The 288358-nt window shown below is 41.9% G+C and overlaps 2 protein-coding genes across 3 annotated transcripts in view; one reads left to right on the forward strand and one right to left on the reverse strand.

Annotated features, from left to right (window-relative positions):
- Positions 1-1739, forward strand: part of SNX20 (sorting nexin 20) — a 12164-nt gene extending 10425 nt beyond the window's left edge. The window contains exon 4 of the mRNA XM_044987547.1: positions 666-1739. Within this exon, the coding sequence (XP_044843482.1) occupies positions 666-1334 (669 nt within the window). The 3' untranslated portion in view covers positions 1335-1739. The remainder of the gene's footprint in view (positions 1-665) is intronic.
- An 80516-nt stretch (positions 1740-82255) lies between these two features.
- Positions 82256-232980, reverse strand: NKD1 (NKD inhibitor of WNT signaling pathway 1). Of its 2 annotated transcripts, XM_044987743.1 has the most exons (10): positions 232658-232980; positions 232481-232513; positions 232114-232265; positions 139720-139777; positions 110651-110757; positions 107932-108027; positions 95860-96007; positions 94073-94157; positions 87567-87697; positions 82256-85817 (listed from the first exon to the last, which is right to left on the reverse strand). In XM_044987743.1, exons 1-10 carry the CDS (start codon positions 232680-232682, stop codon positions 85243-85245), a joined length of 1410 nt encoding a protein of 469 aa, XP_044843678.1. In that variant the 5' UTR covers positions 232683-232980; the 3' UTR covers positions 82256-85242. The 2 variants fall into 2 exon arrangements, with proteins under 2 accessions (XP_044843678.1, XP_044843679.1); XM_044987744.1 differs by lacking the exon at positions 107932-108027.
- Between the last annotated feature and the right edge of the window lie 55378 nt (positions 232981-288358).

The raw sequence follows: 288358 nt of genomic DNA on the forward strand, positions 1-288358 counted from the left end.
ATTAAATTCAATATTAGTTCTGGGAAATCCATTCAGTTTGCTATGGACGATTGTTTGTAGTAACCATATGTGTTATTAAGGAGTACAGTTACATGAATGAACCATAAATTATTTAAAGCACTCCTTCTAAACGTTTACAAGCAATTTGCTAATTTACCAAATTAAAGACCCCATGTGCTGAGTGCCTTCTTATCAAGCCCCTAAGGTGCCCTATATGCAAGCACTACATGCAAACACTAGGTATTAGTAACAACAGTCTGAAACAGTAGTGGTTAGAAATTACTGACTCAATTGACACCTATCTCAAAGACCTTGTTTATCTTGGGAATATGCTCTATTTCTTGCAACTGATGGCCAGTCACTGATGTAGCAGAACCAGTGCTGCACACAATCATCTAAATGCAGATCAGCACAATTAGATGTAAATTGGTGCAAATTGTTTTTTTGGGGGGAGGCTTTTTCAAGCTGGGACAAACTCCGTTGGTGCAAATTGTGGCTTTCCTTGTTTACATTTACACTTGCCCCGGTGTCAGTCCTATCAGGGCAAAATCCCAATGCAGACAAAACCAAAGTAAAGTTTAAAATATGTTTGTCAACATTTGGCAAGCCTACAGTTTTATGTAACAAGACTGAATATTTCTTGCTACTTTTTTTTCCCCTTCCAGTTGTATAAAATCATCATCATCCAGACAGGCAGTTTTGATGGCAACAAAACTGTAATTGAGCGTCGATATTCAGATTTTGAAAAACTGCACAAAAATCTTTTGAAGGACTTTGATGAAGAAATGGAAGATTTGACCTTTCCCAAAAAGTGCCTAACTGGAAATTTCACAGAGGAAATGATCAATGAGAGAAAATTAGCCTTCAGGGACTATCTGGGATTTCTGTATTCTATGAAATGTGTCCGGAGATCCAAAAAATTTATCGACTTCTTAATAAGACCAGAGATGGAGGAAGCTTATGGCTGTCTGAGGGGAGGCCAATATACCAAAGCTTTGGAAATACTTGTGCAAGTCGTCGCTCTGCAGGAAAAATTAACCAAACACAACCCCATTTTAATAGTCCCTACACTCTGTGCTTTAGTTGTGTGTCACAAAGACCTGGAGAACCCAGCAGGTGCCTATGAATATGGAGAAAAGGCTTTACTTCGCCTACAGATGCATGGTGGGCACAGGTATTATGTTCCATTGCTAGAGACAATGATCACTTTGGCATATGAACTTGGCAAAGACTTTCTATCCTTGCAAGAGAAACTGGAAGAGAGCAAGGCAAAAAGAGACCAAATGAAAGTATTTACCCTAAAAGAACTTGCAGTTCGAGAGTATATACAATGAGTGCAAGAAAAGATCACTGATCATATTTCACTGAATAGCAAAAACATGTGATCATGCTCCCATTGAAGAACATGGACTTCAAAATGTGTTTTTAAAGCAGTTCTGAATGGAGAATGCAGCTTACAAATACAGACAGCAAAAGTTAAGATTCTGATAGTTTTCAATCTAAAAAAGTAGGATAAAATATACAAGTGACACTATCCCATTTCTGTAAGATAATGCTGTACTTACCGCATAGTTACAAGTAACACCTATGCTTACTAAAATGGGAAGTAATTTGTCGGGGGGAAACCTCTTTTTTCAGTTTGTTTATTTTTTACAGTACTTTGTTTATAGCCAGTTTCATGGTTTCATCTGTATAGTCAGTTAAAATGGAACCACTCATATAAATAAAGTTATGCAAGTGTTCACATATTTACAGGATCATGGACTTTGTTACTGAAAAAAACCCTTATGAACAAAGAAGGAAGGAGAAAATGTTTTAAAAAGAAATTTTCAGGACTTATTTAAAGGACACACTATCAGAAATAAGTTTTTTTTTCTATAACTGTGATCGAAGCATTGTCAAAAACTGCTCAGAAATTCCCGGTAATTTTCTGACTTTTAATACCCTGGGGTATGCTCCCATTGAAGTCAATGGATAGTTTACAATTTACTTCAATGGGAGCAGCAGCTACCAGTGGTCATCATTTCACTGGGGATGGGGTTTACTTTTAATTTCCTTTTTAAAGCTGATATGATTTCATGACTTGCATTGAAACCACATTCCTGTTATTGGCAATTTTTAACAGAGCTCTTACTTGAGAGGAAAATTCATGCCCCATGCAACATACACCTAATGAAAAGGAACCACAAAAGAATGCTGTAGAGGTAACATCTGGCTAATACAATGGTAGCCTTTAATTCTGATCTAGCTGCAATACACATGGTTAGGATTTTGTTTAAAGTTATAATGCATTCATTTTAGAGCCTGGTATGACCTCGGGAAATGTCACGACTTAGCACTGACACGACAATGCTGGCATTGAAATGACATTGCTAATTCTTTCAGGAGCCCTACCCACAGGGGAAGATGTTGAGTTCGCCCTGGTCCTGGCATTTCTGTGAAAGCGTCTCAAATGGAAGTGGCACAGTGGTTGGGATAGATGGAAATGTAAAAAGCAGAGCATTCCCCCACCGCTCTACTCCTTTATTTATTTCCCCAGTACAAATGCTATTATTTAAATACGTAAACAATTGGTCTTCATGTTGTGACGAACAGGGTGAACCACCGCGCTGTACTGAACACACTCGGAACTGTTCAGCTGTGTCTCATAGCGCCTATACTGCTGACAGATTCTTTTGGGAGGGACAGGGGCTGTTCTACCTATAGGCAAATTAGGCAGCTGCCTAGGGAGGCAGATTCTGCCTAGGGGGGCAAGGGCACAATGCACTCACGAAAATTTGGCCTGGCCACCCCTCTGTCCTGACCACCAAACTATCAGAAGGCTCCCCATGCACTCCTCGATCCCCAGAAAGTCTGATATGCACCCCCATCTGAGCTGAGAACCTCTGTTCTAGCAAATAGGAGCAGGTGACACACTGTAGTCCTGCCTTAGGTAGCAGATTATCTTGAGCAGACTCTGGGGAGGGACCTGTGCTTTTGGAACCGAAGGAACTGAACTCTATCCTTGCTGTCTCCCTTAACCACATGGTGACCGTTCTGTGAATCATCATGGCATGCATGAAGTTCCTATGTGTTTGTGGATGTTTACAGCATGTTGATCAATATTGGGTGGGAGTGGTGTGGTCTGTTGCACTGAACACAGAATGGGGAATCAAGCAATAAAGAGTTCAAATCCCAGCAGTTCTGAATATTGAGTTCTAGACACTGAGTTTCAAATCCACAAAAGCACTTTGGTGCCTAAATTAAAAATTAAAAAACATAGGCACCGCTGAGATCCCCAAAATCCCATGCTCAGCTGCCACCTAACTTTGGAGGTGCCTACTATTTCACAATAAAAGTCCACCAGGTGCCTATGTTTCTGCCACTGGGCATGCACACAATGCCTCAGTGCCATCTCATGCTCAAGCTCCCGCACCAGCCTCAAGCCATTCCCTTGCTTATGTCTGCTGTGGTAGGTGTTATCAGAGCACATCTAACTCCACACAGAAGGGAGGTGGATTCTCCCCTTACAACCTGTATGGCAGTGATAAGGGAACTCACCCAGCACACTGGAAACACCCACTCAATTCTCTGCTCTACCTGATGGGGAGAAAGGATTTGAAGATGGGTTTCTTCACTCTCAGATGAGTGTCCTAACCACTAGACTACAGAATCACTCTCACTGGCTCTCTGGCCCAATACATAATTAGGTACATAGAATGGAACCGCTTCAACAGGAAAGACCGAGGAAGACCCATATTAGAATATTCCAGAGTCCAGTGGAATTCTACCCCCCTCCCACCTGACCTTCCCCAGAGATAACTTGGGGATGTGCCTGACTAGCATAATGGACCCTTCTGTCTCCAATCCCGCAATTGACTATATGTGGGAGTACATGTTGTATACTAATGAACATTGCAAAAAAAAAATGTCTTGAGGGAGAAAGGAAAGAACAGACCTCAATTAACGGCTATTCTGTCCACACCCCTGTTGTCATGCCATAGCTTCCATCTTCTGAAAGGGCAAAGTTGATCATACAGATAGAAGTCAGGTCTACTTTGCAAACTTTTACCAGCATAACAACGTCAGTCGGGGTGTGATCCCTGGCCAAGATAACTATGCTGGCAGAAGCCCCTGCACTTAGGGGATGAGGGGAGAAGGAGGGAATAAGCTATCCTGGCAAAGGGCATTCACACTAGGAATGCTTTGCTGATACGTGTAGTAGGAGCAAAGTGTTCCTGGTCTAGACCCAGCCCCATCCATCATCAAGTGTCTTACAAAAGAGACACCAGTTCCCCTGCCTTATGGAAAACCTGTGCGCTAATTACTGACTGAATTCAGGGCACAGGCAGAAGAAAGGGCAATCTGTTCCTTGTGTAGTTCTCCCGTTGCAAACTGCTCTACATGAAAGGCATTTTAATGTTGCCTATGTGCTAACTGATTGGCCGGGCCTTTTATCATTCCCTAGAGCAGAAGTCATTCATCTCAAGTGCTATTCAGAGAGAATGTATCAACTGTCTAATTTAAAGCGCTGATTTTATTTTCTGCTTCTTTGACATTTGCAGTCAAGGAGCTTCTCATATGAATCGGCAAAACCAACTGTGCACAAATGGCACAGGGTCAGTCATGAGCCCATAAAAGGTTCAGATCAGTTTATGATCTCACCTCCAGTAGCCACAAACAAACCAACCAAACACTCCCCACAAACTAAAGAAATACAACTAGCTTTCCTCTCCAGAAATGCTGAGACTATAGACCTCTGAGGACAGCCGACGCTGCTTATTAACAAGTTCAAGGTGGATGTTAAAAAAGAAATACTTGAAAAAGAAAGGACAGTATTGCGGCTTGGGCACTGGATGAGGGAAATCAAGGGACCTGGATTCTATTTTCAGTTCTATTACACACTTCATATGCAATTTTTCACAAGTTACTCAACCTCTCTGTGTCTCTGTGCCACCAGTTAAAAAAAATGGAAAAATAATATTTCATCGCATAGTTTTTTTTTAAATGAGGCTAAGTTGATTAATGGGTTGAGATATATTATGGCAATGAATGCTATACAAAAGCTTATAAAATATACAATAAAATAACTCCAACCTTTAATCTAGAAGTGAGCATTAAAGAGAAGATAGTTGAAACCTGTACAGGCCTTTTTCACTTTTTAGTATTTTCTTAAACAGGAAAAAAAGATATTCGCAGGCAGTAAGTCACCAGTCTAGAAGCCTAGTCTTGATTGTATGATTAATGTATTACTAGTACTGTCTTATTTTAGAACTGGACATTACTCTGTTTCTACACTTACAAAAGTTACAAACTATTTATTTATGGCATTGGACTGGGGTTAGTCCCTGATGCTGAATCAGGCCTATACAAAATAAGATCTTCCTAATTTCAATGCTATGTACTCCCAGGGTCATAGATACCAAGGCTAGATGGGACTATTATGATCATCTATTCTGACCCATTGTATTAACACACACCATTCTTTTTTAAAATCACATTTTGATTTTAAAATTGCCAGTGATGGCGAATCCACCATAATATTGGTAAATTATTGCAATGGTTAATTACTCTCACTGTTAAAAATGTAAATCTTATTTCCAGTCTGAATTAGTCTTGCTTCAACTTCCAGGCACTGGATCATGTTCTCTGGTAGTTTGAAGAGCCTGTTATCAAATATTTGTTCCCTCATGTAGATACCTACAGACTAATCAAGTCACCCTTTACCTTTCCTTTGTAAAGCTAAATAGATTGAGCTTCTCGAGTCTATTACTATAAGGCATGTTTTCAAATCCTTTAATCATTCTCATGACTCTTCTCTGAACTTCTCCAATTTATCAACATCCTTATTCAATTGTTGACACCAGAACTGGATACCATATTCCAGCACGGTCATACCAGTGCCAAATAGAGAGGTAAAATAACCTCTCTTCTTCTCTGCCTCCTCAAGATTCCCCTGTTCATGCAGCCAATGATCACATTAGCCCTTTTGGCCACAGTGTCACACTGGGAGCTCATGTTCAGCTGATTATTCACCCCCTCCCCCAAATCCTTTTCAGAGTCACGGCTTCCCAGAATAGAGTCCTCCAGCCTGTAAGTATTGCCTACATTCTTTGTCCCTAGATGTAGGCATTTACATTTAGCCATATTAAAACATTCATTGTTTCCTTGTGCCCAGTTTAACAATCTTTGTGTATTAGTGGCCTATCTTCTTCATTATTTACCATTCCCCCCAATTTTTCTGTCATCTGCAAACTTTATCTGTGATTATTTTATGTTTCTTCCAGTGTAGGACCAAGAACAGATCCCTGCAGGACCCCCCTAAGAAACACATCCACAATTACATTTTTAGATGTATCAGTTAGTCGTTTTTTAATTAATTTAATGTGTGCCATGTTAATTTTACATCATTCTTTTTTTTTTTAAAACATCATGCAGTAAGTACCAAGTCAAATACCTCTCAGAAGTCTAAGTGTATTACATCAACACTATTACCTTCATCAACCACACTTGTAATCTCAAACAAAGATATCAAGTTAATTTGACAGGATCTATTTTCCATAAACCCATGATGATTGGCATTAAATTATGTTTCCCTCCTTTAATTCTTGATTAGTTAAGTCCTGCATCAGCTGCTCCATCATTTTTCTCAGGATCAACGTCAGACTCACAGGCTTATAATTACCTAGGTCATCTTGTTTACCCTTTTGTGCCAATATTTTAAAAATTAACTACTTCCAGTCTTGTGGAATTTCCCCAGTGTTCCAAGTCTTATTGACAAATCAACATTAGTGGTCCAGCAATTTCCTCACCAGCTCTTTTAAAACTCTTGGATGAAAGTTATCCAGAATTGCTGATTTAAAAATGTCTAATAGCAGCTGTTTAACATCCTCCTAAGATGATAGTGGAATGGAAAGAGTGTTATTATATGATAACTACATCATGGTTTTTTTTTCCAAATTACAGAATAGAAATATTTACTGAACACTTTTGCTTGTTCTGCACTAGTATTGGCAATTCTATCATTTCCATCTGGTAATGGAGCAGTAACATTGTCAGGAAGTTTTTTTGTTCCCAGTATACCTAAAAAAACTTTATTTTCCTCTGTTCTACTGGCCACAGATTTTCTTGTGTCCATTTGCTTCCCTTGTCAATTTTCTGCAATTCCTAGCGTCTGATTCATATTCATTATTACAAGCTTCCCCTTTGTTCCATTTGTTATATATTATTTTTTAAATTTTAATAGCTGCCTTTACTTCTCCTCTAAATCAATCATGACTTTTGGGGCTTTTGATAACGTGTTCTTAAACAATTCCCAATTTTCATTCACATTTTTTCTTATTTAAATTCTTCCTCACAGTTGATTTGGTTCACAATTGTTTTCAGCTTTTTGAAAATATGTGGTTTGGACTTGATTCTGTTTGCGCATTTATAAACATTTACAAGTGCAACCAAGTTATAATCACTTGTACCTAAGCTACCATTAACTTTTAGCTCTGTGATCAGTTCTTTGTCTGTGTTACACCTTATCTTGACACAATTCCCGCATGTTGGATGCAACACTTTTTGAATTAGGAAATTATCTATAGTATTTAGAAATTCCAAGGATGTTTTAGTACCAAAGTATGAGACCTCCAGCAAAGGTCACTCAAATTAGAGTCCCCAAGGATTAGGCATCTTTTTTCCCTATGCGTTATAGATTGGTGCATAAGGAGTTGGTCATCCTTCTCCCTAGTGTGATTTGGAGGTCCGTAGCAGACACGAATAACACCCATCTTGTGTTTCACCGTAAGCATTCAAGATCATTTTCGTCTGAGTTATCAGTGACCCTGAAAAGGTAATGCCATTTCTGACAGAGTGCTACTCACTCTCCCTTTCGAGAATTGCCCACTCAGTCCTTTGTGGATAGGTTATAACCATGGATTTTAAAATTCCAATCATGAGAATGATCCATGTTGGTTTCAGTAAAACCAACTAGATTGAGTTTATGCTCATAAATTAGCAATCCTAGCTCTGTTTGTTTGTTACCCGGGCTCCTAGCGTTGGTGTGTAGACAATTAAGCAATTTCTTCTTTTCATCTCCTTTGGTTCCTAAATTGATTTTGTTCTCAACATCTTGATTTGGGGCCAAATGAGTGCTCACATCTTCCCTCTTTTTATCTTCCCTTCTTGTTATTGGCTTAACATCCTTCTGACTACTCTGGCCAGCCTGGCATGGGGAAAATTGGTTCTAACTATACAGCCCCCGCTCCCTTAGAAGGTGGACCAATGTTCCAAAACCCCCAAACCCTACAGAACTTACCTAGCCAGCGGTTCGCTTCCAGAATCTTCTCCCTTCTGTCTTCCTTCACTCATGGAACAGGAAGGATCTCGGAGAAGAGCACTTGGACATTCTTCTTTTTGACTACATTTCTGAGCTCCCTGAAGTCATCTATTATCTGCAAGCTATCCCATGATGCAATGTCATTAGCATTGTTCTGAATCATTACCAATGAATCCTTGCCCATCAACTTCAGAAACCTATCTGAGATCTATATAGCACTTTTCATCCATAGATCTCAAAAGCACTTAAAAAAGGCGATCAGTATCATTATCCTCATTTTGCAGGTGGGGATACTGAGGAACAGGGAGGTGAAGTGATGTGCCCAATATCAGCCACTAGGCCAGAGGAAGGCCCAAGAATAGAACATAAGAACATAAGAACGGCCATACAGGGTCAGACCAAAGTCCATCTAGCCCAGTATCTGTCTACCGACAGTGGCCAATGCCAGATGCCCCAGAGGGAGTGAACCTAACAGGCAATGATCAAGTGATCACTCTCCTGCCATCCATCTCCATCCTCTGACAAACAGAGGCTAGGGACACCATTCTTTACCCATCCTGGCTAATAGCCATTTATGGACTTAACCACCATGAATTTATCCAGTTCTCTTTTAAACGCTGTTATAGTCCTAGCCTTCACAACCTCCTCAGGTAAGGAGTTCCACAAGTTGACTGTGCGCTGCGTGAAGAAGAACTTCCTTTTATTTGTTTTAAACCTGCTGCCTACATAAGTTTCTTGAGTCACAATCAAGAGCTGTAACCACTGCGCAACACCGCCTCCCACACATACAAGCTATGTATTATTAGTATCACCACTCAACAAAAATATCTTTATGTTTAGGTATTTTTCAAGGTGTCCCAAATCAGTGTTTCCCAAATGGTGGGTGGCCTAAATTATTCCAGCTTGCAACTACACTTCTTTTGTGATCAATCACACTAACCAACACAGCTCAAATTTTGCTCGTATCAAATATTTGCAGCCAACTGCTTGTGAAAAATCTATAAAAGCGGGGGGGAAGGTGAGTAAGTTTAAATTAATTAATGTGAAGGAATGGAGGATTGTTATGACTATTCTCCAATTACAAATAGACTAGAGAGAAAGTCAAGTGTCAGAAACACATTTAGAAATACAGGTGGTCAAAAATTTTCAGAAAATCTAACATTTTCCTCATACACCAAAAAAATAGACAAAATATCTTTGCAAAAAACTCTAAACAACTCATGTTAGAGTGGTGGGGTTCCTTGCACCACTCCTGTAGGCATCAGTTCAACACTGAAGAGTGATGTGACTATTTGCATTAACAGGTGTCCAGCTTTTCTTAACATGTAATGCAGGTATGTGCTGCATAATGGATTTGACCCTTCCAGTATGATTTTACTCTTTTCACTGTTTTGGTGGCTCCTCTCTTTTCTTTGACATACCTATAAAAACTGTCAAGCCAAGTACAGAGCACAAACATGTTAAAAATTGTATATTAAAACAAAAAAGGTCATCCAACCACATCTGTCTGGCGTGTCTAGCAAACCACAGACTGCACAAATACACACAAACTAGAGAAAATGTTAAATAAAATCTGGGCAGACCATCCTCAGAAGTCCATGGAGAATTGCATACAATCTATTGAGCTTTGGCCCATTTCCATATCAATTATTAGATCATCTGAGGGCTTTAAGTAGATAATACTGTTTACGCATCTTACTAAAATAACTAGAGAAGCCCATGAGGATGCCTAGGTACTTATGAAACATATGCAGACAGGATGCCCCCCTCTGCAACGCAGCATCTTGTTTACAGGAAATCCTGTGATCTTCCTTATCACATATTTATTATTAACTCTTGCTATCTGCTGCATCACTAAAGGATAATATCTGCTTCCTTGTAGCTTAATAAGTATTAAACACTTTCACTGAATTTCAACAGATTTGCACAGGCAGCACAAAATTCAATTTCAGGACATAGGCTGGAATTTAGAAAGACCTTGGGCCCAGCAGCAGCTCAGCAAATCAAGTCAAGAATGTTTATTTTCTGATAAGATCAAAGACAGGGACAAGATGTGTTGAAAAATGATACATCAGTTGTAATGGTGTAAAATACTGAATCTCAGCTCCTGTTTGGATCAGGAGAGAACCCTAAAAGACAGACCTGTTTAATTAAGATCCTCTTACATATACTGCACACACACAGAGTACTGATTCAGATCTCATACCAGTATAAATTAGGAGTAACTCAAATGAAATTAATTAAATTACAGTGTGGGAGCAGAATCAGGCCTACTTTGTCTATAGATACATGCACAAGACACTTATTTTTAAACTGTATAGATAGAGTGGACAGATATGAGATGTAGGTATAAGATATCACAAAACTTAATAAATATTTGCTAAGCACCTTAAGATCCTCGGATGAAAAGAACTATAAGATGTGTCAAATTTTATAGATATAGATTTTTTTATTATATACATATACACACACATTTTTAAACGTACTAGTTTCATACATTACAAATAGACAAGTACCTATAAATCTATTGTTTAGACAATGAAAATACTAAAGGACCTACGTTGGGTTGTGTTTCATACACTGGTGTCTTTAAAAAAACAACAACCCCAAATGTTGCTATATCCTAAAACTGTGTATGAATTTTGACTGATAATAGCTCACACTGCGTTGATTATTTGAAGTAAATTCTGAAGGATTTCACTGAAAACATAGAAGGTTAAATCCTTATCCTTTTCTTAATAATTACTGTTTCAAAGGTTTGTCTTTCCCCTGACAACTAGCAACTATACCACTAGATGGAGCTGCAGCATTTGCAAGAACACATACCTAGAAATTTGCACCATATAAAATGAATGAAAAAAACTTTTTTTAAACAACAAAAGGATTAAAATGTTTGAAAAGAAGAATTTCTACTTAGAAAAGTCTAACATTTAAATTTTTAATGCAATTAAAATAAAAAAAAATAAATTGCATGAGTTTTAGAGCATAGTTCCTACCTTTCTAGTTGTCCTTAAGGACAATTTAACATCTCTTTATCAGGCAACTATATGAGCAGAGTAGAAAGCTGAAAGAGAAAATATTCTTGCAGGCTTTTAGACCTGGTGAGTTCAAAGACAGAGTCACTGCAGTGTCTCAGTTCCTACAGTACCTTTCCCTTCTGATCAAAAGGAACCGAGTAAAACTCGCAACTGTTAAAAGAACTATCAAATAATGGGGGGAGGGGAGTAAACCAAATGAACCCATAATGCATTCTGAATAGTGCTAAGGGAAGTGAAAAGACTTCATTTATTGGTTCCATTTTAGCTAGTCAACATCCTCAGTTTTGACCTTGTGTTCTGATCAAGTTCTGGTTTTAGTTACTATAGAATATATTTTTTTAATTCTATTGAATTATCTACACACACACACACACAATACACTCTCATTTATCCAAATGGCCTGGGGGATATCTGAAACTTTCAGATAAAGTGCTATTAACTATCGTAGGACGACATGGGGCACACACGGGGGATTCGGATAACAAGGATTTTCAGGTAAAGGGAATTTGGATTGCACTGTCTATCATTTCAGCTTTTCACCATTGTTACTTATGCTGAAAAGGAAGAGACCTCAAATCTGGGCAAGACTGATTAGATTCACCACCCACCTCTTTCTCCCTTGCTTTAAGTAACCAGACACTATAGATGTTCCTGGCACAGCCACTGAAAAATGTCAAATTGTGTAGGTTTAGGTGCAGTGGGCCTAGCTTTTCATGCATTGTGCTTGTGATTTCAGTGAGTTGCTGGAATGGCCTAGTTTTTGATGCTGCTTCCTTTCCCCCCTGCGTGTTGGCTGCAGACAAAGTTTGAAAGCATTCCCCTGCATCAAGATTCTTTTTTTTTTTTTCTTTCCAAAGAGAGGTTTCAGTTGAGGCTGTCAGCTTTCAAAAGTGCTTAGGAGTTAGCGTGAGGAGACGGGGCAGTCCAGTAGCAGGGGGAAAAAAGCATGAAGACGATGCCAGAGTCTTTGAAAGAAGTCCCTTGGGAGGTGAAATCTTTGAAGGGCGTCTCCTCCTCCTTCCTATGCAATTTCTTCCTGCAATCCTGAAAAGACAGATGTAATCTCAGAAAATGGGAGGCAGGTTTGACTATGATTGTCACCGTACCTCACCTCCAGGAACAGCAGCTCAGGAGGGACTTCTGTGAATTCATTAATAATATACAGCACTTTTTATAGGGCCTTACATGTTCAAAGCTCTTTACAAATCTCAGGCCAGATTAATCCAGGATTTACGTCTGCATGAACCATGGCAAAGGGCTCTGGTCCCCAGGAGATTAGAAGGCCTGTCATGAAACTTGGTTGTGATGACTTAAAAAGGACACACAAAGTGTCTGACTTAGAACAACGCTTCCTCAGCTCTCGTCCCCTAGCGCCCCTCCTCTACTTGCACTACATTGATGACATCTTCATCATATGGATTCACGGAAAGGAGGCCCTTGAAGAATTCCACCTGGATTTCAACGATTTCCCCACCCCACCATCAACCTCAGCCTGGACCAGTCCACACAAGAGATCCACTTCCTGGACACTACAATGCAAATAAGTGATGGTCACAAACACCATCCTATACCGGAAACCTACTGACCGCTATACTTACCTACATGCCTCCAGCTTCCATCCAGGACACATCACACGATCCATTTTCTACAGCCAATCCCTAAGATACAACCGAATTTGCTCCAATCCCTCAGAGACAAAGGTCTACAAGATCTTTATCAATCATTTTAAAAATTACAATACCCACCTGGGGAAGTGAGGAAACAGATTAACAGAGCAAGACGGGTACCCAGAAATCACCTACTACAGGACAGGCCCAATAAAAAAAAACAATAGAAAATAACAAAACACCACTGGCCATCACGTACAGCCCCCAGCTAAAACCTCTCCAGCACAATATCAATGATCTACAACCTATCCTGGAAAATGATCCCTCACTCTCACAGACCTTGGGAGGCAGGCCAGCCAGCCCTCGCTTACAGACAACCCCCCAACCTGAAGCAAATACTCACCAGCAACTACACACCAACCCAGGAACCAATCCCTGTAGCAAACCTCGCTGCCTACTCTGTCCCCATCAGAGGACCCAACCACATCAGCCACACCATCAAGGGCTCATTCACCAGCACATCTACTAATGTGATATATGCCATCACGTGCCAGCAATGCCCCTCTGCCATGTACATTGGCCAAACCGGAGAGTCCCAACATAAAAGAATAAATGGACACAAATTGGACGTCAGGAATGGTAACATACAAAAGCCAGTAGGTGAACACTTCAATCTCCCTGGACATTCTATAACATTTAAAAGTAACTATTCTTGAATAAAAAAACGTCAGAAACAGACTTCAAAGAGAAACTGCAGAACTAAAATTCATTTGCAAATTTACACCATTAATTTGGGCTTGAATAGGGACTGGGAGCGTCAGGCTCATTACAAAAGCAGCTTTGCCTCTCCTGGAATTGACACCTCCTCATCTGTTATTGGGAGTGGACTACATCCACCCTGATCGAATTGGCCTTGTCAACACTGGTTCTTCACTTGTGAGGTAACTCCCTTCTCTTCATGTGTCTTTATATAATGCCTTCATCTGTAACTTTCACTTCATGCATCTGAAGTAGTGAGGTTTTTTACCCACGAAAGCTTATGCCCAAATAAATCTGTTAGTCTTTAAGGTGCCACCGGACTCCTTGTGGTTTTTGTGGATACGGACTAACACGGCTACCCCCGATACTTGACACAGAAAGTGGACAGCCAAAGAATAAACCTTGGGGAAGGGAAGTGGAAACTCAAGGGAGGGGAAGTTCACAGTTCTAGAGAGCAAAGAACTCTGGGAAGAAGTGAACAAGCCACTTTGTGCAAGGAAACAGAAGGCTCAAGTGCCAAGCCAGCTCCTTACTTCCTTTTCCAGGACCCACGGTAGGAGCTTCTGGGAGAGGGTGGACACAAGCTCTTTTTCATTTCTTTACATTCAGATAAAGACCCTCAGAGAAGAGCCTATAACCCACAGAAAGATGAGAAGAAGAGAGTCTGATTGAAACCTTGTTTATTTAGACTTTCGTTACGCCAAGGGAGGAAGGAGGGCAATAGCTAAACGTAAAACAATGGTGTAATTTATATATTCCTGCACAACTGTGAACCTAACCGAATAACTTCAGCTCCAAGTTAACCACAGATTCATTTGATCCTGTGTTTCCATTTGACTGTTCCTCTCAGGAACCAAAACCAGCATATTGATTTGTATTGCGTCTTCACAGCTTATTTTAAATCATGATTGGTTCTTACTTCAAGGAAATTTAAATCAGAACTGATAGACTTTAAATGGCCAATTCAATCATATTGTACAAGAAGCAGGAGTGTCAACTCACATTTGGAGGACAGCGCACTCTCAAATTCACTCTGTCATCCGCTCAGCCCTTTAAACACTCATCACCTGCAGTCAGAGGCTGAGCAGGATCTGAGCTCCATCCTCCAAGGATAAAGTTACAAATAGAGCAGAGATTAGACGAGGGAGAAACGAATACCATATAGGCAGAAGATTGGGAACTGAGACATTAAGTGACTAGATCAAGGTCACCTAAAGTCTGCGGCAGAGGTAGGAATTGAACCCAGATCACCTGAGTCACCGTCCACAAGCCCATCCACCTTCTACACCCACTATTTTGTAAATGCCTCCCCCTTCTCTTTCCACCTTAGCAATTGAATTGAAGCTTTGGACAGTTCACACGCTGGATCTTAGGCTTTGTGGCTGGACACATCAATTAAGTGGATACACAGAGTGGCCCAAATTTGTGTGAACTGGTCCTGAAAATAGCTATGAAATCAATACATTTTCTGTAACCTAAATCAATAGTGTAGCTGTGCAGAAGTACAGGAGAGCCCATGTAAATGGTCACTCAAAAACCATTTAAAATAAATCTAGATTTCCAGGGTACCAAAAGTAGGGTGACCCCATTTCCTGAAGGGAAAACAGGACACCGAGCAGGCTGGCCCAAGGGCCCTCCCCACGGGTCTGGCCCCAGCTGCTCACCGCAGGCCCCCACACTGCAGAGCTGGCCCCAGCTGCTTACCCACAGCAGCCTCCCCACCTCCCCCGACTCACTGGTCACTCAAATCCTGCTGGCTCCCCACTTGAGGCTGTCACTGGTCCCTCAAACCCTGCCGGCCCCCTGCTCGAGGCTGTCGCTGGTCACTCAAACCCTGCCGGCCCCCTGCTTGAGGCTGTCGCTGGTCACTCAAACCCTGCCAGCCCCCTGCTTGAGGCTGTCGCTGGTCACTCAAACCCTGCCGGCCCCCTGCTCGAGGCTGTCGCTGGTCACTCGAACCCTGCCGGCCCCCTGCTCGAGGCTGTCGCTGGAATCCTGCCGGCCCCCTGCTCGAGGCTGTCGCTGGTCACTCAAACCCTGCCGGCCCCCTGCTCGAGGCTGTCGCTGGTCACTCAAACCCTGCCGGCCCCCTGCTCGAGGCTGTTGCTGGTCACTCGAACCCTGCCGGCCCCCTGCTCGAGGCTGTCGCTGGAATCCTGCCGGCCCCCTGCTCGAGGCTGTTGCTGGTCACTCGAACCCTGCCGGCCCCCTGCTCGAGGCTGTTGCTGGTCACTCGAACCCTGCCGGCCCCCTGCTCAAGGCTGTCACTGGTCGCTAGAATCCTGCCGGCTATCACTGGTCGCTGGAACTCTGCCACCTCGCACCCCCCCACACACTACCCTTCTTCCCCACCCCACGTTCAGCCCAGCTTCCTCCCTGCACTGGCCTGGCATCTCTGCTTGCCCCCCACATGTTCTTCTGCACCGCACCCCACTTTTTTGACAAAACTGGGCATTCGTCCCATTTGCTCTTGCCAACTTGATCAGTCAGCAAGAACAAACGGGACAGATGCCCACTTTTGCCAAAGAAGTCAGGACGGCTGGGACAGGGCTTACAAAAGGGACCATCCCAGCCAGAAATGGGACGTATGGTCACCCTAACCAATAGGTATAACACAATAGAACAAAGCCGTTCTCTTCAGTGTTACGTCTTCCTCTGAAAGGACACACCATTTCTGCTGCCAGTGCATCTCTATGTAACGCATGCCCACTCAGTGTGGGGCTCCATTCCCTTTTAGTGGTGCCTGGGCCAGGCCTATGAACCTGCCAGAACATTATCTAACAGAGCTGAGTCTTTTAGCTCAGGCAGTAGAGGCTCATGCTTTAGGATGCAGAGTACTGCTTCGATCCCCAATGCTCACAAGTCACCCCGGGCTGCAGGTTACCTTTCATTCCCAAAGGTGTACCAGAAACCTTTCCACTGGCTGCAGGAGGTACAGAGGATTTGGGACACCTAAATCCAAAGTGAATACCAGTGAACAGAGACAAGATCACAAGAGGTGGTGTGGGGCTGGAATGCTGCAGTCCCACAAATGCATCAGGATGGCACTCGAGGTGAATGATCAGGGCCAATACCGTTCCTGTGAGAGATGGTGCCCTTAGGCAGTTGTCTATTTAGATAATGCCTAATGCTGCCCCATCTGAAGATGCTCAATAACGTTGTGGTAAAAACAGCTGCAGCACCACAATGGAAAATAAATTTACTCTGAAAAGACGTTTCCATCTGGCTCCAGGCTTGGCCACAGCAGAAAATGTATTTGTGAGCACCAGCAATGATCACCTGAGTTAGGCTGGTTGCATTGTTCCACAACAGCAGCATCTTGACTAACGTCTTGACTTATATCTTACTGGATTTCTTACTGGGTTTCCAGCTCTGTTCAACGCCGATTTTCAGGATGTGTTGACCAGACTGTGGTCCAGGTAATTCTCCATTTCTTCAGGTTTTTGGTTTGGGCCCAGTCGTTTCAATAATAGTCACATTTCAAATGCTCAGCATCCACATTTAGATGTTAAAGGGAGAACTATCACCGTCATGCCAGCAAAAGCACACACATCTACTGTACAACTCAGAATAACTGCTGTACATTGATTCTTCTCTGCATTCACTCATTTGACAAATCAGCAAGAATGAATGCCCTGTAATTATGTCTAGCAGCATGGAACACTGCTTATCAGAGGCCAAATCCAAAGTCCACTGAAGTCAATAGGAGTCTTTCCACTGAACTCAAAAGGCTTTGGATCAGACCCTAGCAGAGTCTACCCAGAAGCTGATAGGTAACATAACACACATATATGGCCAGGTTGGGTTTTTTTGGTTGGTTGGTTGGGGGTTTTTTGCACTATAATAAACAATTCTGTCAGAGTTTATTTTTCCCACTGCTACAGCCAAGGTAATCTCTGTTCTGTTCTTGTTCTACTCACATTTTTCTTCATACAAAAGAACTTTAACAAGAATTCTGCTAAAACGTATTGACCAGACTTACATCTTCTAGACTTCGAGCATGTTCTGTCTAACATCACGATGTTTTTGGGAAAGCTGCTGCATTTGTATCTTTAATATTTGACAAAAACCTACAGCCTTAGAAAGGTCTTTTTGTGTTTTGTATAAACTTACAATGAATAAACATGCGGTTCAGGCTACACATAGTTGTTGCCCTGTCTGGAGTGGTTCACAAATGTGGATGCTAGCCTCAAGGCAGACAGTTACAAACCAGGGTACGAACGCCACACTGGTTGTGTGTTCTATAATTGGATTTTGCCAACCCAAGTATCCAGTGTGAACTCCTCAAGCATTATAACAGCCTTAACATGGAGTCACAGACAGCCTCCTTGGGCGCTCCAGCTATCTTGCCACCCAGACAAGCCTGCCTTTGTGATAGATGGTCCCTTACACCAAAAAACACAACATTCAGGTTACTCCCAGTCCCAAAGGACCAGTCACTTACTCCAGTCAATTGAACCTTAGCTCTTTCACCAAAGGTAACACTTGTAGCCAATCCTGTAATAAGCTAACTGAAGATTTATTAACTAGGAAAAAGAAATAGGTTATTTACAAGGTTAATGCAGGTATACACATACAAATCAGTTTAGTCTTAGGTTCCAAAAAGCAACAGAAGCTGCTGTAATGTGTACAAGCTCTATGTCCTTAAGAGCTAACCCCAGATAAGCAGCTTGGGGATCCCTTGCTGCTGTTTAGAAATATTGCCCTCTCCAGCAGTCAAACAGCATAGCGATACAGTTCCTTCTGGTCAGGGCTTTTTATTTCCTTCCCCCGAAGTTCAAACTATGCTGGGACAAGAGTTTGTGTACATCCTCTCTTCATAGGTGTAGGGGCAGCAATCAACAAAGTCTTGTCCCCTGATGTTCCACAATGGTTGGTTTGGTGTCAATAGGCCTTCTTTTGTTGAGCAGGAGATGACACCTCTTGTGGTAAACTAGCAGTTCCCACTTCCTGACTATATCCAGTTTCATAGCAAACACTTAGCTATTACCTTATAACCTGGGATGCAGATATTATAAGTGAGATTGATGCATGCGGCAACGCACAAGCAGATCAAAAAATCCAAACGCTAAGCACATTCTTATAAACCTAACATCTATTTTAACAATGAGAACACACAGGTGAGCCAGTCTGGTTTTCAGCTATGCATTTGTCAGTGATCATTGAGGCTTAGGGGCCTTGGCATGAATTGGCACCTGGCCTGTCAGAGTCACAATGATAACATACGATTCTGCCCTTCCCAATATGCTGAGATTGTAGCTCATCCACTGGGTCATTCTGGCATTGTGGAGGCCAGTTGAATACATGATCTACACATGAAAAGTGTGTCATCCAGTACATTCATACAAGACATTCTGTAGCTTAACCTCACCTTGCTCATTATTACATATCAGCAGTCTTAGATTAATACATAACAGCTCCTTGCCATTACAGTAGTTCAAGGTAATAGGTAATAATAAGGTAATAATTGGAGATATACCAATCTCCTAGAACTGGAAGGGACCTCAAAAGGTCATCGAGTCCAGCCCCCTGCCTTCACTAGCAGGACCAATTTTTGCCTCAGATCCCTAAGTGGCCTCCTCAAGGATTGAACTCACAACCCTGGGTTTAGCAGGCCAATGCTCAAACCACTGAGCTATCCCTCCCTGAAGCTTAAAGTCTGTTTGAGTAAGGGCCAACCGGCTCAGTCTCTCCTGTCGGTTACGCTAACGTAACAGAGCAGAACTTGGCCCTCTGCCTGTTGTAACTTCTAACTAGACACATGCATTAATAGCCCATATGTATCATTTTTTTTAAACGACTGCTTTAGGAATTTGTTTGTAGTTCAGTGCTAATTTTAGCTTGATCAGAAAGTGCTCTGAGGATACTTGCATAAAAGGTGTTATAGAAATGCACTTCATTGCACAGCAGCTGAATCAAATTCAGCACAGTTTAAAATTAGCTACAGTAGTAAAGAATACTGCAGGGATTAGGCTAGCAGGTGTCTGTGTTGTAAGAAAATACCTGCATAATTATGGCCTTTGTAGCTATGCAAACTGAGATAAAGGGAATGAAACCTCATGCTTCAGGGTGCAAGGTGATCCCTTGGCCAGGAAGGGATTTTTGTAAGCATTACACAAAGAGGTTACCACTCAAAAGCACAGGTGGGGTGCAAGACTAAAAATGGACAAGTGTGCAGCTATACTGAAGGTGACAGGATGCTCAGAAAGCTGTGGAGGAGGAGGTGTGTTCCCTTTATTCTCCTGCCTTTTGCAGGGGTCACGCCTGTATTGCACATTTTGGCAAGGTATATGACAAGATGCCAGCTCTGCAGGCAGCATGTCAGGTGAACCTGTGGTCTGATCCAGTGAGACAACACTTATCTTCCTAAACAGGGAAGAAGAAACGGCACTTTGAGGTCAGAATGGGCAGTTAATGGGACAGGGTGCCATACATGGAAAACTACAAGCTTTCAAATTTCTATCAACAATTGTCACTAACATCCAATAACTACCACCAACACCCCATGCCTCCCTAACAGATTCTTGAACATTCTCCCATGAGAGCCACTTTTCCCCCCAATCCATTGTGCCACTGCTACAACCTTATTTTTATTTTCAACAATTTTCACTGCCTCACAGAATTCCTCTCCAACACAGCTCACCTTTTAAAGATGTTTTCCAATTGATCTAATCCATCCTTTCTACCTAAGAGCTTCTTTGCCTGTTTTAAAAAAAAATATCTAAGGATGCATGTAGAATGTAGCATCATTAACAATTCTTTAATACATACAAGCAAATCTGGCAACTTTAAATCATGTTACTTCTTTGAAACATGCCACAGACTGCCTTTTCCACTTTCTACTTAGCAAATCTTCATAGGGTTTTTAATACTCTTTCTACTTTTGCCATGATCAAAGGAATTGCTCTCGGTTTGCTTGTTCCTCTGATAAGTGATAAAAGATGTCAGTGAGACTAATGAGAACTGCCTCCAGCTTCCTTCATAAAGCCCCGTAGAAAAGAAAATCACAATGCATCGTCAAACCTGGTAGTCTTTTAGGAAATAAAGTATGGAAAAATACTAGGCACAAAGGCAATGGTGGGGGGAGGAACTTTTACAAAAGAAACAAAAAACAGGATAATAGTCAGTAGAAAATACTTCTATCAAGAAACTGCATCTAGGTAAACTCCCAAATAGCAGTCTAGCGAGACTGTCTATGGAAGATGTTAAGAGTTTCATTGCTTTGTGCAATATTATTCACTGTCTGTTTCTCCACCCCCACCCCATGTTACAGATGCTGAAACATATTTAGCCAAGTATGTATGAAACAGCAGTGCTAAAACTTGAACCTAGATCCTGCATTAGACCTTTGCACTTCTCTGTTGCATAGCTGGACACCATATGTTACCTTTTCAGGATCAGCAAAAGGTAAACTATCATTGACTTTAGTGCGTATTTTGCATGAGGAAAAGCCACAGGATCAAGTCATTAATATAAATCTTTCTTAGTTTAAGAAGTAAGGCCCCCAAACCTGCAAGAACTGAATTGAAAGAATCAACACATCCCTGGATTGGGCCCTAAACAACAAGAACTGAAAGCAATCAACACATCTCTCGACTGGGCCCTAAATCACTGATGTGTCCTTGGTCACTCACTTGGGGATGAGGTGGGTGTGCCAGGGATAAATCCAATCAAGCCTAAATAGTCAATGATGTGAGTGTACTGAGATCAGCTGCTAAAGAGATGGCAAGGTTTTAATCTCAGGGCTGAGGGGGGCAACTGGCTTTCTGAAAGAATAACTTGTCTAGTTTGCTGTTTCTAGGTTGCTTTGCAACCATCTTCTCTGTGTTTTTGCTTGCCAGGTTGCTCCCTGCATTAAATCTGAGGTCTTGACACAGCTTGGAAGCATAGCGGAAGGCAAAGAAGAAAGGTTGCTAATCCTGGTTGCTCATCTGAAACGTTATCAACATTTCACCCCAAAGTCCTACTCGAAGGGAGTAGTTATGCACAAAGGGGAGGCTTTATAAGGGAGATTCTGCAGAATAACACCATCATCCGGTGGAAATATCTAGTTCTCACTCTCTCTCACCCCCTAACTGAAGCAATAGCTGAATGAAAATAAGGGAATGGTTTAGGGACATAATATGCTGAGCTGGGGGAGGCAGCATGGCAGATGCTAGTTAGAGACTATTCCCAGGGCTAGATGTTACCTTGGTTCATCTTGAAGTCTCACACAGTATATGTCCCCTACTTACATGATGTGTTCTCCCTTTGAAAATGATGAAACTGGTGTCCCATAAACAGATACTTTTAGTTGAACAAGACTAGCTCCAAACATTTTCTCCATAAGGACTGTGATAAATGAGGGGGGGAGGGATATATCCCTTTTATGGACACCCAGCCCGCCAGTTAGCTATAAAATCCCTCTTAGTAGCTGTTCTCTATTTGCTTTACCTGTAAAGGGTTAAAAAGTCTCACTGCTACACATAGCTAGAAGAAAGTGAGTAGGCACCAAAAGAGCCAATGGGAGGGCTAGAATTTTTTAAAATTGAGAAAAAACTTCCCCTTTGTCTGTCAGTTTGTTCTCCCGGGAAGAGGAGGACAGAGCAGCAATGCTGTAAGAAGCTTGGGACCAGGTATGAAAAATCATCAGTATCATACCGAGAAACTACTCATTTGAAACCCCAGATATGTAAGTAACTCGGGAAATGTCTAGCAAGACACAATTAGATTTATCCCTTTTATTTCTTTATAGCTTGTGGAGTCCTCTGTGCTAACCCCCAGTGCTTTTGTTTTGCTTGTAACTTTTAAGCTGGACCTCAAGAAAACTATTCTTGATGCTTAATCCTTGTAATTGCGCTTTTAAAATCTAGCAATAGCTGAGTTCCCAAATGTATTTTCTTTCCTTTTTTTTTTAAAATAAAATTTACCTTTTTTAAGAACAGAATTGGATTTTTGTGTCTTAAGAAGTTTGTGCACATGTTTAATTACCTGGTGGCAACAGCTGATTTCTTTTCAATGGGTTCAGTTCCTCCTAGACAGAACTTTTTGTTACCTCGCCTCATCTCCACCTTCCTGCTCCTCCCATCACTAATGGCCTTCATAGCAGTATGCACTTTGTTTTCCAGTTGAATTGATGTGTGAAAAGGTCGTAGCAACATCATGCTTTCTGTGGACAACCTGCGCTTCAGCCCCTGGCTCTTCCAGGCTGTGGGGTGGCCACTGCAGAAGGAGATATGACTCTGTGGTAATGTGGGACTCATCTTGAAGAAATGCCTTTTCTGCTGCTGTTCCTGACTCTCTTCATTAAGGGGAGAGTAACGCTGATGCCTGAACAAAAGAAGCTGATCTTTCTCCTGAGGCTATTTCTCCTTTATACTAATTATAAAGAGGAAGGTTCTACAGAATCTCAAATACTGGAAACTCATTTATTTTTCCCAGCAGGTTGAGAGAAGGTATTAAACTGGCCAAGTAGGCTAGAGGAGTGTAGATCTCCATGAACAGACAGACAGCGCAGGCAATTTCTATGGCCCTTAGCCTCCCTGGGCAAAAGCACCAATTAACACCATGGTTGAACTTAGCCCATGCCTCTGAGGCCACAACAGAATAAATTCTCAAGGTTATGTTCTCCTTGTAAAATGGTTACACTAATAGTAACTGTGAGACTTCATTAAAAGCATAAACAACAGATACACACAGGTTTTCCTTGGCGGGATCAGACAGCAACTCTTCCCCACCGAAGAACAGAAGCATGGCTTCTGCCAACCTTCCTCACCACATGCAGTAAGTTTGGCCAATCAGTGAACCAGAAGAAATACGGCTCAGCTAACCCACTGAATTTCAAAGATGCACCATGAGAGTTGTATTGACATCCTGAGATGGCGCAAGAAAATCCCATGCACAATTTCAACAAAACTTTCACTGGTACAAAAAACTTGCAAAAGAACACATCATTACAAGCTCAAAACTGGGCAGATATTTAGTGTTTTGAATTCTGGATTGACCATTTCATGCAATTCTAGTAAACAGTGGGGATGGACCCTGGAAACAAGACAACAGTGTGACAGAACCTTTGGGTCCAATTCTACAAATCTCAGTAAAGTCAACAGGGATTGAGGGCATTAGTAGCTAGCTGACAAGAGGTGCTCAGACCTCAGGATTGGGCTCTATCAGGGATAGGCAAGCCAGTTTGAACTGGAACCAAACCTTTGAGGTTAAAAAAAAACAAACCAAAACCACTCAGGTATCTTTTTAAGAACTATTCATCACTTTGAGTTTTGTGATCCTATGTATTTTTGGGTCCTATCCAGCATTTCAAAAACCGTAAACTACTAAGCAACTGACTGTTCTCATCTCTTTTCCATTCCACTTTTGCAGACAAAATAAGGGTCTTGTTTTGCACCTGTCTCTAATAGACAGAAGTTTAAACACCTAACTTAGTTTGAAATACAACTTAGCTTGATTCAACAAAATATTGCCGGGCATGTCAAGAGGACACTGACTCTGTTTCATGAAAAACATGTGCTTAATTTCCATACCTACTGAGCAAAACTGACCACAGTAGATCCAGAGAGAACAGGAGCTGAAAATTAACCAGGGGCAGAGCAATGGCAATAATATCATTCTCAGGAGAATGTGAGGAGGCTGACTACTGGATTGGCTTGCTAAGCATGTTAAGCCTTTCAAGCAATCAAATAGACAGCTATGTGTTTTTCGATGTTGACAGGCTGACCTCGTATTATTCCCCTGAATTCTTGCCTCTACACAATTCAGTGATTCTATTGTTTACAGATTGCAATGCTAAACAAAACTTGGAACTAGCTCACTTTGCAAAAAGAAAACAAAACCAACATTTAATGCCTGCTAATGGTGATGCTGAGATAGCTGCTTTGGAATTAGAATCTCAGAACTCTTGTGGATTAGTGGATTCAGATTTAAAAGTATACCCTGGCTTTTTTATATTCCCGATTCAATCCATCAGCATTTTCTGTCCTCAGCAGTTTTATCATGAAAATATCAAGGGCACAGCTGTTCTCCCAGTACAGCTGCATCCAGCGGAAAAGAAAAGAATATGGGAAGGTGGGGGGAGGAGACAAAGAAGGAAACTCAGGCAAAAAATAGATTAAAGGAGAAGTGATAGCAAGTCAGTTGGGGTATAGAGAAAAAACTAAGAGATAAAGAAGGCACTAAAAAGTGACCCTAAGATAGTTATAAAAGGTAAGAAATAATAGATTTGGAATTGCGCAGGAGGAAGCAAAGTACAAAAATTAAAAGAAAGAAGAGAATAATGAAACAAGGTCAAAGAATTAGAAGTTAATGAAATAGAGTGTAAAAGGGAAAAGTGCATTGGAAAAAATAGGGAATAAAGTCTAGAAAGAACCAAAACAAACAAGGAAAATTAGAAAAAGGCAGGAAGCAGCTAGAAAAATAAATAATAAAAGGTCTCAATTAATGTGAATTTCCACGTGGGACCCTGGAATGGTCGTCTTGATGCTTCTGTGCATTGTGTATGTTTCTATTCAGTATGTCTATATTGCAATAAAATACCCCGTGGCTGGCCTGAGTCAGGCTTGCAGGGCTCGAGTTGTAGGTCCCCAAACCAAAATGTCTACACTGCAATTTTATAGCCGTATAGCCCGAGCCCAAGTCAGCTGACACAGGCTAGCCATGGGTATTTTATTGCAGTGTAGACATCTCCTCAGTGAGTCAGTTATGTTTTACTTTAGTCAGCTTAGAGCTTGTCTACAAATGAAACGCTAGAGCGGCACAGCTGCACCACTGCAGCACTTTGGCACAGGAAGTGTCTACACTGACGGGAGGGATTCTCCTACTGGTGTCAGTAATCCACTTCCCCAAGAGGTAGTAGCTAGGTCAACAGAATAATTCTTCTGTCAACCTAGCATTGTCTACTCTGGGGGTTAGGGTGACTTAACCTTGGATTTTTCTGACCCTGAGTGACATAGTTAAGCCAACGTAATTTCCTAGTATAGACCAGGCCTTAGCTATGTAACTCCCTTTTTCATTTTCATTAGATAATTAGTATCTCTTTGTATTTACATAGCACTTTTCACTGAACTACCTTGGATGCTTTACAAGGGCAAATAAGTATTCTTTTTAGAAATGCCTGAATTTTTCCAAATTTGGAGTTTTAAAATTTTTTGTTGTTAAAAATGTGACTTTCAAATAGGAAAAAAAAGTTTGGTTTTTTTCCCTAGTTGCTTCTAATTATTATTCCCTTTTCATAGGTAGGGGATTTAAAACACAAAGCAGTTGAATGACCTTGGGCAAGGTCACACAGTAAGTCTGTGACAGAGCTGATAATACATCCCAGGTCTCCTGACTCCTAATCCAGTGCATTTGCATTTTTCTTCATTCAGGTAAAATACAGAACAGTACCTTCAGTAACATCTATGAAAAAAATTCTAAGACTATTCTAGAATTGACTTTAAATTGTGAGAAAAGAAATTGTTGAGAAACTGATGCAGTGGAAATGAAAAGTGAAAGGTGCTAGTGTTTTTCTAGGGGGTTGGGGTGGTTTTGTTATTGTTGTATTTTAAATCATTTCAAAGACACCCAGAATAGCTGGGACACACCTTTTTTGTTGTATAAAATTAAACAAATAAAATAATAAATAAGCATTTTCATGTAAAAAAATAGGAATGCTTGTAAGGGATTTCAAATGAAATATCAGTCTTTGTGATATTGTAAGTCAAATATTAGCCAGAAGGGTTTATAATAGCAGTGTCATTGAAGTCGTTATTCTTGTGAAAAGTTATATTTGCTGGCTATTAGTTGGGTTTCGAGATAATTTAGGGCTTGTCTATATGGGGACACTCAGGAAAATTAATCTGAATTAACTAAAAGAATAGATTTAAAGTGGATTAGTCAAACCACATTAACCTCCTGTGTGGAATGAGTGTCCATACAGGGGTTGAATACAGTTTAACTAATCCACTTTAAATCTATTCTTTTAGTTAATTCAGATTAATTTTCCTGAGTGTCCCAGTTTAGACAGCCTTTAGGATTTACCATGTCACATCACATTATAGCTTGGGTGGTGCTGTAGCCTCTTCAATGCATTTGTTTTAGGTACTTAACAATGCGTTACTGTAGCTTAACATTTAGAACACATAGAACACTTTACCCCTTTAATGTTTCATTTAGTTTAACTTTTGCTCAGTTTTAAACATTTCTAGCCAGACCTATATGCTACAGAAGCCCAATGTAATGTACACACACAGATGCTTTGTTTAATGTTGCATAGAAATAAAGGATGAAATTCACTTCCCCTACATAAAGCCCAAGAAGTTCAGGGAGAATGGGGAGATGGAATCCCCACACACATACACTCGATGCAAACCTCTCCTCACCACCTCCACCCAATGTCCATGCCTTTCTGCATCAGTTGTACAGAGTACTAGGACCACTGAATCCATATAAATGCATATAAATGCAGACTCATAACCCCTCCCTGTCCTGTCCCTGCACTGCCACCAAAGCGGCTTTCCATGCCATCCTATTGCAAACACAGCAGGGGATTCATAGAGATAAGACCAGAAAGATCATCGACTCTGACTTCCTGTACATCACAGGGCATTGCATTACATTTCACCCAGGTACCCCCGTACTGAGTCCAATCGCTTGTGGCTGACTGAAACATAACTTGTCATGGGCTTAAGCATAAACTTCCAAAAAGGCATTAGGTCTTGATTTAAAGAATCAGAAGATGGAGTTTGTTTCAATGACTAATCACCCTCACTATTAAAACATTGAGCCTTATTTCCAATTTGAATTTGTCTAGTTGCAGCTTCCAACAATTGTGCGTTTCTCAGTCAGATTAATGAGCCCATTAATACCCAGTATTTTCTCCTTGTGAAGGTACTTACCCACTGTAATCACATCACCTCTCAGGATGCTTCTTCACACACTAACCAGGTTGAGCTCTTTTAAGTCTCTCATTATAAGGCATTTTCTGCCCTCAAATAATTTTTGTGGCTCTTTTCTGCACCCTCCCCAATTTTTCAACTTCTTAAAAATGGGGACACCAGAACTATATGCAGTATTTCAGTAGCAGCCTTGCTAATGCCATAGAAAAAGGTAAAATCACCTCCCTGCTCCTACTCACTACTCCTGTTTATACATCCAAAGATCACATTAGCCCTTTTTCTGCCACAGAATCACACTGGCAGCTCATATTGAGGTGCTTGTCCACACTGACGCTTAAATCTTTGTCAGCATCATTGCTTTCCAGGATACAGTCCCCCATTATGTAGGGATGGCCTGCATTCCTTGTTCCTAGACAGACAACTTTCCATAAGGCATTTTGTTTGAATGGGCCCAGCTTACCAAGCAATCCAGATCGCTCTGTGTGACTGCCCGGTGCGCCTCATTATTTACCATTCTGCCAATCTGTACGTCATCTGCAAATGTTATGGTCAATAATTTTATATTTACTGCCAGATTGACAAAAACATTGAATAACATTGAGCCTACTCCTGATCCCTGCAGAACTCCACTAGAAACACCCCCATTCAGTGAGCATTCCCCACTGACAACTTCTTTTTGAGAACTGTCCGTTCTTATTCTATGTGATGGGCTTTATTTTTATGGTATTGTGCTAAATTTTTAATCAAAATGCCTTACAAAAGTCCAAGTATATTACAGCTATGCAGTAATCTTTATCAACTAATCTTGTGCTCTCTTTAAAGAATGAAATCAATTTTGTTTGACAGGAGCTATTTTCCATAAAACCATGTTGACTGACATTAATTATATTCGTACTACGAAAACCTTTCATGTCTTTGCTGTTTGAACTCTCACAGGGCCAGAGACACATTACTACATTTCTGTCATCTTTAGGAACTTTGGTAACTCATTTGTGTGTATCTGCTTGCTTGCTTTAACTTGTAATAACTCTTGTTTCTTTTACCTAGTTAATAACTCTTTAGTTAGTTTATTACAGGATTGGCTACAAGCATTGTCTTTGGTGTGTGATCCGAGTTACAAATTGAGGTGAGGTATGTGAATGATTCCTTGGGACTGGAAGTAACCTGAATATTTTGTGATATTTGGTATAGGTCAGCAGTTCTCAAACTGCATTTGAATGGGTTGCCAGGGTCAGCATTAGATTTGCTGGGACCCAGGGCTGTAGCTGAAGCCCGTGCTCCACCCCCACCCGGAGTGGCAAGGCTCAGGCTCTGGGCCTCCCTCCCCCAACCCGGGGTCATGTAGTAATTTTGTTAGCAGAAGGGGGTTGCAGTGCAGTGAAGTTTGAGAACCGCTGGTATAGGTGACCAATTATCACTAAGTGCAGCTTGCCTGGGTGACAAAATAGACTGAAGACCCTAAGGGGACTCTGTGACTCCCTATTAAGACTGTTATAGCAACCCAGGAGATCACATTTGTTACTGGGCTGGTGAAATCTAATTATAAAACATATCGCCAGTTTGGGGGAATCAACCCTGTTTTTGACAGCCTGCCCTGAGGTAAGCCCTGATGGTTGTGAGTTGCTCCAGACAGCATGACAATAGCCACCTAGAAACATTAAAAAATTGTTTATAGTAAAATGAGGAGATTTTATAACCATTATGAATTTTAGCCGGTCAGTGTACCAAGTCATCGTGATGGGTATTAGACAAATGAAGATTCAAAAACAATAGGGAGCTAATTACCACATCCTCCTCCCATTCATCTACCCAGCCCCTCACATCTGCCTTCAATTGTCTAGGAGCCCAAAATATGAAAAATCAAACAATATCAATATATTTTAATTAAGTTATTACAAAAATCATCTCCCAATTAAACCAAAAAAATCTTACCTTTCTTGAATTATATGGATCTTCAAAGGGAAAACAACTGGTAATGGGCCAGTTTTAGCCCTTGCTAGGCATAATTCCATTAACTTCAGTGGAGCTGCATCCACTTACAAATGGGTAGGATATAGCCTCATAGTATATTCTTTATTTCAAATTGTAAACATTAAATCTAAAAAGTCTTAAAAGTTAGTCATTTTAAAAAGAAAATCAGATCATTTTAAAGTTACATTGCAATAAAACAGAGCTCTGAGGCACAGAAAGATCAGAGCATCTTCAGGGTAACATTTCCCTCTCTTCTATACAGAGTAGATCTCCACGGTGCATAGTCTACACATGGAACTACTATAGACATCAGCTGAGGCTGTATGCACTGCATTAGTGCACAATTTGGTTAAGATCATTTTCTATCCGTGTAATATTTGGGTATACTTATTTTGCACTTGCAGGAGAATGGACAATATATTTTCCCTGCTATGCACTTCTGTAGTCCTATATGCAAAACAGATGCACCCTGCAATATTTGAAAAAAGACAACTTTGAAAAAAAGACAACTAAGGGTGAAATTCTGACCTCACTGAAATCACTGGCAAAATTCCCAAATGACTTCCATGAGGCTAGGATATCAGCCAGTGTTTTTCACAAGTGAACATAGCTGTGTCTAGAGGGGATGGATTGTCCAGTGCGTTAGCCTTTGTTGTGGGAGGCCAAGGTTTATTCTCTGTACTACCACAAACATCTTGTGTGAACATGAGCAAGTCACTTAGGGGAATTTAGGAACAGAGAGACTATCAGGAAAATGGGAGTAAGAACTTCCTATCCTCTCAGGAATGTTATGATGATAAAAAGATTGTGAGGCATTTAGATTTCTAGGGTGATGGGGGCCGATATGAGAAATTTTTCCAGGGGATTTGCTTATGCAGCAGGTAAGACTATTCTTCACCACTTTTAAAACATATTGAATACCAACACACTTACATTTCTTGAAGCTTTCTCTCTCTTGTGCTTAGTCAAAAATCCACACATCGGGTGTGTGCAGAGGCATGTTTCACACATATTTTTGGCTGAACTCTGTGCAGGCCGAAGAGATAATCTACTGTACAGAAGTTTTGCACAAGAATACAAGCACACAGAACTACAAAAAGAGCCCTATCAGTCAAATATTGCTTTTAAAGTGTATAATTTAAGTATAAATTCCCAAGTTAAAACTAGTACCCTGCATATGGTATAGCAGGGTGCCCAGAGCAATTTGAAGCAAAAAGGCTATTATGACTGTAAGCTCATTACATAAAATAAAACATATTTTTTAGATTTATAAATACATTTAACATGCTCAGAGAAGACAGCAAGTTATTAAATATTGGGAACAGATGGGGAAAACTTCAGACCATGGCTACTTGTATTTCCTGCATTTTACAGCTGTTTGGAAGTATGGAGCATGCAATGTTTTAAACCACTCAAGTCAAAAGCTCACAGTGGCCTTTGCTCAGTCTAAACTCCCACTAACGTTATTAATTCAACTGAGTGTTCGGTGGAGTAAAGGCCATAAGATTTGACTTGGTGTCTTTACCTTTGCTAAATGAAAGAATTTATTTAAATCTGTTCAAGGTCCCACAGCAAATCTGGGACAGAGTTGGAAATAGAACCCAAATCTCCTGAGTCCCACTCCAGTGCCTTAACCACTGGACAACACCACCTTGTGTCTGATACATGGGGGACAAGCTCTGTCCAAAGCATTCCTGTCCTCAGCCGCACCCATATGTCTTAGCTGAAGAGGAGCTGGTATTGACAGCAGCTAATCACCCTCTTTTCCCTTTGGCTTTAGGAGTATCATCACCTCTGCAACCTTTCTGAATTGCAGATGGGATGAAGTGGCTCTTTCTTTGGAAAAGAAAAGTGGCAGCTAATGCCAACTGCTACAAGTATTTTCTTCTTGCTGAGGCTGTTGTGTAGATGGTCTCTTTATGGCTCTGTGTAAAAAAACAAAAACAGAGCAAACTGCTGTTGTCGTTATATTTAAAACAAAACAAAACAAAAAAAAGAGTGGATGGATGCAGCCAGACACTATGAGCTTCCTTTTCAACCTGAAACACCGCCTGTGGGCCACATCATCCTAAGGACCCTTTGAAACAAGATAGGAACTAATCCCAGGGGCGGATCCAGAACTGCTCACAGGTACCTGCTGATTTGCCAACTCATTGGTTTTAAAAGTCTCCTAACCTGCTGCTGGCACCTCGTGTCAGTCACTGACAGGAAGAGCTTCTCTGTGAAGGGCGATTTGCACAGCAGGAGACCTGCAAAGCAGCTGCCGCAGGTAAAAAAAAAATATAAGAGGCAAATCACATAAAAATGAGCTGGGAAAAGAGAACAGGATTGGGAGGGGTGAGGAGGCTTTCACTCTTCAGAAAATGATTCAGGGAGAACAGGGGGCAGAAGAAAAGAAAGTAAAGATAAGAAAATGTCAAAAATCCTGCAGCAGAAGGAACAAGAGGTTAAAAAATGCCACACACTGAAGAGGTCATGGGAGGAGGAAATGGGAGTACTCAAAGAAGGCCAAGATGTTCCTACATGTATTTTTGGTAAGCAGGGGCTAGCTACCTGTGCGTGTCCCACACTATGCCCAATCTACAGATGGCATGAGCGTGTCACACTTCTCACCTTGAGAGTCTAGCTCGAACTGCAGAGACTTGGTCCTCTCACAAAAAACATATCCCAGCAAAGTCAATACACTTCTCTTTATAAGGGATTTAAAAGCTAGGAAGCGGCACCTTTGTCAAGCCAGTATAGAGGAGAAGAGCAGGAGTTGAAAGGAACAACTCCTGTAATAGGAAAGATACAGATGGGTACAGGGTATATACAGTAATCATGAAAAGTAAAAGAAGACGTGAATTAAGGCCTTTATATCAGTTCCATGTAGTGGATTGTAATGGGCTTCTCTTCCCCACAGTAGCCGGGCTGTAGGTTGGTGGGGATTTGAGGGAGGGGCTGAGGAATTGAAACAAAGTGGTCTCTTGGGGTTGGAGTTCCCTGTCACCAGCTCTAGGGGAAGCAGGTGCTTCTGTGCCAGGGCTCTGGCTGCAGTAAGGTTTGTTGGGTTTTTAGACAACATGGACTCCCGGTTTTACACTGGTATAAGACGTGGGATGAGGCACCACTCCTGTGAGGAGTCACAAGAAGAGTCGCCCCCAAATAAACTCAGTTTCCAAAAAGTGTTATAATTTATTACAATTAAGAAGTTGGCAGGGGGAATCTTTCAGCCTGGAACTCCTCAAGAAGGGCGGGAGAATATATAGTCTCACATATCTCCCAGCTCACAGCTACCTCTCCCTAACTAATTACACACCCCAAAAATTATTACCATAGTTACCATTTTGGCTTCCCCTGGAGGATCATCATAATAGGATATGAATCACTTCATACACCACACTTTACGTCATAAAACGTCACTGGAGACTCCTCCTACTTTGTTTTTAACAAAGTATGGGCTAAACTAAAACCCTAAATCCAAAAATGCTTGAATTTTTGATATGTTAGAGATCTAGACCCAGCTGTGAAACTGATAGCCCAAAATCTCAAATTCTGCAAGACGCCTGATTCCAGATCCCATCACTTTGGGAAGATTCAGATGAGAATTTTGCAGCTTCCACCACACTGTAATTAGAAGTAGATGTATAATTGCCAAGTATTAGAGGACAAATCAATGTGCATTAATTTTATATTTTGAGGAATTTAAACTGATGAGCTTAGGGATAATGTTGCTTTACTCTGGTATCCAAGCTGTCTCCAGCACAGTCCACAAACTGGAAGAAACAGTTTCAATTTGCGAATGTGTAATTTCATACACATGTAGCTGTGTGCTGGCTCTTTAAACAATCCACCTAAACAATTACAGTTAAATGCCTCTGATTTTCTAAATCAGCTGGGGAAGATATTACACAGGGATATGGAATCAGTATCAGCTAACTTGTTAAAATTAGTCACGACCATAATTAAGAGTATGCACAGGAGTGACCATAAGAAAACCAGATATTTAACAAGTATTTTGGGAGGTAAAGTTATACATTGATCCCCAGTGATAATGGGATAATGCTTCAAGTTTGCTGGCAGTACTACAAGGCTTTTGAACCATGAAAAACCAACAGACCAGAAGCTAAGCAAGAAACCTAATCAGTTCCAGGCAAAGCTGGAATTTTTCTAGGTGTACATGGGGGGAATCTTTACTGATATGAAATTAAATGAAAACACCAATTTAAAATGTTATTAAGCTATTTTGTTGTCATGATGCTGAGCAGAATTGTATTTTAGGAGGTTATGTCCCAATGTCACATCCTGTCTTTAAGGTCACAACCTTAATTTCTGTTGTCACACAAGAAAATGTTTCCTCTTAGTGTGAAAAATAAATGTAGCTTGAATGACAGCTGTGACCACAAGTGCAATGACAAGGCACGTCCAAGCTGTCAAAAACTCGTATCAGTATGAATCAGAAATACATGCATCTCTCTCCTATTAGCATTTGTTTTGCAGAAACTAAGTAGCTGCATTTGAAGCAAAGATTTTGGTGATAAAGAGCAATGCTAAATGATTATATCTGCTGCTGTTAGTGATGGGAGTGCTGGAATTAGGAAGCTTCTTTAAAATTAGGTTGATTCTCTGAAGTCAGTGAAATATCCCCACTTCTAGCATTCAGAGATGAGTAATTTTTTAAATAAAAAGTAGAAATAAAACAGAGGAATAATCACTGGTTGCAGACTGGGACTGGAGAAATTATGCAGTGCTGAAGAAGGAAAAAAGGTCACTACACAATGGTGTGAAGTCAACGAGCACAGGGAAAAAAGTGACTTTTCTAACGGAGGAATTTCAGTGCTGCCAGATCTAGGTGTTCATTAGAGCCAGAAGAGTATGGATGCATATATTCCAAACCTACTCAGATTGCGTGGGCTTAAAATGTGCTCTTGCACATGAACCCCTTGCATTCCACAAAGAGGCAGAACTCCTTCACATTATCAGCAATGCCAGAGGTTCAAGCCTACATGGTAAATCCATTTATTGTCATGGCTGCATGCTAGAAGGTATGCACACTACTTCCCGAGGCAGACATCACTGGTGCATCATGGCAGCATGGATGACCATTTCAGTAACAAAAACACAGTGGCAAGATGTCGGGGGAGGAAGAGGAAGAATGGCAAAGCCAGGACTGGCTGTGGAGTACCTATCAGCAGAACCAGTCTTAGAAAAGAAGAAGAGGGGTGGGGTTTGAAATGTGTGTTTTTGTTGCCTTTGTTTTGTTATTTTAAACCACCTAACCTGTTGACTGAGACAATATCTAGCAGGTGCAACAAGATGAGAGAGAGTCTTTGCCCATATGAGCAAAAACAGTCTTTGCATCAGAAGTCATTGTGGTCTTCCTCCTTGCCAATAAAATCTGCGTTCAAAAATGAAAAGAAACTCCCAGGGATAAATATACAAAGATGAGGAAAGGAAAAAAAAACAACCATGGACAGAATTACCATGTTTCAGGCCAGATTCTCAGCTGGTGTATATCTGCACAGCTTCACTGATTACACAGTCCGAGGATCCACCCTTCTGTAACCAATGAATAAGAGAAAAATATTAACTTGAGAAGTTTAAGCAGAGTCCTTTGTGCAATGATAGTTAGCCCACAAATCAATTATCATTTGGAAGGGTTTCTAGGAAAACCCATTCCTCAGGGAGAGGAAAAATGTATATACAAAAAACAAATGATTACTCTGGAAGGCAACAGACTAACTGGGTATTAAAACCTGAAAGAATACAAATCTTAGTTAACTCCTCATTAGAACCAGGCTCATCTCACTCGCCTCCCCCAAAGCATAAATATGATGTATTAGAAAACATCTGTGCTCATTTAGATCATACAAAATATATTTCTGCTCTTTCTATATCACACAAAGTTTGTCTGGGAACAGAAATGCCATGTCAGCTTCCAGCTCTGAAAAGTCTGCCTTCAGAGATATCAGTTTTCACCAACAAGTCTGTGTGACTGGGGCAACATTGTGGGAAAATATGAATCTATTCTTCCTCTTTTTGTGCTGTTTGCAGTGATTACCCTATCCTTTGCATAGATTAGAAGGTCACAGTTAACCTACAGCATGGCTAACAGCCTCAATAAAAATAATAATAATTTAGCCAAGAGATCTTTTTCAACAATTTACGTGCTAGTGAATTTCTTGGAACGTGTAAGACCCTCTGCAAAGCCCCTTATTCTCAAATTACAGCTCTTAGACATATTTTCACTGTAATATTATGTTGGCTTTAACCAGTATTATAGTGAAAGCAAAGGCAAGGCACACTTCAACTTTCCTTACCTTCCCAGTGACACCAGAACACATTCTCTTACTCATGGATGAAAGCAACTTTTACATTACAAATTGCTTTAGCATGCTATTACTGGTAGCCATTTTGCTGGAAAGGGACATTAGAGAAGTGAGCATTTAATCTGGCCACAATGCCACAGCTAAAACCAGGGCTGCCTCTCCTCTTCCTTCAGACCTTTGTATTTTGTCACTTTGGATTATGTGTGAAATCCTGGCTCCATTGACGTCAATGGTAAAACTCACATGGACTTCAGTGGGGACAAGATTTCACCCAATAAATGTCTAAGGGAGGGCCCTTGTCTTTATACCTGTCTACAACGTGCCTGGTACACATTGGTAAATTAATAATAAAAAGTAATAATGTATAACAATGGTGAATCCAGCTGGAATGATGTTCCTGTAGTTTTCTGCTTCATTAATTTTACTTAAAATCTCATTCGAAAACAAATTTTTCTTTTTTGTATATGGCTCTGTGACAGTCTGTACCTCTATGTTCACCCCTTTTACAAGACTATGATAAATTTTGTATGCCTTGCAAGGTATCTTTTGAAAACTCATAATCTTCTGATCATTATTGTCCTGGTAAAGTATGTGTGGCAAGTATGTATGTAAAGTTATAAGATCTTACTGTATGATGTTACCAAGACATATTCCAAATCTGGGGAAGCAGGCACAAACCAATTCCTCAGAGACAAAAGGCAAGCTGACAGCTCAGCCAGTTAATGAAGTCAAATGGACTATCATATGGTTAAGGGCCCATTCATTGGCAGGAAAAAACGTGTATGAGCAAGAAATTTACATCTTGGCAAAGAAACAGCTGGATGTTCCCATTCCCACAGACTGTCTCCTGAACCCCAACTGAAGAGGATTCTAAAAGAAGAGGAAAAAGTATAAAAATGGGGGACAGATGCCCCAAGTTTTTCCTCCCTTTTTCTCTATCCACAGCAGCCACAACACCTGAGGAACAGGTAACAGTTTAGGACTGAGGGAGGGATCCTGTCTGAAAGGGGTTCAGCCAGTAAGACTCCTAAAGCATGTGGTGAGATAGACTTTTGCTTTGAATTCACTTCGTGTGTTACGTTACAGTAAACACAACTAATACCTTATTTTCTTGTAACCAATTCTGGCTTCTATGCCTTGTTACTTATAATCACCTAAAATCTATCTTTCTGCAGTTAATAAACTTGCTTTATTGTTTTATCAGTGTGCTTGGATTGCAGTGTTTGGGAACCTCCATTTGAGATAACAAGATTCATACTTATTATTTTCTATGATATATAAGCTTGTATTGTCCTGGAGAAGGCTGGGCAGTACAAGATGTACATTTCTGGGGAAAAGTCTGGGATTGGGAACTTGCTGCAGTATAACTCAAGAGTGGCAGGCCATAGCACTCGTACAGTGTGGATGGGAGTAATTTACATGCTGGAGGCTGTGTGGTTGCTCTCACATCAAGGAAGTGTAAGAGGTACCCCAGGTTAGAGAATTGAGGGGGGACAGCTCTTCAACAGTCCAGATTGTACCTTGGGTATGTCACAGGCTCTTAAAAATTCTGCCCCTGTTACTATTTAATTTTCTCTTTATATTATATAACTTTGTAAGGTATTTAGGCTCCAATCCTGCAAACATACATGTACTTAACTTAAATCACATGAGGAGTTCCATTTCATAGGCAATGCAAATTCTTGCAAGCTTAAAGTGAAGCACGTGCATAAGTGTTTGCAGGATCAGGGCCTTAGTTTGTATGAAAAATGCTAAATTAAACTGTATTTGATTTCAATGTGTTGACTCAATGTGGATATTCGTTACCATGAATAAAACATCTCCAATTTTACAATCAAGCCAATGAGAAAATGAAAAGTGACCCTAAGTGCAGCTGTGAAAAGGCTAGTACTGGGGTGTATTAATAGGAGTGTTGCATGTAAGACATAGGTCATTGTCCTCCTCTACTTGGCACTGGTGAGGCCTCAGCTGGAGTACTGTGTCCATTTAGGAATGATGTGGACAAACTGGAGGGAGTCCAGAGGAAAGCAGCAGAAATTATAAAAGGTTCAGAAAAAGGTGTGCCTTGAATAGATATGTGGACAGAGTTGGTAATGGGCTTTGTTGCAAAGACAGGTTCCTGGGTTAGCGTTTTTGTTGTGTGGTTGCTGGGAGTATTTGCTTCAGGTTGAGGGGCTGTCTATAAGCGAGGACTGGCCCGTCTCCCAAGATCTGTGAGAGTTTGGGATCGCCACTAGTCGTCACCTTCAGTCCCCAACTAAAACCTCTCCAGCGCATCATCAAGGATCTACAACCTATCCTGAAGGAAAGCCCACCTTAATTGATTAGTCTTGTTATAACTGGTATGGCAACACCCATTTTTTCATGTTCTCTGTATATATATATATATACATATATATATATATATTGTGACAAAGTTCCTCCTCTACCTTGGTGGGTCCTGCGCTTATTGGCAGATTTGCTCACCTCAGTGATCTTCCCCACAGTCTGGGTCAACTCCTCCTGTGTCTGATCAGGAGTTGGGAGGTTTGGGGGGAACCCAGGCCCACCCTCTACTCCGGGTTCAAGCCCAGGGCCTGTGGATTGCAGCTGTCTATAGTGCCTCCTGTAACAGCTGTATGACACCTACAACTCCCTGGGCTACTTCCCCATGGCCTCCTCCAAACACCTTCTTTATCCTCACCACAGGACCTTCCTCCTGGTGCCTGATAACGCTTGTACTCCTCAGTCCTCCAGCAGCACAGCCTCTCCCTCTCACTCTCAGCTCCTTGCGCCTCTTGCTCCCAGCTCCTCACACGCACTTCCTCTCCTCTGGCTGCCCCCTCACCTGACTGGAGTGAGCTCCTTTTTAAACCCAGGTGTCCTGATTAGCCTGCCTTGATTGGCTGCAGGTGTTCTAATCAGCCTGTCTGCCTTAATTGGTTCTAGCAGGTTCCTGATTACTCTAATGCAGCCCCTGCTCTGGTCACTGCTCATCCAGTGACCAGTATATTTGCCCACTACCAGACTCCTGTACCCCACTGGTTTGGGTCTGTCACAATATATATATATCTTCCTATTGTATTTTCCACTGCATGCATCCGATGAAGTGGGTTTTAGCCCACAAAAGCTTATACCCAAATAAATTTGTTAGTCTCTAAAGGTGCCCAAGTACTCCTTAATCTTTGTGCTGATATAGACTACCACGGCTACCACTCTGAAATAGTAATGTAGAGCATAAACCTGGAGACGTACCTTATTCCTTGAGCAGTCCCACTGAAATCAATAGGGCTGCACGAGGAGTCAGGTACCACTGAGTGTGAGGAAGATTATCACATGATGCCCCATATGTTTTCAAAGAACTAGGAGGGTTTGTAGAATCTGGCCCTTAAGCCTCTCAACACTAACGGTGCTGGATCAAGCATGTGCTGAATGTGAGAGAACACTCACAAGCATAAGCACCTGTTTAAGTGCTTTGCTGAATCCAGGCCTCCGTGAGACGCTATTACTACTCCCTGACAGTCAGCAGCCCTTCTTCAATGGTGGGGAGGGAGAGCTGCGAGGTGAGCACTTGTTTCATATCCTGCATAGATCTTGCTGAAGTCCTCTCGCAAGAATAAGGAATTGCAGAAAATATATTCCTGATAGTAAAAACATTTTAAAAAGCAGATTTTTTTAAATTTTATTAAGTTTTTCATAAATGGAGATAAAGGCCACAAGCTAATTAAAAAAAATGGCTTTTGCTTTGCAGTTCTTTGAAGACAGACGGTGCTTTCAGTCAGAATTTTCTGACATTTCCTGCTCTTCTCGCCATCTCCATTATAATGCAGTAATGCATTTCCTTTCTTTTTTTAACCTTGAAACTGGAAATCCCAGTCTGTTAGTTAGAGAAGAGGATCAAGAGGCAAATTTACTGGATTCAATACCCATCTCTTCAGCTAACTTGCTCTGAAACCTACTTCAAATCATTTTGGCCTTATTTGAACTAATACTCATATATAATATTGATTAAGTGTGTTTGCATTTGCAAGATCAGCACTTAACCTTTCTCTCCCTTTGTTTACCAGTCTACAAAATAGGTCAAATAATGTTTACCAAGTTTACACAGAAGTTTGGGGAGGCTATTGTTTGAGAAATGCTTTGAGGACTGGAAAGGACAGGTATTAGGTAAGTATCAATATTTCTGAAAGCCAGAGTAGATCTGACTACTGGTAAAACATAGTATATATACACACACACAGAGAGTAATCTTATCCAGTTTTCAGCATCAAAGCATTAATTATGTGTAATAATAATTTTAACCTGGGCTTTTGTCTTGCAAAAAGAATATCTAACTTCACACACAGTAGCAAGCTTCATGTTAATAAATGGTGATATTCACCTCAATTAGAATTAGTGCCACGACAACCATTACATGTAATTAACATCTGACATTTCTTGTATCAGAACTGTTTTTAGTCAAACACCAATCATTACATTCAATAGGAGTTATGTCCTCTGAAGAATGTCATATGTGAAATTCCTCAAGTTTATCTGAAAAATTTTTGATAATAAGAAAATAGGTCAAATTTTTATTACAATAGGTCTTAGAATGTTGTCACATTAACATGAACATCGCTATCCATCTCAATAGGCATTATCATACACCACATCTTACATGGCAAATATCTTAAGAAGGGGTCTTGTATTGCTAAGAGACAGATTTCTGAAGCAGGTAAATGGGCAGATAACATTTCAAAGAAGAATTGTCTCTGATCTGCCTCACTGAATCAGGACTTGACCCTTTGGGCCAGATTCTCCTCAGACCCTAGTGTAAAACCAGGAGTAACTATGGAAGTCAATGGAATTACACTGGTGTAAAACAGTGTAAGTGGAGAGCGAAGTCATTCTGAAGTCACACGCAGAGTCATAGGGTATCTCACACCAGGTAATGGCATACGGAACTGAGATTATAATAGACCACCAAGCAGAGTCTAAGCAATAAAAATTATTAATAGTCACCAAGTAAATTTCCAGCATAGATGTTTCCATGAGGAGATGGAGGTACAAGTTTTTAAAAGGGACCCCTCCCGTGCATGAAAATTCCTTCTTGCTGGTTCAGCTCCATCATCTCCTGCCATTCACAATCCAGACCCCAATGGAAAATATTACTTTTTCCAGCCATGTCGCCATTAATATTGTGTAAATTATAACTAGTAATTCTAGTGCCTATGTAGCCTTAAGGTACAACCATTGCAGGGACAAGGGGTAGCCAGGTATTTAAAACATTTTACCTGGCTCAATATGCTTGTGTCACCCTTAACAGCACACATTTGCTGGAACCTTACCAGAGCAGGGCCTGAGCCAAACCTACAAAAAGACTACAGGTGTTTCATTAGCAATAAGATGCACAGCAGGCAGGTCGAGTTATAGGAAAGAGACGCATGCTCAGAGGCCACTGTTGCATAAAGAGGTCCTAATGGTTGAGTGCTAGAGCCTACCCCAGTTTGCTTTCCTGAGCGGTCCCGCCCGCCAGTGTCACACAAAAATAAACTCCCTGCTAAAACCTGCCCCTCTTTCTTCAGCTCCACTCATCGTACAACAGGGAACCACTCTTCCTTCCAAATAGATGGGTTCTCCTCTGGGTGGTAATTAAATCTCTCCGTTTCAGACTCAGACTGAGGATCCACTCAAAGCATTGCACACCAATGAAATCCTTAAAACCAAGGGAGGTAAGGCTTTTTGCAGGCTCTCTGCACTGTGCTAAATATCACCCTCTACGAATTTCAGTCTGTTTAATTCCCATTCGCAAGTCTCCCTGTGTTACAATCTATCATTATGTTGGATCTGCAATGCTGCAACATTCAATTACATTTGAAACAGTGAAATAATAAAATTCTAAATTGTTTATGTAAAATGTATATATATTTACTTGTGGATTTTAGACAGGCTGCAAAAGCTGGCTTTAAACAGAAATTTAGCTGAAATCTCAACTATGGAGTGGGTAGTCATTATTCCATAATATACATGCTGGGCCAGATCTATAGGGATGTAAATCTGCATAGTTTCAGTAAGTATTTCAGTAACTATTCCAATTTATATCCATTACTGATCTGATTCACCATATTTGAATCCCCACAGTATCCTGATATAAGTTTCTTTCTTAGGTATTCAGAAAAAATATATTCCTTTTACCATAGATGCTGTAAAATTAATTTGTTTAAAAATTAAACTTCCGTTGACATTGATGGAAATTATACGTACCTCTCAGGGATAGATAGATAGATATAGGAAATCCAGCTGACTATGCACAGTTTTTAGGATCTAGATTGCCACTGGGTAGCAGTACTTGTTTTAGAAGTCCTTTTTTTATTACTTTTGGTCTGTAAAATAGAAAAGTAATCAGTCCAGCTTTCCTTTCCTTATCCTGATCCTTCCTGATGTTCTAAAAGAATGTATCTATATTGATGCTAAAGAAAGATATCAATCAATCTGGAAAGTGTAACTTCATCCAAAAAAATTCAGAAGTGATTTTCTCAAAAAAGAATTTGATACAATCCTATTTAGAAGAAATTAGACCAGTTTAAATAAATAAGATAATGATGATTTTTTCCCTTTTATAGCCGTTTTCAGTCTCAAAATGTGTTACAAACATTAACTACTGCAGCTTCATGCAGCAATATCCTATGAAATACATTAGATAAATTATATTTAAGCTGTAGCATTTTCAGTATTGAGTATATATATATATTTATATATAAATACAAGTTTTTGGATTGTTGTTTGTTTTGGGTTTTGTTTGTTTTTGTGCCTTCTGGTTTCTGAGTCATTAAGGGTACATCTGGGTCACATTTTCAAGCTTTTCTACATAATCATGCCCGCATGAAAATAGAAACTTATTTGTTTAATGAAAGCTGAGATTCTCACCTTGTCACTTGAATCCAGGAACTGGAGCTTTAAAAAATACCAAATATTGTAAAAGCTTGCTTTAAGATCACAAGAGCTGGCAACACTGTACAGCCTCTGAACTGTTGCTGTCTGAGATTAAATGCCTCATCCATTCAATCAATGCACAGGAACATTATATATCCATTTAGGACAGGAAGTGAAGAAATAAAGTATTTGAAACTGCAAGGGGGTTTTAATAATATAACTATCAAAACTAAAATCTGGCCAAGAGACCCCTAACTTTACAAAAGCCCTATAAGCTTTTTAATGACAAATAGTCAGGGCCTTGATTTTTCTTCTCATCCAAGAGTACATCACCACGCCTCCAGGACTACAGTTTGCCCTCACAACACAGTGGGCCATTGGCTGAAGACCAGCATGCACTCAGAGGTAATGTGTTCCTTGGAAGCCTCCCATTCAAGTAACGACAGCGTCACCTTGCTGAAATAATGAGATTTTAGCTATAATGCTAGAACCATTCTTCAGGAGGTCTCACACTGAAATTTCTTCAGTGTTCTAAGAGAATAAAGCGGCCAGGGTAGCATTTAAGATCGCAACATCTCAGTTGATAAAAACAGGACTACTGCATTTCTGGTGAATGTGAGAATTTCTGGCCAGAGTTCATACAGCATTTTGATTTCTCTGCTTCCTCTTTCCACTGATCCCAGTACTGTTTGCCATCAGCCCAGATATTTGAACTAATCTATCCGTAACTGTTTCTTGCATTCTTCTGTTCCCAAGAGGAAAAAAAAAAGATTCTTGCCTTTAAACTGACAGTGACACTGTACAGACTAGTAGTGATACAGTTATGAATCCCAGCTGTCTTTGGTAAGGAAAAGCCATTAACATTTGCTTTTTCTTTCTCCTTTTCATTTATATCTATTGCTGGTTAGTTGAACTTTCTTTGTACCTCTTGAAACCCACTGTAGTAATTCATACTGATTGCAAGAGACATACTGGAAGACAGGATTGCAAAGCCTCTTATTTGTAGTTACCTCAGTTGTTGATCTCAGCCAATAAACTGCTGACTGATCACTGGAAATGTTTCTGCTTTAAGGAGATATGCAATGTGCTGATGTCTAATTTACTTTAGCTTCTATTGCTGCCAGTCTTTTAGCATGACAGATAAAACTGTGAGGAAGGCCGAGGCTCAGAGATAGCCACAGTGAAAGTGACATATCAAGTCTATGGGGAGGTGTGGTGCCTGCCACATTGTTCTGAAATATTCCCTGCTGGCCCATCTAATACATGTCATTGGCATCACCTCTGAAGTGTACCGTTATCCACTCTTCCAGCTGGTGCAGCTGCCAATGGTAAGCCACGCTTCTAAGTTTTGTCTGTCAGAGCCAGCGCACTTTTAAGGAGCTGGGTGGGAGGTGGAACATATTGTGTGTGCATGAATATGGTGTAGGAGAGAAAACAGTAGATATTTTAGGAATTGCTCAGATTTCTGCCTTTAGCTTTATTTGGGTTTGAGTGGTCATCAGATCTGGCCCTTCTCCTGCTTTGCCCTAATTTCCCCCATTATCACCTCCATCATGTGACTGGATGGCAATGTACTGTATCATATGCCCCAGGAATTCAGTTAATACTCTCCCTTGTGTCACCCATAGAAAAGAGCAGTTTGTGTCTTTTTTTTTTAACTCCACCCCCTGCAATATATCACACTGCTTTGGGCAACATTTCAACAGAGATAGCTGAGCAAGTGATGTGTGCATGAGCAACACACCAACTTGGCTTCTCTCTCTCCGATGGGTTTAATCCCTGGCACTGCTAACCACATACAACTTCATTACCTCATAAACCTGGATGGGAATGCTGATTTGGCCTCAGTCTTGAACCTGAAATCCTAATCCAATCTGCACATGAACACCTTCTCCTTGGCTATCTGTAATACAAATACATTTAATACATACACACACAATAGGCTGTGATTATGCAACACTTAAGTCCGACTTAAGACTCCAAATCAGGATGTAAGTAGAATTGAAGTGGTGCACAGGTGTGGTATGGTCAGTGGGGTGAATTTTGACTGGCTTGAGATTGTCTACTATAAACAGAGAAGACTAACTGTATTGCATGTTTAGCTTTGAAAATGCTGGCTCTTCTGGAAGTACCAATCTAAACGACTGGGCCTGATATACGCGTAGTGTGGTATATTTACATTTTTCCACCCATGTTCTAATTGTTTCTGTGAATGTACACTACATTTTCCTTCTCTAAAATACTTTTGGGCCACATCTCTCTCTTTCTGCATACTCATGTGTGGTGAGTGTGCATTCAAGGATAGAATTTACCCCTCTATAATTATGCTTAAATATATTGGCACATAATGTATTTAGAGCAGATTTGTAATTTATGTAGCACCATTGGATTGCATGGCACTTCATAGATATATAGCACTGTTGCCGTTATACTCATGGTGACACTTACAAAGTAGTAATGAATCCAAAGAATTTATAATCTAAGGGCTGAATCCTTACTACCACATGTAGTACTTACTGCTTGTTGGGCTACTGATGGTATAAGCATTGAATGTTGGATTACTCATGGTAGTAAGCACTGCACTTGGCAGGAAAGGCAAAATCCTGGTCCTGTTGAAGTCAATGGCAAAACTCCTACTAACTTCACCTTAAGTGTTCACAGAATCAGCTGTTAAGCATTTGCTACATAAATAAGGGTCTCTTAAAGTTGAAACATTCTGGAGCAGCAAATTTGGATATTTATTAATCCATAGGTGTAGTCAGAAACACGGAGTCTTCACTGGTGACTTCGGAATTAATAGGAGCCATTTATTAAAGAAAACAGCTACTAAGTACACAGACAAATGGGCTTGTGTTCCAGCTTTGCCTCCTTTGTTTACCAGGCACTAAACTCTATGTGGAACTGTAATGGTGTGGGACTCACCCCTGCGGCACCTCCTGCTGGTTGTCTCTGGGAATTAACTCATCCAGCCTCCGGAGTGCCCTCTGCAGGCCGATGTCCTGCTGCCACTGGCCCCCGGTCCCTCCCAGGACCCGGTGCCCCTTGTCTTTGGGCACTGCCTCTTGGCAATACCCCCGCAGTCTCAGGGTCTCCCCACCCAGGGGAACCCCCAACCCTCTATCCCCACCTTTCCTCAGTCATGGACTACCGCCAGTCACCAACTAGCACCCATTCCCTGGGGCAGACTGCAGTATAAGCCACTCATCACAGCAAGGAGGGTTTGGACCTGCTGCCTCTGCCAACCCATGGGCTGCCCTCTGCATCCCCCAGTATCCGCTGGCCTTCTGCTAGGCCACAGCCTGGGGCTTTCCAGGCTGGAGCCTCCCCAGCTCCTCTGCCTTTCCCCAGCCCTGCTCCACTCAGGTACTCTGCTCAGGTCTCTGCAGCCAGGCCCCTCTCCCTCTACCGTTAAAGAGAGACTGCTGAGCTTCTGGCTCCCAGCCTCCTATATAGGGCCAGCTGAGGCCTGATTGGTGCATGACCCAGCTGTGGCTGCTTCTCCAATCAGCCTATTAGCTGTTTTCCCTGCCACAGCCCTCTCCCAGGGCTCTTTTAAGCCCTTCAGGGCAGGAGCAGGGTAACCACCCCGCTACAGGAACTCCACTCAAAAAAAATCTAAGTCTGAATAATATAACTACAAATAAATGTATCATTCATTAGAAATAACACTGCTGCTATTGATCTACTACCATAGCTGAATAAAGTTTCTGGTTGGGGGGCGGGGTCTAAAATTTTGCTTACATATACATATATATATTTAAACAAGTAAGGCAATATTTTAACAGGTATCTGATTCTGATTAAACCAGGGAAACCCTTATGAAGCAAAATTAATGGTATGGGTATAATACTGTAGCCCAAAGGCTTGCTTTACTATATTCACTGCCTTGCCTGCCTTATATTTAGCTGCTTTCATTATATTCACGAAACCTACAGTATTCTGTAAGACATTAGCTGAAGCATAAATTAGCATAAGTATGGTTAAGTAGGCCATAACCCATGGCATAAATCCACATAGATCAATAGATCTAGCTTGCTCAATGGCAGGAGGTAGAATGTTCCAGAAAGTACTACCACGAGGAACGTGGAAGTAACCACAAATCCGCTTAAGCAAGGGGTGATGGTATGATCATGAGCTGAAATGGTAGTTACATGTATTTATATACTAACCTATAGAAGGAGGACCTCAACATTAGTAGACTGAAGAAATGCAAATAAGGAAAAGGGGGGAAACCACTACTAAATATGCATTAGATATAGTGGCATCAGCGTACTATATTATAAAAGTTGCATCTCAGCCTTTGGGGGTAGGAGAGAGAGATGTAGCCCTTGAAAGAGACCAGATTAACGACCACTGGTGATGAGGAGGAAGGTGATGATGATGAGGAAGATAATGGCTAACATTTCAGGTTTCCTGCAAGGAATGGTGAGAGTATATGGATGTGCAGATGTACATTCTATAGTCCAGGGGTCGGCAACCTTTCAGAAGTGCTGTGCCGAGTCTTCATTTATTCACTCTAATTTAAGGTTTCACGTGCCAGTAATATATTTTAACGGTTTTAGAAGGTCTCTTTCTATAAGTCTATAATATATAAGTAAACTATTGTTGTATGTAAAGTAAATAAGGTTTTTAAAATGTATAAGAAGCTTCATTTAAAATTAAATTAAAATGCAGAGCCCCCTGGACTGGTGGCCAGGACCCAGGCAGTGTGAGTGCCACTGAAAATCAGCTCGCGTGCCACCTCTGGCACACGTGCCATAGGTTGCCTACCCCTGCTATAGTCTAGCTACCTTACTGAGTTGGAGTGTTTGTGACTTTGCTAAGTGTATTAATAAACTACTCGAAAATATAGAGGAGTTTCTATACTGTGAGTGTTGCAACTGTGCACATCGGGGTTCCCAACTATATGGTAATGTTAATAATGCTGGGCCTGATCTTGGGACAAAAACCTGTCAACCCTCAGAGTGATAACTGGGAATTTTAGGTAATCAATATAATTAATAGACTATCTATAGATCAGACTACATTACTAAGTATTTCATGGAGAAATACTTATTTAGGGTAAGAAAATCTAAAATTTTTCATGTATGCCTATAAATTCCTATCCCAAACAAGGTTTTATCCATGAAATAGTTAAGTATCTTTTTTAGTATTATACCAACTCCTTAATTTTGATTCTTAAGTTCTTCTTTGGTTTAAATCAGAATTCATATGCCTATGGATTAACAAATTTGGGAGGACAGTCCAGCAGCAAGCCTCACCCAATGGAAAATGCCACTGTCATCCTTCATTCTTATAGCCCTTTCCATCTCTCCTGCTGCCTGACAAAAGCAGTGCTGTGTATGTATGCTAGGCATTAAGGGCTGTCATGCTTCATTAGGAAAGAAAAAAGGAGAGAAAGAAAATGCCAGTGACCTTTGAAGGGGACATTTTCCTTATTGATGGCCCAGTAACTTCCTGAGGAATGGTTGTTTCTCAATAAAGGCTCAAGCACACAATTTTATGAAAAAAAAAGAGACAAAGATTACATTTGTCTCAAAACTATGATTATGTTTGTCTCACCATTGGAAAATATTATACAGCTTTCAGTAGCTGACTATTTCTGCTCCAATTCTCATTTGGAAATCTGGTGCCATGCTGAAATGCTGCCTCCTATTTTCCCTCTCTGAGTTCAAATTCCACAATGCAATTAACAACTGTTCACTTGCATGATTAGCTGTAACTCCATGTACTCTATCTGAACAATTCCAAATCATCAAGGAAGAAAAATGAATGCATTGTAACAAAGAGGAACTTTTTCCAAAAGTCATGTGTGGCTGGTTACTATACAAAACACAGCAATGGTGGTTCTTCTTAAACAGGAAGCAGATTCCCATTTTACTCACTTTAAGCCTGTTGGAAATTCGTGTGATGTTTGAAAACTGCCATTGTTGAGTTTCCCCTTTATTCAGAGATCAGGCATGACACTGAACATGAGGTAGGGCAGAGATGAATGGGATGCCCATTGCAACATGTTAGGAGCTTCATTGTAACAGCAGTCAGTGATGGCAAGTCTTAAGGTATGTACACAATGCTATAACCACCCCGTAGGCCGAGGATCTGAAAACAGGTGGTGGGCTGCAGCTGCCGAACAGCCATCTTGATCTCATCAATAGCCAATAAGGAAACAGAGCAGAAACAAGTGCAGACAACAAATAACTTTAAAAAGGGTGGAGTTGGGAAGGACATTTAACTGTCAAGAGGACTGGTAGAGGACAAATTGGCTACAATATCACCAATTCTGTCCCTACCAAAAGAAATTAAATTGCTTGCATAATTATCTATCTATAAAAAGAACGCACACAGCAGCAAAGCATTCAAAAGGGAATCAATAGTTTCAAAAGAACTGAGAGAGTTCCCAGGTATAAGTGGTGTGGCTATTGTCTGTAAAGAAGCTTGACTTCAAAGGGAATGTGGCCAGGGAGATGAGGTAGAAAAAGAGGACAACCACCAACGAAGGCCCTCTAAGGCAGGCTCATCCAAAAAGGGGAAGTGGGGAAAATTGTGATTTTTTTTAATAAAGATATTTTCCCTGAATTCTAAATGATGAAGATTTTAAAATGTTGTAAAAAATTAAAATTTGAACAATATTGACCACTCTGGCAGTTGTCAAAAATTAGAGCTAGCAATTGCACAAACACACATGCCAATTTCTTTTTTTAACAAAGTTTCAAAATTACAAAAATGTCCCTAAACTCCTCTGACAGACACCGTAGTGGAGAGGTCTTGTGGTAGAGTGCCCATCGTCAGGATTGCAGAATATGTACACACAGCTCTACTGCTTGTAGTAATAATAATGCAAGAGAAAAAAAATGAGAAAAGTGAGATCCTGAGACTCCAATAGACTATATCAGTGTGATGGGGTCCACTCACCAGGCCAGTACTTTCTGCTGGCCATCTCAGGGATTAGCTTTCTCAGCCAGCACACCGTCTCCCACTGCTGTCTCCACCTGCAGACCCATCTGAGCCCAGGCACCACAGTGTCCTTTTCATGACTCGGCCCTCTAACCGTGTCACCATCTGTGTTTTCCCCCTTCCAGGAGGAAGGGGAAGTATCTCTCAATTATATAGTCCAACTTCTTCTCCAGTGGCAAGTGGGGGGGAGGGACCCAGTCCCCCCACCACTCCAGGTCCCAGTCCAGGGACCCTGTGGATCACAGCCACTGGCTGCACCTCTTTAATCTCTGTCATTGCTGCTTTAATTCCCTGTGCCACTTCCCCACAGCCCCAGCACCTTCTTTGCCCTCTTCTCAGGGCATTGAGCCAGCTAGTCCCAACAGCCAGCCAATCCCAGCAGCCAGCCAGGAGCTCCCTCTTGCTCCCTGGGTCCCTACTAGCAGCTTCTCTGCCCAAGGCACTGCCCATTCTCTCAGGAATACAGTCCTCACTCTCTGAGCACCCAGCAACCACTAACCCTGCTGTGCCGTGAAGCTCCCTTTTATGTGATGCTGCTGGGCCCTGACTGGCTGCTCCATGCCTCCCTCCAATTGGCTGCTTCCTGCACAGCCTCCCTGGGATGCTTGGAGGACTCACCTCCACTGCTCCTTTCTGGGATAGCATGTGGCAGGCCCATGAGGCCTCTATTAACCCCTTCCTCTCCGGTGTGGAGGTGAGCACCCCAAAACAGTCAGATAATCAGGTAAATGTTTTGGGCAATGATATGAGTAAAACCCTAAAGTTCAAGGTGAATGAAATTAGGGGTCAGACAGAAAAAGATAGAGGATCTACTTTAACATCAAACAACATATAGAGATAATAGCAGAAATTCAAGGTGCTGAGATACAAATACTGGATTAAAAACAAATCTGTATTTCTAGACACCATTGTATCTACAGCCATCAAAAGACATTGAGCTCTACATAACAAATCTTCAGGATTATCTGAAGTCCAAAGGAGGAGGTGTTAGAAATCTGTGCCCAGTGACACTGTCACAAAAGATCCAATCAGGCAAACTCCATGTTACTGAGATATTCCTTGCCTGTAATACAAGTCATTAAGCTTTTTTTTTAATATTAGCTTGACCGTTTCAGAAGAAGGGAAATAATGTTGGACCTGGATAATTATGTTGAGGGTATTGTTGAAACATCTCTGTGGTTAATGGGCATGAGGTAATGGAACAATGAAAATTCTTTAGGGACAGACTGTATACTTTGGACACAGGCCTGCACTGGGGGGTGGGATTGTGGCACAGAACTTACCCACTCAAGGGAAGCTGTGAAAAAGAAAAAGAGAGAGAGACTTAAGCAGCACAATCTCTCTCTGGTTTCCCAGTCAGAAAGGGGATATGTACATGCTGAGCTCTTGCTCAGTATGGTTCAGCATGCTCCTCTCTCTCTCAAAACTAGGTGACTGGGCAACAAAATGGCAGATGAAATTCAATGATGATAAATGCAAAGTAATGCACATTGGAAAACATAATCCCAACTATACATGTAAAATGATGGGGTTTAAATTAACTGTTACCACTCAAGAAAGAGATCTTGGAGTCATTGTGGATAGTTCTCTGAAAACATCCACTCAATGTGTAGCGGCAGTCAAAAAAGTGAACAGAATGTTTGGAATCATTAAGAAAGGGATAGATAATAAGACAGAAGATATCATATAGCCTCTATATAAATCCATGGTATGCCCACATCTAGAATACTACGTGCAGATGTGGTTTCCCCATCTCAAAGATATATTGGAATTGGAAAAGGTTCAGAAAAGGCCAACAGAAATTATTAAGGGTATGGAACACTTCTGTATGAGGAGAGATTAATAAGACTGTGACTTTTCAGCTTGGAAAAGAGACGACTAAGGGGGGACATGACTGAGGTCTATAAAATCATGACTGGTATGGAGAAAGTAAATAAGGAAGTGTTATTTCCTCCTTCTCATAACGCAAGAACTAGGGGTCACCAAATGAAATTAATAGGCAGCAAGTTTAAAACAAACAAAGGAAGTATTTCTTCACACAGTGCACTGTCAACCTGTGGAACTCTTTGTGAGAAGATGTTGTGAAGGCCAAGACAATAACAGGGTTCAAAAAAGAACTAGGTAAGTTCATGGAGGATAGGTCCATCAATGGCTATTAGCCAGGATGGGCAGGGATGGTGGCCCTAGCCTCTGTTTGCCATAGGCTGGGAATGAGCAACAGGGAATGGATCACTTGATGATTACCTGTTCTGTTCATTCCCTCTGGGTCACCTGGCATTGGCCACAGTCAGAAGACAGGATACTAGGCTAGATGGACCTTGGTCTGACCCAGTATGGCCGTTCTTATGTTCTCCTCTGTGTACTCCCAGCCCATGACACCAACCCCTCCTCCACACACCCCTAGATGCATTGGTTCCCCTGTGGTGCTGGAAAGGAGCAGTCCCTGGGACTTGCACATGAAGCACAAGAGAGTTAGCACCTTTCCTCACCATTCCCTTCCTGTGCACTGGACCTAGAACAATCTGGCCTTTAGTAAATCATGTCAGCCCCAAAGACTTCCTTCTACAATTGCCTTATGGAAGTAGAATATTTCTATAAACCCTCACATCCCAGTTGCTTACAAAAGAAATAGACTAGAGTGACTCTCAACCAGGGGTACACATACCCCATGGATGACGCAGAAGTCTTCCAGGGGGTACATCAACTCAGCTAGATATTTGCCTAGTTTTACAACAGGCTACATAAAAAGCACTAGCAAAGTCAATACAAATTACAATTTCATACAGACAATGACTTGTTTATACTGCTGCATATACTATACATTGAAATGTAAGTACAATATTTATATTCCAAATGATTTATTTTATGGTAAAAATTAGAAAGTCAGCAATTTTTTATTACTAGTGTGCTGCGACACTTGTGTTTTTATGTCTGATTGTGTAAGCAAGTATTTTTTGCGTGAGGGGAACCTAAGGGGTACGCAAGACAAATCAGACTCCTGAAAGGGGTACGGTAGTCTGGAAAGGTTGAAAACGACTGGACTACACTATCACAACTGTACCGCTTACAGTTGTCTCTTTACGGTGTTGTGAGCTACCACAGTTAAATGCACTCCAGAATATTTTTAAATATATGGCCTGAGTTTTCAGCATGGCCAGTGGTTACAACAACTTCTGTATGAAATAGATACTGGAGCTGTTAGTTCTAGTGGGGGGACATCTCTGCTTGCTATAGGCTTGGTCAAGAATAATATGTGGCGACCTGATTTAGCCACATACTTTATTGTAGCATTTGGACTAGAAAATTGCCTGAGTATTGAATGTTTGCACAATCAAGCTATTTTTGTTTTAAAACCAAGAAGGTATTTATTGTGTTTTAATGACTTTTAAAACATAACATGTCACGGAGGTTCATATAAATCGCACCTGTAAGCGACATCTTTGCAATATGCGTGTACATAGGATGCTTGAAGCTATTTCTCACCAGCAGCAGTGATCCATAGACTTAGATGTTGTTAAAAAGCTTACAGTATCAGCAGGGCAACTGCTGCCTCCATTAGAAACATGATACTAAGATGCTGATTAATACCAGGAGGGGGCTTTAATCAGCCAAAGCCATATGCTATTTAACTTAAGATGAAAGTGCAAATGATAATCATTATTTCAGAAAGAATGTATTTAAAAGAAGAGCGGAACAGCAAGTGGCATCTTTTTATCATTAGAGCTTCTTCATGCAGCCTCTTTTTTTGCCTAATGCTTTATAAGCTTTTATGAACATCTGGATCATTTCTTCATTATACAGGCTTCCAATATTATTATGTTTGATGTAGGGTTTTTAAGCAGAGCTATGCTAAACTTCTAAATATACAATTAATTCTTATTAATTATAGTTTTCAAACTGGAGAAATTATCCTTCATTAATTTAATCACTTCTATTTTATCTTTAAAATTATATTCACTCTTTTATAATCCCTACATCTAAAGCCATTTCTTTCCTAGGCTTTGTGTGATGTTTTGCATGCTGTTTGTATAAAGGTTTGCCAGCCATTTTCATTCCCTTGTAGAACTGAAACTGTCAGTGGTAGCCCATTTTAAAATAGAACCTAATTCAGCTTAGTTGTTTTACCAGGCAGTGCTTCAGAGGGGGGAACAAAGGTGAAATTGGATCTGTAAAGAGCAAAACTTGATTGTTCCTGATGAAAGTTCAGAGTGGTATCCCATCTGCCAATAGGAAAAAAGCCTTGATAATGAAGACAGCAAGCTAAGAGAGTTACTCACAAGCTTCCACTACATGTGGTAATAATTCACCATGAGTATAGCTAATTGATTTATAAACCTGCACCCTCACAACTGTGCTTGAAGAACTAGGAGCATCCTCAATATCAGGTTAGAGTATATTTAAACTAAGAAAGGAAGCCTCACAACATTTTTCTGAACCTCACAATCTGACGTTAGGTTTGTTCTGTGACCTCTATTGGAGCTTAAATTATTGCACAATCACCAGATATTGGTCTCCTTTGGCGCCCCACCCCGACACCTACAGCTTTTCCATCTTTTTTTTTAATACTGTTTGCATGAAGAAGACAACATACAGCTCAAAAGATAGTTAAAAGCAGCTACTTAGTCCTTGTCTGCACATGGATTTAGTCTATTTTCAGAAATGAGTGGTCAGCAACAACTGCAGCTGCATGGGTGTCCACCTCTGGTGTAAGCTGGCAAAGCTACTCTTGGCACTGGCAGAGTTTAACCAGGGTAAACTGCCCTGGTGCAATTTGGGTCTTATAGCAGTTTATCCCGGACTGCATTAGTTGTAATGTTGTTGGTAATGGCACAGCTGCTCAAGCGGCTGCCACCACTGTCTCAATCAAGGCAAATTCCCAGTATATACAAGGCCTAACGCATCCTCTGAGCACTCACTGTTCTGGTTTGAGTGTAGAAGCATTTCTGTTTAGTTCTGCTCATTTCTAGAGCTGATCAAAGGGTAGTAAGTACACGTCATGACATTTTTGGAATTTTTCCCATTTTTCATTTTAAAAAATGAAACCAAACCTGAACATATTTTAGTTTTTGTTCAGTTTCTATTACCCCCCCCCGCCTTTTTTTTTTACCCCTTTTCCCTTTTGATACTGAGAAAGTGAGTGGGAGGGGGAGAAAAAGTGGAGGGGATACTGAATGTTTCTGTTTTACAGGTTTGGGATTTTTTCATTCAAAAAAAATCAGAAACTTTTGAAAAAATATCCTCAGAAAAGACCATTTTTCTCTGGAGGAAAAAAGGTTGTGAACATAACATTCCAACCAGCAGTGCTCATTTCCTGTTTGTGAAATACCCAAGAGCAGATACTAAGTGAAGCCTTCCTGAGATGTTGTCCCAGCGTGATCTTTCTTCCTCAAGACGCTGATGGAAAAGCACATTTGGCCAAGCAATACATTGCAGAGTTTAATTCCCATTGTAACATGCCAGTCCGACAACCTAGTTTGCATTGTTCAATGCATTGTCCCCCTTCTCTGGGTGTCATGAGACACTGCAGCCCAGGTCTCCTCCCTAAACTTCGGAGGACACCAACGTAATAATTTGCCACTAGGTTAATGCTACTTGCAATTATTAGTAATAAGTATTTCCCACAGGGTCTAGTGCTGTATAAAGGAGAACAAAAAAGACTTTGGAAAATTCAGTAAATCTTCAAGAGCTGCGGTTGGACCTCCTCCTCCACCATGCACTGTGAAACCAGCAGCAGTGCACTGAGGGCAAGAGGCAGAGGGCGAGACCAGGACGCATGAGAAATGACAGCACTCCAGCCAGGTTCACAGAGGGATAGTTTCTCTGGGTATGTCTACACTGCAATAAAACACCTGCAGCTGGTCCTGTGTCAGCTGAATTCGGCTCACAGTGCTCAGGCTGCGGGACTATCGAACTGCAGTGTAGATGTCCAGGTTCAGGCTGGAGCCCAGGCTCTGGGATGCTACAAGGAGGTGAGTCTCTACTTGCTCAGCAGGAAATACAGTGGGCTCAATCTAGAGTCCTGCCCTGGCCACTTTAGTAGCACAACGTGGGCCAGAAAGGTGACGGTTCTTCCTGGTTGGGGACAGAATCCATCTGAGGCACAGAGCCAGCGTGACTGGCTCCTATACCCCCACAACTCTCGCAGGCCAATCCCCCCCTGAAGATCAACTGCTACCTTGACACACACCTACAAGTGTCAGGAATGACCAAGTAAGCTCCTTCAGCTGAGCCTGAAGACTAGCCAGCCCAGCCTCCAGGCAGATTTGTTCGCTCAGCTGGGTTGCAGTAGGACTGCCTGAGGAGCCAGCCTGTCTGATTGACTGAAGGATGCCAGCAAGCCCCCTTTTAAGGTCAGCAGCAGGCCACTGATTATCCAGTGCTTATGCCTGCAGCTGTGATCACTCCTGTGCCAGCCTTGTTTCTAGTCTGCTCCAGCACTGTTTGCTTCTGTTTTGCATTGACACCTGGTTCCTGACTAGAACAGACCCTTGATCCCTGGTGCCTGACTTCTGCTCCAGCTACTAGATCTGACCACCCATGCCCTGGTCATGACAACAACTAGATGTCCCATAATTGTGCAGGGTACTTGAGATAGTGAATATAGTTTTAGAAGAACAAACTGTGTTAGGAAACTGTAGTGAGCCGGTGTGGCTCCCCTCCGCCCCGGAGAGGGTCGAGCCCCAGCCAGCCCCTCTACAGAAACATAGTTTCATTATGATGTGGCCAATCATCTGCTTTACCTATTTGTTGTCTCCTTGACTCATGTCTTTTTTAGACTGTGAGCTGTTTGGGGCAGGGACTGTGCTTTCTTCTGTGCCTGTGAGGCGCTCAACACGCTGTGAGAGCCTTTAGAAATAACAGTAAAGAAGCTGGTCAGTCAGAATGGTCTGTCCTCCTTTTCCAACAGTTCAGTAAAGAGTAGCCACATTGTAATAGTGACTGACGCCAGGTCATCTGATGTGCATAAATGTCCCTGCATCCCTTTACACGTATGTAACACTTTGAAGGCTCCCCTTATTATATCTGTTACTATATGTTAAATGCTGTCAGTATTGTCTTTTTTTCAGTATGTAGTATGGGCACCCAGAGCTCTGAATAGGCGCATCTTGGCATGCAGTTGTTTTTAAGATCAAAACTGAAGCAATAAATACATAAACAAACACTAGCCCAAAGCAGTGCAGCATCAAGAGCATTTGGTACTGGGGTGTAGCTGGGAGAGGAGGCTGGTAGAAACAGTCTAAAGGCACAGGTCCTCCTGCAGAGAAAAGCCGCTGTGAACTCAGTTGTTTCCCTCCTGCTTCTTACAGAGAGGAGGGGAGGATAAAACAGCCAAGGGACTGGAGGGAATGGCCCCTGAACTCATGAGCTACCTGAAGACGGAGGAGAGAATCTGTTCTCTCTATTATGTTTGGATTTTAAGCTTCTGAGGGCAGGGACTATCTTTTCATTGCATGTTTGTACAGCACCTATGATGTTTGGGTTCTGACCCTTGGTGGGGTTTCTAGGCACTTCCACATTACACATAATAAATACTAGTCATAATCATTAGAGAGAGAGATGGGAATATCTTTGGCAAGTAAAGGGAGATTTTGGCAAATGCACCTCATTAAAAGGATGAAGAACCAATGGTGCCACCCCAGAATCTTAACTAAGAGAAGATCACAGCAAAACCAGGTGATTAACCCTCCAAGAACAAACAAAACTGCTCCTGCAGAAGTGCTGAAGGGTAAAACTTTCTTCCTTCCAAAGTCGTTTGAAAATCTTGAAATTCTTTTCTTCTGTATTGCATTTTGATGTTGCGCCCCATGAATATCCTTGTCAGACAATACTAACTCTCCACCTACTGCCTGTCAGTAGTTTTCACAGTTGACATTCAAAAGACTCAGAGCTTGAAAGCTGATCTCTCTCAATAGTTATATTTCCCAGCAACTATTTGGATACCTACCAAAAAATAAAGTATGTGGAGATCGCTTTGTAACAGATCGACCACAATGTTAAAGACATTTTGTTTAATTTGACTGAAAGAAAAATATTCATAACAAGTACTGATGACTTCAGGACTGAGATGGATTTGGTGGAAATTGAATAAGTTGAAAATTCAAATTAAAAATTCTTAAGAGCTAATCTGACATCACTGATGCCAAAAAGAGCTTTTTTCCCTCGACTTCAGTGGGCACTGGCTTAGGTCCTTAAACCCATTAGCAAACCTCACATCAAACTCATTGAAAATACTGTGGGAGTGCTGTAGTCAGTGCTGCATTTGTGTTATAGCCTTTAAGGTCAGAAGGGACCATTATGATCATGTAGTCTGACCTCCTGCACAACACAGGCCACAGAATCTCACCCACCCACTCCTGTAGCAAACCTGTGCCTGAGCCATTGAAATCCTCAAATCATAGTTTAAAGACTTCAAGGTGCAGAGAATCTTCCAGCAAGTGACCCGTGCCCCACGCTGCAGAGGAAGGCGAAAAACCCCCAGGGCCTCTGCCAAACTGCCCTGGAGGAAAATTTCTTCCCGACCCCAAATATGGTGATCAGCTAAACCCTGAGCATGTGGGCAAGACTCACCAGCCAGCACCACGAAAGAATTCTCTGTAGTAACTCAGATCCCACCCCATCTAACATCTCATCACAATCCATAGGATTTATTTACCGCTAATAGTCAAAGATCAATTAATTGCCAAAATTAGGCTATCCCATTATACCATCCCTTCCATAAACTTATCAAGCTTAGGGTACGTCCACACTATCCGCCGGATCGGCGGGTGCGATCGATCTATCGGGGATCGATATATCGTGTCTCGTCTAGACGTGATAAATCGATCCCCGAACGCGCTCCCCATCAACTCCGGAACTCCACTAGGGCAAGAGGCGGAAGTGGAGTCAACGGGGGAGCTGCGGCCGTCGATCCTGCGCCGTGAGGATGGGAGGTAAGTCGAAATAAGATACGTCGACTTCAGCTACGCTATTCTCATAGCGGAAGTTGCGTATCTTACATCGACCCCCTCCCAGTGTAGACCAGGCCTTAGTCTTGAAGCCAGATATGTCTTTTGCCCCCACTACTCCCCTTGTTCTAGTAGATTATTTTAAAATATTTTCATAGAGAGGTCCAAACAAATTGTTCTCCAAGTTGAGGCCCAAGCCTTGAATACAGAATTCTGCAGCAAGAAACCACAAACATTTTCCATTTAGGTTCCCAAGGTCTGATCAGAAGAACATAGGATTTGCCATACCAAATTAGCTCAGTGGTCTATAAAATGTGGTATTCCCCTCTTCAGGATCCATCTACTCCAATCTGTGACACTTCAAAAGAGGGCAAAAGACATAATACACCCAGTACAACACTATAAAACCTTTCCTGATCCCTGCAGCAATCAAATTAGACTTTGAAGTACAAGATTTGATGGCAGCATCCTAGCAGCAATTTGAGTGGGAAGAGTAAGGAATCCACCTTGCCCCACTGTAGCCCAACACAAGTGCAGTTCCTGTACTTCCCAGGGCACAAGGGTCTGCTCCCTTTTCTCTGCACCCCTAAGATGCATCATACCCCAGAAGGGGCAAAGAAGGAGGTGGGACTGCAGATGAGGAAAGTATGAGACATCTTTGCAGAGGTAGTGTAACTGGCATGCTCTGTCTGAATGCTAGGATCTCTACCAAGAAGCCTCCTAGAATTCTTCATGGGGTGGTTCAGCTCCACCCCACTATTTATTTATTTTTTACAGGTGAGTCTTAAAATCATGCCAGATTAATGTGGCTGTAAATTAGCATTTGTTTTTTTATCCACTTCAAAGGGGATGGTCCAGGTTTACGTACCTGCCTCAGCTCAGGGGACTGGTCTTGATGACTTCACTAGGTCCCTTCCAGCCCTACATTTCTGTGATTCTTTCCCCCGCCCAAGTGAATATTTGTAGAATGATCTTCATTCATTGGTGTCCCCTTGAACCACCACCTTAATTGGAAGTAACATCTCTGGGTGTTAATTTTTTATTTTCCAGTAACCTCTTCCATGTCTGTCCCTCTTCAACTCTACGTCTATCTGAATCTCACTGCAAGACCTGAATGAAAGGAAAGGTCATCTTTTATCCAGATTTTTTTGTCTCTTTATTTATTGTGTGAAAATGGGATAGACAGCGAGAGATAAAATACAAGATGTGCCACTCAAAATCATAAATAGTTTTCTGGACAGGATGGAGGCATCCACTCTAGTTTTATTTTTATCTTTTCATAGAATACAGCACTCATGTAAGAATAAAAAATGATAAGGAACCGATGTTCTTCTGCATGATAGCCCCACATTCTTCTATGGCTCAGCAGACCAAGTCTCCATAACAATTTCCTGAAAGTATTGAATTGTTATTATCTAGTATCTGTTTTATAAACTGAGCAAGCTACCCATAACTACACTTTCATCTTGACACTTTCCATCCTGAAAGCCCTTTACAAACAATAATTAATTATTTCCAATTTACAGAAGAGAAAACTGATGCAGAGAAATCAAGTGACTTGGCCAAAGCCATGGAAGGAATTAGTGATAAAACTAAGATTAGAACTCTGCTCAGACTGCTAGACCATGCAAATCCAACTGGCTATTTCATAACTGTCACTACAAGCCATGTGTTTTAACAAGGAATGAGTATTTTATATTTACTGATTTACAATTCAACAACTTCTAATGGGTAAAACTAAATTTAGCGGCATGTAATAAACCAAGTGAGATGGATGTCTTGGGCTAATTGATGGTAGGGCCTTTCCTTTATGAGATGCCTGGTCAAATCTACCCCAAAGAATAGTGCTGGCCTGTGGAATGAGTTGATGGTCTTAGCCCAGCTCCTAATGGACAGATATCCACATGAAAAATGTCTCCACATTTCACACTAATTAGTACCTTTGCTGGCTGTGTTGGGGCTCATCTATATGGTGAGGTAATGCACACTACAGCGGTGTCATTTCTGAAGTGCACAAACAAGTTGTGCGTTAATTGGTCCATGTAGACACGGCTGGTGCACAGATTCCCTAGTGTGCTCTGTTCTACCTAGCACTAGCGTTGCCCTTAGCAGAGAAGACAAGGACTGAATGGAAATGGAACCAACCCTGGAGGAGGTTCCTTTAGTAGACACTTTGAGTTAGCGCAATTTGGTGTATTTATCCTGCAGATAAGTAAGAATTGAATCTACAGAGCTCATAACTCTAGCATCTTTCATCAGCACTAATAATAATAATAATAAATATTAATTCGATACATGCCATAAAATAAAGCTCCCCTAATCCTTACTCAGGCAAAGCTCCCAGTGACATAAATGGGTGTCTTATGTTTGAAAGAAGTGGGAGGTTGAATCCCAGAGTGTCATCCCATTCATTCCAGAACTGCTCAGGGTCCGTTGGCAATTCTCTTTCAAGTATTTACTCAATTACAATCTGTTAACTGTAAGTACAAATTGTGTTTAATAGTTGGTGTTTTCTTCTGTTTAACTGGACATACCATGCCATTTAGTTTAAGGTTGTGTAATGAGACCCCAGACACCAGAAACATTTATTATTCATTTCCAAAATATATTATACCCAATATTGTACTTTCCTTGGTGTTGTTTTTCCCAGGACGTACCATTCATCATATCAAATTATAGGTTGTCATCACATTAACTACAGTGGAAAACACATTTATGATTGCTAAATAAAACCATTGAAAGGACGTTCATTTCCTTTAGAAAGAAGGGTTTTTGCAAAATTTCTTCCTTGGTTCCATGTGTAAATAACAAACGTACAAACAAAACAAAACAAAAAACAACACAAAAAACCGCACACAACACTTTTTCCTAATCTCTTAAACTTGGGCTAAGTAGAGTTTTAAGGTTTGCAGAGCTGTTCTCCAGCTGAGTGTTTCCTTTTAGATATGCACACCTCCTTGTTGGACATTCATTATCAAACCTTGTGTTCGCCTTTTATCTACAAGTCCTCTTCAGTGCTCAGCATAAACTACATGGACACCTTGCAGATTGACATTTCTTCATTCATGCTTTACCTTAAACAGCATGCGAAGACATCAAAGAAGAGGAGCCGGCTTTGATGTTACAAAATGAAAAACGCCTCATGATTTGCCAAGACCAGGGGAACTTCTAGTTTGCTCTTTTTCCCTTAAAGAAAAAATATTACTTTCCCCATGGACATGTTAAAATCTTTGCCTATTTCAAACCAAACTTATGTAAGCATTTTGTTGCCAACTTAAAAACAACCCACATCTTGTTTTGTGCCATGAGAGCACTTGCCTGAACTTTTCAACTATCGTACATATTCTGTGGGGGAATGTCTGGGAAAGCACAAATCATTTGAAAAACAGATATTTGCTTCATTCTTATGACTCTTATGTGCTCCAGGAAATGCAGAATCAATCCACGAACACTAATACTTAGCACTTATGTTGCATTTTTCATCTGTAGATCTCAAAATGTCTATCAGTATAAGTATGCGTTATTAGCTCCGTTTTACAGATGAAGAAAATGAGGTACAGAACATTTGATTGACTTGGCTACAGTCACACAGAGCCAGGATTAGAACACAGGCTTTCTGACTCTCAGCTGGGCACCAAAGCCATCAGACCATTAATTAAACATAGCACCCTAATTTTCTCAAATATGACTAGTGATTTTAAATGCCTTCATTTTTGTGTGTCCAATTTGTGGTATTTTTAAAAGGCCTGATTTTTCAGAAAGAGCTGATCACCTGCCCTTCGAAAATCAGGCACCTTTAAGATATCCCAAGTTGGGGACCAAAATATTGAGGGACCCAAAAATCTCTAGTCACTTTTGAACCTTTAAGCTTAGACTCTTCAAAACTTTTATTAAAATACAATATGAAGCAGGCATATTTTATAACCATATTTGGGGAGAAAATGACATTTCCCTGGCTAGAAAAGAATCCAGCATCTTTATAGGATACAAGGTACAATACTGAAAGATGCTGAGCATCCTCAAATCTGTGCATAGGCAATGCTGGTGAGGCTCAGCATCTCACTAGATATAAGATGCTGATCACCCCAGTTATCTAAGCATTGACAAGATGGGGTCAACAGTACCTATGGCCCATGGCAGGAAGATGTTGCAGGCTGGGGGAGGCAAAATTGATTCAGGTAATGATTTGTGACCCTCGTGTTTTGAATTTTTCCTCAGAATTATTATTTTTAAGGAGCTAAGAAATTAACTCTTCAGTGTTGTCCTTCTGAGGACATAATGAATCCAAGGCTAGGGAAGAGAGAGGTTCAACATTAACATTTATTATTGATTTCCCATACTACTGTGGAACTGAGAAGAATGTCACAAGAAGAGATGTGTAGATTCATTTTCCTTTGCTAGAACATTGTCTAGCTTTGTCACCACATACATATTATTAGTCTCTCTTGACGCCATGTAAATAGCACATTTCCTCTCTCTTGTATATATGTTAGAACTTGCAGATTAACTGAACAATTTCTTTACAGTGTCTTTTTTGTTTGCTGCTAGCAGGGTGGCTTTTGCTATTTTTCGAAAACTCTTCATCAGATATGGAGTGCCAGGAACACGCACAGATAGTAAATCAGAATAAAACTGATTTTCCTTGGTGTGTATTTATAATCTGTCTTCTTGCTCCAAGAGGAAGGGAATGAAAACTTTGGTTACAGTGTCTACCCTGCCAGCAGGGTCAGCCCTTCACCAAATGGCACCCCAGGCGAGGTGCGTTTTCGGTGCCCCCCCCTTCTATTTGTTAAACATTTGAATACCTTATTTTTATTGCTTTTGTAGCCCATTTCACAACTTTGATGCACAATTTGCATACATGACTTATCCCTGTCATATAGGATGATAAATTGGCACGCTAGGATCTGTAAATCTGTATTTATTCATGCCATATATAAACAAATATGGAATACCTGAAACATGTTACTTCAAACAGTCTATTTTCCCTTTTGTCGCCAACAGCAAAAACAGCCCCCCTGCGACCAGTGCCCCCCAAGCCTGGCACCCCAGGCAGTCACCTGGGTCGCATGCCCCTAAAGCTGGCCCTGCCTACCGGAACTACGTTTAAGCAACTGAATGCCAGTGGACCTTGAGTATACCATAGAGTTAGATTCTCTTTTTAAAAAAGAATAGCATCAATAAATGGTACTAACATAGCAACATATGTCAAACATTTATTATAAATGATTCATCAGGAATGTGTTTTGGCCAGACTTGCTGCAGTAGAGCACTCCTTTTATTTTGAATTTAAGGTTTGGAATTTTCCAAAGCAATGCTTCTAGCTAATTTACCTGATTTCTGGCTATACCACGCTTAAATAGCGGAACAGGCACTATCAGCCTTGATTACTTGGCAACAGCTGTTGCAGGTCTTGTACCTTGATCCCTAAGCAGTGTATTGCATAGCAAGAAATACTGAGAGTGAAAGGGTTACCTCCTTGACTGTTCACTTGAGGGGCTGAAAGAAGAGAGCCAGAAGGGTAATCAGATCCTTATGAGATCATAGGGAAAAGCAGCCATGCCTAGGTCGCAAAGCCTTCTGATGTTGCAGGGGTCTGTCAAACATTCAATCACTGGAGCTCCAATAAGTTGAGCTTTGTTGTGAATGCTGCAGAAAGCACTCGTCTGATATAACATTCTGCCTAGTAATGCTCGTATTGCTACATAAGCCAGAATGTGATCAAATATCCATGGTGATTTAGTCTAGTGTCGTCCTCCCTAATCAAAGGGATGCAAAATTTTCACTGCCACATAGCAATGAATTAATGTACCTATTCATTTCAGTTCAATAGAGGCCTGACCAGGTTCCCATTAACATCAGTGGAAATATTCACATTGACTTCTGTGGGAGTTGGATCAGACTTTACGAGGTGTTGAATGTCCTCAAATACTATTGACGTTCATTCACAATTCCCTATGACTGTACCCTAACAGTGTTCATCATGCCCTAATAGTGTTCTACATATTGTCTCATGAACACTACAGAAAATATCCCACATTAGAACACAGATGGCCCTAATCCTGTCAGACAAGCATGCATTGGCATAGTAAGACTTTTAGTATCCAAGATCCAGGTTTTATTTTATTTGAACCTGGAAGGTTCATGGTAGGGCTGGGAACGTGGGTTTGTGTAAAAGGTTTTGGTTTGTGTCCATTTGGTAATGAGTAAACCAAGATGCTTTTGGTTTTGGCTTTGAAAAACTTCATAGCTGAGGTTATTTGACAAAACTGACATGCAGAGTGGTTTAGATTAAGGCAGTCAGGGGCAGATATAACAGCCTGATTCAATTGGTGCACTATACTAAACTGCCGAGCGGGCATGGACCATCCACAACAGCATCCTCTGTGCCTGCATCATAACCCAAATCCTGGCCCAGCCTAGTGCAGAGGGGAGGCCCAACAGGCTAAGAGCAAGCCTGACCCAACACTAACCCCACAGTGATGGCTCTAACCTGAGTAACGCTGTGACCCCATGTGCCAGGTTGCAATGCCCAGAGTGGGGAACTGGGCCCAGTCCCATGATACAGGAGCCACCACTGCAGGGTGAATGTGGGGCTAGCACAATCTCAAGCCACCCTCCCACAGCCTCCCCTCTGCATTAGGCCAGGAGAAGTGCATGTGTGCCTGTTTTGCACCCTTGGGTTCATGATTTCTGTGGATACAATTGAACCCATGAACTCCAACTAAAGCTCCCCTGAAGGCTGTACCATCCCCCCTGGCCCACCAAAGTTTGCAGGGCAAAGATAGAAACGTCCGTTTTGGCCATTCTCTATGAAATAGTGATCAACTATTAGTCACCCAACCTGCAAACAAACAATCTTCACTCATTTTCATGTCTTGCTTTCAGGAAAATGCCTGACTAAATAGATGGGTATTGCAGCTCATCTTGAAGGTCACTACAGTTAGGCTCAAATGGACTGGGAAAATGAGACTGTACTAGTTATGTCAACTCAAATAACGCCTGCCATTGTCTCACAAGAGTTCAACCCTGGAGGTGGATAGTATGGCCTTATTTAACACTGTGGAAAATCAGGGCCTTTAATAAAGTGATAAAAACACCCAAGTCCTATCTACATTACAGCTTCCATCTTTGCTACCACCATCAGGCATCAATGGTGGACTATAAGTACTGCAGGTACCTATGCTAAAACATGGCTCCATACATTGTTATAACATGATTTTTCTACTCATGCAGGCAAGAAGAATTTGTTATTAAAAAATTACTTCAACCATGTTTCAAAATGATTATTTTTGTACTATAGACAGGGACATTGGAACAGTAGGTTGGTGGTATGGACGTCCTAGTCAAAGTGGGCATTATGACAATGATGGCATTTTCACTAAATGTGTAAGTCATTACTGCATTTTTTTCTCATTATACAACCACCTTGATAGGTAGTAGAATAAAACGGGGCAATATTTTTTTCGCCCAACCACTGATTACATTATTGCTGAATGACTCGTTCATTCTTGGACCTGCTCTAGCACATATGCTTATGAGGGAGACGACTATGCTATTATCAGGGCCATTAGGGCTGGCCAAAATAAATGGGTCAAAGGGCAATCGCACGCTTCTTAGATGGTTTCTTGAAATGAACAGTTTGAAGACTGAAGTCTCAAAGTCTTTCCCTTGGCTGACAGTCACTTGCTGAAGAATGGAACAGCTTTTTGGCAGATATTTCAAATGTCATGAAAAAACACATATGTTAATACGGATTTTGAGGGGACTGACACTGCCTGGAAATGCCATTATTAGTACAGGTATTTTTTCAACAGACATGGCAGGTTTTCGCAGCACCTTTTGACTGGCTGAAGTTGTGTGTGTGACTTAACCTTCTTATTTCTGCCTTTTGGAGCTCAGTTTTTCTGTCACCATGGCCCTCCGCATTTGACTTCTCTGTAGACTCAGTGCTGCTGACATTCATCATTATTCTGCTCTCTCCTTTCAACGCTACACTGAAGTGCCTTCAGTGACATTCCCTCCAAGTCAAATCACTAGCTTATTCTACCTTGTCGGACTGCATATTTGTTGTCCTCTTGAACACTGCATTTGAAAACTTTCTGGTTTTGCTACCGTCATTAGCAGGGCAAGAGGGCAGAGATTCAAAAATGTTTAACATGATCTATGCCAGGAATATAGAGGGCTTCTGTCTCAGAGCTGTTTATATTTCTATAGTATATACAACATCACTAGAGTAAGGCCATGTAAGCACCAAGATTTGCTTATAGAAGTCACACCCCTAACAGCCCCAATAACATAGCTTCCTATCCAGCAAATACTGCACTCAACTCAGAATCCTACAGCAGAAGCATTAATACTAGTATGTTAATGACATGATACTGAAGAGAGTTTTTTAAGCTGTGAGGGAAGGGTAAGCCAGGGAAAATCCTTCACCGTCCCTCCGTTCCCTGTATCCAAACATTGAATAACATGCTATCCTGAAGATGTATTTTTCCTTTCCTCATATGAACCAAAATAAAGGCCTGGTTTACACAGAGATCTTGTACCAGCATAACGATTTTGGTTAGGAGTGTGATTTTTTTGTATTGAAATAGCCATACTAGTACTACCTCCTAGTGTGGATGCAGTTATACCAGTATAAAGGTGCCTTATATCAATATAGGTTATTCCTCTTCTCATAGAGGAATAATCTATACTGGTATAACTATATCCACACCGGGGGGAGGAGGAGGGGTTGTTCCATTTAACTATGCCAGTACAGTTAAAATGGTACAATTTTTGTGTGTAGTCAAGACCACAGAGCAATTTCCTGCCCCCTTCCCTCCTCTCTCCCCACTCATCTACTATATTAATGGCATTGGTTTGTACCTTGTACTTGAGCATTTGGTAACTGTAGGGTCACTTTGCAATCTCATCCATCAAATCTAGGTTTATATTACCATAGTACCGAGCAGCCCTAGCCCTACACAAGGACCCCATTGTGCTAGGGGCTGTACAAACACATTATATTGTTTGTTTAATTTTAATTAAATAACAAATACTGATTTTTTTTTAAATGACTGTACACATTTGAAAGCGCAGTCCCTCTGTCCTTTCCTGCTGGCCAACCTTGGGGGGAGGTCTCCAATGGCTTGGTCCTCCAGCCATGTCATAGAATCCCAAATCAACCCCTTCTGGGCTATTAAAGAGTCAATAAATAAACAGTCTCTTTGCCCTCACAAGGATCATAAGCCCTTGGTCTTGGCCCTTTACATTCAGCTCCCAAGTAAGACCTGTCCACTTCTTGGGTTTACACCACTTTACCTGTGGCCAATCAGGGAAGGCAGGCGCACCCACTACTCCAATTTCCAACCCGGGGACATTCTACATATCAGCCACACACCGGTCCCTTCAATCCGTTGCTGCTATTTCCCTTGGCCTCATCCTACAGGGCCCTTTTATCTCCACCCTATCTCAGGGCCAGTGCCCTCAGGCTCTGCAATCCCAGCTATGTAAATTCAGGCAGCCATAATCTCTGTCTAATGGTCAGGCTCCTTTGGCCACGGAGAGGCATCCTTTTTCACACCTCTGGTCCCAGCCCGGAACTGACCAGCTCCTTTTATCTGAGCCTGCTGCACTCTGATTGGCTGTCACTGGCTGTCCCTAGGGCTTGGAGGATAAGGTCTCTGCAGTTTCCAAGATGGCTGCTATGGAGAAGCCTTTCTGGGCAGGCCTGGAGGACCCAGATTTTACTCCTCCAGTCCTCCCACATTGCTGCTTCCTGAGGCAGAGTGTAGAAGGACCACGGGGCCTCCTATAAGGAACTGCAAAGGCCAGGTATACCTTGTCACAGCACAGACCACAAACATTTCCATAAGGCTTGTATCTTTTACTGAAATATCCTGAGACTGATACAGCTACAACTACTCTGAAATTCTCAGTGTCACTTGTTAAATAGATTACAACACTTTACTGGTCATATACATGGATAACAAAAACATCCAGAGTTACACGAATAAGGATTACAATTAAATGAAATAAAATAAATTAAAAGCAAAATAAAACATAATTGTTATGTTCTGATGTGTCCCAGAACAGCAAGGAAATTGAAGCAAGACACAAAGGTTGATCAAAACATGTAATAGCCATGAACCAGTTAAGTCAGCAACAGTCTGAACAAAACATAACAACAGTTCAAATGGCAGGTATCAAGCAACAAACAGGAATCAACAAGCAGCCAGGCAACAGCATACATGTGTACACACACACACACACACACTCATCGTCACATCAACACAAAATGATGAGTTTTGGAAAGGATACAATCAGCGTTTATGATCCAATGTATAAGCCATTCTCTGACTAATGGGGGTTATGAAGAATCTTTCCCCAACAGCAACTTGTTCTACAGCTGCCTGATACAGGGCTTCTTACAGCTTCCTCAACTACAAACAGCTTCTTCAAAGGCATTTTGTGCTGACCACTGTCAAAAACAGGTCATGGGACTAGACTGACCCCTGCTACAATACACTTTGGTGATTCTTATTTATTACAGCTTTCAGATCTTTGTGTCTTCCTGTCCTCTGGGAATTTCATAAATTAATTACCAAGAAACCCCCAATCAGCTGATCTCCGGCTATTTAGAACTCCTAGCTAAGGAAAGTTTGGGTCACTGATCCCATAGTGATCCATACCAAACATTGTACACCAATGATTCAACCCCCCTCCCTCTAAAAAATTTCCAGAGTCTCTGAAATAAGAATCAGTTACTAGAAATGTGCAAGGCCCAGGGACATGTCAGGATGGTCATTTTCTCTTTTCTTGTTTTTTTTCCCCCAATAATATTTTTTGCATTGAAGTAGTTGGATGAAGAGAGAAAAGTTGAGCTCAGTAACACTCTTGCAAACAGAAACTAAAAATGTGAACTCCAGCCATAAACTGAAAGAAAGACAAGAGACTGCAAATGAAAACTGGCAGACTTACTGGTAATTGGTGTGTACTATATCAAACAAAATTATACTGACAAGATTAAACTGGGTCTAACTATCTATCAGAAGAGATTTGAGTCTCACTACAATCATGATAAAATGCATGAGTAATTTATGCTCTTACTGTAAAAAATAATACTTCCATTAACTTCAATTAATGGCCAGACAGCAGAGGACATGACAATCAACTCTGTAAGTCAGAAAAATGGATGCTGGCATATAGGTTGTCAAATCTCTCATGCACACAGATGCTGCTCTCTGGGTTTATAACTCTCTTGAGGGAAGTTTGGCAGTCATCACTGAGAATTGCAATGTTAAAACTAGGCCCATGATATTACAAGTGAAAAATGAGCATTTAGACTGGGTGCTTTGATAAGCAGATTTTTTTTTAAATACCAGTTAGACAAATAGTAGAGATTTAAAAATGTAATATCCATTTTACCAGTGTTATGGCATAACATTCCCTACCAGCCAGGTCACTTCCTACAGACTCCAGATTTAAAGTGGGACACTGTCAAGGTTTAAATAATCATTTTCCCCCTGCCCATTCCTTTGTTACTAACAATATTCTTTGAACCATCACACTGAAAATGGTTTCAACTGGTTTCAAATGATCAAATTGGTCTCAGCCTGTGGTGATTTTTTTCCGCGCAAGACTGTGAAAAGGAAGGGTGATTCTTGCTCACGTCCACCACAGGCTAGCATCGCCTTGCTTGTGAGACATGAACCTGTGCAGAAGCAATCTGGCACAAGAGTTTGACTTAGTAAGTGCCAATAATGTCAATACAAGTTAGACTGGGCCCTAAAACAAAGAAACAAATTTTAGAAAAACATTGAATAAAAAAAGACCAACCAAGGTTCATGTCAATAGTCAGGTAATGCAAATTTGTTTCTGCTTTTTGGTGGAATTTCTGACCATCAGATATTAGCGTTGGTTGAAAAATGCAGAAAAATGTGTGTGAAAACACTGTTTGGTTAAAATGTCAAATTTTTGAAAAATTTTGATCAGTCTATAAACCAGCAAAAAACAAACAAACCCTGAAACATTCACATTTTCAACCAGCTCTAGTTAATATAACTAAAACGGACATAGAATGTAATGATAGTGGGATTGACACATATCACTGATGCAAGGTGTGAAAGATCCTCTGGAACTATAGGGATAGACCAATCAGCTGGCTATTTTGATCAAAGTGATAGAAATGGAGTTGATCAAAAAGCAGAAAGCACTGTTCTGCTTGGTCTATAGGCTGCAACTTGGGAACCTAATTAGCACATATGCCTTAAATGTCTAGCTTTACTCTGATGACATGCAGCTGTTCCTTTCGATATCATTGCCTTGTGCCTTCTTCATGCTGTTGGGGCTTTACTTTAGTAAATGGATGAGGTTAAGCTTGCTTTAAATTAACCCTCTCATACCATCATAGTAGCCTCTTGTCATTGTATTGCAAGCCTCAGGAGTACCGCGGATTAAGACTGGTTGGGCAGTGATAAATTGGTTTTTAGGATGGCTGCTTCACTATTAGTCCAATGCAATAAGAGGTGTAGTGAACTTTAATCACATATTAGCCGTCATTAATTCTTTCTGTTTAGAAATACTTGCCTTACAGACAGCACTGCCATCTCTTAGATATATTTCTGTTTTTTATTCAGGCTGGCATAGCATCCTTGTTTTTCTTCAAAGAAAGTTTTGGGAGGACTGTATCTTGCCTAGTGAAGTGCTACTATCTTGTCCACAAAACCGAATTACACCATTTCATTGTGAACTCAGTCCACTTCCTAGTGTCATAAGTAGAAGAATCTTCTGCTTACGGTAAAGACCAGTTTTCCATGAGTCTTCCATGACTAAGGATCCCAGAGCACAGAATTAATAGACTCTTGGCTGCTTCTTCCAGTTACTCATTCAGATGTCTGTGAATTATCAAGGTTACAACACTGTAGAAAGAAAAACTCAATGATTTTGAGGTGATGTAATCTATTGTTTCTATGCCTCCCATTTTCCATCTTTCTTTGCTGCTTCAGAGAGACATTGTAGGTTAGATTCACAAAAGGCTTTAGGCACCTAAATCCCATAATTGCCACCCCCCACAGCACTGACAAAACCTCTGCTCAGCTGCCATCAAACCCAGTCAGTGCCTAAATTTGCTCAGCATCTAAGTTTTTGCAGTAAAAGTTCTCCAGGTGCCTGTATTTTTTGCTTAGAGCTTGTCTACCAAAATGGGTGGGGAAGAAGCAGCTTTGTAACTTTCAGCCTAGTGGTTAGGGTACTTATCTATGATATAGGAGACCCCCAACTCAAGTCCCACCCCGCTCTCTCGGAGGGGCAGAAGGGATTTGAACTGGGCTCTGCTACTGCTCAGATGAGTGTTCTGACCACTGGTCTAGAGTATATATTATGTTGGGAGTTGGGGGAGGGCTCTAAACCTCCCCTGTTGAAGTTGTTCCACTGTGGATTAATAATTTTAAAAAGCTCTGCAGCAGAGTGACTTGATCCTGGGTCTCCCACCTCCAGGGTGAGTGCTCAAATCACCTGGCTGAAGCATCATTTTCATACTTGCTCACTCACTCACTCTCTCTCTGACCCAATGATTCTTTAATTAGTCACAGTGGAACAGCTTCAACAGGAGAGATTGAGGGCATTCTGCATCAGAATATCTTAGAGTCCAGTGGTTACAGCACACACCTGAGAAGTAGCAGAACCCAGTTCAAATCTCTTCTCCCGGACATGTGGAGTGGGACCTGAATTGTGAATCTCCTTCATCCCAGGTGAGTCCCTCAACCATTGGGCTAAAAGCTATGAAGGAGATCCTCAGCCGCTGTTGCCACCCACTATAACCATGTCCAAGTTTCTTTGTGAATCTAGCCTTGAGTGTAGAGATGTGCCAAGTTAGACTGCTACAAAACCAGACTTGTGCAATTAAAACCTTGCTGCCCATGAAGTGGTTTGGTCAGTGTTGTTGTGGACATGCGGCTGAAGCCCAATATAACCACTTCTCCAGCCCAGACAACTGGTATGATGATTTTTTTCCCTCAAAGGGCAATTAATCAACACTCCCAGATTCCAATCCATTTCACATTGTTTCATTTTCATGGATGACAAATAAAACGAAAGAACCAGCTGGACGAATAAGTCATAACATGCTGCTATTTTACACATGCGCATGAAGTGGTATGTAGTATCAAAAGAAAATTCACATCCATGTTACTGCCCATCAGAGGTAAGGAAAATCTGGGCACTGAGACACTTTCCCCTTTTTATGGCAATTAGACACTGAGCCTTTGGCCTATAATAGAATTTTTTCTAAAAAAATTTCTATTGTTACATACTCATAGATTTTAAGGAGAAGGAACCACCATGATCAGTTATGGGCAACCTGTGGGCCGCACGTGACCCATCAGGGTAATACACTGGCAGGCTGCCAGTTTATTTACATTTGCACGGCCACCCACAGCTCCCAGTGGCTGCGGTTTCACCATTCCCGGCCAATGGGAGCTGCGGGAAGCGGCACAGGCCATAGGGATATGCTGGTCGCTGCTTCCCGCAGCTCCCATGGCCGGGAACGGCGAACCACGGCCACTGGGAGCTGCGAGCGGCCATGCAAATGTAAACAAACTGTCTCACGGGCTGCCAACGGATTACCCTGATGGGCCACAGGTTGCACACCACTGATCATGATCATTTAGTCTGATCTCCTGCACATTGCAGGCTGAAGAACCTCATCTACCCACTCCTGTAATAGAGCCCTACATTCTGGCTGAGTCACTGAAGGCCTCAAATCATAAACTAAAATGTAGCAATAAATGAAGCCAAGTCCGTCAGTCTAGTCCGATGGAGCGCCCCAAGCGGGGGGTTTCCACGTCCTTTTATTATAATGGTTACATAAATCATTCTATTATGCGCATGTGCAACCCCAATCCAACTCCTCGTCCCCTCCCCTGATTGGTGCTCTATGCACTGCGTGTTCCAGTGGTAAACACCTAGTCGGCGCTTAATCTGTGTGTCTCCTGATCGAGTGTGGGTGGGGGGGGAACCACTTCAGCCGCTCTAAATTCGGGGGCGGTTTTCCAACCCCCTTAGTGCTTGAGAAGTGTAAAGTTCCTACATCAAAAAGACTTCCAAGTTACAGATAATCCACCATTTGCACTAGTTTAAACCTGCAAGTGACCCATGCCTCATGCAGCAGAAGAAGGCAAAAAAAAAAACCAGGATGTAGCTCCACCCATGTTAGCAACAATGGGAGTGTCAATGTAGACAGGGCACTTAAACCACTGCTCAGGGCCACCTGTGTCCTGTGATCACTAGTTGTCACACTGAGAGAAACATAATGTTGGGAGATTCCCCCTCACTCTCCCGCAAAAAAAGGATATAATAGACAAAGCCTAATACACTGATTAAAATGCATTGCAGGTCAGTAGTGCCTGAAAGCAGTTATTCTGTGATGGCTGTTGGCCTGCAGGATGTGAGTGGGGCATTTTCCTCACAGGAGTTCTGCCCCACACAACAAAACCCCATGAACATCGATCCTATTGGCCCCACCTTTGGGAGCCTCTTCCAAAAGGCCATGAGACATAAAGAATGAACTAACCTCTCAACCGTCACTTAACGTCACTCTTAGGTTGGGATGGAACAGACTGCATTGCAGCTACCTGTGCTCTTTTGGACAAAAAAACCAACATTCTCCTGGACAATCAATCTAGTGCTTTCGCAATTCACTGGATTTGCTACGAATACTAAAAATAATTAAGAAAAACTAGAATGAAAAATGTTGTGATGCAAACATAGGAGAACAGTGGAATCTTGTAGCAATCAAACAGTCCTAGCACTTCTCCATAACGATTGCTGATTCCATCATCAGCTCCAAGGGGATCTTCTTACCGGCTGGATAAAACCACCTCCTGTGCAAAACACCTTGCTGAGTTCAGACCTTATCCCCAACTAGCAGTCATTGTTACACTCCAAGAACAGTGTCTGTAGTGTCAATCTTGGGCTATATCCCCTCATCCACTGCATCTGCAGCCAGTCTCCAGAAGAGACTAAAATTCATAGGAAAGACGTATATGGATCCCAAGCTCCGCAGAGTTGGCTGTAAGCAATGGAAGTTCTTTTATCCAAATAGACACTTTTGTTTAATTCATCCTTTGCTGCATTGGGAAGCTGACAGTAATAGTCCAATGGCAAGATAAGCCCCTTTTTTTACTTTGTATTTTCCTTTGATGAATACAGTAACAATAAGGCATTGAAGCATTACATCCAATTATGCCTTTTCCTCTTGGATGTGGACATCACCTTGGGAAACTCTGTTTTAACTCCTATACTCGTCTATTGCTCTACCTTGTGCTTAACTGTAAAAGTCATACAGCAGCCCCAGCTAATGTATGATGCAGCTGCCTGCCTTCTGAGTGAGGTGGTCCAGAGAGAGTATTGCTATCATGATTTCCTCTGCCCTGGCTTTTTACCCACGCCTGGGTGAAATTCAAGTTACTCTTCAATAACTATGATCCCTTAAATGAAGTAGGCACAAATGGCTTAAAAGACAGTCTCTTTGGACTTTATTCTCCCCTGCATCGTCTCGGTACCATCAGGAACCCAAACAGCGGTCCCTGATTTTGTGCCAGCTGGATCTGGCAAGAGTTAGAGCAGCCCCTAGGCTGCTCTGATTTAAGACAGTTGCGGCTCAGCAGAGCAGTGTCCTGCCACATACCTTCCCCATCCCTGACATATCACCTCCCCGCTCCTGCATACCCTTTCACTGGAAGTGAGTGGGGTGGGGGAAGGGAGAAAGGAAATCAGTGCAGGAGCGGGCTCTGCTGATTGTATGCCAACAGGGGGACTTATGACTAGAACCTGGCCATTTTCAGTGCCAAGTGGCTGAAGCACAACTGCAACCCACCATTCAGCCTATGTTCATCCAAAACACTTTGTTCCTAGGTGCTATTGCAAGGCACTCTTAGCAGGGGCCATGTCTCTGGATGTTACATGCAAATAATGGGTGAGACACCACAAGAATTTTTCGGAAAGCCCTCTGCTCATGTTATTTCTTTTAAAATTGAGCTTTCTTCTGGAGCATCATTTCCAGGAGCTGAATGCTGTTAACATTCCCAATTCGATCAATACCCCTAAGATGCATTGAGCACCTTATTCTTCCCAGCAGGTATGATTCCGCAGGGTAATACTCCCCCAGTATTTACCATAGCAATGTCCTCCAACCCCCACCTCCTCCATTAGTCTTTGTGCATCATAACTGATTTTTATCTATACCTAGAAAATTTAATCCCGGATCCCCTTCTTTGACAGTGACATTAACCTCGGGTACAGCATGTCATGTCGTACTCATGGTTTTTACAGTCCTACAACATGGCAGACTTTGATACAATTACAGCTTGGCAACATATCTTAATTTATGTTACAATATTGCTTCAGTGATATCAGAGACAAACGTTTAAGTCACAGAACCTCAGTTTCAAACTAGAGACCTTGCATGCAAATGGCAACCTTGAATGTTTTTCCATCAATTTCTTATTTCATAAAAATCAATTTTTGTCGAGTTTTTACACTGTACATAAAAGACTGTGGCATCAATTAGCCTTAATTCTTCCCCCCTCCTTTTTTTTTTCTTTTTTGGAAACCTCTTTGTAGGAAAATCTCATATTTCAGCAATTTGCATTATCCACACAATCTGCTTTGAAGTTCTACGTTATGGTAAGAAAAGGATCCACTTATCTGCACATAAAAAATGTTCAAAGCTTATAAATTCCCTGAAACAGATGTACATTATCATTGGATTTGCCTCTCTCTCTTTGCTGTTGCATGGCTAATAGAGTTTCATGTGCCCTCTCACATCCTCTCCATTTAGCATCTTTTCTCTACAGAAGCATGCACCCTACTGTGCCAATCCACACTTCAAAGATTTCTGTCTATCTATTAGAAACAAAGCACAAAGTGAGAACATATGGCCCCTTTTAAATTTCCCACATTTAAGTCAATATCGTTTCTTTTCTCCTTTGGCAAAGAAACATAATAAGGTTTATCTTCTTCCTTCCTAAATCTGCTGGCTCTCTCAAACTGCTTGTGCCAATTCAGCAGTTACTTTGCAGTATCAAACTTGGCAGCACATATAAAAACAAAATCTCTAATTTTTTTAATTGCTTTTATTTCTCTAGATCAAGAAGATGCATTTAAATGATGAAAAAAGGACAAAACGTAACTGCACACTTTCAGATAAGTGGATTTTAAACCCATGAAAGGGCACAGCAGAGAGTGAATACCAAAGCTGTCTTGTTCGAATTCCTTTCAGAGTGACGATATCTTTCTAAATGTTTCCTTTCACCAACTAAAGGGATGGAAGCACAGTTTGGGCTCTAATCCTTTACTGAGTGAGAGGAGTTTGTTTTGTTTCCATGTTGCAAACATTCACAAAAACACAGCACTCTGGCATTCAAAGAAGTAGTTGAGCTGACTGCCTCATTGAAAGAAAAAAACCGGTTACTTAGTTTACAGTATTTGTGGTTCCTCAATCTAATTTCTGCGGGGAGCCCAACCATCGTGCACACAGAGCAGATCTGCACTCTGAGCAGACTCTTGAGGCCAGCAGTGTCCAACGGCGTTGCTCTGCCCTATATGAGGGTGAGGGGGAAACAAGGATAGTCAAGTGCAGCCATAGTCCCAATGACGGCAGCTGATGGAAAGATTCCACTCTGGTATGCATGAGGTGCACCCACACTGTAAGTGAGATCTACATGGACAAAGACTAGAAGAAGGAAACAAAACAAAATACACATCCTGAAAACACACAAGCTTGTCCGTAATTATTAGTGGCATAGTATGCACTGAGTGCTTCCATGTGACCTTTCTGCGTATTATGGAGTGCTATGGCTTCAAGTTTTCACATCAGCAACACTGATGTATCTGAAAAGACTAATTAACATTTATGCCACTTTGAAAATTTGCTTCAGGCGCTAAGGTGACCAAAACTCTGAAAAGAAAGTCAAATGCTCCCAAGATAGTTCACTGCGTAGCCAGGATCAGTAGATGGGAAATCAAGGTGTTCCGTAAAGATGCTAGCAACAAAAATTGGCATTTTTTTAAATGAATGGCAGTTATGTTGCTTCATACAGATTTACAGATGAACAACTAGATACAATGAAATATTAATACCAACTTGGACTGTGCTGGCCAGGGTGAGCACTGATTCTGCACATCCCCTACTCACCACGCTCCTAGCCTAGCCACAAACGGAAAGGAAAACAGAATATTATTCAGTGCTCAGATAGCACAGAAATGGTATAAAAACCTACAGACAGACATGTAGCGAGGACAAGTCAATCCATAAACTGGAACATTGGAGCCTGATCACTCCTACTCCATTTTTTTTTTAAGACAGCTGAGCTGTCAAGCTTATAACTGATTCTTAGCATCATTTTGTTGGATCCAGAAGAGTCATTTGCTAGAGAAACCTTTCCCCTGATTAGCAGTGCTCTGTAAGCACTCCAGGGCCCAGGTTCTCAGCTGGTATAAACTGATATTAGCTCCATTTACACCTGCTGAGAATCTGGTCCAGCAGAGGCATAAGACTCCCATGAAGTCACATGTGCAGAGTCCTAGGAGGACTGGGCCCAGGGCTGGCACACTAAGAGGGAAAAAGTTGTGTCCCTTTGTTTAAGGTAATTACATTTCAAAACCACTTCCTGCCAAAGTTATAAAATAGCAGGAACATGGAGCACTCACTGCCACTTCTGCTTTCCTTTTGTGCTTCCCTTCATTTCTGTGCTTGGTGGAAGGTTGGGCCAGTTTTATGGAGCTTTCGCTCTGTTCCATGCCTAGTAGGGGGAGGGAATAAATTCCCTGGAGTCTGAAGTATTACGGTTTTCATAGCCCGGATTTCTAGTGAAACTTTCAGTATGTTGTAATGTTCTGTGTTTGAAAACTAACTGGCTGAGCTAATACAGCATTTTTGAGCCCCAGTGGAGTAAATAGCTCTAGGATACCATGGCAATGGGTGCATTATAAGTACCTATAGGAGGCAAATATAGAGCACAGTCCCATGACCATAACAATCAACACGGGCCAACATCTTACTTTAGAGCAGGGGTTCTCAAACTTGGGATCGTGACCCCTCAGGAGGTCACGAGATTATTACGTGGGGGTCAAGAGCTGTCAGCCTCCACCCCAAACCCTGCTTTGCCTCCAGCATTTATAATAGTGTTAAATATAAAAAAATGGGTTTTTTTTAAAGTTATAAGGGAGGTCGCACTCAGAGGCTTGCTGCTTGAAAGGGGTCACCAATACAAAAGTTTGAGAACCACTGCTTTAGAGCTAAGCACTAGAACATTTCACCATTTATCTTTCTTGAGCTTGCATTACAAGTCCTGTCGGTTAACAAGCTCAAGTGGCACTTGATGCGTCTATCAACAGTCCAACCCTGTGGACAAGCAAATGAGGAACTATAAACACTCACTCCAAAGTCACTTTGCTGAGATCAGTGGAAGGACCGTGGAAAATCCAGCCTTTCACATAACACTGACATGGGCAGAGAAAATAAAAGCTCCAACATGCGTTTGAATCTCCAAAGTTTTATTTGACTTTTTAAATTTGTGAACCAAAAAACAAGTTTGGCAAACGTTTAGCAGAAATTAGTACAAGAGAAAGTTACCAGTTGCATTGGCAAACTGCATTTTAAGAGTAAAAATCTGCCTTCTGATGCATGGAAGGATTCCTCTTGGCTCCATTGAAACTACATAGATGTAGCTGAGGATAAATTTGGGCTCAAATTGCCTGGTGAGTATTTGATTAGAAAATTGACCAAGGTTTAGTGTGTTGTATTTTTTATGAATAAAATAAATAAATAATGGGAGTGACATGCAACTGTAACCCCCTGTAGCCTCAGTTGTCAGGCAGATTTGAAACAAGGACTATAATCATCAAAGCACATCTAGTAGCTAGCACTACTAGTAGCTGTTTGCCTCTCTGTGGACTAGGCACTAGAGCAGTGATACAAAACACCCTTTACAAGCATGTTACACAATGCAGCAGTCAAAAGGCACCACATTAGCAGCATGTCTGACATTGTCATACTAATGCTTGTCCAAGTTAGTCAAACCACACGGCACTGTTGTTGTTTGTTTGAAACATCTGTTACTTCCTAACAGCAGAAACAGGGCACCAGAAAAGACAGGCTATGGGTCTGATCCAGACTGGTATTTCCTATGATAGGTTATAAATATGCTCTGAAATGGCCTGATTTCCAGAAGTGCTGAGCACACCACAGCTCCTAGCTGCAATGGGAGTGGCCAGTGCTCATCACTTTAATATATCAGGAGATAGGCATCTACATCCTGCTCCCCTTTGTGAGATGACCGTGCACATCTTTATAAGGAGTTTGCCAGGTATTGGGGCTGCTATTCAGACAGAAGTTTGCAAAAGACTTGTTGAAACACATCCTCTGCTAAAAATCCCATGTGGATTAGGCACTGGTTTGAGACTCAGAAGACGCGAGTTCAATTTCCAGCTCTGCCACTGGCTGGCTGCGTGACTTTGCACAAGTCACTGCCATGCTCTGTGCCTCTGTTTCCCCTTATATAAACTGGGGATAATGATACTGAGCACCTTCGTAAAGTGCTTTGAGATCAACTGATGAAAAATGCTATGCAAGACTTAGGTATTATTATAACTATGAGCCATTCACATTGTACAACGTTCAATAAGGTACTGTGGATTCAACAGTCTTCAGACAATACTTTCCTTTTCTTCCATCTTTTCCCCACCTCTGGTTAATTTCTACTCTTGTTCCCTCTAAGATCTCCCTATGCACTGCTTCCCAATCTCTCTTCCTAGCCCTGGACAATAATCCATCCATGTATCTCATAAATCCTTTTGATCTAAAACAAATAAATGAAAATAATCACCATTATTTAGTTCAGTAGAAATGAATTAGCTGGAAATATAAAAAGATTAGAACATGATTAACAATGTTATTTAATAACCATGATCCAAACCACACACGACATACAATTTAATACCTACTGCACAAATATCAATTTAGTTATTCCACATATCCAGTCTAAAGTTTAGCTCCAATTCCCTGACCACCTAAGCCAGGTATGCAAAGCAGAAAAACACAGATACCCTTTCCAAGTCAGATTAATTCATCGGCAGTCAAATTCTGCAGAGAAAAAGAAATCATCACATGATAAATCAAGCCTGGGTGTTGTAAATAGCAGCAATGGAGAAGCTGGGAAATCTTATCCTAGAAAGTAAATTCAATTTGTTTTTTCTCCATGTTGCTTTTATGTAAGGGATTTTCAAACCGGTTTGTGTTTGGGTGCACTCTAAGGACCCTCTCCTCCCCACAAGGAAAGTGGTCAGTTTTACTAGCAATAAGTGTATAAACTCAAAGGGCCCTATTCTACCCATCAGAAATCCCCAGCCATGTCTATACTGGAATATTGCATAATATTAGAATGTGCGTTAGCTAACTTGATGTTAAATATGACTTAGCATCCAGTGTAGACATGAAAACGTAACTTTTGGTCTTCATTAACTCTAGAGACTCCCTTTGGGTTAACCATGACCAACTAGCACATTTCTGACTATGTGTGTCTACACTATGCACTAAATCATTTTAATATCATGTTACTTAACATGTTTTCTAACAATGCATTTTCCCAGTGTAGACAAAGCCACGGTGATGTCACTTCCTCATTCATTTGGAACAGTGGATGAAATCTGGCTCTCAATAAACCAGTGAGGTGCATGTGGATCATATTAGACATTTACTGTGTGTGCATGGCAATAGACAAGTTCTTGAGTAAAAGGGTTACCTATGTCTTAACATTAAAATGTGTCAAAATTATCATCTTTGTCTCTGCATCTCCACTATGAGGCATACACTATTTAATTTCCAGCAATGGACATTTCTTAAAGTGACCAGAAAATCTTTTGGTTTTGTTCAGAATTTTTTTCTATTAACATCCTGCTGTACCCTTCACTAGCGATCATTAAAGTAGCAAGGCTGACACAGAGGTCAAAGATTATGTGGTTTCCTGTTCATTTTTTTCCCTAAAGGGTCCGCTCTGCCAGCATGCCAGCGAGAGCTGTACATCAGCATCTGAGGGAAGAATTTGGCCTTATGTTTGTTTGTGACTGTAAGATGTTTGGATGCACTTTGAGAACCTCTGATGAAATGCTCCAATGAAGTTCTTAGCGCTATTATTGTTCTTAATAAAATTATGGGCCTGGTTTTCCTATACATTTAATTTAAAATTATTAATCACTCCCAAAACCATCAAAAGAAGGAATCAGAAAAGTAGAAACTGAAAAGATTTGTCTGCATAGTGGAGATTCTAATCCCAATACTCTTGGCGTGAAATCTTGGTCACATTAAAATCAACAGGCGTTCAATGGACTAAGATGAGACTTGCTATCTTCTTAGATTCTTTTGCTTTTGTTTTCAGAATTTGCATGCCTGAAATTTGTAGGAAATTTGAACTTTGAGGCTAAATATTTTAAATATAAACCTAAGTATGCACACTCCATCCTCTATGGCCCAACCCTGTTCCCATTAACAGTAATGGGAGCCCTTCTATCAGTGCGATTCCCTGATCTGTAGGCACTGGCAGCAATCACAACGTGCCACTGAAATCCACAAAAAAAGACCCCCAGAAAGTTATTTTCTGAACTAGTAAAACTTTAATTAACAGGAGTTTCTCTTGGCACAGTTTTTGCTATTAAATAAATAAAGCATTTAGTCAAAACCATCTATATTTACTATACAAAATACTGAAAAGCAAACATTTTTAAAAGATACGGAAACTTAGGGTTCTGTGAAAAAAAACTGTGCTACATGAGCAGTTATTCACACTTAATGCACGTAACACAAATGCAACACAGTATTTAGCTACTGTATGTTTGTACATGGCTGGTGCAAATTTTTTAGCGTGGGGATGCCATGTTATTAAAATTCATTTGTACTTCACAGAATATAAGCAAGGTAGAATTTGTCTTTTGGATATCAAAAAATAAATCAAGTTCAAAGCTGTGGCTCATGGTCAATTGTGATTCGCTGTTTTAAGAGTCCACTTTCATTGATATTAACTTTGGACATGTTTAGATTAGATGGGAGTTTGTTACTACTGCTGTTATCTTTTCTGGCAGAATATCTTTGGGTTTTAGAGCAATTCTTGCCCATTCTACATTCCTTCCTCTCCCAAGCCCCTGCCCCCCCAGATGAAACATACTAAATATATTCTAGATTTCAAATATTTTGGCCAGCAATGATCTGTGTATTTTTAAAAAGATCAACCATTTCCTTTGTTAACATTGCAGAATGCTGGCAAATATTCTGCTGAAAAGAGAACAGCATCACTTACATCTCAGGAACAGATAACATGGCATCCCTTTTCAGATGGAATGTACACTTGTGTGTTTGCATGCGATATAACATAAGTCACTTGAATACATCAGACTTCGTTAACACTATAATATAAATAAGCTTATTCCTTCTACTAGACATGTAAATGCCTTTTTTTTGCAGTCCATAATTATATATACATTGAAAAAGAATGATACACAAGCAGCAAAATAGGCTTACACTAGAACAACTCAGTGGTAACTAACCAAATTTGTGGCCGTTTCATATTTTCAGTACAGAAAATTCTGCATATAAATATTTTTGGACTTAGGAATTTTAAAATAAACAGAACAGTATAGTTGTCACACAGATCAAACACACTTTAAAACATTTTGCTAGCTTTAACAGAACACAATGTCGACGTCTAAAAAAGAAATTAAAATAAACCAGATTTTTCAAAGGGACAATAATTCTAAACAACTGCTGATTTTGGGAGCCATGAGATGGAACTAATTACCCACAAGCAGTGATTCCTCTCCAATTCCACAAGAAGGCAAGGCTTTCCAAATTGTTTTCTTTAAATGTCGATGTCTCTGTGTCCTTCCCTAGGACAGTATCCTTCTAACAGGTTTAATGCTCAGCAGCAGGGAAATCTCCCATCTTGAACTGATCCAGACTGCAGTTGCAACAAAACGTGCCCTATTCATAAAGGGCCCTTAGAAATGTGGGATAGTAACATTTCACACTATACATTGTAGACAAAACACACAAATAATTAAAAGAAACCTAAAACCAAAAGCAAATACGTTTGATAGAACAGTTACATTTCTATGTGATCAGAACTCTACTTTTTAGTTCCAAAAGCAATAGAGCAGTGGCTATTTAGTCACTTTTGCCTGCACTGTACAAATGTACTACAAATCTGAGCCTCATAGAAAGCAAAACTCAGATTTACTGACTTTTTTTGTCACACTTTTTCCCATTTGCATTTGACCTTTAAATTTCTCAGCAGCCGATAATGGTCTCATAGGTCTTGCCTCATTTTACTTTGTGGAATGGAAGCCCTTTGATATGAAAAGAGTGGTAGAGGCCAGAATGACTGTGAGCAGCGTTCTTTACATGTTGAATTGTCTTTAAAAAAACAGGAGCAGAGCAAAGCTGTAGGTGCTGGGGAAACACAAATCGCAGGCACCCAAGAAAATGCCATGGGGTATGTGTTTTATACCATACCTAAAAAGTCACGGTTGTAAGAAAAAAATAATGTTAATATTCAAACCACAGATTTCTAAAACACAAGAAAATGTACCTGAGAGTGTGTGTGTATAGATATATATATATTTATCTATTTATATTTTATATATATATATATATATATGTATATTTGCCAACATTTAAAGCGAGAAGTATATTTTCCTCCAATTCTTTCTCAAAACAAAGAATTGTGGATGAAAAACAAAATAAAACAATGAATGTTAGTTATGGCCCAAGCATTAAGGTTTAGTGAGGGTTCACATCCATCTCTTTTCTTTCCCCTCAGATGGTTTCCCAATGCAGAATGGAGAGTAAATAAAAGAAAAAAGGAAGTATATTTAAATACTACTTGATATCTAACAGACTGGACTTGAGTCAGTAAAGAACCTTGAAGGCAAAAAGAAAGTATCAGTTGTAAAATGTAGCTCTGTTGACAAATATAGCTAATATTTCCTTGTAATTATTAAGATAGTGAAAGTACAACACAAACAGGCTACATGAATGCAGTATATTAAAATCCCCTTGTAGCACATTACAATCAATAAAAAGAAAATAAAATTTGAATAATACTAGAGGTAGCAGCTGTTTGTATTTTCTGTTATTCTGAGTATTTCTGGAGTCCAAACCTTCGAACATTGCTCCCCTGATAAAAGGCTTGTGTGCAATAAGCCGACATATGGCAGACTGGTAAGCTAGATGTCTGCAGTGTTGTTTGAAGTATCTTTTTCTAATACAATGAAGGAAGTACTAGTAAAGGAAGTGCGTTGATGACCTGCATTAAATCACAGCTCTGGCTGTTTGTTGTTTTACTAGCCACTTAAAAACCAATATCAACAAGTTGTTAAGTAAGCTATGCAGTTTCACAACATATAAATAGTGTAAGTTTCAATGGTTTCATATAATTTCTAAAATATACGCTAGCTGAATATTAATGGAGTAACAATAATATTAATCATAATAATGCCTTAGTCTGAAGTCACAGGAAGGCGTTTCCTTCATATGGGGGGATTCCTGGAGATGTTGGTGGGATCGGTTTTATGTCTGGTAGAAGTGATGATAGTGGTGGTGATGCTCATGGTGGTGATGGTGTTCATGTCTCTGGATCATTTGTCCAACTTGGCCTTCATATAAAATGACTGCGGGCAGGTCTCTTACTTGCTCTTTTTCCACAACTGTCCCCGGAGAATGGAAGGTTTTGCACATTTGATGATTCTCCTTTGCCCTCTGCTTATGTTTCTTGTGAGCCTGCTGGGACTGCATGGGGAGGTAAGGAAGATTCTGGCCCACCCGTGCAGTTGGGGAAGCCATTGGCATGGATGCACCTTGAAGAGGTTTATTCCTTACTGCCCTTCCAGGGTGAACAGAGGCTACGTTTTTGCTCTGGACCTTGGGAGACCTAACAAAGTGCTTGTTTGAGTCCTGATTGCGCAGCCTTTGTTGTATTTCTGCAATCTTGGCATATGAGGCATCAGCCAAATTGATGTGGCTGGGGTCCACCACTTGAGATTTCCTGTGATGGGCATGGAAGATTTCAGGTTCATGAGAGCGAGATCTAGTCTGATTCACAGCTCTATTTGGTGGGTCGTATTTCTGAGCTGCTGGAGGAGATCCTAGAAAAGAACAAACAGAGTTAGTTATCTAATATTTCAAATTTTAATTAGCAGCATGCACTTGGCAGGGTTAAGTTTATCAGCAGAGTGGAATTTTCCTCAGGAAGTGAACGTAATTATACCCGTAGCTGTTTAGGAAAAGTTTTAAAAGTCCTTGTGCCAGAGTGCTAGGCAAGAACGGTTGAGCCAGCACTCTGGTCACGGCAGCTCCAATCAAACAATGCAGAATGGAGCTGGTTAAATAGAGCTGGGCCTAATTTGTGGGGGGAACAGAACTGGCAGGCCAATTAAGCCATTAGGCAGAGGCTACAAATAGGCACAGGAAGGAAGTAGAAGGGGGAAAAGCGGGCAACAGGGGGAGGAGAGAGATTACCCTTTGCTGCTAGTTACAGGAGCTGGGGACTCCCTAGGACACTTGGAGCAGAGCTGTATATAGTATGAAGGTGGTGTAAATAAACTACACAGGATGTTTGACCAGCACAAGGGTCTCTGAGCAGTTTGTGAACCGAAGCGGAAGCAGGAGCCAGAGGACCCTGTCACGGTCCTATTATTAAATACTATCCAATGAAAAATTTTTTTTAAAAGAAGGCCTTACTGTCAGGCTCTGTGGGTGTTGAGACTCCAATCCTCCACCTGGCAATCTCACAGACAGCAGCTGGGACCACGGATCCAGGAACCTGAACTAAGGCACAAGCCCCATCTCTATGCTGATTGGGTGACTGCCATAGTTCCTGATTGGCTTAAATAAGGGCTGAAGCCCAGAGGAGAGAACAGGAAGATGGCTGTACAACTGGGCTTCCCGCTGCCATGGACTGCTGCTCCGGTGTTTACCTGTTCTGGTCTTCTGATCCTGACCTCCTTGTGTCCTGACTCATGCAGGGTGGTCACTCACATGTTCCCAGAATTCAAAACATTCCAGTACTTCTGGGAACGGCATGGGCCTGCCTCCGCTTGTGTGACCCCACCTCTGCGGGTGACCTTGCATGTGAGGTCATAGCACACGGGGAGGCATCATCTCTAAGTGCATGCCACTCTGCCCCTGCTGGCGTGACCTCACATGTGTGATGTGTTCAAGGTCACATTGTAGGGGGGAGAGTGGCATGCTCTTAAAAATGGCATCCCCTGACCAATTCCGGACAAAACCAGACAGGGGACACCCCAAAAGAAGACTGTCCAGTTCAAAACTGGACAAGTGGCCTCCCTAGATTCTTGATAACTGACTCTTGATCCCTGTCCTCTGATTTGTCTCTTGATTCTGATCTCCTAGCGTTCCAACTTGGCCTGATTCTTGGTAATTGGCTCCTTGACCCTGGACTCTTGGCTTGCACCCCAGTGCCATCCAGTGCTACCCAGGCCCCAGCCCTGGCACTTACTTTATTTTGACAAACTCTCCTTCTTGGACATCAGTCTAGAGTGTATCAAAATTATGTCATCTGATACAGTAAAATACAGAGGCAGGGCAAACCCCTTTGAATCTGGGGGGTTTGGTTCTGGATTGGATGCCAAAATCTGAAAGCAACTATTTTCTGGTTCCAGTTCAGATGTGGCCTGCATCATCGCAGCCTAGCCCTGATTTTGCCTCAGTCCTAATAAACTGAATCTGAACACTGCTCTCCAAGCCCATCTTCAGTACATAGCTATGGCTCAATCAGACAACATGCTCATTTCTAAAGTCAGTGGGCCCAATTCAGCCCATGTAGCTGAAGACAGAACTGGGACAAAAGTCTGAAAAATCAATTCCTATATTACCTGGCCCAAATTTCGACGTATAGTTTTCTATTCCTGCAAGATCCAAATAGTGGTTTCTCCTTTCAATGTTCTCATCCACACAATGGCGATAGCACCCGCTTTGCTCAGGAGTGTTGTCACTGGGGTGATATCTGTGGGCACGAAGCAAAATGAAAATTCAGCAAAACTTCTTCAAATTGTTACTGCCACCTCGAATCCAAAAGTTCTTGGACACTTTGAAATGATAGGAGTTATTTGCAAAAATACACAATGAACGTCTGACCACCTGGATTTCCAATGGGCTAAATGTACAGCCCTGCATCGACTCTCCTTTCCCTCCTATACATTGATTCCATGATGTTGCAAAAAAAGGGATACTTTCAAATCTGCTTCACGCAAAAGCAGATAAAAACACCATGAGGGTTTATTTCATACTGCGTAGAGTCTGTCGTTGGGCCAAACCATTCAATACATTCGCTAATCTGGGTATGCCAAGGAAAGTCTGCTGTTTGACATGGCTGCTCCCAGCTCTGCAGGGAGGCACTGGAATGAGTCTGGTGTTAGATAAATGCTCTAAATGTCCATGTGGTTCTGCTTCAGGGAAGTAGGCAGGTGTATTTACTAGAGAGAAACTGGGGGCGAAGGTGTCAGTGGAAAAAATCTGAGCAAATGCATTGCTTTTTGCCAAAATACGTTTAATAAAGTCAGATCAACCTCTGGCTTCATAATCCCGACTCCTTTTCCTTCTCAGCTTTGCAACTTTATTTATAGCCGAACTATTTCCTGAGAATGAATATCTGAAATACCATTTGTTTATGAGGGGGGAAAAAAATCAAGCAGAGGTTTACAATACTGTAGCCAACAATGCTGAACAGTTTAATTCACCACGTCCAGATGTGAACAATTTCTCTATTGCAACAAATGGGATGAGGAAAACACTTTTTTTGATTAAATCACGGATTATCATTCAGGGTGCCACTTCCATCTCTGAGACCGTGGGATGGAGTTTGCTTTCCTTTACACCGCCGTGAAACCCTACTTATATCAGTGGGAGGCCAGGATTTCAGGCTGGTTCCAAAATAAGGGCTCACTCCTGCATGGTGTTGAGTGCTCAGGCCCCAGTTCAGCACAGCATTTAAGCTTTATCTCTCAGCACCTTGCAGTCTGCAGGATTGTGCCCGGTGTGAGGTTGGTGTCTCAGTAGGGATCGCGTAGAGAGCCGCCTTGATAAAAATCCCCAATCTATCACAAGGTGTCAGAGTCATTTGGAGGATTAAGTTTACATTGCTTTAATATATGCAAATATTCTTGCATGGAACACTGCCTGCTTAGAAAGCCGTGAAACTTTAAAGGTTTGGAATATGGTGCTGAAGTCACCTCTACACCCTGGAAGTGACAGAAGCCACTGCAGTAGCGTGTCAGAAGGAACTGGAACGGGAAACTACCAGGCTTTTTCTGCTTTTGATAACTAATCAGCCCGGACACCATACAAACCTCATCTGGATCTTTGTGGAATTCTACAATTATGGCAGTTTAACTTGTAGAAACACAAATCAAAGAGCTTCAGCAGCTACGATTTGGCATACGAGTGCCATATATTGCTGCTGATCTTCCACAGCTCGTGGAGATCAATGGAAGTTGCATGCATGCACTGAAGACACTGTATGGTTCATACAGCATAGGAATAACTGTTTCTGGTCCAGCACAATTCAGCATCATTGTATAAAACTGCCCAAAATGGAACTACCTAGGAACCAGTTTTTTGGTACTGTAATGAATTCCATCCCTCACTGAGACAATGGAGAAAAATTATGCTAGTACCATCACAGCTCTGAATTCTAACAGCTTTCTTACATGTAAGATGACATTCAAAAATGCAAATATACACAGTGAAGCAATTACACCTTGATGAGAGATGTGCCCCGCCGCCAAAGAGAACTTCAAGTATTTCTGACCACTGGGGTTTCTGGCATCCATCGCCTGCCTGCTCCTTTGCACATACATGGAAGCATTCAGGCATCAAACACTTGATTCTAATCTTCTGCAGGATGTAAGAATGTGTGTATCTGAGAAAGAGACATTTGCTAATGTCTTTGAACAGTATGTGAAACCTTTTTCTGAAACTCTGAAGCATCATTATGAGGAGGAGTCCTGCCATTATAAAACAGAACGGGGGATACAGCAGCACGAATATGTAGGTCAGGAAACTGCAAAGGACATTTCCTGAAAGCTGCGGTCTGAGAGAACATGACATTTAAACAAGCCAGGGCTAAATTGCTTAAACAGGTCTGGGTGAATAGGAGGAGAAAAAGCCAATATGTACCAATGGAGACTGTGTATCTGTGGGAGAGGGGAAAGATATTTCAAAGCCTTGTTTTAGATAAGTATTTTCCCTGTTGCCCAAAAGCAAGTAGAAACAGCAACAGAAATGGGGTGGCATTAACACAGCCGAACCATGAAGTTGCCTGCTAATGGTGTTCTCGCTGTCCGGGCTATTATTATTATTATTATTATGAGAGAGATGCTGGGTAAACCAATCATAAATCTGGATACTTGATCTGAATACGTGCATTAGCACTACAGCTAGAAGCTCTAGCCCACAGCTTCCAACATATGAAATCCCACTCCCAGAATACTTTTCCCACCTTACAGGCAGGGACATCCCTATCAGCTCCATCTTGAATATTAACAGAATCTTGCCTGTAATTCCCAGGAGAGTGAAATCATGAAAATATATGCCCCTCATACATGATTTCATTGCAACTCTAAAGGAGAGCCCCCACATTCATCCCCTTGCCACTGATGAGCATGAGGAAGACTTTCACATGCTTAGCCATTTGGCCAACGTGCACAGAAACTTGGGCTTATTCCTGTAACAGACACAAAGGCCAGATTCTTTGCTGTGTCCGCATTTGGCAGGGTGTCGGGAAGAAAGGGGATTCTCGGGAATTCAGTGTTGGCGTCCTGATGCTCTGCTTAGCCCTGGTCACTGGTTAGAATTGCCTAGGAAGGCTCTAACATGAGCCTGCTGGCAATGGTACCCAAGGGACCATCTGCATCCTGTGGCAGAGGGGTAAAAAGGGAGCAGAGCCGAGAATCTGCCCCATAGAAAACACATTTGGTGCAAGTCTGACTGCTGGTTTCAAACGGGGTTAGTTGACATTCAGAATACAGCCCTGTCCTATTCCGAAGCAGCACCTTGTTCAATTCAGATGAAGAAACAGCTTTTGAACAGGTTATGGGCTCTACATCTTAAGTCAGCTAAGATGTCTCTTCATGCAAATACATTCAAAATACTAACCACATAATATGGACTTGTATTTGCAAGGGGGGGGGGGAAATTCCACCCTGAACTGCCTGCTCAAGTAATCAACCAAGTGCCCAGAGAGCCTTTGTGCTAAAAACCATCTGTATGGAGTCACAAGGAAAAAGGCAGAATTTGTTTTCTTGCCTGTAATTTTGATCTCTGAATCTGGATCCACGGCTCTGGAGTATGTCTGAGTATTTCTGTCGAATCCAGAGAAGGGAGGCCCAGTTGCTTTTTGCCCCCACCCTTCACCCCCCAAGGATCCTGAACACTCCCTCTGCTGGCCTATTTGCTGAACGAAGTACATCCCCCTGGGAAAAATACTCCTGAAGTCAAGGACGCACAGAACGAGAGCTTTTTTGTTTGTATTGCAGCCAAAGAAACAATCACTACTATTGTGTCGATGGCGCGTCAGCCCCAACTAACGTTCCCTTTTGCCCTAGCTTGAATGTTAAGACAACTTCATACTAACCCAAACATATACAGTGACCATAGAGAGGATTTGTCCAAAGCAGTGGATCTATATTAGGAGATATGAAAATTACAGGATTATAAGTTTTTTGTTTAATTAGCCATTTGAACAATGGAAATAACACTTCTACACTGAATTGCAAGAGGAGCATTTTTGTTCACTGTATAAATAAAATAAGTAAGATACGCTTTGAAATCTGCCCTTGACAGATCTGTCTCAACTGACTATCACATATTCTGATGTTCAGTGCAGCATTTGTCTATAAGGCAGGTGGAAGATGTGAAATGGGGCAAATACATGCTTCTCTTTGCTAACCTTGCCAATGACATGACTAGACATTTTCAGAGGAACAAGGCCTATTCTAGATTGGCATCCAAACTAATATTGTGCATTCCTTCAGGGAGAGACTTCAAATAGGTCTGTTTTATCTTATCTTCAGAAGGCTGCAACCGTACCTGCAGCTGTGCATAAAAGAAACTACTGTATCTGTTCTTCACTGGAAATGGATGCACCCTGAGTCACACAGGCAGGAATCCACAAAAAAAACCAATAGACAGATTTTTTTTTCCAAGTGGTGAAGGGCATCTTGAGACTTAAAAACAAAAAACAAATGCCCCTGCCCCCACGCTAATTTTCCTTGAAGATCTACAATGAAAGCATCAACCCTTGGGAATCTTGCTAATCTGTAGGTGAACGTTAATCAGTGACTGGCTAATTTCCTAAGGGGCTAGGGTTTCACAAGGGGACTGTGTGGCAAGGAGGAGGAATTATTTCTGGCTGCTGGGAGGCAGGATGGGTTGGGAGTCTCTTAGGGTAGGTCCATACTCACCCGCCGGGTCGACGCGGAGAGTTCGACTTCTCGGAGTTCGAACTCCGAACGCGCTCCCGTCGACTCCGGAACTCCACCACCGCGAACGGCGGTGGCGGAGTCGACGGGGGAGCCGCGGAGTTCGATCCCGCGGCGTTTGGACAGGTAGGAAATTCGAACTAAGGTAGTTCGACTTCAGCTACGCAATTCGCGTAGCTGAAGTCGCGTACCTTAGTTTGACCCCCCCCCCCCCGTAGTGTAGACCAGGCCTTAGAGGGTATAACTCTGCCTGCCCCCCTGCTAAGAACCCCTCCCCTCCCTTCCTTTTGCTGGGAGGCGTTCCCCTTCTCTACTGCCAGTTCCCATCTGCTTTTCTTAGACTGGAGGGTAGCAGAAGAGAGGCAGGCCGGGTTCGGAGCTCAGGCCAGGATATGGAACAAGGTGTTAACAAGGACTAGAACTGGTAGTGTTTGTTAACAAAGAGATAGGACTGGAAGCAGAGCAGAGATAGGTTGGAAGCTGTCTGCCCACTGGGGGGAAGCCATCTTCTGGTGCTTACAGGGAATGGAGTTGAGAGGAGGAAATTAAACTAAGACCCAAGCCCACTCAGCAGAAGAAGCTGAAGGGAGGCATGGGTCCTTCTGGGCCAACTGGAAAGGGAAGGAAAAGCTGTATTTCTCTTCAATACCTCTGTGTGAACTAATGAGGTCAGCCATCCTCAGTGCTCAAACACCTGAGCATGTGATATGCTGGTTAAGTGCATGGGATCATGGCTGGAGAGAGTGGGAGTTTTTCCTCACCTCAGACAGCTGGTTGATCTTTTGCTGTTATGGTGGTTCGGTTTTCTTGTTGTTCTTTGAAACCAGGCTATGTTTTTAGACTCTGCTTATGAGGCCAGTGCCCGGAAAAGGCACTTTTTTATCTATAGAAATAGAAATGAATGTGTCGGTCCAGTGGCTGGCCCACATAGTGCGTAAGAGTCTGCTACTTAGCTGCAGCTAAAAAACTGACTCCATTAACTCAGGTAGTAGGGGCGTGAGCTTTTGAGCCCAGAGCCCCAAGGTATTTAGGCACTTATCTCCTACTGAAAGCAATGGGAGTTAGACACATAAATATCTTTGAGGATCTGGGCCTGGGTGCTAATGTACCTGAAGGATCAATCCCTGCTGACAACCCTGGTGACCATGCCATGATCCATTAAAAGAGTACCTAGGATTGGTGGTGGGGTTTTAAAATATCACCACCCATCTTCCCTTGGTCTAATGGAATCACGTTTCTTAAGGTGGCCTAAGTAAACCTGAAGGGAGATAAGGCTCCAAAGCAAACACTATTCAATGTTAATTTCTCTATTTAAGGTTCTTTCTCATTGTGTATACAGCACCACTGGACTACATGGTGATAACAGAAGCCATGTAAGAGAACAGGGTCCCTGCCCAAGGATTCTGTGGAATAGCTGGATAGCACAAAGGAAAAAGAAAAACAGACCATCGTAGGAGAGGGGTGGAAACTGCAAACAACGGGGTGGTGGTGGGGAAGGGGTTAAGGTATGGTTTTGCCCAAACACAAGCAAAGACATCTTTCATTGAGATGCTCAACTGTTGCTTTTTTAAGTGAAACGTTCACCCAAACCTTCCAATGGGTTCTCAGAGGTAGGAGATGGCAAAGCAAAGCTTGTCTGGCAAGAAACTAGAGACATAAATAATACCTTTCACTAAAGCTAGCTTCCTAGGCTTTCCTGGATATGGACTCGCACTAGCAGCCGGGGGTGCCACAGGAAAGCCTACTTCAGTAGTAATCCCATGGAATTTGCTGTTTGTTTCAAGGTGAAAAGTCCCGTGATTCCTCTGACTAAAATAGCAGCAGCTGAGCCTTTTGAGGTTGGCCCATTGCCAGCTCAGCAATTCCTTCCTTTGAGTGGATGAAGAGTTCATTCCACTTACCTGAGAGAAGCCCGCTGCTTCTTTTCAGAGCTTCTCAGTTCTTCATTGGCTTTGCTCTCAGCTCTGTGCCTAGAGCTCTGCAAATCTGCACCCCCAAAAAGGAAAGTTATTTCATATTATTGATATTATTCTGTCTGGCAAATGTGCAGCAGTACATAGAGATTCATTATTGGCTTGCTGTTTGCACCAATCCATAATACCTCATTATGGGCAAAATCTTCAAATGTGACAAAATGACTTAGTAGCCTAAGTCCTATCCACTTTCAATGGTAGCTGGGTGCCCAAATCACTTAGGTTCCTTGGGGAACATTTTCAGACGTACCTACAGTCCCACTGAAAGTCAATGGGATTTAAGCTCCTCAGTCACTTAAGGTGCATTTGAAAATTTTACTTTATTAGTTCAAATCAAGATCATACTATGGGGCCTAGTGTACCCAAAGTTTTTGCACTGATATAACTGTTTTGGTGAAGAGTGTGGTTACATTGATACAGCACCTAGCATGGAGAAGTTATACTACTAGAAAGGTGTCTTATACTGATATAGCTTATTCCCCTACCTGTATGCGAATAGCTATACTGGTAGAAGAATTTTTAACCTGGTGTACCTGCCACTGCACTATGCTGGTATAGTTAAAGCAGTGCAACTTTTGTGTGGACAAGCCCTGGTAATGTGCAAGACTGTGAGGCCTGATCTACAATGGGGGGTGGGGGGGATCTATCTAAGATACACAACTTCAGCTACGAGAATAGCATAGCTGAAGTCGACGTATCTTAGATCGAATTAAAATTACTTATTTGTGTCCTCGTGGTGCTGAATCGACGGCCGCGGCTCCCCCGTCGATTTTGCTTCCGCCTCTTGCACTGCTGGAGTTCAGCAGTCGACGGGAGAGTGATCGGGGATCGATTTATCGCGTCTACACTACATGCGATAAATTGATCCCCGATAGATCGATTGCTACCTGCTGATCTGGTGGGTAGTGTAGACGTACCCTTAGAGTAACAGATTCTGCCTATAATGTATTGTCCACAGTGCCCTCAGAGGGCTAAGAGAGTCACCCTTGTGCATCTGATGACAGGATTTGTCCAATATTTGTACTTAAACTGATCAATTTACATCAGCCACGACTGTATCATTAGCAAGTATTTATTGATTAACTGGAAGGGCTAAACAGATATACATATTGTATAGCACGCATTAAAGGTGCAGTGATGTAGTTCTCTCTTTTCTCCAGTTGCCTGGAGTAAGGCCTGGACTAAACTTGAAAACTGTGCAGTTATAACTATTTTGGTTGAGGTGTGGTTTTTTTAAAACCAACATATTTATATCAGCCAAAGCATAGCGTGGATGCAGTTATACTGATATAAAGCTGCTTTATACTGGTATAGTTATTCCTCTTCCCATACAGGAATAGATATATTGGTATAAAGCACCTGTATACCGATAAAACTGTGTCCACACTACGAGGATTGTACCACTTTAACTATACCAATATAGTTAAAGTGGTACAACTTTCTAGTGTAGACAAAACCTTCGTGTAGCTTGTAGTCTGTAACTACTGTGAATCAGAAATAATCAAATGAAACAATGAATTTCAAACAAAGACTCCTAAGTTAGAGCATCCACAGCTGAGGCCTCCAATGGGCAGTTAGAAATTACAACACGCCCACAATCAGTTGTTCTGATTCAAGTGTCCCTATAACTGGTTTTTCTACTAGGAAATGTGAACTGAAATCTTTGAGGGGAAACGTTTTGGCAATATTTCACAGGGCATATGGCACGTGCTTACCAGCAGGGTTTAGTAAGATACTCTTTTTCTTCTGACTTCCATCAGGTGCCACAGTAAGCTTCACTCGCAGAGTTTTACTGGAACTAGGGGAGTGGTTTACTGATGCATCAACTACCTCATAGATGGTATGAAGCAAGCTTGTAATGTCCTACAATTGGGATTGAAACACAACCAGAAAAATAATATTGTAAAAACGGGTAAAGAACCATTTCTTTTGGTACTGACAAATTTAACCATTCTGGACCAATCAGGTGCCAACACACCCTCAAATCTCACTGAATTCAAAAGGGAGTTAAGGGTGCACAGCGCCTTGAAGAAGTACCGAGCTTCATTGAATCAAGTCTTCTGTTTCTCAAATGGACATATCCTTAGCCACGTTTCCCTGCTGGATTTACAGATAAATACATCCCATCTCAGGACATCAGGTGAAAGCTATAAAAGAAGTGTTTCAAGTATATGACCCTTTTCTTCCACATTCCTTACATTCAAATGGCATAAATGTTATGAAATGGGACAGAATAGACCAAAACACCCTTAGAAAAAACACATAGTTTATGCACGTTTTCCAAACACACACCACAAGCTGTTTAACTAGCAGTTTCCCCTACCAGTTTCTCTCTATTGTCATAAATACAGCTAAGGTATAAAATATTATTTATATAGCAATGGAAAACAGAGTTTGCATGACCAAACAAGTATTTCCTTATTTTTTTTAAATAAAGCAGACAAATATCCACAATTTCCACAGCACATGATAGATAACCAATCCTGGCCTCAGGACGATGTTTGCTTCCTGTGATTCTCTTTTGATATCTAGAGGGCAGAGATATCTAGAGATTCCATAGAACACATTATTGGTGAGTTTTAGAGATCAGATTGATCTAAATTTCTCAAAACAACGAGGGTGTTTTGGGTCAACTCACTACAGAGTAAGGTCTGCGTCACAACATTTAGAATTGGATCTGAACTTACCCAAAGTTCAGAATAACTGAGATCTGGTGTTCAGATTCAGGCCTATATGAATATATTCCTCTCTTTAGGTTACCATCACCATTACGCAGGTCTCATAATAGGTGGGATAAAAAACAATGTTTCATAATTCAATTAAGGCAGCTTTAGAAATTGCAAGGGTAGGGGCAATTCAGAATTCCTCTCCATAGCTCCAGTTTAGCCAAGCATTTATTTAAGTATGAGATTAAGTCCATCCGTATTCAGCAAAATACATATGTTTGTGCTTTACAGTAAGTGCCATTGACGTAAACGGGACTTAAGCACATGCTTAAGTGCTTTACTGAACAGAGGCCGATCAGAAGCAGCACTACCAAATTCAAATAATCCATTTGTCTCATACAGGAGGACTAGTGAATCCCCATTCTTCTTACTTGATGTACGGGTGGAACATAGCCCCTTTTGCGTTTGGTGTTGCAAGTCAGCTCATATTTATCCAAACCAGTCAGCCTTCGTTAACATTACACAAATGTCCTTACTCCATACTACCTAGCCATTGCCAAGATGAGTAAGAGATCTACTACTTTGCTCATTACTTGAGATGGAGACAATTCTGAGTGAACTAACTCACATTTATTACTTATTTATATCAGTACCAGCCAGTCCTGTCATGGACACCATTCTAGGATCAAAGTGTATCAAGCCCAGCAGGCTTTAAAGGTCCCACTGAACACACATCTAATAAATTATCTACCAGTCTCTCTGACCCTAGACCTATCCTAGAACTACGCCTTTTCCAGGCACCTTTGTTAAATATAACAAAACTGGTTCTGAAGAAGATGGAGACTTAGTTCTTGCATTCAATAAAATCTTAAATCCTATAGGATTCATTCAGGGTTCAAACCCTTAGAAATGTAGCCTCAAAGCACGCCCAGGTGAACGCTAGCAGACACATCAGTTTAACCTGATGTCATATATACGCCTCTTTATCTAGCCAGCATTAAAAGAGACAGTCAAATACTTACCTCCTGCACACTCTGAATATTTTGCAGTTAACAGACATATTCCTTTCAGTGTAACATGCAGGGAAACTTTGAAACTATGATTAAGGCAAATGATTTACAGTAGATGAAGCTCCACCTCTTCTAGCCTGAAAGGTCTAATGCACAAGATCCAAATTCTGCCCTGATTTACAACCTCGCAACTTTACATAAGTCAGTGGAATTACTCCAGATTTAGGGTCTGATCCTGCTCCCACTGACTTCAACGCTTAGGATCAAGCCCTTACACTGGTAGAAATAGAGGAATTTGGTAGCTTGTCCATTCCTTCCACAGAAATCTCTCTTGTATTTTCTCCCCAAAGGTATAAGGGTTGTCATAAGCTGTGTTGGTGTCCTGTTTCCATCCTTTTGACAAGAACCGAAGCCTGAAAATCTGCATCAGGGAATGACTGACTGACTGACAATATCTCACCCACCCTCTCCTCTTGCATTTTCATCATGTCTTGAAACTTACCCAAACCTACTAGAAAGTCTCTTAACAGAAAGAGCAGCATCTGACAGAAGGCTTCACAAGCTGAAGTTTTTATTGCTGCTGACAAAAAAAAACAAAAACAAGACAGAGCCACCACTGGAATACCCCCTTCCTAAACTAACTTTTGGAAGGCCTCATACTATGCACACAGATCCCGATTCACCAAGCCATCTCTATTTAACAAAGTTCTTAAGTACATCCTTAATTTTAATGGTATTTAAGCACGTATTTAAGTGTTTTGCTGAACAGAGACCTTATTGTTTCATTCCCCAACAAGTATTCTGCCACTACGTTCTCCCTTCCTTGGATACGGATAACCAACACAGGTAACTTTTCGTGTACTGCCAATTTTAATTTGTGATCGCTCACACATTTGTCCCCAACAACCTAATCCCGCTTTTTTGTTCCAATATCCTATACGCTTGTACCATTTGCTTGTTAACCCCTCTCATTTTACTCTGGAACATGCAAAGACAGAAGTTCTGTACTTCCATTGGCTTTTTAAGTGATTTTTTTTTCTGTTGCTGAGGGCTGCCTAACCCCCACACAACCCAAATGTGGTCCCTATTTTTCCTCTTCCACTGTCTTGGTCTTTCCCAGCAAACCACTTGCTCAACATTTTAGGAAGTAGTCCCAGGCCTTGTCAAGGCAGGCCAGCTGTAATACAGGCACAACATGTACTCTCTGAGCCAGCAATATATCTGCACCCATATCAGGTCAGAAAATTTTGCAACTCTCAACCAAGGGGTCTGAATTACCCCAAATAACTTTAGTCTATCCAGCCACCAGGCATTTTAACATACTGCACAACAGTCCCATTAAAATTTTGCTTTTCTATTGTGTTGCTGCCTTTAGCATTTTGTCAAGTTCCCCAACTTTCAATATCTAATTCCCTCCATGAGGATAAGAACTTCTTTGCAATCGGGAATTCAATGAAAACACCCTTCAGATGGGCATGAACCAGTCAATCAAGATTAGAAGTACCCTTATGTAACCTAATCCACTTCTTTGCACTCTTAACATCAGTCTCTTAGATATCACCACCAACATTTTAATTAAGGGATTCATTTACTCATGCTCCTTATTTGGGGTCTTGTAATTCTTGTACACTGACAACTCTCCTATGGGCAAACCGGCTCACTCAACCACCAACTTTATTGCCCTGGCAACTTTCTGGTTGAGCTGCCTCTGGCAAACAGACCTCTTGGCCTCCTGACTGCTTGATAGTACTCCTTCACAAAAAGGAGATCCCCAGAATCATCCAAATTCCTGAGGTGACCTTGTGGGACTGAAGACTCAAGATGAGTTGTCAGCAGGACATCAGCCTTGAACTATGACTGAAGCTGTTTCCCCACGGTCCTGTCTCTAGGGTAGCTACTGTGGGGCTCACTTCTCTCCCAAATTATTGGCACTAGGCCCATCACTATATATGCTACAAAGCCTGTACAGGTCTTCCAAACGTGCCTTACATTTTTCTCCAAGGAGAATTTTCATCTTCATGTAAATGACGTGATAACCGGGCAATTTATGCTCACTTGTGCAGCATGACTGTTATCTGACTTTAAATCCCTTGAATAGCTATCTACAGATGTCGACACAGCTCTACATTCCACGCACCAGCTATCGAGCACATCAGCGAAATTGTCCTCTCCTGAAGAAACTTGTCAAGAACCAAGGATAATAGGTACAACCAGTTAACTTCTTCTCTCTTCTGGCGCACAATCAAAAATGCTCAAGAAACATCACAGTCCCATAGAGCTCTGCAGGTCCAATTACCAAAAAAACTAAATTCCCTGCCATACAAACCACAATTTTAGAAACTGCCCGAGGCAGGGAAAATATCTCTTGAGCCGATCAAAGTGTTTTGCATGAAGAGTTTTTCTATCCAAAAATGGCATTTCCCCTTGCCCCCAATAAAACAAACTTTTTGTGAAAAATTGCCATTATAAACAAATTTCATTTTTGCAAAATTGTATGTTTTTTTTTTACCAAAATACTTACTGAAATGGTTTCCAAATATGAAAACAATTATATTAATTTACATTAAAAATATGGTGTAAAAATTCACAAAAAGCCCCAGTTCATTTTGACTGCTATGAAAAGGAAAAAACCATGAATTTTTTTCACAAAGTTGTTTCCTCATTTTTCAACCTGCTCTCATTATGCCAGCAAAGATAAAGAATTTGGAGGTGGGGCTGTGTCAATATAAATTACTTTCAGACGGCTTTCAGTTTACATGTTGAGATACCTACTGAAATTATGTACTGAGATTGCTACTATGATGTAAGAAAAATTAGGCTATAAAATTCCTTCTTCTAAGAGAAAAACAAATGCTTTTTGAAACTGTTTTAAGAGTTAGTATATGCCATACCTAGAATATACTTGTTTCCAAGGTGGGTTTCCAAGGTGAGAACGTATTAACTGCTGTGTATTTTTCACCTCATTATATTTTATGGACAAGGCAGCTTGATTACAAAAGTATGTTTACAAGAGTAATGGTTAACAGGATTTTCAGAAAGTGTTTGCTTTGGAATTATTACAAAGTGTATAGTTAATATAGCTCTATCAGAGATGGTGCCGAAAACATTTCTCACACACAATTAATGACTCGCTGATAAGATACTGGCTGGTAGTAGTTGAGAACATTAAGAAAGTCTAACATGTTTAGTAAACAAAAGCAACAGAAACTGACATTCAAATATTATGCATTCATTCCATTCAGAGCACATTTTGATTGAGGAAGTCCTCGCTCAGGGTACTAATCTTTTGCTTCGAAGGAATGCTAATTGGCACAATCTGAGAGGGACAGTACTTCCTGGTATTTCCAGGTCTTAGATCTGCTTGTCAGCGTTAGGTCTAGTTAGTAACCAGAGATTCTGGATACCAGACTAGGAGTATTTTCCCCTCCAAATTAATTAAATAGAGGGGTGCCCTGGGGAAGAGAAAGTAAAAGGTAAATAATCTGTTTGACCCTGAACCAGAACAGTCATCCAATTTCATAAGTGACTATTAAAACATAGCTGTGAAAGACATGGACGAGGGGACGTGTGTCTGGGTCCCCTGAAGGAGTTATCAAACATTAGGACCTTGTCTATGGTGAGCTTTTTCTTAAAATTTCCCATTGGTGCAAATCCAGCCATGGTAGCAATGGTGGGAGCTCTAGTGTAGACAAGGTGACAGCCACAGATTTTTATATAGATTTGCTCTAAACAGGCTGGTAAAAGCAACAATACCTTATCCACATTAGAACACATCTCCTCCTCCCTCTGCTGGAGTTGCTCCCACAGCTGGAGCAAATGGTGACAAATGGTAGCAAAATGGTGACAAATGTAGCAAAAACCCAGCAAGTTGCAAGATCAAGGTTAAGGACTAATTAAAAAACATAACCCCCAGCCCCAGAGGCCAGGTGCCTTCTTCTGTCATTTTTCCGGGTCAGATTTGAGCGCTACTAATGAGCACAAGTGTGGGGCTGAGTCTTGAATGCAGAAATACTTAACAACCCTTCACCCTCCTGACAAGAGGAATATGTGGAAAGATAGCCAAAAAAAAAAAAAGAAAAAAAAAGTAGGGAATGTGAGAGAAAATTGGGTATTTAAAGTAATAGTCAAGGAACACTTAAGTGTTAAAAATAGATGAAGAGAAACATTTGTATCGATTCTTTCCCCTTCCATCTAACAGAGAAAAGTACAAATGTCTTATTTAGAAGTTTGTTTGTAGTCTGGATTTGCCAGCATTACAGATAGTAGGTTCCTTTATTGCAACATCAATTTTTTATATTCATTTATCATTTTTGAAATGCTTATATTTGGGCTTTGAAAGAGCATCATTTGGTAACCACCCAGCATTCAGTCTAAAAAAACCCTGCTTTTAACTCCTGATAACTGACTTTCTTGAACGTTTAGAATTGTGTGACCATCCTCTGACAAAACCAACCTTCATGAGACAGAGCAGATAGCAGAAAAAAGGGGTTGGCATTTCAGAAGTACAATTATATTCAGAGAGCTCAACATAAAACCTCATGGATCACAACACATTAGTTCAATTATCAAGTTTCAAGTCCAATTACAAATATCCATGTGAAGATAATTATGGTGCAGCTGTCAGTTCTCAAAAGGCCTACAGTACATAATGAATTGGACTCTTAATGGCCTATGGAATGAAGGGAAACATTATTAGTGAAGTTTTATAATATTCACATTAGAGAGAAAGTTATCTCCCCACACACCAAAAGGACTATAAAATGCTCTTCTGCCAGAACATTAAGAACAATATTATAAGTACAGATACCGAATGCTAATTTTATAATTTGCCATCCCAATAATTATGCTCCAAAATACATGGTGATATCATATCAAACAAGCATGACTAGATCTGAACTTCTAATTGTAAAGACCAAGCAACAAACCATAACAGTCTCCAGAGGAAAATCAAAGCCACATTAAGTTCAGAAGATGTTAAGATCCAGAGGAAATCCTGCTAAGATGGAATTTGAACACTCTCATGAAGATCTGTCTTTGTGAAAAACCCTGGGGAAATTTTATCTAGTTCCCAAATCCCCATCCTGTTTAGAATTTTAAAAATGAATACAGTCATTTTAATGCAAAATTTTGTTAGCCTATTAACAAAAGTTGCACTCCATCTAAATGACTTTCACTGAATTCATTTTCACACTGTATATATCATTTAGAAACTTTCTGGACATAAGGGCCAAGATTTCCAAAAGCAATTACTGATTCCGCATGCCCATTTTGAGACATCTGAAAGAGATGTAAAGGTTGCTGAATCCCCACCCATTGAATATCAGGGGCCCTTTAAAAGTATCTCATTTGGGCACTGAAAAACTGTGGTTACCAAAATCACTAAATCTCTTTTCACAATCTTGTCCCCGGGCCTTCTGAATTGTGTTCAGATTAAGTATGCAACACTGTGATCGTACAAAGTTCATTTTACAAAACAACAACATGGATAGCTTGCCAACTAAACAGAGATGTTTCATAGATAGTCAGATACTCTAAGATGGAGGGCCCAAACACCTGGACACAATAGATTACATTCTGAATTTCTTTTCCAGAATGAAATAAAATGTTATCCTACCATTAAAAACCAACAACAAATCCAGGACCGCTCCAATTAAAACTTCACAGCAAATGGGGGTTGGGAGTGGTGATATTATTTTGATCACCGGTTCTGGACCACTGTTTGGAAAATTTTACTGGTCCGGAAAGCATTTGCACTGATCTGCCAAATGAGCATTGTTAGAAGGCAACAAGCTTCCTCACATTGGGCTTGATCCTGCAATGCTCTGACCATCCGGTCATCGATCCGGCAAAGCACTAAGCATATGCTTAAATTTTAAGCATGCGTCCTTTGTCTTTAATGGGTCTATTCACATGCTCAAAGTTAAGCATGTGCTAAATACGTTGCTGGATCAGGGGCAGGATACTCACCAGACCGAGGAATCAAGCCCATTATTGTGACAGCCATATCTCAAGACCCACTAGAATGAGAAGTTGTAGGCCATTTGAAAACTGGAATTCCTAGCTTTCTGGGGTCTCTATCTCAAGTTATTTATGTAAGAGTGACCATTAAAATCATACAACAAGTAAGATGGATAATCCAAATGACAATTTTAAGATTCAGAATCTTGCAACCTATTGGGACAAAAACAAGTGTTGTAAACAGCTGGAAAGCTTTCCATTGGTATACAGTCTTGGTTTCTAGCCATCGTCATATGTGAAGAACTGCAAAATTATCATCCTACTTGGTCCCTTGGGCTAAAAGACAAATATTTGGCACAGATTCAGGACTGAATATAGCAAACTCCAGACCTCAATCCCAGCACAGATTTGGTTTCAGTTAATATGCTGTCTGTTCTTGTAGGCAGAGTTAGAATTTGGCTGCAAAACATTCTCTAAGTACAGTCAAATTAAGCTCTCTGGTGTACCACAAAAATCACAGATAATTATTGTATGCATGTTCAGCACATGGAACTCCTGATGACATTAATGGGAATTCCAGCCATGGGCATAAGGGACATCCCTGAGTATTCTTCCATTTGTGGTTAAGGCACAGGCCTGGGACTCAGGTGATCTGGGTTCAATTCCCAGCTCTACCTCAGATTTCTTGCATGTTTTTGGGCAAGTCACTTAATTGTTCTGTACCTCTGCTCCCCATCTGTAAAATAGGAATAATACTTCCCCTTGCCCCATATCTATTTAGATATTAAGTTCTTTGGGGCAGGGACTGTGTTACTATGTGTTTTCACAGTGCCTAGCACACTGGAGTCCAGATTTCATTTGAGTACACTATGTACTGCCATAATATACAATAATAAATCTTAATAATGGTTCTCCTTTTAGATATTCTTCTCAAAAACCTGCACAATAACCTCATTTGGCAGACATTTTGACTGTGAACACAAAAAGAAATTCCACTTCAGTCTTGTGGACAACTCCTAATACCATTTCTCGTCTATTACCTCTAAGTTTTCAATATTTTTTCTAGTCCTGTTCACTCAAGTCTTGCTAATTTTTAAAGGTATTGACTTAAAAGCAAAAGGAGAATGAAGCCTGCAGCTGATAGTTTAAAGACACAGAAGCCAATGAACAAGACTTTGCAAATAACCAGTGATGGTACAATGCATTAAATCTAAGTAAAAAATCTAAGTTACTATTCTTCCGTAGCTACTATTCTTTGAGATGTGTGGCTCATGTCCATTCCATGCTAGGTGTGTAAGCATGTCATGCATCATTGTGGAACATTTTTCCCTTAGTGGTATCCATTGGGCTGGCTCAAGTGCGCTCTGGAGCCATGCACTTGTGTGTCAGTATGAGGGGCACCGCCAGCCCTGCACCCTCTCAGTTCCTTCTTGTTTGTAACTCCGACAGAGCAGTAGAAGGGTGGGTCACGGAACGGACATGAGCAACACATCTTGAAGAACAACAGTTATGGAAGGTTAGTAATTGTTTTTTCTTCGAGTGCATGCTGATGTCCATTCCATGCTAGACGACTCACAAGCAGTACCATAGGAGGTGGGCTCGGAGTTTGTGGATGTGCTGATGGCAACCCTGCTCTTCCAAAACTGACGTTGTCTCGGGCCTGTTGGGTAATGGCATAGTAGAACATGAAGGTATGCACCGAAGACCAGGTCGCGGCTCTGCAGGTGCTCTGGATTGGGACCTCCACAAGAAATGCTGCTGACGAAGCTTGGGCTCTTGTGGAATGAGCAGTTATGATGGCTGGAGGCAGGACATTCACCTGATCGTAGCAAGCTGGAATACAGGTGGTTATCCAGGATGGGATCCTTTGGGTTGACACAGGTAGCCCTCTCATCCTTTCTGCTATTGCTACAAGGAGTTGCATGGATTTGTGGAAGGGTTTAGTTCTCTCAAATTAAAACATCCAGTGAATGAAGCCATCATTCCTCAGAGTTCTTGTGAGATTTTGGGAAGAAGACAGGTAGGTCTGCCTGGTTGTTATGGAATTGTGACACCACTTTTGGCAGGAAGGCTGGATGGGGGCGCAGTTGGGCCTTGTCCTTGAAGATCACCATGTAAGGATCTGATGCATGTAAGGTTCTCAGAGACCCTTCTGGCCAAGGTGATCACCACCAAGAAGGCAACCTTCCAGGGGAGAAATAGCAGGGAGCACAATGCTAATGGCTCATGGTGGGGAGGGAAGAGGCACATGAGCTTCGACAGAATCAGGTTTAAGTCCCATGGGGGAGAAGGTCCGTTCGCGAAACAGAGGACAGAGTCTTTCCAACCCTTTGAGAAACTGGACAGTTATTTCGTGGGAGAACACTGATCTGCCATTCACTGGGGGCTGGAAGGCTGAGATTGCTGCCAAATAGATGAGAGGGCCAGGCCCCATTGTTTTAGGTGCAGCAAATAGTCCAAGATAGACCTAAGGGATGATCAAGATGGAGAGAGATCACATTCGGAAGCCCAACAAGTGAAATGTTTCCACTTGGCCAAGTACGTAGCCCTGGTGGAAGGCTTTCTACTACCTAGCAAGACCTGCTGAACCTGTTCTGAAAAGGCCTGTTCAGCCATGCAACATCCATGTAGTTAGGTGCAGGGAGTGAGGTTCGGCTGAAGTAACCAGCCGCAGTCTTGTGAAATCAGGTCCGGATTGAGTGGGAGCGAGAGTGGAGCTGCCACCGAGAGATTCAGGAGTGTGCCGAACCAATGCTGGCGTGGCCATGCTGGTGCTATCAGGATAACTCTTACCTTGTCCTGTTTGATTTTTTAGAAGAACCTTGTGAACCATGGGAGTTGGGGGAAAGGCAGTAGGTGGTCTGCCCATGAGATCAGGAAGGCAACAAGAGAGGGAGCTTGGGCTGTGCCCGCGCAGCTAAGAAAACTGATGACATTTTCTGTTCTGCCTGGTGGCAAACAAGTCCACCTGGGGAGGCCTCCACTTTTGGAAGATGAATCTGGTGACCTCCAGGTGACGGGACCACTCGTGGTGAGAGGAGAAGGATCTGCTGAGATGATATGCCAATACATTCTCTGAAGAGGATTCTTCTCTCGGTACCCAGGGTGGAGTAGTACCCGCTTCTTCCTCCATATGGTGGCAGGGTGCTGGGGACAAGTGGCGTGCCAGAGATAGGGACACTGGGATCAGGTAGGGCTTGCCCCACCTGGTGCCAGAAAGGAGCCTGACGCACCCTGTTCCCTCCTGCTTCCGGACGCCAGAGCTGATAGGTGCCCCATTGGGATTGGTGGGAATGGAAGAAAGTGGGCGGTAAGAAGGAACTGAGAAGGTATGGGGCCGGCAGTGACCCTTATACTGGCACATAAGCATGCAGCTCCAAAGGGCGCTAGAGCCGGCCCAACTGATACCGCTAAGGGAAAAATCTCCAGCAATAGTGCACACAGTGCTCACACTTGACATGAGCAAGTACTCAAAGAAGAAAACACTTTCCATGAAGTGGGATTCATTCTGGTTAGTATATTTTGAAAAAAATGGCTGCACTCTGTCCATATTCTTATACTGTGATGGGTTCCCTTATTTATTAGGAACACAAATGCATCCTGAAAATCTTAGTATGGATACATCTTCTACCGATAGCCACTGACTGCTGTGCTACAGTAAGTGTCACAAGGTTTATGAGAGAAAGTCTATAATTTGAAAGAGATGGCAGCACAGATCTCTGCCCAATGCTCACGAAAGGGACAGAATGGTACAGTCAGTACTATTGGGAACAAAATTCCAAAAGCAAACTTGCTATTTGGTTAGCTGAACTATGAAAAGTAGGGCAGGAGACTGAACAGTGTACATTTGCAGGGATTTGTTTTCACAATGTGTTTAGAGATTCAGTTGTTTCAGATTCCCCCCACCCCTCAAATGCCAGTACTATTTCTTTTAAAGGCTAGTCCCAGACACTAAACAGCAACCATCTTAAAAGGTGGTACAGTAATTCCAAAACTTTTGGTGGGGTTGTTTCTGAGAGGGAAGGGTCCATGGAAACTGCTGTTGAAGTTAGCAGGACATGTTTACTTCATAGGAGAAAAAAATGTTCCTGTTATAAAACACTTCTCTCCTTAGCAAATGCTGTACACAAAGGGGCAGCTTTACTTTGCTTACCTCACGTGTGACTCTTCCGTTGTTATCAAAGTCATACAGTGTGAAGGTCCATTCTTGCCTGTTATCTTCCTCTACAGACACATCACATTGCAATTCCTAAGAAACATGCAAAGAGCAACTGATTACCTAAAGCAAAAGGCATGCTTGCCTAAGAGGCTCAGTTTCTCTGTAAAAAAGAAGCAGTTCTCTTTATTCCTTCCTTTCTCCTGGGGAGAGGCATTTAGGATTTGTTCCTTGTAAGCTTCTGTCCACTGCACTGGAGTCTCATGACATGAAGGTTCCTTTCCTAAAACCCTTGGGCTTAACTTCTTGGAACGAAACAGACACTGTCTACTTTTACTTGTACAAAACACAGAAGTATGAGAAAGCTGCCTGCTGAAGTTCTTAGAACAGAATATAAGATTTCCCACTAAAAAAAAGTCAGAAAGAAAAACTCGACGTAACTCAGGGAGAAAATAAAGAGATGGCAGAAACAGACCCACAGTATGAGGTATCGTGCCACTGAATCAGAAATGGCCATTTATACAAAATGGACGCATGGTATTAATCCCTATTGGTAGACCTTGCTCTTGACACAGATACTTAATGTACATTATTAACTTTGGCAACCCTTGGTACCTCTTCATGCTACCGAAGTTACAGAAATTGAACTTGATGCGGAACGGAGAGGTAAGAATCCCTTACCACAGACTATGTGCTGTTGCCTGATTCTTACTTTAGTTGTGCTCCTGCTAGTGAGAGAGTGACTTGAAGAAAGCCGACAACAATCAATGTATATAAAGAAAACCAGCAACACCACACCAAGGAAAAAAGATGCACTTTGACCTACTCCAGTCACCTGGTTGCAAGCCGCTTTCTTTCTCTCGAGACCTGTGCAATCCGAGTCAACCAGAGTCACAAAAGGCAAGCAAAAAAGTTACAGCACAATTAAAATAAAAGCCACTGTATGTAAGTAAAATAAACAGCCCCAAATAGCTTCAGCATGATAGAGCTCAAAATACCTGGTTGATCTGCTGACTTGAAACCAATTCCCTACAGCAGTTAACAGTACCCCCATCCCCTGCTGAGTTCAAAGGCAGTCTTCTCTCTGTTGTAACAAGCCCGTCTGAAAGCTGCCAAGTGCCCCACACTCTACTGTGGAAACACAGTTTCATATTACACAAACATTCCCAACCCCTTTAAAAGCCAAATCACATTCACCTCAGATTTAGACCTCTCATCTCAACACTTGCATTTCTGATTCTTTTATATCTGGTCATAAAATGAAAGATTTACCATTCTCCTAGCCCGTAGCTTACAAGGTTAGAAAGCTTTGATTCGGAGAACAAGGGAGAACTATCAATACTTGGTTTCTTGCCACATATTAATAGTTCCCTGTCCCATACTGTCTACAATCTTTATGTGAGGATATGCCCTGCTTAGTTAATAGCATGGCAATCTTCCCTGCATTAGTCATGGAGCCTAGTACCAAGTGCTAACCTTTGTGGCATGCCAAGAACTACTTGGGAACAAACATAGTCTTTGCTGGTATGGTAGAGTTCCAGCTAAACTGGCACCAGGTGTCCACCAACATTCAAGCATCAGGGCACTGTTAACTGTAATTTGTCATGTCTTTCACATGTGTGAAATGTCCATTACTCCAGGTAGAGTATAAAATCTGTGGAGAGGAGAGGAGAGGAGAGGAGAGGAAAGAAAGAAAGAAAGAAAGAAAAAGAAAGAAAAAGAAAGAAAGAAAGAAAGCTAGCTATCTGTCAACATGACTAAGATCACAGGAATACTTGCATTTCTCATGGAAAAGCTGACCTTAAAACAGTAAAAAGTAATTTGCATAGGGCTACCAAACCTTCTCCAGAGAAGCAAATGAATGTTCCAGTAACATTACAAGATGGCTAGCTGGTCTTTCACATAATAATTGATGAATGCAAAGCTCATTAACATGATAGACTGACAGCTCTGAAAAGCAGAAGTTTGCCACGTCTCCTGGAGTACAGAGAGATGAAATGCATCGGTACCAGTGTGCCTCCCTGTTCGCCAAGAAAGACAGACAACTCTCTAGCTGGATGACAGCATGTTTCAGTGCTCATATTTATTAAATCTCTCTCTTTATAAGCAAAACCTGCCAACTATGCACAATGTCTGGCAGTTTTATGATGTTTATAAGTCTACAAGGAAACAGGCCATCAGACGAATTCCCCTCAGGATCTTTATTCCCCCTCCATCTAATCAGATGAATTGCCAATGTAGGTCCAGGTTATTTCCCTCTGGAGGCCCAGACATGAAAAACTGATGGCTAAGGCACCTTTCACAAACATATTTTACACTAGGCAGATTTAACTGAATATGATCATCTACAAAAGCCAATATAAGGATTTGATAACATAGTGGGTGGCACATGAAGTTATATTTGAAAAGCTCACAAGTACAGCGCAACGTCAAATTCTCCTTACCATACACTCCAGCTCCGGCGGAGAACTCAGCAGCATTAGGCTTTATTTGACTTTAGAACAAAACTTGCTAACCACCCCTTAGGGAACAATAGCCAGGCAAATAGGAAAATAGAGACTCAAGGCCAAATCCTGCTCTCTGATGTACATCAACCAGATGTACAATGCAATCAATGGGAATTGCATAGACAACTGATGGCCGTATTTGCCCCTTAGGCTATTTATCTAACTTATTTGTATCAGTATATTTCAATATTCGAAAACGAGGGACTTACTTCAAATTTTAGTTGTTTCCTGGAACTTGTATGTGTGTCACTTTCTTTCCCAGCTTTCTTTTCATCTCCACTGCAAACACCATCTGTCTTCTCTGGAGGCAAAGCCACTGCAAAAAAGTATATTTAAGGGAAAAAGTTCATGACGGAATGTCAAAGTAGTCTTATATCACAACAAACCGGATTCCTTGGTTTCAAAAGTCTCATAATATTTAGGGTCAAACCTGATTTCAGCAAACTTGAATGGAAGAGATGCTATTATACTTGATTTACTCTTGTATCTATATACACCTATGAGCATTTCAATGGACACTCGTGTTGCAGATCCTCTTCAACAAACTCTGTTCAAGCAGAGCACTATGAGAATACAAATCTGCTAGAAATATTAATATGAACTAGTTGCATACTTTTGCCTACTATTTTTTAAAACAGTGGAGGTGCAACTTGCAAAAACATAGAATTCACCACAGCAAACGATATAATTGAAGTTGAAATGAGCTTTCCATTCTATTCCAACCTCCCTCCTCAATCGCTCAAAAGTACTTTCTTAAATTCTTCTTGGGAAAACATTTTCCAAGCTTGGTTGAAGCCACAAGATTATTTTTTTCCAAGAAGTTTCAGCAGCTTTTTGAATTATGCATTAATAAAGCAACAAAGAGTCCTGTGGCATCTTATAGACTAACAGATGTATTGGAGCATAAGCTTTCACGGGTGAATACGCACTTCGTGACAAAGTGAAGTGGGTATTCACCCATGAAAACATATGCTCCAATACATCTGTTAGTCTATAAGGTGCCACAGGACTCTTTGGTGCTTTTTACAGATCCAGACTAACACGGCTACCCCTCTGATGCATAAAAAAAAATTACCCTTTTCTCGATTGTTCAGACTGAACTATTTGCACTTGTAAAAAGCTTTAATGCTGGCACATTTCTGAGTCCTCACCAAGGAAGAAAACACAATACAAAAGCTTCTCATTCAAGACTGAGGCTCCTACTGAGGGGCAATTGGCACCACACAGGGTGAAGCTCCAGATGAAAACAATCAGTTCAATATTTTTAAAGTTATGAAATTTACAGTCCAATATTTAGCACTAGCCTCAGGTGCAATTTTGGACATGCAAATAATCTTGCTGGAAATTTTGTGCCCACAATTCATTGCAAGTGCAAATATTAGATATCTATGTTCTTGTTGGCACTTGTGCAACAAAAGGCGGTTTGAGGCCTAGGTGAGACTACGCCTCTTACAGTTAGCATCCCTCCACTTGCACACTGGAAACTCTTTAACCAATACATTTACCCGTGGACCATTTAAGATCCCTTACTTAGGGATGCCGAAAGTTCTAACATCTCACTTATGTATTCTCTCAACACAAGACAAGTTTGACAGAGTAGGAATGACCTCCCTCAATTTAGAACCAGTCATTTAAAGGTGGACTGGCTAAAACAGTTCAGTAGCACTATGGTGGCTCTAAAGGTATTTAGTACTACTGAGATTCATCGCATTAACTACTTCAGGAGAACCAAGCTATTGTTTAAAGCATTATAACTGTGTTTTTCACTTTGTTCTTGGCATTTTCTTTTAAAAAAAACAGGAAAATTAATTGAAAAAATAGAATGACCCTTAACATAAAGTTAAAAGTTCAGATACTCCCAAAGCTAACGTTTCTACCACAACATGAACTCACCCGCATTGCACACATGTGGCAACTTCTCATCCTCGTTTCTTTGTTAAATTTGAATGCTATGTTTGGTTTTGAATACTGTGTTTTTTTAAACTTATGGCATAAGTTTAAATATACCTGATTTACAGTGAAGACAAGTTAACAATGAGGTAGAAACCTTAACTTTTAGAATTTCCTGACAAGTATTTCATTTTTTTGCTTTAATGTTGTATTAATGCCAGCCTACACAGAAATACACTCACTAAATTTATTATACACATACTCACACATGACACCTAGGTTATGCTGATGATTGGCGCTCTATAAATATCTGAGACAGACAGAGACAGATATGTGGTCATGATAACTAAGCAAGTTAAGTCCAATCTTAGTTGGAATCTTTGGGCACTACTGAAATGTAACAACTAATAATCATAAAGAGTTGTACAGTGTTCTACTAAGTAATGTACAAGAACCGAAGACTCATTCTTCCGTGTAGCTTCCTCCAAAAACACAGTACTGGAAAACATAGAAATGGAAACATGGAAAACTAAGGTGCCATGTCAGAAAAATGATAAACTATGGAAATACACAATTCAGATCACCAGAACAACTCTAACTCCGGCCCTGTAGCACCACGCTAAGAACAACCAGAAGTGGAGAGGTAACATGCACACTTGTTATCAGTGACTCTTAGTAATGACTAACCTTTTATGCTGACAGATTGCAAGCACCTCACTTACACTTATGAGTAGTTACTCACAAGAGTAGCTCTGGTTAAGTCAATGAGACTACCTGTGTGAGTAACTGTCCACCAATATGAATAACAGGCTCGTAATCTGGCCCCTAATGACTGTACACTGACATATTTAAACCGAACTGCCCCTATGTTATATCCTGTGACTTGGCTTCTTTAGAACCACAGACAGTCCACTGAAAAATAGACTTTGCCATTTCAGATATTTTTTAATGGGGTGTATTTGGAAAAAGACTTTTCCACTGGCCTTTTCCTCAAAAGTGAAGAGACAGCATCTCCCCAACATTCCTCTCAATGGACCAACGTGAACTCTCAAAAACACTTCCCTCCGATGGGTTTTTCTGCCAGAGGAACAAAGTGCCCTACTCTCATTCCAACACTATGCTCTTCCAAAGATGCGAATGGAAGGTCTGCTGCACATGTGCAAAGAGTATCAGAACTCCAATTCACTGTGTGGAGCTGAGAGGAGAACAGAGCCAAATAGGACAGAATGAATTTCTGGTTTCAAGAACTATTCTTCCAGTGGTATGTTTAATAACCTTTCCAGATGCACAGTGCGTATGTTCAGATAGGAAGATTTCACTTTAATGTATGACTTATGTAACAGGGAAAAATGTACTCTGATAAATTAGACTTCTCAAAAACAAGAGTTCACTGTATTGTGGGAGGGATGTGTGAAATTCACACGTTGGAAAATCTTTCCTTTGATCTTTGCTGACCATTGTCTCAGAATGATCACTGGTCTTGTGGCTCAAGAGAATTTTCCTTTGAATCAGATATTCATTTCTGAGCTCTGACACAATAGGGAAATAAGATAATCTTCTCCTGATGTCATATTTCATTTGACAAAGAAAAATGGGGTGCAAATGACACAGCACATGTCGAAAGCACGGCGAGGGGAAATATATGCATGTATCCAAGTAGTGTGTATGAGTGTGTGTGCGCGCATATACGTGCATATGCACGCACATATGAACTTTATGGTAACGTATTTGAATAATCATTCCTGTTGTGTTGTCTGAAATTAGAGCCCTACATTCACTAATTTGCCTCTTCTTTCTTTCTTACTCTGGACTATTGGCGTGCTTTGGTGTCTGCTGCTCAGTTTTGTGAAGGAGATACACACATGCTGAACTTATTTATAAATAAAATGGGAATGTCTGCCTGGGACCGTTCAAACTGGCAGCGCTGAAAAGAGAGATCCACTACTGAGCTGCATGCCAAGGTTCAGATATATTCACAATGTGAACTTCCACTCAGTCCTGCCAATGATATTAAACTAGACCAGACCAGATTGCTATCTCAAAGGAGGGGGGAGAATTAATAGCTTCATGTTTCCAATGTCTGTGCCATCAGAAATTTGTCCATTTACAGAGTATCATTTGTGCATAAATATTCACTTACCTCCCCACTCACATAACAAGCCATCACAGAGGACACACTATGTACACATGTACAGTATATGGAAACATGCCCTTTTTCTTGTGGGAATCCACAACTGGAAAAAAATATTTTTTATTACTTCTCACGGGGACCATATCCTCTAAAAAATTATGTTCTCTGTCAGAATACTGTGCGAGTTGAAATATTGTTATATTTCTTTAGAATATTCTCTTTTCTTGTTCATTATTAACAGGCATGTATTCACTTCTATGACCTTAAGACACCATAAAAAGTTTCTGGACAATATTTGAGATTGGAAACAGAATAAAGGAAAAATATATTAACTTGGAAAAATTGTGAAATTCCATTCTTTCATGAAAGACAAATTAGCTGACTTAAGTGTACTTGCAGATGTTTTCCTCCAAGGATTGTTAATTATTACCATCCAATTGCTCATAATTGTGAGACACACAGAGAGAAAGAGAGAGAGAAAGAGAGAGATTACCGTTTTAAAGGTATGAGACTCATTTCTGCAGTACTAGGTTCGGTGTTCAAAGTTTTACTCATTTTCAACAATAGAAATAGACAATACCAATTTTTCTTTAAAAATCACCTTATAAATTACAGAACTAGATAAAGATGATTGATTTGTTCTTCACGTCATAGGCGCCGACCCCGTGGGTGCTCTGGGGCTGGAGCATCCACAGGGAAAAAATGGTGGGTGCTGAGCACCCACCGGCAGTCCCTCTATCAGAACCTCCCCCCGCTCCCCGCATCTCCTGCCCGCCACGATCTGCTGTTTTGCGAGGCATGCAGGAGGCTCGGGGGGGAGGGAGGAGGAACAAGGATGTGGTGCACTCAGGGAAGGGGGTGGAACGGGGCGGGAATAGGCAGGGTGGGGTGGAGCAGGAGCCGGAAGAGGTGGGGTGGGGTGGGCCTTGGGGCAGGGGGAGAGTGGGGGCAGGGTCTTGGACAGAGCCGGAGGGCAAGCACCCCCCGGCATATTGTAAAGTTGGCACCTGTGCTTCATGTAACAGAAAGCATAGGACATTTCACTTCAAACAGGCTGGTTTTATTGTAATGGCCAAGGCCTCACTCACACACCTATGTCTTACAGTTTGGAACAGAAAGCTAATTAGAGCTGCATTCAGCTTGAGGAGTGGGCGCTAAAACTTTCACCTCAGCTCAAGTGGCTTGTCACTTTAGATTTCTCATATCCGAACCCTTACTATGTGTCAAATTTTCAGAGGTCCACACCTCCATTTGAAATTTTTTAGGGGTCTGCAAATTAAAAAAGGTTGAAACCATGCTGTGCTAAACTATCTGTTCAATCTTGTATTTAGTTGTCACTCTCTTAGTACCTTGCCCAGACCTGAAGAAAAGCTGTGTGTAGCTTGAAAGCTTGTCTCTCTCATCAACAGAAGTCAGTCCAATAAAAGATATTACCTTACCCACCTTGTTTCTCTAATATCTTGGGACACATGGCTAGAACAACACTGCATACATACCGTAAGAGACCATTCAAGATGAGTTAACACCTCTTCATACATAGGACACTTCATCTTGAATGGTCTTTTACAATATGTGTTAACTACTTATGCTAAACAATGTGCTCCATCTTGTATTTAGTTTTAGCACTCTGGATATGTCTACACTGCCATTAAAAACCCACCTGGAGCCGGAATATCTACACTGCAATTAAACAGACCCTTAACCTGAGCCCGAGTCAGATGACACTCAGTAATCCTGACTTTTGTCGTCGACCTCCTAACAAAGATGGCAGACTTCATCCCAAAGATGGCAGACTTCATCCCACGTTCCTACTGCACAGGAAACAGCTCCTTGAAAATATCTGTTGCTACCACAGATTACCAACAGACATTGTATCAGACCAGGGACCCCAGTTCATCTCCCAATTCTGGTGGGAATTTCTCAGACTCTTTGGAATTGAGTCCTTCGTCCTACAGACTCACCTGCTATGCTCTGCCTAATTTGCATATAACAATGCAATCCATGCCTTGACCCAACATAACCCAGTCTTTGCAAACTATGGTATTCACCCCTGCTTCTACCCAGACTTACCCATAAATTCTCCAGTATCAGCCATTGGCGACCCTCTCACCAACACTGGGAGCTCAAGGAACACTTGCAATCTGCCAAAGAGGCCTATAAACACCATATGGACCAAGACAATCAGGCCCCCAATCCAGGCCACAGGAAAACAACATGTGGCTCTCTGCCCAGAACCCTGAACCAAGCCACCCATCTGCCAAACTAGACTACCAATATCTGGGTTCCTCCAAGATTACAGAATGGGCAAACCCAGTGGCCTTCAGGATATAGTTGTTCACTTTTAAAGCCCTTCACTGAGAAACCAACCCCAAACTGCTGAAACCTGCCACCCATAACAGTTCACAGACAGGAGGAGCACTTGGTCCATTGAATCCTCAACTGTCAGTGAGTTAGGGAAGGCTCCAGTACCTGGTGGACTAGGAAGGCTATGGTCCAGATGAGTGGTCTTGGGAATTGGTAGGTAACATCCATGCCCCGGTCCTATTGCGAGAATTCCCTCAGAAGTACCCTGAGAAACCTGGCCCTGAGGCCATTAGGAGGCCTGAGTGAGTAGCAGAGTCTTGACAGTCTAACAAGCACAGCTGGCCTCTAGGTGGCTTGAAGAGTCAGCAGACCAGCTCTTAAATCCAGCAGCAGCAGTTTAGCAGCTGTTCAAAGCCTTTGTCCATGGTTGAAATAGATCCTGCCCTGGACCCAGCCTTGTGCCTGCCTTGCTTCACTTCAAGGTGACTCTGACCCTTGGCTCAGTATCTGGCCTCTGACTTCACCTCTGACCTTTAGCTCCGATTCCTGACTTCGGCTCTGACCCTGGGCTCCTATTCCTAACTCTTGCTCCAACCACTAGACATGACAGTCCACATCCTGGACTCCGACACCCTGCTTCCCCCTCACGTGGTATGTAGGGTTCAGTGTGGGGAAGCTCCTCCCATCCAGAGCTGCAGAGACTGACAGTGCCACCTTTGTGGGCCGGGCTCTGTGAAGTAACCCTGGGGCCTGCTCAGAGCACAAGCTGCAGCCTATCCTCTGTGCTCAGGTGAGCTCCCCAGGATCATATGGGAGCCTACCGAAATGGCACCCCCAGCTTCACCCACCTCTCCCCTTCTCAGTCCTTCAGATCCTGCTCCTCTCTCTTCTCCTTGGTCTGCCCCCAAGTCCTCTGCTTGACTCCTCCCAGTCCAGTTCTGCCCTCTCCTGTAGCTCTAGCTAACCCATCTCTCCCCATAGCCAGGGGGAGTGCTTCCAGAGAATGGGGAGAATAGATGTGAGAAGGCAGTGATAGGCACTGTGGGGGCAGGCTTGATGTGGGGGCAGGCAGACCCTTCCTGTAATCCACTGTTTGGGAAGTACTGCAGTAGCAAGTTGTAAGGAAAAGAGGAGATGGAGGCATGAGGGCTTAAGCAAAAGATGGAGATGAAGCAGCACTGCTAAGGAGTAATGTTAAAGTGGTAGCGCTAAGCACCAGAGTTGAAGTTCTGGACCATAATAAAGGACATGCTGGGTCATCTAGCCCAGTATCCTATCTTCCGACGGTGTCCGGGGCCAAATGCTTCAGAAGGAATGAACAGAACAAGGCCATTTTTGATTGATCCATCCCCTGTCATCCAGTACCAGCTTCCAGCAGCCAGAGTCTTAGGGACACCCAGAGCATGGGGTTGCATCCCTGACCATCTTGGCTAATAGCCATTGATGGACCTACCCTTTATGGATTTATCTAGTTCTTTTTTTAATCCCAGTTAAACTCTTGTCCTTCACAATTTCCCATGGCAATGAGTTCTATAGTTTGACTGTATGTTGTGCAAAGAAGTACTTCCTTTTGTTTGTTTTAAACCTGCTGCCTATTAATTTCATTAGGTGAAGACCGGTTCTTGTGTTATATGATGGGATAAATAACATTTCCTCATTCATTTTTTCCACACTATTCATGATTTTGTAGACTTCTATCATATTCCCCTGTAGTCATCTCTTTTCCAAGCTGAACAGTTCCAGACTTTTTAATCTCTCCTCATATAGAAGCTGTTTCACACCCCTAAGTATTTTTGTTGCCCTTCTCTCTACTTCTTCCAATTATTTTTCTTTTCAATTTTTTTTGAGATGGTGGAACCAGGACTCCATTGCAGTGTTCAAGGTGTGGGTGTACCATAGATTCATACAATGGCATTATGATACATTCTGTCTTATCTATCCTTTTCCTGTTTCCTAGTATTCTGTGAGCTTTTTTGACCACTGCTGCACATTGAACAGATGTTTTCAGAAAACTATCCACAATGACAAGATCTCTTTCTTGAGCAGCAACAGTTAATTCAGATCCCATCATTCTGTATGGAAAACATAATCCCAACTATACAATGTGCGTTATTTTGCATTTATCAGCATAGAATGGCAATGAAATTCTGTTACCCAGTCACCCAGTTTTGTGAGATCCTTTTGTAGCTCTTCGCAGTCAGCTTTGGACTTAAACTATCTTGAGTAGTTTTGCATCGTCTACTGCAAATTTGCCACTGCCCTATTTACCAGATCATGATGAATATGTTGAACAGCACAGATCCCAGTACAGATCCTTGGGGGACCCCACTATTTACCTCTCTCCATTGTTAACACTGACCATTTATTCTTAACCCTTGTTTCCTGTCTTTTAACCAATTACTGATCCATGAGAGGACCTTCCCTCTTATCTGCTTACTTTGCTTAAGAGCCTCTGGTGAAGGACCTTGTCAAAGGCTTTCTGAAAGTCCAAGTACGCTTTATTCACTGGATCACCATTGTCCATGTGTTTGTTGACCAGCTGAAATCAATAGCAAAACTCCCATTGACTTCAACAGGCTTAGGATTTCACCCCAGAGTTCCAGATACAGGAAAAGTGGGAGAAGAATCAGTCATACAGTCAGAATTTAAGCCAGAAGGGACCACCAGATCACCTAGTTTGACCTCCCGGGTATTACAGGCTACCAACACCACCCAGCACCCACACACTAAATCCCTCAACCCAACAGTCCTTCAGAGTCAAGGACTGTCAGGACCAAAGGGATAGACAAGAGAACCTAATATGCCTTTTCAAGTCTCTAATTTCTTTTGCATTTCATAGCAAGTTTGACAAATATGACTGACAATCCTAGACCACTGCATAATGTCAGTCATAACAACAGCCTAGTTTGAAACTGTTCCCAGGCTTCAGCAGGCTGTTTGTTGGGTTTGGTCCTGCTTTGAGCAGGGGGTTGGACTAGATGACCTCCTGAGGTCCCTTCCAACCCTGGGATTCTATGATTCTATGATTCTATGAAAGTTCAGATTAAGAACTCCTTTAATCAGGCAATTACCTTCACATTCAAATTTCAATTTTTACATTCTTCTTGAATTCATAAATGAAGAAACATCACCCCACGCCTCCACCAAGCACAGATTGTATATTTATACCACTGCACTGACTGAAATATATTTTTGAGATACTTAATCTTTGCTTCCCTTAAATTCTTCTCCCATACCTGTGGATAAACATCCACAGAGCAGAGCCAACATCCAAGCAACATTCCTGTTCCCCAGCCACGAGAGAAAGCACATGGGAAAACATGCTTGTGCTGGGTTGGTGCCAGAAATGTGTGTTCAGCTCTCTTGGGATGAAAACTGAAGCTGATGAATTAGACACACCCTTCAAAACAACAAAGATTAAGCTGCCACCTCTCATGCTTACTTCTGGGAAATTAATTGTCCCTCTCAAGTCTGGTAGGAAAAAGGCAGAATGCAATTTAGCAAGAGCTGCAACAGTGGCGCTGCACATTGGAGTGGGCTGAACAGTTCAGAAATTCAAGTTGTGTATATGGTGAGAAGCGATTTCATGCTATTTCATTGTCTAGTGGCTCTTGGACAAACATCAATGACAATGTTCAATTACACACCGGCAGGTTTAAAAAAGCCGCATGATGTTGTGAGACTAAGAGTCCATTTCCTATTCAGAGGGGCTCATTAAGCGTGAAACATCTGTATATGACCAAAGTGGGGTAGTGGCTGCGGATGATATAGTTCTGATAGTTGGGAAAAATAAATAAATAAATAAAAAGATGACAATCCAAATCCCTTATAATCCTTCAGCCACTCGGTACCTATTTCCACTGACACGTCATCACTAGGCATTTCTGAACTGGAGTTCCCTTGAATGTCATTGGGGTCAAAGTATTTCCATGGATAAATAATATCCAAATGTATGGTTTTGTGCAACAATTAGCTGAGAGTTTCTAGCCTGTTTTCATACCCCCCAACAGTTTGATACAGCTGCATCTGATCTGAGTATTTCCAATTCTGGATACAGAATATCAGCAAGTTTCTGATTTTTTATTTTAAATGCAGAAATTTTTCCAGTGTCTCTATTTAAATAAAAACTATTTGCATAAAAGATGTCTAAGCATGTGGCAATCCAATTGCTCGCTGCTGGCTGTCTCACTGCTCAAACATGCTGAGGCACCAAACCTGAATTCCTCACACTCTCTCCACTAAACAGTTTGCAGCATTTTACCTGATTCTGGTTTCTATTTCCCATTAGTTCCCCAACTCACTATATTTCAACAGCATCAGCCAGATTAACTGCTTTGCCTGACCATCTTCCCCAACCTACTTTGATGTTCAGTTCTCAAGCGCCAGAATACCTTTTGGATAAAGATCAGACAGCATTAAACAGAATTACTAATTAATTAAGCAAAGTTAAATTTTAAACACTGTTTGTTGTGTTAGCCAAAAACCTGAACAGCCTTTTTTTTTCCATTGGAGATCAAAAAGATAATTTTTCCCTCCTCCCCATCTAACAAAGAAAAAAAAGTCTTCATAAGCTTTGTCTAAGATGATTCAGGATGGTACCTGTAGGAGCAAGATTTGTGTTTGATCACCGAGCATATCAAAAATCACATTAGCAGGATGCAATTTGCTATCACAAGCTATATAATTTAATTTAGTAAAGAATTGCTTAAGTAAAAACTGACACTTCCATAGCGATCGCTTACCACTTGCTAGTAGTATTATCAGCTGACAGATGGGGATATCAAATAGCCATTTGAAACTAAAAAGAATACCCTTTCAAAGGCTGCTATATACTTGTTTTGGTCGGTAACACTGATACTGATAAAAATAACTTCTTATCACCTCAAAATAAGTTGTAGGTATGTAAGTGCACAGTATCTGCAGTCTTTACATTTCTTTATTCCTTTTTTTTTTTTTTTTGGTCCAGGTGTCATAAGGAGAAAAATTCAGAGCCTAAAAAATCTTTTATTTAAATGAAGAATTAGTAGGGGAAATGTTATTAATAATGGAGTTTTTTATATCAGCTGACTCCCATCTAACTTAGATTTTCAAGGGGAAAACTGGGTTTCTGCCACCTTTGCTATTATACCGGGGGCTCTGAAGATCCCCGAACTGTGGACTATTATCAGCCAATTCATCAAAAGCACTTCCCCTGGGGAAAACATCTTGACCCTCACCTATCTATTCTTTTAAAATAAGCAAAGATATATTTTGGTTGCTATGAACCAAGTGTATGTTTGGCGACCTTCCCTTAGTTAATAGTCTCTAGCTGATTTCGAATGCTACCAGCATTTAGTTTTAGACAACACTGAGTAAACTAAGCAGACAATTATTCCTACTGCTCTATAGTTCACACTTTAAAAATCTGTTTGTTCTTTTTATTACAGAGGCTTTTAGATACCAAATCCTCAGGCTCTGAATGTCTGTTCCTACCCTTTGCATATTTTATTATGCGGTAGAACCAAAGTAAAACAGAATCGAAGGGCGGTCTTATCGTTAAGTAGCTGGGCTTGGGCTCAATTACAAGCTCGGCCACAGATTTCCTGTACGACCTTGGGCAAGTCACTTGACTTCTTTGTGTCTAAATTCCTCATTTGTAAAATAGAGATAAAGATATTTCCCTCATCTGATTTGTCTAGTTAGTTTGTAAACTCTTCAGGGAAGAGACATAATCTATGTTTGTACAGGGACTACCACAATGGGATCCTTATTTCACTGGTGACCTCTACGTGCTACTGTAATATAAGTGAATTTATAATAAACAACTCAGGCTAAATTTCACTCTCCAAAAATAAAAATCTCAATAGTTCAGGAGCATCCATCTTCAGTGCTATAGCATGTAACCTACACGTCTGTGGGTACTTTTCATCTCCTAGGACTTTCAAATGCCAATACGTGGCGTGCAGAATTCCATGAACTTTAACTTACCATGCTCACTGTATTTTGGGTCAAAGGAATACTTACCAAGTATTCACTAAGGTACAGTGGCTGAAAACATTTACACACACACTCAGTTTTATGCGCATGAACTCCCATGTCATTCAAAGGGAATACTCAAGTGTAGAAAGTTAAGCATACACGTGAGTGTCTGCAGAACTGGCTTGAGTACACGACACAAACAGCACTGAGTTTAAACTGTTTCATTTGTTTCCAATCCAAATTGAAATACACACTTTATAATAAAATCAAAGATACATTTGGCATATATATGACAGGGCACCATCCTGGAAACGTCACTTGTGAGCAGTCCCAACAGACATGAGTAATCTCGCTGAAGTAATGAGTAATCACTGAAGGAGCAGACCCTTACATTTTAGCATATGTGAAATATTAAATTACCAGATTCCAAAGAATGTAATCCACAAAGAGGGAAAATGTTTTGCTATAGAGATTTTTTTCATCTTGCGTAACTGATTATGTACACGATACATTGATCTAGTGTAATATGGTATCAGTTGCCTTCCCGTATTGAAGGAGACACATTTGGAATCCACATGTAAGCAGCATGTCTTGCTAAAGCAAGAAATTTGCTTCAGTTCCAGCTAAGTGAACAAAGGTAAAGCGAGTTAGTAAATGCAATACAAGGACCATATTTTCCTTTAGGATGTGTGCACAGAGCACCCCTTGCCCTCAGTAGCCATTCTGTAAGCACAGCACAAGGCAGAATTTGGCCCTAAGTATTTTGTTAATGTCAGAGGATGGCTTTAAAGTCAATTAAAAAAAAAGAGCTGTTTTGATTGAAGCAAAGGCAATAGAAGTGGTTTTTATTTTAGTAACTCTGTAAACTTCACTCCATACCTACTAAATATCTAAAATACAGACAGAGGAGGATAGTGTTAGAAAAAAATGAGAGAGGTAGGCACACAAACCTTGAATGAAGGGTCTGCAATACTTCACTACTATTTTTAATTCTTATTTTGTGGCATCCAAGTAGATCTTTATTAACTTTGCCTGTGTGTTCACTTTTGCTATCTATTTTTAATCTGAAAATGGCTGGTGTTTTCCTTTGAAATAGAAAAGGCTGGCTCTGTTTTTATCTCGGAAAAACAGTGTATTATGTATAACTGGTTTTCCAGGAAGGATGGGAAAAATTCACGTTTGTGTTATTTGACCTAATACACAAATTGTTGTATAATTCAGATACTAATGTAAATCATGAGAGAAGGTAAGATATCAAGAGCCAGGTTCTGATCTAAGTGTGGCTCCAATCCTTTGACATCTGGAATTATGCTGGATTTACACAATAGTAACAGAACACAGAATCTGACATTTATTCTTGCAGTTTAACAAAATCTATTTGAATTAGAAGGTATATTTACAGCAACTAGCATCCTATAATTACCTGAAGAATTTAAATAATTGCAGGAGATATAAAATGGCAGCTGCCATGATGAGCTGAAGTCATTTTAGACTCTTTTGAAGTAGTCATATGAATACCTGAACATTGCATGATTCATGCACATATCAAATACTCATCCCATCCCCTTTCTGTTTTCAATTTTAAAAAGTGGCTGTAGAAAAGGGCCTGAAAATGGTGATAAAAAATGAACAGGAGGGTGTCTGTGGCAAAGCTGTCTATCACGGGCCAGCTGGCCCTATGAGGCAAGACAGGGCTCAGCTTGCCCATGACTTAGCAGCTATCCCTCAGCCTCACTGATGAGATGACAATATAGGGGCATGTAGTAATCACTGCTCAGTGTAATGGAGTTAGAGTGATTGACCCCAGCTGTGGAGGACTCCTTAAACAGTGCTGAGCTTAGCTGGGGGAGATACTACAGAGAAGGCAGGATTCTCCTGCAGGAAGGAGAACCCACTAGGAGCAGGGTAGGCTCCTGTGGGTGGAGAGCCCTGAGAGAGGGCTTGTACATGTTGGAAGACAAGTAGGAGAACCAACATGGAGCAGAGTAGGTTCTTGTGGGAGAAGACCAAGATAGGGACTACAAAGATCGGGGAAATCCCTAATGGAAGTTTCTAGAGCAGAGGTTCTCAAACTGTGGTCCACGGACTGAGCTCCATTCAGGTGGTCAGTGGATATTTCCCTCTAGGGTGCATGCCTGGGCGGCCGCACACAAGAGAATGAAGGTCACTCACCTTATTAGTGGAGCCACGCAGGCATGGCTCCACTAATTAGGTGCCTGGACCCTGGAGAAGACGCACATGTAAGGTGAGGTGTTGGCCTTGGGGGGAGTAGGGGGTAGGTGGGAGGGGGCAGTGGGGTTAGAAGAGGGGGTGTGGAGAATTTGGGATGTGCAGGGCTGCGGCAGCCAGAGAAAGAGGCGACTTTCCCCAGCTCCAGAGCTGCGGCTGCTAGGGAGAGACGGCCCCCCTTCCCAGCCCCTGCTCGGGGGCTGCTGTGGTGAGGGAGAGAGGGAAGGACCCCCCACTCCTTCCCAGCTCGGGAGCTGCTGCGGAGGGGGAGTGGAAAAGTAAGACTACTGATATTAAAATATGAGTTGCGCGCTTTTATTTGTAGAACAAAAAAAGGTTATTATTATTAAGGGTTTTTTATATAGCGCTTTTATCCAAAGTGTTTTACAATACTTAGCTACCAGTACAAACAACATTTGGAAAGACTGTTAAGTGGTCTGCCGAGACCCTCAGCAATTTTCAAGTGGTCCATGAAAAAAAAAATTGGAGAAACACTGCTCTAGAGTCTCTGGAGGGAGGCAGTAGGGGAATCCTGCTGCGGAAGAAGCTAGATAAGAGAAGCTCTGGAGGTGCTAGGAGAAGGGACCAAGAAGCACAGGACTTCAGTGGCACCTGAGAGGGGTAGAAGAGCTATTAGTCTGGGCATTTGATTTGGACTTTCAGTTGGACCCCTGGAAGGGGAACGAACTTTATGAGGAAGAGGAAGACCCAGCGAGAGGCAGGTGGCCAGTAGCAGATGCCAGGGACTAGTACCCTTTGTAGCACTGCACCCCAACCCAAGGGAATGCTACAGGTGGCGAGTACACGACCTTACACTCTCCTGACAAAAACACCAAATGTTTCTGCCAATTGAGCTGGTTGTAAAATGAAGATATGGATATAGGGCGTGACCCAATGAGCATCAGTTCATTGACTTAAAATTACATTGGATCAGACCCACATTGAGGAGATGTGGTTGTTTTGTGTCCCCAGTTAATTTATTAAAAATAAAGAAAAGATTTAGAAAACCCCAATAATTCTTGATGGATGTGAATAGGAATCCTTCCAGCTTCAGGAAAGTTCAGATCCAAACCTAAACTCTACAGAGTGGATGTCTGTCTGTCTATAATGTGCCCAGATTGGTCCCTCCACCAATACAGTTGACTGGAAAATAGAGGAAAAAATAATCAAAAATACTTTGCCATTTTTATAAATCAGAAAATGTTACAACCATCACTACTGCTAACACTTGCAAACTATCAAAAAGAGCTTTTGCTCAAACTTTCCCCCTAATTTTTCCCCTACTGTTACTCACACCTTGTCAACTGTTTGAAATGGGCCAATCTGATTATCACTACAAAATTTTTTTCTCCTGCTGGTAATAGCCCACCTTAATTGATTAGTCTCGCTACAGTTGGTATGGCAACCCCCATTTTTTCATGTTCTCTCTCCAGGGCCACCCTGGGGGGCAAGAGGGGCAATTTTCCCCAGGCCCTGGGCCCCACAGGGGCCCCCACAAGAGTTTTTTGGGGCTCCTGGAGTGGGGCCCAGGCCCCCGGAGCGGTCATAGTTGGCAATTCGGTGGCGGGAGGTCCTTCCGCTCCAGGACCTCCTGCCGAAGTGCCCCGAAGACCCACGGAGGGGGGTCCTTCCGGCACTTTGGCAGCGGGTCCCGGGGCAGGTCTTCGGCGGCAATTCAGTGGCGGGGGGTCCTTCTGCCCCAGGACTCGCCACCAAAGTGATGGGACTTGGTGGCAATTCGGCAGCGGGGGGCCCCCACCGCTGAAGACCCCAGGCCCCCTGAATCCTCTGGGCGGCCCTGTCTCTCTCTCCATATATCTTCTTACTGTATTTTCCACTGCATGCATCTGATTAAGTGGGTTTTAGCCCACGAAAACTTATGCCCAAATAAATTTGTTAGTCTCTAAGGTGCCACAAGTACTCCTCGTTCTTCAAGCCTGGAAAGTTTCAAACCCCAAATAGTGAAGATTTTTGGATTGCTAAAATTCAGTTAAAAATAAGGTCTTAAAATGGAAACACTCAGGCACTCAGTGGAGGGGGGGGTACTGCTATGGTGCAGAAGATGCTGATGGTCTAGGGACAGGGCACTAGGAGATGTGCTCAGGGTAAGTCCTGTCAGTGAGGCTCTTACAAAGCCCTAGCTAGGATTTAAGGCAGCCTTCCCCTGGCATAACCCCCTCGCCTTCTCCAAGAGTACGTCCTTTTTAATTCCCCACACTTGCACTCTCTAGAAAGACTCCTTTAAGAGCAAGAGGGAAGGGGGACCCCAAACCACCCGATTTTAGCTTCAGGCACACAAATCCTTATGAGAGAATATGACTTTCCTCCCCTATAAATCTTCTATACAAGTAGTTCCTGGCGGCACTGAATCACCTTGGCCATTCCCACAACAGGCTGTAGTGCTGATGGCAGCACACAATGCAGTGCACAGCAAAACTCTGAGGTTTCTCCAGAGCCCTGTGAAAATTCCTTCTGGATATTTTGGTTTACAAGAGCTGTTCCCCACAAAAAGAAGTTTTAAATCCTTCACAGTACAATGTTGGACACTTTGTTTTATATCCTTCATTGGTCAGAGGACTTGGATTGCTGGATTCTGATTTACAGAGCAAGAAAAATCTGATTGCTGGAAGTTTTTCTTTTCCTCCCTCCTCCCCCCTCTTTTATCCCCTCATGTTGGGAATTTCCATCTAACGAAAGCAGCTGGACTCCAGGCTTTTTTGAGAGCAGAAATATTGCTTCAGGTTCATTTCCACAACCCCATCGTGCTGCATTTATTATTTGGTTTTACTCGCAGACTAGTTGTGGTTACACACACAAACACACACACACACACACCCCTCCTCCTCCTCCTCCAAACAAATGACATTTTATCTTTTTCTCCACAGGAGACTAAGGTTGACTGCTACTTGTGCTTTGAGGTTTGGATATGATTGAGATGAAACATCTGTTAAGAAAAAAGGTGGAGAGGGAGAGAAAAAAAAAACTTTTTCCCCTCTAAAAATATCACGTCTTTTTTCTCCCCCCACAAAACTTAAAGCATGTGATGAAATTCAACTTTTAAAATATAACCCTGGAGCTACTTGAAACTATAAAAGTCTCCTCAGTATCTGAGGCAAGTCAGAATTTCCACTGTTCAAGCTGGGCTTTTATGAAGAGCAGACTTTAGAAAAAGCTGTAATCTGTCTAGGTAACAAAGGGCACTTGTTCTGCCTGTTGAGGTAAAACTTTGGGTTTCTGTAGCTTGTGCAGCAGAAGTGGAGTTGAAGCACACAAAAGCACCCTGACTGATATACACTTTGAATTTGGGACAGCAAGCTTGCAAAAGCAATATGCTTTTTACTGCAATTGCATCTGTGTCTGCATGTACATGCCTAGTGTATTTGTTAGGTTCAGCAAGCTGACGGGGTTGTTGTATCTAAAACAGCCAGCCCAAGGTCTCCTGGAATGTGACTCCCTTTACAAACTTTAAGGAGAGAAGGTTTCGAAATCTGACACCAGTTAGATGGGTTTCTACTTTTGAACCCCTGATGGAAAAGCAGCGACTGTTTAATCTTGCTGCAAACCACGTCCTTGCATGCCATAGAGTCAGTCATGAGAGATGTGATCATATGAAATCCCTGGCCGTGACAGGAGGGACTTCCAGCAGCACGCATATGGGGGGTGAAACAAAAGCCCAATGGAGGAGCACCCAGCGCTCTAAAACCTGGCTGAAGTGGCCACACCTCAAAAGATCAGCAAAAATGTGTTGCCTTGGCAAGGCAGATATTTTTGAGAAAGTCAAACACAACTGAACTGATTTTGAAGCTGTTGCTAGAAACAGGGTGTGAGGCCTATTGGAAGTGATCCCAACTGCAGGTTTCTAAGGCTACGTCTACACTACCCGCCGTATCGGCGGGTAGCGATCGATTTTTCAGGGATCGATATATCGCGTCTCATCTAGACGCGATATATCGATCCCCGAACGCGCTTATATCGATTCCGGAACTCCACCGCTGCGAACGGCGGTGGCGGCGTCGATATGGAGAGCCCCGGAGATCGATCCCGCGCCGTGAGGACGGGTAAGTTATCGATATAAGATACTTCGACTTCAGCTACGTTATTCACGTAGCTGAAGTTGCGTATCTTATATCGATTTTTCCCCTTAGTGTAGACCAGCCCTAAATGAATCCTGACAACTGCTCTGAAGGTGAGAACTTTGGAACCAACATCTCTCTTCTGAAAAATCAAGGGTCAGAGCATCTTTGCATTTACGGTGGCATAAATCTGGTGTCACTAGGGAGGGCAGCGGAGTGTGGCATTTTGACTCACTTTTCAGAAATATGTTTAATAAAAAACTCTAGAAACTGTGGTTAAGGTGATGAGAAAAATAACTGGCAATAATCGTTGCTGGGAAATTAAAGGTAGAAAAGGATCTTTGTTCTTCAAGCAGACTAAGTGAAGCCACTGATATTCATCATGTTTCCAAAAAGATTGGTTTCAAACTCTCAACTGATGTGTTCCCTTAATTTTATTCTTTGGTCATAATGACGGTTATCCTGGGGCAAAGTTGAACAGCATTTTTATCCTGCTGCACGCATACAGTAATAGCTATCTTGGTACTGTACACATTGGATCAACTGCTTCTCCCAGCTGCAACCTCATTGACTCCATGAGGTTGTACAGGTGAGAAAGACGACAGAATCCGCTTCAGTCTACTAATGGGCTGAACTGATTTTGTGACCATTTGGTAACTCAGAACCAGGGATGTTCAAAAGCTGTAGCTAGAGAAGATATGTTGCCAGCTGAGATCTTGCTCATTATTTAACAAGGGCTAAGGGGTCAGATAGTTTAATATTCCTGATGTTACTTGATCCTTTTTATGGCATCTTAGTATGTAGCTTGAAACATTGCCAACATTACGTGAAAGGAAGGAAGGTGGGAATATTCTAACGTATTTAAAATATTTTTAAAATTTCCACATTTTTGAAGTATATTCAAGGAATTTGACCTGTACTCTGCAAGTCCCTCACTCATTTTTTCACTTCCTCAGCTTCATCGTGAAATTAACAAAGAGTTAAGTTACTAATATGTTTTTAATTTTGTGTAACTATTTCCTTTATGTAAAAGTCACCAGCAAGAAAATAGGAACTTTTACTGGTTTGGGAAAAAGTTTTGTATTATACCTTTAAAGCATCTCACCAGCATACTCTGGTGGACAAAGAACGGGACTGGGAACCAGCAAGCCAGGTTTTTAGTCCCAGCTCTGCTACTGTGCCCTTGGGCAAGTTACTTAGTATCTTTGTTCTGTGTTTCTCAGTCTCTAAAATGGCGATAATGTTTTGTAAAATGAATTCAGACCCAGAGACGAAAAACATTAAATAATCTCTAGCCTGTATAATCTCTCCAGACCAATGTAACAGGTTAATAATCTAAGAGAAAAACATTCTGACACTTACACTATAGGGGAAAAGTGCAACTCAAAAGAATTGTAGTGAATGCTGGTGCTTATAGGTGGTGCTGGATTGTCAGCTCTGGAGACTGAAATCCTACAAACATAGAACATGTATAGCACAGTCAGACTATGGCATGCTATCCTCCCTGCTGAGGTATGTATCTCAGGGTACGTCTACACTACGGGACTATTCCGAATTTGCATAAACCGGTTTTGTAAAACAGATTTTATAAAATCGAGTGCGCGCGGCCACACTAAACACATTAAATCGGTGGTGTGCGTCCATGGTCCGAGGCTAGCGTCGATTTCTGGAGCGTTGCACTATGGGTAGCTATCCCGTAGCTATCCCATAGTTCCCGCAGCCTCCCCCGCCCCTTGGCATTTCCGGGTTGAGATCCCAGTGCCTGATGGGGCAAAAATCATTGTCGCGGGTGGTTCTGGGTACAGCCTCACCCCTCCCTCCCTGAGCAGCAGACAACCGTTTCGCGCCTTTTTTGCTTGGTGAACTGTGCAGACGCCATAGCACAGCAAGCATGGACCCTGCTCAGCTCAATACCGCAATCGTGAATGTTTTAAACACCTCGCGCACTCCCGTGCAGTCCATGCTGGGGCTCTTTTACGATTCTCAGGAGACTGCATTGTTAACTGTGCTGATGAGCTGTGCGTGGTCACCTGTGCTGATGAGATCTCCACGCTGGGGAAGCAGGAAATGAATTTCAAAACTTCGCGGGGCTTTTCCTGTCTACCTGGCCAGTGCATCCGAGTTCAGAATGCTGTCCAGAGCGGTCACTGGTGCACTGTGGGATACCGCCCGGAGGCCAATACCGTCGATCAGCGGCCACACTAACCCTAATCCGATATGGTAATACCGATACTAGCGTTACTCCTCTCGTTAGGGAGGAGTACAGAAACCGGTTTAAAGAGCCATTAAAATCGATATAAGGTGCCTCCTAGTGTGGACGGTTGTGGCGTTAAATCGGTTTTACACTCCTAAAACCGATTTAAACGCCTAGTGTAGACCAGGCTTCAATGCTGACAGGAAGGATCAATCACTTTTCGAGGTAACAGAGTAGCTCATTTTTCATGCCCATTCTATCAGTGGGTTCTCTGCTGCAATTGTCAGCAAAGTGGCAGTTGGTACCAATTGTCACGATCCTCTTGGAAATGGACGGAGCCCACTGACTGATTTCACAAAGGCTATGGACAGCAATTGGAAGGCAACAGCTTTTTATCACTACTTTTTTACATCACTGAAGTTGAAACTGTGACCCTCGTACAGTGGTTTTCAAACTTTTTAGGCTGCGAACTCCCTTCTAAATAATGCAGTCTACCACATACCTTATCCAAGATGGGTATGATACTATTCCCATGATTAGATTGCCAAATCTCACTAAATAAAGCATGTTGTCCACCATTACGGGATTTTTCTCGCATACCTCCTGACGAGAGCTCATGTACACCAGTTTGAAAACCACAGCCCTAGAAGTAAAAGGCTTGTGATCCAAATACCAAACTCCTTAGAAGGAATGGTTAATGTTAAGGAACACTTAAAAAAAGTAAGTGTCTTATACCATAAGATTTTCCTCCAACTCATGGCAAACAGCCTACCTGTTTCTTATAATTTCCTGGATCTTTGTCTGACCACAGGAAAACTTTGGCTAATCCTACCAGGCTCATGTTCTTTGGCAACTTTTCTTCTATCTGCCAAACTAAGCAGTTTTTGCTTGGCGCCTTCCTCTGCTCCTTTTTTCTAGCTTCATTGGTGCCCTTTCCAATTCACAGAAACCAGCTTATCAGCTTCCAGTTTGGGTGGAGACCAGCTGTTTTGGCAGACAAACCTAGCTACTGCGAATGGGTCAGCATGCAGCTGAAGATGCAGTTCACAGGTGGCAGCTTTAATAGGAGGAGTTAATAAAGGAACGTTGGGCAATCTTATGATATCTCAAATTTTTGCAGCCACTAAACAGATGATGACCAGAGGGGACCATAAACACAGGTTTTGCTGTAGGTGAGTAACATGCTAAGTGCAGAGGATTCTTAATAAACCATGAAAATGCAGAGTTCACTCACTACACACCAGAGTGCTGACAACAATAGAGCAGCCACTTTAATGTACAATTAAAGGGGTGTGGTTGTGATATTAGTGATGAATAGTTATTCAATTGTAAACTCCTGGGGAGGGAGCCTTTCCTTCCCTGTCTGTAAAGCACCATGTGCATTAATGGCACTAAGTAGGTAATAATAGCTCTAAGACTATTAGGTAACTGTGCCTGACTGCATAATTCGTCTTTTGTCAAGTGATCCTTTCCATAGCAAGGTGCAACCTATGTCTTTTCCATATATGCTAAAAGGGTTTCTATACGGGGGGAGGGATAGCTCATTGGTTTGAGCATTGGCCTGCTAAACCCAGGGTTGTGAGTTCAATCCTCGAGGAGGCCACTTAGGGATCTGGGGCAAAAATTGGTCCTGCTAGTGAAGGCAGGGGCTGGACTCAATGACCTTTCAAGGTCCCTTCCAGTTCTAGGAGATTGGTATATCTCCAATTATTACTTACTTTATGTAAACAATGCCTAGAAAATTATTTACATTTTCAATATGAAAAATTATAACATTCATAAAATGAAGACACTAAATTATGTAGAGTTACTTAGGTTTTAAAATCACCAGGGCAGGGACTGTGCTTTTTTTGTGTGTCCATTGTCTAGCACAAAGCTTCTAGGCACTATAAATAATAACTGATTAAGTAACCAACGTATGTTCAAAAATATTTTACCTACAGAGAATATTACTTGTATCCATACCAGACATTTCAAAAAACTTCCCCAAGACTACGATGTACTGTGAGTGCACTCCAAAAGTTTGTTCAGGGTTCAGAGATAATATCCATTCCAGTGAAATTCTCTATACATAAAATAGGGAATTACTGCTAAAAACAGACTGAGTGTTATAAAAGTGTGTCCACTGTATAGTGCATATTCTGTATTCCTAACTTCTGAATTATCAGGGACAGAGGGAGAAAAAGGAAAAAGAATCACAAAGTGTAGGTTACATAAGCGGCTCAGTTCATCTCCACTGACCTTGAGTTCATTTAAGGTGCCCATTGACCATATAAGAGAAAATCCAAAATTTGCAATGTACAGAGCGGTGAAATCAAAGGCAGGTGCTGAATATAATAGACAATACTGGTCAAACTGTTTCTTTCTGCATGGCACTCAGTAAACAGAGTAGCCACTATTGAGTTCTAACCTCTTGTCACGCAGCAACATTGAGTCAACAATCCGCACTCGTGGCTTAATGCTTTTGATGTTTACTTTGTTCTTTCTATAGTTCAAAAGAAAGCACTAATGCACCAGTCCTTTTACCAATCTTAATCCCAGAATCCCGAGCCTTTTGCTGTTGGCCAGTTAAGTCTGTTAAAACGAAAGGATTTGATCAAGCTTTACATAACAACACAGAAGTTAAATCCAGCTTTTTTTTGGACTGCTAAGACAGTTCTTTTTATCTTTGCTGCTCAGATGGCTTTAAAAAAAAAGGTAATGAACTTGGCTATGTAAAACAAATGAAGGAATTCAATTATTTCTCCCATTACCACATTGTCTTTTTAGTGTGACTCTTCTAAAGAACTCTGACTTACTCTCTAATCAAGTCTGTGTGTGAATGCTGCAAATCTCCCCCAATAGACTGTTGTGACCTGCTGTGCTTTTCTGCAAATCCATGAAATGCTGTTTTCTCCCTGTTTTCTTGATTAAATAAAAGCTAGATAACATATGAATTGTATGTCAAAGTACCATCAAGGGAGTTTGGCAGTCCACAAATATTGGGCCAGTTAAGGAAGACCAGGTGAAGGAGAAACAGCTCCAGGCAGATAAGGGCGTGTCTACATGGAGCAGCAACGTGCACTAAAGGGGTAGCGATTTCTAAAGTGAACTAATGTGCCACACACTAAGTGGCTCATGGGGGGAGGGATAGCTCAGTGGTTTGAGCATTGGCCTGCTAAACCCAGGGTTGTGAGTTCAATCCTTGAGGGGGCCACTTAGGGATCTGGGGCAAAAATTGGTCCTGCTAGTGAAGGCAGGGGGCTGGACTCAATGACCTTTCAAGGTCCTTTCCAGTTCTAGGAGATTGGTATATCTCCAATTATTACCTTTACCTTACCCTGCTGGTGTGCACTAAAAGATCCTTCGTATGCTTTAACGTAGTGGTATTCAAAACAGAACTTTTAGTGCACACCAGCAGGGTCTTATACAGACCAATTAATGCACAATGCATTAGCACTTTCTAAATCACACCCCCATAGTGCGCACTGCTGCTCTTTACAGACAAACCCTAACACTGTAGGGCACCAGAATCAAGTATAGGAAATCTTCACCTGTCCCAAAGTGCTTAAATTCCCAAGGTTCTGGCCCCGCTGGAATAAACCATTGATTTACTCACTTCTCCTCAACCCCTACAAACCCAGAGAGGAAATACAGTCCAGTGTTTAAGCTGGTTGTCTGATATTTGTGTGTTCAAATCCCTGCCCTACCACAGACTTCCTATTTGACCTTAGTATCTTTATGCCTCAGTTCCCCATCTGTACAGTAGTACTTCTCTACCTCATGGGGGATACAATGAAGATGGTGGGGTGCTTATAGTACACTAATGGGGGGCCATAAAATTATCTTATGTAGTTAGATCTATTTATCTAAAATACCCACTTCTACTTTACACAAGCAGTTTTTGTGTAGAAAATTGTTAGAACTAGTTGTTGTTTCCACAGCCACATTTGAACGTCACTAGAAAGGGGTAGCTTCACTGCCGTTCTAACAGTCCATTACCCCTGCAAGAGGAAGTATCCAACAGGACTCCAAGAAGGGTAGTGTGGATGCACCGAAAAGTCTGAAAGCATTTTGATTTGACACAATGAAGCCACATTAATGAAACTGTTCTGGAAAAGTGGATAGAATTGTTACTAATGGGGAAAGTAGGGCAAGTACGTACAGAAAGGGTCGGGGAAATTTGCTGTCTTTTTAGAACAAGACAACGCCTTCCCAGTGTGCATTTAAGCATGAAAATCCTGAGAGAAAACAGTTACCTTCCCTCCAGCTGCAGGAGTGCCAGGACAAAATTCTTCCCTGGCTCCAGGGAGTGAGAAAGGACCACCTACACTCATCTAACGCCTGCCCTCACTACTCAGCTTCTTCATACGAATTAGACACACTGGTAGTAATAATGTGAACTGCACTTCTTGGCACTGAGCAGCAATGACAAAATATAATAGCCTAAAAGTGCCAAGAGCAGTTTTACTCTCTAGTAAAGAATCCTGTTGCTGGCTAGTTTGAAAATGGTACATGCTGGGTGTAATGTCTGCCATATAGTGCAATGCCCCAACCATGATTTAGACGAAGACTTGTGTATTATACACCACAATATAATTAGATGAAAAAGACAAAATGAGACACATTGTGAACAGAATTATTCACTTTACTGGCTTTTCATATCCAGCATAAAGTTGGCTTTTACTATAATGCTGTCTATTAAAAATTCAACAACATTTGCCAACTATTACCACAGACATCACCTATTCTAAACGGAGGTAAAAATTGTAGCAATCTCAGATGTGCTAACTGTTACCAAATGTTGGTTTAACAATGACAAATGTTAATTATTATTTATATTACAGCAGCACTCAGAGGCCCCTGCTGAGATTGGGGTCATATTGAACAAATATATAGTAAGAAATAATCTCTTCCCCAAAGGACTTACAAGCTAACCAGATGATAGAAACAAAAGGTGAAGTATTATTTAACCCATTTTAGAGATGGGGAACTAAGGGCAGGTCTTCACTACCCGCTGCATCGCTGGGTAGAGATCTATTTATCGGGGATCAGTTTATCACGTCTCGTCTAGACACGGATAAATCGATCCCTGAACACGCTCCCCGTCGACTCCAGAACTCCAGCTCGCAAGAGGCAGAAGCGGCGTCGACGGGGGAGCGGCAGCGGTCAACTCGCCGCCATCCTCACAGCCAGGTAAGTCGACCTAAGATTCACCAACTTCAGCTACGCTATTTGCATCTTTGCGTAGCTGAAGTTGCGTATCTTAGGTCAACACCCCCCTGACCGCCCCCCCCCCCCCCCGTGTAGATCAGGGCTAAGATGCAGACACTGTTAGAGTGGATGATCTTTTGAGTCCCAGTTCAGTATCTTAACTGTAAGAAGATCCACTCGACAGCTCTCATATATACCTTCACCACAGAGTTTGTTTGTTCCTCTGGCATGAACTACGTATTTTTTAAAATAAAACCAGTAGCTGGCCATGCTAATATAGATAATGTTATCACCACTCACTGACACTCACTTTTTAATTCTATGTAAAAAGAGAGAAACTAAAATTCTATGTGAAAAAGTAGCTTTTAAATCAGCTGATGGTTTTAAACTAGTTTCTTTCAACAATTCCATGACGCTTCCTGAAAGCAGGGTCTTGCCAACTCCAACCCAAAGAAGTGGACAGGCGTTACCCTGCTAATGGTCATTTTACAAACTCTCTGTTTGATTTCAGCACATCATATCTACCGGTCATACTGTAAGAATAAGGCCTTCGTCTACAGCCAGGTTAAAAGAGCAGCAGCCATTAGCTGAGAAGCAGGAAGTCACATCCTCACATTCCATCTAAATTACATTAAAACAATGTAATACCAGGTTGTTAAGAAGGCAACCCCGTCCTAATGGCACCAACTATCACCAGATAAAGAAACAGATCTTAAGATGGTTAAAGAAAACTTAGTTTGATGGCATCCTGCCTGGCAAGCAATCACTTATCAATAGTTGTGAGTGTAAAATCTATACTTCTTTATTGTTTTGTCATTACGGTCCCCACTTCCCTATTGTTTGTCTGTATGATCTCTGTCTGGTTCTTTCATTGTTTCTGTCTGTTACATAATTAATTTTGCTAGTTGTAAATTAATTAAGGTGGTGGGGTAGGATTGGTTAGAGAACTGTGTTAGGATTGGTTAGTAACATTTTAGTATAATGACTGGTTAAGGTATAGGTTCACCCCAGGACTCAAGTTTCACTATATAAACTGGGGTCCAAAAGGAAGTTCTTTGGGAACCAGTTCCAGGACACAGCCCCAAGAACAAAGCTGCCAGACCTCAACACTCTGCCAATGACACCGTGCAGTCCCCCAGATGGACCTGATCATGACTGGCCATCAAGAAAAGTTCATCTGCCTTACTGGGAGTGGTGAGCACTATACGTGTAGCGTGTGCATTCTGGTTCTGGTGATTGTTAATAAATAGAGGTTAAGTAGGATATTACTGTGTGAGGCTCTTTCACTGATAAAATACCCCGCAAACCCGCAGAGTGTAAGGTTACGCCTGAGCGCACAGAAGGGTGAGGGTGGGTGCCTAAATTGACAGGGTTATGCCTGAGCCCTAGGAATGGGGTAAGGGTGGGTGCCTCTAGAGTGTGTGAGTGACAGAGAATTTTTTGTGGGTAACAATTCCCTCTGGGTCACTTGGCATTGGCCACTGTCGGAAGACAGGATACTAGGCTAGATGGACCTTTGGTCTGACTCAGTATGGCCGTTCTTATGTTCTAATGCAGACCAATAGTTTACATGCACTTTCTGATATAAATTAGGCAGCAGTCTCTAAATGAAATTTAAAACTTTATGTTTGCATCCTCAAAGGAATAAAGAAGCTCCAAGAATCATTTGCTACAGAAAAGCAAAAGGAGGCTAAGAACCTAGGCTCACCACTCAGGAAGAAATAAGTAGAGAAAGTTCTACTCGACTAGCAGAGCAGAATTGCAGAAGCCATATTAGCAGATAGGGGAAAAGGTATTTTTGGCACCTTCAGTTCCACCAACACAAAGATGAGCTCTGGCTGGTAATCTTCTTGACAAACAGTGAAAGGGTACTGGGTTATTGATGTGAAAAACTGCACAGGTGCCATCTTTTGCTGTGACCCCAGCAAAACTCACAAATTATGCAGAGTTGGATCTGGTTAGAACTTACAAGGGAGAACCCTAAAAGAACACAAACATATTGAAGGACTTGCATTCTGTAAAATGAACTCTTCCACTGTGTAGGTACTGAAAAATGTCCAAATCTGCTGTCAGAAGACATCCAGCTTCTAACTGAAAAAGTATGAACTCATCATTCTAGATAGCGGTCTTAATGTATTCTTCCACTGGAGCTTCCTCTAAGCAACCTCATGCAGTATCCATCTCTATCCTTTTCAAAACAGGAGATTTTCTACAGTCTCAATGACCTTAAACCTTAAAATCCAAGGAAATGTTTATGCAGAGTCTTCTAACCACACACGCGCACAAGTAGCCATTATATAGAACGATGGTATTGTCTAAATAAAACTTGGTGTGGTTCCTTACACTGAACTAATTGGGGACATTGCTTCCATTAGCCCAGAACCTAAGTATAGTGCACAGCCAAAGTAACTAGCCACTGCGTAAGGGAGAATCTCAAACGCTTCAGCAGCCCCATGGCTGTTGTGTCTTTGCTACACAGGGCAGGATAGCTGGTGGATCTACACAGGTGAAGATCCAATGTCCTCAACTCTGTGTTCCTCAGCCCCATACCCAACCCATTAGGGTGCAAGAAGCCCCATTAAGCTGTGTTCTTTGGCACACAGGATGGTTACGGTCCTGCTGTTTCCTTCATAGCAGAGCTACACCATTTTCCACTATTGTTAGGGCCACAATCACAGAAGAGGCAAGTTTAGCCTCACAGACAGGAGAGCTGCACAAATAATGACATCTGCTCTTTTGTGCTGAGCAAGAATCTCTAATTCTTACTGGAGATTAACAAATGTGGTCTCTATGCCACAATCGGACTGTGGCTACACATCTGCCCTTGGAGCGGGGGCGGGGGAGGAGGGGGGGATTCCCAGTGCAAGTGGACATACTTGCACTAGCTTTCATTGAGCTATCTTGCAAAAAGAAGCCACAACAGCACGGGCAGCGGTGAGTGATGGTGTGGGCTCGCCCTCCCAAATACTTTCCCACGGGGTCCAGGAGGTTTGCACCTGCGGCAGCTAGCCCATGCCACTGCTCCCTGCTGCCTGTGCTGCAATGGCAACACTGCTATTTTTAGTGCGCTAGCTTGATGAGAGCTAGTGTGAGATAGGAATCACACTCCTAGCTCAAAGTGTAGCCATCGTCTAGATTTGTGGATTTAGGCGGGTTACAGAAATATGGAGTATCCCTGTCTTATTAGCCACCAAAGATAATGACATTCCCCATACACTGTTATTCACGGAGTTCACACTTTATGACCTGGTTTGAATTTTCCAAATATGCCTTAGTATTAACTAAGGAGAATTGTTCTTTATGTACCTTCTAGACGGAAGTGTTCATCACCAATTGTCTCTCTGTAACCTTCACCAGACGGATCCTGTAGAAATAAGAGGTACAAAGAAAAAAAAAGATTTAATGGCTTTACAAAACATTGAAACATTACTCAAACGCCTAATTTGGTTCCAAAGTTAATGACAAATGTTATAAGTTATAACACAACTAGCCCTCACAATGCAGTCATCTTCTCTGTGCACATAGGCACCATTTCATGAGTGCTTATGATAACAAGGAGAAAGGAAAAGGTACAGTTCTAAAAGTTTGAAGTATCCCATTCATGGCCACTATACCTTTACTGCAGAGACACCTAAGAAACACAAATCTCATAAAGTTGGCGTTCACCTGGGAATTAGGGGCAGCAGTTAGGGAGCCTTCTGCAGGAAGACAAGGATAAGTCAGTATCTCTCCAAAAGGAGGACTGGTTGTATTCATTAGCTTATTTAATGAGGTCATCTAATCAAGATGAGTCTTAAAGAGACTGACAGAGGCTCAGCAACTTTTTAACCTTCAGAGACTGTACATTGCCCTACCTTTCTAAGCGACTTGTTAGCAGTTACCAACTGTCTCCTTTCTGCAGACCAGGAGGTAACTAAAGCAAGAAATAAGAGCCTAGGAACTCTGAGACCAATTTCTGTACCCTGTTTTTTAATTAGATTCTACAGAACGCACTGGTGTCTGAACAACCCCGAAGAACCTGAAAACTTCCCTTTCTCCTTGTGCATGTACATTTTAAATAAAGTTATGAACTGGTGGCCCAAATCTGCAGCCACCGCATGAGACTGAATCTCACTGAAAGGCATGATTGTCCCGGATAAAACTATAGGTTTTTGCAGGGCCATCAGAGCAGCCATTTTGGATTTGTTCTTCCGAGCAGCAAATCCCCACAACCTCTTTCTGAAGCTTTGTTTTTAATTTAAAATATCTATTAGAGCCCCTTCTTCCTTAATAAGTGTTGATAAGCACCAGCTCTTATCTCCAAAATAAACAAAGGAAGGAATGGGCATGGAAGGAAGGGAAATGTTATTAAATGCTGTGGTTGGGCATTACCACATTTCTGCAAGAGGATGAAATCTTCAAAACTCATGAACTAGGGGCCTGACAATAACATCCTCACATGTGTAGACACAGACATTGGCATAAAGTGGAGAGACAAGCATCATAAAAGAATTAACTTGAAGAAGTAGATTTAGCTGCTTTTGCGTGGCACTCAAGAGTAGATTCTGTGTGAAGTCTTCACACTAACATCTGTAGGTATGAAATCATACCATTAACATATCTATATCTCTCATTTAAACTGTACACATAGGTCTGTTTGGGGGGTATGAAAAGGGAAAAAAAGTAGGAAATAACAGACCCTGGTTTTTTGAAGGTCACACAAAAGATTTGTAAAGTTAGGACTTTTAAAAATTAAGGGATACAAATGCATTTGTGAAAATCAGTGTTTACCTTCATTACTGTGTAAAAAACAAAAAAGGTGAGGAGAGTCATACTAACAAGAACTTTTGACTTACTTGCACTATTAAAACAGCGCTGATGAGTCCAAGCCCTAAGAACACTAGGATAAGTTCAGTTGTAAATATGCTACAACGTTTAGTTTCTTCTTGCATTTTCAAATGCCCCTTTGAACAGGTACACGTCATCATTGTCTTTGGGTCCCTGAAGCAGTGCCTTCCATACTCAAGAGCACCTCCAATAACTTCACAGTAATGAGCTAGGTAGTGTAGTGACTATGCAGATAAACACAGTACCACAATTTGTTCACACATCCCTAGATATTTAGCAGCTGCTTTTTAACTGAGCAGAAATGTTGATTTATCATCTATTTTCTTAGAAAAGAGCCACGGGACAGCTGCTAGTTATAAGCTGAAATCACCTTGCTTTTAACATTCCACCCACAGGAGAATAACTTTCACTCTGTAGCCCCCACCTCTAGAACTCCAACGTTAGCAGTATAGGCATTGGATAGGACTCCCAAGTGCTGATGCCTAATCTTGTTATCTTCTGGGCCAGAGGAAACTATGAAATCCATTGAGCCATACTGACAAACCTCAGAGTCTTGTTATTTATTTATTGATACCAAGTTTTGTTGGTCACCGCTTAATTACAAACAAACAAAACCTTTTCTTTCAAAAGCAAAAGATATTTCACTGTAAAAAAACAAACCAAAAAAAACCAACCACCACCCAATAAATAAGCTGCATCTTTAGCAACTGATACCTCAACAGGCAGGAACTGAGAAAAAGAATGCATAGAGGAGAAAGCAAATAGTTCATATTCTATGAGTTGAACTCCCTATTTTCTCATTTTAATCATTAAATGGGTCTTATGTAAATATTTTTACATGCTAGTTCTAGCTTCACTCCCTCTGTAGCTCCTAGTTATTCATTTAAGTTACGACAGCGAGTTCATACAAACTAAATTGTCAATAATTATTTTCCCCCTTAAGCCAAATTATTATGACTCACCAACTTCTGGGACTGTTTTTGTTGATGGTGTAGAGCAGTAATACTCGTGTTAAATGGCATATGAATTGACAACCCAGTCCTGAAGCTGATGACAGCAACACTTGCACAATTTACTGACATATCTAGACAGCTAGAACTCATCAGCTGCCAATTAAATTTGCTCTTTCGTGCCAGTAAGATTATGACATGCATTATTTCTGATAGACAGACATTTACACAATAGAGGTGTTGGAAACTGGACCTAAAAATATCTCCTGTTATACTAACATCTTATGGGAGAAACTGAAAAAGTAAGCCACAAAAAGTTGCACTGATCCAAATATCACCATTGTTTTGGTAAACAAATTGCACTGGAAACAAGTATCACAGTATCTTTTAACACCCCAAAGACAGATGTCACAACCGATATAAGTGCCATAATGCTCTCTGCTTGTGAAAAGTGTACTGGACATTTCACATATAATAATCTCAGAAATGAAAAAAAAGACAGTGGCTGGGGGAAAGTTATATACAACAGTGCTGATTTCTTCTCCATTATAAAAAATGCAGAATTCTTTCAGTTACGCACAAGTATTGTTTTAAAAAGATTAATTAGACAATCTCTTTCCTGAGGCTGAGATGGGGGAAATGCATTGGCTACACCAATTCTGAAAATTTAATATGACAACGGAGCAAGGCGATGGTGTAGCATACATGTTGGCAATGGAAAAGTAAATGATTTTAATGGAAAGAGGCAGGGCACTAATCAGATGAGGATACCCAAAGAAGAACATGAAGGAACATCTTTAAAAAAAACAAAGGAAATATTTGCTTGATGAAATAGTAGATGTGATGAAAGACCAAATTAAGATTCCGATCTTGCATCTCATTCTGCTAGCATAGACCCTTCTGCTCTGCATGGATGCAAGGGTCCATGTTAGCAGATTGTACTAGAGGACTGGTGCCTAAGAGAGCAAAAGCAACCATGTGTAAGTCTTCGATAGCTGAGATATATCACAGTCCTGACACTGTGTTTTAAATCACAACACTGCATTTTCCAACTGGAACACCAACTCATGAAACAACCAAAACCAGATGTACCCTGTGACATACTATATAAATGAGGTCAGCGAATGTTTGAAAGAGTAAAGAAAAGAAAAGTTTATGCAGAAGGAGTATTCCAGTGTGCTGTTTCTATAGGTTGCCAAACAGGATCCCATCTACAGCAAGTGTTTGCACCTCAGTGGGAGTTTCCCGGATAAATAAGTTAGCCCCTGTTAGCTATCAACACAAATCATACAAAATGACTAAAACTCAAGCTCAGACATCTGCTTCAAAGCTGTTAACAGCTGCCTGGCTGACTTCAGCAGTAAAGACCTTGTGTCCCACATATTCTTTTCTGATAGGTGCCACTGTAGTCAACTGAGATTTAAGGGGGTAGGGATAGAGAGAAGAGTTAATTAGTGCAACTCCCTCAGAAATGCAGCTCAGTATATACATACATAAGGAAGAAAAGGAATTTTTAAAAGCTCCCTACTCCAAACTTCTACGTAACTGGTTATAGTCAGGCAATCACACCTTCTGCTCCCCTTTGCAGTAGGCTCGAACTCTACACTGAATTCAATTTTTTTTAACCCCAATCTGAGCCCTAACCACCCTGTTCAATTTTAATACAGGCATGATCTTCTGAATTGCTGAAGTCAAGACACTCATTCTGGGCATCTCCAGGCTATTGGATTCGAATCCCCAGCTATCTAAAATGCTGCAATCAGAATATTCTTCCTTTCCCAATCTTCAGTCCATGTCACTCTTGTCCTTCAATCCCCTCGCTAATTCTCCATCTGCTAAATTCCTTGTCTTTGCATCCCAGGCTCTGCATGGTGTTACTCCTGTCTATATTTGAGCTCTCATCCCCTTCCATGGTTCCAAGTACTGCCTATTGACTACCCCTGGCATATGATGTGAAGGCATAACAGAGCTGAATGCCATCTGCATATCGTTGGCAATTGAGCCCAAGAATTCTCTCACTTTTGCCCAATAGCTGCATGTAGGTATCAACAGGCCAAGAGAGGATTGAACATTTTGATACTGCACAGGTGAGAGCGCCTTGGGGACAGAGGAGCTGATTCACAGAAGTATTTGGGTACCTCTGGGTAAAGCCTTGAGCTATTTCAGTGTCTTTCTTGATTCCAACCATGTTGAGTGCTTCTACAAAGTCCAAGAATATAAATACAGAACTACCGTCTTGTCCACAAGCATCATCATATCTGCTCCATATTCTGGTCTGAAATCCAGACAGCTCTAGGATTATAGCCTGTAGACAGGTATACTTGGAGAGGGCTCTTTGCTAGCTTCTCATTAAATGCGTTAATTTTGGGAGTATCCAAATGACAAGTTATAGGTATAAATGGCCAACTGTGGAAACTATTACCATGATTAGGTGTGCAATCGTAACTGCACCCCCAAGTTAAGCGCACATTTTGGTCATGCATTGCCCACTTACACATTTGAAAATCACGCCTCAAATATTAATCTGTTCTTCAGTGCTTCCTGCTCCTCTTTTACTCCTGATCTTTTCGACTGTACTGGATCTGCCTGCATTAGGATTGTAAGCCCCTTGTGGCAAGGGCTTCTTATCTCTCCATGTTTATAAAGCATTTTGTATACCTGCGGCATTATACAAATTCAAATGTCTATGAATCCATTCATATCCTCAGCCTCTCAATGACAAAGCTCAAACAGAAACATCACCAGAAAAACAACACAAAATTAACAACAGATACATGAACCATGCAGAAAACCACGCAGCGGAAAAGACAAAACGACAAAGGCTAACACCCACACCCTTAAGCCTTAGTACAAGTCTAATATCATCTCTCGCCAGGGAGCAGAGTTGCTCCCTCCCCTATTTATGTAAACTCTGTGTGTATTTTTAAATTTTGCTTTTTTAAACTACTTAATCATTTAAAAATTCATTGGGATTCTACTTTCCGTAATGCAAATGCAAAGCAGCTCACACTTGGGACAGAAATCAAGGTGACTTTAGCTAGACCAGTATTAAAATATACATAGTAACTGTAGCAATTCAGTTTATTAATTAGAAGTGGCAAGCTCGAGTCTTTTGGGTAAAAAGATAAATTTGACTAATCTACCCCTAATTTTATTAGTCTGTGATCCATTACAACTGGGTCATTCCTTTTCATATTCTAAACATGGAGGCTCCTTTAAAAAAACAAACATCTCTCTAGAGCCACGATATACTACCAGACGATAGAGCTGTTCAAAGAACTGATTGCTTCAGCAAATTCCACCTGCTGGCACTATGTTGTGAAGTTAGAGAAAGGATTTTTTAAAACAAAATAATAATAATCATAAAGAAATCTTGTATCACTGTTGCACATCCTCTAATTGAGGAGCAACACCAATGTGCTCTGAAGGGTCCCACTGGAGAATGTCAAATGAACCCTGTATAGAGGCCCCTCAAAGAAGTGGCAGAGGAACAAAGGTGCTTTGCATAACCAGGCTAAGCTGCAGGTCAACTTGCAACATGCACTTTAAAAGCACTTTCTGTACCTGTCTTGTCCCACTCCCAGATCCTCAACACACCTTCCAACATGATGGAAAGACACCATGTTTCACATCCCTCTGTGGTATTTCTCATGCATTCCTCAGCCTCTGGCAAGCAGGTAGCCTCAATACTGAAATGTAGGCCTTTCACCTTGGTTTTCAGTGGTTAGTAGAACCTTATTTTTTATGTTCACTCATATAAATGTGCACACAAAAGCCATCAGCCTGGTCAAATTTGTTCAGTTCATTTGAAACGTGAGATTACCATTACAGTTTGGCCAGGACTCTACAGAACACATACAGCATGAATCTGGGAGAGAAAAAAACCAAGAGATTATTAAAATTTTGACCTTCTTTTGCATGCCTTCAACTTGCAAAAAAACACCAGGAGTAAGAACTCAGGTATCAGCAGATAAAATTAGTAGACAACCAATGCTGTCTCTTAGGGGACATCTTAGTCTAGATCTTCATTGCAGATTGAATGTCACTGGTATTGGCACCTCTTGTTTGGGGTAAAGTTGAAGTCAGGAGTTTCTCTGTTTTTAGAAGCTCTTTCTACGTTTTTAAAAATCACCTCCACCATTAACATTTAACACACTATTATTTGTGTGGCCTTTGCCTTACTAGGGTGATTGAGATGTGTTTGGATACTCTAGTCCAAGAACTTCGGATAGATAATACTGTCCTACCTTACACTGAATTTGAAGCTAATACATGATCAGCTTTTCTAGAGATTCAAATATTAGTTCTAGAGAAACAATGCGAAAACTTTTAGTTGAAAATGAACTATTTCCAGATAAAAAATATCTAGTCTTCAAGATGAAAGGGAACTAAGACAAAAAACCCACCTGCGGCTATATTTAAATTCATTTTAAAGTCCCTTCAGAGGTCCATGTGTTCAGTTTTGAGATTTAGACATTTGCTGTACTTTGTTCTAACTATCTTCTAAGCTCTTTGCCAATGACAGGTTCACCAGTTTTCTTTCCTTTCCCCTCTTTTATCCTGCCTATGACATGAACTGTCCTGAAGACCAGATTTAAAGGAGTAGGGGTGAGGAAGAATCTTCATCCAGTTTCCATGCTGAAGCTCAACCAAATCCCCAAAATGTGCCGGTGGGTTTTTTTAGGTTTCTACAGCAAGGCAGATACTTTCTTTAAAATGGTTCTTTGTGATGGTTTCCAGGTGCCTTAGGATGGTGAAGCTATATTACCCATTGTATGCTACACTGAGAACAACGCACAAAAAATAAATGTGGAGTACTGTGCCTCATTACACAGTAGAGCATTAATTTAGGATGTGATCCAAAGATCCCTGTGGTCAACGAGAGACTTTCCACTGACTCCAAAGGCCTTTGGATTGGGTCCTTATAGATTTAGTTTGTAATTTGCCAACTTTTTTCTGAGAACATCCAGATTGTCTCCCTATTTGAACACAGGTTCTCCCACAGCATAAGGCCTTGATCTAAAAGCTGCTATAGATGGATAACTTCTGTTCCTCTACTAGGCTCCCCTTAGATTCCCCATATCTCTTCTTAGTACAGGAGGTATTATTTAGGCAGCTCTGGTTGTCAGGAAATCTAAATTCAATTCCTGCTCTGCCACAGACTTACTCTGTGGACTTTGGTCCTCAATTTCTAATCTGTAAAATGGAGTTAATGATACTTACTTTTGTGAAGAGCTCTGAGAGCTAGGGTTGAAAATGCACTATTATTATACTCGGCTAAACAGCACAGGTGTGCAACCCCAGAGACATATGCTAACATTAATCCATAAATCTGTCAACAGGAGGTGCTGGCAAAACAGATGGCTCACATTCTTCCACTCACCACAACCCCTTCCCCCCAGAAAACCCAGGTATGTCAACTAATCATTCCACAACAGGCAAGAATTTTACTGGGCCAGGAAGTCACAGCAAAGAACAACAATGCCACTAGCATGACTTCTAAAATTGAGTCAACAGAGCGCCCTGCGAGAGCATAGACATCAATAGCATCAAAAGGCACACGCTGCGTTCACCCCTCCTCTTTCCCCCTAAAAAATATGTAAGGCAGCCACCATGAGCCAGCAGGAGAGAAAGCTAAGGGGGAAAAGGAGGAAGAGAAAAGCTGTCCATATTCAATCCTGCAAGCAGCACAATATCAAACCATGCTGAATGCCAAGCAGCACTAAGTACACAGAAACAGACACAGGCTAAAACACTGCCACAGCATTTGAAAAACCTGAATTAGATGAGCAGTGACACAGTGACCTGCAGGCTCAGCAGGATTACAAATGTCTATACAGTTGCCAACTAAAAAAATTATACATGAGAGTTACCTCTGAGATAAGGAATTTCAATTGCCATCTCAATAGCTGAAAACTGAGGATACTAAATTTCCCTTGTAATGTTACTGTAGCAACAACAGCTGTGGCAGGCTTTACTCTAAAGAATCTGAGTGCTGTTCTGATTCAGTGTTTCAGCAGGCAGACCATATTGCAATACAGGGACCAGTCTGCCACGCACATTTCCTTAAAAGGAATCGCAGGGCCATAGTACCACATCAAAGCTAGCGAGTTTAGCAGATTTCCCTCCCTCCCAGTCTTTGAGGCTGAGACTTCATACTCCAGAATTTAATATCTTTTTCCTCCCTCCCCCCCCCCAGCCCTTTTGTCTGCGTCTCTGTTCTCTAAGAGCTAACAGATGTTGATGCCATGAAGTTTCAAAGAAAACTTTTGATGCCCATATAACTCATTACAACTAATATATTCCAAGAATGCTTGTAGCTCAGGAAACGCTGGGGTGAAAAAAACAGAGGAGAAGGGGCAAATGTCTACGCTGAATAACCCTTGAGAGAAAATAAATAGTTCACTTCAAAGTCATTGGGGAATTCTTTAACAAGCTCTTTCTTCTGCAAACCACAGAACAAATTCAACTGAGCCTAGAATTCCCAAGCGGAAAGAAAAATAACCCCAAATAAATGGTGAAGCAGATGGAAGTTAAGATGCCCAGTTCACCCATCAGCAAAATACCACAATCTGAAGGTGGGCAATTTCCAAGCAGGCCTGATTATGCCTGGTCATTAACCCACCCCCAGAAAACAGAGGTTGGCAGCAATAACTATGAAGAGACATACCCTAGATTTCTAAAAGAGCCCAAACAGTATGAACAGCTTCATCAGCTCTCGCAATCATTTCGTTCAAGGAGCTATTCTAGTACAGCCTTCAAAAATACTCACTGGGGCAAGTCGTTAATTTATTAATAATTAATGAATTAATTATTAATTATTATTATTATTTTACAGAAGAGGGAAACACTTGCTTTTTCAACCATGTGTTGAGACTCAGGCAATTTGATTTTGAGCCGGGGCTGGTAAATTGTTGTATCCATTTTGCATCCAAACCCTCTCTTAATTTCTCTAACAAATCTCCACCCCCAACAAGCTGCTCCAGTACACAGCTGCATCCTCCTTTCCGTTTGGTCAGAATCCTCCTGGGAGTAAGGAGGGGTTGTTTTGGAGGGCGGGGGTGTTGGAGGAAAGAGGGGGTGAGAATGAGATTACGTCAATTTCCACAGCAGGAAGATCGGATTACGTGGCTGTGCACAACGCAGGGCCCAATCTTGCATTACTGACACAGGCAAACCTCCCATTGAAAGCAGTGACCTGCCTGTCTGAGGACTGCAGGACCAAGCACTCCAATCAGAGAGCTAGAAACAGTAGGGTTCCACACCTCACACCACCTCTACCAGCAGCATTCTTGAGACTTGGAATCTGTCCTACATTTGGAAGAATGTACAATCCAAGTGCAGGAAAAAACAGTTACAGTGTTAACATACCCCCCCACCAACCCACAACCCACTAATTTTACCTAATCTAGGTAATTATGAAGCTCCCAATCCACCTGGTATCTAGGAGCAACTAACTGATACAACTGAATATTTTAAAATATTCTAGGCTTCTCTCATCTTATAATTCAAATGTAGTGACTGTAGATGAACACAAATATTTTGTTTGTAAGGTCTTTAGCGTATTCATGCTTGGACTGAAAACAGAAGCGAAGAATGAAAGTCAGGTGGCCAGAGGAGGGGAAGTTCATTTTTTGGAATGGCACAAATACACCCACCTCTCCATTCCACAATGTACAGAACTACTGCTTCTTTACAGCCCACTCACTTCCAAACACCAACTAATGCATCTGCTTCCAACGGCAGAAAATCCTTCCTATGGCAGCTCACTCTTCACCATCTTCCCCCACTTCAGTTGCTATTGCCACCCACACATCTTTCCAGAAGAAGGGTCCCAAAAATACATTGACAAATAGCATTGAAAACACAGACACCAACTGTTAGATAGATTTGTTCAGACTGAAAAATATATGTTCCTTCTCTTTCTGATGCCTAGTAAAGTGCTGCTTCTTGCACATCTCTTCCACTGCACCATTTTGGGATTATTCAGTTCTCCTATGGAACAAAGAAGGACAAGTCCTCAAAATATGAGTGTAGCCTTGCCAAGTAAAATACCATCAGACTGTGACAGTGCAACACATTTTAGGGATTTACAGCTAAATGATGGACAAACATCAGAAGGTTCAGAGATATGATTAAGCATCCATAAATTCAGAGGTATAACAGAACCCCGCAAACATCATAGGTCTGTAAGATTGGGACTGCAGGTGAGGTGATGAGTCATCCCTGCTTGATTAAGCCACATGTGTTGATGTGTTAGGCTCCAGCCAATCCACAAGCCAGGAGCTGGTCTGGTGACTCTGAGGGCAGGTATATAAGCCTCACATGAGACACAGCAGCTCAGTCTTCCTGATGTCACTTCATAGGTTGCAATTCTCCTGTCTGATAGTGGTGACAGACTTTACAGGCTATAGCCTGCTGCCAGCCTGACTGCCACTGCACTGACCACTAGCTTTGACCATCTATGTCTCAGTTTCTGACATTACACGTCTCCACAAAACAACTAGGTACTTCCAAACATTAGACAAAGAGGGGTTGGTCAGTGCATTAGAAGTCTTTCAAATCTGACAACAACCATATCTACTAGGTGCTCTGACTGCTGTGTCATTTTGACACCCCAGCATGCATCAAACTGCAAATTCATTGCTACCATAACACCCGAGTGGGGCAACCCCACGGGCATCAGAGAAAGGCCTATTTTCTTAATATATTGTGTATTTTCCCCAAGTTCCTTTTATCCTTTGAATAGTGCTATCCTTCAGCCAGAGCTAACTGTAAAAAAGACTCCAACCTCCACAGAGTGGGGGAAAAAAAGGCAAAGAACCTTTAACACAGTTTAAAGAATAACCTCAATGGGCTGATTCTGGGCTCCAGCTGGGCTCTGCAATAGCTGGGATATCTCACTGAAATAGTTTTCACCACAGGGTGGAAAATTAGTGAGTGGCATTTAACCAAAACAACAGTAACTTGTGTTTTCACCAAAAGCCAAAATTTTCTCCATGCTAAAAAAAACCCAAAACAGAATCTTTACATTCAAAACAAATTTAAAAATATGCCTAAAATCCTTAAGTACTTACTCACTGAAGCCAACAGAAACTGTGCCGGAGTAAAGACTTTGGGATTTGGACCAATGACAACAATACTCTCAACTTGTAAAGTGCCATGTTACTGCTTTCCATGTTCAAAGTACTGTCCAAACATTAATTAAAAGGGAAGTGACATGTCCAGGTTTTTATTAAACTTGCTGGACTATCTCAGCTGTCCGCATAATTTTACAGCTTACGCTCAATTTGAGAGTGTAAGTGACTGTTTCTGGAGTTTGCATAATAAAAGCCTTGAGACAATCCAGGGCATAAGAGCTTCCAGTCATGGATATTTCTCCTTCGCGCATTCTCATATCTATGGGCCTTCTCTCTGCAGCTCACAATTCTGTTCCATGTTATCATGTTAGCAGCAATTAACATTCCTTAGATTTCTCCCCATGTTTTATTTGCCAGAGAAACAATTAATCCATTTCTAACTGTACATCTCCAGGCTTCAAGTTTTGGAGGTTGTAGCTACTCAGTGTCACCAACTTTTGTGATTTTATCATGAGTCTTGCAATATTTGGTGTTTTTCTTAAAGTCTTAGCTCCTGGAGTCCTGTGATTATACCCGAGTGTCTCATCTTATATTAAAAAAATTAGGTTTCAAGCCCTCATGGTTGCAGATAAAAGCTTGACAAATGTGGCCTGCAAACCAGAAGGTAAATAAAAAGAACCCAACATTTATTACTTTTTGGAGTCTGGGAAGCCAGCTTCATGATTTTTTAACACATAGGGTTGGCAATACTGCAATGTCCAGGTATTTCTTAATAAGCTGCGAATACATAAGAACTAGACATGAAGCACTCTCAAAACATGCCTACCCACTGCACACCAAGTTCCTACTGTACACACTGGAGCTGTGTTACAGGCAGACAACTCATTCCTCCAAATACAGCAAACTTCATGAGCTGGGACACATTTGAGAAACCCTCATTTGGAGCATAACTACCATTCTCTGGGTACAGAAAGCTCTGAACACAGTGGGGCCAGTATGGTTTCACTGGGTGAATGGGGTAGAGTGAGGGCAGCCCAGACACCAATTTGCTTGAGGTTTGTCTTCACTGCAGCGTCAGCTAAAGTGTTCCCTTAATCCGACTCCTGCCCACACACAAAAATCACTAGCTTGAGTTAAGCAGTTCTTTAAACTGGAGCTGGCAGGCCAGTCAACAGGAAAGGACTGAAGCTTGACTGCTGCTAACGCTTGAGCTAGTGATGCAGTGGGGACTCAGTTACTCTGTGCAGCTAATACAAACACTCTGTGCAGCTGTGACCGCACTAGGCTAATTCAAGAGGCGTTAACTCTAGTGTAGACAACCTGAGCTAAGACTGCAATGGAGACAAGCCCTTAGCTATCACAGTGATCAGCATGGTTGAAGAACAGAACTTGCTTAACAGAGATGGGCCTTGTAGGTCAGGGAAATACAGGCGCATGAGTTCTGTTCCAGAGGCCCCGGGTTCAATCCCCTCCGCCTATGACTCACCAAGGAGTGTGGTGGTTACATATGCTCACAGATATAGTACAGGAGCGCTAGGAATATGAGGCTGAATGTCATACATCCTGCAGGGCCGTAGGCTGAAACCCAGCTCTAGTAAGAAGCCAATCAAATGAGTGAATTTGATGCTGTAAAAACAGTACAGGAATAATACCCCCATTTCCACAGTCCAGTCAAAGATGTATACAGTACCATTCTTGGCTCACACCAGCTTTGTCTGTCTGCCATCCTTATCAAGGCCTCAAAGTGCCTCCACACTGGATGTCCACCCTCATAGCACACAATAATGTTTTCTTCAGTCTCCCTGGCCTCTGGCTTGGCCACTGCTTTTTCCTTCATCAGCACAGAATGCTGCCTAGTCAAAAATGGTATTATCTCTTGGGATCACCAGTCATCTCCTCTCTCCATAAAGTGTGTGAGGAAGCATGGGAGAGGGGTCAGAGTACAGAAAATTCATCACAGGGCCAAAAAATGCCAATAATCAGGATGTGAGTGAGTGACGTGAGTTGGAGATTTTAAGACTCGCAGTAACAGACCTAAAAGTTTCTTTTGGTTTTGTGGCAAGGGTTGTGATTTATAGCAGTGTTTACACAGAAAGACCAGTTGTAATCCTTTACAGTGTTTACACAATCTTTTAATATTTTCCATGTGGATCAGACTCTCTCTTGGGGAACAGCTGAGTAGAAATTACTTGTAGAGCAGTAGTCACAACTGACCCCTGCACTGCCATTAAAGGGACACCTTCACCTTAGAAATCACATCTGTTGGCAACAGCTTTACCTACTGTTGGAACAACAAACACTTGAAAGAGATTAAAGACGAAAGACAATCCCAGTTTTTCCAATCGGTTAACTTTGTCCATTTGACTCTACACAGAATCATTTTCACCGTTTCCTCTTTTTTAAGCTGATTGGTCTGTTTCATGTGTTGTCGTGTGAAAGATGCACAACAATAAAAGAGGAGACAAAAACAATTTCTTTTCAAAAGTAGGAAGATCTGAGTTTTAAAGCCATAAACATGTTGAGGGGATTGAAGAACAGGTGTGACACCCCAAACTACTTTTATTTAACATTTTAAACATAAACTAGGACAAACACCTCCCACAATCACCACTGCTTCCTATGCCCCAATCTATGTTCAATTATTTTATTTATAATTGACTAGGTTTCAAGTCACCCTTCAATGTCTCATACCGAAGGGAGTTAAAGTGGACAGGGTAGATGCCATGTCCCACTGAAGACCCAGCTCCCACTTCCCATTAATAGGGTCAGCAGAAGACAGCACAGAATACTAAAACAGGGCATGAACTCCTGAACCTCCAGCAAAGAAGCAAGAACAGAATTCACTTTGCTACTATGGTTAGGTACTGGGGGCCTGATTCTGATCTCAGCTATACAAACTGCATGCTGCTGTTAAGCCAATGGACTTACATCTGTGTCACAGAGAGCAGCATCTGGGACCCTTTTTTTTGCTGGCATGTTCTAACCCAGTTCCGCTGGTAGTTAGCTAGAGTATCAACACTTCTGATATCAAAGTAGCTATGTTTAGCTTCAGTCCAAAACTCTTAATATTGTGCTTGTAGAGAAATGCAAAGAACCCCGCCCTAGAGAAAGATGAAAGGAGCCCATCTCCCCTTTAAATCGCCAAGCAAGCCAGGGCCTTGACTCTCTTTTCAATGGGAAGTCAAAATGTCTGACTTCAATCAGTTTGTATAAACCAGCTTTTGTTTTTCCTTTTACCCAAATGACTCCACTCTTAAGGATTTATTGTAACTGGATTGCTTTTCTACCCAGCAGGGAGCTGTAGCACTCGCAAAGCTGTTCCACACAGTAGGTTTTCCGCTGATTGAATTTCTAGACTTTCAGCTCTTCGGAAATGTTTGCTCTTGTACAAGCTGTCAGAGGGAAATTGTGTGTAGCCGATTTTGTCTCAGCTAACACTGAGCAGGGTTCCATATACAGGCGGCAATGTGGCATTGAAAAAAGGAGGATCAATCAAAATTGTTAAGGAAAAGAAAGTCTCTGCCACAAAACAAAAACCAAACAGGGTTGGGGGGGAGGGGAAGTGGATGCGAAGGAAATAATTTCCTTCTATATGAATACTGGAAAGAAGCAACAAAATCTAACACTCAGAAAAGCTTTTGTTTAACACTATCAAAAGTTAGGGCTGAACAACCACTCACTGGACTAAAGTGGCTGTTTCCACTTAAACAGGTGGCACAGAAATAGTCTTGGCAGAACTGATTTTTTTTTTTTAAATTTCGATGGATACTATCAATGTTTATTGTTCAGCCTCTTTATAAAAAATTATCATGTAAATTTTCAGTTGTGCAAAATTATTGGTTTTAAGCCTTTTTAGTTTTATTTAAATGTTTACAGTTGCAGGAAATTATGGGCGTCAGACAACTATTTAATGACAGTCAACACTGATATTCAAAAAGTCAACACTTTATAAACTCTTAAAACACAAACCATCAACATCACACATCAAAATATACAAAGCAAATATCCTTAAATCAACCAGTCACACCTGTTTTTACGATTCATTGGCTAGTGCATTTGTAACAAGCCTAATTCAAAAGATTAAATCAGTGGATTTTGACTCTAGATTCTCAAGAAGCATTTTTCTAATTTTGGCTAACTGTAAATTCTGATTACCGTCGATGGAAATATTTTTTCAATGTGTGTACAGTGAAATCAACGTTTACTGATAAAAATCTAATCCTTCCAAACCTACATGTAAACAAAAGCGCCAATACAGAATCATTACCAAGAACAAACCAATGCACAAACACCTCACCTTTTCGGACAGTCCACCCTACAGATACAGTCATGATTTTGTAACTGTTAATGGCCTGGTCACCTTAATTGTTTTCAGTTTGTGTCCACAGACCAACAAATTTGCATAGTGACTGGATATGCTACCCAATTATGGTTGTACGAATGCATTCTGGGAAAACTTGGACAGCTATCCCAGAGTGCCTCAGCTGCTGTTCTCATCAGACAGCACTGTGGATGACTATGCAAGAGGCACTTCCTCCTACCATACAAGTTTTGCAAATTTCCTACACAAGTCCCACAATCCTCTGCATCCTCAGACTACATCTACATTTGAACTGGGAGACACGATTCCCTGCTCGTGTAGATGTGCTCCAGATAGTGCACTCAAAATAGCAGTATAGGCAGGGTAGCATGGACAGCTGCTTGGGCAAGCCACTTGAGTAAGTACCCAGGGATCTGGGCGGATATGTACTCAGGTGGCTAGCTTGAGCTGCTACCTCAGCTACACTGTTATTTTTAGTGTGCTAGCTTGAGCACAGCTAGAGTAGCTATGTCTAGGTGAGCTGGGAATCGTACCTCCCGGCGTGATGCAGACATACTGACAGTGCATTGTCACCTTTTCCTAATCACTGATACTTGCCTGGCCATTCAAACCACTAGCCCTGTTCTAGGTGATAGCTGTTTAACAGCCTAGAGCCTGCACAGGGGAGAAATACATACAAAGCAATCTGAGGTAGTACATGAGAAGGAGAAAGCAGCATATGAAGAGGTATGCATTAAGGATCTCTTAAAGGCCCTGTGTACACTAACTTTTTCGTGTAGTGAGCCTTAACTGTGTTCCTGTAACCAGACTAAAGTTTGGGATCACCCAGGGTTTAAACTTATTTACAAGGACATGGGAGTTCTGAATACACTACAAGTTTTAACCATTTGGTAATCTGGTCAGGAGACAACTATGTTGTAACCAAGTCCCCTGGCTCTGGTATAGGGAAGATTCCTCAGTAGATCTGGATTTGATCACTCTCATATTAGAAAAATATGGTCAAATGATTTTTTTTATTCAGAGAGTATTGCAACTGATGGGCTATTCTTTCATGCTGCACATTAAAAGCCTACCTGTTACACAAATCTACCCTGAACTGCAGTTTTCTTTTCAATTGGTAGGCCTGAGGCCTTGTCTATACTAGGAGATTCGATCTAAGTTACGCAATTTGAGTTACATGAATAGCGTAGCTCAAATCGACGTAGCTTAAATCTACTTACTCTGGGGTCGACATTATGCGATGTTGACGGGAGACACTCTCCCGTCGACTCCCCCTACTCTTCTCGATCCGGTGAAGTACAGGAGTCGACAGGAAAGCAATCTGTGGTTGATTTAGCGGGTCTGCACTAAAGGAAAATAATCTTCATCCTAGGACTCATTTGGTAAAACTTGCGTAATTTCTTTCTTTTTTGCAGAATAGGTTATTGTAAATGTATATAACAGCACTTCTGCTGATTTCAATTATTGAGGAGGGAGGGATAGCTCAGTGGTTTGAGCATTGGCCTGCTAAACCCAGGGTTGTGAGTTCAATCCTTGAGGGGGCCACTTAGGGATCTGGGGCAAAAATTGGTCCTGCTAGTGAAGGCAGGGGGCTAGACTCGATGACCTTTCGAGGTCCCTTCCAGTTCTAGGAGATTGGTATATCTCCAATTATTACCTTTTATTACCTATTACCCGTTAAATCGACTGCCGATGCATTGAAGCCCTGAGAAGCATCCTTGAAAATAAAGGTCCTGAAGCTGCTTTCCAGTGACGTGGCCAAAATCCCACTGATTTCAATGGTGCTAGATCAGGCCCTAACGTTCCACGCCCTGGCATTTTTAGATGCAATCAGAAGGGTGAAATTTACCATAAAACGAGGAATAATACAAGTAGGGAGGGTCTGCTGCCATTTCCCTTAGCCTCTGTAATTTTCCCTCCCCATTTTCTTCTCTCACTCTTCCCTTTTCAACTCCCACCCCATTTCGCTTTGTGTGTGTGTGTGTGTGTGTGTCTCAGCGATTATCCTGCTCTGTTCCAACACACTTCCCCAAGTCAGCACATTGCCTTCCTTCTCTTTCTTGTCTGAGACGGTCATCTGTGTTTCTAATCAGCACAGCAGCCATGGCAAGCCCAGATGATGAAAGGGAAATGTCTTGGCTCCAAAGACTACTGGAAGGGCCACTTGAGTGATCAAAGGCACGAGGCACTGCTGTTTGCACTGTATTAGTTTAATGAACCCCATTAAGTGCTCAACAGATCGGATAAATAGTCATCTGCCCACTCCACAACATTCGCTGAAAGTCAAGGAGTTTCCCCCACCTTCTGTTTATCTTTTGGGTGCTTTTATTTCTTCTTTGAGTCAAAAGGAAAAACATGTAAATAAAAAGAACAAAAAAATAAAACGAAGAGAGAGAAAATAACTGATAAAATGAGAAATGCCAGCTTTGATCAGTCTTTACAACTGCTTCTATTAAGATTTACTCCAGCTGTCCCAGTCATCAATGTGTTGTCACTACTTCGGTTCAGGAAACTGACTCTAGGGCTGCAATAATGCATAGCGGCTAAATAAAGTGTTGCCTCCGAGTGAGAGAAGTCATTCACAATTCACCACAGTTAGAAGATATTGCTTTCCAGTTAAAGAGACATTGTCAACTAGACGTAGTTTTGTTTAGAGGGAGATGAATAAAATACCCATTAGAAATAGAAAATAAGATTAAATATTTCAAGCGTGTGACCATCTGCAGGCTATGGCAAAAATAGAACAAAGGTTAGTCTATTTTCTCCCCCTACAGCCCAAAGAAGGCCTCAGAGCTGAAACAACCTCTTTAATCTCATTATCTATTTCAAGCATGTATTTTATTATGTTTTTCAGTGTGTATGCACAGGGCCCAATCCAGCTTTTCTTGCTTAAGCATGCTAGAAATGGCTCTTATATGGCACACAATATTATTTCTAACCAAGCATCTTTTTCTATTATAGAAAGTTTAGCTTTTAAACCCAGAACCAGCTTTTAGGATCCAGGAAACATGAGGTCAAGCCGGGTCATCCAAGTTGCACGACCATTCGAAATTGGCAGGGGATCTGTCGCTCGGTGTAGTGATCAGTCCCCTCCTCACAATAGCAAATACCACAAAACCCTACAAGGCCACCTTCCCCCCTTCTCCTGACCACATCAGGGCAGAGAAAGAGGAAGTCCCATTGTATCCACCCTAGGGAGAGAGTGGGGGGAAGAAGATGAGGAGCAAGGAGCTAGTGAGAAGATTTGGGGAAAGAAGGACAGAGGTTAGAGGGAACCCAAGAATAACCTCAGTGAGGATGCCCAAGACATTAAATTCCCCTCCCACCCACCCCCAATTACAGTACAGTAACTCCTCACTTAAAGTCATCCCAGTTAACATTGTTTCATTGTTACATTGCTGATCAATTAGGAAACATGCTCGTTTAAAGTTGTGCAATGCTCCCTTATAACATTGTTTGGCAGCTGCCTGCTTTGTCCACTTGTTGCAGGAAGAGCTAGCTGGTGGGGGCTTGGAACCAGGGTGGGCCAGCAGCTCCCCTATCAGCTCCCCACTCCCCTAAGTTCCCCGTGTGGCAGCTGCCCAGCAGGCTATCAATTGCCGGCAGTTCAGCTGTCCCTCCCCACACTGCCATGTGTTGCTCCTGCCCTCTGCCTTGGAGCTCCCGGGAGCCTCCGGCTTGCTGTGCAGTGGGGAGAAAGAGGGGGACTGTCGGGGGTCCCCCTCCCCCCTACTCCTGCCCCCTGCTTACCCCATCTCCATAGAGCAGGGTGGACACGACAGGCATCAGGAGGGAGGGAGCTTGCTGGCAGAAGCTGCTGTCTCAACTTGCTGAGGCAGTGTACGTAGGGTGGTGTCAGCGTACTTAAAGGGGCAGGCAATGCGCATCTCTCTCTGGCCTGGTCTACACTAGGCGTTTAAATCGGTTTTAGGAGCCTAAAACCGATTTAACGCCACAACCGTCCACACAAGGAGGCACCTTATATCGATTTTAATGGCTCTTTAAATCGGTTTCTGTACTCCTGCCCGACGAGAGGAGTAGCGCTAATATCGGTATTAACATATCGGAATAGGGTTAGTGTGGCCGCAATCGACGGTATTGGCCTCCGGGAGCTATCCCACAGTGCACCACTGACCGCTCTGGACAGCATTCTCAACTCGGATGCACTGGCCAGGTAGACAGGAAAAGCCCCGCGAACTTTTGAAATTCATTTCCTGCTTCGACAGCGTGGAGAGCTCATCATCACAGGTGACCACGCACAGCTCATCAGCACAGTTAACAATGCAGTCTCCTGAGAATCGAAAAAGAGCCCCAGCATGGACCGCTCGGGAGGTAATGGATCTGATCGCTATATGGGGAGAGGATTCAGTGCTAACAGAACTGCGTTCCAAAAGACGAAATGAAAAAGTATTTGAAAGAATTTCTAAGTCTATGACGGATAAAGGCCACAGCAGGGACTCCGTGCAGTGCAGAGTGAAAGTTAAGGAGCTCAGACAAGCCTACCAGAAAACCAAAGAAGCAAACGGAAGGTCCGGGGCAGGTCGAAAAACATGCCGCTTCTATGATGACCTGCATGCAATTTTAGGGGGCTGCGCCACAAGTACCCCACCCCTGACCGTGGATTCCGAGGTGGGGGTTGTAATCTCTGCCATGTCTGAGGATTATGCAGACGGGGAAGATGAAGATGAAGAAGAGGAGGAAGACCTCGCAGAGAGCACACAGCACTCCGTGACCCCCAGCAGCCAGGAGCTTTTTATCACCCTGACGGAATTACCCTGCTCCCAGCCCTCACAAGCAACTATTCCAGAGAATGACGCCATGGAAGGGAGCTCTGGTGAGTGTACCTTTGCAAATAGCAAACAGTGTTTTTTAAGCAAGCCTTTTTTAATGATTGATTTGCCCTGAGGACTTGGGACGCATTCGCAGACAGTATAGTTACTTAGAAAAGTTTGTTAACATGTCCGGGGATTGAGAGGAAATCCTCCAGGGACATCTCGATGAAGCGCTCCTGTAGGTACTCCAGAAGCCTTTGCAGAAGGTTTCTGGGCAAGGCATCCTTGTTCCGCCCACCATGGTAGGACACTTTACCATGCCATGCATGTAGCAAGTAATCAGGTATCATTGCGTGGCAAAGCATAGCGGCGTATGGTCCCGGTGACTGCTGGCATTCAAGAAGCATGCGCTCTTTATCTTGTTCTGTTATCCTCAGCAAAGTGATATCGTTCAGGATAACCTGGTTAGAAATCAGGAATTTAAGTAAGGGGGGGGTGGCCATTTTTCTACTGGGTTCGTGGAATGCAGCAGCTTAAAAAAAACACTTTCCTGCACGTCGCGAAGCGGGTCACATGTGCTATGTAAGGTGAATAGTGCTTTTCACTGTGAAAGACAATAACCATTGTACTTTAAACTGTATCTTACTAAAAATTTATCTCACTCCTGCAGCTGCAAAAATTACAAGCGTCCATCCTCCATCCCAAAGGCTAGCACAGATAGTCTTGTGGAGCTTCAGGAACGGCAGCAGGATCACAGAGTGCCGCTGCAGCCCCTGTATAACCACCCTCCCCCCTCACCATGTTCCTTAGCCTCCTCACCCAGACGTGTAAGAACGCGTGGGGGGAGGCTCCGTGCACCCGCCCACTCCACCCCCGTGGACAGCCCAACCAGAAGGATGTCGTTACTCTGAATTTTATTTTTTTAATGGCCTTCTCCATCCCTCCTTTCCTCCTCCCAAAGCACACCCTTACTTCTCTCCCTCTTTTTATAATGAATCAATAAAGAATTCATGCTTTTTAAATGAGAGTGACTTTATTTGCATAAGTAAGCTGTACTCGAAGGGGGAGGGGGAGTTGCTTACAGGGACTGAGTCAATCAAGGGGGTTGGGTGTTCATCAACAAACACAGCAGTCACACTGTACCCTGGCCATTGATGAAGCTCGTTTTCAAAGCTTCTCTGATGCGCACCGCTTCCTGGTGTGCTCTTCTAATCTCCCTGGTGTCTGGCTGCGCGTAATCAGCGGCCAGGTGATTTGCCTCAGCCTCCCACCCCGCCATAAAGGTCTCCCCCTTACTCTCACAGAGATTGTGGAGAATACAGCAAGCAGCAATAACATAGGGGACATTGGTTTGGCTGAGGTCTGAGCGAGTCAGTAATGTGCGCCAGCGCGCCTTTAAACGGCCAAATGCACATTCCACCACCATTCTGCACTTGCTCAGCCTGTAATTGAACAGATCCTGACCACTGTCCAGGCTGCCTGTGTATGGCTTCATGAGCCATGGCATCAAGGGGTAGGCTGGGTCCCCCAGGATAACGACAGGCATTTCAACATCCCCAACTGTTATTTTCTGGTCTGGGAAGTAAGTCCCTTGCTGCAGCCGTTTAAACAGAGTAGTGCTTCTGAATACGCGAGCGTCATGAACCCTCCCTGGCCATCCCGCGTGGATGTTTGTGAAACGTCCCTTGTGATCCACCAGTGCTTGCAGCACCATTGAAAAGTACCCCTTCCGGTTTACGTACTGGGTGCCCTGGTGCTGCGGTGCCACAGTTAGGGAATCCCATTGCAGCAAAGCCATCCACTATGGCCTGCACGTTTCCCAGAGTCACAACCTTTCGTAGCAGCAGCTTAGTGATTGCTTTGGCTACTTGCATCACAGCAGCCCCCACAGTAGATTTTCCAACTCCAAATTGATTCCCGACTGACCGGTAGCTGTCTGGCGTTGCAAGCTTCCACAGGGCTATCGCCACTCGCTTCTCTACAGGGCTGCTCTCATCTTGGTATTATGGCGTTTCAGGGCAGGGGCAAGCAAGTCACAAAGTTCCATGAAAGTGCCCTTACGCATGCGAAAGTTTCGCAGCCACTGGGAATCGTCCCACACCTGCAACACAATGCGGTCCCACCAGTCAGTGCTTGTTTCCCGGGCCCAAAATCGGCGTTCAATGGATAGAATCTGCCCCATTACCATCAGGATCTCCAAAGCGCCGGGGCCCGCGGTTTGAGATAATTCTGTGTCCACGTCCTCATCACTGTCATCGCCGCGCTGCCGTATCCGCCTCTTACTCGCCTCGGTTCGAAGGTCCTGGTTCAGCATATACTGCACGAGAGTGCGCGAGGTGTTTAAAACATCCACGATTGCGGTATGGAGCTGAGCAGGGTCCATGCTTGCTGTGCTATGGCATCTGCACGGTTCACCAAGCAAAAAAGGCGCGAAACGGTTGTCTGCCGCTCAGGGAGGGAGGGGTGAGGCTGTACCCAGAACCAACCGCGAAAATGATTTTTGCCCCATCAGGCACTGGGATCTCAACCCGGAAATGCCAAGGGGCGGGGGAGGCTGCGGGAACTATGGGATAGCTACGGGATAGCTACCCACAGTGCAACACTCCAGAAATCGACGCTAGCCTCGGACCATGGACGCACACCACCGATTTAATGTGTTTAGTGTGGCCGCGCGCACTCGATTTTATACAATCTGTTTTGCAAAACCGGTTTATGTAAATTCGGAATAATCCCGTAGTGTAGACGTACCCTCTCACACACACAGAGTGTGTGTCTGTCTCTGTCTGCCATGCTGTCTCCCCTCCCTCCATTTGTGCTGCCTTGTAGAGTGTGAGGCTACATTAACAACAATGTGTTAACCCTTGATGGCTCAGCCAAGTTTATCATTCAAAACTAAGGCATTCCCTGGGAAATATCCCACCCTCTGACTCCACCACCTCAACTAAGCTTCACAATCATCATTGCAGTGTACAGTATTAAATTGTTTAAAACTTATACTGTGTATATATAGTCTTTTGTCTGGTGAAAAAAATTTCCCTGGAACCTAACCCCCCATTTACATTAATTCTTATGGGGAAATTGGATTCGCTTAACATCGTTTCGCTTAAAGTCGCATTTTTCAGGAACATAACTACAACATTAAGCAAGGAGTTAATGTATATTGTTTAAAGAGTAAGAACACTTTTCTACCAGTGGTTATTAGCTAGTCAATGGATGTTGCACCAAGAAATAAATAACTCCATATGTCAAGGAGTTTGAATGTGACTCATGCCACTTTATTTGAGCTGTGGAATTATGTAGAATATAGACAGTGCACTGGATCCTACTCTACTGAAGTAAATGGAAGCTTGGCAACCAATTTCAACAGGAATAGGGTCCATATTTCTTTGACTTATCATAGGCTGTATACAGAGCATCTCTCCTTGCCCTCACTTTAGACTATAATGTATTTCCAGCCACACAAATCTGCTGTCAAGCCTCCTTTTATTTATTGTAACCATTACGTTCCATTTATCCCTGGAAATTATTTACTTTGCCCTTTTATGAAGGGGAAAGGTGGCTTCACGCAGGCTCAAGGAGCTGACAACTATGGAATAAGGTTGGGAGAAAGCTAAAGGTCTCTGTACAAAAGGAGGAGAGGATGGGATAACAGAGAGAAGGCAAAAACAGATAAAGGACACACAAAGGAACCAATCCTGCAAACATTTACACAAGCACTAAACCATACTCAGAAGCAGTTCCACTGACACCAAGGGGACTACCCGCGTGAGCATAGGTAAGCAGGTACATCATGTTTGCAGGATCAGGAGCCAAAAACTGAATCCTTAAAAGCAATGAAAACAAATTAGATAATATGTGTAAGTGAAATGTATCACAGTAAGTACAGTATCATACCATAATATCTATAATTGAACAGAAAAATAAAATGTAGCAAAAACAGATTGAAGAGAAAAACAGCTTTAATAACTAAACCAAGTAACAAGCTTTAATAGCTAAAATCTGCTGGGATAGAGGAGTCTAAATAATAAACAGAGGGCAACAGAAAAAGGGTTGATGGAGTTTGCGCTGGATTCCCTCTGACACTTCTTCATCTCCATGTTATCTATTTAGGGCCAGACCCTGCAAACACTTAGAGTCTGATGCAAAGACCACTAAAGTCATATGAGTCTTTCCATGAATTTCACTGGGATCTGTCCCTTAAGCACATGCAGAAATGTGGAGCTCAGTGGGACTATCACCTGAGTAAACTTACATACTTGCCGAAGTGTTTGCAGGACCTGGCTCTTTGGGCCCTAGTCTTACTATACAGTTTTAAAACACTGACCATAATTTCCAGAATTATCTAATAATAATCAGTCAACCCGAGTGTAATGGAGAAGATAAGGGATGTTGAAAAATCATATTTGATGCAGGCTGGTGTTATTGAGAAATAGGGAATTATGGCAAAAATAGAACCACTTAAGTGACTGAAGAGAGATGGCCCTCTGGCTGACACTTCAGGGAATGACCACAAAAAAAAACAAAACAGTTGCCCAGTGAGAGAAACTCCTTTAACTAAACTTGTCAGTCCACACTATATGCAAAGCAAGGCTATGCATTCTACTTAACATCTATGCCGGGTCAGAGGAGGTTTCGAAATGTTAGCGAATGCAAGAGGAAACTGGATAAAATAAACTACAGTTCTAAATACAGGGTGGGAGGTTCAGTGAACATGGTCCATAACTGGCTGGTACTGGGGGGTCGGGGAGAGGCACATATTAATTCTCTTTCCAAGACAGCAACCCTGTGCAAACATTGTCTAGATGCAAAGACAAGGATGCCTACATGGATTAGCTGGCAATGCAGGTACCTCACCTGGCCACATCCAAGTAACATGGGGGTATAAGGGTATAACTGACAGAACTGCACAGGAAGATGGAACTGGGGTGGGGGAAGGTTAGGCTGACTTGCTGATGGGTGGTAACCTTGAGAGGTGGATGACAACCTCAGGCTCTCTAAAAGAGGGGAGGCTTTTATCCTCTGACCTCCTCTGTAACTTAAAATGATTTTGGCCTCCTTAAACAAGCCTGGGTGCAGGCTTAGAGGTTGGTGCATTTGATGCCATTTGATCAATGTTCTAATTAACTTTGTTTCATTTTAAGAAACTTCTGGATGTTGGGCCGTGTCTGGAATAGTTCTTAGCACTTCTGCGTCTCATCACTCTTCGGGACCTCTGGCAAGAGGCAGAAGAGTGAAAATGCTACCTGATCCAAGGCACTTGCTCAGGAGCAATAGCCCAGGCATGGGTGTTACATACAGGGTGACCGAAGTCAGTAAAGGTGCGCAGGACAGCCTGTCAAGCACCAGTTATGATAGGAATAGGGTGACCAGATGTCCCGATTTTATAGGGACAGTCCCAATATTTGGGTTTTTTTCTTATATAGGTGCTAATTACCCCCCATCCCCGTCCCAATTTTTCATCCTTACTATCTGGTCACCCTACACGGGAATAAGAATCCTGAAGGTTACTCCAGGGTTATGGACAACATTGTGAATGCTGAAGAAGCCTCTCATGCTGATTTCTGATCGCACAAGTTTAACGGTGGGTGGAATCTGAACCATGGAGTTCCAAAGCAGCACGTGTGCCCTCCATATTTCAAGGCTCAGTTCAAGAATAGACTAATCTCCATTCACAAACCAAAGCAAATCTCCTTGGAGGAGCTCATTCTACTGATGTATTGGCAGTGAATGTCCAGGAAAGAAATCTCACCAGCCCCATATAATGAGATGATGTCCCACCCTCATGTTTTCAGACAGTCAGCTTTGTGTGCTCAGAGATTTGTGGTAACATGCTACCTGAGCCAGATCAGAGAGAGAGAGAGAGTGAGTGTGAGTGTGAGTGTGAGGTTTCCAAAAAGAATGCCAAAAAAAAAAAGACTGAACTCAGGACTTTCAGAGCTAAGGCATGAGCCCTCTACATCTTGAGCTCGAGGATTAAGTCTCCTAGAAGGAACCTATAACAGACTCATATTCTCTATGGATCAAGCACAGAATGGGGTGTAACACACTAAGAAAAGTGGATTGCACCTTTTTGCCCATTTGAATCAATATGTGTTGGAGCCACTTAAATACTGGAAGTAGGTCCAGTGGGGGAATGATTACATGTCACGGTGAGCTAATCTATTACATGTCTTTGGCATCAGGACACATGGACACAACCTGTCTTAGATCGTAAGACAATGACTTTGATAGTTCCATCACACAAGTTCCACAATGGTAGCCTGTGCTCAGGATGGTCAGGGATGTTGCATGTAGGCCTACCATACATGGATGGGCAGTGCAGTGTGGTGGGAACTGCAACTCAAATACTTATCAAAACAAAAAGAATTAATGGAATCTCTATTAAGAGCTTTCTTTTGTGAGTCTTTTACACAATGCCTACAAAGCAAACTTCCCGGCTGATTCCCTTGCTATGGGTTGGGTTCTACTTTGCATCTTGGCCATATCCTAACTGTGCCCAATAAAGCTCTATTTATTTTACCTTGGAATCTTTCCATCGGCCTGTTTTGATGGGCAGAGCTCCTTCTCCTCTGCTTTGGTGTCTTTTCCATTTTAGAGTAACAAACTTAAAAGATTTTAAAATAAATAAATAAATGTAACAAGAAACTCTTATGGCTTCAAGATCTCATTTTCTGGAGAGAATTTAGGACAAGAGACAATACTAACAAATACAATTTGTACCAGACATTAAAGACTACATACTCAAGCCAATGATCACACACATACATAAATTCACGCTGTGAATTCTTTTATGAGCTTGCTGGAGGTAACATAAGAAAGCTTGTATTAAGGCCTCTACTCTTTTTTCTACCATATTAATATTATCATTTTATTTACTTTCGTTTTGTCCCTGCATACACTGCCTTGGCTTTTCACCTCAACAACGTGAATACTGCTGTGTTCAAAGAAAAGAGTAGCAAGCTATACATTTTAAGACTGGTATCACGAATACATCCAAAAAGAGTCAAGATGGAGCAATTTTCAGAAACAGTTATGTAGTCATCAGGGTGCACTGGACTGCATTTGACCTGGTCCCCAAATAATACAGTGGCTTTCAGCTCAGAAATCCCACTCTGGATACATTCAATTGCATTGATAGAAAATGGTAGTTCCTTCAGAATAGACGCTATTCAATAGGCAATTGGAAATGCTAACTGTGCATTTAGCTACATGGGTTGTGTGTATATAGATACCACTTGCTTGCTCAAGTTTTGCATGAGCACAGAACAGGCCAACAAAAAACACAGCACCAAGGTCTCAGTGTAAAAGCTAATTAAATAATAATAATAAAAAAAAGGAAAAACAAAAACCCCAAATTGGCTTGCCTGTTTTAAAATTTATAAAACTGTAAAGAAGTTCAGAGGTTTACTGGTTTAAAATGCTTTTTGTGGTCATGTAAATCAAATAAAAAGTTTGATTTAAGAAATGGAATTTGGCAGGGAAGGAGTTCCCAAAGCAGGCATTCACGTTGCCTACTTGGAAGAACTGTTCTTCCATTATATATATATATATGTATGTAACATGTTGAAATCACTCAAAATGTTTAACTCTGAGCAATGAGTTTTCTGCTTATGCAGCAACTAACCTGTACTCCTATAGGCCCTGAGTCAGCAAAGGGCTTGCCTAACTTTCAGTATTCGAGCAGTCCCACTGACTTCTCACAGACTTCAACACATGATAAGTGCTTCGCTGAACTGGGACCACAATCAGTTTTAAACAGAATGCCCTTAATGAGGATTTACACATCAGACTGAAAAGTCTCCAGAAAAGCCATTCCGGCCTGAGAAAAAAGTCATTCACCTTCCTAACCAGTATATTTTTATTTTGCCTTTAAATAAAAACTACCACACACCAAGAAGGAATTCATAAAGAGTTATTTTTAACATAATATTATGCATCTATCTAAATCTGGAAATAGCAGAGTGAAGCCTGGTGTCTCAACCCACTCCTAACTTGCTGTGCCTATATACCACAAACAGCATATAAACCCTTGGTGTAGAAAAATCCCTTCTGTGCTCACCCTGAACTCTGAATGTGCTGACTTGCTTTTAAAAACTATCAGAGCATCATCATTACTTAGGCCAAATTCTTCTCTGTGGGTGTTATTCTGAATTTGCACTGATATAACAGTTGAATTTGAGACTAAAGATTAAAACTAAGATTTGCCTTTAAGATTAAATAGTATAAAACATCTCTTGGTTGCTAATTATCAGTACTAGCATCAGCTAAGATGGAAGAGGTCACCAGTATTTCCTTTTCATCTTGGAAGTAAGTTGTGTGCTAAGATAATGGATGAAAAGAAAAGATTTACCACGGAAATGCCATACAGTTCTCTCATCCCCAGCTAGATGAATATAAACATTTTGTACTATAAGCATCTCAGTTGCGCTTTAAAATGAGATTTGTTTATTAAAAATAGGAGGACTACTTGGTTCTGGGGCTAGTCTTCCAGCACAGGTCTAGTGGAATAATTATTCCATTATTGCTATGCTGGTATAACTCCACCATGTGGACAGTCTAGTCTGGAATAAAAGTTAGTCTAAAGTTATTGGTTGAGTTATACGAGCATAAGTCTAGTGGAATATTCTGCTAGAGCTAGAGCTATCCTAGGTCAGTGGTCCCCAACCTTTTTTGTCAGGCAGGTGCCAGATGGCGAGCCACGGAGGACAGTGGCAGTGGACGAGCATCCGTCGAAATTTCAGCGGCATTTCAGCGGCGACGCCTCTGGGTGACGCTGTTTGTCGGCGGCAAGCAGCATCATCCAGAGGTGTCGCTGCCAAAATGCTGCCAAATTTCGGCGGCATTTCGGCGGATGTTCATCCGCCAGTCAGTACACGGGCGCACTTAGACGCCCCGGCAGGTGCCATGGTGCCGCAGGCACTGCGTTGGGGACCCCTGCCCCAGGTGTTTTGCCCCCATACCAAGTATTCCTTCTAATTTGACAACAGTAAGAGTTTTGTCTGAATAGGGACTGCAGGAACAGGCCTATGGTAATGACTCTGAAGTTACTTCTGCCACAGCAGTAGATGCTGCTAAGGGTTCATCTAAAAGAGAAAGTTGCACTCATTTTACACTATCAGTGTGATTTTAAACTGATTTAGTTAAACCCAGTGCTGATTTAGTTAAAAAGCTGTCTGGACATATACTTGAGTTTAAACCAGACTTATCTTAATTTATCTTGAGTCTATTATTAATCATTTTAAGCTAAAATAAAATAAGCTAGTCTTAAACCAAAACAAGAATGTCCCCAAAAGGGTTTGCATTGGTTTAAAACTCGTTTAAGTTAAATTAGTGCAACTTTCTCATGTTAGCAGCCTAAGATAAACAGGTGTTGTCACACCAGGATTCAAATAAACACAACAGCAGCCAGAGACAAATGTAAGGCTCTGTTTCCTATCACCTGTACACCTAGATTATCAGAAAGTAAAGGTGGCACAGCCAGAATTTCCGCAGCAGGAATTCAGAGAGAACAGACTTGATCACAAGTCAGTTTACCGCGAGGGAAAGACTGCACAGGAAAGGGGAGAGCTACTGAGTCTATTTCAGCACCAAAGAAACAATCCCCCTCAATGTTCCTCCAGTGTGTTGTCAAAACTGACCTGTGTGAAATTTAAGAAGAGAAAGGATATAAATCAAGGGGAAAAAAAGTAATAAAAAGCTCCCGGCAGACTTGATGACATGTTGATAATGTTCTCGTCCCGGAGTCAGGGTGACACCAGCCCAAAGATGATCTATAGAACTAAGCCCACATACCAACGATTTACTGGCCTAACGACAGTTTTCATTGATCAGAGGCCAACAATTACTGGATCTCATCCCGTTGCCTATTTCAGTATCAGGCTCTGGCTTACAATCAAAACACTAGCCCTGCTTCTCCACAGTTCATGTGCCAACTTTGCACTGGATGCTCAAGCCAAGCAAGAATGATATGCAAATCTGGCAGGTGTTTGGGGCATACCAGTGTTGCTCACAAGCCTAGACATAAAAAAGAAAACAGCAGAAAGGCTAGGGGAGTCCCGGTCTGCTGCAGAGAAGCTGCAGGCTCTGCACAGTACACAGTAAACAGGTCCCAGAACCAGGAGACATGTCTCTCAGGCAGCAACAGAAAAGCCCAATTATTTTCCCTCACTATAAACAAGCACATTCTTTATATCCCCTCCAGATTGTCTGAAGACATCTCTTGCCATTGGAGCTTACATCAAAAGGCACAAGAACTTACAAATAAATAAACTAACTGGTACTACCAATCACATAAGGGTTTAGGGATATTTTTAAGTGTAGGCAGCCAACAGAGAAAAGACTCTTTTCCATTTGTATGGAAAACAGACATGTTAAACTTCACTAATATCTGCAAGGGGAAATTCAAATAGCCATAATTAAACTGTTGGGACAAGATGAATAAGAGTCATAATGTGTACAAGTGCTGGCAAATATATATATTTTTTCCAGCATATTACAGTATTTTAAACATAGCCAAGTGTGTGTAATATGCTGTGGCCTATTAGTATCTATCCATACCATGCTCAGCACCCTGATGGCTGAAAATCTCCGAGAGTGTCCATTTTCCACTGTTGTGACCCAAGCAAGTGTTGGACAGAGCCACAAAAATAAATCCCAGTGCCTAACTTTAAGCACATGACAGCCACATGCTTAAATGGAAGGCACATGCCTAAATACACTGCTGAATCAAGGCATTTATGAAGAGTGATACTATGTTTTCCTATAAAGCCCAACTTTCCTAAACTCGTTGTTGACATGAATAGAAGACTTGCTCTCTTTCCCTCTCGCCCCCCACAATCTTTCTCTAAATACTGATTTAGCCAAAGTTCACAACAGAAACAAAAGCCGCTTAAAAATTCTAAAAGGGGAAGTGCCATCAAGAGCAGTCATAATGGAAAAAGATCCATTTTCTATGAATAGTCGTCATTTTAGTACACCTCTACCCCGATATAACGCGACCCGATATAACACAAATTTGGATGTAACGCGGTAAAGCAGTGCTCCGGGGTGGCCGGGGCTGCACACTCTGGTGGATCAAAGCAAGTTCGATATAACACGGTTTCACCTATAACGCAGTAAGATTTGTTGGCGTTATATCGAGGTAGACATGTAGTGACTTTCTGTTATGTAATGTAGCTTTAGTCACTACTTATTGGCAAAGTACAGGAGCAGTTTTGATGGATCACATGGTTTTTAAAAGTATCATCTGTGTAAAAAGGGCACTGTAATCTTGAAATCTAGTCAATTCCGAAGAGTTATGAATATTTTCAGGTATAACACCAACTCCCCAATCCCATAGCAACTAGTATAGAGGTATATTTTCCCCGACCACATTGTCTTTTTGGTTTTTTTAAAATAGTGTTTCACCCCATCCCACCAAACAAAAGAAAGAGGTGAATGACTGTACCAGGAAAATGGTGAGACTGACGATACACAAAGGGCTGCCAAGAACACAGACTGAAGAGACAAAACGTTTTCCTTCTCTCGGTTTCTGTGACAGTAAATTGTGTGGGATACTCATAACAACAGGAAGAAAACCTTTCAGACAGAAATGGGATTGTTAAATTGATAGCATCAACCTCTATGCAAATCATGCACTCCTGAACGGGGGACAGATTAAAAGCCGGGAGACTGATGCCCTCTTTCCATCCATAGCTACAGCAATGGCAGTACAAACTTTTCCTGGCTGGCCCTGCCTCAGGCCTAAGCTAGAGAGATCACCCCACGTAGTAATTCAGCCTCCATGTCTACTCACTCTACTGTGACTGCCAACCAGTGCTTATTATTAATTATTTGTCTGATGGTAGCGCCTAGATGTCCCAATCATGTGTCGAGGCACCATTGTACTAGGCATTGTTCAAAACACAAAGAGAAGGTCTCTGCCCCAAAGAGCTTACTTGGTATTGGTGGCTTTTGAGGCACAGACTCTTGGCTGCTAGGTACTCAAGTGAAACCCCAACTCATTCTACAAAAAGAACATTCAGATAGACATAACCCTGCGGGTGGTGGCAAACTCAGAACAGATTACTTTAGAGGGGAGAAGTTCTGTATGCTATTATATCAGTCTCTATGCAGCTCCACAGTACATCACTACTTAAAAAAATGGGAAGTACTTTGCTTAATACAGACAGGTTGTTGACAGAAACTCTGCAGTATTTTCCACACCACAGGAATTAAATAGAGTGGACAGAATATCTGCAGGGCCTAGAGAACACTATTACTTTCCTCTTAGCAACAGCCAAGTGTTATACGATGTGTCCTCAAGGAATGCATACATCTTTCAAATCCCACCAGTCGCAATCCCTATCTGTATTTTAAACCCCTCCTTCGGTTCATAAAAACACCAGTTTTTAACAGCTGCAACATCTGTAAAACACAGCTCCAAATTTCTAATTTTTTTCCCCAGTTCATCATGGAAGTGCCAACGTGTACCTCTCCAACACCACGACAGTGTGGAGATTGACAGTGGGAAATACCTCCCTTCATTAACAGAGATGAAGGACTAGAGAGCTGAGCAGAGGACTGGGAAGTAGGAAGTCTGGCTCACACTTCTCATCTGTAAATGGTGAAAATACCTAACTACATCACAAGACAAAGGAATAATGGTAGAGTATATTACAGATGAGCACTATATCATCATCCTGATGTGTATCTAGCCAATTCCAATTACATTTTGACCACCAGACTAAGCGTATGTGGGTTTCTTCAATGCATATCCCCCAGCCCTATCATAGCACAGTTCGCTTTCCCTTTTCTGCTAGTACTTAGGGAGTCTGGTGTTCATCAACATGCCCTTCTGGTCAGGCATCTGTTTCGGCTTCAGCTGATCTGTGAAGAAAGGTTCTCATGTTCAAAGAGGCCAAATTATTACCTGAAGAGGGTCCCCAGATCAGAACATCTGCTGCCAGTAAATAAGTGGGTTTCTGAATATCAGATTTTTGGAGGACCAGAGAAGTAATCTGTTTATACAAGGCTTGAAAGGTTTACCCCAACTTACTAGCCCAAACGCTAACCAGGACATACAATTCCAGTGAGGCCATTCCCCCTTCCCAAGGCCTCTGCCTTGTGATTTAAAGGAATCACTGTACTTTAATTCACTGAATTTAGTTGTATGATAGTCAATCAATTTTCTATCAACTACATTTTTTTAAAATGCTGCCTATTACTAGGGCTAATCAAATAACAGAAAAAATAACATATTATTGAATAAATTTCACTGGAATTTGTTGAATAATGTATTTGGCCAAGTAAACTCTGGCCAACTATAGAACTAGACCAATGACATACAAAAGTATTTGTCAGATCAATTATTTAAGGAACAATGGTGAATTTTTTGGAATACTACATCACTTGAATACTACTCAAAAAGCCCTAGTCACTACATTGCTCGTGCTTTTGTTCTACCTTCTCTCGCTCCTTGGCTTCACTCCACTGTCTCTTTTCTGTAACCAATCTTGGTGTATCTTTTCCTGAATTATCTTCCATCTCCATGTCTCCTCTCTCCCCCGTAACTATCGTTCTTCTCTTTCCTAACCTTATTCCATCCATTTCTCTCTCCTTCTCACCCACACCCCAACAACTCACCCACACGCAGTACTTTGAGATTGTGTCAAACACGTGGTAGAAAAAATATTTAACCTACTAGACACAGAAAGAAGATAAGAACAGCCATACGGGATCAGATGAAAGATCCATCTAGCCCAGCATCCTGTCTTCCAACAGTGGGCAATGCCAGGTGCTTCAGAGGGAATGAAAAGAACAGGTAATGATCAAATGATCCATCCCACCACCCATTCCCATCTTCTGGCAAAGCACCACTGTCTAGGAACCACACCCAAGTGAGAAGCCAATCCTCCTCCTCTTAGTTGCAAGGAAATGAGAGGTTACGGAGATTGTTATAGGGGTGCTGTCCCTGGGCCCTGCTTAGGGCTCCTTCTTTCATATCAACTTTAGCTAGTAGATGCCTGATGAATATGAAGCCCACAGTCCTACTCTGTGACAGGTATACCAAGTTATCTGGCTCACGTTAGAGTCCACTTTGCACCACATGAGTGATACAAAGAAAACTTAGAGTAGTCCTAAAAGAGCAGATGAAAATTCTCCAGATGCCATTCCAAACTATGCTGGGGACAAGGTTGTTCATTTTTCACTCTTCTGAAACTCGGCAAAGCTGAGAGCAGCAGCAGAGATTGGAACTGTCTGCAGACTCAAGAAGAGATCATTCCTTTGTGCATGACTGATATCACTATACTCCATTCATATGTGCAAGATTAACTTTGCAATCACATGGGCCAGAAGTTTATATTTTTAAAAATAAAAGCTTAGATTCCACAGAAGCTGCTGGCACTCTCTGGATAAAAATTCCTCAGATCCCGCAAGGACAATTTCCAAACCTTTAGGTGTTTGGTTTGGGATACATGGTGAGCATCAAAGAAAGAATTGCAAAGAGCGATAACATCCAGAAAGCTAAGTTGGTAGACTGACATGCAATATACCCGTGGAACCTTCCATCATTTGTTCCTGTATCTTTTATGATGCTGAAACTAACAAAAATGACACACACAAAACGTAGTCCCCCCTTCCCCCCGTTCTACATTTCCATATCTCAGTTTGGTTCTCTGCCTTTTCTATTTATTAGCAAATTTCACTCTTTCGGCAACTAACAAAGGCCCAAAGTGAGGAACGCAAGAAAAATAAGATGAGGGAAACTTTAAAAGCAAACAAACAAAACCTGTGGGATTCATTCCTTCAGCTTAAATTGCATATTAGACCATGTCCTATAACTTTGTCATCGTGATCCCACGTGGCTCATGTCAATAATTTGCAGCAACAGCAGAGAGAGGAAACAGAGAGGTCTGTGCAGGACTGAAGTCAATTTAGATGTAAAATGAGGGACAGTTGAGGCACAGAATCATGGTGGAATATGCAATTAAGATCATTCTGGTTTCTTGTTTCTAGAGCAAGTGAGGGTTGCATGCAGGGCTGATCTTTGCAAGTGACTGCAAAGAAACAGGTAATTTTTTCAAGACTCTCCACTATGTCCAAGTAACAACCGAACAAAAGGTAGTTAAACCCTTCTTCTCATCCTCACCTTGACAGTATCTGACGGAACAAGTTTCTCCATATCAGTTTATTTTAAAAAATCAAGGCAATTTTCCTCTTATCTGATCAAGAGCCCATGTCACCAGGTCAGTATCGATGGGAGACCTCCAGCATCCATTGCAGCCAGCCTGTCCAAAAGGCAGTTTTTCCTATATTAAACTCTACAGTGAATGGTGGGGGTTGCAGCTATATTTAGAGTTCATGAAGAAACTGTTTCCGCTGGCTTCAAAAGGCATATCGGGTGCTGGTGCCTATTTTTAACAAGTCTGAACTTCCCAAGTGTGGTGACCCATGGGTTTGGGCATTCTGCATTTAATGGACTGAGCTAATTAACCACAAAAAAAATAGAACAGAAAAGAACCACACACATATCAAAGAGGAGGACCAGGCTATCATAAAGGCAGCTGAAGATCACAGGAATAGGAGCTCCTCCTACTACAAACACAGGTATTCAGAAAGGGATTTTTCTTCTTATCTCTGCCCTTAATATACAGGCGAGCCCTCTTCCTTCCTGCAGTAAGATGACATCATCTTCTGTTCAGGTACTTGTAAGGTTGATGCTGAAGTGAAAAACTATTCTGCTTACAAAAACTTGCCCCAATACTTTAAAGGATATTATCTTACTAATACTTTATACTTTACTTTCATCCAAGGATCCTAAAGTGTTTACAGACATCAACTAAACCTTGCAAAATCCCTGTGGCACATACGCATGCAGGAGAGCAGAAAGTGGTTGTGCCCATTTTGTAGACAGACAAACTGAGGCATAGAGAAGTTAAGTAACTTGCCTGGGGTCACACAGTGAAAAAGTGATACAATGGGGATGAGAAGCCAGGAGTCCTTACAACCAGCCCCACATGCTAATCATATATAATAATGAAGGTTATTTGTCCCCCCATATCCCCAACATGCTCCCATTATCTGCATATGTTGGGAGACATTATATGCACTGTATATAGCTATAATCACTGTTTTGCCACTACTTTGCCATTCTTGGAAAAAAATGGATGGCTTAACATTTTTCCAGTGATGTGAGTGATATCCTTCCCCCACTGCTTACCCTGCTAGGATACAGTGCTCCTTGCCTAATGGGGCTGCTCCTTTAACCAGCGCTGCAGCAGGAAAAGCAAGGATTTCCTCCCTCTGTTCAATTTAGAAAGCAGATACAATAAGCCATGAGATAAGCCATAGTCTCAGTACTAGGCTGAGAAGTACTATGGGTGCTTATCTAGTCCTCTGACATATGAGCAAAGAATGCAGACATACAAACCAAGACAGTCAATGGACAGAAATCCTATCTATGGAGAATATTTACCTACAGCTGACAGTGGGTGTCACGTACAGTTCTAAACCTACTCAGAGATAATTTCTTGAACCTCTGCCCAGTCCTATCCTAACCAACTCTCCACCTCTCTCCCCTCCACAAATTTAGGAGTGCAAAGGAGGCCATGTTTTGCAGTCAAAAGTTCCTAAATCCACTAGTTTTTAGTAATGTCAGATTAATGATCACATAATCCCTTCTATGTCCTACTGGCATTCCAATTGACCCTCTTCAGCGCAGTGCCCTTTCATAAAGAATCAATTAATAAAGACCAGCTGGCCGCTTTTCCCCCCCACCTGCTCTTCTTCTTCTTCATCCCCTCTGTCTTAGCTTCTGACTTCCAATATTTCTTTTGATAGTGCCCTTCCCCCTCAAGTTACTGAATGCCTCCTTTGTTTTCACCACGCAGGGGTGCAGAGTTCAGAACCTGCTCACTGCGAGATATACCAGTGATGTCCCACATACATACCATACAAGCGTCTCTTCCACAGCAGTCTGATATTTTTTCCACCGGCTAAAATACTACAACTAACCATTTTCATAAGACTAGGAGTGCTGAGGCACTGAAGGCCTCATCTTGCAGGCCTTCCTTACTATTATACATTCAGCAGCAACCAGGTTCTCAGCACTGTAAGAACATTATTATGTATTATTAGTAGAACAGTAGTGCCAGGGGGGCCAGTCAGAATTGAGGCCTCACTGTACTCTGCTGTACAAACGAAAAAGGTAAGACAGTGCCAGCCCCGAAGAACTTACTGTCTAAAAGGACACTAGATGCCAGATGGGAGAGTAGAACAGAGAGAGAAGATGTGTGAGAGACAGAGAGAGAGAGAGAAGGACCACAAGGTTCCACGTGTGACTAGCAAAGTTATGTGGTTGTTTGTTTAAATAAGGTAAGTGAACAAGGGATCTTACTGAATCAGTTTTGACTCCTACTCTGAGGAGCGGAAGTGCTTAGAAAAGGAATTCAATGGATGTTTGTCAGAATAAGGACTGTGGGATTTGGCCCCATTTTCATTGTGTTGTAACTAAAATTTTGTTGAAGATTGTCCAGCTTCATTTATAACTTACAGCATAGCTGAGATATGCAAGTTATTCATCATTCTATAATTGCCATTTGTATCATACCATACCCAGCAGAGTCGTCTACGCTTTCATTCATTATTCATCATGGCAGTCAGCATTCTTATCGGCAATATCCCCTTCTTTTGCCCTCCACTGCTCTGCCAGCTTGCCTTCACTTTTGACATCTAACGGAGTCCTCCAGGATCACCAATCTTGAGACCATTTCCTTTGCTGCCACACCCAAAACAGTTACACACTTAAAACTAAGCACATCAGCTCGGGGTTTTGTTTCTTCTACTGATGTTTAACTTACGCAGCCAGCTTTTTAACAAAGTATTTTCAACCTTGCTTAATAACTTAGTAATGAAGTACAATCTGATTACAATGAACAGTCATGGCACTCACATTTTTATTTCTGAGCAATCAAAAACCTCAACGAAGTATCTCTAACTAAATTGTTTCATAGGCAGAAACCAGAGCATAGGCAGCTCCTACCTCTGTGTTAGACTGAAGACAAAGCTCAAACCTACAGATTCTCTCCCCCTCCCTTTTAATCAACCACAACAGAAGAGAGAACCCTTTTTTAGAAGAGAAATATTAACTAACAATATGCATGAAAGCTGTTATACAACACTGGAAGGACAATTCTTCAAATTAACAGAAAAATATTGGTCCCAATTCCTATCCCTGTTATGACAGATTTATGCCCATGCTCATCCATTGTCTTGGATTTACACTGATGTAATACAGATCAGAATCTGCCCAATTACCCATGACCTACTGTACAAATTCAAAATCTATTGTCCAACTCTCTTCTCTCACCACACACACTAACTTCAATGAAGTCACATCAATATAAGTGAAAAGAGAATCTGGCCTAAAGCCTTTTAAACAGGGCTCAACTCAAGAACATCTGGTAAATCGTGGAAGTCTTCATTTTACAACCCAATATTTTTCTGGACAACGGCTACTCGTTCATCCGATGACTTTCATTCATGGAACTGATTTAAAAGACGAGGAGTTGCTTCTAGCAACACTGCTCAGAGGAACAGTCCCTATGGTTCATTCATTGGAATATCTTTCAATATGAAGATTCCATAAGAATGTAACTGTTCATTCATTCTGTTTTACAGTATACTTTCCTGTACTCTGTGTGTTTTTCTAATTATGTTTTGGTTTGATTTTCCCTTTCCTTCAATCTGAACAGTCATTCATTAAGGTATGTGATTTTTTTTAATGAACTGGTTTCCATTATCACGCTTGTTCAAAACTTAACCTAATACAATCATTAGAAAAAGAAGAAAGGCCATGAAATGAAACACAGAAGGCTGAAGTCATAAGATAGCTAAATACTACAGCGACTCAGAGAGCACTTTCTATTAAGCAAACCCTTGGGGCTATTCCAAAATTTGCTTACACCTGGAAAATAAATAAAAATGACTAGATTTTAAGTTGACGGTGCCTCTAGGGCTGGCATTAGAGTTCTGAAAAAGTCAATTTTTCCTATACAGAATTTGGTACTGGCATTTTTATCTTTTCAAGTCATGGGAGTAAGTAACACCCTCCTCCCTGAAACTTTGCTTCAGTCACTTTGAGCTAGATAGGCTATTTGGTTACTGAAAATTTGCACAATCACATATCTTTGTGTAGTTTTGATAATGCATTCCATCTTTTTTTTAAAATGGATCAGTTTAGCAGGAAAAGTGGCCTATTTTCCACTAGAAAATGGGCTCAATTTTGCTAGCAACATTTATGTCCTTAGCAAGATTTGCCACAGGAATGAGGCCTCTTTCCAATTTGATATGAAGTGTGAAACAAATCAATGTCAAATCATTTTGCATTTTAACTGCCAGTACTATTCACACTTCTAGGTGCTGTTCAGCAAGCTGAGCAATGCTTACGGTGAAGCAGAACTGTAGGAAGCTTGCAGTAAAATCCTTAAAAAAAACAGATATGAAGTAATGCACCTTACTAAATAAACATCAAATTTAAAGGAAGCGGAAGCTGCAGCTCATGCAACTGTCCCAAGTGAGTATAATTCTGAGATCTCAGCTCAAGTGTCATTTGGGCAATTGAGAATTCTTGGTAGTCTTTGCACTTTCCATAAATCTATAACCCTTTCGCTGGCTCTTGTGACTCTCCCATGTGGTATCAAGTGGTAGTTGAGCAGATTTGGACAGACAGCCCTAATTAAACTTTAGGAAAGTGAGAACGGGTTTTTAAGTACAGGCCAGACTATATTTGGTTAGCAGGCTTTAAAAAGCATGTTTGTAAAGAGATACTGCAGTATAGGAAGCAGCCAGCCTTCACCCCTCATTAACCCTTGACAGGTACGACTTAAAGCTGAAATCTCACACCTTCCCTGGTTTAGCTTTAAGTGCTGAGATATGCACATGGATAATTCTTGGATTCCCAGGGTTTATAATTCCTAGCTCCTGTCCAATGACAAACCACCTAGTGGTGTTTATTTTTTGAACACGCTAGTAATCACTCCCCGGTCTTAAGCCTCTGAATGCCCATTTCAGCAGACTACCCCTGTTTGTGTCACAGTGTAACAAGCATGAAATCTAACTATAAACCAAGCCTGGCCAGATTCATATTAAAAGGGACAGGGCCAAGGGGGGTTGGGGGGAATGAGAGAAATCCCAGTTCATAGCTGTGAAGATCCTAAATCCTAAAGAGCTACGTACAAGAACAAGATTACATTTCCTATCAAAATCCATAGGGATTAAATCACTAAAGCTATTATGATACAGGACAATGAACTCCGTTAAATATGGTGTCTGCAAAAGGAGCCCTCTCCTCCCAAATGAACAGAGTCTGTACACAATAGAAGAGCCAGTGTTGTCTTTTCTTCACAGCCAAGAAAGTTTTAAAAGCTAGGAGCACAGAAATCCAGTTGGCTTATGCATTTAATATATTGTGCACAAACAAATTATGAATGTATTATTTGTATTACAGTAGTGCCCAGAGGCTCTAACTGAGACTGGAGGCTCATTGTGCTGGGTGCTGCACAGCACACAGGAAGAGAGAGTCCCTGCCCAAAGAGAAGTCTTAACAGACACGACGGACGAACAAGGATGGGAGGGGAAACAGAGGCACAGAGCTGGAGTTACTCGCCCAGAACAGACAGTAGATCACTGGCAGAGCCAGGAATAGTATCCAGCTCTCCTGAATCCCAGCTAAGCATGCCATCCACTGGACACCAATGCCATCCCAGGTTACAGATCATCATACTTCCAGAATTATAACAAAGGTAATGTTCCTGTTGTCCCCCTTGGCTAGGCATGAATTGGTATGGTCTGGATGCCAGTACATGTCCACACACACAGAGTGCTGGGCAAGACTGGCATTCATTTCAAAGGGAAAGTCACATTTTCATTCATTCCCACACATGAACTGGAACTCTTTCCAGCATAGGCAGTGGGTTTAAGAGGCCAGGGGAGGCTAAGCCTCCCCAAAAAAACAGCCCGCCGCCTTTGGAACATGCTGTTGCCAAAAAGCGTGGGTGCCCAAGCCATGGCCCCGTGCACGCTCCGCCCAGGGCCCTGCTCCCCACATCCTCTTTCCCTGAGGCTCCACTTCTTCCCATCCCTCTCTGCCTGCTTGGGAGGGGGTGAAGAGGTGCCCGCGAGCTGGCCAGGCAGCAGGGGCGGCTCTAGACATTTCGCTGCCCCAAGCAGGGCAGCATGCCACGGGGGGGGCGCTCTGCCGGTCGCTGGTCCCGCGGCTCCGGTGGACCTCCTGGAGCCGCGGGACCAGCGGACCCTCCGCAGGGACGCCTGCGGGAGGTCCACCGGAGCCACGGGACCAGCGGACCCTCCGCAGGGACGCCTGCGGGAGGTCCACCGGAGCCGCTTGCCACCTTCCCGGCGACCGGCAGAGCGCCCCCCGCAGCATGCCGCCCCAAGCACGTGCTTGGCGTGCTGGGGTCTGGAGCCGCCCCTGCCAGGCAGGCAGGGGAGGGGTGAAGAGGTGTGAGCAGCGGGCAGGAGGGGCTTCAGGGAGCAGGCCGAGTGGGTCCAGCGGTGGAGCATGGGCAGGGCTTCAGGCGGAGGAGGTTGAGTGGGGGCGGGCCTTGGGGGTGGGACCACAGTCTGGGCGCACGCAGTCTCCCCAAATGGAGGAGTCACACACCGCCCAGGCTTTCCAGGCTTGGCTGAACTGTACAGGACCTGTTCGAATCAGTGTGGAGGGAGAGAATAACCAGACCCAGCTCTGCCCTTTCGAAAGTACCATGCTTGTGCTGCTCAGGAACGAGAACTTTCCTTGTATATTTGTTGCTCTAGGATGTGGAAGAAACTCTACTGTGGTGTAAAAAGGGAAGCTACTGGGGAAACAGGGACCTCACTAGGGCTCCAAAGCACTTTGATAGTACAATAACGACAATATTACTCAGAGCAGAGCTGGGGGGGGGGAGGAAGGGGGGCAGGGCAGCTAAAACAGATGAGCCAGGAGGGAAAGGAGCAGATATATCAGAGGAGCAGCAGATCTGTGGGAGGTGGTACAAGAGAGCGTCCCAGAGGGGCTGAAGTGAGCAGCTGAGTGGGGAAAAAGGGAAGATGTTGGGGAAGTGGGGGAGTGAGGTAAGCATCAGACAGCTCAAAGTTCTGACAAATAGAACCTCAAGTATTAGTCACGGGCTTCAAGTAACTCACGCTTGAAAAAACGCTGGCTCTGCCAGACTTTGCATGTCAGCTTGGGCAGTCACTCTAATCTCTGTGCCTCGGTTTCCTCATCCAGTGATAATAGTACCTCCCTATCTTGTCAGACTGCTGTGAGTCTTTAATGAATTAACTTTTTATCCAAAATAAAGAGACACACACAGCTGTGGTCAAGTGTCCGGAACACTGACATAGAAGCCAGAAAACCTTGAATTTTAATCCAGGTTTTGATAAGGCTACTTCCATGGCCTTGGGAAAGTCACTTAACCACTCTGCCTCAATTTGCCCATCTGTAAAGGGAAGACACTTCCACCTACTTTGCAAGCTTGTGGCATGGATTAATATTTGTAAAGTATTAGACAAGAACTATGATTTCGTTATTGTTTATTTGTATTACCCAGAAATCAATGGGTAGCAGATAAGCTGAACCTGAACATATTTAGTATCCTACCTATAAACATACACACAAATTTATGTTTCCTGCATACAGCTCTTAAGCTTATGAACTAGTTTAATACACTGAGCCCACACAAAAAAAGGGATACATTAATGGCTACCACCATTAATGGCTACCATTAACTCGAACTTTCTTAGTCTTGCCTGTGTGTACACACACACAGCGTGCTGGGCAGGATCCATCACCAACAGTAACCACTACAAGTCTAACAGCTCTCTGGAAGAACGAGGCATTCAGGAAGTACGCTGTATTTACAGAAATTCATGTGACTATTAAATCCATTCCAAATGCAATTTTTCCCCATAGGCACACATGCAACATCCCTTTAGTCACCCACACTAATTCGCCTGCAATTTCAGACCACCTAGCCTTCCAAATCCAATTAATACCATCACTAATAATCTTATCATTAAATGAATACAAGTTGCTGCTGCACAATAGACATCACATTGCTTTTAGGATCAGTGGTTAGAATAAGGTTTGAAGACAATGACCAGATTTTACATAAAACAGAGACAGAGTCTGGCTTATGGCTTCTCCAGCCTCAACTTTTTCCATCAACCATGTGCTGCAAAAGCCTTGACAGGAAATGAAAGTTTAATTGCCTACAACTGCTGTAGTCTCAGCACAAGGCAATAGCTAATAAAATACGCTAATTAATTCATTGTGCAGAAGCCTCCCCACACTCTTTCCCATTTGACATGGCCAGCATTGTCTTTCTGTTTAGTCTTTTATTTACTAAGTTGCGTTGTGTCTTAAAAAAGATCCAGAAAATGGTCTACTAAGGACAACAGCATAAGTAAAGCTAAAAATTACGGCAGGGTGTACAAAAGGAATGACCCACTGTCCTCTATCTGATGCTAAATTAGGACTTTCTGTGAAAAGAACACATTCTAAGCAGCAACAGAGCCTGCAAAATTGTTCTTCAACACCGTCATTTGAAAGGAAACGAATGTCAGACTCCTTAAGTATGAGAAAGTCAACCCCTTCGTACTGGAGGTGAAAAACAAAATGAAGGTTGAGCAGATCTTGCAACCCTGGTAGTTAAAGTAAAGCACACTACGTCTTCTCTCTTCCCAGACAGGTAATACAGGGATAAACATCTCAGCAAAAGCAGCAGTCTGACTGAGCTCCAAACTGCTTGCAGGCTGGGTTCTCCATGTCAGCATGCCAAGCCAGCTGGGGGAATGGTGTGGTTTATCCTTGGTAAAAAGAAAACCAGAATTTGAGTAAAACATGCCACAAGTGTTTGCTGCCAGAGAAGCAGCACTCAGGGGATGGGGATCTAAAACTACACAGGCTTTCAGGACGGGTTGTGACTCCAGGAAGAACCATAAAGAGAGAGAGAGAGAGAAACAAGAACAAGGAAAAGGAATGTGAGGACAGACACGCTAGTTAGGAGTGAGGGCAAATCCTGACTTTAAATGGGAGCTGTGAATTGTAAGGTTCCATTAGGGCTGCAAACTGTGGGGAGAAGGCAAACTGAGCTCCATCAGGTTCAGGTACTGGTGCAGGAGCTGGTCCCACAGCAGCGGTGAGGAGGAGCAGAGCCGACCGCCCCACGGTCCATTCAGGTTTGGCCCTGCCTGCCATCACGACGGGAGAAGCACCAGAGCCAACACTGAGCAAATGGAGTTGTGACCCAGATCGCAATGCCACTCACTCACTTTTGGCCCCACCCTGCCTCCACCTCCCCATCATGATGGAGGGCCAGCGGGGTCAAACCTGAGTGGGCAGTGGGGTGGCCAGCACTGCTTCTCCTCGCTGCTGCTGCTGTAGGGCTGGCACACATCAGTATCTGAACCAGTGCAGCAGGAGTTTTGCCAATGTCATCCCAGAGCTGGACAGGGAGCTGCATGGAGGAGCTGGCCAGGAGAGGGATGGTGAGGTTTGCCTGGGGCCCAGTGATGGGTTAATCCGGCTCTGGCTGAGTATTTCTAGTTCCCAACAGTTCTACAAACCAAGACTGCGAGTCTGATTGCTCCAGGAGTTTCCTCTAAAGTTCACTTGACGTTTCAGATTTGGCCCAACCCAAAAACTCCAAGCCAAATTCAACACAAACCCTGGAAAACTTGCCCATTTCATCACAAAAAAAAATGTTGTTGGCATACTCTTTTTGCTCTATTGCTGTGTACAGTAAAGGTAATCCTCTGTCATCATCTCAATAGGACATGACCTCCATGCAGAGTAGTTGCACTGTTTGCTCTCAAGTGTTCATGTGTGGCAACCCAAATATGCATTCTCGGCTTCTCCCTTACCTTCCCAGTTGGTAGTCTGCTCCCAGTTCCCTTTGAATGATGAGCCACTGCAGGGCAACCAGCAAGAGCAGCTATAGAACAGCGGTGCAAACTTCTGCACTTGAGTCATGTGTTATCTACAGGCTGCTCTCCCTGAAGGAAGGAAAAAGCAGAGCAGAAGAGAGGGAGGGAACTGAAGAAAAAAGGCCGGGGAGAAAATGAATGGGTGGGGGAAGGGCAGGGAAAAAGAAACTCAAAGAAGAAAATATACCATCCCTACAGGGAAAGGAGGATAGAGACATTTAATCTGATTCAGAAAAGAAGAAACAAAGAGAGGAATTGGAGCAGAGCCGAGTTGCACAGAAAAGGTAGTGATAACAATTCAGGTCCCAGAATCAGAATGCCACCTCACTGTTCCACGGAGAATTTTTCAAGACACCAGAGTTTAGAAACAAGCTACCAAAAGAGGCATTTGGGTCATAAAATAAACAAGCAATCGGCTCTCCCTGCTAAAGAGAGTTTTGGGGACATAAGAGAAGTAAGCTAATGAGGAAATCCCAAGGGGGAATTTCTGCTTCAGAGTTCCCGGGGATACTTCCTAGCACCACTTGAGTTCAAAAGGAGTCTCTGACTCTTCTTTAAAATGTTGGGCATAGCTGCCTTTTCAGTTTCCCTTTGATATTATGCCCAGATGCCTCAATATTCTTTGTTCCCTTCTTTCCTGCCAAGGTATTCTGAGCTCTTAATCCTGTCCTATCACCTATGCTAACTGTAGCAAACCACAGTTATATGAGGTTTGAAATATAAGAAATGCAGCCCTCACTATCACGGTATCTGTACAGGAAACATATTTTTGACAGCCATAGAACAGTTCACAGTTCATCAGCAAATGGATTTCACAATGTGCCTTTATCATAACAGCAACAAAATTTATGGAGCACTAAACAACAAACTCTAGTTTGAGGTTGTACGAAAACATTTTCAGAATTTTAACACATGAGATTAGAGAGCTAAAGACAGCTAATTATTTGCAGTATTAGCATTTTGAGGGTCTTTTTAAATGTTTGTTCTCCCTTAATTAAACCAATGTAAAAATGAGGCTGACGACTTCTGCCTAGTAATTAGTGGACTACATACCAAAACCAGCTAGCGTTTTGACTAAGTCTATTTCTGCATACAGATGAACACCTTAGAACTCAGCGATCACAACACAATGACAGTCGAGACACACAGTACATTGGAAGGAGGGATGAGATAAAGCTGAGGGAGGGAGGAAGGTTGGATGGATGATGAGTAAGTCCCATTTCATTTTACTTTTATCTTCAGATGTCAAGAACAACTAGGAAAATTATAATGGCTATCTGAAAGCTGTAGTGTCCCCTTTACACATTCTGTCTCCATCCAGCTTTCTTCCTCTGATGAGATCCTCGGAAGATGATCCTATTTTTAAACAGATATGCGCTTTTAATTTCTGATGCAGAATGTTAACAGGGCTAGTGCCACAGGCAATTGACATATTTGTGACTGAAAAAAAGGAAATTAAGACTGAATAACTTGCACAATTACTGAACTACGGATTGTTTAGATTAGCCCAAAACAACAAGAACAACAACAATCCTAGATCCAAGCAACCCCAAACTTTGAGATCTTGCCATGTAGTTTATGCTAAATTGGGCAGTGAATCTGTATACATGCAACTATGAAGGAACAAAGTTTTAGAATAGAAGTAATAAATTGTGTCTTCTTTGTTTAACCACCTATTTGTGTTTTACAGAGGCATTTACGTGTGTGTGTGTGTGTGTGTGTGTGTGTGTGTGTGTGTGTGTGTGTGTGTGTGTGTACAAAAGTATATATGCAGATTTTAGGTGTGCTATTATTATTATACACAATGGATACTTGGGGCAACTTTGTTAAACACAATATACACAAGTATTTGGTTCAATATTGATAGATTGTGTAACCAGTATGTATCTGTGGCCTTAGCTTTGAACATTCAGATTGTTTCAAAGCAGGGAAACGGTTAAAGGGTAATTCCAGCTACAATTAATCTGTTTTGAGGGAACCTGTTTTTTGAAAAAATAAATAAAAAAATTTACTAGAAGGGCTCAACGTTACAAGTGCATTCATCCTGGTGACTTCCTTCCCCACAAGAAAGCCAAAGCAAAGTGCAGTCTCTTCATTTCTACTTACTAGAACTTTCAGTGGAAACTGTCTTTTGGAACCATAAAAAGATGCATCATCATGGTCCCATTCAACAGCTGACTCCTCTCTCTTACATGGGCATTCAGTGAGATTTGTGATATTCTACCTAAGTCTGAAACTGGTGGCTTACATGGGTTAAAAAGGAACAAAAAAAGCCTCGTTTAATGCATAATTGCAGATTCTGTATTAGTTCCTCTTTCATTCAATTGAAAACATCCCTACAGCTGCACAGCTCGTGGACAAACTGTAGCAAGTAGAGCTGGTCAGAAGTTTTCTGATGGAACATTTTTACATTTTCCATCAGAAAATTCAGATGTGTGTCCATTTTGATGACATTCCATTTCAAAAAAAATTTTTTAAATGTTTCAATAAGGGCAAAAATATAAACAACTCTTTGTTTCATTTAAAATATTATATTATTTTTGTATAAAAAAAGTCATAATTGTAATGGAACATTTAAATCAACCCAAAATGAAGGGGGGTTTGGAATTTTATTTCACTGGAAATTTCAAAATATTGAGCTTTCATTCCATTTTGGAATAGAATTTTTTTTTAAATCACATCAGGGAAAAATCCACTTTCCACCTGGCTGTAGTGTTTGAACCTGCTGTTTGAATGCATGCTCTGCATGCAGAAATCCCACTGATGCCTATGTGGAGCTATGAGAGGATGTAGCCCTAAAACTTTACCTAACAAAATGAATAACTGGCTGATTTAAAGAGAAAAGGTCATACTCAGCAAAGCTGGTGCAGGGAAGTGTCAAGAAAAACCCTCCCCCGCCACATCAAACAAGCCTACTGTGGACTGGAAGAGATGCATCCCTTTAGAGACCAGAGCTTTCTGCCCTCCTTTGGGCGCCACCGGGGGAAGAGTTTTAATTCACATTCCGTTCCATACAGCCACAGAGATTAAGGCCAGAAGGGACCACCAGATCATCTGCTCCAACCTCCTGTATATCACAAGCCACCAACACACTAAAGCCAATAACTGAAATTAGACCAAAGTATTACAACCCTCAGGAGAGGGAACTAGTATGTGCCACAGGCAGAGAATAGGTGGGAACAAAGTGTCTGAGGCCCCTACAATAGCAAGACATTGCTTAGTGACATGTACCCAGATGATCCCAGCACCCGCACCCCACGCTACAAAGGAAGGTGAAAAAAACCACGGTCATTGCCACTCTGACCTCAGGGAAACCTTCCTGACCCCACCTATGGCAATCACTTAGACCCTGAGCATGTGAACAAGCATCAGCCAGCCAAGCACTGAGAGAGAGAGAATCACTTCAGAGCACTGGCCCACTCAAGGGAGGCAGCTAGATACTTTCTGGCCACTCCCTCTATTTCAGCCAGCACTGCCCACATTTGGGGACCCTTCTCCCCAATGCTCCCAGAAGTGGACAGCAGAATGACCGTCCCCAAAGCCTCACTGAACAGCAGCATGCAAACATCCCCCACCAAGTTGAGCTCTATGGATGCACATTCCCTGCACAGACACCCCACATCCTGAACCTCACAACTGACTTGGCCCTGCTACAAGAGGGCCCTCCACAGCCATCAAGGAGTGAACAACATTTATCCCTCAGGGCACAGCGAGCTGCTTCCGTTCTCCTCCCGGGAGCATCCACTCCGAAGTCTCTCTATATCTCAGTTTTCTCTGTCAGCATTTTTAGGGTATGTCTAAACCACAGTGAAAAACCCACGGCTGGCCCATGCCAGCTGACTCTGGCTCATGAGACTCGGGCTACGGGGCCATTTAACTGTAGACGTTCGGGCCTGGGTTCTAGGACCCGGCGAGGTTGGAGGTCACAGAGATCAGGCTGCAGCCTGAGCCGGAATGTCTACACCCCAATTAAACAGCCGCTTAGCCTGAGCCCCGCGAGTCCGAGTTTGCTGGCACGGGCCTGCCACAGGTATCTAATTGCAGTGTAGACATATTCTTACATGCCTGAGACTAATAGGAGGCTTCACCTGTCTTGCTTCCACCTCCATTCCTGCAGTTACTGGGAGTGTTGGTAGGAAGTAGGATGCATCTTCTGACTAGCACATGAGGCATTATTCTCAAGCGTGTACAGTATTGGCCTACCAAATCGAGGATTGTGAGTTCAATCCTTGAGGGGGCCATTTAGGGATCTGGGGCAAAAATTGGGGATTGGTCCTGCTTTGAGCAGGGGGTTGGACTAGATGACCTCCTGAGGTCCCTTCCAGCCCTGATATTCTATGATATGTCAATTGGTCCTTTCTGAAAGCAAGTTTTTCACCTGATAGCACTGCAGGAACTGTCACAGTCCATTACATATATCTCGGACACCACAAAATAGCACATTCATTTCCATTACGAAGACATTTCCATGTTCATTTGGATATGCCTATTAAATATTAAGGAAAGATAAATTTGAGCAACTGCCAATTTTAAAACCTTGTGTTTGTTAATTTATTTATTTTTTAAATAACAAAAAGGGCCTAATCCACATTATGGGCAAACGTCCTGCAAAATTTAATTACAAACCCCAAAGCTGTTGACAATTACATTGCAACTTAAAAGGTTCTGACACAGCCTGAATCCTAGGGTGATTGTAATTGTCTCCTTATTGCCTTCTGCTCCTTACATCCATTAGTTGCACCCACATGTTGCCTTTTGTCTTACAAAGCATAAGACTTTCAAGCCAGGGACCATCTTTTTTGTTATGTGCTTCTACAGTGCCTAACATAACAGGGCCCCAGTCCCTGGTTGGAATCCTTAGGCATGATCCACAATATAAATAATAGGGTGGGTTTGAGGGTAGAAGGAGAAATAATCCTCTTGGTGGCTTCAACGTCTCTCTAGTCTTCTCTAAGCAAGAAAAATATTTCCATTTTCTACCCATGGGGTTTCATGTGCACTCAAGTTTGATGATAAACTGTACTAGGCCCTCTCATAAAAACCGGGCAAAGATCAAGGTTTCCTCATGTGGAGTTTTATGATGCGATTTCACTATTTTACAAGACAATTTTATTGCAGTGTTTCTTAAGCGGCAGTTTCTTGGACCCACATGTATCCCATCGCCATTACCAGATGTGCCTCCATCCATTTGTAAAGAAAGAAATTCTGCACGAAGAAAATCCAGAAGAGCTAGAATTCTGGCTAATGAGAACAGCCCTGGGACAAAGATTTAATAGTTTAACTAAAATTACATTCAAAACATAATTAGCAGAAGCTCTGAACTCAGGAGCTGTGGCCCATGAGCTCCAATACACTAATTAGCTAAGACACCCTTTATAGTCAAGTGCAGCTTAGGCCTTCTTGAAGGGATGTAGTGTGAATCCTCTTATCTGAGGGAGCATTTGAGTTGCATATGAAAGTGCAGCATTCACTGTAATGAGCTTGGATATACAATTATTGTATGTCCCAGTTATTTTTAGCAATAAACAAATGATAGTGTATACATAGCATATAGTTTTATTTACAAAGCAACGTCAAGACAGACTTTAAACATGTGCTTCCATACAGCATGTGGGACAAGTCCCAAACAGCAGGGTGGGAAACAATTTTCCTGTCTCATGAGAATATTTGAGATGTCAAACAGTTTTCCCATCCAAATCAGGACAAAATCAAAATCCAAAAAATGTATGTGAATCAAAAAATCTGGAAAAAAAATTCAGATCAAAGTGTTTCATTTTGATCATTTCAAAATGTTTATTTTTTTCAACTATGAACTTAAATTTAGAAACCTCGAACTTTGATTTGAAAATGTCTAAATGAGAGGTTTCAACAATTATGAAACTTATTTTTCAATTTTTTTTCAAAATAGGAAATTTGTTGAAACTGACTCTTCCCCGTGAACAGTTCTGGTTTCAACAAATCAGCATTTTCCAACACAAAAAAATTTTCCTCAAAAAATTTCCAACTAGCTCCAAATCCCACCATCTTTACTAAGTCACTACTCAATCAAAACTTCCAATGGTTCAAATGAAATTTTGCTTGAGTATGGACTGCAGAGTTTGAACCAATAACATTGTAGCAGCGACATACAATAATATGCTCAATGTATATAGTGTAAGTCTTTCCCCATATTTAAACATTCATGTACGTGGAATGCTTTAAAATAAATTTCTATTATATACACATGCACACGCACACACATATCTGACAAATCATTGAAATAATATTTTTTCATTATAGAAATGAATAATATTTGCATGTCCATAACACCTCATTCTAGACCAGGGGTAGGCAACCTATGGCACGCGTGCCAAAGGCGTGCCAAAGGCGGCACGCGAGCTGATTTTCAGTGGCACTCACACTGCCGGGTCCTGGTGGGTCCGGGGGGCTCTGCATTTTAATTTAATTTTAAATGAAGCTTCTTAAACATTTTAAAAACCTTATATAACTAAACTATTGTTGTATGTAAAGTAAATATTATAGACTTATAGAAAGAGACCTTCTAAAAACATTAAAAGGTATTACTGGCACACAAAACCTTAAATCAGAGTGAATAAATGAAGACTCGGCACACCACTTCTGAAAGGTTGCCGGCCCCTGTTCTAGAACATTTCAAAGCATTCCAGAAGCTATATACACCACTGACATACCACGCCCTATTGGATAGATGGAGTCAGCCAAATGATGCACAGTAGTTGGATAATAAAGGGTGGGGAAAGGCAACATGTCATCAGGACAAATGCTGCCTATTATGAAGAGTATTATAGGATCTTTAAAGGCAATGCAAAAGAGAGAATTTTAAAGGTCTCGTGTGATAGATCTCCAGATAGTGAAATGCATGGTATTTAATTTATCTACCTTTGAAGGACAAACACAGACACTACCTGAATTTGAAACTGTAGCTGCAAAGAATCTACAAGACTGAAACCTAATGTTTCATCCACTTACACTACTCCTGTTCATACTCCGCATCCCACCTGCATAAATACATATTTACTTCATCAAACAAACAGTAGCAGGTATTAAACAAACATGTATTATACCAACTATCCACTCACTTTTGGACACAGCCGCACAACAATGGAAATGACTTGAAAACATCCCATAGAGAATATTAGCATAGTAACTAAAGCCCTGAACCTGCTGATCTCATACCTGCTCAAGGTCCCACTAGGTTTAACAGGACTCTGCTTAAAATTAAAGGCCTGCCCTGTCAATTTGCAAGATCAGGGCTTTTGTGGTCAACTGGTTACACAGAAATTACCTTCAGATATTTGGTGCATGTATTATATTTTGCAGAACACAGCAAATAATGAAAACGTGTAAGAATCCCAATGCACTTTGCAGACATTTAAAATGATATATGACAGTAATAAGATACTGCAACATTAAAACATCTGCTTTACACATGGATTCAAATCAGCCTCTGTACCAGATGACTGGTGGATAGCTAACGCAACACCGATTTTCTAATAAAGCTCCAGAGGCGATCCTAGCTATTACAGGCCAGTAAGCCTAACTTCAGTACCTGGCAAACTGGTTGAAACCATAGTAAAGATGAGAATAATCAGACATATACACGCACACAATATGTTGGGGAAGAGTCAATACAGCTTTTATAAAGGGAAATCATGCCTCGCCAATCTATGAGAATTCTTTGAGGGGGACAACAAGCATGTGGACAAGGGTGATCCAGTGGATATCGAGTACTTAGACTTTCAGAAAGCCTCTGACAAGGTCCCTCACTAAAGGATCTTAAGCAAACTAAGCAGTCAAAAGATAAAAGGAAAGGTCCTGTCATGGATCAGTAACTGGTTAAAAGACAACAAAGGGTAGGAGTAACTGGCCAGGTTTCAGAGTGGAGAGAGGTAAATAGCAGGGTCCCCCAAGGATTTGTGCTGGGCCCAGTGCTGTTCACACATTCATTAATGATCTGGAAAAAAGGGGTAAACTGTGTGCTAGCAAAGTTTGCAGACAATAAAAAATTTCTTGATAGTTAAATCCAAAAGCAGACTGAGAAGAGTTACAAAGGAATCTCACAAAACAAGGTGAGGACAATAAAACAGCAGATGAAAATAAATGTTGATAAATGCAAAGTCATGGATATTGGAAAACAATCTGATCTAAATTAGCTGTTCCCACTGAAGAAAGAGATCTTAGAGTCATTGTGGATAATTCTCTGAAAATATCTGCTCAAAGTACAGTGGCAGTCAAAAAAGCTAACCAAATGTTAGGAAACAGCAGGAAAGGGATAGATAATAAGATAGAAAATATCATAATGCCACTATATAAATCAACGGTATGGCCACACCTTGAATATTGCATGAAGTTCTGGCCACATACACCCCCATCTCAAAAAAGATATATTAGAATTGGGAAAAGTACAGAAAGGGGCAATAAAAATTATTAGGGGTATGGAGTAGCTTCCATGTGAGGAAATATTAAAAAAACTGGGACTGCTCAGCTTAGAAAAGAGACTGATGGGGGGGGATATGATAGAGGTCTATAAAATCATGAACGCTGTGGAAAAAGTGAGTACGGAAGAGTTATTTACCCCTGTACAAAACACAAGAACCAGGCATCCCCCAATGAAATTAACAGGCACTAGCTTTAAAACAAACATAAGGAAGTATTTCTTCATACAACACATAATCAATCTGTGGAACCCATTGCCAGGGGATGTTGTAAAGGCCAAAAGTATAACTAGGTTCAAAAAAGAATCAGATAAGTTCATGGAGGATAGGTCCGTTAACATCTATTAGCTAAGATGGTCAGAGATGCAACCCCATGCTCTGTGAGTCCCTAAATCTCAGACAGCCAGACACTGGGACTGGATGACAGTGGATGGATCACTCAATATATTGCCCTGTTCTGTTCATTTTCTCTGAAGCATCTCACATTGACCCTTGTCAAAAGACAGTATATTGGACTAGATGGACCACTGGCCTGACCAAGTATGGGCATTCTTATGTTCTTATGTAGGCATACAAGGCCCACATTGGTACGAATCCATACCTTATAGCAAGCTACTAAGAACCACCTATAAGAAGTGTCCTTCTTTCCAGTTGTATAATATACATGAGACCCACACAACATCAAGGGAAACCTTAACTGGGGTTATAGAAAACCAACTCCCAACAGGTTGAAAGTAGTAATAATAATAAAAAAAAAGTCTGAAGTACATCAAAGTACAATATTTAGTTCTGCTTGTATGTGTAAAGAAGCCAGTTTCCCTTGAGGATATAGAGTTGTGATGTTTGCCCCAGCACAGCGCTGCTTCCATTAAACCCGTAGAAAGAGTTCAAGCCTCATGATAACTTTGCAACTGCTGATCCAATAAGCAGCTTAAAAGACTCTTGATCTCTCAAAGCAAATTTTTTGCTTCAAGTTTCAAGTTACATTTCCTATTTCAAATGACTGAGAAAGGGAGGAATCAAGAAAAAAAACTGTCAAAAAATGAAGAAAAAAAATAAAAAGAGGGGCCTGGATTCTGCACAGAAATTACCCAGCAGAAATTCTACCAAGTACACTCCTTCCTCCCATCCTATTCTGCCCTACATGTGAACACCACAGTCTGGATAACTAAGCCCCTCCTCTCCAATACCCACACATGGAAGGGAGCCCTCTGCATAAAGTCCTCCCCCCATCCCCTCCCACAGAAATGGGTCTCAGAGTTCACAGCATTATCTCCCCTCCCCCCCACACACACACAGAGCGCACCATTTCTGACCCTTAATGGCTGCCCCATGGGCCCAAGGGGAGGGGTTTCAGACTAGGCAGGCAAGGTGAAGTAGACTAGCCTGGGGCAGGGCCAAGATGGACGATAAGCATCATCCTTTCTCCAGCCCCATCTAACCCACCAAGAGAAGGGGCTGTTTTATCTTTTCCACGGAGGACTGATGCAACCGGGAAGACTGGGACGCTTGCTACCAGGAGCTGGTGCAGAGACATGGAGTCTCAGGGCAGACTCCTGGCTTACTGGGGATCCTCCACGTTTCTGAGCCGACCCCAGCCTATTCCACAGAGGAGACAAAGCCTTCCCCCTGACAGGATGCTGGCAGTGGATTCTCCAAGAGGGTAGCAAAGGAGATTTTCTCCCTACCCCTGACTCCCTTTCCATTGGTTTTACCATAGAAGATGATACAGCTCCATATTTTGAATCTACAGCTTGTTCTCAGAAGACAGCTATTGGTATAGGCCATTTCATGAATAGCGCTGCCTCCAGGCTAAAGACAGAAAGATCTTGAAATGACCTAATAGAGGTTTTCAAACAGAAAAGCACTGTTCAAATGGGCAAGGAGCTCAAAAAACCAGGAGCAAACGGGGAACTCAGAACCATTTCATGCAAAGAGTGATGGATAAGCAAGGCAATGGTGCAGAATAAATGAGTTCAAGGGAGATCTGACTCTGCTCCCAGTTAGGTGTTAGCCCAGAATATCTGCAGTGACCTGCAGCCATACGCACCTTATGCACAGTGCGAACTATTGGCAAAGGAGCCAGCTGGGGGTCAAGGCCGACCAGAGAAGGAACATCACACCCCTTTTAAAGACCCCGCAAACCAAGTGGCGCTTGACCCAGTGCGTGGGGTCCCAGCACCACTCAGGTTTGGCCCAGCCGTCCCTCAAGGAGGCCCCTGCACGCCAGGTTGCAATGTCACTCACTGAAATTTGGCCCAGTGGCCCTTGCATGATGATGGAGAGGTGGGCAGGACAAACCTGACTGGCACTGGCACCCCGCACACTAGCTCACAACACCCAGAGCAGGGAGACGGGCCCAGCCCACAGGACAGGAGCCAAGCTGTTGCTGTGGAGTGAAGTGCCACTGTGCGTACAAGGTGAAAAATTTCTGGGGGCTTCCCTAACTCCAGGTGCAAACTGCAGTCACACCTGCACAATTGAGATCAGACTCCGACACCTTGAGAGACATGGTGAACAAGTGAGAAAGGAAAAATAAAATAAACCCAACCCCACAATTGCAGTACTGCCAACACCCCAAATTCAAAAATCATGAATCAGACCCATCAGAATCATGAGATCTGCTTAACATTTAAGAGATTTTTTAAAAAAAAAGATTAAATTGTGTTTTTCTGGCCTCTCTTTTGAACTCCCCTGCCCACCCTTTATACGTGTGTGTCAATTACAACATGACAAACTGTTGCAAATCTATGAAGATTTTGGCCTCGGTTGCAGGAGCTCTCACTAGAGACCCAACTGAGATCAGGCCCCTGTTGCGCTCGGCACTGTACACAATAAAAGATAATACAAAGCAGGGTAGTGAATTTGTGGTGCGGGAGCTGGAACTGAGACTCACCAAACTCATTTCATAGAGGAGCTACAAAACATTTATTAATGGAGGAGACCATTTTTAAATCCCTGCTGAGATGGGCAGGATTTGAACTGATGACCTAGGTTGAAAGGCTCTATAACTCATTAGCAATGCCCTGAGGCATCCAGTCCCCTATCAGCACTAATGCATTACCTGTGAGCATGAGGCTGCTTTTTGTACAGATCAATGTGTTCAATCAACTTCTGATCTTTTCGGAAAGTACACAGAGGTACCTTCACTGCAATGAGAAGGCTACGGCTGGCCCGTATCAGCTGACGCGGGCTAAGGGGCTGTTTAATTGCAGTGTAGAGTAGAAGCAGCAAAGAGTCTTGTGGCACCTTATAGACTAACAGACGTTTTGGAGCATGAGCTTTCGTGGGTGAATACCCACTTCGTCGGATGTAGAGTAGGATTGCCAACCCTCCAGGATTCTCCTGGAGTCTGCCGTCATCAAAGATTAATTTTAATTAAATATTATGTCATGCGATGAAGCCTCCAGGAATACGTCCAACCAAAATTGGCAACCCTAGTGTAGAGGTTCGGGCTTGGGCTGCAGCCTGACCTCTGGGACCCTCCATCCTCTCAGGATCCTAGACCCAAGCTTCTGCCCAAGCCCAAACATCTACATCGCAATTAAACAGCCCTTTAGCCTGAGTCCAAATAAGCTGGCACAGGCCAACCACGGGTGTCTAATTGCAGTGTAGACATACCTGGAGAGGGTCTCCCAGTCTCTGGACACACAGGTAAAGTCTCCCACACAATGCTCTCAGTCTCAAACAAACACTTTCGATTGGCCACACCCTATTCTTAAAGGGACAAGCCCACTAACTGGATACAAATAATAAAAATGCAGTAGTAAATAAGGATTGTGAAGGGCACAGAATTATTAACGGCAGTCAGTGAAGAAGCCAAGACTAGAAATCATGGCCTCTGGGTTTGTAGGTTAGTCAACCTTCCACTAGGCTACAGGGCACTATGAGGGCAGTCTGTCTGTCTGTCTCTTCCCTCCACCCTCCCCAAAATTGCACAAAGGCTGCAGCATTTTATGTCAGAGGCAAAAATCACATGCCTTACAATAAAGTTGTGAGAGTTGGCAACGTTGGGCATGCTCCTGTGGAATGGATGCCCTGCATGATATAGTACATATGTCCTCACAGAGCTAAGCAGGTTCTTCCACTCTGGGTAAACTACTAATAAGCCAATCTAACGGAGGGCCGTGAGGTGCTCTGCATTTATCTATACATCTTACATTTCTCTTTTATTAGCTTCAAACAACGAGCGTATAGAGAGAACAGTGACAATGCCAGACATTACTGTCCATCTCCACATTCCTACAGCAACGAAACAGTGTCACCTCTTGATGTTCAAGTCTGCATTTTCATTAATATTGCTACGACCTCTGCAACAAAATGAACACGCCTGTGTAAAGGGGGTGGATTATAAAAGCTTCAATCGTGTTGAACCAAATCTTCTCATATTTTCGTTTGTCCAGCCCCAATGGAAGAGGCTGGGTCAATGTAAACAGAATTTGGCCCAAATCCACTTTATCTGTGGCATAAGGGATTAGGAAGTGCGGGTGGTACTTGGACGCTACACTGATGTACTGAGATGATAAAGTGATGAGTGTCCCTGTAAAGCAGACTATAAATAAAATATCCAAGTGGTTTAAGTCAATGGGAACGCACACATGCATCCAAGCATAGTATCTGGCCCATAAAATGGAAAACCAGCATCAGCTCTAACCACAACACAAATGGATACAATTTTGTCAGGTCCAAATACAAAAAAGCAAATGAAAATGACAGAGCCAGAACGCTACAACTTCAAAGAGTATCTGCAATAGACATCAAAATATTTCCAGAAATTATAGAACAACATCCTTGAAGATAAGTGACTGAGACATATAAACCTGTTAAGGTAATTAAATTGTCCAGTGTAGCAAAGGTAAAATATAGTACAAAAGTTGAGCTGTTAAAAAATGATCTCCTACCTGGATTAAGTTCCTGTGTAAAACACCTTCTAATTAACTACAGCATCCCTCGTAAATGAATGCCCACTGAAGGAATAGATTTTCTGCTTTGCAGAGTGATGAGTTAATCGTATTTGTGTCATGCACAAATCCAGGCAGGTTATCTTGCCAGCCAGCTTAGTGAATGTGGGCTAAGGCTGCAAGTTTGTCACAGAGGTCACAGACTCCGTGACTTTCCAGGACCACCGTGACTTCTGCAGCAGCTGGTGCAGCTGGCCTGGGGGCTGCCTGAACCGTGCCACCCCTCCCCCAGCAGCAAGAGTTTGGGTGTGCAAAGGGGCTCAGGGCTTGGGGTGGAGCACAGAAGGGGGTGAGGGCTCTGGGCAACACTTACCCAGGGGGGCTCCCCGGAAGTGGCAAAATCCTGCAGCTCCTAGGCGGAGGTGCGGCCAGGGGGCTTTGCACACTGCCTCCACCCACAGGCACCACTCCCACAGCTCCCACTGGCCACGGGATTCCCAGCCAATGGGAGCTGTGGAGCCAGCACTTGGGGCAGCGGCGGTGCACAGAATCCCCATGGCTGCCTCTATGCCTAGGAGCTGAGGGAGTGGGATGTTGCCGCTTACGGGGAGGCAGGGAGATGGGTAGCCTGCCAGCCCTGCCAACCACCCACGACGCTCCTGGGCCACCTCCCCCAGTATCCCCAAGCCACCAGCACCCCAAGATTTAGTCAGGGGTATATAGTACAAGTCATGGACAGATCACGGGCTGTGAATTTTTGTTTACTGCCCGTGACCTGTCCATGACTTTTACTAAAAATACCCATGCCTAAAATATAGCCTTAATGATGGCACCTTGATGGCACCAGTCTGAATGCCTTGCACCTTCAGGCCGAATATGTTCTATAAAACGTGCGGCATGTGAAATGACTCAATAATTGAGCAAATCTGCTCCCTCGTGAACAGCCCTCAGATTGCTGTGAGAAGTAAAATGAAAGCAGGACACTCTAGTCCTCAGAAGGATACTCAGCTGAACTTTATGCAGCCAGGACACTGAAGTATTTGCACCTAGTTCTAAGCCACACCTTTCAATTTCAATTTGAGTTTTTAAAGCAAGGGTGATTAATTTATGATCAACCAGGGAACAGAACAGACTTCTGAAAATGGTGGTGAAATCAAACACACTAGCTTTTTCCAATCTTCGCTTGATGACCTCCTATCGGAGATGGTCTAGGAGGTTTGCTAATAAGGAAGTCCCTGCAAAGCAGGCAGGTCTAGGCAACCTAGCATGAGTCTCTTTTGTGAAAGAGGCGGACTCTGAACAAGCTAGAATATGTGAACAAAAGTGAACTTCAACCTGACTCTTTCATCCTATGGTAGATCCCCTCTATGGCAGGGTTCCAGCATCCTGTGGTCGGGATGGTACCCGTCCTAACCCTAATTGTTCTGTGACTGAGTCTAAAAATATTTTAAATTCTCTAATAAGGCCCTTGGCCTGGTAGTTGAAACAAGATGAACGATTATGTTCAAGCAAAGCTATTTCTCAAGAAGAAAATAAAAAGAATATTTTTGCAGCTACACATACATTCTCCTACTCTTTCTCTAAACCATTAATAGATTTTAAGGTCTGAATTGACTATTATGACCATCTAGTCTAGTCTGACCCCCTGCATAACAAAGGCCATAGAAACTCTCGCAGTAATTGCTGCGGTGGAGGAATTATTCTTTTCTAGTGTATAAATGAATACTACCCAATCCAACAACTTCAGGGGGAACTGAAGCATATTTTTTAGAAAGATATTCACCGCCTTGACTTAAAGACTCCAAGTGGCACATACATGCACACTAGAACACAACAGTGGTACAGAACAAGTGGGCCTGATTCTACACTCACTCAGAAGTAACTACGCTGAAGTCAGTGGAATTACACCAATGTAAGATGGGTCCAAGTCAGAGGGCTTGGCTACACTTACAAATTTGCAGCGCTGCAGCAAGGTGTGAAAACACACCCTCTCCAGCGCTGCAAATTGCGGCGCTGCAAAGCGCCAGTGTGGTCAAAGCCCCAGCGGTCCGTTATTCCCCACAGGGAGGTGGAGTACGGACAGCGCTGGGAGAGCTCTCTCCCAGCGCTGGTGCTTTGACTACACTTAGCGCTTCAAAGCGCCGCCGCGGCAGCGCTACCGCGGCAGCGCTTTGAAGTGCTAAGTGTAGCCACAGCCAGAGACAGGCCTCACATCTCCAGCAGTTTAAACATCATGAAAAAAGAAACAGAAATTATTTGCTTTATAGGAAATTTTTATTTAATCTGAAACAAACTGGGGACATGAAAGATTCGATATTTCAAAATGCCTATACTATGATGTAAATTACAGGCTTTGTACACTGATTGTTCGTCACTGTTTTAGCTGGGTGCCTTTACATCACCTTCCAAAAGAAAAGGCTTAATTTGTACCAGAGCATGGCGGGGATGAGCCCTGCACCTCTAGGCTTGGCAATTCATAGCCCCAGCACCTCTGAGCTCCTGGCCAGCAGTCACACTCTCTGGCTGCCCAGCTCTGAAGGCAGCGTTGCCGCTAGCACCAGCGCAGAAGTAAGGGTGGTAATACACCATACCACGCCACCCTTACTTCTGTGCTGCTGCTGGCGGCAGTGCTGCCTTCAGAGCTGGGCGCCCAGTCAGCAGCTGCTGCTCTCCGGCAGCTAACCAGTGCTTAATTTGTGCCGGGATTTGCCGGGGCTCAGCCCAGCACTTCTTCCATTACAAATTAAGCACTGCAGAAAGCCCTTCAAAATAAAGAATATTTTATCTTACGTATTAATATCTAGCAGTTGTCTGTCTGTCTGTCTCTCTCTCTCATTTCAAGACATCTCTGGATACAGATTGACTGACTTTGTCCACTAAGAATTCTGCATGTCATTCTCTTAGACATCTATGACTTTCAATTATATACCACTGTCAGCTTTGCTGTATATAAGATTGCAGCTTCAACCCTTTCTTTTAAGAATACATTTCTCATGGGCTCTCCTCTTTCTTGTGAAGAGGGGACTCAGATCTGGGAAGAAAGGAATTTACTGAGATTTATATTTTCTCCCTGTTCTTCTGTAGTACTTTGACTTTATCCTTCAAATCTGGTTATTTGAATATCACTGTTCTACCAGATGCACCATTTGCCTGTTGTAAGGGTTTCTATTGCTCTTTCTACAAAGCGCTGGTCATCTTCCTTATTTAAATGCAGCGTTTTAGCCAACCAATTATCAAGAAAGGCAATTAAGTTTCCTTTTCCTACATTTTCTAGTCATCCTAGTAGCCTGACATACTCATGGGCTTGATTTTCCAAAATCTCTACCTTACAGTGTAGAGCCTTATTTTCAGAGATTTGTTGATTCCAAGGCCAGAAGGAACCGTTATGATGATCTAGTCCAGCAATTCTCTAACTTCACTGCTACCCTCTTCTGACAACAAAATTACTACATGACCCAGGGGTGGGCCTGAGCCCCGCCATCCCAGGTCAGGTGGAGAAGGGGCCAGAGCCCAAGAACCACCACCCTGGGTGGGGGTGGAGCTCGGGCTTCAGCTTCATCCCCAGGTCCCAGCAAGTCTAATGCTGGCCCTGGCAATCCCATTAAAATGGGGTTGTGACCCAACCTGGGGTCCCACCCACAGTTTGAGAACCACTGGTCTAGTCTGACCTCTTGTACAACACAGACCATAAAACTTCCCCAAAATAATTTCTAGAGACTCTCTTTTAGACAAACATCTAATCTTGATTTTAAAATGGTCAGTCATGGAGAATCCACCCTGACCCTTGGGAAACTGTTCCAAGGGTTAAGTACTCTCACCATTAAATATTTAAGCACATTTGTCCAGTTTCAACTTCTAACCATTGGGTCATGTTATACATTTCTCTGATCAAATGAAGAGTCTATTATTAAATATTTGTTCCCCTTGTAGATACTTATCACCTGTGAGTCACCTCTTAACCTTCTCTTTGTTAAGCTAAATAGATTGAGCTCTGAGAGTCTATCATTATAAAGCCTCATAGTTTTCTAATCCTGTAATCATTCTCATGGCTCTTCTGTGAACCCTGTCCAGTTTATCAACATCTATCTTTAGAAGGCTGTTAGGTTAAAATGCTGGATCTCTCTTACTATTTTGATCTTGAAAGCCCTTCTCTGTCTATGTTACTTGTTTTCCCATTTTTCTTTATATTCTTATTTATCATTTGTATTGTGGTAGCACCTACAGGTCCCAAATGAGATCAGGCTTCATTGTGCTGGGCATACTGAGTCTCGGCCCGGAACTAAGGCACAGAGATGTAACTGACTTGCCCAAGGTTAAAAAGGAAGTCTGTGGCAGACCTGTGAAAATAAGCCAGGTCTCCTGAGTCCCTGTCCAGTGACTTAACCACAGGGCCATTCTTGTTCTCAATCTTGGTACCTGGCACTTATTTGGTCTAGCTTTATATCTATACCAGTAATAGCCTATTTAATTGCTCTAGGACCATGAATAACTATAGCTGCTCATCCTTTGCCACTGTAGCCTCCAAAACCTGGTTCTTGGATGCCAAAGATGGAGTTCCACTAGCCCATAAGTATTCCAGCATAAGAACAGGTAAACAGAGCTCACTGGAATCCATGCTCCCCATATCAGCACCCCAGCGCCTCCAAACATGGGGAGCGGGGAAAGACAAATTAACTTTGATATTAAATATCAAAGAACCAAGAAAACATATGCTATAAGCATAGAAAATGTCCCTTCTCAGCATGTATGAGATATTATTTTCCACAAAAAGCACATTTACTACTGTATGTCTCATATGAAAAAACCTCCACGAACCCCAGCCTGGAGCATATAATGGTTTATGCAACAAATACTTGTGAAATGCCTACTTAAAAAGTTAAACCCCCTGGAGGGCTTGTGAATCTTTTCGTTGTAATGTACCCATGGAGGGTTTTATTTTGTATCCGCCTAGCCCGAAGTTAAGAGTACTTTCTGAACATGTTTGCTTTACGTGAAGCTAAAATCTGGGTTACTTGGGGGAGGGCAGAGGAGAGTCTAATAAATCTTACAATATACTTCTTGGCAAGAAAACTACTTACTGGTGTCATGAAGAAACAACTTTACTGCTCTCTAAAGAAATATTGGTTTCAGAAGTTACTATTGTATTCAAGACACATGGAAGCTGCATTAAATCAAGCTGTGAAAAGTACTGGGGTTACACTTAAAAAAAAAATTCCGAAAGAGATCCTGACATATGAAGAAAAAGGAAAAAGTTTCTGAGGCTTCCATAAATTCTAAGAAGAGGAAGTTTAAAACCTGGGTGTTCTGTTTCTTAAGTCACATTCCACAAGGAAACAGATTGGTTTTATGTATATACTTTTACTACTCAAACTTTAGTGCTTTTTTTATTTTTACTTCTATTTTCACAGAGTTTTTTTTTATATATAGCAATTTAAGGAGTGCCAAAACTCTACAGCATTGCTAAAATAGAGAGAATGCATTGGCTCTGAGGAGATCATCTACAGAATACTGGGCAAATGCCCTCAGCTGTTAGCCCACACCACTACTACTAGGTGTCCTAGTTACTACAGCAATGTCTACAAATACATCATTTAATTAACTCAGACAAGATCAATCAAGGCCACAGGCAGTAGGAAAGTGTGCTGTCAGCTGCCTATGTGCCTCAGTCTCCTCTCACCAGCAATCCAGAGGAGAAAAACTGGAAGGCCCAAACTCTAAGGGGAAAAAAAGAAACACCACACCGAATTAAGTGAACTTAGAGCTTGTGAACAGAGGCAGATTGAGGAGACTGGAAATGAAGTAGTCTATCAACAGAACAGGCAGCATAGGCAGGAGCAGAGCTACCTTCTCCCATAATGCCACACAGGTACCTCAACCTATTCTCAAGGGGCCATATGTACCAGGGGGAAAGGTGAATTCATTCTCCTGGCCCATTCGTTCCCGTGCTTCTCTGCAGAAGGTGTCCATCAGTCAACACCAACTGCCACAGCCCCTGTTCGATAGTATACTGCTTCCCAGAAAATGGTTTCCCCAGAATTAGCTATTTGACCATACCCGTGTAGTGAGCTAGGAATCATGGATCTGCTCCTGTAACCTTTACTCACCTTGCTCATAGATCCCATTGAAGTCAAGCGAATAATTTGTGAGAGTAAAGTTCAGGGCCGGCTCTAGCGTTTTTGCCACCCTAAGCAGACAAACAAACAAAAAGCCACGATCGGTGGCAGCTCTACCGCCGCCACTTCATTTTTCGGCAGCAATTCGGCAGCTGAGACGGAGGGACCCATCGCCGAATTGCCGCTGAAGAGCCGTACGTGCCGCCTCTTTGGCCGCCCCAAGCACCTGCTTGATGAGCTGGTGCCTGGAGTTAGAGTTGCATGACTGGGCCCTAGTTCACTCTGTTTGCTTAACTTTCAAGTCTCTCTTTTCCCCTAACAGAGGTGTAAGGATATTTGGCCAAATTCTACTCTGTTATACATGTGTAAATCTGGAGTAACTTCATGATTTATGTGGAGCTACTCCAGATTTGTATCTTTGTAAGAGAGCATAATCTGTCCCAAAATATGTAGGGATTGCTTGTTCAGTGCTGAAATGCAGCCCCTCTAGGCTGGAACACAATAGCTATTTAACAGCGTACAGCATCATTACAAACCCAGATTTTTTTCTTCAGAGGGACAGGACTCAAAATTACTTAGAGAATATTTAAAATGTATGCGTTAAATTAAAAAAACTGAATATTGTTTTAAATTAGGAAGAAGTCTAATTTGGTCTTTAAGGTATTGCATTTTTGCCCTCAGCCCCATCCCACCGAAAAGAAAAAATAAATAATGCCTGACTTGTATTCTCTCACATTTTTAAAGCTTTCAAATCCAAAGAAAAGTTTAATGAAAACTTTCATATAATTGTCTCTGCTCTGCATGTTACAAATAATATTAAATGTCAAGATGTTACTACCACAGAAAGCCGACTTCTTTTGATGGCAACACTGGTTATCTCAAACTACCTGGGATACAGGATACTTGTGTCCTTGTTTTATTTGGTGGTATTTCTTTTTAATCCCTCTTTTACTTTGAAAGCTAATATAATGCACTTAAGAACTAAGGGTTGGTAACTTTTTTGTCACTTGGAAGACTAGATCTAAAGCCATTTCCCTTGTGATCTAGTCTTCCAAAGTGACAAAATGTACCAACCCTTAGTTCTTCAGTGTATTACATTAGCTTTTTAAGTTACAGAGGAATTAAAAAGAAACACCACCAAATAAAACAAAAACACAAGTATTCTGCATCCCAGGATACTCAGAGATAAATTACCAAATAAAACAAGAAAATACCAGACATACTGGCTTTAAGTCCAGTTTTATCTCCTAATTATTAAAAATGTATGCTGCCAAATGCACCAACCATTACAACAACAAAAAAAATCAGATCCAACTTTGCAAAAATGTTTACTGGAGAGGTCTAAGCTGTAGGCTCATTTTATAAACTTGGAAGCAGTTCCAGAGCTAATGCTACACATCTCAAAGGAACAAGATAAACTCACACACACTTACATTTTATATAACAACAACAGCAACAAATCTAAAAACACCAACAGTCTTCGTCCAAAAAACGTAAAAGGTTTTACAGCCGAAGCAGCAAGACTGCAGTAATGACTTGTTCTTATCAGAGAAATTTCCGCTAATAAGCACAAACAAAATTTTTGGCAGAAATATGCTAACCCTTCTGTGTCAAGAGAGAGAAGGAAAAACAGGCTGGCTCTCAAGAGGTCAAAACAATCACTTGTTCCATACAACAAAGCAAATGTTTTGCCAATTTCAAGAAGAGTCTTGTAGGACAAAGGTTCAATCCCTTCCATATCGTCTCTAGTTTCCATGGTTTTCATTTGGAAATTGAAGCCAAATGGCATCTAACAATGCAAGATTTAAATTTCCTGTCTTGAAATGTGTGTGTGAGAGTGAGAGAGAGAGAATATCAATGAGACACAGACAACAGACAAACTACATTTCAAGAGACAAGCATACCTAGTGTTTTCACTTTCTACTTAAAGAAGTAAAAAGGTTCTGCCGGACTAGATGGCTCAGGAGATTAATACGGGAGACAGATTCTTTCACTTCCAGCCTGCTTTTTAATACCTGGCCTGGTTAATGGTGTTTGAAAGTTATTATCCTGTAGGTGGCCTGTGTTAAATGATCTGAAGTGCTTGGCATACTGGGCATCAGCAAGCATTAAGTGTTCTGTGAGCGCTCCAGGGCTGGAGCACCCACGGAAAAAAATTAGCAGCCAAGCTCCCCACTTCCCTCAGCGCCTCTTGCCCACCGGTGATCCCACTGATCAACTCTTCCCCCTCCCTCCCAGCACCTCCTATCTGCTGCAATCAGCTGTTCCGCAGCGTGCGGGAGGCACTGGGAAGGATGAGGAGGAGCAGGGACAGGGTGCGCTCAGGCGAGGGGGTGGAAAGAGGTGGGGAAGAGATGGAGCAGGGAGTAGGGCCTGGGGGGAAAGGGTGGAGCAGGGGTGAAAAGAGGTGGGGCAGGGTGGGAATTTGGGGGAAAGGGTGGAGTGGGGGTGGGACCTGAGGTGGAAGGGGGCGGGGCCTGCGGTGGAGAGGGGGAGGGTGTCGAGCACCCCCCCCATACAGGTATAGAGGAAGTCAGTGTCTATGCTAAGTGTACATGTGTACATCTAAGAACAAAGATTGTAGACCGTACTTACAGGATGGGGCACTCTAATTCTGAAAAAGATTTGGGGGTCATGATGGATAATCAGCTGAACATGGATTCCCCGGGTTAAAAGACCTAATGCGATTCTCGGATGCATAAACAACACAATCTCGAGTTGGAGTAGAGAGATTATTTTACCTCTTTTTTTGTTAACCACTGCTGGAATACTCTGTCCAGTTCTAGAGCCCGCAATTCAAGAAGGATGTTGATAAATTGGAGAGGGGTCAGAGAAGAAACATAAGAATAATTAAAAGTTTAGAAAAACATGATTTATAGCAATACACTCAAGAACCTCAATCTATTTAGCTTAACAAAGAGAATGTTAATTACAGTCTGTAAGTATCTATATAGGGAACAAATATTTAACAATGGGCTCTTCAATCTAGCAGGAAAGGGTGTAATACAATCCAATGGCTGGAAGTTGAAGCTAGACAAATTCAGACTGGAAATAGGTGTCAATTTTTGACAGCGATGGTAATTAACCATTGGAATCAAGGGTCATTGTGGATTCTCCATGACGGACAATTTTTAAATCAAGAATGGATGTTTTTCTAAAAGACATGCTCTAGGCATTATTTTGGGAAAGTTCTGTGGTCTGTGTTACACGGGAGATTGGACTAGATCAGAGGTTCTCAACCTGAAGCCCACGGACCACTTGCAGCCCAATCAGCAAACAGCTGCAGCCCATGTGACGTCCTTAGGGCTATACAGGTAGCAGTGGTTGAAAACCATTGGACTAGAGGATCACAACAGTCCCTTCTGGTTGTAGAATCTATGAATAAAGAATGAAAGGCAACCATCCAACCAACCAACAGAATAGCAACCAGTATTAGCCAGACAAACTCTTTTTTTACTTTTTTTTGGGGCGAATGATATATGTCCAACCTGGAAGAAAGAACATGGCAATACACAGAGGGCTTACTCTCCTAACAGTGCACATACATAACTACCATTTTAGTGCAAAGAGGCTTTGCCATCACATATAAAGGAGAATATATCTGTGAAAAAGAACAACTATGAGTGGGATTTTCTGCAATGTTCACTCTAACTGTTCCCATCCAAGTCAACCACTGGGAATATAGTTAGGTCAATGTTGAGCATTTTTGAAAATCCCACCCTTAGTTTTTCCTCTCAAGTATCTTCAGTAAGGACCAAATCCTCCAGCCCTTCCATGCATGCACAAGGTCTGAAACTCAGCAAAAATACGTTTCTGCTGAGCTGGGATAATTAGAATTTGAATCTTACCTTAGATATTTGTGTGTTCCGAAGTGTGATGTTATTCATTGCTTGCCCAGTGGTGAATAGAGAACAGATCATACAGTGTCACAATTCCGTGTTTAGAAGGATGCTGAAAATTCCCCTCTCTCTTATAAGTTCACACTCAGAGTTCTCAAGAATACATGTAACACCAAGTGAAAGCTGTCACTCAGACCATGTCTCTGATTGATGATAGAGAGCTGGATAGATATGGCTTGTAGTATTTACCCACTGCTCCCGTAGCAAATAAATAAATAAATAAATAAATAAATAAATAAATAAATATAGACAGACACACTGCAAGCCATTTTTAAAACAACTATTTCAATAATAAGTGGGTTCTCTACAATTATATTTTCTTCTCCTAAATACATTGATCCATAGCCCTTTGCTCATCTCTGAATCCGGTTTTCATGGCTACATCATCATCAAGCAAAGTTCTACCCAATAAAAACACTTCTGCAAAACTTAATAACTGCATCTACCGCACTTTGTCTGAGATTCAAAAACCTTGGAAACTAAAATATGGCAAGAGCAGAATTTATGTCAACTTAATGATGTCATGTCTATACATACAGTCCACCTTAATGTCATGATTAATTTACTGCAAGTTCTACCCCATAGTAAACTTAAAAATAAGTTATCTGTTCCCACAGTAAAACAATGCCCACCCGCTAGCAGCTAGCGTTTGGCCACTATGGCTACTGAACTGAACTCTGTTTAATGAATGATAGTAACCAGAATAAAAGCCACCAATGTTCCGATCTGTTAACAGCTTCAAGTTCTTTGCAACACTCCCAGTAAGCCACATGTCAAGGTGACATTGCAAGTTGGCTTGTCATCACCCTTTTCCTGCCCTTCCCCACATGTAGTTTCTCAATTTAAGTGACCTCTTAGCTGGTGCCTCAGCAACAGCAAATTATGGTTCCCTTTTAGTTATTCAGTCACTTTCAGGCCAACATTTTCTTTGTAATTTGTTAAGAGAATTAGAACCCACAAAACAGGAGAAACTACCCGTCATTGCACAACTTTTCTATGTACTATTTGAAGAGCACTCCTACATTGGATGCATTTCAGAAATGTAGCTCTGAACTTGGATCATAGCTAACTCTGCTTTGTATCATTTCCCAGGGTCATGCCTTAAAGGAGAAAAATTTCCACTTTCAGTCTCTCAATGGAACACAGACTCTGACTGAAGGGTAAAACCTCATTTAAGTCTTATGTTCTTGACACAGGCATACACATATGAACTGCAACACTAACCACAAAGTCAAATCACTTTACCTTTTCAACGAAAAAGCTTCAACTGCACAGGCCTACTTTGAAGATCTCTTTCATGAGACTCTCATAAATTAGAGCTGGAAATACATTTCTCCGTAAATACGGATCTTTCCCCTGTCCCACATGATACATTTTGTAAGATTTATTTCAGTTTTAAAAGCAAAACAGGGTTTATCACTTCTTTTGAAAGACTACTCCACAACCTAAGATATCTTCACTGTTAGGCAGTTTTTCCTAAAATTCAACCTAAATTTTCTTAATTTCATTTTATATTCCATGTTACACTTTGTTGCAAACTCATATCTAATTTCCTGCCTTCTAGCACCTCCATGTCTCTTTAAGCTCTGCTGCTTCCCGAATTTCTCTCTCTTCATTATCAATGTCCATGTGGATTAGCTTGCCTTTTTCTACAATGAATCTCCATTTCATTATTTTTTTTTAAAAATCTCCACTTTTCTAATTGCTCTAGGCCCCCTTTTATCACTTCTCCATCCTAGTTGCACTTCACAACAACGTCTAATTTAGTATATCTGAAAATGTCATTAATGTGCTAATTTATTTCCTCTTCCAAATCATTCATGAATGGGTTAAGTAAGACCTAGCCTAAAGACCCTGCAGAACTCCACTAGGCACCTCACCCTGAATCTGGCATATGGCCATTTACCACGACCTTTTGTTTGCAGTCTCCATAACAAAGTTCCTACCATCCAATCTGAATTAGATTTTCAATAAAGATGTTGTGATGCACAATATCAAATGCCATCTTTACATATAAATACAAATATATCTACAATGTGCCCCTTCTCCATAATTTTGTTATTCCACAAAGTCTGGCAAGTTGTATTCTCTGTAGTTTAGTTCCCTTCTAGATTTGTATATTCACAATATTTGTTCCATTATATGACTAGAAATAAAAGCGTGGCTTATGGAACGGTTAATTGTCAGGATTCCTCCTCCTCCCTTGACTGAAAATAGACAGTATGTCTGATTTCCCACCTCCATTCTTATGTAACTTTTCGTTTGTTCAGGACTTTTCAAAGTTAATTGCTAGTGGTACAGTATATTCATTAGTAACTCTATGAACACCCTAGGATGTGTTATCAATTGGATGAATGTTCCGATTTCCCAGGTGGTCTCTCTGCATTACCAATGGAACCAGCTTGCTGCTGATGCATTTAAAAAAGCAAACAAGTGGAAAGTGTGTGGCTTCTTACCCAATGCTCATGTACTTTCAATGTGCACAAGCCCATTGTATCAAAATATCTCTTCCCACAGATCTGTTACAACTGGAAGGGGAGAAGCACTCACTGTTCCAGTGAAAAACAGGGAAGGGAGAAAGCATAAGACAGTTTCTGAAGAACAGATGTTTACTGCAATGCTCCAGACAGAACAGCAAGTGAAATCTCAGCTAGGGGCCTATTCTAAATTCACTGATGTCACCCACCAACTTTCAGCTAAGGCCAGGAGCGGTGGACCTCCCTAAAAGTGGGGGGGGGCCACCGGTGCCCAAACTGTGGCCCTGCCCCCTGCACCTCTCCTTCCCCAGAGGCCCTGCCCCCATACCACACCTTCTGCTGAGACTCCACCCCCGCACCACCCCTCCCCCCAAGACCTTGCCCCCCCTTGCTCTTCTCTGCCCCCCCTTTCATTCACCCTTACAGTAAAAAGTGATGGGGCCATGGCCCCATGCCTCTCCCCCATTCTAGCACCCCTGACTAGGGCCCTAGTGAGGGTTTCAAAAATCAGAAAACTGAACACGGTCACATTAAACACGTAATTATTTTGAACAGGGCCTAATCCTGAAGCCTTTGCTGTCAACTGGAACAAGCTTGAGAAAGGGTACTAGGCCTGGGCCCTATAATGTGACTGCATGGTACTGGAATTATATGAGTAGATTAAATTTCTGACTAAATGCCAATTAAAGAATCTATTTACACTGGCATCTGCAGTTGAACCACACTATATTGCTCTCCATTACACAATTATTAATTGTCCATATCAGGGTCTACTGAAGCCAGTTGTAAAATCCCCCGTGAAAACAGACATCATCAAATGCCTGATGGGCATGACTTCATCACATAACCATTGAACATTTTCACACATTATCATCCTCTGCTCAAAGCAAGCCTACTCCAGGATTATGTCAAGTGCTGCAGACCTGGACGGATACAATGGGTGATGTCCCACAATGGATCATGTCCAGGGCCTGGCCAACTGTTCTTGTTTCCAGCTCATGCATTCATGTCTCACTCTCATTCATAAAGCACTAAGATTCAATCCAAAATTCCACACATATTTAAAACACCAACAGACAACCATATAATGTATTTCTCAAAAGAAAACTTAAACCAGGATTTTCCAACTGGATTTGCATGGATGGATTCTTAAATCCACAGGGAGTCCCGCTCCCTTCAATGGGGTTCAGTGTGGGTGAAAGGGTCAGCTTACATGGACTCGTTGCAGGATCAAGTTTAATTAGCAAAAAAAAGAACATTCAATTTTCAGAGTAAGGTTTTTGGTTCTGTTTTTTAATAAACCGACTAGAAGCATTTGTGCAATGGAGCATAATGAGCTACAGAAGCTGAAGTAAAAGCAAAGAAATAAAATCCTTCTTAACAAAATGACATTTAATGGTAGAAGGACATGTCTTTTTTTTCTTTTACACGGAATGCAGTCTCATGGTTTCACTTTGAGAGACAAAGCAGAGAGAGAATGATTTTACACAATCATTTAAATTTTTGTTTTACAAATATCTTGTTGCCCTTACACACCAGCATGCTCAATGGGTTTGCTTTTCAAAGCAGGGTCTGCTGGGTTTGGACCCTTGAAGACAAGAAATACTTTCTAAAATGAAAAATGCTCTGAAAAAGCAAGAATTCTGCTGCTAAAACATTGCACCCGTAAGTTCTAAAGCCACATTTGAAATGTATCTCCCTGATAACTAGAGACAGACTCAAACCAAAACCACAAATATGGAGAAAGTTTGGATCCAGATCTGAATTTCACAGCTCACGTCCCATCTCCATTCTTAGCAATAGTTGGAAAATATTGTTCAAACTTCTGCAGTATTTGCTCCATACACAAGAATTGTGTTTAATAGCACATCTCATGGGATTTGTTTTGATTAGTTGTCCAAGCCTTTGATTCAAAGTCTATAAATAGTTAGCTGCTGAACAGAAATGAAGACATGTGCCCTGATTGAGGCCTCCCTGCTCATGAGGTCATTTACCTTAATCCTACTTAACTTTATTGGACTCTACACAACATATATCATTGGCTGTAAAAGAAGTCATTTATACATAGTTCTTAGCCTTTCCTTATTCACAAACTGGAAATAGTGAAGCCAAATATATTTCCAGCGAACAATAATTTGAGAAGTTGGATAATAAGTATCAAGTCCATCCACAGGAATTCTTAATTGCTTGACAGGCAGGGGCATAAGTGCTGGAACTAGGGATGCTGCCGCACCCCCTGGTTTGAAGTGGTTTCCATCCTATACAGGGTTTACAGTTTGGTTGAGTGGCTCTCAGCACCCCCCACTATACAAACTGTTCAGCACCCCTAGCCGGGGGCAATTCCCTCAGATACAATCAACTGTAGAGTGTTTGCCCTGGTTACTATGGGGCAGGCTACATTGCGACTGTCTGCTCAGCACTGAGCAAGGAGTCGGCTGATTGTTGTGTTGCCCCTGCAGCCGCCTGGATGGAGATTGTGACTCTCTGGGTCATCATCTTCCTTCTGGTTTTCTCACTGCCCCAGGGAGGGAGTAAACTGCACTGAGTCTACAGACGCCTGGCACATTATTCACTGACCGACATGATATGTCACCAGGTTGGGGGGATTGGCTCCCCCTAGGGTTACCATATTTCAGGCTCCCAAAAAGAGGACAGTGAGGGTGAGCTGGAGGGGGGTACCTGCAGCAGGGGTACTCATTGGAGGTGGGGGGCAGTGCTGCTACCTGTCATTGTGGCAGGGTGGCTGGCACAAGCCCAGGACCCAGTGCTAATCATCAGTCAGCACCTCCCTGTGGGCCCCCCTTCCAGGGCTGGAAAACCTGGACATATGGTAACCCGAGATCCTAACTCATCTATGGGGGGTGAGGGGAGAGAAGCAGCTCTGCTGAGCCTGTCCCCCTAGCCTGCAAAGCTACTCGTGGTGTGATTAGCCAGCATCAGGGGATGCCGTACGCCTCCTTCCTCCCTCGCAAGCCTATGCTAGCCAGGCCACGATGTGGCTTTATATTTCCCCACTAATGTTCAGCTATTGCACCATGTGGCATTCAAAGCAAGTTTACAGCCACAGAGATCTCTGTTCAAATGGAAACATCTAATTGATCTGTTTTGGAGACACAAAACAACTGGGGAAAAAACAATCTGGGAAAGAGGAATTTGCTGGTTCTGTGTCAAAGAGGTTTCTTTCTTAGTCCTCACAGGGAAATTAAGAAAATTCAGCACAGGTCTGATGCACAGACTAACTACAATTATTACAGCCAGATTGGCTGCACTCTCCAAAACCACACAGTTCTTGGAATAAAGTCATCCCTATAATCCAATATTCATCAGAGAAGTTGTCTTTACTAATGCGCTGAAAGTGCCTAAAGATGCTATTAACTCCTTTACAGACAGACAAAATTTGTTTTGTAGAAGCAGCTAAGAATCCTGTGGCACCTTATAGACTAACAGACGTTTTGCAGCATGAGCTTTTGTGGGTGAATACCCACTTCTTCGGATGCGCTTCTAAGCTTTATATAAAACAGGACAAAACACTTTTTTTTAAAATCAAGCTTTCAAATCAAGATGGGAATGCAGCTGACTGTCACACCCTTGCATATGCAGTATAGACTTGCTGACAATTGCTGGTATCAAACAGGATGATAACTATATCTTCAGTACCACACATTTAATTTTGGTCCATGTTATTTAAAAGAGCATATGTCTTCTCAAGCAGAAAATTAAGTAACAATGACTAAAAAGCCTTGGGGTATCCATCTCTAGCTATCACTCACCATTTCCAGACATACACAGTGGTGACACTTCACTATGGAATGCTAGGAGGAGGGAGTAGGTGCTAATTAACCTGTAAACTTGCTCCACTTTCAATACTGAATAACACAAAAGCCCACCAGCATGAGAGGCATGGTTCTCCCTTATTATAAAACTCTCCATTACAAAGCCACTCCCCAGACAAAAGACTACTGCTCTGACTCACAACTCCACTTCAGTTCATTGTAAACATTTTGACATGCATTTCGCTAATACACAATCTCCACTGCTCCCAAGAATAACCTTATGGAGAGGGTCATTTCATTATTTAAGTGAACACCACTGAAGGCTCATCTGCCCACAGCTTAGGGTCTGACTGGCATATCAGAGCTGCTTTTGCAATCACTGATGAAGTAGTAAATGGGACTCTCTTTTCACTCTCCTTGGTTATGCCAACATAGCCCAACTGAGAAAATCTCACTTATTGTTAACAGTGTCAAAGGAGCAGCTTTCCTCTCTTCCTATATTATTTTATCTATTTTGATGTATACACATACTGATAAAGAGAGCACCTATCCTTAGACTGCAGGCATCTTGCACATATCTTAAATACACAACCTCATTGATACTCCAACATAACTTAAATGAAGCAGTACAATTCAATATAACCTTTACCAGCACATCACCCTCTCCCTCCAACACTCCTTATAACTTCCTCCCACACTGACTCCAGCTCCCATTTTCAATTGCCTGGGGGAAAAGATGAAACTTTGCAGCATGCACCAAATTCTAAAGAGGCTCCCACAACATGGATCAACTGCAACCCGCCCCACTCTTATTTACATGAGTGGGTCTTCAGTTTGGGCAGTAATCCATGGTGGTCTTTCAGGTAGGTATATACTCGTCCATTTGGGGAACATCTTCACTGCACCATTAACTCAGGTGGTAAACTCCCAGGTTAGCCTAACCTCGGGTAAAAGTGGTCATACTGCAAACTCAGCCTTGAGTGTGTTCACTCCACTACGTCCACACTGGTGCTGCATTTGTTTATGCGAGGCACTAAGAGTTCAGCAGGCATATCCCATGGTTCATAGCATTGCTGCGACTCTATGATTCTTTTTCCAGTGAATTGTGGGAGAACTTCTGGGTACACGCGGGAATTGTGGGAGAACCTATCTGTCCTTGGGGGCACATGGGGGTGAGGGGAAAGAATTGTGGGAAGATACTGGATAATTATCAGCCCTTGAGTGGTTTAGACTTCATCCTTACTGTGGGCGGGTTACCAGTTCAAGCATGCGCAGCACATCCTATATGCCAGGATGGGCCAGCTGGCTCAGGGGTTAAGCACCCCTACACTTGTGAGAGGATTTTGTGTGTTGATGGGAAACAGGTTGGGTCAACACCTAAGCCTTAGTTAATGCCACAATGAAAACTAAACCACAGGCCTTGGTAAGTCAAAACCCAACACCTTAAAAAAAAATCACACAAAAATCCACAAGCAGCCAGTGGATGTAATGGAGCATAAACTATGCATCAGTTCCACCATCTATACCACACCGGCCATTTCCTGGTCTAAAAATTGATTGGAAGGGATCTAAGACACTGAAGGAAGTCGTGTGGTCTCACAGGTCACCCTCTACTATCTTCTTAAATAATCTTTCCCAAGAAGGATGATGGAAAGAGAGAGAGCAGTAGTTGGCTAAATCATTGCCATCAAGTGACAATTTCTTGAGAAAGAGCTGCACTGTTCAATGTTTAAGAGTTGATAATAACTTCCCTTGCCGCAGTGGGTGGCTATGAGGCATAGAGGCTCAGCTCACATGTGGCAGACAGGCATTAGACCCTTCAGCTCCAGAACTGACCCGGGTGGTTGGCAGCATAACCCTTTCTTGCAGTGGTTGGTTATTTCTGCAAGTAGGATGTGAGCTTTTCAGAACAAGATGTCCTGGCTCTTGGACTGGATGAAGAGAGCATGGGCAGGTCGGAAAATTTTTCTGAGAGGAAAATTTCACAGCCTCCCTCCATCTGGGAAGAGGACTTAAAGAACTTCTTCTTTCACTGGCACTCCAGTCTCTTACCCCCCTCTGCTTCGCCTTCAACAGCTTAGCCTCAAAATCAAGGTGACATGCACAGATTTGTATTCACACCAATTTACGAACACTAGTTAATTAATCCTCACAACACCCCAGAAAGGCAAGTAGGTAAAAAGACAAGTGGTTCAAGCTGACAGTTTCAAAAAGGTCATCGACTTTCAATGCAGATTGGGTACCTAACTTCCCGGGGACCTTTTGAAGATCCCAGCCTAAGGCACAGCAAACAAATGGTGGCGTACCATCAGAGTGCAGATCTTCTGTGTTCCAATCCCAATCTCATGCCTAAACCACTGGGCGATGTGGCATTTTACACATAGAACCATAAATAACATTGCTGCAGCAAGGAACATTATTACCACAGAAAAAAGACTTTACTAAAGTTAAGAATTTAAATGTCAGAGTAAGGAAATTCTCAGTTTAAGTCCCAGACCAACTGTACGCCTGTCCATCCTTCACATAGGGGCCAGAGATCTTGCCCTAGTCTCAAACACTTTCCATGTAAGTACTAGGGACCACACCCATTGCCACATGCTGAGCCTCTGGACCAGAGAATACCTTGTCTAATCATGTGTCCATAGCCACACTACCCTTAACTCTGCCCGATGCAGCCTTACCAGTCCTTTGTACACAAGCTGAAGAACTGCTCCACTCCATCCACCTTCTTGTTACAGGCATGAAAGTCTAATCCTTTCCATGATTAACACTCCTCTGCTCTATTCCCCAGACCAGGATCTCTACTTCTTCACCCAGGGCAAGAGGACTGCTTCTTCTGCATCCTTGCCTGATGCACTTATTATAAAATAAGAAGGTGTGAGGTCGAAGCCAGAGTGAACTTCATGATGTGTGCATCTTCTAAAATGTATTTTTCCCTCATGCTTGTAAAAAGATGATGATTTTGTACCATATATACAGGCCATTTTTAAAGTAGGAAAAAACATAATATAATAAGGTGACAAGGAACACAGAAAAATCAACAAAAAGAAAATCCTCTCCATTTTTCTAATGTTTAACTCTAAAAGTCCTTCATAAATTCTCTTTAAACCTTCAACAACAGAAAATTCACCATTCTGCTGATGCTATTAAAAAATTCACCCAAAGAGGCTCTCTTTAAAAGAAAATGTAACAAGGAGAGGAAGTGGGGAAAATGTAATGGAACATTTCCTACTAATTAATCATAGCTTCATTAGTGCGATGGTATAATGTCCACTTGGCCTTATTAATTGATTTCGCTTTGAAATGCTTAGGTCTTCATCACTGATTGCCACAATGACATCCAATTAAAAGCAAACTTAAAATACATTTTTTTAAAAAAACAACACACAAATGATTTTAATGCAGACAAATGCAAGAGCTTTCTGTAATACCTCCGTGATTTCTAATGTTGCTATTTAATGTTTAATACAGTCTTTAAATTCCAATGACTCGAGTCACTAAGGAATTCTAAAGTACCTACAATCATCAACCAAACAAGGAATGCTTTCAGCTCCTTGCCCTTAGAATCCTGAAGTATAAACCCCAAACTTCGTGCAAAAGGAATTTTTAAAAAGAAGAGTGTATTTCTCAGGAGGAGGATGCTCTACCAAAGAGCAGCTCAGTTCCTTTGTGTTAAGAGACTAACAGTCCTTCCTACAATATTTCAAAGCAGCAGCTGTGACTTTGAAACTATGGATTTATCCTGGCCACCTGCTTTAAAATTAACCAAAATAAACATGTTGGGATGGTCCAGAGTCATAAGCCTGGTCTACACTAGGCGTTTAAACCGGTTTTAGGAGCGTAAAACCGATTTAACGCCACAACCGTCCACACTAGGAGGCACCATATATCGATTTTAATGGCTCTTTAAACCGGTTTCTGTACTCCTCCCTAACGAGAGGAGTAACGCTAGTATCGGTATTAACATATCGGATTAGGGTTAGTGTGGACGCTGATCGACGGTATTGGCCTCCGGGAGCTATCCCACAGTGCAGCAGTGACCGCTCTGGACCGCAATCTGAACTCGGATGCAGTGCTCAGGTAGACAGGAAAAGCCCCGCAAACTTTTGAATATTTCCTGTTTGCCCAGCGTGGAGCTCCGATCAGCACGGGTGGCGATGCAGTCCAAAATCAAAATAAAGAAAGAGCTCCAGCACGGACCATGCGGATGTGATCGCTGTAAGGGCAGGCAAATCCGTTCTATCAGCGCTCCGTTACAGAAGATGAAATTCAGAATCCTTTTTTAAAAATCTCCAGACAGACGCCATAGCAGGGACTCAGCGCACTGCAGCGTGACAAGCGTAACGGAAAGCCAAAGAATCAAATGGACGCTCATGGACTGGAGGACTGAAGCTATCCCACAGTTCCTGCAGCCTCCGAAAAGTATTTGCATTCTAATAGTCCCGTAGTGTAGATGTACCCATACCCACAGGATGGGAAGACAGAATAGGTCGTTTCATGTTAGAGTGTCAGATCCTGCAAATCACTTATTTCAATGGGTGTATTGTCTATGTGAGGACTTCTGGATCATGCCTGAAATGCAAATCTAACTAACTGGTTATTAAGGGCGAGCTTGAGATGTCCTTACCCATAATGAGTAATACCTCACTCCACAAGTAGTCCCCCCGTTGGCTTCAATTGGAGCACTCCTGGCATAAAACACCATTTAGTGTGTTATCGCACTCTGACCCTAAATATTTTGTTTGCTTTAGTAGTAAACATTTTTGTAAGTTATGTAACTTCTGTAGCAACAATAACGATAAAATATCAATCAAAATTTTAAACCCTAATGCTTTTCAACATCATTAGCCCATTTGTTCTGATTTGAAAAGTTGCATCAATGTTGTAAAAATGGCATCCAACACTGTTAATTGTTGCTTCAGTGGAAGAGAATGTCCCTCACAACTACAGTTGACCCAGCACTATACATATCAGTTCATCTACATAAATATCTCCAGGCCTGATCCTACTCCCATTAAAGGCACTTGCTAGACTCCCATTGATTTCAATGGGAGTTGGATCCAGCCCTCAGCTCACAGTGACTCAGTTGCCTATTACTGTCAGCTTTTTAAAAAACACATTAATATTAAGTTATTTCAGAAATGGATTGCAAGGAAAATGTAATGGACTTCCCACCCCCAAACTCTCTTTCCAAACTACAAAAGAAAAAGCAACATTTAAAAATAAATACTCAGATTCCTAAAAGTCAATTTAAAGAAAATGTTGCTAGAAAAAGCAGGCTAGTGGTAGAGGATTTTCCATTTTCTACTCACTTGTGGCTTCCTCACTCATTGCAGATAAAACTTTGACTAAAATAACCAAATGTAACATTAATAGAGCCGAAGCGGGAATGTGCACAGTTCTCTCAGTGATGACTGGCAAAGAACCCACTCCTTGAGCTTTAACTTCAGAAAGAGGCTCTGCAATTGAAAAGGCTGCTGTGTGTTTGTTTTTGTTTTTCCTTTTTTAAAAAAAAAAAAATAAATTACTCTTCCGTTTGATGTCTATTCTAGCTCTCTTTTTTAAAAAAAGACACACATCAGGTTAAGATGAAAACTGCCCACACGACAAGTTTGTGTTTACAAGCTTAATAGCAAGTTTCATTTGAACACAGGTCAATGCGGCTCTAAGAAAACATCACATACCAAAACTCACACATGGTTAGAACACATCACGAGCAGAGAGGAATTGTGGACTCAGTCTGTGAGGCACCGAGCCAGTCTGAGAAGCCCTTTGAAGTTAGAAAAACATCCTCTGGTCAGAGCACATTTGTGAAGCTGTGGGACAGGCGCTTTAAACAACATTCACTCTGAGATCACCTGCGGTGTACTGGTGGATAGGCGCCTGTGTAACTTTAACAACCTAACCCTTTATACTCCAACAAAATCACTCTCTCCAAACGGTATCATATCAATAGTGTACAGTCAAAAGTATTGCATGGCAAACCCTGGATCATGCAGCTCTCTCTAAAACATCATTTCAGGAGTTTCATTAAGGTATGTAAAGTTTGTGCAAAACTTACTGGTGAACAGAACTTCATTAATGGATAAAAAACACTGTTTTATCACCAGTCAAGATGGCAACAACTGAGAACTTGGAGAAGCATGGGGGCCCACCAGTGTGGCCAATGGAAATCCATGCCGCATGAAACCCAGGATACAGTTCAGCTTGCTAGCCCATGGAGAAGTTGCATCCAGATACCATGGGGATTACATTTTGTTTTGGCATTATTTTAATGACTCAGCTATTTGCAACCAAAATATTTTCTTCTTTTCCCCCCTCTCCATGGCCAGAAGCTGAGCCCAAGCATCAGAAGAACCTCTTTCAAGCCCTGATCTTGCAAACTAAGCCCTGTCTGCAGACCTCTGTGTCCCCACCACATGTGGAAGCCCCACAAACTTCAGTGGCATTCTGCTCAGTTGTAAGAATTTCCCCACATGAATTGGCTTGCAGGGTTGGGGCCTTGAAGTGGCAATTCCTTTAAGAACATAAGAACGGCCATACTGTGTCAGACCAAAGGTCCATCCAGCCCAGTATCTATCTACCGACAGTGGCCTTGATGCTGATGGAAGCTCTGACTCTGCAGTAATGATAAGATAGGAATCTCCTTCCTTGCTTTTAATATGCTCTTAAGAGTATGAAATTAAGGTTTTTACTCTCTACCAATTTGACCCATCTCCATTTGGGAAGTGCTCAGGCTCCCTTGCCCCTCTCCCCCCATGGAGGTGAAATTAACAACTTTTTGTGTTTCAGTTCCTTGGTTGTGCACCAGTATTATAGAGGTCGCCATCAGACACAGGTATAACACATGGAATAGGGTCAAAGAATATCTACTGCTATGGAGCTAGAAAGGGGCCTCACAATGTTTTTGTGGCTACAAGACATTACTTATCGTTTCCGTTTAGTTATTGCCCATCCAAGGTGCTCCTCACTGCAGCATCTTCAATTCCATAGCGCCTGTCATTCCAGTTCTGGGCCTCTTGGCAAGAATCAGGGGGTGCCACTGGTTAGGAATAGGTTGTATTGGTAGAGATGTACTTTGGGCATGAACTGTGTGTTGTGTGCACATAGGCCAAGCATTGGCAGAGCTTGCACAGCCCCTGTCCTTATTAAGGGCTAAATACTACTTCTAGATGAGAGCACGGGGCAGCCATGGAGTTCAAAGGAGATTTAACAACCTAAGTCTGCCCTGTGCTTGGCGTTAGTTAAGCACTTTCACAAGCATCTGTTTCATCCAAATGACAACAAAATACAAAAAAAAAAAAACCAAACCCCAAAACAGTTAAACCAACCATCTTGAAAAGACCAGGGGTGTAGAGTCTGATGATCACATTCTGGGGAATCACATTCTGCCTCCTTATAATCCCCCATATAGTCTCAAATGGATACAATATTCTTCCTCAACAGTTGTGCTTAGTGTCAGCTGCTGTATAGCTGCCATGCTTCAATCCAACAATGGCTGCATTTTCACGGTAGGTGAAAGGCCACCTATAAAAGGTGCAATTGTAATTATATGAAAAATTTGCTACCCAATTTTCTATGGCTTGGTCTACACTACAGCTGCCAGTTGATCTAAGCTAAGCAATTTGAGTTACATTAGTAGTGTAACTCAAGTCAACATAACTTAGATCTTACCACGGGGTCCGCAACAGGAGACACTCTGCCACCGACATTGCTTCCGCCTCTCATTGAGGTGGAGTACAGAAATAGATGAGAGAGCGCTCTCCCATCGACTGAGCATGTCTTCACTAGACCCGCTAAATCGATGCCGCTGCAGCACCGACTTACTTCCGTAGTGAAGATAAGCCCTATGTTACATGTTAGTCCAGAGCAAAAAGGTTGGTATGTGTCTTCAATCAGCCATGAATAAACCCATTTTAAAAAGATGTTTATTACGGAAATGTGGGTATGAACCATAATGGATTCATATAATGGAGTTCACTGGACTTAATAAAAAAAGTCAACCTCCAAACCATTACAAACATTAATAAAAAAATAAGTCAACCTCCAAACCATTAAAAACAGGTATGTGATATGTTAATCATAGAATATCAGGGTTGGAAGGGACCTCAGGAGGTCATCTAGTCCAACCCCCTGCTCAAAGCAGGACCAATCCCCAGACAGATTTTTGCCCCAAAATCCCTAAATGGCCCCCTCAAGGAATGAACTTGCAACCCTGGATTTAGCAGGCCAATGCTCAAACCACTGAGCTATCCCTCCCCCAATGGGCTGTTCCTACTGCACTAAATAAGCCCTACTCCTGATTATCTATGGGAATTTAACCTGCAATGTAATTGCAAAAATCCTTACTGAACTATCAGAGAAGAGTGACTGAGTAAATTGCCACGATTGGGAGGAAAAATGCTGCCACTACAGGATCAATGCAATCACTGGTGGATGAACAAGCTGTTAGTCTGGCCATCCTCACCAGCTGATAGTGCAAAGAATCTGATCCAAAGCCCATAGAACTCAATCAAGTTCCTATTAACTTCAGTAGGTTTTGGATCAATCCTTAAGGGTGTAGGAAAATAATGTGGAGGTTTTACAGATGATGTAAATACGACTTGCTCAATCCCAAAAGTTACTTAAAAATAAAACTATCCAAATATTTTATTTAAGGCACCTTAAAGACTTCTTTAATACATGCATCCATATTAGGAACAAACCCTTGTACATAAGCTTTACATAAATAAAAAATAGTTTAAACTGAGATAACCTGTAACATTTACCCTCAAAACAAAATTAAATATTCAGCATGACTAAATTGGGGACAGTACTTCCACGGGAAAATATCAAATTATTATTTATTTTTCTATAAGTACTTGTTTTGAAAAGTATTTCCTCCCCACCTGGTCTTAGGCTAAAAGCCACAGTCTGCATTTAAACAGTGTGTACACTTCAGAAAACTATGAAACGTCTTTTTTTTAAAAGCAGAAGCATATGAAATTATTTCATCCACTTTTCATATAGAAAGTCTACAGCTGACCATAAAGAAACAGGCAGGCTCCCAGTATAAACTTGCTAGGATTACATCAAAGACCTTCCTCTAGGATTAGATGATTGATTTCTTCAGTGCTTTTTAGAATTTCTTCCAGGATATTTTGGGTTATTGCCTTAGACCTTGCTCAGCTGGAATGACAGATATTCTCCTTGCTAGATTCTGATGTTCTCTCTTTTAGGGGAGAGAGTGTCTGTAGCATATACACACGTACACTATGTGAACAGGGAGAGACAGAGAAAGACTTGGAAAGTTCACAAACAAAATTATTATTTATTGTTTTAAAAAGAGAGAGGTTTATAATGGAAACAGTGACACAGGCTTAACCACAGCATCTTATGCAATTGACAGATTGCCTTTTACTCTAGGAGCTCAGGACCCTGTGTTCCTTGCGCAGGAAAAGCTCTCGCTGAAGTCAATACGAGATTTTCCTGGACAAAGAGTGCAGGATCAAGGCCCTGTATAGGCACTTGTGCTCTATATGGCACTTTTGCATAAGACTTCGTTTTACAGTCACGATCTTTTTTTACTTATCTCTTGGTTCCTTTTCCCTGCATAATTAACCCTGGTGGAATTATAGACACTTTCAGCCAGGACAACAGGAAACAGCTAAGACCTTGGCTACCACCATCATCTCTTTGGAGAATCAGACAGCAAACTATCTCTGATGGGACCTAACACGCCCTCATGCATCCCTTTTCCTCCCCCAAGACAAATCTGTCACCTCGGTACCACACATAATTCACATCAGACTGTGGATCAAAAGATCCAAGTCTGCTCCAAATCCCATTCCTCCTGCAAGACAACACTTTGTACTCTTACTTCCCTACTGAGCTTATTCCCTTATTTTATACCTCACAGCATGTGTGGCTGCACCCAAGATCAAACACTCATGCATGATTTTCTTCCACTGATCTTGAATCACAGAGTCATACTTTAATGGGAACCTCAATATACTTAATCCTTTAAAGCTGCCACGGTAATGGCCCCAAATGCATTAAATTCCATCATAAGCACAAAACACAAAGTATTTCTCGGGGATGGACAACACACAGACTGTGCTGACCACATGCCAATCCATCTAAGATCTAACGTTACATATGCTGTGTACATTTGCTAGACTGAAGCCCAAGGTTAGTTGGCAGAAAATCTAGGCACTTTAGAAGTTTTATAAATTAAATTCTGTTCAGAATAAAAGCAGTCTCCTCTCCATACTTCAGAGGAGATCCATGGATTCACAGGGGACTCTCTCTGCAAGTGACCAGCGGGTGACCAGCTTTACATCCAAAGTCGATAACATCCAAAAATGAGTTTGATGGTCTCGCTATCACAATACAATTTGATCTCTTTAAAAGTAAGATGCAACCTGGCCCAGTATGATTTGCATACTGGCACTCTTCTGGAGAAGGCATTGATCCAAACAACAGGGGTGTCAGGGCCAGTCTAGATGGTTGTGAAAAAGCATGGGTGACACCATACCAAATATTTCAAAGGGGGCTGCTTTCTGTGTCCCTAATTTTTTTTAAATGTACCTTCATCAACTGCAGCTATAAACTGCCACTTATCTAAGCACATAAGTCAGAAAATTCATACATACGTTTTAGTTTGTGGATGTGGTTACCCACATGCATTAGCAGATAGGACTAAATTTACACATGGAGTAAAAAAGGCATCGTTTTCCCATAGTCACTTTTCAGAGTTGAAGTGTACCTTAATATATACCACAAAGTCAGAGACTCTTAGTCTGAGTTTTCAAAGTTACAGGTATTTCTACACAGTGCAGATGGCGGGGAGAGTGGGGAAGTGAGGTGACATATTACAAATAATTGCTCCAAATATTTCTTGCATTTCAATATCTGCCATTTACTTTTCTACCGAGTTCTGATGCTAACATTCACGAAGCTTAGCTCATCCACAAGAATTTCTATAAAGGCCAACCGGTGGGAGGTGCGCCAACTGCACATTCTGATTTGTTTTAAAAATCATCACTGAACAACAATTCCCCTCCTTCAGAATAAAATCAACCCTTACACAGTTTCAATACTCGAGTGACTCCTCTTTCCTCTGTTCCTAACCCAGTTCAAAAGCAACCATTCAAGTCAACCAAGATCATCTTCTGAGGGGTGCCTACAAATATCCACTTACTTAGCTCCTCCTGGGTCTTATTATAGATCTTAAAAAAAAACAACCTTACAGAGGAACCTTCTGTTAATGAACTCTAGTGTAAAGAACATTTCCATATGTCCAGAATGTAACAAATTTCTCATCTTTGTTCTAAGCAAGAAGTTTTAGTATAAAAGCCTGGAAGAAATTATTTACATTTAAAACAATATGGAATATAACACATCATTGTTCTATTTCATCCTAATTTACAGAGGAAGAGAATGTATTCCATAAAACCGCCCACCTTTCATGTATAAAACAGGCGGTGCTATCTGTTACTGGAAAGCCTAAGTAACATAACCTTCCCATGTCACTCAGATTTAGACCTCCCTCAGCTACTAAACAGGATATATTTCATCATTATAAACATCAATCTCAGTAACTCCAACTTTCATATTTTTCATTGTCTGAAGAGATCGAATAAATTGATTTAACAAGGTTTGTTTGCAGAGACTTCACAGGCCATTTAGCTTTCTAATCAACATCCCAAATTGACAATGCACCACATTTAATCTAAAGTATCTTTGAAACAAGCCCAGATGAAATGCAGATCATCTCCCATCCACCTCCTCCATATGTCTCAAGCAAGTCGACTTTCTAATTTCATAACACAAAATATTTAATTTATGATTTTCTTCATATGTCAATTTAACCTCTGGCACATAGCTTTGAAACCATGTAAGGATGTCTAACACTTTCCATATGGCTGCTGCATTGTGGCTTTTAATTGTACCAACTGGTATCATTCAAGGATAATTCCCCTGGAATCCAGTTTTCTGCTACAGTATTGGTCAATTCACTAATCTCATCACCATGGCACTAATACTTTCAGAGAGTCTTTGATTTTTAGTGTTCATATTGTAATTTTCCCAAACCAGCATGGTCAAGATGTACTATGTGCACCAGTAATTAAATTGTCTTGGTTTCTTGGCACCAAAATCTCAACAGAACTTAGGGCTTTTCTCTGCTATTTCTTTCATTGCAAAATTTGGGTGAATTTGTTTTGGTCTGCTACACCTGATGCGTGCAAACTTAACAATTATTCAAACCCTAGCAATACCTAGAACTGACAAACCCATTGTTAATTTTAACCAGGTTTCTGTAAGTCAGTATAGTATATTAGTTACAAAATTCCAACAATGAGGTAGACTATGTGCCTACTTGACAGGAGGCAAGTTAAAAAAAAGAACATTTTAAGTAGTCAACACAGCAATATGGTAGACAGATAAATTATCCAATAGATATAAACTTATATTGCTACCATGACAACAAAAGGTCAGCCTCTCAAAAGAGAGTTCTACTCATTTTAACTCTACCATTTTAATGGCTTTCAAGGCAATGTGAATCTGGACAAAAAATCATAAAATTATTTTTAGGGAATTATGTTTTCATTCAGCACACATGACCTATCTACATGTGTGCTTTACAGACTATATCTATGTACACATACACATGCATGCTTACACGCACTATTAAACAGATCAATCTTTTTTAAAAGAAAGATCCTGTTAGAAGAGTATCGACGCTGACACTTTGCGGTCTATTCTCTTCTCAAACAATGCATGGAATGCCCATTAATGTCAACAGAAGTTACAGGCATAGAACATATGGAAAGCATGCCCCAATCTTAAAACCAGTGAACTGTTGTAAACTGTTCCCAGCCAGGGTGTGCAATCTCACTGATGTCAAGAAGAGTGGAGCATGCAAATCAAGAGCTGTATAAAGTCCTAACAATATACCAGTACCTAAAGTCTTTCCTAGTTTTCCCATCATGATATCTTCCAACTTGGCTCAGTGGATACCAGTTTGTTTGGGACCATACAGGCAATTGAAAATAACCAATTTTTCAACCCAGAACTCCGATTTTGATGAGACACTCGAGTAAGAAACTAGTAAAAATTGTTACGGCTTTGAAGATAAAAGTAAATTGAATTAAGCAAATGCTATATTTAAAAATTTCCCCTCTAGCGCAGAGCTGCTTTTTAGTTTTAAAAAAAATTCAAATAATGGTGGTCGGCAGAAATAGTTTGTAAAAATAAACAAGATGAATAAATTAAAACTGATAAGGGATAATCTGCTCAGTGACAGGAAGCTTTTCTCTTTTCCTCCAGCCTCAAATTAACTCCTTCATAAGTAGCAACCAACATGTATTCTACTTCCCTAAAAGGCTTTGTAATGTACAACCCTAGTGGTTTCAATTAGCATTAAAAACAGAAGATAACTCAAGCCACCATACTTTTCATGGATGCCACAAAATTGCTTTTTTCTTTAATTCAGTGTCATGGAACGGGATGGCTGCAATTTAACCCCAGCCTACACAGATTTAAAAATTTAGAGCATAGCAGCCCCTGCTGGGCAGGTGTCAATGCTTTAATGAGATCAGAGCTCTTATCCCAGAAGAGAAGGCTGTTTACACAACAAAAGTGCATATTTCAGATGCAATCGCTTTACCCTTGTTCGTGCCTTCACCCAACAACAATTTACTACTATGACATCCTACTCAGATGACTGATGCATTTGGCAATAGCTGGACACTAATTAGTTTTCTCCTCATGAATGTTGGGGGGCGGGGGGGGGGGAAATCAGCTGAGCAAAGCTTCTTCCAGTCAGGAAACACTCTAAACTACAGTTCAGTAATAGAACAGCTCTTGAATTTTTGAACCAGGCTCCTGTCAAACAGTTCAAGATTGAAGGCTTGGCTACACTCGAAACTCCCGCGGCAGCGCTTTGAAGTGCGAGTGTGGTCACAGCGCCAGCGCTGGGAGAGAGCTCTCCCAGCGCTGCACGTACTCCACCTCCCCGAGGGATTAGCTTACAGCACTGAGAGCCGCGCGCTCCCAGCGCTGGGGCACTGTTTACACTGGCGCTTTGCAGTGCTGTAACTTGTTGCACTCAGGGGGGTGTTTTTTCACGCCCCTGAGCAAGAAAGTTGCAGCGCTGTAAAGCACCAGTGTAGCCAAAGCCTCAGTGGACACAAATGGGGGGAGGGATAACTCAGTGGTTTGAGCATTGGCCTGCTAAACCCAGGGTTATGAGTTCAATCCTTGAGGGGCCACTTAGGGATCTGGGGCAAAATCAGTACTTGGTCCTGCTAGTGAAGGCAGGGAGCTGGACTTGATGACCTTCCAAGGTCCCTTCCAGTTCTAGGAGATAGGATATCTCCATTAATTTAATTTAAATATTTCCATCAACTGGTTTAGGAAACTCATCCATGTACATTCCATCTTACATTTTAAGTGAACATACTAAACTTTATTAATTTATTCATTCCTTGTTGCTTTAAAACAGCTACATTAGTGTCAACTTCCTTGGATGACAGAAGTGAAGCAGACCATTTTAGTGGCCCTGTTCGTGAGAAAACAGCCTGCAACTGGTTTATATCCTGATATATATGTAATGTATTGTCAGATTTTTCTATTATGAACAATTTTTCACCAAGACAATCCAAAACTTCACAGCACAACACTGTTGAGTGCTCTCAACTCTCATCAAAAGCCAAGAGAAGATGCACAAAATTTCACAAAATCAGGCCCAAAATGCTAAACAGATCATCATCATTATCATGATTCTTTTTAGAGATTCCTGAGAAGAGGCTCAATAGTGAACAAAAATATTCCTAGAGCCCCTGATTTTTCTCTAATGTAAACTCAATTGGATATTTCCCTGAATCCACACAGTCTCATCTCTTTTTGATCTAACTATTTGTACCACAAACCACAATAGCATATGATTTTTCACTAAAATCATCTTTAAAATATGATTTTTTCACTAAAATAGGTTTTAATGGAAAACCAAATTTTCAACTATGGCACAAGCACAAAGAAAAAACTTTGACTGATTCAAATATAACAGTCCGGTATTGTTTGGGTATGTAAATCAATTCCATAAAATTGATTCTAAATATTAGTCACTTCTGCATCTTGAAATTAACTAATAACTAAGATGCTAGGCTGCAGTCCACCTGATAGCTTAGGGGAATGGACTAGATGATCTTTTGAGGTTCCTTCTAGCCCTGCATTTCTATGATTCTATGATATCTTGGTAGATCAGTGAATCAAAGATAGGTCTTAGACTTGGTCTTGCAACCTTGACTCCATAATCTTTTACACACAGCTTATCTGTTTCGGCAATAGTAGTAGAAATATCTGCTTCCATATTACATAAAATTCATACCTTAAGGAACCTTAATTAACTGTCACAGCCCGCTTCCAGCAGGATGCCAATAGCATTAAAGCAATTAGCGGGCAATGAGGCCATATATTATGGGCAATATCAGGCCACGATTATTTTGAAACATTCTACACCAAACTATATGTTAGGAGGTACAGTCAACACCCTCTATGGACCAGTGCATTCAAACACATTTCAAATTAACTAATTTTAGAGGACAGTAAAAAGTATGGATAATTTAGCTAATTGCTTAATTAACTAAGAAAAACAATTACTTTTTACTAATATATATAGAGATGAATAAAACTCACGGAGTTAGAGTTTTGCAAATCTCTCAAAGTATCGTTGAGATTCAAAAAACGTATGTTCAAATTTGTGAGGTTTTTCCTGTATTTTAAACTTATGTTTTCTTTTTGTATTCAATTTAAATTTGAGACTCTCTTTCCTAGACAAACCTGCCAGTTAAGGGTAGAACACACAAATCCAAAAGTTTGACTCACAAAAGTGGGTTTATCTGAAGAATAATTGCAGGCAGAATTATTATGTTCTATTTATTGATACAGATTATACACACACTATTTTAAATGAGAAATTCTTTCGCCCACTGTCATCACATTTTCTGCAACACAAAACTCCAAGTCAAACCCTCAAACCAATGGTGGCTAACAGAGTTTAACAGTGAGCAAAATTAATTTGTCCATCAATAATAAATAACACTTATATAGCATCTTACTCCTTTCGCTTAGCATCCAATGATCTCCAAATTATTTATCACTTCTCACAAGAGAAAGGTTTTAAGACCCCAACATAGTCTCTCATCCATTCTCACATCTCAAACAAGAGGAAATGTAAAGTCCAGATGTTAAGTAAAAACTGCACCATTTACAATGAAACGCCTCCTCACAAACACAAAAGTCTGCAGGATGTTTGGTGATGCTGCCCTGACTGTGTTTTCTGACACACATTCCTGCACTGGGGAGCACAGATTCCAGTCTCCTCATCTCTCAGGTTACTCTTCCACTGACCCAGTTTAAGGGATTGATCCAAAGCATATTGAAATCAGTGGGAGTCTTTCCATACACTTCAGTGAGCTTTGGATGAGATCCTAAAAGAGTAGATGGACAGTATTTGAGAATCACTGTCTCCTACACCCCCATCATTCCCTTCAGTTTCAAGGGGCAGCATTAAGAAAGAAACCTACAACCCACCTCTTGCTCAAACTTTACACGGAGAATTTAGGGTGAGGTGGGTATATAGACTTCCCCCAGGAGCATATGCTCACAGATGAACTGGGAAGTGACAAGTGGCAAGCTCAAAAACTCTTTAAAAAGAAATCGTGTGACCAAAACAGTAAATAACACGTTTGGAAAGTAATAAAAAGGCTCCTTCGTGGCTCGGCTCTCCTGAACTCCTATGTCAAAGAGTCACAGCAATAACTCTCTGCCACAGACAGTAGCTTCTCTTGGTAGGTTTTAGGAGCTGGGCGCATTCCAATGGTTTTCTGTGTGTTCCTGTTTGCAGTGGGTTTTGTACTAATCGTCCTGCTAATAAACTAGTGGGCAGGTGCCTGTACTTCTAGCAGGCTCTTACGCCAGAGCAGAGTTTGTTTTGGGATTCTAACCTCATCAAAGGGGCACCAGGAAGGAAGCCACCCACCGGGGCAGCCCCTAAAAGCAGCATCTGGGCAAAGGAGAGCAGCTGATCCTGGGAAGGGAAGGGAGAAAGGGGCTTGGGCTTTTAGTGTTTGAAGAGGAGCGGGGGAGGGGGAGTTTGTGCAGCTGAGACACTGACATACCCTGGTGCTGGAGAGCGTGCAAACAGCCCGGTGCTGGCAGCCTTGCAGGAGTCCCGTACTGCTGCCCCCGCTGCTACCGAAGTATTTCTGCTTCACCATCCAGTCCTCAATCCCTTTCCGAGCCAGGGAGGCGTTCACTGCAAAACTATCACCTAAGGAAAGCACAAGAGACAATGCCACACACTGGAGCAGCACAGCCATGCCCTCTGCCTGCCCCAGGGTGGGAGTGTTTGGGGTGGGGGGGGAGACCAGCACCTGGGGTATAATCCTGAGCCGGCCACCACAGTCCCACCGAACCCGCCGCAGAAAGTTTTAGGGGGAGAGAGAGGGGGGGTGAAAGTTACTAGCAATACAGAGCCATCCCTACCTTCTGGACTTTCTCTGGGTTTACAAACGGCAGCTAGGCAGGTCCATGGGAAAGTGTAGGGGGAGGAAATAATAAAGGAAGATCATTAGACACCGGTATAAAAAAATCGCAGCAAACAACCCGAAATCCAAACAAGGGGGAACGGGGCTGTGGGAGTAGCAAGTGAAAGGAACTAACCATGTTTCGAGTGAAGTTTCCCCATTTCTCTGCATTGAGCTGCAATTGCGATTCATTGGACTGTTTTCAGTGGTGGTTTTTTTTAATAAAATCCCAACGTTTTCAGAAATCCATGTGCTCCACTTTCCCCCCTGCTAAAGCAAAAGCAAAATCAAATCTCAGTTCCCCTTCTGCAGCACGGTCCTGCGTTCCTCCTCTCTCTGCTGAAGTCTTTCTCCTCTCTCTCCTCTTTTCCCAAAGACAGAGGCGGTTACAAAAGACCTTACTTCACCCACCAGGGAACATGATTGACACCTCATTGAGATTAGACCACTTGCAGGCAGCCTCTGGATTCCTATTGGACTGAGGCGGCACATGAAAGGGAATAAAGATCCTTTTGGAGTCTCAAAAAAAAAAAAAAAAGAAAGGAGCAGCAGCAGCTCTTGTGCATTTCACTTCCAGCCAGACACAGGCAGCAGAGCACAGAGCCACAGAGAAAGCCCAGGGAAGGCAAAAGGAAGAGGCCTCTTTCTAATAACCGAAATGTGTTTGCTAAATCTGATGCACTAGTTCATACAGCTGCAGGGAGGAAACTTTGGGAACGCGCTGCACACTCTAAGCACACTCGGGTCCCCATCATTCCCCACGTTTAGCTGCAGCTTTCCAAATTTTTCTTCCCCTCAGGGCTGAATGAAGAAAATATACAACCTCTACCAGCCCCTGGGGTTGCACATTTTAATAAAAGGTGCCTATTGCATGTGATTATTTTTATGTTTTTCTCCCATTGGTCTCGACTGTCCATGCCAGCCAAAGTGATTTCACCGCAGACACAAGGCAGGGTGGGTAATAAAAGTGGCTTTATGCCAGCTTTGCAGTACCTAGATAGGGGACCGGCTGGGAACTGGAGCAGTCCTTGGTGCAAACTACAACAGCCTCTGAGGCTGCTCTAATTCAGGTTCTGCTGAAACTGACCTATAAGGCTGATCAGAAGCCCAGAGCAGGCTGGAGTGCAATGTGCTCCAGCAACACTCCCTATGCTTCCCTTATATGCCAGGGGCTTCAAAGGGGATTATGGCACGGGACAGTTTCACTAACATTTCAACACTGGGGAAGCACCCATACTCCAGGGGTAGCCGATGGGGGAAATAACAGTATTCTTCCAGCTTTACAGCCAGCTCAAAGGAGCTGTAAGGAACCCCAGAATCAGGACCATCAACTTCCACAAGACTTGAAAGCACTCAAACCTCACAAGATTAACCCCATAGAGCTGTAAGACTGGACTCAAAATCTGTTTATCAAACATTTTAATTACCCATTACTGTGCTCCCTTAGAAGCTAATGTCTCATTGACCTCTTGAGTGTTTTGCCTGCATCAGAACCACAGGTCTGGATGCTTCTGCTATATTTTCAGTGTTTTAAAAAAAATCTTCATATGAATGAGCTCATACCCCAGAGTAACATACTGCCTTGTCATTACTGATGTGGAATGCGCCCGTACCTGGAAATTTAATACAAATATATACCTTCTTGTAACTTCAGCAAGTTATTCCTCAGTGTAAAGTTAATTCAGGCACTCAGATACTGAGGGAGAAGCACCCTAAAACCACATAGCCCTTGATTCTCAATTTCCTAATTTCCAGAAAAGCTGGGGTGTTTTGAAAAGTGCAGATATTCTACAGATGTAAGGTTCAATACCTTACTCATGTGCATCTTTCCTCACACAAGCCATCTCCCTGAAATCACTGCTCACATGGGAAAAGTATTGCAGGTTCAGTTCCAGAGATATTTCTTAATGGCTTAGGGTGGTGGACAAAAGCCTCAATCAGCCTTAAAAAATAAATGAATAACAAACTTTAAAAAAAACCTTCTCTTCCTTTTCCAGCATTTGAGACAGTGCTATTGTTTTACAGATACGATACATCAAAAAACTTGCAGTTTTGTAAAGAGAATTTTTAGTCATTAAGAACTTATTTCCTTCCTTGTGCTGGTCATTATTTTTTATTTTATGAAAATCATATCTCCCTCGGGATTCTTGGAGTTCAGCTAAGAGAGATAAAAGAGAACAAGGAGAGCAGCGTGATTACTAGTTTAAGTTTTGAGAAAGAAAAAAATGGAGATTTCCAAGAATTTTACTCTACAAACCACTACTCAAACTATACAGGGATTGGTCCAGATGGGCCCAGGCCAAAAAATTCCAGTCTACATCTGTGTTTTCAAACACTTTGATTTCAGGGGAGATGGGCTTGGAACTCATCTCAATTCGAGATTCCAAAATGTATGTGGTGAAACTCTGATGTGAAGTGACTCTACAAATCACAATCACTCTCGAGACATTAACTAAAACATTTAATAGCTGATTGATCCCTGAATAATGGAGAGAGAGAAATTTGCTTTCCAGATTATTTCAACTATTTATCTGTCTAGCAAATAAAACTCATGAATTGCGACGTTCAATGATTGCAAAAGCATCAATTGCTTGTCAAATAGCCAATAATTTGCATCTCTTTTTGAATCTCTTTCTTTTTATATATTTTAATAATTTATTTGGCCCATATCTTATGTTATGTATTTGTTCCTTTGAAGACTGCTTCTTGTTTTGGGGAGAAGAAAGGGGGGGTTAGATCAATCAGACTCCTTGGGGCTTCAGATTCACCTGTGAAAATTCTGACAGCTATTAGGCAATTTGAAATTATAATATCAGTTCTATTTTCCTCCCAGCGTGGCCTTTTTTCTTAAGCTAAATCAAACTCTGACTTACTCAGGGTTACAGTGACTATCTACATAATACATTTCAAGGAAATAAAAGGGCAATTTCAAAAAATGCCCTGCAATATTTTTAAAGGGACTCTACCCCACAATGTTCAACTCTTGAAACAAAATGAGGCCCCAGTTCTGCCATGAGCTCAACACAGCTGCACCACAAGTCCTTGCAGAGCCCCCATGACTTCACAAATGGTGTCGGGGTCCATCCATGCAGACATCATGACAGGGTCAGGGCATTATATATTTGTAACAATATATGCTCTTTGCATAATTATTGCTGAAATATGGGACAAAATTCATCCTGTATTGATTTGATAAGGGATATTAGACACTCAGGTCTTGATCCTTCAAGTTGCTGAGCTCAATTTTCACAGAACTCAGCACTTCATAGGAGGTGCTCAGCAACTTGTGGGATCAGGCCCCAAATTATTTTGCCCCTTAAAATAAAGGATAGGTGGCCACCATTATCAGGGTGGAGTCCTAAAGGATGCCTGCTGTTTTCTGGTTGAACTTCATGTATGCCTTTGTACTATTCCTCTTAGCCATGACAACAGCTTCAGAGAACGATCACCTTCCTCTTGCGTGCTGTCTGTTGGTCTCTCTCTCTTACATACACACACTTCCATGTATGGTCAGAACATTTCCAGATGGGTACCTTGGTTGTTTCTAGCTCTATTGTACTTTTGAGGGCTCTTTGTTCCATTTAGGAATATAGAAATAAGCAAATAAACACAATAACGTTCTTTCATTGTTTTCCCCAAGCATTTGTAAATTGATTTTCACTACAAACTATCACATTCAAGAGGGCTAGGGTTTCTGTGTCACTTATCAGTCCCACCAGCCATGGAATTTGCACTGGAATTCACCTCTTACAGAAAAAATGGTCACAGAATCAGATATTTCTAGCCTGCATTGTTGTGAAGAAAAGTTTGAAAACCAAGAATGGAGTATAAATGGACACAGTGATAGAGGTGTGACCTGCCCCATTCATAGAATGTTAACTCTGAAACCTAAAGATGTCAAGCTGGGGCATCCTGAAAGCTGAGAATTTGGAGACAGAATAAACTGAATTTTATGTAAAATAAATAATATGGGGACTATAACACTGATTGCATTACTCATTTTCATATCTAATTCAATAAAAAGCTGACATTATTAATTTATCTGAACCAGCTGCAGAACTTCTACCATTGCCGCAGAGCACATGGGATTCTGATTATAACTTTGCCTGAAACTCCAAATGCAATCTCATACTCTGATATGGCTCTTTGGAAGCTCTACAATATACTTTGGTTGCAGATCCATTCAGAAACCTTGTTTTTACTTATACTTTGAAACTTTTTCCAGCAGAATTAGACACTATGCTTCATGGACTTTATTTCAAGCTGAAATGTGAACCTCTTACTGTACCGTTCTCATTCACAGACAGACTCTACCACTTTTATTTACATAGGGAAGTACCTTCCTTCTCAGATAGGTAACTGTATCAGAATCTGGCCATTAGCTTATATTTATTTTCTGCCAGTTTGTGTTTTATGCTTCATCTGAATATTCTCATGTATCAAGTGTGTTACTGTATGTTCTGCAGTCATACCAGTTCAGGGCTGTGATTTTATTAGAGTTCGTAAACTAAGCAAGACTCAGTCTTTACTACCTGAATGGAAGATTTCCAAGGAAAATCCAGGTGCTTCAGGAAGATGTGATGACAATTTAGTAGGTGGCATTATTCCTTCAGAATCATTATTGAAGTAATGCTCCAGTGTGGATCTAGGAGGCACAGCGTTATAAGAGGTTCCATCTTTTGGATAAGATATAATAAGAAGTCCTGATTAATTATGACCAGTAATGATTTTGCAACAACAGGCTTGTCATATAGGAACATATCATACTGAAAGTAAGGAGTTTCTCTTGAAAAATCTAGGTACATAATATGGTCCATATATTAGGTTGTAAATAGAAACCATATTTAGGTAGGTAGGTAGGTAGGTGTGTGTGTGTGTGTGTACAGTTCTAGCACAACGGGGCCTCAGTCTGAATGGGGCCTCTAGGCACTGTCATAATACAAATAAGTAATAACAATTAGATTAGATTGAATAATTAATAACAACTATTCTTTAACTAGGGAAGGAAAGTATTAATTATTCTTTATGGGCTAATTCTTGAGGTCCTTATTCAGTTTTGGCTCAGGCAAACTTCAGTGTCATTTGGCCTGAATATATATATGGTATACAAACTGAATAGGCCCTCAAGATTTGTCTCAGTAGAGTTACAATGATCCTCATAACTGCAGGGTCTTTGAGTTACACAAAGCCTTTTGTTTTTTTCTTCGAAGGAGTCAGATGTATGTTAAGTAGTGACGTCTAATAAACTATCAGAGTAAAGTACAATCATTCATAAAGCTGTACCAATGATTAAAAGGTCTCTAATTTAACCCTGTGACCCCAGTGGAATTTGTGAAGTATGAAAGCCATGACATATAGTATTATTCATTTCCTTTTTCATTAGTGCTGACTGTACTATAATCTTGTGGAGTGTATAGAAAACCCTTTTGAATCTAGATACAATGTAAATATGTTGAGGATGGGAAATACATTTCTCTCACCAAAGAAGTAGTACAGAAGATCACACTAGGAATTTATTTTCAACAGATAATAGCACAGTAAAATTAATGCTAATATTTGCAGTAGAAAAATGGATATGTAGGACTGGAAGAAATCATGTCTGTAATTCTGGCGGCTATTTTAAAGCCCCTAGAAAGAGTGCAGTGAAGTGCATCAAAGTACTAACATAAGGCAGTATCGTCAATACAACCTGTGTCTATTTTGATTATGTATTTGAACAACAGTTATTTTTGGTCACAGTTACAGAATAGAGTCAAAAATCAGGGCTAGCATAATGGGGCACATATCACCCGGTTGCATGTGGCAATGTAAAATAAGACAGCATGAATGGGGTTCAGACTTACCATGAACCTAAATGCCATTCAAAATAGTATAAACAGGAGATGTACCTGGAAGGAATGTTCATCAGAGGCAGCAGGTTCATCAGAGGCAGGAGAATTCAATGGTAGTGCAAATTGGTGGAGCAGGGGTGATTGCACCATGCAGCTCTCCACATTTCCAGCCTGCCTAAGGCTTTTAGAAAACCCAAATAAACTATGGGAATCATTTCTCCTTTATGTGCTACTTTGTTGATGTGCTCAAAGAGTTCTAGTGAATTAGTGAGGCACAATTTTCATTTAGAGAAATCATGCTGGTTTGCTCCATCATATCAGGTTCATCTTTTTCTATTCATGTTATATTTTTAATTATCATTTCAACAATTTTTCCCAGCACTGAAGCAAAGTTCACTTGTATAATTTCTAGGATCATCTCTAGTTACTTTTTAAAGCCAGGCACATTTACTACCCTCCAGTTCTCTGGTATATTCACTGATTTTAATGGGAGATTGGATATTTTTCTTAGCAGCTCCACCAATTCAGTTCCTATAGAAGAGCGCTTGACTATATTTAGTCCCATCTCAGGTCTGGGTAACCTGTTGCCCTTTGATTTATCAGTTTGTTGCAATTTTTTAAAGGGACAGCTCAAGAACGAGTGCACAAGAAACACACGCTAATTACAGAACTGCAGGCTGGGAACAAGCTGCTTTATTCAACTACATAAGAGAGAGGGAAAATACACACCAGCTGAACAAGTAGTAAGGGAGGGGTAGAGCATGGTTCCAACCCATAATATTCTGATTAACCCAGTCAGCCCCTTGCTGACCACTCTGCTACATGCAGGATTCTTCTTCTCTTTAGAGACCTCGGACTAAAAAGAGCACCAAGAGCTCCACAGATGGTTTCTCTCAGACATCATTTGGGGTAAAGGCTGCTACACAAAAAGCACACTGTTTCTCTGCAATGTCCTTGTCCTCCTTAATTGTCCCTTTACCCCCTGCTTGTGCAGTCAACTCTCCAATTCTCTCACAGGCTTCCCCCTGCTGATATATTTTACCAATTTCTTGTTATTTGACTTTGTGTCTTTGTGTATTTGTACTTTGAATTCCTCGCCCTCCTCATTTCCATCCATCATTTTATCTGCCATGGTTCATGTGCCTTTCTATCACTAGGGTTGGATTTTCATTGAAGGATACATATAGTTGACTTGAATAATCTCTTGAACAGTGCCATTTAACCATATTGGTTCCCCCCCCCCCCCCCGTATCTTCACACTTCCTTTTTTGGTTTGCGTTATCCATGTCTTCTGTGACTATGTCAACTAGCCTCCATAATGAGTCTCCAGATTTTAGATTTCCTCACTTGTCTCACTTCCTCATTTCTTTTTTAAACTTCCCCTTATTAAAGTTTAGTCCAGTCCTGGTCTCAAGCTCGGCCCTAGTGGATAGGTGTCAACATCATGAACACTCTCGCTCAAGAGATCCAGGGCCCAATTCTCTCTTTTGGAGCGGGGTGGGGGGAAGGACATAAGGGAAGGAGATGCTCCAGGTATTCCTCCCAGACAGAAAAGTGTAAATTGTGCCCTCTTCCGCCATCAAATCCATGTGTGTAAGGTGAGCAGCAGCCAGTTTCAGTGAAGGTGGCTGTCCCGTATAAGGAAGAAACCATGTTTACATCTCTAAAGATGCCACCTGAGCAGGACACTCATTCCCGACTCTCAGCTCCACAGCATAAGACAAATAGAATTCCCCAAGTGCTGTAGGGTTTGTCGTTCCCAAGAGCTGTAGTGGTAGTCAGAAGGATCTGGAGCAGCCCCATTCTCGCAGCAGAGGTGATCACACAGCACTTGACACCTCCACCCTGGGAGCCTTCCAGTCAGCTTCCTCATGACCACAGCACCACAGAAGCCATGTCTCTTAAAACTATTTAATTTATTTTGGTGACCCCCATGAGCTCCCTGGCCAAGGAAGGAAGACTGGTCAGTGACTTCAAACAGTGTTTGGGCAGCAGAAAGATGTCTATTACAGATGAGCACATTCACATTCAGATTCAGGGAAATGCATCCAGAAAGCGCTCGTGGCGATGTGAGTTCTGTGACCTTGCCAGATTGATCCTGGTTTTCTCTAGGGCTGTCCCAAATGTGAAGAGCTATCTTCAATCATGCCTGTCCTGGAGGCAGGTCTGAGGTAATCAAAGCTCTTGGTGCATTTGGAGTGCTTTCTTTGAGATGAAGCTGTTTAGGCTCATGGTGCATTGGCCTCGACACTGGTATCCTCCTGTATCTCTTTGCTTGGAAGACTTGGCGCAGCCCCAGTGCAGATGTCAACACTCAGCCCACCATATGCAGTAAGCTGAGAGATAGCAAGATGGTGATAAGGGAGACAAAGAATGCTGTTTGGACACAGATGGGCCACAGGACTCTTCTGGTGCCAGACATCTCTCTATTCCAGAGGAGCAGCAGTCTAGAGACTGTGTCAGGATCTAATGTTCCCACCATTTTTTAAGTAACTGGCTAAATCAGCAGATTTTAGTAAGCCCTGGTTCAGGAATCTCATGGGTCCTGGAATTCCTGTCCAATCCCTATCCAGCCCTTGGCGCCTATCTTGGATCACCTGGTAAAGGTGGTGTGACATCTCATAACACTCTCCCTGTCATGAAGATGGCCAAGCAAAAGTCTTCTCTCTGAAGACACCATCAGCTATATATCCCATCTCCAACACAAAGGCCAGATGGTGGAGGTCACCACAACCAGAGAGAAGACTGGCCAATTACACTGAGCACCAAAACTCTGAATGTTGGCAAGGGGATTTCCTTGCCTGAAGGGTTTACCAGTCCATGGTTAGAACCCTACATATTGTGGACTACCATGTTCTCATGGTCAAAGGCCAGGCTGAGCTCAGCAAGACGACTCAGCTTCGGCAGAGTCCCTTCCACAAGACAGACTGTGCACAGGACCTGGCTAGGTGCTCGGTGTGGGTGCAGCCTCTGATCCAGATAATATGAGGTGCTATCCTAAGGGGGGTCATCTGCAGGTCTGCTTCATGGAAGGGCTCTGTGTTCCACCAGCAGGAACTCAAGGACTGTGATAGAACTAGTGGGGATTCTTTTGTAAAAGTTTCCCTGGTGTAAACATGGGCCAAGAAGTTCCAGCCCAAATAACTTGAACTTGCAGTACATCCCACCCATATAACATATTGTGTAAAAAGACCAACTCTTGAGCTCTTTTAAAGCATTTCTCCTTAAGTTTTTCTTCTGGAGAGTATTTTGCTGAGATGAAATTTACTAACTACTATTATAATGTGCTGAGAAAGTAGAAAAATAACTGAAGTCAACATCGTGTACAGTGTGCTACACATAAAAAAAACGGAGGTGAAATAAAAAATAGTGCCATGACTTCAATAATCAGAGTCTTTTTCCCTTAGCATCTAAGAGATGACAAGTGAGAAAGTTTTAATATAGAAGAGGATTTTTATTTGCATTTCTTAACAATAAGGGTGGTTTATACTCCACCTGGTGTCTTTTCTCACATCATCTTTTATGGGCTTCTCTCAGTGACAAGTACCTTTGTGCAAAGGGTTTTTTTTCTCTCTCTCTCCCCCCTCTCCAGTTCTAACTCTCTAGCAGGCTTCAGCATACAAACACAATGGAAGCATTGAAAGGAAGACAGTGGGACACCTCCTTTGATCTTGTGTTCTAATAACTTGTGTACGTGTATGTGTCCAAAAACAATGCTCCAAGGCTTTTCTCCTGAGCGTCTGCTGCTGCCGCCCCAAATGAAAAGAATACTCATCACAGGGGCAGTGTAATAGTTAAACTGTATTCAGAAAAATATAGTACAGGAGAGTAGTGTAAACAACAGACTGTAAACTCGGCTAAACGCTTTGATGGCTGAAAACAGCCCGGCTCCTGACAACAGACATAGGTCTGTTCAAAGCAGACACTGGGAGGGTCATCACTAAATCATACAGTTTCTTATTACTTTTCATATCCATTCTGGAGAATACCCATTGCACTTGGACAAAAGAAATGTGGCTTGCATTAGGGGAGATGTCTGTTGCTGGAAAATGCAGCTGAGCTCCTCCTTATCAGTGCTGCTCACTGGCTTTTTTGTAAGAGCTAGTTCAAACAGCAAACCTGGATTGTTTATATATTTATTTTGGAGGCTCTTTCTAATTAAGTGGATTTGGGGAAAAAACAGCATGAAAAAAGACCAGTTGCGCACAAATCTAGATGTAGATAAGCTTCCCTTATGCAAGCAATAATCAGGGGAAGGAGGCAAAAGAGAAAGCTGGCTGATTAATCAAGGTCCTGTTGTTTACATGCACACACCGTATATGTATGCAAAAAGCAGAGATGGACCCAATCCAAAACTGAGCCCACGCACATCCCTTAACTTTGGGAAGAGGATGTTGAAGTCAGAATCTGGATCCAAATTTGAATTGGACAGCTAGGGTAAAGTAACCCTAGGGCTTGATTTTACTGCCACAGTCCTGGTTTTCCATGTTATGTCCTGGTGTCCCAGGAACTTCTTTCAGGCCTTGGCTTTTCATTTCAACAGAAGGGGGGGGATTTTTCAATAACTAAAACATTTTTCAGAGTTGGATGATAAACTCATTCAGAATACCATGGGACTGGAAAAATCCCTCCACTCTGAGACACATGCCGGTGTCACTGTTGAGCCAAAACTGGCAGCAGCCACCACGAGTCGCAACTGTTTGCCCCCAAAGTGTCCCAGTTTATAACCTTAGTAGTATGGGCAGTTTAAGCTTGGGCCAATTTTTTATTTGCTTATATGTTAAATCTTTGGTCACTATTGGTTTTTATTACTACAGCCTTGTTTACACTCAGAAATGGACCTGAGACAACAATTGGTTTGTGGAGAACAGAAGACTGGCCATAATGGGTCATACTAATGGTCCATCTAGTCCAGTATCTTGTCTTCTGACAGTGGTCAACGCCAGATGCTTCAGGGGAATGAATGGAACAGGGTCATTATGGAGTGATGCATACCCTATCGCCCAGTCCCGGCTTCTGGCAGTCTGAGGCTTAAGGACACCCAGAGCATGGGGTTGCATCCTTGATCATCTTGGCCAATAGCAAAGAATTCCTTTAGCTTCTCTTGTCTTCATTGAGTGCTCCCGTAGCACCTCGATTGTCCAGTGGTCCCACTGATTGTTTGGCAGGCTTCCTGCTTCTGATGTATGTAAAAACATTTTTGCTATTAGTTTTTCTATCTTTTGCTAGTGGCTCTTCAAATTCTTTGTTGGCCTGTCTAATTATACTTTTATACTTGACTTGCTAGAGTTTACGCTCCTATTTACCTCAGTAAGATTTGACTTCCAATTGGTAAAGGATGCCTTTTTGCCTATAACCACTTCTTTCACTCTGCTGGTTAGCCAGGGTGGCATTTTTTTCCGTCTTCTTATTTTTGTGTGTGTGTAGGGAGGGAAACATTTAGTTGGAGTCTCTATTATGGTGTTTTATAAAAGTTTCCATGCAGCTTGCAGACATTTTGCTCGAGTCTGTTCCTTTTAATGTCCATTTAACTAGCTCATTTTTGTGTAGTTCCCCTTTTTGAAGTTAAATGCTACTGTAGTGGATTTTTTGGTTATTTCCCTCCCTACAAGAATGTTACATTTCATTGCATTATCGTTGCTATTGCCAAGCGATTCAGCTACATTCACCTCTTGGAACATATCCGGGGAGCCACTTAGGACAAAATCAAGAATTGCCTCTCCCCTTCTGGGTTCCAGAACTAGCTGCTCCAAGCAGCAGCCATTCACAGTGTCTAGAAATTATATCTATGCATCTTATCCTGAGGTGACATGTACCCAGTCAATATAGGGATAGTTGAAATCCCCCGTTATTACTGCGTTTTCTGGTTTTGCAATCTCTCTAATCTCCCCAAGTATTTCGCAATCAAATTGGACTGGGTGCTATGGTTACGCAAGGATGCAGGGAGCAGCTGAAGAGACCAAAGGTCTTTCTCCATTTTGGAATACGGAGCTCTGTACTGGTGGATGCAGAATAGACCTGTGGTAGGCTGCAGCTCACAGCAGGTTCTCAGTGATGCATTCTGCAATGTTTAAATAGAAATAATGTAGTTGTTAAATTAAAGCACTCAATGCCTACTAAAACGAACACAGAAAGCCTTGTCTAGACGTAGGGATCAGAACTGGTGAGCTATACCAAATTACCAGCCAGTGATTGCCCAGTCATCACTACTCCTGTGATTGGGCAAGACCTTAAGCTGTTTAAATGAGTTGCATTTGCTGAAGCAAAGAGAATTGGTGTCTCCCTTACAGTGCATTGGCCCTGATGCAACGCCTGCAGCACAGACAACTTCATTTAAACAGCCTTTGTGGTCTATCTATGTTCTCTAAACCGTTCAAATGGCAACACTAACTGGTTTCATTTTAAAAATGCCCCCTTTGCTTTTTCCATTTTACATCTATTGCAACCCCTAGGCACGTGCATTAAAATATAACACAATCCTAAGGGAACTTGTGAACAAAATCCTCCCCACCCCAAAAGGAAACTTAACAACTTCCCTCTCACACACACACACAGACACCAGCTTCTGAGTGGATAAATATGAGATGATCAAGTAAGCAAAATAAACACCTATGTATTTTATTTTACAGTCCATTTTTTTTCTCCTCTTAGCTTTTGGTGATGTAAATGGATTCTGCACTAAATGCAGTCTCACAAAATCCCACGGACATACCTGCCATATAAACCTTAATTGCTGTGTTAATGCTCAGATATGATGGGTGCCTTAGAAATACCTAGGACTACTGAAAGAGATGTATTTTTCCAACTTTGAGACACATTTGTAAGAAAGAGGGAGCTCAAATCATGGTGTCAAAGGGTTGTAGCAGAGCTGGTCAAATAGCACTATATATGCCACACCCCCAATGAAAAAAATCTGGTTTTGGCTTTTTCCTTTCTCTGCCTTTTTCCTTTGGGAGATAAAGGGAGTGAGGACCATGTGTGTGTGGGAGGGGGGAGGCGAGGAACACTATATTTTTTTCAATTAAAAAACTGGAAATATTCAACCAAACTGAAAATTTTCCCTGAAAATTTTTGTTTAGTCAAACAAGCCGTCCTTTATTCTTCTACAAAATATTTCAGCCAAAAATTTTCCAGCTGGCCCTAGTCATAAACCCGCCAGATTGTCCCCCTCCAGTATAGGAGGAGTCCAAACAGCCATACAGTTGGAGTAGGTGGCGCCACCCCACCACCACTCGAGCCCCCAGGAGAAGCCATGCTGGGGGAAAAGAGAGCATGTCCAGGGTATTCCTATTCCACAGCTATTCCTGCCTACCACGAAAACCCACAGGGGGGCATGGACAGCTGAGCACAAATTAGGGCAGCCCTCAGGCTGCGCCAGTATAGAAGATGAAAACAGGTGGCGTAAAGCTCTCTCCCAGCTTGGTCCCTGCACCAAGCTCAGCGCAGGCCGTGCCTACATTAGAAAGAGTTTGTCAACAGAGCTATACTGGCAAACCTTCCTAGTGGAGAGGCTGCTTATATCAGAAAAAGAGTTCTTTTGCTACTGTGGCTTATACCATTTTCCTGAACGTCAACTCTAAAGTTTTTGCTGGCACAGTTCTGTCAGTTAAGGGTGTGATTTTTTTTTCACCACCCTAACTGACATTGCTGTGCCAGCAAAACTTTTAAGTGGAGCCCAGGCCTCAGCCACAGAGGTGGGCTTGGCCCACAGACCCCCTCTGGATGTCAAGCAGCACACTGTGCAATTCATTCCTCGTAGGGCTGAGCAGCTGTACAATAACCTACAAACTATTAAAAGAAAATCTTGCTTCAGAAAGGGTTTCCTCACATATTTCTAGAGTGTTTCCTAATGAGAGTGGGAAATCATTAGTCGAACTGACTTTCAAACTTGAGAAGCCAGCCTACATCTTTGTGGGCAGAATATACCTCAGCTTGCTCCCCTTTGTTGAATAAATGCTGTATAACTCAAGCCATTCAATAGATTAATTTACGTGACTCACACAATTCTGCTGAAACCAAGGGGACTTTTTACTTGATTTTTGACAGTGTGTTCTGCATTTTATTTATTATAAACTGTTTTATTTTTCATCCCTCATCTTTCACATAGCACAAAATGTCTCCCTGGAATTATGGCCTCCTGACAAACCACCAAGGGGTTGAAACATATTAGGCCAACTAACTAGTGCAAATCAGGAGTAACTCTACTAAAAAACACACCTAGTGTAAAATTGGTCTGAGAGGAATAACAGGTCCATAAAATTTACATTTTAATTGCACAGATGTCTCTACCTCTGGAGCTGCAAGTTGGGGGTACAAATATGCTGATCTTTCCTGGATGAAAGTTAGAGGTGGGATATGGGCCATAATTATGACTATGCGTAACATAATACATTTAGCAAATGATAATACAAACCACCACTGAAAACTCTATCAGGAAAGGAAATAATAGTGTGTATTTAGAGCGAAGGAAGAAAGATTAAAGGGAGATTCCCATGGTTTCCTGAGACTCATTAACAACTGTTAAAGAAGAGAATGGGCAAGTAAGGGTAAGAGAGGCAGGTAGGCATTGTGCTAGTTTTTAATACTGTAACAAAAGGGGTGAAGATATGAAAATAACAGTGTTCCTTGAATAACTATCTGAGGCTTTATTTATACTTTAAAATGAGGTAAACAAATCACATCCCAGACTGATGTATCTATGCCAACCTAACCCCCAGTGTAGATGCAGCTATGTGGATGGGAGAATACTTCTATCAACATAGCTACCATCCCTCAGGGAGGTGGTGTTCCTACACCAACAGGCAAACCCCTTTCGTCAGTGGAGGCTGTGTCTACACTACAGGGTTATGCCAGCATAGCTATGGCGACACAGCTATGGCAATACAGTCTCCATAGTGTAGATATATCTTGAGATGGGATATCACAGATAGGACTAATTACGCCACTGAAAAATTAACATTGCAGTGTTAAAGGAACTTAAATGAGAATAGAGTTGACAAAGGCAGACGGACAGTTAGCATCACACACAAACCCCTGTCTCTAAGCAGTACAGTAGGATAATACAGAATGATCTGGATTGTTTGATAACAGTGAGAGTCATTAATCATTGCAACAACGTAACAAGGGTCGTGATGGATTCTCCATCACTGACAATTTTTAAATCAAGATTGGATGTTTTTCAAAAAGATCTGCTCTAGGAATTATGTTGGAAAAGTTCAATAGCCTGTGTTATGCTGGAGGTCAGACTAGATGATCACAATAGTCTCTTCTGGCCTTGGAATCTATAATTGAGTTGTAGTGGCTACCTATGTGTTGCAAAGTGCCTGGAAATAGACGGGGCCACCCAAAATATTGATCCAGATGTGTAGACCTGGCCCAAACAACTTTGTGAGCATCTGCACACTTGCATTCTGCAGCATATACCACAATTGTGTGTGCAGTTATGTAGAGCTCCACCATTCGTGGGTGGCGGGTTTCATAGACTGGGGGAGGCTGAGCCTCCCCAAACAGCCAGGTGTGGCCCCACCTACACTCCACCTCCAGTCCTCCTCCTACTTCCCGCACTGCAGGCGGCTCTTCCTCTGTGTTATCATGGTCCCAGCAGGGCCTGGCACTGGGGCCACGCTGACCAGCCACTCGGGGGAGGGCTGGGGCCAGGCTTCAGCCTCCTGGTGCTCCGGGGGGGAGGTGGGCTGGGGCCGCTAGCCTGGGGCAGGAGGCATCAGCCACAGTGGGGGTGGGCTGGGAGTGCTAGCCTAGGGCAGGGGTCAGCGGCCTCAGGGGGGGGCAGGCTGGGCTGCAGAAGGGGCAGGGCCTCGGGTGGAGGGGATGGGGCTGGAGGGTTAACCTCCCCAAGCCAGCAGTTCACCCACCGCCCATGCCACCATTGTAGAATTATCGATTAGAGGTGCCTAGGAATAACGATTTGGGATGGTTTCCTACACGTGTTGAAGCTGCAGACGCTAGATGGAATTATGCTTCTTATCTTCTGATTTTCCACTATTTATATTGAAACGTTGTAAGACAAGCTCCCATGCACAACGTGTACAAATCAGGGGCCTTCTTTTCTATGTAAAAATGTACAAGAAATGAAATTGGTTTTATGTTATAGTCTTTTCCTAGTAGCAAAATCAAAATAAATAATTTTTTAGGCTTCTAAAATTTTGAAGGAAAAAAAAAAAGAGAATTCTCCTTACCCCCAGGTCATGGAGTGGCAATAGAACTGCCATCTGGCTGCAGCTCCTTTTCATCTGATCTGGGTGGGGATTCGAATCCAGGTTCTACTTTAACTTGGGCTGGAACCTGCCCACTTTGTAATGAGGATGCAGGTTAAATTACTCATTTGCTGACAGTCCTCCAATGCCCTTCCCACAATTCCCCACCTCCAAGGCACAGACAAGTTCTCTCATAATTAACTGGGAAAGGATCTTAGAGCATCTCAGTACCAAAAGAAACACGGGATATGCCCTCAGACACAAACGGGCAAGTTCAGAAGCAATGAAGACACAGTAATATAGGTAATGCTTTGCTGTGAGGATGCTTGCACCCAAGTGAGGCTAACCTGGGTGCTCAGTCCAGGTGCTGATCACACAGGTTAATTGTTGCTGTAGCCTCTCTCTTGTCAAACGTTTCATGAATCTACTACCAGGCAGATTTATGGTTTTGCATGTCCAAAAAGGTTGAAATATACCTTTTCTCAGCATTTTGACATGATAGCAGGTGAAACTCAGCATTTTGACATGATAGCAGGTGAAACTCAGCAATTTAAACTGCGTTTTTGAGATTTTATGTACATTCAAACCAAAACCATTACACAAAATTCAGGGGGCATGAATCCACACAAATTAAAACTAAGACCCACTGAAAACTAAAACTTCTGTGACTGACATGGCTCCAAACAAATGCCCTTTATGCTCATATGACACATCATTAAAGATGTTGAAACAACAGAAGTACTGTTAGGGTGACAGATAATTGAGCCATTAGAACAGGGGCTCACACATTTTTTTTTAAATAGTATGGACATCTTAATAGAGAGGTTGCCCCATGGACTACCTCCACTACCAGTCATGGTATCACAGGCCGCCTCGTCTTTGCAAGCGTGTAACATCCATACAGCTACAGCAATTGCTGCTTGGAAAATAACAGCAGGAAATTATTTATGCATTTTAGGTTCATTTATGCTATTTATTTGCTGGAAATAAAGAGCAGAAAGCAGCACCATATGACCAGCCAGCTCTCCATGGACCACCAGCACAATGGCCTTGGGCCACAGACTGAGAATCTCTATATTAGAACATCTCTGGTTCTGTAATGAAAGTGTGAATCACAGGAGTGCTGGCAGGAGACTAATCTTTCTTTTCCTTGCCCAGTCACATGACATTGATTTGGGTTACAAAAGGGTATACAGCAGTTGGTGTCCAATGCCATTACAAGTGTTGCAACTGGCCTTTTATGTCCATGCTGGTTCAAGATTTCACTTTCATATTAGATTTGCAACAGCTTCAACTGCATTTTACCTCAGTTGCTCTGATCTTCACTTTCAGCTATTAGGAAAATTCAGTTGCAACTTCCTGCTTGGATTTTAAATAAATATTGCAAATTACATTCCTGAGTTTAAAAATGCTACAGTGCTCCAAGACATAACCAAGTTGGAGGTCTGGAGTGGAGGGAGGCGAGAAATTCTGTGATTTAATTTTTTTTTCCATTCTAAAACTAAAACAACATTTCTTAAAATTTCTCACAAAATAAAATTTAAATTCAAATGATTTCAGGGCAATTGAAACATTTTGTTTTGATAAAATAGACACATTTTATTTCAATGCTGAGCTTTTTAAAATTTTGTATTCTACTACATACAATTTTTAAAAATGAAATGAAAGGTCATGTTGCAATGAAAAATCAGAACATTCTGTTCCAAAAAGGTTGAAATATTCCATATTGATCTTACTGAAATTCGTTCCAATTTTTTATCTAACCAAAATTTTCTCAAAAGCAAAATTTTTGGCTTTTGACAAATTAGTGTTTCCCCCATGGAAAAATTTTCCATTGGAAATTTTCTAACCAGCTCTAATCAGGAGCATACGGGGAATCAGGGAATATATTTATAGGGCTGGATCTTGCTATCCTCACTCACCAAACTCATTGAATCGACCTCATATGAGTAAGGGCCACTCGGGAAAACAAGGGTTAAAACAGAGGTCGGCAACCTTTCAGAAGTGCTGTGCCAAGTCTTCATTTATTCACTCGGATTTAAGGTTTCGCGTGCCAGTCATACATTTTAACATTTTTAGAAGGTCTCTTTCTATAAGTCTATAATATATAACTAAACTATTGTTGTATGTAAAGTAAATATGGTTTTTAAAATGTTTAAGAAGCTTCATTTAAAATTAAAATAAAACGCAGAGCCCCCCAGACCGTGGCCAGGACCCAGGCTGGGCAGTGTGAGTGCCACTGAAAATCAGCTTGCGTGCTGCCTTCGGTACACGTGCCATAGGGTGTCTACCCCTGGGTTAAAATGTCAGACCCTAAGTATCACTCATTTTCAAAGTTCACATATATTACATCTTAAACAACATCTTTCCAGTCCTGCTTCCTCTGACTTTTTATTTGCTTCACATGGCTCATCTTTCCAGTGATTTCAGTGAAGAAATATTCTTTAACTTCCGAAATGTTTCACTCCCTCTTTCCTTTAATTCTATTTTTCTTTTTTTCTTTAAGGTTTTAATTCCTATGTGGTAGCATACTTTAGGGTGCCTCTGATTATGCTGAACATTTTGGCTAGTTAAAGTCATTTGGCTTCATCTCATGCATCCCAATGCTTACGATGTTTATGATGATTTCATTAGAATGCCAGGATTTTTTTCCTGTGTGCTATATGAATAAGACTCAGTGTGTGAATAATCTCAATGTACAGCATCAAAACTAACACTGAATGAAAATTAGTAGCCCCATCAGATACCATAAATCATGGTCATCCACAGTCATATAGTAAAAAGCAACAGTGAGTCTGTTTATTTCTCATCTGACTTTATGAGTGTAAAATCTCTTTGAAGCCATTATATTTTCATTACAGCAGAGCTTGCTGGTACCAGCCTCTCCTGCATTTCCTAGAGTTCCTTCTCTGCAGTCATGATGAGCATCTGACCTTCAGAAAAACTTTAAATTTAGAATATACGAACCAGGCTGCCTAGCCATTCTTCCTATTTCTAAAGGAGATTAAATGCAGTTGAAGAAACTCTACTGGACTCAGAAGCTGGATCCTTTGCAAGAAGGGGTGACACTTTCTCAAAAAGAAAAAGTCCACACACTAGGACTTTTCAAGTGTTTCAGTACAAAGGAACCAAATATAAAGAGCAGGAAACCATTCTGTACTTTGAGAATAATGTGCCAAAGACAAGCAAGAGGCTTTCATACTTGAAATGGTCTTAAATCCAAAAGAAAGATTTGTAATACAATATCAATAGGGGAAAAGGGAAATATCCCATCAGAATGTTTTCTTTTTTTTCAAAAACATGATATAGGACAGACAGCATAGGAAGGAAGCGTTATCCTTAAAATAATAGAGAAACCCACCACCATTTAGGTTGTTAGCTCTGGGAAGACTCAGGCTGTGTGTCCAATCAGAGGACCCACACTTTATGCCAAGTCTGGTTTCAGATCCATTCTGCACCAACTCCACTGAAGGCAAACACAATTAGGGCATTCAGCATAAGACAGTAGGAGATCCCCTTTGATGTTGGGATAAAATAAGGATATGCATGGTTTTGTCCAAAATGACAACCATCCCAGGTTTACTAATGGGTATCTAATAGAAAAAGAGAATTTTATGATGCTCATTAATTACCAGACTGTCATGTGCTTCTGGCAGAAAGAAAGTAATCCTCTTCTCCAGATTAGACAGCCACCACAAAGGACTTCAAAGAACTTTCAGTCCCCTCCCCTGAGAGCTGCCTTGCGTAAACCTCACAGTGCTAACCGTGCAAATTAAAAGAAGAGAGCAGCTGACAAACCCTTCCTGTTACAGGCATAGTGTATTTCTGCTAGCAGTTCAGACAAGAGTCTTTATTCAACTAGGAGAGCACACATTTTCTAAACATACAAATGCACTTTAAAATACACATTAAACTTTACAAATTGTCTGGCTAACAATGTTTTCCACTCTTACTTTCAAGCCCAGAGTTATATGCAGTGAGGTTGGGTTTTTTTGGTGACAATGGAAAGATCTTGTTAAGAACAAGAAAATGCAAGTGAAATATAAACTGAGAAGCTGAGACATACAGTCCCGTTTTCACCAGATATGCTTCTGAGTGAGGAGCAGTTATGGGATTCCTCCTTCTGTCAGCCGACCACTGTGGGGTATGAGTGGCTACAATGTGATCTCAGATGAGAATGAGATTAAAGGAATTAAAGGATTAGATAATTTGCTGAATTTATAATATAGTGACTTGCCCAATCTTACACAGCGAATCACATGCGAATGGCCAGACCCATTCCCCTGTTCTGACCCTAGGCTACATTCCCTCCCTTATTGCTAAATTTCTACAAAAACTCTCGACAGGTAACTTTTCTCCCATTGACCAAATTCTATGGACTTCAAAGCATGTAATACACTGGATGTCCTTATGATGGTCACCTATTGCTTTAACAAAGGTCTGAGAGGGCTATACAGCCTGAATTGGCTCTCAGGGTGAAATTACAAGTGGCAGAGGGACTAGGCTGGATGTCCTGAAAATTGAGAGTTGCAGATGAGAATGTTGTGTTCTTGAACATATTTACAACACACACTCTGCATGCACCCATTTAATGACTCAAGTAACATTCTGATCAGGCAAAATCCAACTCCCATCAGCCCTAATATTGAGAATGTAAGTGTAGAAGTTCAATCGTCTTGTTCAAAACATTCTCAAAGTGGTGCATGTGTTCTGGTCTCACTGGGACAGCCCCAGTTTTCCACATGATGCTCCAGGAACTTCTGTAAATTCTGGTTTTTCATTACATCAGTCAAAAGATTTGGATATTTTTGTAAATGCAAAATGTTTGTTCGAGGCATAGAGTTATCCCAAGTAGAAGCGGCCCTGTATCAGGGCCAAATAGCCCAGTGAAAGGAGTGTTCAATGTGATGACAGAGTTGGGAATGAAGAGGGAAGATAAATGAGTGCAGACACTATCAAAAATGTTCTGTTGCTCAAAGCGAGTGTCAATGACACTTGTTCAGTGTTTCATGACTAACTCATTCAGATACTGGAAAAAAATTTTCACCCCAAGAAATACACACATGTTGTTTTTGAGTCAGAGTCAGGCAGTACCACACCAGCACGCTGGGTATGTGTGTATTTTTTTGTTGTTGTATGAGTCATTTCACCCAAAAAGTGAAAAACAATTGGGTTTTGGCTGAGAAATGTTCATTTTCTCCATGAATACCAAAAAACTATCAAAGAAAATTTTTGCCAAAAATCCCTTTTTCATTTTCATTGATACTTCTGGAGGGAACAAAAAAACATTTCCTAACAAGCTCTAGACTTAAACCCGTAACTGCCAATTTGCTTTATAAGCAAAAATACATGAATTCATGGAGAGCCCCTTTGCTCAGTAGATTTTGGTTGGTTGGTTGGTTGGTTTTTTTCAGCCACCAGGGACCCAGAGCCTGAGCTCTTCTGACTTGCGGAGGGATTTGATGCAGTTTCTCTACTATTTGTCCAGCACAGCATTGCCTGCACTTTGCATCCAGTGGCAATTGTTGAATTTAAAAGCTTCACTTTTAAAAGTGAGATATTTTCCATTTGTGCAGTAAATAGAACCTGAACAGCAGATTAGACAAAACTCACTCTCCTGTGCATTGGGAATGAATGTGCAGTCTGCGTTCTATAAGAGTGAGAAAGATGGAGGACTCGTTGCTTGTCATGATGACAATCAAACAAAATAGAAATATGGCAATGTGAATTCTAGAGAGGCTCTACTGAGCTGGAGAAACTTTCCCATTTGTATCTCTACAACTTGCCTCCTGTCCAACCCACTCCCTCTGTAGAACTTCTAAAAAAAAAAAATCTATTACTTTCTTTCCTCTTGCATCTCCTTGATGATGTCCTGCTTTTTCCTACATCCTCCCATTGCTATCCACGGTGTTGCCTGTGGATCAGCTAGAATATGTCTTTAGTTAGTTTTAAAGTCCAAATAAATAAAAGAAATACATCTACTTTTTCTGTGTGGTCCACTGCAGCTGACCAGAAAACAGGAACAAAATATTCACAAAGATTTCCTTTTATTTCATCCCAACAGATATTTTCAGACCGGATCTATTGGCCACCAAAAATGGAGTGGTCAGCCATACCTCTCAACCTGTCCAAGGAAGGACACAATTTGTGACAAAGACCCAAAATGAGGGACACGCACACAAAAGCAATTCATTCCAGAAGCATAAAATTCTGTGAGATTCATTCCTTTAGTGTAAATCACTATCACCTCAGTTTCATAATTCTGCATTTCTGATGTAAATACTTTTCATCCATAAATGGACGGGAGAGCATTGAATTTGTGTAGCATGTAGGCCGCTTTGGCACTAAAATGCACGACATCTCTCAAAATCAGGCATTTGAGAAGCCCACGGATGACTATTCACAGGATTGATTCCCCATTCAAATAACCACTGATTTCTTTAGAGTGCTCTTCGTCTTTTCTTATTGTGAGACCCTGAAATCACCATAGCTGTCCTGGATGGATCAGCCTCTGAAGATAGTCACTGACTTTTCTGGGATATGTGCCTAAAGAATGTGGCTCCATTTGTTAACCACTTGCTATAGCAAACATCATGAAAGGGTGGTTCTTTGTCCTCAGCAAGGGAAGAGAATAGACAAGATTCTTTGTTCAAAATGAAATGGGTGTAATCCTTAAACCCTCAAATACTGTATGAGTAAACACAGTAGATAATCTCTACTCAGCAGAGGATTTATGTGGCCAGCTAGGGAGGGTACATGGGGCACCCGATTTGCCTGGAAAGCATGAAGAGACCAGTGTTGAATCTGTCTGCACTTTATCGGAGTGGTAGGCACAAGGCAGTCAGAGACTAAGGAACTTGCAGTGTAACCCTGAGAAAAAGCTAAGAGAGAGTTAGCTTTTGGGTGAAACACTGAGTGGAAAGAATCGTCTCTTGTTAGTTGAGTCCTACCTGTGTTCAGAGAAACAGGACCGTGTGTGTACATTTTGTTTATTTACGAAAATTGGCTAACTGCTTGGGTCAAAAGTGCTGTGTAAGAGGGAGCCCTTGTGGGATGGCTTGCCATTGCAGTCTCCTGCCTCAGGTTCCTGGAAATAATTCACTCACAGCAAAAAGTCTTAAAAATAATATTCTCTTTTGGGCTCTAATTTATTCAACATAGTCCAGCTCCCAAAATAGCTCCTTTTCGCCCATCCCTAAATTCAGGGTTTTCACAGCCCTTCCTCTGGGGACTGTGTCCTGACAGAGTTCTCTGCTCCTTCACGGAGCTCAGAGCCTCCCTTTTGATTCATCCCTTCATCTGACCACTCCCTTAATCCTTCTGAGGTGGCTCTAATAACCCCAAACACCTCTCTGGTCTGGCTGGGAGAGAGGAGAGACTTGCCCTCCCCACTCGACAAGGCTCCGGGTCCTGAGCCCTTAGAAGACCAACAGTCTGGGTTTTTCCTATATCTTCCCCTTCCCAGACACTAACTATTCCTTTGGAACATCTTCCTCTCAACCAATGGCCATTTTGGTTATTCTGGACACTTGGAATGGAGTAACTGATCTCTCAACCTACTTTTCTAGCCTTACAGGGCCAGTATCCCATTACAGGGTAACAACATGAACTTACTTGAAGGTGTTTCTCCTCACAGAAACAAATGCTTAAGAAGTTAATATCAGGCTCCATTTATAACTGGAGGGTGCTAAACAGAATCACATCTAAACGCAAAACAAATCTGAAATATAAAAGCTTTTTTCCCCTTTCTCAAAAATGTAGCTTTTCACCAAGCCAAAAAACAAACAAACAAAAAAACCCACACTCCACACAGGGACTGAGTCTGAAATGTACAAAGATTACCAGAGTCTTAATTTTTTTTCTGACTTCCAAACTTAGGGACCCCCCCACCTCATGGGACTCACAAGCACTTTCCACCTGGTATTGGAGAGCCCCTCCCAGCCCAAATCTCCAACATTTCTTGGTAGCTACTGACTAGGGACTTTCACGCTCAACATTTAAAAAAATATCTTCCAAGCCGAACTGAAGCATCTTTCCCTCGGTCATGGTCCCACACTCTCTAGCCCCAGCTCATTCAGTGTCTAGCTACCCCTGTCAGCTAATGGATCATGCTTCGAGTGCAACCAACTGTATTTGAACAGGAGAAAACTACTAGTGAGGTCACTGACGGACAAAGAAATGTGGTTAGCTCTGATTATGGGACTATCCCATGCTGCAACCAAGGGCATGGCCAATGGAGCTCAAGGTTATGCTCTGAGAGCAAGGCCCAACTTATTTCATTGCTGCAGAATTTGCTGTGCAATTTTTTTGTAAAAATGTGCACTGGAATCCCAGCTCTTTAAAAAAAAAGTTATGGGTTTCTATGGTTGTGAAAAGCGACAAAGAGTCCTGTGGCACCTCGTAGACTAACAGACATTCTGGAGCATAAGCTTTTGTGGGTGAATACCCACTTCGTCAGACTAACACGGCTACCCCTCTGATACTATGGTTGTGAAGAAAACCTTGGGAAACAGAGCCAAATGTAAAGCTGTGTAGCAATGTCTTCCCAAAAACTATGGGCCAGATCCACAGCTGGTGTGTAGCTCCAGTAAAGTCAATGGAGCCATGCCAATTTACACCAGCTCTGGATCTGACCCAGTGACTCCGGGAAGTTTGTTCAATGCCCAGCTCAGCTCAATGGAATGTTAACCCTGACATTTAAAGATGATTCTTTGAATGTCACCAATGAGAAACATTTCACTGATGGAGATTTTAGCAGAAACATCCAGCCATCGTGCTCTCCTACTATCCCAAACTGCCTCCCTCACCTCCACAGGTGCCCAGCTGACCCCTACCCAGCTACCAGCACATCCAGCTTCCCCATTTCCAATGTCTAAATGCAGTTATCCAATCACTCAATCGATCCAAAAATCTAAACTGTATTGAAAATTAGAGAGTGGGGGCAGGAATACATGATCAGCATGGACACGGGCCTATTGTACTGAGTGAACCATTCATGAATCGTACCTTAATTCATTTAAAACTTGATTTTTAAAATTTCCAGCCTGCTCTTCCGAATCTCCACAGAATCTAGGAATCTTGATGCAGAATTTAGTGCCTCATTGCAAGGGAATACACAGAGTCTTCAATAGCAGCAGTTTTTAAATGACTTGAGGTCGTGAGATATTTAATATCTTCATTGGATAGGGTACTGGCAACCTCAACAAGAAGGATGCAATTTGGGGTCCAAATTTTTCAATTAGGCACCTGCATAAAAATGGTCTGCCAGAGGTTTTGACTTCAGTGGAACCAGTGAGTGCCTAGAACCTTTGAAAGTAAGGCCTCTTGATACGGATTTAGGAGCTCAATTTTAAGCAATTTTGACCTACATTTTTTTAGCCCTGTGTTGCCCTTGAGATAAACTAGAAACATTGTACATCAATACAAGATGGCAGAGGTGGCGCCAGCCCACTAGGTGCGATAAGCAGGAATATTTTGGGGGGTCCTCCATACACAACAGATACTAAAAAAAGTAAATAAGGGGCCCCCTTGAGCTGCTCAGGGCCCTAGGCCCTAAGCAATTGCTTAGTCTGCTTATGCCTAGCACCAGCTCTGCATGATGGACACTTTCCTGTAATGCTCCCTTCATAATCCCATTAAGGGACAAAGATGCCTGCCGCTTCCAACATCACCCTTCTGTCTAACCCACCATCAGTCTCTTTTTCACTTTCAAGACTTTTCCAGGTATTGTATCCATATCAAATGATAGTCAATCTAAAGAGCACAATGACAACCTTGCTATTGCATTCCCCTGTATCAGCTTCGTTCTTCCATTTCCTACAAGCTTGCTTTCAGCTCACTTAGAAGGTAATCCCTTAATTAAAATAACTGTCTGCATGGCCAAAGCAATCTTGTTTGTTTATTACTGAGAATGTTCACCCTGTGGTTGTTTTGAATATGATGGCATCTTTATCTCAAACTAGAAAATCATTCCTGGCATGGGCTTTGGGGAATTGGATTTGGGGATTATTGTTTGCAGCTTGTTTATGGTGGTGGTAGTGATAACCTGAAGCATCTGAGATATGAATGGCAATAGTATAGTTCCCACCAAGTTCCCGCTGAGCCAGGGAACTCTGCCAGCCCACCACAGCACCTGGCCTTTCTGGAGAGTCTTCCCCACAGGTCTCTTTCTGCTGTGGTCCTTGGACTCCAACTCCTTCCTCTTGGTTAAAGGATTCTACAGCCCCCCTTCATGGGGCTGTGCTGTGATTCAAGCAGGCTTCCCCAGCCCACCAGTATTCAGGCTCCAGCCCCGTTCCACACAGCCTGCCTTGGTCCTGACTGAATTCTCCCCTGCAATTCTCCTCTCCAGTCTGTCAGTCCCCTCTCTCCTTCTGGGAATTACCAAACAACTGGGGTTTCTCATATTCATTTGAACTCAAACCTTTTCAAACTCCAGGGCTTTTGAATGCTTGTGAAACCCGTTTGGACAGGTTACACAATTTGAGCAGTGCAAGTCGGGGGATATGGTCCGGTACACCATACCAGCAAGATATTTATAGCTGGTACGGCATTCCGGAAAGAGGAGGAGCCCTTGCCCGCAGCTCCTTCAGCACAGCTGTACTGCCCCCAGCCCTTCCACATAGGGTCTCCTCTGGTCTGTAGAGCAGCCGGCCATGCTGGAGGACAGAGCAGGGGGCGATACAGCCATGCTGGAGGAGCTGTGGGCGTGGAGCCACCCAGTGGCCCCATGTTCTGCTCCTTTCCCTGCTGCGGTTCCTGGGAGAGCCCTGAGGTGGGGCCGCCCAGTGGCCATACGTTCTGCTCCTTTCCCTGCTGTGGTTCCTGGGAGAGCCTTGAACCTGAGGGCTCTCCCGGAAACCACAGTGGGGAAAGGAGCAGAACATATGGCCACTGGGCGGCCCCACACCCGCAGCTCCTCCAGTGCGGGCTGTCCTCTGGTGGGTCTGGCAGCTGTACGGACAGAAGAGATCCTGTGTGGAAGGGCTGGTGCGGTACAGCAGCCATGCCAGGAGGAGGACAGAGCCCCCGCTTCCCCAGGTAAGGGGGGGTGGACCCCAGGGAGGGGATGGGGAGAGTGTGGGGACCCCGGGCTGGGGGCGGGGTGAGGAGGAGTCACGTGGAGGGTCACGTGAAGAGGTCATGTGCCCCCCCAAGGTCGGGAAGGTGTACCAGTAAGAAATGGATTCTACTTGCACCATTGCACAATTCTATTATATAAATCACACAGATCAGGAATTACGGATGTATTATGTGCTTGCTGCCATGAAGATGAAGGCGCCTGTGAATGGCCTGACACATACTAATATCAGTGATATCTGATGGAACATTTCTAGATCAAACCTTGTGGGAGTATAGTGACTAAAGAGTCACTGCCTCATTATTCTAATAGTTCTCTTGGATGTTTTTGACCAAGTGTGGCACAAATAATATGTGCGCATAAATCTTGGTTTGTGCATGCAAATAGTTTTATGCACAAAACCATGCTCAGATTTAACATGCACACTTTTGAAATACTGTAATTAAATCATATTACATTGTAAAAGACAATTTAAACCTTGAATCAAAGTGCAATCCACAGCTTTGTGAATGTTTGGCAGGTTATCAAAACATCCAGGAAGATAATGCATGCTAACGAACATTACAGAGTGCAGTTGGATTAATACCATGATTGTAATAATCTAATGGAAAGTGTCCTAGTATCTGTAACGACAGTATTAGTTCATTACAATTTATTTTAGCTGTTGTCTTAGCAAGGATGAACTGATGCAAGTCTGATTTCTTAGATATTAACAAGTATTTCACCAATTAGAGAGCAGAAGTCTGATCCTATATACCTACAAACATCCGAGAGGTGGGGAAACTGGCTTGGAGGTCTTGTCTTGTCTGCACTGCAAACGAACTATGTTAGAAACTAATTTCAGCTTGATAACGGTGCTACAGCCCCACACAGGAGGAGGGTCAAAACAAGGGTTGAAACCATATGGGCTGTGATTTTCAAAGCTACCTAAGGATGTTAGAAGCTCAGTTCCCACTGAAATTCCAAGAGAGTCGGGCACCATGTTTCATGTGGACATAAAACACGTGTTTTATGGAATCACTATGTTATCAACTTAACCTGATAAAAGCCTTTTGTGTAAATGGCTTCATACCAAGAGATTTGCATACAAAAAAAGGAGGAAAGAATTACAATTGAACAAATATACTCATGGCAGAAATGGACCTATGGCTTCCTTCGCTGTTTATCATAAAAGGGTCGGTACTACAGCTGTTTACTAGGAAGTGGTGCTTGAGCAATATGTAAGAGAAGCTGAGCCGTAGGTGCAGACCGCATGGATGTTTTCATAAAACCCCAAAGCACCCAGCTGCCATTTCCAAACACTTGCCAAGCTCTCAAGCATTTCAGCAACTATGTAAAACCTTGGCATCCACACAACAAGTTATACAAAAAAAGTCTGTATTCATAGCAGGGCCACACTGGAGAGTGAATGACACAGACTCCGGGCACCGGATAATGGCCATTTTGAAAGAATGGCCATTGCAGATAAGGAGCACTCAACATATCCATACATATATGGGTGGTTCAAGATGCTAAGAAAAAGGGAAAGGAGGAATTTCTAGTTATTGCCAGGGTCATATTCAAGTTCTCTCCCTCCCTAGTAAAAAAAAACAACCACATACTTTCAAGAAATGTTTTTCCCCATTTAATACATACTAATTACCCTCTCTGGCTTCTGGTGCCCCTTAAGACTCATCCAAGTATGGAGAGTGTTTGTACACTGAAAATAATCCCACTGTTAATTTAAAATTGAAAGCGCATTTTCTATTTTAAAAAATCAGCAGAATAGCTGTTAAGAAGATCTATCTTTCTAATGATCCTCTTGAGGGTCAGAACAGCTAATCTGTTCTTAGGCCTGTAAAGATAATATTAAACACACTGAAAGCCTCTCAGTAAATCAAAAGGTTCTCCTGCTAAGTGATACTGCACACAAATCCCACTGACTCCTGGTCCGAAAGGTTGGCTACTTACATGAATTTTGGCACGGGGAAAGTGACCCAAGAAGGATTCCTGGAAAGATAGTAGTTCATTTTGGTATCTCTCACATTCTCTGGCAAGCTAGTCTTAGTTTTCTTGTTTTACATTTCAAAAGGAACAAAAAAGGTAGAAATGCAAGAACACTTTGGCAGTGAGATCAGAAAAGTAACAATTACAGCCTGCACGGTCTGCAATATTACAGTGCAACAGCTTAGAATAGCAACACAGGAAAGGTCCATCAAATGGCCAATGAGTGGAGCAACTATAAAAACAGCTATAAAACAGATCTGCAATTTAACCTTCCTCTTGAAACCGCCTGAGGAATATCATAAAGAAATAATTAGATATGGAGAACACACACTTCAAATCAAAAGCCCTTCTTGTGCCTCTAACACTCTCTATGAAAAGCTGGAATATGAAGCTTCAGTTCTCTGACTGTGAACTGATCAACTCAGATAAAGAACCATATAAGTAGCAGTTGAGCAGTTCTGTGCCATTAGCTGCCTGCCTTCTCTTCTCCTACTCTGCAGTAAATATATTTCAAAAGGCCAAATATGTGGGACAATGGTAAAACAAACAAAATAAAACACTGGCTCCACGGCCATACGGGAACCTACAGTCTGTCCCTTTGCTGGCTATAACTTGTTTATTAAATGATTTCCTGGGAAGGCCATTTGATAATAAGCAACAGGAAAGTGGTGCAAGCATCAGACATTAGGTTCCTTTAAGTCTGGACAGGGAATGGGGGTGGAAGTTATTAGAGCTGATTCTTTTCACTTGGGAAATGAGAGACTAGACAAAAGGATCAATCACTCAACTGGAAGGGCACTAAATCAACCAGAAACCTGCAAGAAGAGGACCAAGCAGATGTAAAAAGTTAAGATTGATAGTCCTCTGTTTATGGCACAAAGAAATACAGACTTCAAGATCAATTGCATTTCAAAATAAAAACTTTATGAACCAGAACACTCTGAGCTAGCTCAGATGTTTAGCTGAACTGCAATAAGGTGATGAGCCATGGTGCAATAAAACAGGCTCTAAACTTTAGATTATATTCTAAATTACATGTGCCTTTAAAGCCAAATGTCTATATAATGACCCTGTATTATAGAGGCAGGAATAACAAGGAATTTTTTTTAAAAGTCCTGTACTTTAGGGTGGACTATAGTTAGGAAACTTTAATGTTCCAGGGTTTTATAGTTTAAATTATGCTTTAAAAGTCTGTGGCAAACAAATACATATGACAGTGCAGTGTAACATTTTTGGGTCTGTAAACCACTAATCCAGTGCAGTTTTTATGTCTAAGAATGAAACAAATTACTGTTTTCTTGACTTTTTTCTCTTTGAGCAATAGATGTTTTGATCCTTAAGAAACTCTTTAGAGAGCTGTCAGTAATTTAGGGTTTCTCTTCCATCAATGAAGCTGAGCTGATTCTGATCCAGCCATCTGTCTAATGAGATAACAAAGAGTGCCACAACTGGGGATTTGAGAAGGGGAACTGCACGCAGGACTGGCTCCTGATTTGGTAGTTTAGGAACAGAAGGACAGTGCAACCTGCTGCTCAGAAAGAAAAAGAACTTAGGTACAGAATGGTATCAAGAGAGAGAGAGCAAGGAAAGAAAGAGAAAGAAAAAGCACCAACTCTCCTTTCAATAAGTTTACAAAAGTCTAAGTTTGGCAAAGTGGCTTTGAGTTACCCATTTCCCGTATAGGAATTAAACATGTCTCAAATGATCATTACTATTATTATTTGTACCTAGGATAGGCTTCTGCATAAAAATAGCTGTGCAACTTCAGAGCTACTGTAAATAACCCTGATTGAGTCCATTGCAATGTAACAATGAAAAACGTTCACCTAGGATCTCGCTTACTTTTTCATGGCTATGGTACACATTGCAGAACACTTTTAGCCTACCAGGAACTGCCACTTTCTGATGGGAAAAACATCAGACGATATTTTCTGTAACTTTGTGCCAGTGAGATCTGAATGTTTGATTAGTTACTGTATAATAGGATGACAGAGACACTAAAAGTTAAGGAGACCATCCAGAGCTTTAGGCCATCTTTCTGCTTGCTCTGATCATGCCCCCTTGACAGTCCCAGAGCTGCTCTGAATTGCACTGATTAGATCGTTTCTCTAGGGACCATTCTACCCAAGGAAAGGCACCAGACTGCAGCAGAGCCCCAGCCCTGGCCCACCCGACCCTATGCAGAGGGAGCAGGGAGCAGGCTGTATACAGAAGGCCACCCCTGCTTTATTTTATGAGGGGGCTCTCCTATGTCATGGATATCCCCTGCTGTGTGGGTTAAAGGGGACTAAATCTAAGCTGATGATCTGGACTCTAGTCCAATATGAAGAGCAAGATAACTTGATAGCTCCACCATGCAGATTTGAGAGACTAGGAATTAATTTTGGGCTAGACCTAAGTGATATAAAGAAGCTAAATTGAATTCTTTTCCCTAGGATTTACTTGGCCTGAAATGAGCTGAGTTCTCCCAACCCTGGCTATGTTGTTTGGCGAGATGGGAAGCAGATGATGCCAGAGTGTCCGACCTCTTTGCTAGCTGATTTATGAAACTGCATTGGCGATGGATCTTGAAGCTGTTTTCCCAACTCTCCTGGTGCTGAGATAAACTGTCAGGATGGTATATGTCACCAACAACTGAGGGCTTGTCTACATGAGGAAATTTACCGGCAGAATACTACTAGTATAATTCTGCCACTACAACTCTCTGTGTGGTCACTCTTATTCTGGAATTAGAATATCCACACGGGGCATTATACTGGTATAACTAGAGCAGTATATTATGGTCTTCTTGTAAATTTCCCCACATAAACAAGCCACAAAGAAAGAAAGAAAAGAAAGGAAAGACTATGGAAACAACAGGGAATTCCTCGCCCACTTCAGAGATCAAAACAAACCTAGATGCAGTCACAAGGAACCACAACTGTGCTGGTGCAAAGCTAAAAATGAAATGGGATAGTGTTCCCCATAGCCTCTTTAAACTGCCATGTACTTTTCCTATATTCCCTCCCAAAGACACTGCTGGGCAAGACACTGGAACTTAAAATAGAAACTCTTTTAAAAAAAATCTTCATGCTGGATTCAACCATTGATTTGGCAATCCAGACTCTCCAACATCACAGTCACTCTAGCCTTATTGATGATTTTAACTGGACCCACAACAGCAACCCTGGAATATTTTAGTTCCATTAAAATATTTTTTATATCTTGTCAAAGCAGAATGTCCAGCAGAATGAGCCTATTCCAACTGTTCATGTTCAGCTTCTGAAAAGCCCACTGATTCTCTTCCTCTCCTCCCTTTGGCATTTCCGTGGGCTTTCAGATGGTTGCTTTTAAACTCAGTATTGTCAGTTTTCTACCACCACCCTTTTCTTTTTTTAAAAACGTCCAATTATTGTGTTCGTTTGACTGTCGTAGTGGATGATTGGCACCTGGTTATAGCCTCTCTTTAGCTCCAATTCAGAATGGAACTGGCATACAGAGGATTATTTAAGCTTCGATAGAGTGTTTGTCCCCATACAACACACAGAGCTTGATTGTAATCTCACTTTGCTTCTGATTTACATAGGTGTGAAATCAGAATCAAGCCAACACTGCCTGCCCAAATGACCATACAGGTTACAGGACAACAGAGGTCAGACAGATTCACTCTAGGAGATGCAGAGAACAGAGACAGCATAGAATTAAAAGGGGAAAAAATGGGTGGTGCTGGCAGGAAATCAGCATTTGCAAACCTTGTAGTGGGATTTCATGATATATAGGATGGCTTGGTGAAAAATTTAAAATAAAAACTTTAAAGTACAACCCAAATTGCATTTTTATTCATTTTATATGGTCAAATATTTCTTGCTCTTTTGGAACCTCTAGGACCATTGTCCTCCCTCTCTTTCCCCCTCAGAAAAAGGGATAGTGCAGAGAATGCATGGGTGGATGGAGACAGAATTCTCTAGAGTTACTTAGCACTGCTCCTGGGCCAGGAAGAAGGAAGCTTTTGAGAGAAAAAGTAGGCACTTCCCTCCCAAGAGGCTGAGTAGACGTCTTTGACAGCTGTCTCCCAGATAATGGCGTAGAGCAAGACCAAGATCTAATCTTGGACCACGTCGTTAGAGCTCTTATGGTAGATTCTGCTAAACAACCACAGGTAGCTTTTGTTCATGTGATATTGTTTCTTGTTCTGTCTAGGACAGGGGTCGGCAACCTTTCAGAAGTGCCGTGCCGAGTCTTCATTTATTCACTCTAATTTAAGGGTTTGTGTGCCAGTAATACATTTTAGAAGGTCTCTTTCTACAAGTCTATAATATAGAACTAAACTATTGTTGTATGTAAAGTAAATAAGGTTTTTTAAATGTTTAAGAAGCTTTATTTAAAATTAAATGAAAATGCAGAGCCCCCCGGACCAGTGGCCAGGACCCGGGCATTGTGAGTGCCACTGAAAATCAGCTCGCATGCCGCCTTTGACACGCGTGCCATAGGTTGCCTACCCCTGGTCTAGGACCTACATTTTATTTTCCAGGCTTCTAAAGTATATTAAAGTTACTTGATCTCAAAATAGTGCAGATTGATTTACTGCTACTCCAGAGCCAACAAAGAATACACAGATATTACTTTTGTCTAGGTGCCATAAAAATAGTAGCTATTTTTGCAGATGCAAGGGACATGTTGTTTTCAAGCACTATGTACTGTATGGTGTCCAGCATTACAGAAGGATTTCAAAAGTGTCAGCCAGGTTTCAAGAAAGCCTGCCTACCTTTATGAATTAAAACATGGAAGTTACTCTGACATTAAAAGCTGATCATTTAAGCACATTTCAGATTTTTTCCAGTTTTTATATTCATGTTATTTTGCAGGTTATTTGCTGGAACTGATTTGTAATGAGTTGATTGCTGAATTACAGCAAAGCAGCTGCTCTCAGTATCTTTCCATCTGAGTCTGTGCCATATTTAGCATTCTGATTTTCAGAAAGAGGAAAAAAAGAAAAATGTAAAAGATTTTTTTTATACAAAATTTCTCAGAACCTTTTGTTTATTTTTAAATCGCTCTGAATAATCCAGAAGTCACCAGCAATCACACTACAACAGAACCAGACTCTTATGCTTTCCATGCATGTATTCTGTCAGCTGAATTTAAAAGCTGCTCCATTAACTCAACAAGAAGCTTTTTAAATGATGTATTGTCCTACTTTCTCACACGGAGAATTTTCATTGCCAGTAGTGGACCTATCTATATTCTGCCTACAAAATGTTCTCCCATCACTTGAGATTTTCATTATTCTACTTTTCAGGTCTAAAAAGTTGGTTTGTTCCTAATGCGCCTGATATAAATAATTTGGGAGAATATCCTGAAGTATTTACTCAGGCAAAATTCCATTGATTTCCATGAGAGAGTCTTGTCTGAACAAGGACTTCAAGACTTGGCACATTATCAATCCCAGCAAATGGCAGGCGAGAGTTGATGCCTAACGCATGTTCTGGGAAGGAAACGACTTGGCTCAAGGTCCATATTTAAAACAACACATATTGTATAGCTTAAATTCTGTAAGAAGCAAGAAGAACAAAGCTTAAGTAGCCTCTAAACACCCAGATCAGAGTTCATATTTAGTGCAAATATACTTTACATATCTCAGCGTATCTAGTCATCTAGTAATGTGTATAAAAAGATAGGCAGCCCTTGATGTGAAATGCAATCATGTTTATATATAGATGTCTAGACTGAGCAATATAGTACATATTTTCATGAGTTAGCAAGCACAGCCTAGCCCGGAAGTGTCATGTGACAATTGTAAAGATTTGCAGAAAGAGCCACTTACTGCCAGCATTGAACTAGGAACTCTATTAGACTAGGGAAAACAGCATTAGCCCTAAAGTTCCTCTGCCTTTGCTTCACCGTTGAGTTCCTGTGTCCCATCATGCCTGGCTTTTTGCAACAGATTTAAATTTTAAAAGTACACACGTCCTCACAAGAGGTGGAGCACAGTGAAGGGATGAGCAAGTTACGTATGCAGCTGCTGCTCATGAACATAAATGGAACATACGCACTGGCTAACGGCACCGATTTTGTTTACATCATACCAGAATTTTTAAAAATAAATTTAAACAAAAAAATCAAGTCTAACAAATTGCATGTGAATTGAACTTCCAACTAAATCATGTCGTCTGCTTCAGCTAGGGCTGCAGCATTCAAGTGGAGAAAGGTCTATTTTAAGCCAGCACAGCAGAAAGGCTGCTGCTTAATTGCCTGCCTGTATGGGGTGCTATGTAGTGTAGTTGTTGCCATGTTGGTCCCAGGATATTAGAGAGACAAGGTGTGTGAGGTAATGTCTTTTATTGGGCCAATTTTGTTAGTGAGAGAAAGAATGTTTTGAGCCACACAGAGCTTTTCTGTGACACTGGGAGTACTATTCCCAGACCCGAAGAACAGGTCTGTGTAGCTCTATGCTGGTTTCTCTGACCAACAGAAGTCGGTCCAATAAAATGTATTACCTTACACATCTTCTCTCTCTCTCTCTCTCTCTCTCTCTGTATGTGTTGCTGTAAATTAAGAAATGGGGAAAAACCCTTTGCAGACCACAGACTATATCTTCTTAAACTGCTACATGAAGGACATTGCTTCTTAATGGAGATGAAAACTGTAGGTCATGCAAGTGATGATATTTCAATAGGCTTAAAATTCCATTTGCCCTATCAGGAATTTCAAGAGTGGCTGTAAAGACACGCCTTTCCTGTAGTACAGGTGGAACTTTAAAGCTTGAGGACTGTAGCATGTTAATTTTAAGTGTTCCATTATACTGGTGTTTGTTCCGGCTACCATATAACATTTTCAAGGTGATGCAGAGATAAGCAGAAATAGTTTTTCAAAGCCTTGTTGGCCAGTTTTTGCCAAATGAAAAGTAGGTGTCCAGAGCAGATCTCTTTTGATATAAACTCCAAAGCTCAGGTTGAACTCCCAGACGGAAAGATTTTCTGATTTTTTTTCCAACATATTAATTTTTTGTTAGGTACGTTATCCCTTTAAGGAGAGACCTTGCTACCTGCAACTGGGTGTAATGTTTTCAGCGAAGTCATTCCGTAGTTACAGGAGAATCTATTGGATAACAATAGCCATAGGGGAAAATATCTAGGCCCTAATGAAGTCTCACCCCCTTTGGAATTTGCTAATTTACACAATTTTATTCCCATTCTCATGATCGAGAATGATTATTAAAGCTGTTCATACCTACAGATGTTCATGTGATCATCTCATGATGTTCTTTTCTGCTTTACAAAAGATTGCTACAATCTCCAATTTTTGTCTCACTGAAATCTTTGTGAGAAAAGGAAGGGGAGAAGAAAGTGAGCTAAAAGAATGACAGTCAGGCAAGAGAGGGAAGTAGGCAAAGGCAGAAGAGAAAAAGGCCCATTTTTCTTATAGAGGGCAATATTTCTACTTAATTTGGGGTGGTGCACTGATATCAAGGTGATAGGCTCCTTATGGCAGCAAAGATAGAGGCAACTTGACAATGAGGAGGTTCCTGGTGTGTTGAGACCACTGCCTATCGCGCTGACCAGGACTGTCTCGTTGTTCACTTGTGTTCCCTGTCTGTCTGTATACACTTGCTGTCTCTAGTCTTACACTTACAGTGTAAGCTGTTTGGGGCAGGGATCATATTTTTGTTCTGCGTTTGTACAGTGCCTGGCACAGTGGAGTCCTGGTCCACGATTGCAGTTCCTAGGTGCTACTGCAAGACAAACAAACAAATAAATAAATAGGGCCATGAAAATGTGAGAGGAGAGGGCACAAGGTGGGATCTGGAAAGGAGAGAGGGGCAAGGAGAGGGACAGGGAGAAGAACGGGGCGGGGGGGAGAGCCTGAGGGCAAGAAAGTGAAAGGGAGGCTAGAGGAATACAATCATAGAACAGAAGGGCTAGAAAGGACCTCAAGAGGTCATTTAGTCCAGCCCCCTGGGGTGAGGCAGGACCAAGTATACACCATCCCTGACAGGTGTTTGTCTAACCTGTTCTTAAAATCCTTCAATGATGTGAATTCCACAATCTCCCTTGGAAACCTATTCCAGTGCTCATTTATCCTTATAGTTAGAATTCCCCACCCCCCACCCCAAATATCTAACCTAAGTCTCCCTTGCTGCAGATTAAGCCACCTTCAGTGACTATGGCCTTGTCTACACTACAAGACTATTTCGAATCAACTTAGTTCGAATTTGTGGATTCGACCTTATGAAGTCGAATTTGTGTATCCATACTAAATACACTAATTCGAATTTCTGAGTCCACATTCACGGGGCCAGCGTCGACTTTGGAAGCGGTGCACTGTGGGAAGCTATCCCACAGTTCCCGCAGTCCCCGCTGCCCATTGGAATGCTGGGTAGAGCCCCCAATGCCTGCTGGGGGGAAAAAATGTGTCGAGGGTGGTTTTGGGTAACTGTCGTCATTGAACCGTCAATCACGCCCTCACTCCCTCCCTCCCTGAAAGCGCCTGCGGGCAATCTGTTCGTGCACTTTTCTGGTCAGTGACAGCGTGGACGCCACAGCACTGCAAGCATGGAGCCCGCTGCGATCCTCGCCGTTTTCTCCTCCTCGCACTTTATCGTCCACCTCTTCCACATTCAGCTGCTGAGAAATTGGGCTACTTTTCAATGGTTCTGCAAGCACTGGGGGACCATAGGGGACGTTTTACCAACATGAACGTCGGATGGCCGGGCAAGGTTCCTGATGCGTGTGTTCTCAGGAACTGTGGGCTGCTCAGACACCTGCTGGAAGGTAGTTTCTTCCCGTACCACGAAATAACTGTTGTGGATGTGCATTTGCCTATAGTGATCCTCGGTGACCCAGCCTGCCCGCTAATGCACTTGCTCATGAAGCCCTATACAGGCGCCTGGGACAGCGACAAGGAACTCTTCAAATACCAGCGAGCAGCGTGACCTGTGACTGTTCAGTTTCTTTACAGAGAAGCTGAACCTGCCCCTGTTTCTTTACCCAGTTACTGTTGACTCTCCTCTTCGGTTAAATACCCCGTTCTCCCCGTTTCCCCCACTTCCAAGACACATGTAAAAATAAAATACATGTCACACTGTTACTGAGGAGAGGTTTCTTTATTCATGACTTTTCGTTAAAGGGTTGAAACTGGAACGCAGACTGTGGTGGGTAGGGTGTGCGCTGATGTAAAGACCGCCTCTAAACTCAAGGAATGACAGGCTCCTGCTCCTACAGCGGTCCGCATTGCCGGACTGCTTGTTTCAACGGAGCCTGCCATCCCGCCTTTTTGGGATTCTGTGTGCGGGGGGCTATGTGGCCTAGTGGCGGAGGCTGTATAAGATCTGTAACCGACCTCCCCCGCTGCAAAGTCACATCCGCCCACACAGATCCTGGAAACCACCTCCCATACCGACCACGGTGCCTACTGACTGCACTGTGTGTGTAACCCGCTGCTGATCCGGCCCCCGTGTCTGTACCCTGGGAAAGGTGCCTGTCCTATGCAATTAGCACGCACCCCATTCAAACATAGTCTTCAGTGAAAAAACATGACGGAAACAGTACTTAACAGCAAAGTATTTTTATTACTTAAGTACACAGTTATGGGATGGGACTGGGACTGGGACTTGTTTGAGTCCGGAAGGGAAGGACTTATGCAAATGTAGGGTATGAGAGCTTTTGGTTACTTGAGCACTCTGCTGGTTTGCTCCCTCACTAGTACAAGCATTGCTTGAGTCGCCTGCTTGTGTTCCTCACGCCACCTCTCCTCCCATTCGCTGTGTGAGCGCTGGTACAGAGAGACTTTCTCCCTCCACTGCCTCTGCTGGTCCGCCTCGGCTAGGTAGCAGCCCACACATTCATCGAAAATCGTGTCCCTTGTCTTTTTCTTTCGCCGCCTAATCTTCGCCAGCCTCTGCGAGTGTGGATGGAGACAGTGGAAGCTGTGAGATGGGAAACAGTTAGTGAATTCCTTGTAATAAGATGGTCATGGTTACCTGTCCTTTTGCACTGCGCCATTTGGTGCTGTCATAAGTGCCCCTGGCCGATCAGCCAGGGGCGCAAAAGCAAAATTTGGGAATGACTCCCCGAGTCAATCCCTCCTTTTTGGGTATCTAAAAATAGAATCAGTCCTGCCTAGAATATGGGCAACTGTACTAGAGAACCACTGTATCATAGAACCAGAGAGCACAGCTGCTCTCTGGCCAATCATGCATAAATTTTGAGCTGAATGCTATTCACAGGGTGTGCTCCTGAAACAACCCCAGCTGTTCATTCCGTTCTTCCCCCAGCCTTCCTGGGTTCCAATACCATTGTCCCCCCACTTGTGTGATGAAGTAATATAGAATGCATGAATAAGACACAGGTAGTCGTTTGTGAGAAATGAGTGGAAGGAAGCCTCCAGCTGCAATGATAGTCCAGAGATGACATTAAGGGGTGTGGAGGAGGGAGCCAATCATCCCTCTGCTAGTCCAGGGCAATTGAATCTTTTCTTTACAATGAAGGGTGGGGGCTGATGGAGCTCAGCCCCCTGTTGCAATGATGAGGACGGTTACCAGCCATACTGCACCATCTACCATGAAAAATTAGGACCAGGCGACCTTGATCGACCTGTCCCAAGCAAGTTGGTATGGTTACCAGTCCTTTTGCACTGCCCCATGTGCCAATAGGCTGATGATGAGGACGGGTAGCAGTCCTATTGTACCATCAGCCACCCATGGCGGGGTGGGAGGAAGGATGTTGTTGTTGAGTGCTGCAGCAGCGCGTCTATCTGCAGCATTCAGTACAGATACGGTGACATGTAAAAGAGTCAACAGAGGATTGTTTTCCCTTTAACTTCTGGGGGTCGGGGGGGTGCGTAAATTGCCGAGCTATGCCCCGACCCACCGCGGACACTGTGTTTGACCCTAGAAGCATTTGGAGATCAGCCAAGAATGCAAATGCTTTTCGGAGACAGCAGGAACTGTGGGATACCTTGCGTCCTCGTTCCCCCCTCCCTCCATGAGCGTCCATTTGATTCTTTGGCTTTCCGTTACGCTCGTCACGCAGCTGCGTGCTGAGTCTGTGCTATGCCGTCTGTCCAGAGATTTTTTAAAAATACTTTGGACCAGGCGTAACACTACAGTAATTCCCCTACTTAGATGCAGGAGTCTCCGAGCGAGATAACCGTGAGGACGGGCACTGAAGGAGATAGAGAGCGCATGCTGCGTGAAATCTAGCACGAACCACGGACCTATGCAGCCGTGCTCTGGGAGGCAGTGCTCCCTGAATACCGCATGAAAGCCTCGCGCGGAAAAGTGTGCTATCACGGAGCACCCAATAAGGCAGCTCTCCCCAGGAACCTCCTGCTGATGCTTATCAATTAACGGCAGGAGAGCTTCGTGGAGATCTCCCAGGAGGATTTCTGTTCTATCACCATATATACAGAGACCTCCTTTTCACACACTTCAGATTGCTGTTATATTAAGAATAAAAGTTAACATGGTTAAAGCACTTACCGACTGCTCCTACCCCTGATTCAGGATCCGGGTTCATGGCCGGGGAGGGTTGGTAGGGGATCTCCGTGACGGTGATGAAGAGATCCTGGCTGTCGGGGACACCAGCGTTGTAAGCGCTGTCGCCTGCCTCGTCCTCCACAAACCCTTCCTCATCTTCCCCGTCCGTGAACATCGTCGAGGAACTGTCCGTCGACACTGTCCCATCATCAGAGTCCATGGTCACTGGTGGGGCAGTGGTGGCAGGCTCCGTAGCATCCGTTGGCCGCTTTGATTTGTTGATAGGCTTGTCTGGGGTCCTTGATTTTCACGCGGCACTGCGTTGCATGACGGCTGTATCCTCTGTCTGTATCATGGCTTTGGAGACCTTCTCGTAGGTCTTTGCATTCCGTTTGTTGGAGCGCAGCTCCGAAAGCACAGACTACTCGCCCCCCACACCGATCAGATCGAAGAGTTCCCGGTCAGTCTATGCCGGGTCCCTCTTTCTATTCAGAGATTACATGAACTCCTCTGCTGGAGAGCTCTGCATTGCTGCCGGTGCTGCTGAGCTCGCCCCGATGTCCAACCACAAAATGAGATTCTAACTGTCCAGAAAGGAAAAGGAATTCAAATTTTCCCGGGTCGTTTCCTGTGTGGCTGGTCAGAGCATCGAAGCTCGGACTGCTGTCCAGAGCGTCAACAGAGTGGTGCACTGTGGGATAGCTCCCGGAGCTACTAAGTTCGATTTCCATCCACACCTAGCCTAATTCGAACTAGCCATGTCGAATTTAGCGTTACTCCACCTGTCGGGGTGGAGTACCAAATTCGAACTAAAGAGCCCTCTAGTTCGAATTAAATGGCTTCCTGGTGTGGACGGTTGAGCGGTTAGTTCGAATTAACGCTGCTAAATTCGATTTAAAGTCCTAGTGTAGACCAGGCCTATGAAGAATAACTGATCACAGCCCTTAACATATTTGAAGACTTAACAGATTCCCCTGCCAGTCTTCTTTTCTCAAGACTAAAAATGCCCAGTTTTGTTAACCTTTCCTCACAGGTCAGATTTTCTAAACCTTTTTATCACTTTTGTTGCTCTCTTCTGGACTCTCTCCAGTTTCTCCATATCTTTCTTAAAGTGTGAAACCAAAAACCGGACACAGTTCTCCAGCTGAGGTGTCATCACTGCCAAGTCGAGCCAGACAATTACCTCCCGTGTCTTAGATATGACATACCTGTTAATATGCCCATGGATGATATTAGCCTTTTTTGCAACTGAATCACACTGTTGGTTCATGTTCAATTTGTGATCCACCATAACCCCCAGCCCCTTTTCTGTAGTACTACTGCCTAGCCAGTTATTCCCCATTTTGTATTTGTGTATTTCATTTCTCCTTCCTAAGTATAGTATTGAATTTCATCTTGTTGATTTCAGACCAATTCTCCAATGTGTGAAGGTCTTTTTGAATTCTAATACTGTCCTCCAAAGTGCTTGCAATCCCTCTCAGCTTGGTGTCATTTGCAAACTTTATAAGCATATAACACACTACTATTATTTAAGAAGTTTTAACAGGTTTATAAATTATTTCCATGAAAACATCAGAAATAAAATGTTGATCATCACAACACTGAGCTTATCTTTACATTTAGAGAAACACTCTGCAATAATACAATCATCAAATCTCTCTGTTTGGCAGGATAGTACCATACAACAGAGTGAGCCTCTTTACACCACATGGATGGGTTGCTTCAGGAGATTTTCTAAAACTGAGTGAAACTACTCACTTTATCAAACCAGGCATGGTCTATCAAACTGTCAATATTAAAAATAAATGGACAGGTGTGCTTTTATTTTTTGCAGGCAAATACATTTTGTCTGAGTATTGAATAAGTGATAACAAATAACTTCAGTACTGGTTTGTCCTCTGTCTTTGCAGGGTACATATCGGGTGTATCCGATTCATAGATTGTAAGGCTAGAAAGAGCCATTCTTATGATCTAATCTAACCTCCTGTATAACACAGGCCCAAGAACCTCACCCAATAATTTCTGCATCAAGCCCACAACTTCTGTTTGAGCTACAGCACATCTTTTAGAAAGATATCCAGTCTTGACTTAAAGGCTTTAAGTGATGAAGATTCCAACATGTCCCAAGCTAAGTTATTCCAATAGTTTATTGCCCTCACTGTTAAAAATGTACACCTTATTTCTAGTCTGGATTTGTCTAGCTTCAGCTGCCAACCATTGGATCTTGTGATGTCTTTTTCTGCTAGATTAAAGAGCTGTGTACCGCCAGAAATCTTGTCACGTAGGTATTTATAGATCATGATCAAGTCACCTCTCAACCTTCTCTTGGATAAATAGATTGAGCTTAAGTCTCTTGCAATAAAGGTTTGTTTTCCAGACCTCTAATCATTCTTTTAGTTTAATTTGCAAATATGTTAATTCTACAAATTTTTGGAAAAAAACACGGGATTGATTTCTATTTGTTTATAACTAAGATGAAGTCCACACTAGAAAAGGGTTGTCATTAGTAGAGATGCAGTTTATACCATCAAAAATGATTTTTCCAGGATAGCTGATCCTGGTTCTCCAGATGAAATAAGCTATCATGAAAAATCATTGTTATGTTGGTATAAACTGCATCTACTCTGGGCTTTTCCCAGTATAGAAATGTTGACCAAAACACCACCACCACCACCCACTCCTAAGTGACCTTGCTACAGTGGCAAAGATTTCCAGTGTAGAACTGGCCTAAATTTATAATTAAATGTATTATAGGCTGGGGGCACAGTGCACAGAGAAAGTTGGAAGGGATTGGCTTGAAGGGAAAAAAAGGACGAGAGAGGGTTATTTGAAGGAAGGGAGGGGAAGAATGAGAGGAGCATGGAGGGCAGTTGGAGTGAGGAGGAAGTAAGGAGACTGAGGGAAAAGGTGGTTGGATAAAGCAGCCAATCCACAGAGAGGAAACAACTTCCAGCACAAAAGCTGCTGATTTGTTTTCCTTTGATGTTTCTTTAGAATGAGAACTTTAGGGTTATTTCTCGCCCAGGTACGTATGATATCAGTTTCCCCTAAATAATTATTTTCCATCATGACAAGCTGGCTTCATTCTTACTGCTTCTTTTGTTCAAGATGAAACCTGACATAAAAACTTAAAAACAAAAATGCTTTGTGTGCAGTGTAGTCATTTTTTGCAGCGATACATAATAGTTCCTCTGCTACAAAACCAGTGTTAGATGGTGAGTAAGCTAGCTCAGACATGAAATGGCACTTAGGTGCTGCAAAAGTATATTCCCCTGAACACCAGTCTTTTGAATTGATCTGAACTCAATTTTTCACACAGTTTTTTGTGGGGTAGAGTGTCAAGAAATAGGCTTTTTTGAAAATTAATCTTGTTACAAAAAATGTTGACTATCAAAATGTTCTGTTTTTCACGAGACTTAACAGCAACATCATTTTGATATTGTTTTCAAAATTAGAAAAAAATTCATTTACTAACATCTGTTTTCAGTAAGAAAAGGTGACTTCAGTGGGGCTGTCGGAATAAATGAATATTCAGGTGAGGCGCAGGTAAAAAACTCATTTGGGTGACTCAAAACAAAAGTGTTTGAAAATTTTCAACGTCTTGAAAAAACTTTAGTTTCATGTTGACTGAAATGTTTGTTTTGATCTTGAAATGTTTAAAATATTTTTAAATTTTTTTAAAACAAATTGAGGGAAATTCTAAAACAAAATGTCTTTCCAAAATGAAAAGTCAAATTGTTTCCTTTTAGAAATGTTAGTTTGTTTCACCATTTCTGATTTTTTTTTCTGTTCTTTTCAAAGTCATAAATTGTTTCAGTTAAATCCAATGCTGCATTTTTTTGGCAAAAAATTATTTCAATTCCAGTTTTCAATAACTAGTCATTTTGTACTGATTTTTAAAATAAGTCTGATAAAGGCTTTGATAAGCTTTCTGTTAAAATATTGCAGAAAATATAGTAAAAGTAACAGAAAATAAATGCATCTGGAACCTAGTGCAATGGGAACAACTTTCAAATATAACTTTTTTCCCCTGCTAATTTATTTTTCCACTTTTTGATTGGCTCTGCTCATTGCCTAGACAGTCTGTCAGTGTATGTATTAATAAAAGCATTGCTGAAATACTTGTAAGTGCTTACAATGAAAGTACATATGCATAGTTCACTGCAATTTGAAAGTCGCCCCAGTGGAGACAGACAGCACAAGGGTTATGTCCCACTTAAGTCTTCAAAACAGGGCTCAAGTGAGATATAAGTAGTCCATACTTCTTCTATTGGCTCTTTACACTTTGGTGAATTGTACCCTACAGTGAACAGGCTTCAGAGTACAAGAGAATACTTACAGGTAGCTACAGCATTAAACTGATAAAGCTATCTGAAGATTAAGTCTTACACCTAAGTCTATTTTAAAATATCAGGCATGAAGCCAGAGTATATAGGGAAAAAATGGAAAAGTCTACATTGCATATTGCATGAGAAGTGTTTACTTACAGATAATGGAGAAATTTACACACTTACTAAGTAAAATGATATTCTCTACATAAAAAAGTATTTTATGGTAAAGCTTTCTTTATAAATTTCTCATATTTGTCATTATATGTGTTTTTTAATTATGTAGCCATTCATTCTTTACTCATTTCAAGTTCAAACTGGAACATTCAACCAGAACCTCATCACTAGAGCTGGTTGAACTTTATCTTTTTTACATTTGCAAAATTTTTCACAGAAAAGACATGTTTTCATTGTGAAGTTTTCAAAACAGAAATATTTTGCAATTTACAAATTATTTCCTGGCTTCTGAATACCAAAATGTTTCATTTACCAAAAATTTCCCAGCTACATTGATACAGAACTGGAATGAACCCACACTCATCCAATCACGGAGTCAGGAAAACACCACATGACAACATGGGCTCACGTGTATTCAAAACATTACAGAGTGGCTAACCAAAAACTAAAATAATTTTTAAAACAATAATAATACAATAATAATTTTTAAATGTGAAAAATAATGCACAAAAAGATTTGTTAGACATTCAGTGAAAGTCAAAGTATAGAAAGGATGGAGAGAAACTGGAAAAGATCCAGAGGTGCATGACAAAGATGATCAGTGGGAAGGAATGAGCAAAAGCTGAAGGAATTGGGTATGTTTAGTTTGGAAAAGAGGACATTAAGGGGGGACATGATAATGGTCTTCAAATACTTGAAAGGCTGCCATAAAAAAGACCGAGAAAATATTGTTCTGTCTTGCCACAGAAGGCAGGACAAGAGCAATGGGTTAAAAGTGCAGTATAGCAAACAAATTAAATCTCAGGAAAAACTTCCTAACTGTAAGAACAGTAGGACAGTGGAACTGACTGCCTAGAGAGGTCATGGAAGCTCCTTCACTGGAGGTTTTCAAAAGGAGGCTGGATAGCTACCTGTCTTGGATGGTTTGATACAACAATTTCTTCATCTTGGCAGGGGATTACACTAGAAGATCCTTGCAGTCCCTTCTAAACCTATGGTTCTAAAGCCTGGTCTACACTAGGCGTTTAAACCGGTTTTAGGAGCGTAAAACCGATTTAACGCCACACCCATCCATACTAAGAGGCCCTTTATATCGGTGTAAAGGGCTCTTTAAACCGGTTTCTGTACTCCTCCCTAACGAGAGGAGTAGCGCTAGTATCGGTATTACCATATCGGATTGGGGTTAGTGTGGCCGCAGATTGACGGTATTGGCCTCCGGGCGGTATCCCACAGTGCACCACTGACCGCTCTGGACAGCAATCTGAACTCGGATGCAGTGGCCAGGTAGACAGGAAAAGCCCCGCGAACTTTTGAATATTTCCTGTTTGCCCAGCGTGGAGCTCCGATCAGCATGTGTGGTGATGCAGTTAAAAATCAAAATAAAGAAAGAGCTCCCGCATGGACGATGTGGACGTGATCACTGTAAGGGCAGGCATATCTGTTCTATCAGCGCTCCGTTACAGAAGACGAAATTCAAAATCATTTTTAAAAAATCTCCAGACAGATGCCATAGCAGGGACTCAGCGCACTGCTGCGTGACAAGTGTAACGGAAAGCCAAAGAATCAAATGGACGCTCATGGACTGGAGGACTCAAGCTATCCCACAGTTCCTGCAGTCTCTGAAAAGCATTTGCATTCTTGGCTGAGCTCCAAATGCTTCTAGGGTCAAAAACAGTGTCCGCGGTGGGTCAGGGCATAGCTAGGCAATTTACGCACCCCCCCACCCACCCGCAGAAGTGAAAGGGAAAACAATCCTCTCTTGACTCTTTTACATGTCACCCTATCTTTACTGAATGCTGCAGATAGACGCGATGGTGCAGCACTCAACACCAACATCCTTGCTCCCCCCACGCTATGGATGGCTGATGGTGCAATATGGCTGGTATCCGTCCTCATCATCAGCCTATTGGCACATGGGGCAGTGCAAAAGGACTGGTAACCATGCTGACTAGCATCCGTCAGGTCGATCAAGGGCGCCTGGCCCTAATTTTTCCTGGTAGATGGTACAGTATGGCTGATAACCATCGTCATCATAGCAACAGGGGGCTGAGCTCCATCAGCCCGCACCCTTCATGTGTAAAGAAAAGATTCAATTGCCCCTGGACTAGCAGAGGGATGCTGGGCTCCTCTCCTACACACTCCTTACTGTCCTGTCTGGACTATCATAGCAGCTGGAGGCTGTCTTCCACTCATATCTCACTAAGAAGTCACTGTGTCTTATTCCTGCATTCTTTATTACTTCATCACACAAGTGGGGGGACAATGCTACGGTAGCCCAGGAAGGCTGAGGGAAGAACGGAATCAACAGGTGGGGTTGTTGCAGGAGCACCCCCTGTGAATAGCATACAGCCCATAATTTCTGCAGGATCTGACACAGAGCAGCTGTGCTCTCTGGTTCTATGATACAGTGGTTCTCTAGTACACTTGCCCATATTCTAGGGAGGACTGATTCTATTTTTAGATACCAAAAAGGAGGGATTGACTCAGGGAGTCATTCCCAATTTTGGCTTTTGCGCCCCTGGCTAAGAGCAGCCAGGGGCACTTATGACAGCAACCGATGGAGCAGTGCAAAAGGACTGGTAGCCACGATCATCTTATTACCAATTTATGGCATGGTAGATGGTACAATATGGCTGGTAACCATCTCTGCTATCATGCAAAAGCAAAAGCATGCTGCTGTGTAGCGCTGCTGAATCGCCTCTGTCAGCGGCATCTAGTACACATACGATGACAGTCACAAAAGGCTAAACAGGCTCCATGATTGCCATGCTATGGCATCTGCCAGGCCAATCCAGGGAAAAAAGGCATGAAATGCTTGTCTGCCGTTGCTTTCCCAGCGGAAGGAGTGACTGACGACATTTACCCAGAACCACCCGCGACAATGATTTTGCCGCATCAGGCACTGGGATCTCAACCCGGAAATTCCAAGGGGCGGGGGAGGCTGCGGGAACTATGGGATAGCTACGGAATAGCTACCCACAGTGCAATGCTCCAGAAATCGATGCTAGCCTCGGACCGTGGACGCACACCACCGATTTAATGTGTTTAGTGTGGCCGCGCACACTCGATTTTATACAATCTGTTTTGTTAAACCGGTTTATGTAAATTCGGAATAATCCCGTAGTGTAGACGTACCCTTAGGTAGCATTGCATGATTCCAGTTTTATCAAACTCAAGTCCCATTCCCTTGTCTGTGTGGTGCTGTGTTTGACATTTGTATAAAATTATAGCTAAAAAATATTTGATGTGCTATTATTATATGCTAAGGGTTGGACCACAAGCCACAAAAGCAAGTTAACTCCTGGCTTGTCTACACAGGGATACTCAGCAAAGTTATGATGAATTAATATGTGAAGTTAAAGTGCATTCAACCTCTATGTGGATGTTCTCACTCAGAAGTAAAGTGGCTTTGGTTGGCTATAGCTTATCCTTTAAAGTTACTTAGTTAGTTTGTCTTAACTTTCCTGAGTGTCCTTATGTAGACATGCCCTCAGTTCAACTAGAAGTTCCCCAGTGAGGCTGCACTGATCTGCTTGGACTGGAGCCCATTTAGGGCCATATACTATCCTTCCTCTGCATATGGAATTTGCTTTGATGTCAATGGTAATTGTGAGAGTTGATCTACAGTACTTTGGTGTCTAAACTAACCAAGGTTAGGAGGCTCCTGCAATATCTAGATACACAGCAGGAAGGAGAGGCTCAGAGATAATACTGAATTCCCTTGCTTTTGTACCTTTGATGTTATTTTAATCTAGCTTTGGTAGGGGATTTCTTTCATTAGCTAGTTTGGTTTTTACATTAATAAAATGAATGTTATAAATGGCAAGCCACTAGTTCTTTCTTAAAAGTGGTGCTATTTACTTAGTTATGTTGGTACAAGAAGTCCTCACACTAATCACAGATTCTTAACTGTTTAAAAATTGAATAAATTACAATTATTATTTATATCCAGTAGTGCTCTGAATATGCTACGTACTGCACAACCATATAGAAAGGCATAGGACCCATCCTGAACATGTCCATTAAAGTCAGAGGATCCATACCAATTTCATACCAGCAGAGAATTTGATCCTAATATAGCATAAGCATTCCAGTGGAAAAATGTAGATTTAGTTTTAGAAACCTTTAAAGCCATATATTCTGGACTCTTTCATATATACAACGGAGACATAACAGATCACAACTGCTCCTAGCAAGCTAAGATTTAGAGATGTTTTAGTACATTTATAGAGAATGAAGTTTAGACCTAGCACTTGCTGGAAAGGTGTTGACAGTGTTTCAAAACCAGTTACAGAGGCAAAGGGATAAAGAGTTGTCCAAATCTAAAAATGTACCCACAAATGCAAATAGAAAAAAACAAAGGGTGTGGTATATATTATGCTTACTAGCCCTTTATTATGAATTTCGGTCCCTCTTTAACACTTAAATGATTGGATTCAGTCCCCATATATGGCACAATAACATTAATAGGACAATTTGTATGTCATCTTTTAGTAAAATATCTAATTTGTGTAGAGAAAACATTTCCTAATGCCCCCTGCTGCTGTTTTTTCCCCTCTCCATTTTCTTTGGATTCTTCTAGCTAAACAACATAGTCCCTACAAACTTTACAGAGAGAACTTATCAGTCTCTTTTGAAATGTTAAAAATAAACACACAGTCTTTCAGGATAGCCCAGCTGAGCTATGGTCAACAGTAGCTGATGGGACCATTAAGTTCTGTTAGCTGCTTCCCTAGTGCTGCTAGCCTGCCACAGGAGATCGGGCACAGGAAGAAGCTGCTAGCCTTGCTCCTGAGTCACCTTCAGCTGCACGTCTCTCCATTTCCCTACCCCCTCCCACTGTAATACACAATAATTTAAAAGGTGACTGGATAGACTAATGGGGTATGGTGGGGAAGGGATGTGAGTGGACATTGATGGGTGAGATTCTGAGGGGTTTAGGATGCAGAAGTGTATGGGATGGAAGCAAGAGAGACTTTCTAGGCCATGTATTGCGAGCCAGGAGGAAAGACTGCAGCTGTGGTAACATGGGGGACATCAGGGTTCAGCAAGGGGACATACAATCCCTATCAACAGTGACAGTTATCTGTGTGATTGCCAACATTGATAAAGACTTGCTAAAAAACCTGGGAAATTCCCCCAAACAGAAAACTTTGTTAAAAGCATGTTAAGGTTGCTCGCATGCTTGTATCAACACCACAATGACAGAATAGCCAGGAAATCACTGACTAAGTCACCACCCTGAAATAATATTTTTTTCCTTTGCCACATCACCTATAAAGGCTCAGCTTAAATGTATACCACAAATTAAACAACATAGTAAGAGAACCAAAAGAGTGCCACTGTGGCTAAACAACAAAGTAAAAGAAGCAGTGAGACAAAAAAAGGCATCCTTTAAAAAGTGGAAGTTAAATCCTAGTGAGGAAAATAGAAAGGAGCATAAACTCTGGCAAATGAGGTGTAAAAATATAACTAGGAAGGCCAAAAAAGAATTTGAAGAACAACTAGCCAAAGACTCAAAGAGTAATAGCAATTTTTTTTATAAGTACATCAGAAGCAGGAAGCCTGCTAAACAACCAGTGTGGCCACTGGATGATCGAGATGCTAAAGGAGCACTCAAGGACGATAAGGCCATTGTGGAGAAACTAAACGAATTCTTCACGGCTGAGGATGTGAGGGAGATTTCCAAACCTGAGCCATTCTTTTTAGGTGACAAATCTGAGGAACTGTCCCAGATTGAGGTCCCAGGACCAGATGGTATTCATTCAAGAGTTCTGAAGGAACTCAAATGTGAATTTGCAGAACAACTAACTGTAGTTTGTAACCTATCATTTAAATCAGCTTCTGTACCAAGTGACTGGAGGATAGCTAATGTGATGCCAATTTTTAAAAAGGGCTCCAGAGGGGATCCAAGCAATTACGGGCCAGTAAGTCTGACTTCGGTACCAGGCAAACTGGTTGAAACTAAAGTAAAGAACAAAATTGTTAGACATATAGTTTAAAATAATTTGTTGGAGAACAGTCAACATGGTTTTTGTAAAAGGAAATCATGTGTGACCAATTTACCAGAATTCTTTGAGGGGAGTCAACAAGCATGTGGACAAGGGGGATCCAGTGGATATAGTGTACTTAGATTTTCAGAAAGCCTTTGACAAGGTCCTTCACCAAAGGCTCTTAAGCAAAGTAAGCTGTCATGGGATAAGAGGGAAGGTCCTCTCATCGATTGGTAACTGGTTAAAATACAGGAAACAAAGGGTAGGAATAAATGGTCAGTTTTCAGAATGGAGAGAGGTAAATAGGGGTGTCCCCAGGGGTCTGTACTGGGGCCAGTCCTATTCAACATATTTATAAATGATTTGGAAAAGGAGTAAACATTGAGGGCAAAATTGGCAGATGATACAAAACTACTCAAGATAGGTAAGTCCCAAGCAGACTGCAAAGAGCTACAAAAGGATCTCACACAACTGGGTAACAAAATGGCAGATAAAATTGAATGTTGATAAATGAAAACCAATGCACATTGGAAAATGTAATCCCAATGATGCATATAAAATGATGGGGTCTAAATTAGCTGTTATTATTCAAGAAAGAGATCTTGGAGTCATTGTGGATAGTTCTCTGAAAACATCCACTTAATGTGCAGCGGCAGTCAAAAAAACGAACAGAATGTTGGGAATCATTAAGAAGAGGATAGATAATAAGAGAGAAAATGTCATATTGCCTCTATATAAATCCATGGTATGCCCACATCTTGAATACTGCATGCTGATGTGGTTGCCCCCATCTCAAAAAAGATATATTGGACTTGGAAAAAGTTTGGAAAAGTGCAACAAAAATGATTAGGGGTATGGAACGGCTTCTATATGAGGGGAGATTAATAAGACTGGGACTTTTCAGCTTGGAAAAGAGACTACTAAGGGGGGAGATATGATAGAGGTCTATAAAATCATGATTGGTGTGGAGAAAGTAAATAAGGAAGTGTTATTTACTCCTCATAACAGAAGAACTAGGGGGTCACCAAATGAAATTAATAGGTAGCAGGTTTAAAACAAACAAAAGGAAGTATTTTTTCACACAACGCAGTCAACCTGTGGAATTTCTTGCCAGAGGATGTTTTGAAGGCCAAGACTATAACAGTGTTCAAAAAAGTACTAGATAAATTCATGGAGGATAGGTCCATCAATGGCTATTAGTCAGGATGGGCAAGGATGGTGTCCCTAGCCTCTGTTTGCCAGAATCTGGGAATGGGCAATGGGGATGGATCACTTGATGATTACCTGTTCTGTTCATTCCCTCTGTGGCACCTGGCATTGGCCACAGTTGGAAGACAGGATACTGGGCTACATGGACCTTTGGCCTGACCCACTATGGCCATTCTTATATATTAAACCAGAATGTATAGGCCTTCTGTCTTCCCCGCCCCACAAAACGTGCAACCTTACTTTCAGCCACAAACATCAGCTATTGAGGGGGAAGGGACAGCCATACTTATTCAATTCACTTAAGTTAACACTACTACAAAAGAATGGTGAGCACTAATACAAACCATTCCCATTTAAAAACAAAAAACCAAACACCGACATTTCCTTACCATCATTCCACACCACACACCTGAACAGAATCATCATCAACTGAAAGGCTGCACCATACTCTAATCATTTACTAACAAACACCAGTCAACATTCCTAACAATCCAAACCCATCCATTTTTGAATACCCTCCAAGTGGTGGAGTTAAAGTTTGGATGGAGAGAGGAATCACCTGAGTAGTAGAGATGGGTGAGGTTATGTGGCAAAGATACAATCTATAACCATGATTTCAAGGGTTGGGCAAAGGCTTAAACTAATGATTTGCTGGCTTTTCTCATGCTTGTGTTGATCGTAAATGCACACTTCAGCAACCTGTCTGTGGCCCCTAGTTTCACAGGGCAGGGGAGAGAATGTGGAACAACAGCTGTACTTCAAAAGCCACATGGCTTTCAGATTATTTAGTTCCCCTTCATACATTTTAATACCACAAAGGAACATATGGCCCATTGTCTGGACATTTTCAAGCCTAAATTTTTGTTTGATTATTTTCATCCAACTACTCCTAGTTACAAGTCCTTGTAACACTGTGAACACTTATTCTCCTTCCTTTATATTAATACCCTCCAATTAGTTGTAGGCAGTTAGTCATTGGATAGCCAAGCTATGCACATCTAGTTCTTTTTGTAATGCTCTTTAATCATGTTTTTGGTTCTTCTCTGAATTTTCTCTGATTTGACAAAATGTTGCTGATTTTAAGGTGTGCAGAGCAGCATACCATATTGTAGGTACACTCTCACTGCTATATGAGAAGTCCTTTCTATTCAGGTTCTTATTATCACCATGCTATTTAAGTATGTCAAGCAATGTGACTTGCATCAACAACATCTTCCTGACGCCATGACACTGTGCGTCTGCATATGCAATCTTCAATTTGCTATCCATTTTTATGCTTTGACTGAAATTCACACCAGTGCAGAGAGCCTGTATAAGGCTGTATGCCCTTAACATAAAGGTTGTGTTAGGCACAGTGCCTTGTGATGTAGGATCTTTGTACTGTGATGAATTTCACTTTGTGTGGACTGGACAAATACCCTTATCTTATGTATATTCCTTGGGCATATCTTGGCCACCAAGCCATACCTTCTATTTATGTGGAGAAACAAGTTCAGTTGAGTCAAGCACTCAAGACAGCTTGATCCATTCAAAACTCCAACAAACAAACGGAATACAGAGTCTCCTCATATGCTGGTTGAGTAGAATCTAAAAGTCTCATAATTTATACATTTTAAACAGTCAGGGTTTCCCCCCTCTCAGTAAATGGATAACAGGAAACAGACAAAGCTCCTTAACTTTTCTTTAATCTTCCTCACTACTGAAGTGAAAAAATCAAACGATAATTGTCTGGATGATCTCATTATTGTCAACAAAACTGAAACCTTGAAGTCCACATACACTGAAATGCTGATACATTAAACAAAAAAGAGAACTGTGCTTACATGTTGTTCAATAAATAAATAAGAGCCATAGAGAGCTCCGTGATGAATGAGCACCCTGGGAGGGCTTCAGCTTGTCAGAATTATACAGTGACATTAATCACAATATAACAGGATTGCTGCAGGCTTCCAGCACAAAGTCCTCATTATATCTTAAAAACAAAAAGAAACTTCCAACCCCTTGAAAGTGGAATTCTAGCTAACAGCCTTTTCCAGCAGAAAACAAAACTCAAAAATAAACCGGCCTTCATCCCAGGGAGGATCACAAACAGTGGAAAGTTGTCAATCTAGTTACATTGTCTGACCAAGTTATTCATCAGCAGGCTTATCTAGGCCTTGAAACCATTTTCTTCAGCTGCTCAGCAAGATGTGCACTACAAGTTATTTATGTTAGTAACCGGAGTGTCTCAAATAGGTTCCGGTCAGTCTAGATATTTACTTATGCCCCCCAACTATGTGAAGTGCCAAGGATTAGATCAATATGAGTTAAGGGTGCTTAAGTACCTCATGGGATAAGACTCTAGCAGTTCAGCTCCTTGTTCAAACTGTATCCATACTCACCAAACCTGCAAAACTGGAGCTCTTCCCTATTTATTTCCCAGGGAATTCCTGCTTCTGGTTAGCTCAGAAATCTCACAGCCTTCCTTAAAGTCTGAACAAAAGCTGCTTGGAAATTTTTAGACTAAATGGTTTTCTGATGAAAAATGGAAAAATTCACTGTTTTTCTTTCCTACTTACTGACCAAATTTGGCCAAATCCCAGCAACGCAAAAGGGGCACAGGAATTTAATAATGTAAACAACTACTGAAAGTTCTCTGAATTTTTTTCAAACTTCCAAAAGATGTTAAGGAATGGATGGAGTTTGGGGCAATAATTGAGTCAGACTTAGTTCTATCCAAACTAGTTCATCTGTAGATTATGTTTACATCGGCACTTTTTTTAACCACAATTCCTACGGCTGTAGTTCCACAGAATGAGGCTGTACTGTAGACCATGTCCAGGTGTTACTACCTCTTCCTCTAACCCAACCTTCCCCTGAGCATTCTCTTCACTACAAAGTCCATTAATACCACCATCTGTGGAATTATACCTTTTGAGAATTGTGTGTCTGAAAAAAACCTTAAAGCCAGATTTTTCATAAGAACTCGGGTCCTATTGAGGCACCAAAATAGTTGGCTAGATTTTTCAAAAATTCTGTATGTTGGGCTCTATTGAAAGTCTTGTTCCAGTTGTGGGTGCTGAGCACATGAAAATCCTGATCCTAGTGTAGACAAAGCTTAAATGTTATTGAGCTTTCTCTTTCCCCGAGAGCTTTAATTCCATGTAAGGAGATCAAAGGACTAGTATGGCACTGCTGTGGAGTGAAATTTGTCCTCCACACCCACAGATCCTCCTCCTTAGGCTTATTGCCTTCATAACCGAAACAGCCATTTGTTTAAAAACTTGGTCCAGTAGAGGTCTTCCCTTCTTTGATGAAAGGGTTCCGAATGTTCCAAAGCTAGGCCACAGGGATCAGCTTGCATTACTGTCTCAAGTGAGTTACTGTGTGTGCATGGCTAATAAAAATATAGAATACCTTCAATTTTCTTACTTTCAAGTAAATTATTATATGTTGCAGTTTGAGATTCTTAGAAGAAAAGCACCAAATGAGTGCAAAATATTGATATTTCTCAATGACAGGCAGATTTGCATTTGAGAGCAAAAGAAAAGAGACAGATTCCAGAGATTCCTACTGATAATTTTA

Source organism: Mauremys mutica, chromosome 14 (assembly GCF_020497125.1).
Source record: "Mauremys mutica isolate MM-2020 ecotype Southern chromosome 14, ASM2049712v1, whole genome shotgun sequence".
Taxonomy (NCBI): Eukaryota; Metazoa; Chordata; order Testudines; family Geoemydidae; genus Mauremys; species Mauremys mutica.

Bases quoted from the DNA above. Each gene is read 5' to 3' on its own strand.
- NKD1 (XM_044987743.1), bottom strand. From the start codon at position 232,682: ATGGGGAAACTTCACTCGAAACATG. The intron at 110,758-139,719 runs GTACATAAAGAA...ACTTTTTTGCAG, and splicing joins TGAACACTTCCGTCTAGAAG to TGGCTTTGCCTCCAGAGAAG. The intron at 87,698-94,072 runs GTAAGTGGAATG...TCGTGCCCACAG, and splicing joins AAGCAGCGGGCTTCTCTCAG to ATATCACCCCAGTGACAACA.